The sequence below is a fragment of the Pelodiscus sinensis genome, chromosome 19, assembly GCF_052426305.1.
Source record: "Pelodiscus sinensis isolate ZL-2025 chromosome 19, ASM5242630v1, whole genome shotgun sequence".
NCBI lineage: Eukaryota > Metazoa > Chordata > Testudines > Trionychidae > Pelodiscus > Pelodiscus sinensis.
Window position 1 is genome coordinate 22,614,593 of NC_143070.1, and position 250,455 is coordinate 22,865,047.

The 250,455-nt window shown below is 51.0% G+C and overlaps 5 protein-coding genes and 14 non-coding genes across 43 annotated transcripts; 12 read left to right on the forward strand and 7 right to left on the reverse strand.

The window, feature by feature from the left end:
- Positions 1-24,823: 24,823 nt before the first annotated feature.
- On the reverse strand, positions 24,824-24,905 carry TRNAS-AGA (transfer RNA serine (anticodon AGA)). Its single transcript has one exon. It is a non-coding gene; the product is annotated as a tRNA-Ser (tRNA).
- A 2,171-nt stretch (positions 24,906-27,076) lies between these two features.
- Positions 27,077-27,148, forward strand: TRNAG-UCC (transfer RNA glycine (anticodon UCC)). The gene has a single exon. It is a non-coding gene; the product is annotated as a tRNA-Gly (tRNA).
- A 4,905-nt stretch (positions 27,149-32,053) lies between these two features.
- On the forward strand, positions 32,054-32,159 carry TRNAR-UCU (transfer RNA arginine (anticodon UCU)). Its single transcript has 2 exons — positions 32,054-32,090; positions 32,124-32,159. It is a non-coding gene; the product is annotated as a tRNA-Arg (tRNA).
- Positions 32,160-39,044: 6,885 nt separating this feature from the next.
- On the reverse strand, positions 39,045-39,116 carry TRNAC-GCA (transfer RNA cysteine (anticodon GCA)). The gene has a single exon. It is a non-coding gene; the product is annotated as a tRNA-Cys (tRNA).
- Positions 39,117-41,245: 2,129 nt separating this feature from the next.
- TRNAE-UUC (transfer RNA glutamic acid (anticodon UUC)) lies at positions 41,246-41,317 on the forward strand. The gene has a single exon. It is a non-coding gene; the product is annotated as a tRNA-Glu (tRNA).
- A 4,102-nt stretch (positions 41,318-45,419) lies between these two features.
- Positions 45,420-45,501, forward strand: TRNAF-AAA (transfer RNA phenylalanine (anticodon AAA)). The gene has a single exon. It is a non-coding gene; the product is annotated as a tRNA-Phe (tRNA).
- A 4,696-nt stretch (positions 45,502-50,197) lies between these two features.
- Positions 50,198-50,413, forward strand: LOC142821669 (small nucleolar RNA U3). The gene has a single exon (XR_012898357.2). It is a non-coding gene; the product is annotated as a small nucleolar RNA U3 (small nucleolar RNA).
- Positions 50,414-59,368: 8,955 nt separating this feature from the next.
- On the reverse strand, positions 59,369-83,633 carry LOC142821591 (uncharacterized). 15 transcript variants are annotated; one of them, XM_089770940.1, is made up of 7 exons: positions 83,576-83,596; positions 81,333-81,449; positions 67,948-67,970; positions 67,140-67,255; positions 66,507-66,566; positions 64,355-64,555; positions 59,369-62,727 (listed from the first exon to the last, which is right to left on the reverse strand). In XM_089770940.1, the coding sequence occupies exons 6-7, from the start codon at positions 64,539-64,541 to the stop codon at positions 60,863-60,865; spliced, it is 2,052 nt and encodes a 683-aa protein (XP_089627066.1). In that variant the 5' UTR covers positions 64,542-64,555; positions 66,507-66,566; positions 67,140-67,255; positions 67,948-67,970; positions 81,333-81,449; positions 83,576-83,596; the 3' UTR covers positions 59,369-60,862. The 15 variants fall into 15 exon arrangements, with proteins under 15 accessions (XP_089627066.1, XP_089627065.1, XP_089627067.1 ...); XM_089770939.1 differs by lacking the exon at positions 83,576-83,596 and adding an exon at positions 82,541-82,562; XM_089770941.1 differs by lacking the exon at positions 83,576-83,596 and adding an exon at positions 82,152-82,172.
- LOC142821493 (uncharacterized) lies at positions 82,716-117,630 on the forward strand. 6 transcript variants are annotated; one of them, XM_089770982.1, is made up of 10 exons: positions 82,716-82,850; positions 84,266-84,742; positions 86,655-86,750; positions 90,333-90,563; positions 90,870-90,892; positions 91,570-91,685; positions 92,230-92,289; positions 93,693-93,797; positions 94,105-108,751; positions 109,557-117,630. In XM_089770982.1, the coding sequence occupies exons 1-9, from the start codon at positions 82,752-82,754 to the stop codon at positions 95,193-95,195; spliced, it is 2,298 nt and encodes a 765-aa protein (XP_089627108.1). In that variant the 5' UTR covers positions 82,716-82,751; the 3' UTR covers positions 95,196-108,751; positions 109,557-117,630. The 6 variants fall into 6 exon arrangements, with proteins under 6 accessions (XP_089627108.1, XP_075768671.1, XP_089627110.1 ...); XM_089770983.1 differs by lacking the exon at positions 82,716-82,850 and adding an exon at positions 83,144-83,266; XM_089770985.1 differs by lacking the exon at positions 82,716-82,850 and adding an exon at positions 83,314-83,928.
- Positions 111,345-111,426, forward strand: TRNAS-AGA (transfer RNA serine (anticodon AGA)). The gene has a single exon. It is a non-coding gene; the product is annotated as a tRNA-Ser (tRNA).
- Positions 113,067-113,139, reverse strand: TRNAL-GAG (transfer RNA leucine (anticodon GAG)). Its single transcript has one exon. It is a non-coding gene; the product is annotated as a tRNA-Leu (tRNA).
- Positions 117,631-127,542: 9,912 nt separating the features above from the next.
- Positions 127,543-127,624, reverse strand: TRNAS-UGA (transfer RNA serine (anticodon UGA)). Its single transcript has one exon. It is a non-coding gene; the product is annotated as a tRNA-Ser (tRNA).
- Positions 127,625-136,074: 8,450 nt separating this feature from the next.
- On the reverse strand, positions 136,075-154,217 carry LOC142821483 (uncharacterized). 6 transcript variants are annotated; one of them, XM_089770951.1, is made up of 10 exons: positions 153,384-154,217; positions 152,541-153,000; positions 151,073-151,168; positions 150,305-150,523; positions 150,080-150,102; positions 149,263-149,378; positions 148,629-148,688; positions 146,106-146,306; positions 139,550-139,663; positions 136,075-139,263 (listed from the first exon to the last, which is right to left on the reverse strand). In XM_089770951.1, the coding sequence occupies exons 2-10, from the start codon at positions 152,910-152,912 to the stop codon at positions 138,071-138,073; spliced, it is 2,394 nt and encodes a 797-aa protein (XP_089627077.1). In that variant the 5' UTR covers positions 152,913-153,000; positions 153,384-154,217; the 3' UTR covers positions 136,075-138,070. The 6 variants fall into 6 exon arrangements, with proteins under 6 accessions (XP_089627077.1, XP_089627078.1, XP_089627076.1 ...); XM_089770952.1 differs by having other exon boundaries at positions 136,075-139,260; positions 153,350-154,217; XM_089770950.1 differs by having other exon boundaries at positions 153,320-154,217.
- Positions 154,218-155,738: 1,521 nt separating this feature from the next.
- On the forward strand, positions 155,739-163,448 carry LOC142821640 (zinc finger protein RFP-like). Its single transcript, XM_075913222.2, has 4 exons — positions 155,739-156,435; positions 159,204-159,414; positions 160,114-160,173; positions 161,313-163,448. The coding sequence occupies exons 1-4, from the start codon at positions 156,184-156,186 to the stop codon at positions 161,813-161,815; spliced, it is 1,026 nt and encodes a 341-aa protein (XP_075769337.2). The 5' UTR covers positions 155,739-156,183; the 3' UTR covers positions 161,816-163,448.
- Positions 163,449-165,697: 2,249 nt separating this feature from the next.
- Positions 165,698-165,779, forward strand: TRNAF-AAA (transfer RNA phenylalanine (anticodon AAA)). The gene has a single exon. It is a non-coding gene; the product is annotated as a tRNA-Phe (tRNA).
- Positions 165,780-168,882: 3,103 nt separating this feature from the next.
- On the forward strand, positions 168,883-168,991 carry TRNAL-CAA (transfer RNA leucine (anticodon CAA)). The gene is made up of 2 exons: positions 168,883-168,920; positions 168,946-168,991. It is a non-coding gene; the product is annotated as a tRNA-Leu (tRNA).
- A 2,693-nt stretch (positions 168,992-171,684) lies between these two features.
- TRNAG-UCC (transfer RNA glycine (anticodon UCC)) lies at positions 171,685-171,756 on the reverse strand. The gene has a single exon. It is a non-coding gene; the product is annotated as a tRNA-Gly (tRNA).
- A 7,714-nt stretch (positions 171,757-179,470) lies between these two features.
- TRNAL-UAA (transfer RNA leucine (anticodon UAA)) lies at positions 179,471-179,553 on the forward strand. Its single transcript has one exon. It is a non-coding gene; the product is annotated as a tRNA-Leu (tRNA).
- Positions 179,554-200,539: 20,986 nt separating this feature from the next.
- On the forward strand, positions 200,540-235,822 carry LOC142821602 (uncharacterized). The gene is made up of 9 exons (XM_075913084.2): positions 200,540-200,774; positions 201,094-201,560; positions 203,983-204,213; positions 204,526-204,548; positions 205,248-205,363; positions 206,534-206,593; positions 208,531-208,731; positions 224,071-224,184; positions 224,474-235,822. Exons 1-9 carry the CDS (start codon positions 200,660-200,662, stop codon positions 225,481-225,483), a joined length of 2,337 nt encoding a protein of 778 aa, XP_075769199.2. The 5' UTR covers positions 200,540-200,659; the 3' UTR covers positions 225,484-235,822.
- Positions 235,823-250,455: the final 14,633 nt, after the last annotated feature.

Genomic DNA, 250,455 nt, shown 5'->3' on the forward strand with positions numbered 1-250,455 from the left:
GTAGCACTTTTTGCACAAAAAACCCTGTTGCCCATCCACACACACCTTTTTGCACAAGAACTCTTGCACAAAAAGGAGTTATTCCTCATAGAAAGAGGAATAGCTATGCCACAAAAAGCCCTCTGTTCTGCCGATCTGCTGCACATTTTCTTGCGCAAAAATGCTCTTGACGTTAGGACGCTCCGTGCACTTTTGTAAAAACAGCAAATGCTGATCTGATAATCAGTTGACTAGTTGATTTCTACCCCCCCCCCCCATCAGACAGAGGCAGCAAAGGGGGGAAGAAGGGGTACTTGAAAGCGGCAGTGCCACACAGCTGAGCCTGGGATCAGCTGTGCAGCACTGCTGCTTTGAAACACCATGGCGGCGTTCAAAGGGGCAGCACTGCACAGCTGATCCCAGGCTCAGCTGTGTGGTGCAGTGTATGTGGAGCCTGGGGTCAGCTGAGGACTTCCCAGCTGAGCCGGCTCCACATGACATTTCAAAGCGGCAGCACAGCATGGAGCCCAGGGTCGGCGGGGGACTCTGACTCCCACTGGGGATTCTTGTGCATTTCAAAGCTGGTACCCACACGCAGCCCGGAGTCAGCGGGACTTCCCGCTAGCCCTGGGCTGCACGCGGAATTCTGCATTCCTCCTTTGAAATGTACAAGGAGGAATAGGGAAGTGTGTATCGACTAGTTAATGGAAAGTCCATCGACTACTTGACTAGTCAATTAATCGCTAGTTAACATCCTTAGTTTTGCCATGATCTTGGGTTGCTGGATTAGATTCATATCTGGACAGGCCCTGAGCTTCCATGTCAGGGGATGGTTTATATCCAACCTTTGTGGCTTTCCCATAAATCCTCCTCCAGTTACCTGAATGTCCCGGAGAAGGGCTGTCTGCTGGGTCTGCTCATTTCCTGTTAATGGTTTTACTTCTGTTTTCTCCCTGGGTATCTGTGTCAGTGTGGGGCCAAGCAGTGTTCCCAGTACACTGAGTGCTAGGGCAGCAGCTCAGGAGAGTTTCAGATGCTCCCCAGGTAATTGGCAGAATGTCAACAGCTAGGTGTTTCAGCTGGTGGTGCATATTTACACTTGCCTCAGTGCACATAGAAAAAATGTTCCACACATTGATGAAGAAGTTTAAAGAGAATCTGGGTTTTGAGTCCTGCCCCCTACTGCTCTGGATGTGAATTCCCAGAGCCCATGGATAGCAGAAGATGCTGCCCATGACAGACTCGGGGGTCTCCCTTTCAAGAGGGACATAGGGGCCAAAGGGAAAACTGACCCACAGAACAGAGTCAAATGTCAGAAATCTGAGGGTTTTCCAAGAAGTTCTCTTTGCTGCACACTCAGATCCCCATGAAAGGGCCCTGGGCTCCATCCATGTCCCTGACCAGCCCTTTCCCCATTTTCATACAGAAACAGACACAAGACGAGAGGGCGAAGATTGTGGCCGAGTTTCAGCAGCTGCAGCAGTTCCTGGAGGAACAAGAGCGACTCCTGCTGGACCAGCTGGAGCAGTTGGACGAGGAAACTGGGAGGCTCCAGACTGACACTGTCGGGAAACTCTCCGCACAGATTTCCCATCTCAGAGAGCGGATCGGTGAGCTGGAGGGGACGTGTCAGAAGCCAGCGAGTGAATTCGTGCAGGTGAGACTGAGGAAGAAACGTCCCAGCTCCCCACACAGGGAAGGGAGTCTTGTGTATCACAAGTGCTGGGGTCCAGCTGTCAGATCTGGGTGTAACTCGGAGTGCGTTGCTGCCATGTGAGTGACTGTTGTGCTTTGCAGAGTCACAGGCACAGAGCTATTAGAGATGGCAAAGCCCCATTTGCTCAGGGGATCCATGTTCCTGGGGCCAGGGCAGGGCCCCTTGTTCCCATGTTTGCAAAATTCTTTCACTGAGTCCCTTGTGTGTGCCCAATGGGACTGAGATTCTTTTCTCTCTCTCTCCTCCAGGATGTGAGAAGCACCTTTAGCAGGTAGGTGTCTCTCACTCCCCTCACACTGCACAGCGCAGGGATAGAGCTTGGAGCTGATGCTGGCACCATATCTCTCCAGGGCCCTGCAGCCAGATGGGAGGGAAAGGTCACAGGCTGGGCACAAATCTTTGATCAGCGTCAGCCTGCGGCTCTCCCCTGGCCCAGCAGACTCTGGAATTCCCCATTCAGGGCACAGTCTGACCTCAAGTGTTTCCTGGAGCTGTCACCTCCCTGGGGACTGGCTGCCTCAGGGCTGTGGGGTGGAACATGGGCCTGTCACTGCTGGGCACTGGGCACATTCAGTCCAGGGCAGCAGGGACCCAGAGTCTGTCCCACCCGAGGGCTGTTTGGAGACCTGTGGGAATGGGCTGGGGAGGGGGGAGCTGGTGTCTCAGTCTAGTCCCTAGTGGACAGATTCCTACAGCCCTTCCCCTGGGAACCTCCTGCCCCTCAGCGCCTGGAGGCCAAGGGGTGAGTTGGCTGTGGAGACTCAATTCCCCTTTTGTCTCCCAGCTGGTCTCCCCAGGCCAGAGCTGCAGACTGTTCATGGGACCTTTGAGGGGACGTTGCAGGGCCAAGGGCCCCTGCTCTCAGGCTGGGAAAACTGGAGGGATTCGAACTCCAGGCCCAGCAGAGCAGTGACTCACTGGCCAGAGTTGGAGAACTGAGTCACTCGGTGCAGTGTCCCCATGTGATGTTGTCTCTCCCCAGGTGTGAGACGGGGCTGTTCCAGCCGCCAGAGGAGATTTCTCCTGAATTGGACGAGCGAGTCAAACGACTGCGCTGTTGGAGATGCTGAGGCAGTTCACAGGTGCCAAGAAGGGATGGGGAGGGGAGAGTGAGTGAAGCGTCTGAGGCCATGGAAAGAGACCGATGGTGGTTATTTAGTTCCTCATTAGATTAAGCTTCTGTTGATTGTGAGGTGAGAATGGCACCCACTTGCCATCCCAGACACTCAGGTTGATTAATTGAAACTTATTTGTTCCAAAAGCTACTTTGTAATTACAGCTACTGTTAGAGCACAAAATGGCCGACACACAGACAGACACACGCCCAGCTCCGTGCTGCTCTCTGCAGAGACGCTGAGTACACAGACCCCACAGCTCACAGGTAGAGCCAGAAGTTCACAAACTCTGAACCGCTCGTGTCAAAGGGACCCAAGTGGGTGAAGTTCCTTTGAGGCCAAAGTCTTTGCAGGATCTGGGCCTGTAGTAAAATATAGTAAAGACTGTGTGCTTCTTCCCCCTTCCATTACTTAAGCTTGAAACAGCACATATCATTTAGCTAATTGCGCATGTTTTAGAAGCTGTAGTAAAAAGGGGAACGAGCTGTTTAGACCCATTTCTCAAGGACTGGATTACACGTATTACTTGAGTTAGGGAAATTTGCTAATTGCTATTGCTTAAGCTATACTGGTGGTTGTTACTGAGTGGAATAAAGTTGAAGTATGCTAACCAATAACGCTGCAACACGAAGCTAAGGTAACAAATCAAGACATGCCAAGTTAGATAAGAAAGTTAAAGAAAGTATAAAAAAGGATGCTTAGCCTACGCCCGAGGTCGGCTTTGCTTTGAGCACTGAGCTTCTTAGCCGAACCTTGGTTGCAACCAATAAAATTGAGTTGGACCCAGCCTAAAAGTGTGACTCTCTTCTGTGGGCAAATTGACTTAGCCTCCAGGGGACGAACCTTGCTATTTATGCAACAGGCCTAGGCTGTGACAAATGTCAGGAAGTGAATGAGCCAAACCCAGCGGAGTCTGCAGGGTGGGAGGGATGTTGAGGAGAAAGCGAATCTCTTCACAGATTGCCCTGGGGTGGCTGTGAGGCTGCAGGGATGTGGGTTCTATTGCTGGGAGAGGCCTGAGTGAGAGAGAAAGGAGGAGGCTTTAAACCTTTTTAACTCCATTAATTGCCTAGTTGAAGTCGAAGTAGCTTAATTTGGCTCTTAGAACCATAGAATCACAGAGCTGGAAGAGACATCAGGAGTCATCGAGTCCAGTTGCCTGCTCAAAGCAGGACCAACCCCAACTAAATTTTCCCAGCCAGGGCTTTGTCAAGCCAAGACTTAAAAATCTCTAGGGATGGAGATTCCACACCCTCCCTAGGGAACCCATCCCAGTGCTTCCCCACCCTCTTAGGGAAATCGTTTTTCCTAATCTCCAACCTAGACCTCCCCCACTACAACTTCTTGTTCTGTCATCTGTCACTATTAAGAACAGTCTCTCTCCAGCCTCTTTGGAACCGCCCCCCCCTTTCAGGAAGTTGAAGACAGCTATCAAATCCCCCCTCACTATTCTCTTCTGCATGCTAAACAAGCCCAAATCCCTCAGTGTATGTTTACATTTGCATTCTGTAGTAGGGGACCCAAAATTGGACACATTACTCCAGATGTGGCCTCACCAGAGCCAAATAAAGGGGAATAATTACTTCTCTAGATCTGCTAGGAATGCGCCTCCTAATGCAACCTAATATGTCATTAGCCTTCTTGGCCACCCTGTGGCCTCATATCCAGCTTCCCATCCACTGTAATCCCCACGTCTTTTGGCGCTGTCCACACAGCAGGAAGTGGAGAGAAGAGCACTCTCCCTCCGACTTTCCTTACTCCTTGTAAAAGCAGGTCTACCAGCATCTACAGAAGCCCCTCTCAGTTTGATTAGCAGTCCTCAGTTGATCGTTAATTGGAACCTGGGGAGATCAACAGTAGCAGCCTCAATCTTCTGTACAGTGTAGATGCACCCAAGAGTGTCTCTGCTGTAACAAAAACCCAGGTCTCTGTGTTAGGATTTGGGATGTCGTGGGCAATATGGACTCGTGAAATCTCACCTCTCTTCTCCCTTCCCCCACCAGACACACTGCCCTCTGCACTGGACAGAGCAAGACGACCTTTCAGACAGGGTGAGGTTTCAAGTGGAGACTGAAAACACCTTCCTGAGCTTGTAGCTCAAATCACCAACCAAAACCCCAGCGACCACGACAGGCAGAGCCCCAAACCTGCCCACTAAATGGGGAGGAGCCCCAGGGACACTGGATCAGAAGGATGAGGGGCCGTGTCCTGCCCCCCTTTAGAAATGGGATGGTAAAATCCCCACCTTCCCCCCCCCACACACACACTTGCTATGGGCACAGTTTGTGGGCAGGGGGCTTTGCAGGCAGGGGCTGCGCTTTGTGTCGGGGCAGCTGATCAGTGCAGCCCCTCCTTGGGCACCAGCCTCTGCCCTGTGCTGGCCCCTCCCAGTGACCCCACCCCAGATCCCTTTCCCCAGAGGCCCTGCCCCCGGCCAGGCCAGAAGCCAAAGCTGGGCTCCCCGCATTGAGCCTGGCTGCCCTGAGGAGCCCTGGACCCTCCACTGCCGTGGGGGTGACTAATGCCCAGGCTCTGCTCTCTGGGGCGAGGTGGCTCTTCCCCCATGCTGCCCCCTCCCCTCTGTGCCCCGGGCGGGGGGTGGAGGCTGCAGCAGGGAGGGAGTTTCCCTCTGGGGGTTAAAGCTGGAACCTGCCTCCTCTGCTCCCACCCCCACTGAGCCCTCCTGCTGCCCCCAGGACTGAGCTTTGCCCCTCACACTCTGATTCTCTCTCCCCAGCGATGGTGACTCTGGATCCAGACATGGCGAATCCCCACCTCGTCCTGTCTGGGGATGGGAAACGTGTGAGATGGGAACGTGCACAGCAGCCACTGCCCGACACCCCAGAGAGATTCAACACTCGGCCCTGTGTGCTGGGCCGTGAGGGATTCACCTCGGGGAGACATTGCTGGGAGGTGGAGGTGGGGGATGGGCGACACTGGGCTGTGGGGGTGGCCAGAGAGTCTGTGAGCACTAAGGGACAAATCAGCCTGAGCCCTGACGGGGGGATCTGGGCTGTGGAGTGGTGGGGGGAGAGTCAGTTCCGGGCTCGCACCTGCCCTGTGACCCCGCTGCCCCGGAGCCCCCCCAGAAGGATCCGTGTTTGTCTGGACTGTGACCGGGGGCAGGTGAGATTTATCGATGCTGGTTCTGAGGCCCAGAACTTCACTTTCCTGCCGGGCTCCCTCCCTGGGGAAAGAATCCGACCCTGGCTGGGGGTGTGGTCAGCATCCCCACTCAGCCTGTGTCCCTGAAATCAGCCTCTCTAGCCTCACACAGCCCAGTCTCTGTGACCCTGGAGGACTCCCCTGTACCCAGCTCCTGGCTCTCTGTGACCTTGGAGGATTCCCCCCTACCTATCTCCTGGCTCCTCATTTCTATGATCCCTGAAAGCTCCTGCCCCTCCCTCTCCAGAGATTGGAAGGGTACAGAGAAAACCCCTTGAGAATGCAGATGAGGCAGAGGTGGGGGTTGGGCAGAGGAGGCACTAACAGCCGGGCTGGGGACAGGCAGAGGTGGGGGCTGGGCAGGGGTGGCACTAACTGCTGGGCTGAGGACAGGCAGAGGTGGGGGCTGGGCAGGGGGCATATCTAAGAGTCGGGCAGGGAACAGACTGACAGGAGGGGGGGAGGACACAGAATTAATCACTGATGGGTTGGGGAGAAGCTGGAAGCTCCACAGACGCAGGGAGTGGTTTGTACCCATCTGCCAGCCAGAGCTCCTGCTGCAGCAGCACAGTCACCTTCTTCCCCTGTGACTCTTGGGGAGCCGGTGACACTGACTGTCACACACAGAGTGCGGAGGAGGGTGAGGGATGTAGACAGACCAAACCCCTTCACACAGCCAACTCCAGCCATTGGAAACAGAAGATCACAAATTTAATTTAAGTCAGTCCAGGAGTTACCGCAACCCAAGTACCCTTGCCCTGCCCCGCCCTTTCTCTGAGGCTCTGCCCTTGCCCCACCTTTTTGCTGAGGTCTCACCCTCCTCACTCTGAACAGAAGGAGAGGAACAGAGTGACATCAGCGCCCCCTGCCTCTGTCTCCCCCACCCTGCACAACAAGCAGGAGGATCCCGGGGGCAACGCTGAGGCTCTGGGCAGGAGCAGCAGGGCACTTGGGGGAGGGGAGCTGACGTGCCAGCACTTGATAGGCTCCCAGCCAGACCAGTCAGGATCCCCTGTCAGAGCCTCCAAGCTCTACTGGTTGGTGACCGTCCCCCTCAAAATCACTGGGCATGAGGGGCTTTTATTATTATTTTATTTTTTAATCCTGAGGCCTGAGGGAGGCAGGAAAAGGGTTTGTTTAACCAGAGGGGAATAGAAGGAAAATGCAAATGAAAATAAAACAAGACTAAAGGGAAAGTCCTGGAGACATGGTGAAAATCTCCTTCCAGGCTGAAGCAAAATGCAGGACAATGTAGCACTTTAAAGACTAACAAGATGGTTTATTAGATGATGAGCTTTCGTGGGCCAGACCCACTTCCTCAGATCAAATAGTGGAAGAAAGTAGTCACAACCATATATACCAAAGGATACAATTAAAAAAATGAACAAATATGAAAAGGACAAATCACATTGCAGAACAGAAGGGAGATGCGGGGGGGTGTGGGAAGGGGGAGGAAGGAAGGTAAGTGTCTGTGAATTGCTGATATTAAAGGTAGGGAGAGTGGGATGTTTGTGAGTTAATGGTATTACAGGTGATAATTGGGGAAACTGTCTTGGTAATGGGTGAGAAAGTTCAAATTCTTGTTAAGTCCTTGTTGGCAAGTGTCGAATTTTAACATGAATGACAGTTCAGAGGATTCCCTTTCAAGTGCAGATGTAAAAGGTCTTTGTAGCAGAATGCAGGTGGCTAAGTCATTTAGAGAGTGTCCTTTCTGGTTAAAGTGGCAAGAAACTGTTTTCTCTTTGGGTACGTCTACACTACAGCGCTAGTTCGAACTAACTTAGTTCGAATTAGTAAATTCGAACTAAGCTAGTTCGAACTAACGCATCTAGAACTAAAAACTAGTTCGAACTAGCGTTTTGCTAGTTCGAACTAGCAAGTCCACATTGAGTGGACTCTGAACAGGGCTTAAGGATGGCCGGAAGCAGTGCCGGCAGGGCATCAGAGGAGGACTTAGAGCGTGGAGATGCTGTCTCAGGCTAGCCGAGGGCTGCGCTTAAAGGGTCCCGACCCCCACCCCGGACACACAGTTCTAAGGGGTGCCCCGCTTGCAAAGAAGTTCTGGCTTGGAGTGCCCTGAGTGCTCACACTGGGCACATCACACCACTCGGCCATCAGCCCGGCTGCACTTGCCACAGGCTGCCATCTGGGGAGAGGGAGTAATTGGGGGGCTGCAGGAGAGCTTCCACCCCCAGAAGCCCGCAGAGCCAGCCCAGTCCTCCCCATCGGGGGCTCGTACCCCATTCCTCCCTCACCTCCTTCCACTTACCCTTCCCTAGCCCCCCTTCTTATTGATGTACAAAATAAAGATAACGTTTCTTCCAACATTGACTCTGTCTTTATTGAACAAAACTGGGGGAGACTGGGAAAAGGAGGTGGGAGAGGGGAAGAGAAAGGCTGGGAGAGGGGAGGGCAACTAACATGATCAGGGGTTGGGAACAGGTCCCAGATGAAGAAAGGCTACAGAGACTGGGACTGTTCAGCTTAGAAAAGAGGAGACGGAGGGGGGACAGGATAGAGGTCTCTAAAAGCAGGGGTTGGGTGGAGAGGGTGCATTCAGAAAAGTTCTTCCTGAGTTCCCATAAAGACGGACTAGAGGACACCAAAGGAAAGGAATGGGTAGCAGGCTTCAAACTAGTAAGAGAAAGTTGTTCTTCTTGACAAAGCAAATACTTAACCTGTGGAACTCCTTGCTGCAGGAGGCTGTGAAGGCTACAACTAGAACAGAGTTTAAAGGGAAGTGAGATAAAGTGATAGAGGTTGGGTCCATGGAGTCCTATTAGCCAGAGGGTAGGAGTGGTGTCCCTGCCCAAAGTTTGTGGAAGGCTGGAGAGGGATGGCACGAGACAAATGGCTTGGTCACTGTCTTCGGTCCATCCCCTCCAGGGTCCCTAGGGTTGGCCGCTGTCGGCAGACAGGCTACTGGGCTAGATGGACCTTTGGTCTGACCCAGGACGGCCATTGTAAGCTCAGGGCTCAGTGTCGGGGGTCTCAGTGGACCCCCTTGATTTTCATGCACACCTGGTCCTGGGTGGCCAGGCTGGCAGCTCTCCTGCCCTAGACAGCCACTTTCCTGTGCCTAGTGCGGAGATCGTGGACGAGGTCCACGATGTCCGCACTAGCCCAGGAAGGTGCCCGCCTCTTGCGGTCCAGGGCAAGCTCCCGGGAGCCGCCAGCCTGGTCCCGGCAAGAGGGGGAGGGCTGGGGGGCATCGGGTGGGTGGCTCTGTGCCGTGCCAGGTGCAGGGTCTGCTAGCTGGGTGCTGGCAGGCTTGCACCTGGCACGGGCACCGTAGCCAGCCCGTGCCCCTTTAAGGGGTCCGGGGCCGGGAGGGGGGCATAGAGTTTCCCTGGTGTTGGCCAGAGTGGCCACCAGGGAAACCTGGGGAGGGCTAGCCTCCCACTAGTTCGAACTAAAGGGCTACACAGCCCTTAGTTCGAACTAGCTAGTTCGAACTAGGCGTTAGTCCTCGTAAAATGAGGTTTACCTAGTTCGAACTAAGCGCTCCGCTAGTTCGATTCAAATTCGAACTAGCGGAGCGCTAGTGTAGCACCTATTAAAGTTAGTTCGAACTAACGTCCGTTAGTTCGAACTAACTTTGTAGTGTAGATATACCCTTTGTGATCTTGTCTGATATCTGTTTTGTGGGCATTAATCCTTTGGCGAAGTGTCTGAGATGTTTGTCCAATGTACATAGCAGACGGACACTTTCGGCACATGATAGCATAGATTATATTTCTGGATGCGCAGGAATATGTGTTCTTGATCTTATAACTCACTTGGTTAGGTCCAATAATGGTATCAGCAGAATGAATATGTGGACAAAGCTGGCAACGGGGTTTGTTGCAAGGGAAGGTACCAGGGTTGGTATTAGTGTGGTATGTCCTGTGGTGGTTGGTAAGAATCATCTTGAGGTTAGGTGGTTGTCTATAGGAGACTATGGGTCTGTCTCCCAGAGCCTCTTGGAGTATGGTATCCTGTTCCAGTATAGGCTGTAGTTTATTGATAATGTGTTGGACAGGTTTAAGTTGGGGGTTGTAGGTGATGACAAGTGGTGTTCTATTGTTGGTTTTCTTGGGTCTGTCTTGAAGTAGATGGTTTCTAGGTATTCGTCTGGCTCTTTCAATTTGCTTTTTTATTTCTCTGGGTGGGTAGTTGAGATTTATAAATGCTTGGTAGAGATCCTGAAGCTTCTGGTCTCTGTCAGTGGGGTTAGAGCAGATGCGGTTGTATCGAAGGGCTTGGCTATAGACGATGGATCGTGTGGTGTGTTCTGGATGGGAGCTGGATGCATGTAGGTAACTGTATGAGTCGGTGGGCTTTCTGTAGAGAGTGGTGTCTAATTTTCCATTGTTGATTTGTACGGTGGTGTCCAGGAAGTGGATCTCTCGTGTAGAATGGTCCAGGCTGAGATTGATGGTGGGGTGTAGGTTGTTGAAATCTCTGTGGAATATCTCCAGTGTTTCTTGGCCATGTGTCCAGATCATAAAGATGTCATCGATGTATCGTAGGTAGAGGAGGGGTGAAAGGGGACGGGAGTTGAGGAAACGTTGTTCTAGGTCAGCCATAAAGATGTTAGCATACTGTGGGGCCATGCGTGTACCCATGGCTGTGCCGCTGATCTGGAGGTTTTTTTTCCAGGCTGGGTTTTGAACCCTCCTTCTCAGGTCCTTTCACTGTCCAGCATCGGTGACTTACTGTAAATAAACTAGACAAGCAATTCTTGTTAGTGCCACTTCACTGTCCCAGCTGCAGCACCTGGAGGCAGAGGCCAGGGATTTGATGCCTGAGGGGGGGGGGCATCCCCGGAGTGCCCACAGGGAATATCTCACCCCTAGGAGGAGAGTTTGGGGTTTTCTGCACTGTGTCCCTGCCCAGCCTGGGCTCCTCTCTATCCTGCCCACACCTTATCAACCAGCAGCTCCTCCACAGGGCTCTGCAGGGAGGTGGCTGGTGCAGAAGGTGCAATCCAGGAAGGGTCCAAGGAGTTACAATGCTGAGTGTCATGGGGCCTAATTTTTAGGCCACTAGAAAATCCCAGGAAGAGACTGTGACCTGCACAGCTGAGTTAGGGGCTTAAACTCCCTAAGCAACGTGTGGGTGTCACCACACAAAAGCCAGCTCAGCAGGCAGGGCCCGGGGAGCCGTCTAAGCCAGCCAGGGGAGATGCTGACAGGAGGGAAGGGGTGTGCTAAGCCCTGCCCCTCTCACAGGGAGGTGCCTGAGTCTGGGCTGCAGGGGGCGCCAGTCCCTGCTTAGCAATCCACCCGCAGGAACCCAGCGCCGGGGTTGGAGGGCTCAGGCGCCTGAGGCATTTCTTGCCAGAATGAGGCAGGCACCTGCCTTGCCCCACATGCAGTGGGGAAGGGGGAGGGAGGGTTGGTGATTTCACCCCCTGGTTAGAGCCCCTGGCTAGAATGTGGCAGAGCCAGGCTCAGGGCTCCCTTCCAGCTGCTCCCAGCCACACAGCACGGCCCGTCCCCAGGCTGGGGGGTGGCTCTGTATTGAGACCTCATGCCCCAGCTATCCAGCGTGAGCCCCTCAAGCACTAACAGCCTTGAGGTGGGGGCGGGGGGGGGGAGAAGCTTCCCCAGGGGAGGCTGGTTCCCTCCCTGGCCCATCTCAGCCACCCACGTCCCACCCCTGCTCCACCCCAGGCCCTGCCCCAGAGCCGCTCCAGGCCCTGCTCATCCCTGGTTAGCCCCACCGCTGCACCCTTCCTGCCCTGCCCCCATGAGTGCGGAGGTTGGGAAGGGACACAGCAAGGGGGTGGGGTCAAGGAGAGCTGAGGAGAGATGCGGGCGAGAGGGGGGAGTCTCTCAGGGTTGGGGATGTGCAGACAGGAGGGACATGACAAGTGAAGGGTGGGGGGTCCTGCGGGCAAGTGCTGGAGGAGAGGAGGGACACAGCGAGTGGTGGGGGAGGTGTCTCGCAGGTAAGGGCTGGATGACAGGAAGAACATGGTGAGCAGAGCTATCCCTTGGGGGGGGAGCATGGGACCCACCCTGCCTCTGTTCCACCTCCCCCTCCCCCATGCGCCACCCCTGCTCTGCCCCCTCACACCCCTTCTTCCCCTGCTCCATCTCTTTCCCTGTGCAACGCAAGTCAAAGAATTATCTGGGGCCTGGTGTGGGGTGGCAGCAGGGATTGTCCCCCTCTCCCCACACTCACCTCCGCTGTGGACCTGGAGCAGCCTGGGAGCCTGTTCCTCTCTGCCCCACCCCCACTCCCCTGGCCTAATGGGCTGAGCAGAGACCCTGCAAGTGCTGGGTGGGAGGGTCTATGGCCCTCAACAAGGAGTCACAGACAGGCCCCGCAGGGACTCTGGTCTGTCCTGTCGCCGGGGCAAGCCGGCCTCTGTGACTGATGCTTCCTCACACCACAGATCACCCCAACATTCAGGTTGTGCCCAGTCCCAAAGACCAGCCACTTACCCCAGGTCACTTGTGCGGTGCTGCGTGAATTAGGGGAGACATGCGAGGAAATTGTTAACACCGATGTTATACTCTTGCCAGGACTCAAAGTAGAAATGCCAGGGGGGGTATCTGCAAACACGCTGCTTTGCAAGTATCCTGTCGGTCCGTTTGTCTCCCCTTTGCCCTGGGAGCTCTGGGTCTGTCTGAATTTCATACTTGTGCTGTGCAGCTGGGCCCCACCCCCAGGCGGATCGGCATGAGCACGACCTCCCCCGCTTGGTGCTCCAGCCAGGGACATGGGGTGTGCCATAACCCCAGTGACATACCAGGGCCGACACCTGCTGAGCCAGCGAGCCAGGCAGGGGCCTGTGTGGTGAAGCTTCTGTTTGGGGACAGGAAGTACCAGCCTCATGGCAAAAGCACATAAAGGCACCTGCAGCCTCCCACTCCTGCTTCCTACCTCTGCAGTAACTTTGCTGCAAACCAACCTCTGGGGTGAGGCCCACGGGGTGGGCGAGGGTTTGTTTTTTTGGGGGGGCCAGAATGGGAGCAATGGGCCACCCATCCCCAGCACTGGCACAGGAACCTTTCCCGTGCATGGTGAGCAGCAACACCCAGAGCCCTTCCCCCAGCCGGACACTGCCTGGCAGGTGCCCTGTTCCGGGGCACGCTGGCCTAGGGTCCCCTTTGGACCCTCCTCCCCGCTGAGAGCCACAGCAACAAGGGCTGGTCAGTGCCCAGGGGTTCCTCTTCTGCTACGGCCACAGGACAGGCCTCTCTACTCCACACAGCAGGTCCAGTCCCAGACTGGGTTTGGACGAGAGAAGGGTGCCCCAGCCACGGCAGGTCCAGTTCTGAGCTGAGGCAGGGGAAGACACAACAGGTCTGGGAAGAGCATTCCTGCCTGGGCTCCAACCAGGCAGGGGCCTGGTAGGGCTGAGCATGGGCTTCTGTGGTAGGAAGGGGTGACCAGGCAATGGCAGGTGTCAGCTATGGCAGGATCAGGTGGACATGGCATGCCCAGGCTGCAGCTCAGTGCAGGCTAGGAGCCAGCAAGCCCTTCTTTTCTCCTTCTCTGCTAGAGGAAGGGAAAAGAAGCCTCCCCTTTGAGCTGGAATTGAACCAGCCCCCTCACAGGCACTTGCTACAGTCCTCTGCTCTGCCAGCTGAGCTATTGCAGGGCCTGGATAGGGCTGTGAAAGGGCCGTCACTGAGGCAGACATCTCGGCTACATCTAGCCTGGCATGATTTTCTGCAAATGCTTTTAACGGAAAAGGGTTACAGGAGGGGCTGGCACTGAACTTCTAGGAGAAGCAAGAGAGAGGGCTGCAAACAGCCGACAAGGATGGGATTTGAACCCAAGTGTGCAGAGCACAATGGATTCTCCAACTGCAGCTCAGTTCTTATCCCTTATTTTCACTGTCAGGGGCTCAGTAGCCCACCTGGCTCCTAAGCTCAGTTGGTGCTAGAGGCAGCCAGACAGTGTGAGCAGGATAGAGGGGGGGATTTGTGTATTTGGGGAAGGGCCCGGAGCCTTCACTCCCAGTCACGCACCTTGGCACAAAGACCAACGGCCCATGCACAAAGTGCATTGTGGGGAATAAGAGTTGGGGCAGCAGGAAAGGGGCCGGCACTTCAGCACCAGGGCATGGGCAGGAGAAGATGGGAGTGAATCCTGCTACCTCTGCCATGGCTTGGCCAGGAGGGCTGGGGTCTAGCAGCTTTTCATCCCAGCTTTGTGGGAGGCCAAGTAGGAAGGGGCCTCTGGAGGCTCATAGCCCCCTGGCCTGCTGTGTCTGTGGAAAGGGGGGCGAGGACACACACTTGTCACTGGGGAACAGGGCGCATGGATCCCACTCGTTCCTGCAGAAAATGAAACAGGCTGAGCATTTTGCAGAGAACAGGCCAGAGCCCTTCTCCTGTCCCTGGAGAGATGGAAATGGGGCCGTTCCTTGTGGGGAAAGAAGTGGGTGTGTTGGGCATGGGGTTCGAGTTCAAACCCCTCCACAGACCAGAACCCCACATTAGGGGCACGAAAGAGCCTTGAGTCAGGCAGTGGAGAACACTTGGCTCCTGTTATGCTGTGATGGGATATTAGGAAACTTTTTGCATGCAGCCCAGCTAGCTCAGTTGGTAGAGCATGTGACTCTTAAACTCGTGGTCATGGGTTCAAGCCCCATGCTGGGTGATGCCCTTCCTTAACTCACTTTCTCAGCCTACAAGCAATTTGCTCTCAGCTTTCACCAGGGTTTTAGAAAGCAAAAGTCTAGTCCTGGGGTCCAGATTTAGTAGAACCACAGAGAGAACCAACTGCAATTTCTATCTTCTGAGGAGAAGGGAAGAGGATTTTCTTCTCCTCAATTCCAGCCACATCAGCCCAGGGAGGAGAAAAAATAACCCTCCGCCAGCTGATTGTCCCCTGTCAGCTTCTGTAGCTTCACCTCCTTCCACAGCAGCTCCAGCTTTGAGCTACAAATCTCAAGGGGCTGGTGAGGAAATGAGGAGCTGGCAGCTCGGGTTAGTCGCCTCCATGAGAACAAGAGGTGAAGTGTTCACAAGGTGCATTCCCCTCTCCCGCAGAGCAGGGTGTTAGCAAGAGCTAGGAACAGAACTGTCGTCCAAGTTTCAGCCTTGGTGTGTGCTTCTGTGGTGTAGTGGTTATCACATTTGCTGAACAGGTAGAAGGTCCCTCGTTCAAAGCCAGGCAGAAACAGATGGTCTTCTCCTATTGCTGCGCCCCGGATATATGCAGCTCCTGCTACTCAGACTGTGCTTGGGATAAGCCCAACTCCCATGCAACGGGGGAAGGGGTGACATCAGCTGAGAATGCCCCTTGGTGCCAGTCTGGGGAAGCCAGATGGGTCAGGCCAGGCACCTGATGGACACTTGTGTCTCAGCCTCCCCTGCCCTTGGAAGCTGGCGTATGGGGCTGGCTCCTCCTGCTGCTTCCCTTGTGTGACTTGCCCAAGGAGGAAGTGAGGCAGGAATGGGGCAGAGGAGGGAGGCCAAGCTGAGGGGGGCAGGACAAAAGCTCAACATCTCAGTGGGACTCAGTAGGGTGAGCAGAGCCTCCCCCCTTTATTCTGCCAAAGCCTGTGGGGTGGGGCTGGCTGTGGGGAGGCAGAGTCTTCAAAATCCACCTTCTTTGGCTCCCTTTCCTGCAGGCTCCCTAGAGAGGGATTTTTGCCCCCTGCTGCGAGTCTGAAGACACCTGCCACCTGGCAGCTCTGTCTCGTGTTGGGCAGTCTGGGAGGGGCTGGGGCCCTGGCGTTGCAGGGTCAGGCTGCAGACAGCAACAAAGACTTCCAAGAGCAGAAAGCTGAAAATTCAGCATCAAACCTGCCCCTTGCTGTGGTCCTATAAGGTGACCTTGACCCTGCAGCGCTATTTCGGGGTACTAAGGCATCTGTAATATCTACCCTGCGTGTTAACAGTGCCCCCTTATTTTGAAATACAATGGGCTCGCTAGTCCAACATCCCTGTAAACCTCATTTCATGAGGAGGAAGGGACATTTCCGAACAGCAGGTTATTTCGAAATGTGGTGCTGTGTAAACACTGAAGCGTTTTTCAAAATAAGATGAAAATGACAACTTCTGTAGCTCAAAATGTTTACTATATGTCAACCCTCTGTCTACGCTGATCCCTAAACTTGAAATAAGATGCTACATCAGGGTTCTGTTTGCACGAGAGAGACAACGCTTTAGTCCAGAGAACACATCTGTTCTTCCACAAAATTTTTCAGAAGAGCAGACATGCTTTTTTGGCATCTCTGTGAACTTCATTTTATGAAGAAGGGATGTTCCAAAAAAGGGTTTTTCCCCCACATTTGGCCCAGTGTAGATAGGCAAAATGTCGAAAAAGCCTCTTCCGAAAAAAGAAGCAGAAAAAGCTATGCAAACTGGGGTTCACAAGTTACCGAGCTTTTTCAAAAGAACAGTGTAGCGTAGACATAGCTCGAATGTTGCACAGCACTGGTAGGAGAGATGGAGGGACAAAAGGGTCCATGGGCATCTGCAGCCTTTCAGAACAGCACTTGCCTCCACCCTTGCTCTGGTCTGCTGGACTAACGCTCATTCTAGTGTCAGCCTAAGGATTGGCTGTTGTGTAAAAGCTGCCCTGGAAATGAGGAAACAGCTAAAGCGACTCTGGTGGAATTTGAACCCCCAACCTTTGAATAACTGACCTGCATTAGTACACCATAGGCCAACAAGCTTTCCATTGCACCACAGAACACTAGCTTTGCTGTCTCTGGTATCTGCTTTGCAGTATGGCAATTGCTGGGGGAAAAGAAAGGGGAGCCAAGTCTGTCTCTTTTGGGAGAGCAAGTAGGAAGAGGGAGGGGCCACTGAGCCCCCTGACAGTGAAAACAATTGGGCTATGTCTACGCTGGCAGGTTTTTGTGCCAGAAATATGCAAATGAGGCTAAGTGTAACGGCATTGCGCAAGAGGGTTTTTCTTGTGCAAGAAGGGGCTGTGTAGATGCTCCTTCTGGCACAAGAGCCTCTTCCACAACAATGGTGGCTCATTAGAAATGCAAATGAGGCTCACCCACTCCCTTGGCCACTTGCCACTGCTCCTACCGGCCGCCCGCCAGCCACTCCCTCCAGCCACCCCATCCATGCTGCTGTGGGTGCCAGTGTCTCACCACACTGTGAAATCAGACCAGAGATGGACACTATCAGTAAACACTCATATCGGAAACGCCCCTCTGGATGCTGGGCCCACCAGAGCTGTGTGCCCCTGCCATCTGCCTGCTCCGTGGACATCTTCCCATTGCAGAGTGTGCGCCGAGCCAGACTGTGACTAGACAGCCCCTCTCTGGGCACCCAGGGGCTACCTCTACACTGCAGGCTTCTTGCTCAAGAATGGCCGTTCTTGCGCAAAAACTTGAGAAGCATCTACACTGCACGCGTGTTCTTGCACAAGTAAATTTATGGCAAAACATAGGAAAAGAGGGCTTCTTAGGCAAAAGTTATTCCTTTCCCCATGAGGAATAAATCCTCTTGTTCAAGAGCTCTTACACAAGAAGGTAGTATGAATGGGGAACAGGGCTTTTTGTGCAAGAAACCTCTGTGGCTAAAATGGTCATCAGAGATTTCTTGCACAAGAGAGCGTGCACACTGCCACAGACATTCTTGTGCAAAAGCACATGGCAGTGTGTACGTGCTAGTACACAAGACGTTTTGCGCAAGAACTCTTGCACAAAACAGTTCTTGTGTAATAGCCTGCGGGGTAGATGTAGCCAAGGGGTGTTTGAGTTTGTTACCAGCACTGAGCTTTGTACAACAGCCCAGGGAATACTGTGAAAAGCCAAAACCTTCCCATCCTGGGTGTCCCCAGCCAGCCAGCAAAGTGACACAAAGATTCCTGGCAGTGCTGGCTTTGAGTACTTTGAAACAAACCCCCACTGCTCTGGGGGGAAGGGACAGGGTGGACTGAGGTTCAGATTTACTTTTCTGGGGCTGCAGAACTAGTGGATTTTGTGGACCTGCTTAGCCTATTGGTTTCTAATCAAAAACCTGAACCACTCAGCCCTGATCTTAGCAGTGTCAGAGGGCCGGGGAAACTAGTAAATAATCCCAGTGGCCAGGCCTGATGACACCTGCCCCACAGAATTCACAAAGCAAACCTGGCTCCCTGAGCACAGGGGGAGTTGGGGGCTCATTGCTGAGTCATGGGGTGAAGCATCAAACCAGCCCCCTCCTGTGGGGCTGTGAGTGTTGCTGTCCCTACTGTACAGACAGGGCCATGGAGGCAGGGGAGATTCACTGAACAGGCCAAGGTCACTCAGTGAGTTAGAGCCAAGATCTGCCCCCAGCTCCCTGCCCCACCCACCGACGTGCTGACTCCCTCTCTGCCATGGGGCTGTTTGCATTGGCCTCTTCTCTCTGGAAAGGCTAGTGTAGGTCATCAAAGAGGACTATTTTATGTCCCCCTGGTGGTCTAGTGGTTAGGGTCTAGCACTCTCAGTGCGGTGGCTTGGGTTTGATTCCCACTCAGGGAAGCCTCCTGTAACTTTCACAAAACACATTTGTAGTCAATTTTCTTGCCACATGTTACAGCAGCTGAGACCCAAGAGGTTAACTCAGGGCCCCTTTCCCACCTCTCCTTCACTGCTAAAAAAAAGGGTCTAATGGTGCCAGCAGCCTTTCAAAACAGCCCCCAGCCCTTCCCTCCCCCTTGGCAGCAATATCCGTGCCCCAGATGGCCCCGGGCCTCATACACAGGTGGGGGGTCCTAGCACCCAATCCCACCTACCCCGAACACGTCCTGTCCGGTTCCAAGAAACCAGCCACAGATCCCTGGTCAATTTACCCCCTGGACCTTACCCACAAATCACGCTGGGCCAATCCTTTAGAATCTATATCTAAAGGTTTATTATCACAAGAAAGAAAAGCATGAGAGTAAGGTTGTTAAAGGATAGTACATTACATGCACCGAAACTCCCAGTCCTCGATGCAGGCTCTAGCAGAGATGTTACAGCTGCTGGTATAAAAGTTCTTGTTGCACATCCTAACATCAGGATGGGTTCACAGGTCTTCCAGGCTCTTCGATCCCTGCAGTGCTGCCTCTGGGATGAAGTGCTGAGCTGAGAACAAAATGGCATCGACCACATGGCCTCTTTATACCTCCTTCCTGGCCTCTTCTTGTATGCAGCAGGTCACCTGGTCAGAGGCCAACCTCTGTGTTTCCTGCTGGCTGCTCTCAGGTGACAGTCCCCATTCTTTGGGTGTGTCCTTGGCCCATCAAGTGCCATTGTCCTACAGGGCCTGGCTAATCAGCCTGTCCATAGCAATGCTTAACCACATTCAGAGAAATATTCAGCTTCCACACAGATTACAGATTCCTACCTACACACACAGACATTATACACTCACATAAATAGCGTACAAAAGATCAGCAAACAATAAGCTCCCATTCAGTACCCCACATGGCTCCCTTTTATACCAATTTCTGGGACCAACACCCCCACCTAGGGGTGCAGCAGCGATCTGGCTGCTTCTCTCCAATTCGGTAATGTGACAGGGGACACTTGGAGCTGAACTAGGTACCACTTCACCTGTAATCAAACACTCTACCACTGAGCTACACACCAATTACATCTGTTTGTTTGCATCCAGTGTTAGGAAATTAGCCGCTGGCAGCACATTCTACAGGAGCAGGTGGTGCCTTGCAGACATGGCTGGGGGAGGACGTCCCTCTATGGGGTCAGACATGTGTGGTGTCCCTCAACCTATGATCAGCATGACGTGTCACAATAGCGCATCATCCCCTGTGCTTCCGCCTGCCCTTTGTGTGTTGCAACCTCACAACACTCACCTGATGTTCACTCCTCGGTGCCCAAAGACATTTGGGAGGCCTCCTTCATCTGGGGGACCGGTTCCAGGGGGAGGGTCACAACGTTCCGTGAATCCTCATCCTCATCCTGGAGCTGCTGGTCATCTGGGTTGTCATCCTGAAGCTGCAGCTGCTGCTGCCCAGGTGTCTCCATCCCAGACTCCACAACTGTCCCTGGAGACAGGGTTCCCCAACCCCCAGGACTTGGTCCAGTTCCTCACAGTATGCACAGTGCTGCGGTGCTTCCCCAGTGCGGGAACTGCACTCACGGGTCCTCACATACCCCTGCAGCAATTCCTTGACCTTGGCTCTGACTTGGTCTGGGGAGGGGGTAGGTGGCCTTTCTTTGCTAGGCCATTAACCATTTGGCCATAAATATCCACATTCCTCCACCTCGACTGCCGGGCCTGCAGAGACTCCTCCTTAGACCACAGCTTTATCTCTGGCCTGGACCATGAGAGTACCCAGCACTTGCTGCCACTTGCTTGGTCCTGTGATGTGTTCCTGGAAGGGCCAGAGGGGTCTCTGGGGGCTTGTGCCTGTGACATGGCTCTCTAAGAGGCTGGAAGCGCTCCACTTAGCCGAACGGCCAAGAAACACTTTATGACAAAAAACATGAGGGTAGCTCTTGGTCTGTATCCCTGTGCCACACAGAGGCTATGTCTACTCTCGCGGCTTCTTGCGTGAGTAATATGCAAATGAGGCTAAGCTTGGAATATCGCTGAGCCTCATTTGCATACCTAATGAGCCACCATTTTTTTCAGAAGAGGCTCTTGTGCAAGAAGGAGCATCTACACTGCCCATTCTTGCACAAGAAAAACCCTCTTGAGCAATGCTGTTACACCTGTTACTTGACAGGAAGAACGGCATTTCGCAAGAAGGGTTTTCTTGCGCAAGAAGGGGCAGTGTAGACGCTCCTTCTTGAGCAAGAGCCTTTTCTGAAAAAAATGGTGGCTCATTCGGTATGCAAATGAGGCTCAGCGATATTCCATGCTTAGCTTCATTTGCATATTACTCGCGCAAGAAGCCACAAGTGTAGATTTAGCCACAGTGTCTGACAGCCACTTCCCGGCCTCTCCCTTTGCTGCTCTTGAGCTTAGCCCAAGAGCCAAGAAGCTGTACTCGCCCACACAGAAACCTCTGCTACTCCTATGCCACCCAATCCCTCACACCACAGAGAGCCACAGGGCTGTTTCTGCCCCAACATCACACCCCTTTCTCCCTCCCCACGATTTTAGCCAATCGGGCAAGAAGTTATGCTTTACCCCAGACCACATGGGCACCCTTTCGCCTCAAGTGCGCGTCATGGCAGATATGGACTTTCCTCACTAATTTTCACAGATGTGCTCAGCACAGGCATTGGTGGTATAGTGGTGAGCATAGCTGCCTTCCAGGCAGTTGACGTGGGTTTGATTCCCAGCCAATGCAATGTGGTGAAGTAGGAACATGATTCTCTGCAGAGGTTCTACTTTAACCATGGGGGGAAGGCCCAAGTGGGTCCTGCTGCCTCTCATCTTGGCCCCTACAGCTGACACCTAATGGGGACCCCCCTTGGGCTCTCAGGTTGGCCTCTGCTCTCCTGGCTTCCCCTTCATTGCTCAAAACTCTCTGTTGTGCTCCAGCTGTGCTGCTTTCAGGGCAAATCCCTTGTTAGGACCAATCACAATCTGGGGTCAGTGAGGGTCCCTCCCACCTGAGATGTGTGTTACACAAAAGTCTCTTGTTCCCTGCCCAGTTCTCAATAAGGGATGTAGAAACCAAATTCCATGGGGGTGCAGTGGTAGAGTGTTTGACAGCAGATCAAGTACCTCTTGGTTCAACCCCCCAAGTGGCCCCTTGGAAAAAATTCCTTCAGGTGAAAATGTTTTCCTTTCCAGTCCTATCACACTCTGACTTTACATTGCTTGAGGTTCTTGACATTAATAAGAACCCTTAATTCAGAGCTACTCAACTTTGGAAGCCCCGGAGGCCACAATGAATGGCATTTAACCATGATGGGCAGGGAAGGTGACCCTAGCTGGTGTATTCCAGGAGCTGTGACTGGAGGGATCACTTAATAACTGTCTGTCCTGAGGATTTCCTCAGGACAATGAAATTGGCTGCTGTTGTGAGACAGGATCCTGGGCTAGTTGAACAACTGGCATGGCCCAGTCTGGCTGTTCTGATGTTCTGTTTGGCTGTTCTTGTCCCCTCTGGGCAAGGGAGAATGGACCATCCCCCCATCCTGAAGTGGACAGAAAATAGCCTGTGAAAGGCTAGTGTGGGTGAGCAAAAAGGTATACTTCTTGGCTGTGTCTACACTGGGCCACTTATTCTGGAAAATCAGACGCTTTTCCAGAATAAACTGCGAGCTGTCTACACTGGCCCTTGAATTTCCGGAAAAGCAATGATGCTCTACTGTACAAAATCAGCCACTATTCCGGAAAAACTATTCTGCTCCCGCTCGGGCATAAGTCCTTATTCCGGAACACTGCTCCGGAAAAGGGCCAGTGTAGACAGCCCAGTAGTCTTTTCTGGAAAAAAGCCCTGATTGCGAAAATGGCGATCGGGGCTCTTTTCCGGAAAAGCGCGTCAACATTGGCCACAGACGCTTTTCCGGAAAAAGGGCTTTTCCAGAAAAGCAGCCTGCCAATGTAGACGCTCCTTTTCCGGAAAAACTGAAAACGGAATAGTATTCCGTTTTAAGCATTTCCGGAAATTCATGCCAGTGTAGATGCAGCCCTTGTGTCCCTGGTGGTCTAGTGGTTAGGCTACAGCACTCTCCCTGCTGTGGCCTGGATTTGATTCCCAGTCAGGGAAACCAGCCTGATGTTTCACATAGACACTGCCTAGGCATTTTTCTAACCTCACTGCCACATGTTACAGCAGCTGTGACCCAAGAGGTGACTTCAGGCTCCCTCTTCCTCGCTGCTAAGACAACACTTGCCATTTTCAGAAGGGGCAGAGCTGGGTGACTAACTGCCCCTACCCTCTCTTGCATGGGCAGCGCTACAGGAAGCTCCGTGGCGCACACAGAACTAGCCCAGCGTGCAGTCAGGTAGGCACAAGATCCATTGGTTCAGTTTTGTTATTGAAGGAGACAACACAGAACTGGCTGCAGCCCCCACTCAGTAACCTGGGGAAATGACCCACCAGGCCTGGGCCCCTCGGAGAGGCAACAATTCCCCACTGGCCAGGGCAGAGCCTCCCTCTTACATGTCCATGGAGTCTTCCCTTCCTCCCCCCCACCCTGCACCCAGGTACTGCCTCTTCCCTTTACTCGGCTCTCTCTGCTCGGTGCTGCCAGGGAGGGGCCTCACTGCGAGAGCCACCTGGGCAGGTTCCTGCCACAGAGACACGTCCCAGAGCAGGACGGATGCTCAGACCAACACTGAGTGTTGCTCAGCGCTAGGGTGAGACAGGGAAGGACAAAAGGGTCTAAAGGCACCTGCAGCCTTTCAGAACAGCCCCTGGCCCCACCTGCAAATTCCAGCCTTTCCCTCCACCCTCCCTGGGCTCCCCTGGGCACTGCCTGGACTCAGGCCTTCCCGGTGCCAGCCTAAGGGCTCTGGGGAGACATGGCAGCTATGGGGCTGGGCTGTTGCACAGCTTAGAGCAGGGGTGGGCAATGAGTTTTCAAGGAGAACCACTCCCAGGGCTGCACTTTTCCATGCTATTAACGGAGGAGGTGGGGGTCTGGGATGCAGGTTGGTGCAGACAGGAGCTTGGGGCAGAGGACTGGGGTGCAGGAACGGTTGCAGCATGTTGGGTTGTGACCTAGGGCACAGGATTGGAGTGCAGGATTTGGGAGGGGTGTGGGTTCAGGAGGGGGGCAGAAAGTTTGGTTTACGTGGGGTACCAGTGGCTTGAGGGAAGGGAGGCTCTGGCTGGGAGACTTACCTGGCTCACTCCCGGCCAGCAGCTCAGCACATTTCTCAGGCAGCCTGCCCTGCCCCCACACAGGCTGCAGGGGCCATGTGGGTTGGTGAATAAGAGCCTGAGTGGAGGGGGGATGGTGCTTCATGTGGCCTGAAACCAGCCAATGGGATTGTGCAGTTGGGAGCATGTTAGACTGAAGATCTGAAAGTCCGTGGTTCAATCCCAGGCTTTGGCATGTGTTAATAGTGGCTAATAACCCCAAGTTAATGGCTTTGCTTAGAGCTGTCATTGCAAGCTACTCTGTAGGAGGACAGTTGAGCTATAGCCTGGGTATCTATCCTGCCAGGGGGAAGGTACAAGGGCTACACTTGCAGGAAATCAGGTGGCCTCCTAAGAAACACTCCCCTGTTGGCCTGGCTGGAAGATGGCACCACATGAGCATGTTGCTAGCACTGATGTGCCCCCCTGGGCTTGATGAGTGCTAGAGATGTCAGGCAGCTCTGTCTTCCCAGCCTGGGGCTGTCTGTCTAGGCCATGAACTCACATACATTGGCCCCTCCCTTTCTAGGGCAGGGCTCCTGCTGTTCCTTGGTTTACTCAGCCTGGAGTTGGGCTTATCCCAAGCAGCAGGAGCTGTGTTTACCTGGGGAGCCACAAATCAGAGCAGAACTCCCAGTTTCTGCTTGGCTTTGAACCAGGAGCCTTTTGCACATTAAACAAACACGATAACCACTACCCCACAGAAACATGCTTGTAGGCTTTTTCTGTACATAAACTTGGACAAATATTCTGTTACTAATTCTTTGGCCAAGGCAGAGCAAGGGAACAAGACCCCCCCCCCCCAATACTTCTCTAGACCCTTTCCTCCCAACACAGGGCGGGGGGGGGAGGGGGCTGTGTGCCTTGGGAGGAGTGACCCACATCATATCCTCAACATTTCTGCCCTTCATGGATAGACCTTTGGGGGCAGGCTCAGATGCTCCATCCTCTCAACTCCTATCATCCACTGGAGCAGGGCAGCCCCCAGGGGTAGGGCTGAGCCATAGGGTGCTGGGCAAGGGGCAGAGACTGCAGGAGCTGAGAGTTTCCCTAGAGCTCAGGGACCCATAATGAGGCACCAGGACCCGTCTCTCTCTCGGAAAGGCGCAGAAAGGGATTGACTGGGGATAGGGAGAGTGGCTGTCCGGTTGTGCAGCTTGTTGCCTGGTTAGGAGTGTGGCCAAAACTCAGATCTCGCTATGAGCAGGACTTGAACCTGCACAGGGAAACCCTATTGGATTTCTAGTCCAACACCTTAATCACTCAGCCATCACAGCTGCAAGCGCAGTAGTGCCCTGGGGCCAGAGAAACTGGTAAATAATCCCAGTGCCCAGGCCTGATGGCACCTGCCCCACAGAATTCACACAGCAAACCTGGCTCCCTGAGCACAGGAGGAGCTTGGGGGCTCCTTGCTGGGCCATGTGGTGAAGCATCAAACCAGCCCCCTCCTATGGGCCTGTGAGTGTTGCTGTCCCTGCTGAACAGACAGGGCCATGGAGGCAGAGAGAGGTTCACTGAATGGGCCAAGGTCACCCCGCGAGTTAGAGCCCAGCTCTGCCCCCAGCTCCCTGCCCCGCCCACGGACGTGCTGACTCCCTTGCTGCCAGGGGCTGTTTGCATTGGCCTCTTTTATTTACTTTTCTGCTGTGAGACATTGGGACAATTGGCCAGGGCGTCCCGCAGTTGCCATCTTCCTCTGTGCAGGTGCTGTCCAGAGCCCCGACTAGCAAACGCTGACACTGCTGTTAGGTCCAGACCAGAGGGGAGTGTTTAAGGGTTATTTCGGAAGAAGGGTTTTCTCCCAAAATAACTGCATCTAAACAGTGTTTTTTATTTCATAATAAAGTATTTTTAAACAGCGCCCATCCATGATTATGCAAATGCAGCACGGGATATTTAAATCCCAATTTAATTTACAATTTCAAATGTCTCCATTAGCATCACTCTCCTGAAGGAGACTGCAAGTGTAGACATGTCCTGTGTGCTGCAACCTCCCAGCACTCACCGGATGTTCCCTCCCCGCTGCCTGAAGATGTTTGGGAGTCCTCCTGTGTCTCCTGGCGCTGCAGGTCAGCAGCGTTGTCATCCTGAAGCTGCAGCTGCTGCTGCCCAGGTGTCTCCATCCCAGACTCCACAACTATCCTTGGAGACAGGGGCTCCTCACACCCCTGGATTCGGTCCAGTTCCTCACAGTATGCACAGTGCTGCGGTGCTTCCCCACAGCAGGACCTGCCCTCACGGGCCCTCACATACCCCTCCCGCAATTCGTTGACCTTGGGTCTGGCTTGGTCTAGTATGCAGGAGGGGGGAAGCAGCCTTTCTTTGTAAGGGCAACAGCCATTGGGCCATATGTTAGATAATTTCATGGAGGTTAGGTCCATAAAAGGCTATTAGCCAGGGGATAGAAATGGTGTCCTTGGCCTCTGTTTGTCAGAGGCTGTAGACGGATGGCATGAGACAAATTGCTTGATCGTTGTCTTTGGTTCACCCCCTCTGGGGCACCTGGTGCTGGCCACTGTCGGCAGACAGGCTACTGGGCTAGACGGACCTTTGGTCTGACCCAGTACGGCCGTTCTGATGTTTTTATGTTCATAAATGTGCACATTCCTCCGCCTGGACTGCCGGGCCTGCAGAGACTCCCCCTCAGATCACAGCTCCAAGAGGGTTTTTATCTCTGGCCCAGACAATGACAGTGGCCATGTTTCTGCCCCTTGCTTGGTCCTGTGACCAGGGCCAGATTAAGGCCTGGGCTAGCCGGGCAGCCGTCCTTTATAGCTGCCATCAGGCGCTGCGTGCCCGGCTCCCGGATTGTGGGCTGCAGTAGCTCCCAGCAGCCACCCAGCAGCGGCTGCCCGGGGTGGGGGGGGACATGCTTGGTAGCCGGGCTGGGTCAGGCACGTTCATCCTGCTGCCACCAGCTCCGCGTATGCGCCCTCCCCCAACCCGGGGCGCAATTGAACTGTCAGCCCGGGGCACCGGAATGGTGCAGTCCGGCCCTGCCTGTGATGTGTCCCTGGAGGGGTCTCTGGTGCTTGTGCCTGTGACATGGCTCTCCGGAAGGCAGAAGTGCTCCATCTTAGCCAAAGGACCCAGAAACAACACTTTATGGCAAAAAACACAAGGACGGCTCTTGGTCCTCATCCCCGGGCGACACAGAGTATTCAGAAGCCACTTCCCCACCTCTCCCTTGGCTGCTCTAGAGCTTAGCCCAAAGTCTGATAAACTCTACTCTCCCACCCAACAACCCCTGGGACTCCTCTCCCACCCAGTTCCTCACACCACGGAGAGTGCAGGGCAACCACTAGCCCAGCATCACCACTTCTGGTCTTTGCCTAATGGCCAAGAAGTTATGCTTTACCCAAACCACACAGGCACCCTCTTGCCTCTGGCTAGCCGCATGGCAGACATTGCCTTGCCTCACTAATTTTCCTAGCAGCTTTGCAAGCAGGCATTGGTGGTATAGTGGTAAGCATAGCTGCCTTCCAAGCAGTTGACTGGGGTTCGATTCCCAGCCAATGCACTGTAAAGAAGGATCATCAAAGTTCCTTCCTGAGGTTTTTTCACTTGAACCCTACATAAACAGGTCCTGCAGCTGTGGGCTGGCTCCCTCTCACCCTCTCCAAGAGCATGCACAGTAATATGGTTCTTCCCTCACATACCCCTGCCGCAATTCCTTGACCTTGGCTCTGACTTGGTCTAGGATGCGGGGGTAGAAAGGAGGTGGCCTTTCTTTGCTTGGCCATTCAGCCACAAATGTCCGCATTCCTCCACCTGGACTGCAGGGCCTGCAGAGACTCCTCCTCGGACCACAGCTCCAAGAGGGTCTTTAGCTGTGGCCCAGAACATGACAGTGCCTGGCATTTGCTGCCTCTTGCTTGATTTGATTCCCAGCCAATGCAAGGTGGGAATGGAACAGGAAACCTCCTGGGGGAGATCTTATTTAACCCTGAACAACAGGCACAAGTGGTCCCACAGCCAAGGGCTCCCTCTCACTGCTTTTCGTGGGGAACAGCTCAAACAAAACTAATTTGGCTATTGTGGGGTCTGCATGGGCTTGTATCTGTGACCTGGGCATTATTAGTGTCAAGTTCTAAATAGCTGAGCCAGCAGGCCCATGAGTAGCCCCACAATAGAGGGAAGAGAAGAGTTTTGCCTGCTATTGGGGAAAGCAGGCCAGGCCAAGGGCCTTTTAGCCACTGGGTCTGTGCAGGCTGGAGCCTTCTCCTACCAGTTCTCTGGCCTGTTTCCTGAAAAGCCTCAGCCTCTTGCCTGTTTCTGCTTCCCTGTCCATAGCAGGCAGCTAAAGGGAGGTGGAACAGTCACCACAGCAAACAACTCTGTGGCCAGCATAGGGCTTGAACGCATGATTTTAGCATTATCAGCACCATGCTCTAACCAACTTAGCTAGCCAGCCAACCAGAACACGGCTCACAAATGGCCCTTTCAGAAAGGCGCCTCCAGCAGCTGAAATCTGTCTCTGCAGCTGCCAAGGGCTCTTCTCTGATAGGGACACTAGTGACTCACTATGATGTGGGCTGGCTCAACCAGCTGGTTTGAGGTTTGGTCAAGGTGGCTGGCAGTCGATATGGCACACTGAGACTTAGGGCAAAGAGGCAGCCGGAATCTCTTGCTGCCAGCACCTTGCCTTCCAGCTTCTTCCCTGCCAGCAGCAGCCTCAGCCCCTTTCGGCCCCTGGGTCAGCCCAGGAAGGGAGGCGGGAATGGGGCCAAGTAGCAAGTCAGGCTGAGGGGGCAGGCAAAGCTCGTCTTGCCCTGCAGGACCAATGGCAACAGCTTCTCTCTTGTGCACTGCTGAGGAGAAAAACACCCTGAGTAGGACCATAAAGACCAATTTAAAAGAGAATTTAGAGGAGGGCACGAAGGGGGCAAGACTCAGAGCCTGGCAGCTTCTGGGACACAGGAGAGGCCTCCCCTGGCCACCCATGGAACTGCTGGTTCAGGAAAAGGCTGATTGGGGAGGAGAATTGGGAAGAAGGAAACCACAAGCCTGGAGCAGGTGCAGAGGCTGCTGTGACTGGCACTGGCAAGGCAGGGCTCTGACTGCAATTGCTGGGGCAGGAGAGCCAGCACCACACACCCTTGTGATTCACTGGGGGTGTCTGTGCTCAGAGAGCCTGAGGGTGCAACCTCTGCAGCTCCTGCAGCCATGGAGAGTGAGGGTCTGTGGGCATCAGGTGCTTCTCTCTTGTGGTTTCCTTCTTTCCAACACTCCTCCAATCAGCCTGTTCCTGAATCAGCAGTTCTATGGGTGGCCAGGGGAGGCCTCTTCTCTGTCCCAGAAGGACCTGGGAAAATGTGAGCAATGGCTGCAATAAGGTACCACTGGGAGTTGAACCCAAGCTTTTCGGTTTACAAGGTAAGTGCTTCAGCCAGCTGAACCATAGTGCCCTCCTCAGGTTGTTGGCTGAAACTGCTCTACTCTATGGTCCCAGACAACACCTTTGACTCTCAAAGTGCAGCAATTTCCTTTCAGCCCTGGCAGTGTCTGCAGCTGAGTTGCACAAAGGAAGATACAAGATCCCTGGTGGGGTCTTTGCCGGATGAACGTGCCTGAGGAAAGACACTGGAAGCGCAACAGACACACAAAAGGGGACGAGGGACAGTTTGAGTCACACACACGGCAGGTGGCGCAGCACAGCCAGGGACCTTATCCACTCACAGAGCTTCACAGCTTCTCCACCCCCCAAACCCCACCAGGCAAACTGCCCCACGGGCCTTGCCCGCACCATGCTCAGGGCCTGGGGATTTTCTGTCCATTTGCCAGACCAAATAACAAGCCCCACTGCTCTGGAGTCTCTGCCTCTCATGGGCCTTCTCATCCTCAGGCTCCACTTTGTCTCTAGACAGATGCTGCTCTGCCTGTCACTCGTGGGCCTTCTAGGGCAAAATGTGCCCCTTTGTTCTGACTTTGGATAGCTGCATCTTACACCAGCATTTGCTAGTGAGGGGTGTGAACAGCTTCTGTAGAGAGGGAAACAACCACTGTAGAGCAAACTTGCCAACTGTCTCTCAGAGGGGAAGAAAGGAAGAAGATAAGCTCTTTGTCAGTGACAGAGAACTGTCACCACAGGTGGGATTTGAACCTACAACCCCTGGCTTAGAAAGCCCATGCCTTGTCCATTAGGCCACTGGGGCATACAGAAAGCCATCACAAGGACAGAAATTCACCCTTCTAAATGTCCCTTCTTCAACTTTTAGCTCCTGATTAAGCCCCTTTTGAAGAAGCCAGATACACAGGAAGGGCTGATCACACCCCTATGAAAATCAGCTTTCCATGGGTCCTAGCAATGTGGCCCCCTGAGCAGCCTCTGATGTTCCCTGCTTGAGCCCCAGAACCAGCCCTGAGTGACGGGGCAGAGGGGGAGCAGCTCACACATGCCAAGGGGCTGGCCAGGGGCAGGATATGAGCCTGAAAGGAAGCAGTGACATCACAAGGGCCTTGTGCAGCCCCTCAGCTCGTTGGTTGGGAGGCAGTGACCTCACAGAGGGCCCATGGCAACGGCCAGGTGGGACAGGCTGCAGGGCTGGGGCATCTCAGAGACCCCCATGGCCTGGCTGCCTGGAATCTCCTTTGTGAGGTTTCCCCTTGAGGGCAGAAGGGATTGAGGGTCCCATCTGGGAGTGTCTCTGTGGAGATTTCCCCTTTCCCCAGGCTGCAGTGGGAGGGGCTGGGGCAGGCAGGGTACAGGAGGGGCTGGCACTGAACTTCTGGGAGATGCAAGAGAGAGGGCTGCAAACACATTGTGAGAATGGGATTTGAACAGTCTATCACCTTAATCACCTCTCAGGTGCAAGGGTTTGTTTCAAACCACCTGAAGTCAGTGCTTCAGGGAACCTTTGTGCCACTTGCTGACTGGCCAGGGACACCCAGAGCTGGAAGGTTTTGCCTTTTCACAATGTTCCCTGGATTGTTATACAAAGCTCAGTGCTGGTAACAAACCCAAACACCCCCTGGCTACATCTGCCCTGCAGGCTTCTTGCTCAAGAACTGTTTTCTGCAAAAGGTCTTGTGCAACAGTGTGTCCACACTGCCATGTGCTTTTGCACAAGAGAAGTACATTTCTGCAAGAGCTCCCATGGCAGTGTGGACGCTCTCCTGCGCAGGAAAGCTCTGATGGGCATTTTAGCTATAGGGCTTTCTTGAGCAAGAAACCCTTGTTGCCTGTTCACACTGCCTCCTTGTGGATGAGTGATTGCACAAGAGGGCTTATTCCTCGTGGGGAGAGGAATAACTTCTGTGCAAGAAGCCCTGTTGTCTGATGCTGAAGTATAAATTTACTATATATTTACTTGAGCAAAAATGTGCCTGCAGTGTAGACACTCTGCAAGATTTTGGGCAAGAACAGCTGCTCTTGCACAAAAAGCCTGCAGTATAGACGTAGCCCTGCACTGTAGACACAGTCTGAGAGAGACGAGGAAAGGAAGTGGCCAGAGCCTCCCCCCAGCAGGCTGGTCCTCAACAGGACGGGCACGTCTACACAGCACCCTCACCTCGAAGTAAGCTGTGCAATGTGAGCGGCTGCCAGGGCCCCCAGGGGAAGGTCTGTGAGGAGTTTCCAAGGCAACAACAACAACAACAAAGTTTCATAATCTACACTCATCTGTCTCTGGAGGGATGAGAAATGCAGGGCCCTGGTGCAGGGAGCCGGGTCACATTCTCCTGCCTGACAATCTCAGTCCTGGCTGAAGCCTGGTTGCCAAGAGAAGAGGCCAATGCAAACTGCCCCATGGTAGCAAGGGAGTCAGTGCGTGGAGCAGGGAGCTGGGGGCAGAGCTGTGCTCTAACTCACTAGGGGTGTGTCCCATAGCTCAGAATAAGCGATACAATTGTGTAGCTTATTTCAAGTCAATTTTGAAATAGCTTATTTTGTAATTTGGTGCTGGCTACACAGCACTTAGTTCCAAATAAATCGCTATTGCGAAATGTCCCTCACTCCTCCTGCCATGAGGTTTGCAGGGACGTCGGAATAGCAAGCCCGTTATGGTTTGAAACAAGGGGCTTGCTCTTAAGACACATCTGTGTGATAGGAGCACCATGTTCTAAACCTCCAAGCTAGCAGGCCCACAGGTGTCAGTCTCACAAGCAGCCCTTTCGGAAAGGAGCCTCGGGCAGCCGCAGGGATGTTGAGGGCTCTGGAACAAGATAGGTGAGGCATTTGCAGGCAGGGGAATCAGCTCGAGTGGTAGAGCGCTTGTTTAGCATGCACGAAGCAGTGGGGTTGCTGACTCTATTCTCCAAGTGCAGCTCAATTCTTAGCCCTTATTTTCACTGGGGGGGCTCAGTGGCCCCCTCCCTCTTTCTACCTGCTCTCCCAAAAGAGACAGATCTGGCTCCCCTTTCTTTTCCCCCAGCAATTGCCATGCTGCAAAGCAGAGGTGGAGATATCAAGCTCAGCAACTCATCAGGCTCTGTAGTGCAATGGAAAGCATATTGGACTTCTAAGTTACAGAAAACTGTTGTAAGCATAGCTAGACATTCAAAGGTTGTGGGTTCAAGTCCCACTAGAGTCACTTTAGCTGCATCCTCATTTCCAAGGCAGCTTTTATAGACCAGCAATCCTTAGGTTGACACAGGGGTGGGCTTGAATGCAGGCAGTTCCCAGCAGCAGGCCTGGCCCAGGTGGGGCGAGCATTGTTGGCCTGCACCACAGGGATGCAGGTGAGAAGGTGCTGCGGGAGCCGGGCTGCCCCTTAAATCTGCCATCAGGCACCCCACATTGGTTGGCGCTCTGGGCAGCTACCCGGCTTGCCCATGCCTCCGTCTACACCTGTCCAGCAGACCCCAGTGAGGGTGGAGGGAAGGGCTGGTTCTTGGGGTTGGGGCTGGGGGTTGTTCTGAAAGGCTGCAGGTGCCATTAGACTGTTTTGTCCCTCCCTGTCTCCTACTAGTGCTGAGCAACACTCAGGCTATGTCTGCACTTCACTGCTATTCTGGAAAAGGCCCTTCCATGAGCATTTTCTCCTCCCACTGGGAAAGGCAGCTGGGCAGGACCAGCCTGCAGCCCACGTCCCTTTCAGCCCCAGGTGCAGGAAGTAACAGAGAGGGGAGGAAAGTCCATGGCTAAAGCCTCCTCCCAGCAGGCTGAATGTGTGCATGATGAAGCCGCCTCCCAGCAGGGTGATGGCCTGTTCTCTGCAAAGTGCTCAGCTATTTCATTCCTTTGCAGGACAGAGTGGGATCCATGCCCCCTGTTCCTCACTTCCAGGGAGGAATGCAAATCCAGATGAGCAAAATTGCAAATGAAGCATGGATTTGAACTTCCTGAGCTTCATTTGCATAATTTCAAACACCAAGTCCAACTGAGACCCACTAAGTCAAACCCAGAGGCCACCCCCACCAGCACTTCATTGAAGCCTTTGCATTTCCATTCGTGCCACATTCTGGGTTTCTATTTTGTGGGGATTCCTAAAATTACTACAAACCCTAATGTGTTCCCGGGTCAATGCCTGTAAACCGGACAAACCCATCTCTCAACTGAAACAAGTTCTTACCTGCTGGCTGCGTCTAGATTGGCATGATTTTCCGGAAATGCTTTTTACGGAAAAGTTTTACGTTAAAAGCATTTTCGGAAAAGAGCGTCTAGGTTGGCATGGACGCTTTTCCGTAAAAGCACTTTTTGCGGAAAAGTGTCTGTGGCCAATCTAGACGTGCTTTTGCGCAAAAATGCCCCGATGGCCATTTTTGCGATCGGGGCTGTTTTGCGGGAAACAAATCGCAGCTGTCTACAGCGGCCCTTTTGCGCAAAAGTTTTGCGCAAAAGGGACTTTTGCCCGACCGGGAGCAGCATAGAATTTCCGCAAAAAGCACTGATTTCTTACAGTAGGAAGTCAGTGCTTTTGCAGAAATTCAAGCGGCCAATGTAGACAGCTGGCAAGATTTTCCAGAAAAGCGGCTGATTTTCTGGAAAAACTGGCCAGTCTAGACACAGCCGCTGTGTGTCTGGTTTCTGTTCCCATCAATTCAACAAGGGTGTGATCTGAATGCCCAGTGGCAGGTCCTTCATCTCCATGGGCTGGCCTGTGCAGAAGAACAAGAACCATGCCTAGTGGGAGAGGAATGGCGGCAATCAATCCTATGGAGTTTGATTTAGCAAGTCCAACAAAGACGCACTAAATCAAATTCAGAGGGTACCCCCACCAGTTTCCAGTACGTATGCTCTTTGCTCCCTTTGGGTTCCTGCGGTAGGGACACAGACAGGCTCACCTGAAGGAAACCAGCTCTAGCTATGTTTACACACACATAGGGTATGTTTACACTTGCACCCTCTTTCCAAAAAGGGATGCAAATGTAAAGACTCAAAACTGTAAATGAAGCCACCAGGGACACATACAATGGGCCTGCAGAAAAATGAAACAGCTGAGCACTTTGCAGAGAACAGGCCAGAGCTCTGTTGGGAGAGGCTCCATCATGCACAGACTCTGCTCAGGGCCAGACTGCTGGGAGGAGGCTCTAGCCATGGACTTTTCTCCCTTCTCTGTTACATCCTGCACCTGGAGCTGAAAGGGACGTGGGCTGCAGGCTGGACCTGCCCAGCTGCCTTCCCCAGTAGGAGCAGAAAATGCTTATTGGACGGCTCACACATTGTCCCCAATGCACTGGCCTGAGGGCCTGAATTCTTGCTGCCCCTGGGTGCATCCAAATGCCCTTCTGAAGGGGTGGGCTCCCCAGCTCACATCCCTCCTGTCACATAAAACTTGCAAACGGGGTTGATTTTCCTCCATCTCCCCTTGCTTGCTGCTGGGCTAAAAGAAATCCTGAAACCAGCCCCATCTCTTGTTACTGGAGAGATGGCCCTGTGCTGGGCTATGAGAAAGGATTCCAGTGATGCTCCTCGCAGCCCAGGAGAAGAAGGGGGCTCTGGGTGGAAGGAAACCAAGTAAAGCAGGTCCCAGTGGGCATGAACTGGGGCACCAGTTTGGCCCAGTTGAGTGAGGGGTGGTTGGTTCAGGTCCCATGGTATCAAGGGCAGCGCTCACAACTCGGAACCCTGGAATCTGAGGCCCCATTCCTGCCTTCCTTTCTGGGCTGACCCAGGGGCCGAAAGGGGCTGTGACTGTTGCTGACAGGGAAGAAGCTGGGAGGCAAGGTGCTGGCAGAAAGAGATTCCGGCTGCCTCTTTGCCCTAGGTCTGCCGGCCGCCAGCCACCTTGACCAACCCTCAAACCAGCTGGACTAGCCAGCGCACATCACAGTGAGTCGCCAGTGGCCCTGTCAGAGAAGAGCCATTGGCAGCTGCAGAGAAGGCCCAGCAGCGGTCTCAGGCGCCTTTCTTGAAAGGGCCACTGGTGAATTGTATTTCTGTAGACCAGCAAGCTCAGTTGGTTAGAGTGTGGTGCTAATAACACTGAGGTCATGGGTTCAAGGCCCGTGCTGGCCACAGGGGTGTTTGGTTTGGTGACTTCCCTTCCTTTAGTTGCTTGCTATGGACAGGGAAGCAGAAACAAGCAAAAATGTGAGCTTTGCAGGTAGCAACGCAGAGATTGGGTAGGGGGTGGCTCCAGCCTGCACAGCCCCAGTGGCTAAAAGTGCCTTGGCCTGGCTTCCTGTCCCCAAAAGCAGGGGAACTGATGCCCAAATTCCTGCTGCTGCAGTGGCGGCATCAAGGCACCAGCTGGGGGGCAGGCTCTGGAGCCCAAGCCACACGGGGAGACTCAATATGACAGGGAGGCCTGGATCATATGTGCCCTGCACAGAGGGCTGCTGCTGGTGGCCTGCTTCAGTGGCCCACCAGCTCAAGTTCCCCTGAACCGGCTTCTCCCCCTGGAGCCATCCCCCAGCGCTGCTGAGGCCCCTGATATGAGGCAGTGGGACCACCAGAGGAAGGTGCCAGCCTTAGCCCTTCCTTCTAGCCTCCACCGCGTCTCAGGTCCTTTCTCCAGCCCCTCCCCAGTTCTACATTCCCCACATAAATACCAGAGAAAGAACAGGAAAAGTCCTATTTGTGTTACCAGCAGGGGAAGGGGAGAGGAAAGTGGGAAGGGGGTGTGTTGTGGGGTGGTTGGTCTGTACTGTGGGAGAAGGCACAGAGGGCAAAAAATGAGGAGTAACGTTGGTTAGAATCAGAGCCAGCCCGAGGTATTCTGGTGCCCTGGGCACAGGCACGCGGCGCTGCCCCTTGGCACACAGCACATGCGCGGCCTGGACATGGCTGCTGGAGTGCAGCCCGGAGCCCACCTCTAGGGTGCACAGTGCAAGCTCAGCCCAGTCTGGCCCAGTTGTCGCTGCTGGTGTGTGCGCTGGGCCATGTAAGGCCCCGCAGCCATGGGGGGAAGGGTGCTACTGGCCGGCACCACGGGGCCGGTGCTGCAGGAGCTGGGTGTGCAGTGCCTGATGCGCGCCCCTTACAGCTGCCATCAGGCCTCCTCCATCGGTTGGTGCCCGGCTCACCCATGCCTCTGTCTGGCCCTGGTTAGAACCAAGGGGATTGGTTTGAATGTGTCACTTTCACCCCTGGGAGCAGCTCAGCCATGCGAAGGGGCTGCCTGGGTCAGGACATTAACCCTGGAGGGCAGGGGTGGGTGTGGCAGTGACATCACAAGGGCCTTTTGCAGCCCCTCAGCTTATTGGCTAAAGGAGATTGGGAGGTGATGACCTCACAGAGAATCAATGATAATGGCCAGGTGGGACAGGCTGCAGGGCAGGGGCCATCTCAGAGACCCCCCCCCCCCCCCCCCATGGCTTTGCTGCAGGGAGTCTCCTTGAGAGTTGCCCTTGAGGCCTTTTTGGAGCCTTCTCCTTTTGCTCGACTAACTGACCTAGAAGGCAGACGTCCCTGTGGAGAAGGGAAGAGCCTCCAAGAAGGATGATTCTCTCATAGCAGGGGAATTAGCTCAAGTGGTAGAGTGCTCGCTTTGCATGTGAGAGGTAGTGGGCTTGATACCCACATTCTCCAGAGGTGGGGGCAAGCCCCATTCTCCTTATTACTGGCAGAGCCAGCCAGGGAGCTAAGTGGGTCCAGTAGCCCCACTTCCTACTTACTCTTCCCAAAAGCCAGCCACGCTGGGACAGAGAGCTGCTGGACACCAACCCTCCTGGGCCAGGCAGTGGCAGGAGCACTGGAGACAGGTTGCAGGTGGGGCAGAATTAGCTCCACGGGAAAAGTGATGCCCCTGTGCATGAGAGGAAGCAGGATTCACTCCCATCTTCTCCCACCTGCTTGCGGGGCCTGCCCTTTTCCTTCTGCCCCAACTCTTATTCCCACCATGCACTTTGTGCAGGGGCCAAGGCACCTGGCTGGGAGCCAGGACTCAGGACCCTTTCCCAAAATATACGAATCCTCCCCGCCCCCAATCCTCTGTTCTGCTCACACAGGAGCCACAATGATTCCCACAGCACGTGCCAAGGGCCGCAACTTAACTGTGGTTGTGTTATGCTTAAAAAAAGCACCTGGGATTTTTTTCAGAGGGAGAAGGCAACACACCACATTTATTGAACATACATACATTAATCAATGTTTATCATATGCATATGACACATCACACTCATGCACTCTCTCACACACACACAAGCACACTCCGTATAGTTCCGTGGTCACCAACAGGTCGATCGCGATCTAGTGGTCGATCGCGAGGCCTCGACCAGTCGCTCGTGAGGTGTCCTGTCTGCCCCGCCCCCATTTCCCCTCCACCTCCGAGAAGCCCCACTACTTACCTCAAGTGAAAATGGAGGTAGTGTCAACTTCCCAGGGATGGACAGAAGTCCTGCAGCTTAGCACCACTTCCAACAATTCCAGAAGCACATAGCAGGGGAATTAGCTCCAGTGCTAAAGTGCTCACTTAGCACGTGAGAGGCAGTGGGATCGATACCCATGTTCCTCAGTGGTGTGTGGTCCCTTTTTTTTTCACAGAGCCATCCAAAGGGCCAAGAGCCTCCAGTGGCCCCTCTCTCTTCCTACTCACTCACCCCAAAAGCCAGCCATGGCTTAGTTCCAAATCAGTTAATCTCATTGCACGAGGGATAATGTCCCTCTACTGCTGCTATTTCAAAATAACTCCTGCCCAGGGCCATTTAAAGTTAGTATTCCCCAGTGCCTCCTGGGGATGTAAGTGGAGGTAGAGCGTCCACTGGTGGCTTCTTGTGCAACAATTCTTTTGTGGAATAGTTCTTTTGCAAAAGGTCTTGCACAAGAGAGGGTCCACAGTGCCATGTGCGTTTGTGCAAGAGCATCCATAGCACTGTGGACGCTCTCTTGCGCAAGAAAGCCCTGATGGCCATTTCAGATAGGGGCTTCTTGCGCAAGAAATTAATTAATTAATGTTGCCTGTCAACACTGCCCTCTTGTGGAAGAGCTCTTGCACAAGAGGGTTTATTCCTCATGGGGAGAGGAATAACTCTTCCGGAAGAAGCCCTGTTTTCAGATGCTGTACTGTAAATTTACTTGCGCAAGAACATGTGTGCAGTATAGACGCTCTGCAAGATTTTGTGCAAAAAGCCTGCAGTGTAGACGTAATCCCCGAGAGGGATTGCAGCAGAAATCTCCACCTGAGTGAAGACATGGCCTAATGGTGCAATTAGTTAGACGGTGACACTAGGCTATGTCTACACTCGCGGCTTCTTGCGCAAGTACAGCCGTTCTTGCTCAGGAATCTGCAGAGCATCCACACTGCCTGCCCACTCTTGCGTGAATAAATTTACAGTACGGCATGGTAAGAGAGGGCTCCTTGTGCAAGAGCTATGCTCTGTATCTGGGCAACAGCAAACAAAAGGTCTGGGGGCCACATAGTCTCTCCCTTCGGGGGGGGGGGGGTCTGTTAGTCTGTAGCTGTGACAGGTGAAAAACCAATGAATGGCTCTAGAATGAGAGAATCCTGCCTTGTGTCCGTGTTTGCTGTCCCAGAGAGTGGCCCCATGGCTAAGCTGGCCCAGGTACCTGCCAGGTACGGGGGAGGTAAGGGAGGCAGCCCCCAATGGTGCCTGGCCAATGTCTCTGCTCTTCCCACCATCCCTCCTTACGTAGCTGGAGTCAGCTTCCTGCAGTTGAGCTTGGCCATGCCCTCACAGCAAGACCAAAGGCAGCAAAGAGCAGACTTCTGGCCACTAGTCAGGTGCTTTCTGGTCTTACTTGGACTCACTAAATCGAACTCCAGAAGGTTGACAGCAGCCCTTCCTCCCCAGCTGGGTGTGGTTCTTGTTCTTCTGCACAGCCCAGCCCATGGAGACCACGGACCTGCCCATGGGCATCTAGATCACATCCTTGTTGAATGGATGGAAACAGAAACCAGACGCACACTAGGTTTGAGCTGGTTCCAGCTGTGGGAAGGGTTTGCCTGGTTTATGTGTATTGGTGCCAGAAAACATTAATAGTTTGTATTCTTTTAAAGCATGCACATACAACAGAAATCCAGGATGCAATAGAACTGGAGAAGTAAATGTTTCTATTGAAAGAAGATTTCCCAAGGGGGCACTCGGGTTTGAACCAAGGACCACTTGATCTGCAGTCAAACACTCTGCCACTGAGCTACACCCCCATGCAAAACAAATGCCTGCAGCCCCTGTTAGGCACTGGACAGGGAACACGAGGCTTTTGTGTGACACATCTCAGGTGGGACGGACCCCCCACTGACCCCAGACTGTGATGGACCATAACGAGAAATTTGTCTTGAACGCAGCAGAGCTGGGTCAGGACAGAGGTTATGTCTACACAGAAAAGTTAATTTGGAATAATGGCCATTTAGAATAACAATGCCAAAGTCTGTGCAGCAATTCCATTAATGTGAAAAATTCTGAAATATCAGACAGCTAAATTCCAACTTCTGCAAACCTCACTCTACGAGGAATAACGCCTGTACCCAATTAGCTATTTCAGAATAATGCGTGTGGAGATGCGCCACTTCCGCTACTTCAAAATGGCCCCTCCCTAGGCCCATTCTAAGTTATTTCTCCCAGGGCTCTAAATCGGTAGCTCGTCTGCATTAGGGGAGCCTGCCTCGGACTATTCTGAGGTTTCCCTGCAGTGTAGACGTGCTAGTTCAAAATAAGCTATTTTGGAATCACTATTCAAGAACAGCTCATTCCAAAATCAATGTGCCGTGTAGACGTAGCCAGAGAGTCCTGAGAGATGAAGCTGTTGGTGGAAGCCAGGAGAGCAGAAGCCAGTCTGAGACCTGAGTGTCCCAGGTGCCCCCCCCCCCCCCAAGAAACTGTATATGTAGGTCCCATGGTGTAAGGGGCAGCACTCAAGACTCTGAATCTTGCAATGTGAGTTCAAGTCTCTGTGGGACCGGCTGGGGCTGGGCTGGTGGCTGTCAGTGCCTTGTGCTCTGTGGGTTTTACATTCCTTGTCCTGAGGTTCCCCAGGGGCAGTTTTACTCCTGTGCTGGGTGCTGGGTGCTTGATCCCCAGACTGATCAGACTTGTGGTCAGGTGCCTGATGCTCTCCCAGCTGTAGGGCAGGTCACCTGCTCAGCCCATGCTGGAGGCAGCCAGACAGTGTGAGCTGAACAGAGGGTGGGGAGGGGGGTTGTATATTTGGGGAAGGGTCCTGAGTCCTGGCTCCCAGCCATGCACTTTGGCACAAAGACCAACGGGCCCTGCACAAAGTGCATTGTGGGAATAAGAGTTGGGGCGGCAGGAAAGGGGCCGGCCCCTCAGCACCAGCGAACAGGCAGGAGAAGATGGGAGTGAATCCTCCTACCTCTTGTGTGCAAAGGGAGCACTAGCCCCTCTCCCAACACTCCCCTAGGCCCAGCGGCTCCGTGCCCTACTTAGTGGGTTTTTTCGGAGACCAGGGAGGAAGAGGGAGGGGTCTCTGGGTGCTCAGAGCCCCCGACTCTGCCTGTGAGAAGAAGGAAGGAGAACACCACAGACACTGAGGAATGTGGTTATTGATCCCACTGCCTCTCACATGCTAAGTGAGGGCTCTGCCCCCGGAGCTAATTCCCCCGGTTGTGAGCAGTTTCCCTGCCCCACCCACCACAGGTGGGCTACACAGGGCCAAATATTGGAAAAATCTCTTCCTCAAAAAGGATCCACAGATTTGCATTTCTTCTGCGGGAGGGGATGTTGGGGAGAGCACAGTCTAGATGTAGTCTAGACTCAGGGGCGATGGGACAGAGTTTCATATAATACTGACACGGGTGCAGAAAGCAATAAGAATTTTTTTTCTCCAACTCAAGATCATGGGTGACAGAATGAAACTGGTAAGTAGCCAAATTAAAAATAAATTAAAAAGAAGCATTTTTGTGCCCAGTGGAACTCCTTGCCAGAGGATGTTGTGAAGGTGAAATCTACAAGAAGGTCCAAAACAGAACTGGATAATTTAATGCAGGAAAGGTCAACCAATGGCATTTAACCAGGATGGACAGGGCAGGTGCCCCTAGCTTGTGTATTCTAGAAGCTAGGAATGGGCACCAGGAGGGATCACTTAACAATTGTCTGTCCCGAGGATTCCCACTGGGCAATGAAATTGTCTGCTGTTGTGAGACAGGGTCCTGGGCTAGTTGGGCAACTGACATGGCCCAGTCTTGCTGTTATGATGTTCTGTTTGGTTTCTGTTCTTGTCCCCTCTGGGTAATAGAGAATGAACCCACATACCAAAGGGGACAGAAAGTGGCCTGTGAAAGGCTAGTGTAGGTAAGGGAAGACCCCTGTTTATGTGTCCCTGATGGTCTAGTGGCTAGGATTCAGCACTTTCACTACTGTGGCCTGGGTTCAATTCCCAGTCAGGGAAACCAGCCTCAGTTTTCACATGACAACTGTCCACTCATTCATCTTACCTCATTGTTACAGCAGCTGTGACCCAAGAGGTTCACTCAGGGCCCCTTTCCCACCTCTCCCTCACTGCCAAGGCAGCACCTGCCATTTTCACAAGCCCTTCAGAAGGGGCAGAGCTGGGTGACTCAAACTGCCCCTCCCCTCTCCCATGTGGGCAGCCCTGCAGGAAGCTCTGTGGCACACACGGCACAAGATCCATTGGTTCAGTTTGGTTGTTGAAGGAGACAACACAGAACTGGCTCCAGCCCCCACTCAGTAATCTGGGGAAATGACGCACCAGGCCTGGGTCCCTCGGAGAGGCAACGATTCCCCACTGGCCAGGGCAGAGCCTCCCTCTGACACAGTCATGGAGCCTTCTCCCCCTGGTCCTGCCTCCCCCTTCACTCAGCTCTCACTGCTCGGTGCTGCCAGGGAGGGGCCTCACTGCTGGAGCCACCTGGGCAGGTTCCTGCCACAGAGACACGTCCCAGAGCAGGATGCTCAGACCGACACTGAGTGTTGCTCAGCGCTGGGGTGAGACAGGGAAGGACAAAAGGGTCTAACAGCGCCTGCAGCCTTTCAGAACAGCCCCCGGCCCCACCCCAAGTACCAGCCTTTCCCTCCACCTTTGCTGGGTTCTGCTGGGCACTGTCTGACTCAGGCTTCCCCAGTGCTGTCCAGGGCTCATTAAGGAGCTGTGGGACTGGGCAGGGAAAGCATGGCGGGCTGGCTACAGATGGAGTTGTGGTTCGCATGGCAGCCGGCCAAGGAGTTAGGCTGGATTTCTGGATGTTCTTTACTGCACCCCTGTCTCTGTTCTCTGAGTCGCCCCTTTCCCGACCCCTGGCCCTGCCTGGCTTTGACTCCTGCCTGGCTGTCTCCCGCATGAGCTGAGCTCAGGGGCTGGGCTGGTGACCTGCTCCACTGACACCTCCGATCAGTCTGCTCTGTCACTCAGGGAGCAGCTGAGCAATTGTCCCCTTGGGTGGCATTCTCAGCCAGCCAATCAGCTTTGTGAGGAGTTCATGGAGGCGGGGCAAAGAGATCTCTTGTTAGGTCAGCAAGGAAGCAGCCAAGGCCCCACCCCCAGGGAGCCGGCTGGAGACCATGTGGAGGGAGCCGCTGCCTCTCCCCTGTGTAGCAGGAACTTTCCCAGTGGGGCAACTCTGCCCCCTGGAGCCTGTCTCCATCGCTTCTGTCACCGCCAGGCAATGGGAGCATGAGTGGACTCCCCAAGGGGTGCACGGTGAGAGACAGGGGGCTGGCGGCTCAGGGAGGGGCGGTCCCAGGAGGCAGAGGGGCACCTGTGACTCTCGCCTGGCAGCTGACACTCTGCTCCTTGCTTCCCTCCTGCTGCTTCACCTCTAAGGGCTTCTTTCTCCTTCCTTGTCCATAGCAGGCAGCTACACAAAGGCAAGTCACCAAACCTAACACCCCTGTGGCCAGCATGGGGCTTGCACCCATGACCTGGGCATGACCTGGGCATTATTAGCATCAAGCTCTAAACAGCTGAGCCAGCAGGCCCATGAGTGGCCCTTTGGGAAAGACCCCACAGGCAGCTGCAGGGACATCTCTGCTGCTGCCACGAGCTCATCTCTGATGGGGCCACGGGCAACTCACTGTGATGTGGGCTGGCTAGTCCAGAAGTCAGAGGAGCAGGAGCCTGGGTGGGTTCAGGGGGGCCTTGAGCAGGAGCAGGTTCCGAGGAGGGGCTGCTGGGCCACTGAAGCACGTGACCAGGTGGTTGGTAGCAGCGCTGGGGGCTGTGCACATGGTCCCAGTCTCCTGGACATATGGAGCCCCCCCCTGCAGGGAGCCTTGGGCCAGCCACTGCAGCAGCAGGAATTTGGGCATCAGGTCACCCCACTGGGGACAATGGAAGGAAGAGAAGAGTTTTGCCTGCTTTTGGAGAAAGCCAACCAGGTCAAGGCCCTTTTAGCCTCTGGGTCTGTGCAGGCTGGAGCCTCCTCCTATCAGTTCTCTGGCCTGAGTCCTGCAACACTCTCAGCCTTTTGCTTGTTTTTGCTTCCCTGTCCATAGCAGGCAGCTAAAGCATGTGTTTGACAGGGACAGAAGTAGTCACCACAGCAAACAACTGTGTGGCCAACATGGCACTTGAACCCATAACCTTGGCGTTATTAGCACCACACGCTAATCAACTGAGCTAGCCGGCCTTCGGTAGTTGAGCTCACAAATGTCTCTGCAGCTGCCGAGGGCTCTTCTTTGACAGGGCCACTAGCAACTCATTGTGACGTTGGCTGGCTAGTCCAGCTAGTTTGAGGTTTGGTCAAGGTGGCTGGCGGCCGGCATGGCACACTGAGACCCAGGGCAAAGAGGTAGTCAGAATCTCTTGCTGCCAGCATCTTGCCTCCCAGCTTCTTCCCTGTCAGCAGCAGCCGCAGCCCCTTTCAACCACTGGGTCAGCCTGTGAAGAGAGGCAGGAATGGGGCCAAGTAGCAAGTCAGGCTGAGGGGGGAAGGCAAAGCTCATCTTTCCTTGCAGGGCCACTGGCAACAGCTTCTCTATTGTGCACTGCTGAGGAGAAAAATGCCGAGAGAGACAAGAAAGACCAATTTAGAAGAGTGTTTAGAGGGGGGCACCTGTTAACACCAGGGGAGCAAGAGTCAGAGCCTGGCAGCTCCTGGGGACCACAAGGGTAAGCAGCAAGCTCCAGGCAGGTTAAGTTTTAGGGCCCAGCCCATCTCAGCCAAACCATAGCATCAGACTGAGCTCCAGACACCCAGAACTCTCTCTTTGGGGAGCCTGCAGACAAGGAGCTCAAAGCTCATAAAGTGGGAGGGTTTTGCAACAACCAACCCAGCCCCAGCAAGTTCTACGGTGATTTGAACTCAGCTCACAGGATTCAGAGTCTGAGTGCTGCCCCTTACATCATGGAACCTACATGAGCCTGCAGTGACTCAATTAGGCTGAACTGGAGCCTCAGCACATGCCCACTGGGACCAGCTTTGCTTGTTTTCCTTCCACCCAGAGCCCCTTTCTCCTCCTGAGCTGCAAGGAGCATCCCTGGGACGCCCTGAGACAGGAACAGGACTCTGCCTCCCCATAACCAGCCCCACCCCACCCCACCCCACCCCACCCAACCGGCTTTGGCAGAACAAAGGGTGAGGGGGCCTACCTAGACTGCTCCCTTCTTACACACTTCAAAATGTCCATCCCTAAATAGGCCAACACTGTGTGGCCTAAAAGATCAGGCATCTGACTTTGGGTCAGAACACTAAGGGTTTGAGTCTCCTTGCAGTTGTGTTGATTGTGCTTGTGGGTCTTATACTTGGAAAGGTTCTGTAACAATATGGATCCAGCGGAAGACCTCTAGCTATTTGGCAAATATAAAGTAAAGCCTTCTGCAGCCAGACTGAAGAGTGGCAGCAATTAACTGTAGAGCTTGGGCTTGCATTCCATCTAAATGGTGTTTCAATAGGGTCACACTAGGCTATGAGAAGGGGCTTGGATCCTAATGACACCCACTGTCACCAAGGAAGAAACAGATCTGAAGGTGGGTGGAGAAAACTTAGTTAACAGCACTTTGTCTGGCAAAAAACTCCTTAGCAATAGTTGTGTTTGTGCAATTGGCATTCTTTGATTATCCTCCTCGCTTTCCTATTGTTTGTCTGTGTGTTCGCTGTCTGGATTGTAACTGTTTCTGTCTGCTGTATAATTAATTTTGCTGGGGGAAAATCAACAAAGGTGGTGCAGTATGATTGGTTAGGTAAATCGTAATAGTATGTTATCTTTGGTTAGTAAAATTATACTAAAATAATTGGTTAAGCAGGACTCAATTTTCACTCTATAAACTGGGGTCCAAGAAGGAGACCAGGGAGAAGAAGGAAAAGGGGAAACGAGAAGAGGAAGAAGGAGGGAAAGGGAAAGGAAGGAAGAAGACCAAGAAGGAGGAGAGAAGACCTGGAAGCAGAATTCACCTCCAAGGCAGCCTCAGACCAGAGCAGCCAGGACCCCTCTGCATGACTGTTGAAATGGTTTGCTGTGTGAATTCTGTCAGGTGACATCAGGCCTGGGCACTGCAATTATTTACCATTTTCCCTGAGGTGGTAGGACTCAGTGCTGTGATGGCTGAGTGGTTAACGCGTTAGACTAAAAATCTAATAATGCTTCCCTGTGCAGGTTCAAATCCTGCTCCCAGTGAGGTTTGTGTTTTGGTCACACCCATTCGTAGGGCAACAAGGTACTCAAGTCCTGAGACCCCGGAGAAGAACGTGCCTGGCGCAGCAGAAGGGACACCTGGGCTATGTCTACACTTGCAGCTTCTTGCATGAGCCTCATTTGCATAGCTAAGGAGCCACCATTTTTTTCAGAAGAGGCTCTTGCACCAGAAGGAGCGTCTACACTGCCCCTTCTTGTGCAAGAAAAACCCTCTTGCGCAACGCCGTTACACCTATTACTTTTCACTAAACACCATTATCAGACTACCCAGTGCACATTCCTACCTTCCTTTATGCACACAACATACATGGGGCTCTAATTACTGGCCACCTGCCTTTCACACAGATCATTGATCCTTGTGACTTTCAGGTACATTCACATGGCAGCTGTTTAAACATAATGTGCTTCTATTGCATGATCAGCACCAGAGTCTCCGGTTGTGTCTACACTGTGAGTTTTCTCAGCAAAAGATGTGCTAATGAGCAGTGCTTGCCAAGCAGCGGGGAGCTCTGCTCGCCAGCCACACGGTTTCGCATGGTTCTGCGCTCTGCGCACACGCAGATCGCTCTGCTCCAGCTCTTCTGGGATGTAATTACTTACATCCATGGGCGAGTAGATTACATTATTTGCAGAGCCCTGGTAATGAGGGTCTCAGTTACATGAGTCATGATCTAATTTGCATATTTTCTGACAAACTGGTTTTGTGCTGGGGTTGTTGTGCAAAAACAAGCAGCATGGAAGTTTTCTGTTTGTGCAAAACCCCCTTTTTCTGCAAGATCAGGAAACCTCTTTTTTGGGAGCATAAGAATCTTGTGGAAAAAGGGGGATTTGTGCAAAAAAATGTTCACACTGCTTGTTTTTGCACAACAATCCCATTGGCAGAAAATATGCAAATGAGATCAGGACTCATGCAATTGAGTTCCTCATTAACGTATTTTTTACAGAGAAAACTTCTAGTGTAGATGTAGCCTCTATCAGTTACCTATAGTGAGCCTGTTAGTGTCGACATCTAACTAATTGCATCATTAGGCCATGTCTTCACTCAGGTGGAGATCGCTACTGCAATCCATCTTCCAGAGCTTGATTTAGCAAGTCTAGCTAAGCCTCACTAAACCAAACCCCCAGGGCACCTCCTGCTCTTTGCTACTATCCTACTCCCACTGTGAGAGCACCATCAAGCTCAACTGAAGGTAAAACCAACTCAAGATACATGTTGAAGAATGGTGGGAAGAAAAGACACATTGACCTGGCAACAAGGAACCATTGGGAGTTGAACCCAGGATCTCCTGCTTACTAGAGAGGTGCTTTAGCCAACTAAGCCATGGTGCCCTCCTGGGAAGCAACCCTAAAACTGTTCTACTTTATGGTTCCAGACACCCCCTTCCCATTCCAAAGTGCAGCCATTCACCTCCAGCTCTTGCCATGACTCAAGGCCTGCACAGCCCAAGACATTTGATTGGCAGCTGGTACCCAAAACCTTTTTGTCAATTGTAGCAGCAGGCCCCAAAGGGGCAGACCCCAGGCAGCCACCTGGTCCTAATGCCAGGCCTGCAGCCAAGGGGAGGGAGAAGAATCTCTCCTTTCAGCTGAAGTTGAATTAGCAACCTACGGGCACTTGCTAAGCACCTACTACAGGCCTCTGCTCTGCCAGCTGAGCTATGGAAGGTGCCCAGGGCAGGCTGCTTTGCCCAGGTGGCCCTTGGACAAGTGCCAGGGCAAGAGCCCCCTGAAGGGGACGGCCTCCCAGGGGAGGGGCAGGAGAACCCAGCAGCACAGGGGTGTCACAGGCGCTTCACCTGCAGAAGGACCCTTGAGTGACACCAGGCAGAAACGCCGCATCTCACTCCCTGCAGCTCCCCTTGCTTCCCTGGCAAGCGCTGCCCCTTCTCCCACTGGCCTGGGCCTGGCCTCCCTCCCCCGTCCGGCACCACAGAAAGCCCCTTGGCGTGAGCCTGGGCAAGCTTAGGCCCTGGTCTCTGGGGCCAGCCGCCTTGTGGGTCAGAGCCCCCTACCCACAGTGCTACTCCAGGGGGCCTGGTTCCAGGACCTCCTAATCCCAGGGACTGGGGAGCTGGAGGCCTTTGCTCTGGAGCCTCAGAGCTCCCCCAGTGCCACCTGCCAGGAGGGGGAATCTCCCGCAGTGCCGGTGCGATGTAGGAACCTCTCCCAGGGCAGTGCCCCCAGCCCAGTCCCTGCCCCTTGCGGGGGCAGGTAAGAGATACCCCCTTCCCTTCTGCAGAGAGCAGCCCCCCCCAGGGGTATAGGGGGCGGATCTAGCCCAGGGCTGCTCCCAGCAGAGGGGGCTTTGATCCCAGCCTGGGTCCAGGGAAACTGCTCCCAGTTCCCAGCACGTGCAAGGTTGGGGGAGTGAGCAGATCAGCATTTGCAGATATTTACACTTATTTGAATAATGTGTATGCAGATATGCAGGGCTCGGCAATTAGGGCAATCTACCCACCCGTGGTGAGTAGATTTTAGCCCGGTGCGGTGCTCAGTGCAGTCTGCGCATGCACAGTGATATGTAAATAAAATGTTACCGGTCTGGCAAAGGTTTGTGAATGGTTTGTCCGTCCATGGTATAAACACTAAGGCTGGAAACACTGGCCTGATCCATGGGGGCTGGCCAAATGCAAGGCAGGGAAAACACTGGGTGAAGGGGGGGAGGGAATTTTCCCCACCAGGCCTTTGTCCCTCAGAATCCCTGGGGACGTTGGGTTTTGTCTTGTTTGGCTTCCCTTTTCCCTGCTTCCCTCCTCAATGTGGGGAGGGGGCATCTCTCGCCCTCATGGTGGGAAGCCCTGGCACAGAGATGGGACGGGCAGATGCTCTGAGAGTGAGTCCCTGGGCTGTTTGGGGAGAGACCTTTCTCATGTCTGATTTTCCTAATACCACCAGGATAGCGGAGTGGTTAAGGTGTTGGACTTAAGATCCAATGGATGTTTGTCTGCATTGGTTCAAACCCCACTTCTAGTAGCTTCCCTTCTTGGGTGAGATCTGGATGGTGTTTAGTCCTGCTGTGAGGCAGGGGGCTGGACTTTGTTCCTAAAGGTCCCATGGGCTATATCTGCACTGGCAGGTTCTTGTGCAAGAATGCATGCTGCTGTGTGAGCTGTACTTTTGTGCAAGAGCATCCATGGCAGTGTGGATGCTCTTTTGTGCAAGAAACCCCTGTCCTGAGCTCTTGCGCAAGAAGACTTACATCTGCTAGAAAAGAGAAGAGCTCTTGCGCAAGAAGCCCTTTCTTACCACACTTTACTGTAAAACTTCTTGCACAAGAGCGAGTGGGCAGTGTGGCCCTTCTTGCGCAATAACCTGCCAGTGTAGACACAGCCCACCAGTGTAGACATAGCCTTCCAGTTCTAGTCCCAGTTCTGATTGGCTGAGCAGGGGCCAGTCACAGGAATTTGTTGTTCTCCTTAAGTCCCAGCAAATGAGCCAGAACCAATCGACTGCTCAGGGAATTGTTCTGCTTCTCGCCAGTGGTTATCTCTGAGCAGCTCCTGAGTCTCTCTGTGTCCCGGTGCATCTAAACCACTGGCTGAGCCATCCCTAGGCTGGGCTGTGGGGCTGTAGCTCCTTTGAGACACTTTATTCTGATCCGTCAGGGTGTGAAACTCCAGATTAAGGGGGAGTTTCAGCATCAGGCTTCTGGGTCCTGTTCTTCAATCCCCACCCCACTCAGCTGCCCACCCCCAGCCTCTTCCAGCACAGCCTGCCCCACCTCCCCCCACAGGGCTTCTACAGGGGCCTCTGTCCCAGGGAGAATGGGGAGCCCCTGCCCCCGGCACCCACCCACCCTGCTTCTGCTCCCCCCAGAGAAGAGGATTCACCCGACATAAGTAAGTGCCTCTGTCCCCCCGACCCAAGCTGCTGGGTTCCCTCCTGTTTAGCTGCCTGGCCCCAGGTAAGGTCACATGAGACTGCTCATATCACCCCCTCAGCACGAAACCCTGGGCAGCCACCCTGCTCGCTCAGGTCTCAGGCTGGCAGGGCTTGCAGGGATACTGGGTTTGAATTACAAGGTGTCAGAGCAGCTATTAAAAAGCTCCTTCCTTGTCAGGGGCATTGTGCTTGTGGATTGGCTGTTTTTTGGATGACTGGTGCTTGCATATGCAGCTGGGCTTTAGCAAATCAGAATGGTGCAAGTCGTGAGCAACCCAGCGCCTCTGGAAATGGGAGTGGAGTAAAAAGTACAATATTGTCTATAAAAACCCAACTGGATTAAAAGTCAAAGAGTGACAAAAATAAATTACTTGAGTAAAGTAGAAATACCCAAAAAAGGTCTTGAGTAGTGTAATCAAGTATTTCTACTTAGTCACTTTCCACCTCTGCCTGGCAGGCACGGGTTCCTGGACCCAGCTGGTCCACAGACTGACAGTTTGTTACAGCTAACTTAAAGGAGCCCCAGGAACTGCAGTTTCAGGAAGAAACAGCAAGAGATTTTGATTGGGTGCCAGGTGCTCCACATGCTAATCAGGAGGCATATTTCTGTAAAAACGGACATGGGGCATATTCTAATATGCAGATTTCTAAATCTAGTGGAGTGTGTTTGAATGGGACAAGCACTTTGCTGAGATTATTTCTGTTCTTTAGTTTTCTAAGTTTTGTGTGAAAACATTCCCCATGAGGAGAAAGTGAATGCACATGAGTGTGAGTGTGTATCAAGGAGGGCTCTGATAAGACTGTGCTTTCGGCAATTGTTTCTATAGTTGGTAACTAAAGAAATGTAGCTGAAAATGTTTGGCCTTGGTAGCCATGAGGATGAGTGATAGTGTTCTCTTCTGAGCACGAAGTGAGCAGACAGTGTTGCTTTAATGTTGTTGTTGTCTGCTGTTGATGATTATTCTTTCTTTCCTATTAGGAAACTAGAGGAAGAGAGCACAGGCTGAGTGGTTGGCTAATGTCAAAAAGTTCAAAGTTAGTTTTGAAGTAGGGAGCAACAGGTGCTTCACTTTATCATCCTGTTCTGGCTTTTCCTTAATTCCTGGTTTTATTTGTATTGCTCTGGTACTGATGCTGGGCTACATCTACATTGGCATGATTTTGTGCAAAAGCAAATGCTTTTGCGGTAAAACTTGCTGCCTGTCTCCACTGACGGGGAGTTCTTGCACAAGAACACTGACATTCTAATGAGTGAAATCAGGGATTCTTGCGCAAGAACTATGATGCTCCCGCTCAGGAATAAGCCTTCTTGCGCAACTGTTCTTGCACAAGAGGCCATGTAGACAGGCAACATGAATTTCTTGCGCAAGAAAGCCCTATGGTGAAAATGGCCATTAGGGCTTTCTTGCGCAAGAGAGCGTCTACACTGGCATGGATGCTCTTGCACAAAGGCACATGCCAGTGTAGATGCTCTCTTCTGGAAGAGTTTTTGCACAAGAACTCTTCCGCAAAGAGTGCCAGTGTAGACATAGCCTAAGAGTTTCCTCCCATGAGCAGAATGAATTTTGTGTTGTGCACCAGTACTGAGTTCATGTGGCTTGTTTTGGCACCCAAGTTATTAATAAATATCTTATAAACCTCTACCTTTTCCCTCTGCTGCCATGTCTCCTCCCCTTGCTCCATCAGTTCCCCTGGTGCCTGCTGCCTCCAGCCCCCCACCATCCTCTGCCCTCCTGACTCCTGCCCTTCTCACTGCCCTCAGCCTTCCTGAGACATGCCCCCCTCCACCAGCCCTTCTCTCCCCCCTGTGCCCACTCCTCCAGTAGCCCCACTCTGATCAGCTGAGCTACCTCTCCTCATCTAACACCTCCCTCTCCATACTTGTTCTGCCTCTCTCCTCTGGTGCTGGCCTCTACCTGCAGGTGTCTGCCTTTCTGCTTCACCTCCAGAATCCCCTTGCACCTGCACCTTCCCTTAGCCCTGGACCTTCCTGGTTCCTTCCTCTTCCCTTACTGCCCTTTCCCCCTTTGCCCTCTTTTTTCCTGATGCCCACCCCCTCACCAGTCTCTGCTCCATTCCCCTCCTGTCCCTCTGTGCCCTCACACATGCTTTGCTCCATTCCCACCTTTCTCATGCCCACCCCTTCTTTTAAGCCTTCTCCCCAGCACCTCCCTTTCCAGTTCCCAATGCCCTCTCCTCTCCTCTCTCAGCATCACCCTGTCCCCCCTCCCACTGACACCTCCCCTCCTGCCCTTTTCCTCATTGTCTGCACTTGTCCCCCCACCACATTAGTCTCTCCTGCACCCCAACCCCTTGGTGCCTTCCCCTTTCTTCTCCTGACCTGCCCCCCTCCCATCAGCACAAGCCCCTTCCTCTCCCACCCCCACCTTGCCTCACCTCGCCTCCCTTTTTCCTTCCCGTTTGCTGGGCTGGAGTCTGCTGCGATTGGACCCTGGGAGTCCCCACAGCCCGGGCTCCAGACTACGTGCCGGAGCCGGGCCACTCAGTGCTCGCAGCCCCGGACCATCACAAGATGATAGTCCCGCTTCTAGCGATGCTCTATGCCCCTGCGCCTTGCTCAGCGCATCTCCTGCTGAGGCGCGGCTTGGCTGTTTTTAAAAATGGCACTGCAACGCCAAGCCACGCGTTACCCCGCCCCCTCTGGCTCACCGTGTGTGACCCTGTCCCCGGTGCAGACCCGGCTCCTCCCAACACTGCCGCAAGGACTGTCAACTCCCCTTCCCCAGCCAGGGTCAGCTTGCTGGCCTCCTCGCCAGAGTCCCTAGGCCCGGTGGTGTCTTCTGGTGGGGCCGTAAGAGCTGGCAGTGCCCCTACTGGCTCGGGTGCAGAGCGCACGCGTATGCTTCCCTTCCATGCCGGGCCAGCAGAGTGGTGCCCCAGAAAGTGTGGTGCCCTACGCGACTGCATACTCCGCGTATGCCTAAGGACGGCCCTGGCAAGAACCTTTGTGCTAAAGAGTATTTGCACAAGATCATGCAAATGTAGACGTAGCCCTGATGTCTTCATGCTGTTCTCTCATCTGCTTCTGGGTCTATTTCCATGTGCTTCTCACACTGGAGTTAGCCAGCTTCTTGGATCAGCCTCATGGCTTGTCTCCCATCTGTTTCCTATTGGCCCTGGGGAAGGCAGAGACTAGCCACAGCCCAGTGTTAATTATCCCTTGGGTTAGTGTCTTTCTCCCATAACGTGTAGCTAAGATATGTTAGTAACTGGCAGGTGCTGCGGGGGCTCACCCCCGAACAGACTCACATGACCTCATATTGGTTCACAAGACAAAATTCACCCTGCTCCTGGAACAGGAACACTGACTAGTAGTGAGGCCCCTCCCTGGTACAACCAATCAGTGAGAGCTGAGTGAAATGGGGGAGGCAGGACCAGGGAGAGAAGGCTCCAGGACTGTGTGAGAGGGAGGCTCTGCCCTGGCCAGTGGGGAATTGTTGCCTCTGAGGGGCCCAAGCCTGGTGGGTCATTTCCCCAGGTTACTGAGTGGGGGCTGGAGCCAGTTATGTGTTGTCTCCTTCAACAACCAAACTGAACCAATGGATTACTTGCCAAGCACGTGCTACAGTCCTCCACTCTGCCAGCTGAGCTATCAAAGGGTGTTTGACTAATGGTGGCTGGTCCAGGTTGTCTCTTCTACAAGTCTCAGAGCATGTGCTCCCCCAAGTATATGGCATTGCTGATGAGGGGCAGAGGAGCACAGGAGCTGTCACAGGTACTTCACTTGCAGACAGACCCCCTGAGTGACACCTGAGCTAGATCCATCCACGTCACAGCAAAAGGAAGAAAGTTGGGTTCTTCTCATGTGTCTTCTTTGTTTCAGAGTCTCTAGGAGTGCGGTCGAGGCAGGTCCACAAAAAAACAAACCACTTGAATGAACCTTGGTCTACAAACACACAGAAACACCCCTGAGGGTTTCCTTGTCTCTACTTAAATGTTGACAAAAAATTTCTTACTAACTCCTTGGCCAACTCAGATTGCTGGGGGGTTAAAAAATTCTCTCTCCTTAATTCTGTGCCCTCAAGAAATGAGCAAATCGAAGAAGGCCAGGTCCCTTCCTGAGGACTCCAACCCAAACCCTAGGACCAAGGGATTTACAAGCCAGGTGATCAACATTTGCTGCACTTCTTCCTCCCCTCAACTGTGCCAAACCTCAAAGGCAACTCTACAGCCCCAGTGGCTGGGGGAGATGTGCATGTTAGAGCCTCTGCCCACTGAGCAGTAGCCATCTGTGTCCACAGAGCCAGACACTGCCAGGGCTGCAGGGAAATGGGGAATGGTGGCACTTTTGCAGTCAGTGATGTTGTCTGGGACCATAGAATAGAACAGTTTCACCAAACTCTGCAGTCAGTTGGCTAAAGCACCTGTCTAGTAAAGTGGAGATCCTGGGTTCAACTCCCAGTGTTACCTTTTGATGCCCTTTTATCACATTTTCCTATGTGTTTCTGGGTCACAGAAGAGGCCTCCCCTGGGCACTGGTAGAACTGCTGGTTCAGAAAAAGGCTGATTGGGAAGGAGTGTTGGAAAGAAGGAAACCACTGCTGCAGAGAAAAACATGCCTGAGAGAAGTGTTGGCCTTAGAAAGCTGCTAACAGTTGTCAAAGTAGCTCATTTGGGAGAGTGTTAAACTGAAGATTTGAAGGTCTCTGGTTCAATCGCTGGCTTTGGCAGAAGCCTCTCTCAATATGGCTGAGTCTATTTTGGCATCTCTCCATCTCATCTGGGCCATGTCTACACTTTTGGGTTCTTGCGCAAGAAGTTTTGTGCAAGAACATGTCCACACTGCCATGTGTGAGCTATGCTTTTGTGCAAGAGCATCCATGGTGGTGTGGATGCTTTCTTGTGCAAGAACTTTCCGATGGCCATTTTAACCATAGGGCTTTCTTGCGCAAGAAACCCCTGCCGAGCGTCCACACTGCCCTCTTGTGCAAGAGCCCCTGTGCAAGAGGATTTACACCTGTTTAAAAAAGAGCGCAGCTCTTGCACAAGAAGCCCTCTCTTACCATGCCGTACTGTAAATCTTCTTCCGCAAGAGCGGGCGGGCAGTGTGGACGCTCTGCAGATTCTTGCACAAGAACCCACCAGTGTAGACATAGCTCTGCAGTCAGAGTTCAAAGGCTGTATCAAGAGGCCGGGAATGACATAATAAAGACGATATTTCAGGGTTAGAAACTGGAGAGGGGATTTCATGCCACCTCAGAGATTGTTGACACAGTAGAACAGGGCACTTGGCTTCAGCTGCTCCCAGCTGTTGTGGAATAAACACATGCTAGCTTTAGGGTTCAAGACAGACAAAACTACCTTAATAACCCAGCTGGGGGGGGGGGGGGGGTTGTCACAGACAACAGGGAGTCACTCCTTACCAATACAAGCCCCTTCCTCACACTCAAATGCCTGAGATATTTATACCTTCTTACAAAGTCACAGTGGAAATTTACGGAGAAAAGAGGAAGTAAGGCACTTTATCCTTAAATGGTACCCTCTGCTTGACCTGATAACAAATAGCAAGACGTTTGTTTGTTTAACAGGATTGTGGTTTCTTGCTCAACTTCCTTAGGAAACTCGCTTCTGACACAGGACGCACTGTATACGGTTCAGTCTTTGGCCAGGCTAGCGATGCCTACCTCCACATTCCCCCCCTTTGAGACTTTATAGTCTCTTTATCCGAAGATCAATCACTGAATAGACCGTGCTGTCTCGTCACCTGCTTTTGCCTCTTACGATTGTCCTTTTACCAGCATTAGGCTTTGTATTTCTTTGTCAATGTCTTCTTCCTTTTGCTGCATTTCCAGATACATAGGTTGAATTTATCGTGACATTGTAGGGCTAAGTGCCTTTGCGGTGGTTGTACATAATTTGGTTATTAAAACTTTTAAGCAATTCTATTGAACCTATTGCTTCATTTAATATTTGTATTTCATTTGATTCTACATTATCTTTCACATACAGTGCCACTCCACCATCCACCTGGCCTGCTCTATCCTTCCGATATATTTTATACCCCGGTATGATTGTGTCCCACAGATTTTCCTCATTCCACCAGGTTTCACTGATGCCTATTATGTCAATCTCCTTTAATACGAGGTACTCTAGTTCACCCATATTATTAATCAGACTCCTAGCATTTGTGTAGAAGCACTTTAAAAATTTGTCACTGCTTATTTGTCTTCCCTCCCTGATGCATTGGATTCCTTTATATGCAGTTGTTGTCTACTCTGGCCCATGGTTTGTCCTCTCCCCTCCTCTCTTTCTGACTACAGCTTAGAGAATCTCTATCAACAGATTCTCCTCTAAGAGAAGTCTCCATCTGATTTACGTGAGTCTCCGCACCAATCGGCTTTCCCTTATCTCTTAGTTTAAAAACTGCTCTATGGCCTTTTTAATGTTTAGTGCCAGAAGTCTGGTTTAGGTGGAGCCCATCCTTCCTGTATAGGTTCCCCCTCTCCCAAAAGTTTAGCTTAAACAATTTTTACACTAGTATTTTTTACTAAATTTTGATTGGGCCCAATTATTAATTTTGTTTTATTTAAAGTTACACTTTTGCTTTACTTAAAATATTTTTTATTTAAAAACAATATTCTGTGCACATTTGCAAAACATTAAAACACAAACCACCACAAAAACATTGTCATGACAGAGAACCACGGTGGTTGCTTTTTTTTTTTTAACCTGGTACCAGCGCTTTTTGATGTTTTGAAAGACAAAGAAAATATTTCTACCCCCGTGATGGTGGCACATTATATTTTAGAATATTTTACAGAGGTCTTTGCTAATTTTGATTAGCCTGCTGTTACTCAATGGTATGCTTCTGTTTTGCACACCAGTTTTAGAGGGTTTGAGTGGATTACTTTATTGTTCAATTATTAAGTTAAAGGTGGCATGTTTTAGTTTCCCTCTTGTACTGCTGATTAGGGTTTTTAACGTGTAAAGCTTCAAATTATTGTGATGAGAGAATTTACTGCTAGAAACTCTTTTTTAAAACAAGGCGTTTGCTAGTTACTATTCCAGCAATCAAATTTTTTTTCTAGAAAAGAATCATATACAATGTTACAAGCTTACTTATGGGGGACAGTGGGCCCCACATTCTTCTGAACTAAACAGGCAGTTAGTTATTCATACAACCTTGGATCTGAAAGCAAGCCAAAAGTGTATGATTTGTTTTCTTACAGAGCAAATTTAACCTTTAAGGGTGCAGCTTTTACAATACATTTACAATGTATACATTCCATTCTGTTATGCAGTTAACCAGTTAAGTGTTAATAGAATTTCTTATCTCTTTTTTTTAGTAGATTTAACAAAGTGTCTATAGCCCAGGCATGTCCAAAGTCCGGCCCGCGGGCCAATTGCGGCCCGTGTTCCGGTTTAATACGGCCCCCCAGGTAATTTGGCAATATCTATCTTTTATGGCCCCCAACGAATCCATATGTATTGAGATGAATACATTGTAAAATCTCAGTTAATGTCAGTTGGTCTAAATCAGTTATAAATATATTTGGACACAACATGTATACTTGGTGTTATGTTCCTCTTCATATTTTTTGAACTTAAAAGTTGACAGACAACCTTTATTACCAATAATATGTAATGTACTTTACAATGTTCCTGACATATATTTCAGCTTCCTGGATTTTTTTTTCATCTGGCCTTCAGATATGAAAGGCAGAGTGATTTAACACCTGTTTAGATTTGTCATCCATGTGACGAAATGAAAAGTATGCCGTTTGCAATAAACTTTGCATAAAATAGTTAATTTGCATTTAATTTTAATGGTTCAAAGAATGTCAGGCAAAATGGTCGGCCCTCACGCATGTTCACTTCATCAAATCTGGCCCTCTTTGAAAAAAGTTTGGACACCCCTGCTGTAGCCAAATGTTTAAATTTGATTGTTTTAAAAGATTTCAATTGACTTTTTAATTTTTTGGGGGAGTCCTTTAGACTCCTTACCTGGGATTTATTTAAGAGCTTGGACGTTTTCTTATACCACTGCAGATTGGATTTCAAGGAACAGCCCATTTTTCTTGATTTGTTTTAAATGTAATTTAAGATTTTTTTTTATTTTTGTTTTTGTGCAAATCTTTTAGACTCCTAATTTGAAATTCAGTTTTCCTTTTAGACACCACCTCATACCAATTGAAAAAGGCATCCCATTGAACCTGGGGTATCTTAGATCCTCTGGATTCCAAGGCACCCTTCAAGTGCACTATTTTACCTATGTTAAAAGTACCTTTCACCAGAAATTGTCTAGATGAATCATTTTATGTGTACGCATCCCACTGATCCAGAAACCTGCAAGTTTTAGGAGAGCAATGCACATACATATAGTATGCTGGAGTCCCCTTAAGGGGGAACGGGAATCTCCTTTGACTGTCCAGTACCTATTACCTCATCTACACAGGGAAACACAGGTACACTAGTGGGGAAGTCTGCACTGTCCAGGCATCATCCCGCGATTTCTGTCGCCGAGGTGATCCTGACCCCCCGGTAACAGGATGTAGCTAGACACAGGGAGGGGTAAATGGGGTTAGTCACCACTGAGACCTCATACCATCCAAGACTTTAACTGCTAGAGCTGGTTGTTCCTTTGCAGCGGGCAGCCAGGGTGGCTGATGGATGCCCCAGGAGTCTATCCTAAGGAGGTGACAAGACTCAATGGTCATTTCTCAGGAATCATGCATTCAGTCACCTACATTCACACACTCAACAAACGCATGATTTAACAACTGGACTTATATACCAGACTCTCCCTCCAGAATGTTCTTATTTCCAAATTCCTGACAGAACTGTGGGGGTTTTTTAAGCAGGCACACTGGTTTTGAACTGACCTGAGTTTAAAGGTTTGGATCCAGCAATTCCACCAAGCACCTGAAGCCAACCGGAAGCCCTCTACTGATTCTCAAAGTAGGGATTTAAAAGGCTCCTCACCTTGCTTGTGGTGCCTGGAGTTAGGTAGGGAGTGGCCCATGGTTTTTCCCGAGCGAAAAGCAGGATGTGTGGATCTGAGTCACAGCATCAGAACTGTTGTGGAATAAACACACCCTAGGTTTAGGGTTCAAGTCAGACAAAACCATTTTAATATCCCAGCTGGGGGTGGTGGTGTTGCAGATGGCAGGGAGTTACCCCTTACCGATACAAGCCTCTCCTCACACACAAACATTTGAGATATTTATACCTTCTTACAAAGTCACAGTGGAAATTTACAGAGAAAAGAGGAAGTAAGGCACTTTACTCTTAGATGACCCGATATACAGCAAGCAGTGCGATTTTTTGTTTGTTTGTTTAACAGCATTGTGGTTTCTTGCTCAACTTTCTTAGGAAGCTCCCTTCTGACACAGTATACACTGCATACAGTTCAGTCTTTGGCCAGGCTAGTGAGGCCTACCTCCACAGTATGTATTGGACATAAATATTTTACTTAATTTAAAATAAAGTTTGATCAACTAACATGAGAAATTTAAAAGGTTTAATCTCTTTAATAATTCAAATGCAACTGCCCAGATGCATCCCTAGCAAAATGGCTTGATTAATTATGTAATTAACAGTGAGTTTCCATTAGCAACAGTAATCTACAGAAGGTTTGGAGAGGGCAGGGCTGTGATTGGCCGGCCAGGCCTGAACACTGCTGAGGGAATGCACTCAAGGCAAATTGCTCAAAACCAGGACTGCTGACAGCCCTTGACTGGAGACCTTTCCAAAATAGGCCACAAACCAGTCACACTGAGCACTTCAGCTGCCAATCCAGCCTGCAGGAAGCCTCATGAGCAAAACACCTCAGATACCCCAGCTCTTTCTATGCCACAATAAGCCTTGGGCTTACACACAGGTGAGGGGTTATACAGCCCAACCTCTCCAACCCAGAACAGATGCATCCGGTTCCAAAGAACCAGCCATGAATTCCTGGTCAATTTATACTTTAGATCTTACTCACCAGATCACAGTGGACCAATCCTTTAGAATCTAAATGTTTATTAATAAAAGACAGAAAAGGTTGAGAGTAAGGCTGTTAAGGAGAATACATTATATACATCAATCAGCAAGTTCTTGTTGCAGTATCTTAGTGGAGATGTTACAAACTACTAGCATAAGTCTTTGGGGTACATCGTATGTCAGGATGGGTCAGCAATCCTTCCAGTGTCTCTGTCCTTAGAAAGACTACATCTGGGATAAGTAGCAAGACTGAAGACAAGATGGAGCCTCCCTCATGGCATTTGATATTCATTTCTGGTGTCTCCCAAGCTAAAGCTAGTTACATGATCAAGTGACCTGTTTCATATGCCAGCAGCCATTGTGCTCTGGCTGCTTTGCAGCTTTCCACACGCATTCTTCAGGTGTGTATTGGCCACCTTGAGAACTATTGTCTTTGGAGTTATACTGACTAGCATAGTCACTCATAGGACATTCCGCCCTCATGACAGGCAGTCCAGACACAGCATCAGCAGAGCCAATAGTCATAACTCCCCATGCAAACTCCAAACAAGTACACAAATACCATACACAGAATCACCACAATATCAGTTTTTGAATGACACCTCACACGGCCAACTTTGTACCAAATCTGGGGCAAACAGTCCCCCGTGATCACAGCAGTTATCTGTATGATCACCTTAAAATCCAATAACGTGACAGGGGCCTCAAGAAAGGGTTGGGGTCTTGAGGAAGGGTCTGGGATGCAGAAGCAGGCAGGTGTCTGGCCAGGGGGAAGATGCAATGTGTGGCCAAGAGAGAGGGTGCAAGAAAAAAGGAGGGTGTCAGTGCAAGCTGGGGGTGCTGGCTGCTGGGGGAAAGGGAATTGAGGTGATTGGGAGGGAGTGTCTGGGAAGGACAGCAAATATTACCTGGCTTTGGGCCCGCTTGCAGCAACATCTCCAGTCACACTGTCTTGGTCACCCCAGAGGGAGGCTCTACTGCTGCAGCAGCAGCCACACAGACTAGGACCAGCCCCAGACACCAGATGCATCACTACTGCACCCATTCAGTCCAGGGCTGGAGGTGTTGCTACTGCAGCCATGCAGCTCAGGAAAAGCCCCAGAGGCACCCCTGACATGGCCATGTGGTCCTGGAGGCCAGCAGTGCAGTGGCAGCAGTGCCTCTAGAGCCGGGCTCAGGTTGTGTGGCAAAGACTCAGCCTAGCACTGCCTCCTCTCTGGTGGCTACAAAGCACGAAGAGGGGATGGGGCTAAGCTCCTTCACCCTCAGCACATGCTCATTTTGAGATGGGGCCTGGCACTGCCTTGTGGACAGGATCAAAGTCTTAGGAAGGCTGGATTCTACTAACAGAAAATTTTGCTCACCCCCACTATAGGGTTTCTCACCTGTGTGGGATCAACTACATGCAAGAAGCCTTGAACTCTTGCTATAGCATATCCCAAAGTCAAAGCAGTTAAAGGATTTCTCTCCTGTGAGAGTTCTCATGGATAACAGGGTGTGACCTCTGACAAACATTCTACAGTGAAAGCAGGTGAATAGCTTCTTCCATATGGGTTTTCCTATGTCTTACAAGGGTTGAGGTGTAACGGAAGCTTTTCCCACAATCAGAGCAGCTGAAGGGTTTCTCTCCTGTGTGGGCTCTCCTATGGCTAACAAGATATGACCTGTCACTGAAGCTTTTCCCACAGTCAGAGCAGCTGAAGGGTTTCTCTCCTGTGTGGACTCTCCTATGTCTAACAAGGTATGACCTGTGACTGAAGCTTTTCCCACAGTCAGAGCAGCTGAAGGGTTTCTCTCCCGTGTGAACTCTCATATGGATAACAAGGTGTGACCTCTGACTGAAGCTTTTCCCACAGTCAGAGCAGCTGAAAGGTTTCTCTCCTGTGTGAACTCTCCTATGGATAACAAGCTGTGACCGGTCATTGAATCTTTTCCCACAGTCAGAGCAGCTGAAGGGTTTCTCTCCCTTGTGAGCTCTCCTATGGATAACAAGGCATGACCTCCGACTGAAGCTTCTCCCACAGTCAGAGCAGCTGAAAGGTTTCTCCCCTGTGTGGGCTCTCCAATGGATAACAAGGTGAGACCTCTGACTGAAACTTTTCCTACAGTCAGAGCAGCTGAAGGGTTTCTCTCCTGTGTGGGCTCTCCTATGGATAACAAGCTGCGACCTCCGACTGAATCTTTTCCCACAGTCAGAGCAGTTGAAAGGTTTCTCTCCTGTGTGGGCTCTCCTATGGATAACAAGCTGTGACGTGTCACTGAAGCTTTTCCCACAGTCAGAGCAGCTGAAGGGTTTCTCGCCTGTGTGGGCTCTCCTATGGATAACAAGGTGTGACCTCTGACTGAAGCTTTTCCCACAGTCAGAGCAGCTGAAGTGTTTCTCTCCCGTGTGAACTCTCCTATGGATAACAAGCTGTGACCGGTCATTGAATCTTTTCCCACAATCAGAGCAGCTGAAGGGTTTCTCTCCCGTGTGAACTCTCCTATGGATAACAAGGCATGACCTCCGACTAAAGCTTTTTCCACAGTCAGAGCAGCTGAAAGGTTTCTCCCCTGTGTGGGCTCTCCTATGGATAACAAGGTGTGACCTCTGACTGAAACTTTTCCCACAGTCAGAGCAGCTGAAGGGTTTCTCTCCTGTGTGGGCTCTCCTATGGATAACAAGCTGTGACCTGTCACTGAAACTTTTCCCACAGTCAGAGCAGCTGAAAGGTTTCTCTCTTGTGTGGGCTCTTCTATGGATAACAAGCTGTGACCTTCGACTGAAGCTTTTCCCACAGTCAGAGCAGCTGAAAGGTTTCTCTCCAGTGTGGGCTCTCCTATGTCTAACAAGGTTTGACCTATGACTGAAGCTTTTCCCACAGTCAGAGCAGCTGAAGGGTTTCTCCCCTGTGTGGGCTCTCCTATGGGTAACAAGCTGTGACCTCCGACTGAAGCTTTTCCCACAGTCAGAGCAGCTGAAGGGTTTCTCTCCTGTGTGGGATCTCCTATGTCTAACAAAGTTTGACCGGTCATTGAATCTTTTCCCACAGTCAGAGCAGCTGAAGGGTTTCTCTCCTGTGTGGGTTCTTTCATGTTTAATAGGAGTTACACAGTCACTCCAAGCACAAGTTGAATGTTGATGGGGGATTTTCTTTTGAACAGTTTCTGTGTTTGTTTTCAACCTTCTGCTCCTCTGACTGAATTTATCCTGTCCTGCTTCTGGATGGTTTCCCTGTTGCCTTTGTAGACTACACTGACTCTCACGAGTCTCTCCTTGCTCAGGACTCTGAGAAACATGCCCTTCAGATCTTTCCACTAACACCCCACATGGAGCCATTCGCTCAGGTCCTTCCTCCTGAAGACTCCTCTCACTGTTCTCATTCAGCATGCCATCACCTGCTGGGATAGAGAGAGAAACCACACGGGAGTCTTTCCCTGTGCTGAGCTGAAATAAAAATTCTGAATGGTGAATAGAAAATGCGGGACAAGCCCAAAGAATGGTTGGAAACATACAATAATCATGAGCTGAGTTCACCCTGCACCCCCATAACTCTTTCCCCACCCAGCACTCTCAGCGTGGAGTTGAAGACAGGCTGAAGGGCCATTCAGACTTGATGAAAACACACAATCAACATCTGCTATGAGAACACAGAAATTGGTTTGAGTCAGTTTAGCTGATATCTCATCTGTGTGGGTGTCACTAATGATTTCCCCTCTCTCACAGCCTTGGAGATCCGGCATCTGCAGCTCTTCCCTTCGCACCACCCAGGAGAGCACATGAGCTTTGGAGACTGGAAATCCTATTTCGGGAGCAATTAACCAAGTACTGATCTTGTTCATTAAGGTCTGTGCCATTCCTGCTTCCAAAGCCAGGATCTGAGTCTCCTACCCAGACAGGCTCCTTCCCCACCTTCCAGAGACTGGTCTCTGGCTGGTACAAGATCCCAGGATACACTAATTCCATACTACCCCTGTACAACTACCATGTTGGGAATAGCCCAGCTGACTTCCATGGGGAACTGAGCGCTCTGCTGCACTCTTACAGGATACAACTCAGTCTCCTTTAGGGCCTGTTCCATACTTGGGCAGGACAGGAACACACTGCTCATAAGGGGAGAGCTCTAGGACTTTCAGGACTGACAGACGCCCCTAGCCAGGACTCATATTTGAGCTGACACGTCAGGTCTCTAGGGCAGGGAGGGAAAGGATCCAGCAGAGATCTAGAGCCCTATGGGCTCTACCTACAAAGCTCTTGGCTGGGGGATGGAATTGCCCTGCTCTTGGGCTCAGGTGCTCTACTTGAGCCAGAAGGAGGCAGGGGAATTGTCTGATCAGGAAAATGAATCCTTGGCTGGCCACTTCAAGCCCTGCCTATGGTCCATACTCCTGATCCTGACTGACTGTGCCATGGTGGGCCCTGTCAGCTGCCCACAATAGCGGACAGTCCTGCTGACAGCCAGGGCAGTGCTGGCCTGTTCCTGTGGCCAGCCAAGGTGGAGACAGGTTGGGCTGCTTCTCTGCTGCTTTTAGATGCTCCTGCAGCTCAGCTCCCCTTCTGCAGCCTTGGTTCTACTCTGCCAGCAGCAGTAGCCCTCCTCTTGTGGCCAGTCGAGCCTGCCATTTTGTGCCCCTCTGGCTTGCACAGAATCTACCAGAGGCAGGGAAGGACTCTGAGTTGGCGCCTTCCTTCCAGGGACTCAGCACAATAGCACAAGGGGACCCTGCAGACGCTAAGAGCAGCTGCGCCCAGCCCCACAACTCTGGTACCTGCCTGGGCCCTTCCACTGACACCTCCGGCCAAGGCACAACATGGGCAAGAGGGTTGGAACCACAATGAGACCTTGGCTGTGGGAAGAGCAGCACCACTATTATGTCACCGAGTCACCTCTCACGCAGGAGCCAGGATTACTGGGGCACATACTGCTGATATTGGGGGTTTGGGCAATAAAGGACCCTGAACCAAACCCAACCCAGCTGCTCCAGAGCCCACCCAGCTTTTGTTACACAAGGGGACAGGAATCCTCACCCAGCCAGCTCACAGCCTCGTAATTCTCCTGCATCACATCCCTGTAGAGGGCTCTCTGGCCTGGGTCCAACAGAGCCCATTCCTCCTCAGAGAAATACACAGCCACCTCCTCGAAGCTCACTGGCTCCACCACGGCCATTTCCTGTCCCTGGCTCTGCAGGCCAGGGGCTGAGCTGGCATCAGACATGGGTGTTCTGTAGCCTGTCAGGAGGAGAAGGGGAATTGAAGACATTTCAAAAAGGGTTTTAATCCTTTCCACACCCAATTCTGCCCAGACTCTGTCCCTGGTGGAAAACATGCTGGACTCTATGCTGAGTCTGGATATTCCATAAACACCACACACAAGTTAGATCCGAAAGCCGTATTTATTTCTCTCAATACCTGGCTTGAGTTACATTACTTTGCCTGCAACAATGGATTCAGTTCTCAGCACCCAGTGTTTCTGCTAAACAAGCCACATATTCATCTGCCTGGACATGGACATAGATTTAATTTAATTTGGGCTGCAGTATTTATAATCCTTCATCTTCCTACATTGATTTGCAGCCCAAACTTTGGTTCTCTCATCTGACACAGACTTTATAAACTCTCTCCACAACAGAGAGGAAGTGAAGTTAATATGAGTATTCATATACATATTATTAAACACATGTGCTGAATGTTTACAGGAGAAGACCTTAAAATTCATGGATTCATGGCATCAGAAGATATCCTTAGCCATGCAGTCTGTCCACTCTGTGGCACAAGCCATTACACCTAGCCCAGCTACCCATGCACAAAGTTCTGTTTCCCCACAGCATATTTTGTAGAAAGTTGCCCAGTGTTGATATGAAGACATCAAGAGATGGAGAACCCATCAGTTCTTTGCTCATGTGTTTCAGCAGCTAATCCTCTTACCCATCAAATAGTTGTGCCTCTTCTCTAGCCTGAAATTCTCTGACTGCAGCTTTCAGTTATTGACTCTCACTGAACTGTATCCACTAGACCAGGGGTGGGCAATTCATTTTATTTGGGGGGGGGGAGGGAGAGAGACTCCAAGATTTTGGAAAGTGGTTGAGAGCTGCACTCTTCCAAGACATTAAGTAGGAAATACAGTGTATGGGATGGATATTGGGAGAAGAAGGGAGCTATGGGTAAAGGGTTGGGATGCAGGAGTGAAAGAGGGTTCTGGGAAGGAGTTTGAGTGAAGAAGGCAGGTGTGATCTGGGGTACTGGATTAGCCAACTACTCATGAGATATTTAAAATAAAGTTAATTTAGAGAAGAAGCTAAGTGGACAAATAAGGGGATGAGGGTTACTTGGATGCAGGAAAAGAACAAAGAGTTTGGGTATGTGGAGTGGGAGGCAGGAGTGGGGGGGCAGAGAACTAGATGGGGAAGGGAGAGGTTGGGGTGCCAGAGGCAAGCTTTGGCCAGGAGACTTACCTGAGTGACTCCCGACCAGCAGCCAAGCACCTCTCTGAGGCAGGCAGGGAGCCTGCTCAACCCTCACACCGGCCACGGAGCCATGTGGGTGTGTGAATAACTATGAGCCGGAGCTGAGGGGGCACAGTGCTTCCTTTCTGGCCAGAAACCAGCCAATGAGATTGTCCTGGGGGTAGAAGCAGTGCCTGTAGCCTTCCCTCTTCACCTCTGGGCTCACCTTCACTTTGAGTGGCTTGCAGGTGGGAAGTGGCAAGCATGGAACTAGCCCATAGCTCGTTAAGCATCAGTGGGCCGCATCCGATGGCCTGGCGAGCTAGATAGGCTGTATTTTGCCCAGGCCTGCACTAGACTGAAGAGCCCTTGTGTATCCAGAAGTTTCTCGCCATGAACAAACTGATACTGTGGAAACCAGTCAGCTCTCAGCCTATTTATTGTTTGAAACCAACCCCATATTGAAACTGACTGAGCAGTGAAATCTGAGCCTGAAGGTGCCATCCGTTGTGTGCTTTAACTTCACCCATTTAGCATCACACCTTGTAGATCAGTGTTTCTCAAAGTGTCTGCAGGTCCCCATGCAGTGCCCCTGAGCTCCTCACTGATCACTGGGTGATTTAGGGCTGTGTGCACCGTGGTCACTGGGTTTGGTTGGTAACTTCAATGACAATCCCATGAAGATGTTTTCACAGGAATTTTCTCATCATTTAAAGAATTTCCACCAACAAACTCACCTTGTCTGAAAGCTCCCAGGGATTTTCCTCTTGCTCTCTCCAGTGCAGAGGGCAGAGTGTCTGGTGGGGGAAGGGATAAGAGAAGTGAGATTCCAGGCTCTCCTATTTATAATAATGTCCCCATTCTGAACTCTGCGTTTCAATTGTATCAGAGACCAGACAGACACACACTCAAATGTTTAGTATGAAAAGGTCTGAAACTTTCCGTGTCCTTTCTCGCTTGGGCACCTCCCAGCAATGGAGCCAACATCTCTGCAGCCACATCCCCGCCCCAGGAGACACAAACTGAAAGTGAGATTTACTTTTCCCTCCTCATCCCCTCCCACCTGGTTTCTCTCAGTCACTTACCACCTCTTGTCATAAGCTAGAGCTGCGCTGGGGGAAGATGTTGCCATGACATTAACTTTACCTATTTTGATCCCTTGACACCAACGGGAGGCTCAGAGTTTGTAAACCCCTGGCTCTATTTGCAAGCAGTTGACTCTGTTTGCTCAGTGCCTCTAAGGAGAGCAGCATGATGGGGCCGTCATTCTCCATGTGGGAATTGAGGCAGGGGATGGTTGGCTTCAGAGGCCAGATTCAATAGTTTCTAATAGTTAAACAACTTTCCCCTACTCCATCCCTTCTAGGTACCTTTGGATTCCCTCAGAGTCTCCGACAGCGCATATGTTTTCTGGGAGAAAGCATTAACTTGTTCTTTCAGTTCAGGGGAAATCTCTTCTGGCAGCTGGAACTGCCCCGTCTCACACCTGGACAGAAACAATTCAATGTGATTCTATTTCATTTACAGATGATAAGATTTGGCTAGTGAGTCTCAGTTCTAACAGGCCTGGAGTTAGAATTCCTTGAATTCCTCCAGCCTGAGAGCAGGGGCAACACAGTCCATGGCTATGCAACCTTCGTCCCACTGCTGTTCTTCACCTCTGGCCCGGAGAGACCAGCTGGGGACAAAAGTGGAATTGAGTTTCAATGGCTAATTCACTCTTTAGCTTCCAGGCAATGAGGGACAGGATGTTCCCAGGTGAGGGGCGGCAGGAATCTGCTTACTAGGAACCATACTGAGACACCAGCTTCTCCCTCCCCTGCTCCTTCCACACATGTCTCCAAACAGCCCTCAGATAGGACAGACTCTGGGTCCCTGCTGTCCTGGTCTAAATGTGCCCAGTGCCCAGCAGACACAGACCCATATTCCAGCCCCACAGTCCTGAGGCAGCCAGTCCCCAGGGAGGTGACAGCTCTAGGAAATATCTGAAGTCAAACTGTGCCCCTGAATGGGGAATTCCAGAGTCTGCTGTGCAAGGATGAGACCCTCAGAATTAAGTGAGTCAGAGACATTTCTATCCAACATCTGGCTATAGAGCCCTGGGGAGATGTTGAACCAACATCAGCTCCAAGCTCTTTCCCAGCGCTGTACAGTATGACAGGAGTGCGAGCCACCTACCTGCTCAATCTGTTTCTGACACCCTAGAGAAAAGAGACAGAAAAGAATCTCAGCTGCACTGGACACATACAAGGAAGGCATTTTGCAAATATGAGGAAAACACGCCCTGGCCTGGCCCCAGGGCCATAGATTTTGTGGGGAAAATCAAATAACTCCAATTGTGTCTAAGGGGGGAATGTGCAGAAATCAAAACTCTCTAAAAGAAAACTGCTGTAAGGGTTAAGTTTTCCAGACCTCTCTCCCTGTATCGGAGTGAAATCAAATTAACTCTAATCAAAGACCCTTACAAATGCCTCTCTCAAATTCATGGATACTCCTAGTCTGTCACAAATTATCATGTATACTCTTATCTTTGTCACAGTTTGCCTTGTAAGACTACTCACTCCACATTCTTATGTGCCTTTGTTTTGTAAAACTTACTTCTAGCACTCCTGGGGTGAACAGAAGTCTCAGAGTGCTTCTGCTGAGACTTTGATATGTTAAAGAAAAACAATCCACAACTGAACTGTCTAAGCATTCTGTATAAAGGATCCAAAAACCTGTAACTCAGGGCTGACTGCTATTGCTCTGCTGCCAGCTTGCATGCATGCATAATAAAGTTTTCCCTTCTAGATTTCTCTCCTGCCTCACTGATTTGATTTGACCTCCGGCCTCGAACCCTTCTGGGGGCTCTGTACCCCAGGGGAGTGAGATTTCCCCCTCAATTTGGTGTCAGAAGTGGGATGGCTTGGAACTCCAGTTGGAAAGGCTGACGACGGGGAACGGGAATGGACTACAGCGCGCATCTGAAGGGTAAGGGATCCATTTAAAATCCCCCAGTCCGCCTCCCTGTTCTCGTCACCAGCTGGACCGGCTGGCGGTAAGAGTCATCTTTTATTTAAAATTTTTTTGTTAAGAGGCTTGGGGGAAAATTTAAAACGAAAACACTGGATATAGCCAAATAGGGGTTGGATTTTGTTGTTGTTGCTGACTGATTGGTGGCGAGTCCAAGTGCATGGTTTTGAGTGAGTGAAGTCCAGAAGGGGACCGCAGCCGCACCAGTGCTGTCAGTGTCACTGAACAGCTACTGAAAGCAAGGGCGGTTTCCCCCGGCACATAAGGAGTGTGAGTGAAGCTGACAGTTTGTGTGGACTCCCACGCTATCCTTGGAGAAGGTAGTACTGTTGGGCTCCTGTGCTGTTCTTCGATAGGACAGTGCTAACATGGGTGGGATTGCTCCCTCAAGTCTGTCTCCGACTGAAGGGAAAGGTTTCTCACAGCCTGGGTCTCCCTTGTCTCAGATGATAAGAATTTACAGTCAGCTAGGTAAATTGCCGGCAGGTTTGAAACTAAGGAGACTTAAGGAATTAATGAACATTTGGAATGGCTATACTCAGGGGAATTCCCAGAATACATGGCCACTGGAGGGTAGTTTTGATTTAACTAAGCTTGCTTATCTTAGAGTTTTCCTCGAGGAAAAACATCCTAACCAGATGGAATATTGGTGCCTCTGGGAGGATGTGGCAGTAAAAAAAAAAAAAAAAAAAAAAAAAAAAAAAAAAGAATCAGAGCATTATGGCTAGCCAAAAAGATTCTATTGAAATGCTGCAGCAAGAATTGGCTACTCTAAAGAAACAGCTTGATTCCCCAGATGTGCCATCTGCACCCCCACCCCCTTTGGACCCTTGTCAGCTGAACATTCTTTCCTGTTATCTCCCTGTTCTCTTGTAAACCTTATGGGATGTGACTTGTTGAGTAAATTGGGTGCAAACCTTCTCTGTAGAGAGGAAGGGATATTTGTTGACCTTTCCCCCCCCCCGTCAGGCTCCAAATTTGATGGCATTACTACTCTCAGAGGAATCTGATGAGACCTCAGGACATACACCTCTCCTGGAGCTCTCAGATGTCCCAGAGACATTGTGGGCAGCCCACGCAAATGAAGTAGGGTTGCTAGCCTCTACAACACCAGTGCAAATAACATACAGACACAACAAGCCTTTCCCAAGGGTACCCCTGTATCTATTGTCTAGGGAGGCACAAGAGGGCATTAAGCCTGTAATCTCTTCCCTCCTTGAACAAGGGATACTTGTTTATACAACTTCACCATGTAATACACCTATACCTGTGAAAAAGAAAATCTATAGATTTGTACAAGACCTTAGAGCCATTAATAAATTTGTAATCCCTAGATTTCCAGTAGTACCTAACCTGGTTTTCTGTAATAGATTTATGTTCTGCCTTCTTTTCTATTCCAGTGCATAAGAATTCCCAATTTCTCTTTTTGCCTTTTCCTTTCAGGGTCATCAATTAACCTGAACATGTTTTCCCCAAAGTTATTGTGAAAACCCTACTCTGTTTTCTCAGGGTTTTTTTTTTTAAAGCTGACCTTAATTCTCTCTCTCTTCCCTGCAGTTCTGTGTTGGTTCAGTATGTTAATGATGTGTTAATTGCTAGTAAAACTGAGGGAGGATGTAAAACTGATACCTCGTATGTTTTAAAGTGTCATGCTGAAAAGGCTCACAAGGCTTCCAAAGCCAAATTGCAAGTTGTAAAACAAAGAGTTCAGTACTTGGGACATTTACTTGCTGCAGGATATTGCAGACAATGGATTCCTAACTTTTCTGAACTCACCAGACCCCAGAATGTGAATCTGCTTTCCTTTCCCTTAAAACTCTTCTGCACAGTGGGCTTATCTAATTATAGCAAGACCTTTACTCTGTTTTGTCATGAACAGGATGGAATTGCAGCTGGAGTTCTCTGTCAACCCTTTTGGACCCACACCTCGTCCAGTAGCTTATTTTTCTGCAACACTGGACTCAGTAGCCCGTGGGTTTCCACCTTGCCTGATGGCAGTTGCAGCTACTGCTGACCTTACAGGTCCTTCATGCTGTCTCTGCTCTCTTACAGCAATACCGCACCCAGCACCTGTCTGTTCAGAGACAAACCCTGTATAAGAATGCTATCCTCTCTTCCCCAAATGTGGTAATTCAAAGATGTAAGATGTAATGTACTTAACCCAGCTACTCTTTCTCCTTTACCCTCTAATGGTAAAGCACATACCCATAACTGTGAAGAATTGCTTGAGCACTGCGTAAAACTTCCCCAAAAAAATTTGTCTGATCAACCGCTGGAAAATACAAATCTTGTATTGTATACTGATGGCTCATGTAAAAGAAATTTAGTTGGTAAAGTAGAGGCTGGATATGCAGTGGTCTCAGATAATGATGTTTTAGAGGCCTTTTCTCTTCCAGGAATCAAAATCAGCTCAGTCTGCTGAGCTCATCGCTTTAATTCATGCTTGCCTTTTAGCTTCCGGACAGTCTGCTGCCATTTATACTGATTCAAAGTATGCTTTCTCTGTCATGCCACAGAACAAATTTGGAAACAACAAGGTTTCCTTACCTCTTCTGGCTCCCCTATCTCTCATGGTCCCCTTATCTCCCAACTCCTTGATGCCATTCAGCTACCCACATCCCTCTCTATTACCCATTGCCCGGCCCACACAGGTGCCACTGATCCTGTTTCTCTGGGTAATGGGAGTGCTGATGCAGCAGCCAGACATGCAGCAGCACATGGACCTCTGACTCCCTTTCAGATTCTGGTCTCTCTTTCTCTCCCTGTTTCTTTGCAGGACCTGATAGAACTACAGCAAGCTGCTCAACCTGCAGAGAAAAACCTTTGGGAGAAAACAGGCTGCTCCTTATCCCCAGCTGGGATAATGATTGCACCTGATGGCTGCCCAGTCACCCCAAAAATCTCTCACACGGCAGCTTGCTCAGGTGTCTCATCAAATGACACACATGAGTAAAAGGGGGGTGGCTTCACAGATCCTAAAACAATGGTACACCCCAGGCGTGCACCTAGAAGCTGCAAGGGTATCTAATTCATATGTGATGTGTAAGCAGTTTAATGTTGCAGGAGGAGGAAAAAAAAAAACAGCTACAAGTGCCACCCCATAGCCAGAAGGACCATTTCAATTTTTGCAAGTACACTTTATTGAGCTTCCCAAGTGTATGAACTATCAGTATTGTCTTGTTATAGTATGCTTGTTTAGTGGCTGGATTGAAAGTGTTCCTTGCAGAAAAGCAGATGCTGTGACTGTAGCAAAGAAGTCACTAACTGAGATCATTCCTAGGTTTGGAATACCCTTACGAATTGATTCTGACAGAGGGAGCCACTTTACTGCATCCCTTATGATGGCCATCTGCAAGGCTTTAAATATCTCTCAACAGTTCCATACCCCATACCACCCACAGGCTAGCGGCCACACGGAAAGAAGAAACCTAGACATAAAACGACGGTTAGGAAAGGTCTGCGCTGACACTGGACTGAAGTGGCCAGAGGCCCTACCTTTAGTACTAATGCATCTTAGAAATACACCTAACAGAAAACACAATCTCACACCTTATGAAATAGCCCCACTGCCATGGGTTGGCCAAAGACTATCTCCCCCAAGAGTTGTAAAAAGCCTAAGTGAGGAGTTCGACTCCCTGACTGAGTATGTTATCCAACTAACTAAGCTTGCTTCTAGCTTGCACCTTCAGATGAAGGAAGCCCTCCCAGTACCTACTGATGTACCGTGCCACAACATCCAACCAGGCGACTACGTGTTCGTGAAGGAACATCGCAGAAAGAATTCCCTGACAGCCCGGTGGAAAGGACCGTTCCAATTGCTGCTCATCACCCACACAGCAGTAAAGATGAAGGAGTGCCCCTCGTGGATCCACGCAAGTCATGTACGCTGAACTGCAGATCCAACAGAGCTGATTGACCCCGTCACCCAGGACCCCTCCCCGGAGGAATCACCTGAGGACAAGGTTCAGCGGACCGAGGCGGCAGACTCTCAAACCAGACTGTCACCAAACCGGCCTCCACCAGGAGCTTCAAGATACAACCTGAGAGGTAGGACTGTGCCAGAAAAGACCTCCAGGTGAGCCTGGCGCCCTGTAGCTCTCACAAAGGGGAATCCATTCCAGTATTGAGTGAACTAAGAGTCTACGAAATCTCAAAGAGTGCCTGCAGAGGCAAGCCAAACAATACTAACTGATTAAGTTTAGTTAAAAGACTGCCTTGCTAGTTGCTAGCTAATTACTATATTATTATTATTATCCTTTCTACTTTAGAGATTTAAGATACTATAATAGGATGGAGATTGTTCTCCTTCTTTTAGTAGTCAGAATAGCCTTAGTATATAACTTTCCCCACCTTTATTGGGAAGCCCTGCAAAAGGTTGTGTCCCTCACCAATACAAGTGACTGTTGGATATGTGAACAGCTTATAAAAGGCTCTGAAGGCCTTTTACCATTACAGTTTATCCCAACTCCTGCCTCCCTGTGGACCAGACCCCTAAAATTCAGATTTACTGGTAGTCAGTACTCTACAGGAGAGCGGGAGTGGGTAGATGCCCAGAATGATAACACTGTACCAGAAGTACATAGTCATGGGGGAAACAGGCAGATTTGGCATAAAAATCTAATTGCCTCAGGAATTCCCCTAACTCAAGCATTACATCCATCAGGGACTATGTTTCCCTTATGTTTTGAAAACAAATTTGGCACTGGTAAAGATCTGGGGTGGATCCCAGAAAATACCTGCTATCGTAAAGTAAGGTTAAATCCAGGGAATGGGCAATGGGTCATTTACCCAGCAGATAAAGAAAACCTCCCTCTAAGGTGCAAATTACCCATCACCTTCCACATGACCACTACATATACCTATCCTCTGAACAACATTACTATCAAACCCATAAGTTTTAACTCCCCCTTGTGGGCAAATGAAACTCAAAATTGGTATAATCACTCCTTGTTCATAATTGTGGACAATGGAGCCGTATCTGCCAACTCCAGGAAGGCACCAGAATGCTCAAATGAGTCCCTAATCGATAGCACGGCCCTGGAACGGATTCATCTTGTCACCTTTTGTGCAAATAACCTGAGGCAGAGCCACAATGCCTCAGGATGGCCTCAGTTCCATAGGTGCTGTGATCCTCTCTATATAAAACAAGGCATAAGGATTGAAGGCACGTGGTATAGGGATAACATTTTAACTCTGATCCTCAGTGAGCCTGGTATGTTTTTCATATGTGGAAACTTTGCTTATAAGGCCTTACCACCTGGGTGGAAGGGCAGATGCATTATAGGCTACGTAGCCCCGGTAGCAGAATTAGTTAAAGATCTCCAGGCAGATACCATTACAAACCTAGGCAGTTTTGTACACAGAGTAAAGCGTGATACACCCAATGATATAAACCCATTAGTAGAACGGCCCACTCTTTTCCATTCCATTATACGTGCTATACTTCCAGTCTTGGGTGTTAATGAATTGGAACGTGCCATTCGCAACATCTCTAGGGTACTGGAACAGAGCTTTAATGCTACCTCAGAAGCTATCCAATCCCTAGAAAGGGAAATAAATTCTGTAGCAAAACTAGCCATTCAAAATTGACAAGCACTGGACTTACTCCTGGCTCAGCAAGGAGGAGTGTGTGCTATTGTTAACACCTCCTGCTGTTTCTATGTTAATAAATCAGGCATTATAGAACAAGATCTTTTGAAAATAAAGTCAGTAATCAAGGTGTTAAAAAGGACCGGTGAAATCCAAGAATGGGATCCCTTGAACTGGCTCCCAGATATTGGAGGGTGGTTTGGAGGAACCTTAAAAGCCTTGCTGAAATATCTGATAATCATTATTGTCATATTTGTGATAATATATGTGCTCATTAACTGTTGCATTACCTGCACCAAAGGTACTTTGAGACAGTGCAATAACATATCCCAAAGATATGCTCACAACCAAACCAGAGAGGTATTGAGGATGGAAAATTTGGGAGATGGGGATGGGCTAAGCATCCTAGCAGAAGAAGGATACCTAAGAATGTCCAGGATAAACTTTGAGTAATACTCCAATAGGAGTATTAAAGGGGGGAATTGTGGGGAAAATCAAATAACTCCAATTGTGTCTAAGGGGGGACTGTGCAGAAATCAAAACTCTCTAAAAGAAAACTGCTGTAAGGGTTAACTTTTCCAGACCTCTCTCTCTGTATCAGAGTGAAATCAAATTAACTCTAATCAAAGACCCTTACAAATGCCTCTCTCAAATTCATGGATACTCCTAGTCTGTCACAAATTATCACGTATACTCTTATCTTTGTCACAGTTTGCCTTGTAAGACTACTCACTCCACAATCTCATGTGCCTTTGTTTTGTAAAACTTACTTCTAGCACTCCTGGGGTGAACAGAAGTCTCAGAGTACTTCTGCTGAGACTTTGATATGTTGAAGAAAAACAATCCACAACTGAACTGTCTAAGCATTCTGTATAAAGGATCCAAAAACCTGTAACTCAGGGCTGACTGCTACTGCTCTGCTGCCAGCCTGCATGCATGCATAATAAAGTTTTCCCTTCTAGATTTCTCTCCTGCCTCACTGATTTGATTTGACCTCCAGCCTCGAACCCTTCTAAGGGCTCTGTACCCCAAGGGAGTGAGATTTCCCCCTCAATTCTGTGACCTAATGGGGCTTTCCCATCTCTAATAGCTCTGTGCCTGTGACTCTGCAAAGCACAACAGTCACTCACATGGCAGCAATGCACACGCCGAGTTACACCCAGATCGGATGGCTGGACCCCAGCACTTGTGCCTGCATAGTGGGTCTCCCTAGCTGAGGGGCAGAAGTTATGAGGTGTGGGAGAGGGGAGCTGTGAGGGGATGGGGGCAGGGCGAGAGGGGGAGGGATGAAGGAGGCAGGTGTCCAGTTTGGGACTGGAAGCCCCTGGCCCAACAGGCTCCTGGAGATGCCAGGCAGCGTCACTGGCCCAGGCTGTCAAACACCCAATTTGCAGCTCCACAGGCTCCCTACCAGCCCCTGTGCAGCCTATGTGGAAGTCCCTGGGTCGGCATGTCCAGCTCTTAGCGTTGGAGCAAATGGGGGGGGAGGAGATCAGCTGGGCCAGGGCAAGGCAAGAACCACTCTTGGGCAGCACGGTGAACAGGGTTGGCCACTGACCAGGTTCCCTAACTTTAATCCAAGCCCCTTCCCTTCTGCCTCCCCTCGCGCCCAGTTCCTCCAGTGCCTGGCTGGAACAGCTGCCCCACTGCCAGCCCTGCTGGTGCAGTCATGGGGCCAAGTGCAGGGGAATCCTCAGGTGTGGAGAGCAGATGGGGGCTGGATGCGGAGGCTGGAGTGCAGGGGCAGGAGAGAGGGATGGACCAGAGGATGTCTGTCTCGGGGGTGGAGTTACAGCTTCCCCTAGGATCCCCTCAATGTATTGCTCCCAGCATGGTATATCAATTGCGGGACATATTAATGTGGCTTGGGTTTTTTTTTTGGCAGGGGGGGGAGAGGAGGTGTCTTTCAATTGTGTTTTCAATTACAGGGTTTAATGTTGATAAGCTGAATTTCAGAAAACTAAAGACATCCCTGACAGCGATAACAACCGTGAAAAAATTGTACCAAAACACCTACATTGAGCCTGCCACTTGCAGAATCTAATTTCATTTATAGATGTGGTACAAGAAGAGTCAAATGACATCTAACAAAAGATGGCCAGGCCCACTTTTGCCAGATGCTAAGCACTATAAATTAAAATTGAACACTCAGCAATTGGAGCAAAAATGGTGGAAGCAGAATGCAAGCCACAGTTCATTAGGCCATGCCAGAAAGAATGGAACTCTGTGTTCATGGCTGTGGAGAGAATTCGGTGCATACTGAATGAACGAGGAGAAGGGTCCATAAGAAATGTGTTCCCTCAACTCCAAATTAATATGTAAGGCACAGTTCTTCACTTTATGCTTTTCTTTTTGTTAAAAAAAAAAAAAAAAAAAAAAAAAAAACGCTGATCCTTCAGGAAGGATGGGCTCCACCTAAACCAGAGTGGAACCAGACTGCTGGCACTAAACATTAAAAAGGCCGTAGAGCAGTTTTTAAACTACAAGATGGGGGAAAGCCGATTGGTGCGGAGATACACGTAAATCGGAGAGAAACTTCTCTTAGATGAGAATCCATTGATAGAGATTCTCTAAGCTGTAGTCAGAAAGAGAGGAGGGGAGAGCGCAAACCAAGTGCCAGAGCAGATAAACAACCACATACAAAGGAATCCAATGCATCAGGGAAGGGCAGACAAATAAGCAGTGGAAAATTTTTAAAGTGTTTGTACACAAATGCTAGGAGTCTGACTAATAAGATGGGTGAACTGGAGTACTTCATATTAAATGAGGAGATTGACATAATAGGCATCAGTGAAACCTGGTGGAATGAGGAAAATCTGTGGGACACAATCATACCGGGATATAAAATATATCGAAAGGATAGAGCAGGCCGGGTGGGTGGCGGAGTGGTACTGTATGTGAAAGACAATGTAGAATCAAATGAAATAAAAATATTAAGTGAATCAACATGTTCCATAGAATCGCTATGGATAGTAATTCTATGCTCCAATAGTAAGAAATTAGCAGTAGGGATATATTATCAACCACCTGACCAAGACAGCGATACGGATATGGAAATGCTGAGGGAGATTAGAGAGGCTACCAAAATAGAGAACTCTATAATAATGGGGGATTTTAATTACCCCCAGATTGACTGGATACATGTCACCTCAGGAAGAGAACCAGAGATAAAATTTCTCAATGGCTTAAATCACTGCTTCCTGGAGCAGCTGGTGCAGGAACCCACAAGGGGAGAGGCAATTCTCAATTTAGTCCTGAGTGGAGAGCAGGATCAGATCCAGGAAATAACCATTACAGGACCACTTGGGAATAGTGACCATAATATAATAACATTCAACCTTCCTGTGGCGGGAAGAACGCCTCAGCAGTCCAGCACCCTGGCATTTAATTTCAAAAAGGGGAATTACACAAAAATGAGGACGTTAGTTAAACAGAAATTAAAAGGCACAGTGACTAGAGACAAATCCCTGAAAGCTGCATGGAAACTTTTTAAAGACACCATAATAGAGGCCCAACTTAAATGTATACCCCAAATTAAAAAACATAGCAAGAGACCTAAAACAGTGTCACCGTGGCTTAACCACCATGTAAAGGAAGCAGTGAGGGACAAAAAGGTATCTTTTAAGAAGTGGAAGTCCAATCCTAGTGAGATAAATAGAAAGGAACATAAACACTGTCAAATCAAGTGTAAAACTGTAATAAGAAAAGCAAAAAAAGATTTTGAGGAACAGCTAGCCAAAAACTCAAAAAGAAATAAAATGTTTTTTAAGTACATTAGAAACAGAAAGCCTGTTAAAAAACCTGTGGGTCCCTGTAGATGATAGAGCTATAAAAGGAGCAATCAAGGACGATAAAGCCATTGCAGAGAAACTAAATGATTTCTTTGCTTCAGTCTTCACGGCTGAGGACGTTGGGGAGATTCCCGAATCTGCACCGTCCTTTGTGGGTGATGAATCTGAGGAACTGTCCCGGATTGAAATGTCATTAGAGGAGGTTTTGGAACAAATAGAAAAACTTAATGTTAACAAATCTCCGGGACTGGATGGCATTCATCCAAGGGTTCTAAAAGAACTCAAATGGGAAACTGCTGAGCTATTATCTGTGGATACTAACTTATCCTTTAAATCGGCTTCCGTACCTAATGACTGGAAGGTAGCCAACGTGACACCAATATTTAAAAAGGGCTCTAGAGGCGATCCTGGCAATTACAGACCGGTAAGTCTAACTTCAGTACCGGGCAAATTAGTCAAAACAATAGTAAAGAATAAAATTGTGAAGCATGTAGAAGAACATAATTTGTTGGACAAAAATCAGCATGGTTTCTGTAAAGGGAAATCCTATCTTACTAATCTATTACAGTTCTTTAAAGGGGTTAACAAGCATGCGGATAAGGGTGATCCAGTAGATATAGAATACTTGGATTTTCAGAAAGCCTTTGACACGGTCCCTCACCAAAGGCTCTTGTGTAAATTACATGGCCATGAGATAAGAGGGAAGATCCTTTCTTGGATTGAGAACTGGTTAAAAGACAGGAAACAAAGAGTAGGAACAAATGGTAAATTTTCAGATTGGAGAGGGGTAACTAGTGGTGTCCTCCAAGGGTGAGTCATCAGACCAATCCTTTTCAACTTATTCATAAATGATCTGGAGAAAGGGGTAAGCAGTGAGGTAGTAAAGTTTGCGGATGATACCAAACTGTTTAGGACAGTCAAGACAGAAGCAGACTGTGTGGGACTCCAAGAAGATCTCACCAAACTGAGTGATTGGGCGGCAAAATGGCAAATGAAATTTAATGTGAATAAGTGTAAAGTAATGCACATCGGGAAAAATAACCCCAACTATACGTACAGTATGATGGGGGCTAATTTGGCTATGACAAATCAGGAAAGGGATCTTGGAGTTATCATGGACAGTTCTCTGAAAACTTCCACACAGTGTGCAGCGGCAGTCAAAAAGGCAAATAGGATGCTAGGAATTATTAGGAAAGGGATAGAAAATAAGACCCAGAATATCTTACTGCCCCTGTACAAAACTATGGTATGCCCACATCTTGAATATTGTGTACAGCTGTGGTCTCCTCACCTCAAAAAAGATATTTTGGCCTTGGAAAGGGTTCATAAAAGGGCAACTAAAATGATTAGGGGTTTGGAATGGGTCCCATATGAGGAGAGGTTAAAGTGACTGGGACTTTTCAATTTAGAAAAGAGGTGACTGAGGAGGGATATGATAGAGGTCTATAAAATCATGAGTGGTGTGGAGAGGGCAGATAAAGAAAAGTTATTTATTAGTTCCCTAAATAGAAGAACTAGAGGACACCAAATGAAATTAATAGGTAGCAGGTTAAAACTAATAAAAGAAAGTTCTTCTTCACACAGCGTGTAGTCAACCTGTGGAACTCCTTGCCAGAGGAGGCTGTGAAGGCTAGGACTATAATAGAGTTTAAAGAGAAGCTAGATAATTTCATGGCGGTTAGGTCCATAAAAGGCTATTAGCCAGGGGATAAAATGGTGTCCTTGGCCTCTGTTTGTCAGAGGCTGGATAGAGGTGGCAGGAGACAAATGGCTTGATCATTGTCTTCGGTCCACCCTCTCTGGGGCACCTGGTGTTGGCCGCTGTCGGTGGACAGGATATTGGGCTAGAAGGACCTTTGGTCTGACCCAGTACGGCCGTTCTTATGTTCTTAAGTTATTCTGTATTTTTATTAACATTACGTATTAGCTGTTCGACAGGCTGAATCTAGCAGAGCTGGTTTTATTGGCAGAATATGCCATGGTTATGGGCCCATTGGTGAAAGCACTACATATTATGCAAGCACAGATAAGCACACTAATGGAATGGATGCTGCATAAATTATACCAACTTCAGGGGGTAGCAGAGTTTGTTTTTTTCACTTTATGCAGTACAGACTAACAGTCTGGTAGCACTTTATAGATTAACAAAACATATATGTGGTATCACGAGCTTTCGTGGGCACAGCCCACTTCAGATGACTGGAGCTTTGAGTTTAGGCTGTGCAGAGCCAAAATAAATACATCTGTACAGCCTAAACTCACAACTCTGGTCATCTGAAGTAATGGGCTGTGCCCACGAAAGCTCATAATCCCATCTATATGTTTTGTTTTCTATGAAGTGCTACCAGACCATTTGTTGCTTTTTAAGTTTAAATTATACTTGATGGTTTCAAAACTGCAAAGGAACAAGATGCCCTCTTGAGGCCACTGGTAGATGGACTTTAGTGCACCATTCAGAAATGTTTGGTGAAATAATTGAGGACCTGGAGCTAATAGCAACGGACATCTTGATGCCAAATATTAGGACCACTTGGAACACGCATGAAACTGGGATTAGAAAAGGTAAGACTGTCATTTTAGACAAATGAAACTACAAAGAAGTTTGATGGGTATTTGGCTTCTTCAGGAGAGACCATGGAGCTGCTGCACTCTTTTTCTATAATTAGGGAGCTGTGCACCAGGGCCAACAGACCTCTGTCTCCATCAGCTGCCTGTGAGAGATTCTTCCGTGTATGGACTCATTTTTTCATAGACAAGCAAGGACTAGTCAATTTGAAAAAAGATGCTCCTATGGTTGAACAAATATTTTGGAAATTCATCATTACAAAGGAAAAAAGCACACTGTGAATGTGGACAAAATAAATACATTTCTGTAATCTGACTTGTATTTAATTTGGCCCCTCTTCATCTTTATAAATGAAGGCAGTGACTATCGTTAAATTCCATCATTGAAAAATTTATAGTATATGTGTACATATAACACAGAATTATTATAAGTGTTTATATAGCGTGTGTGTGTTAGTGGTGACCTGCAAGAACTCGGGTGGTTAGGCATAGCGTTCCATAGGACAACTACTTTTTACTTTTGCATACTTAATTACAATTAAGATATGATACTTTTGAACTTTCACTGAAGTAGTTTTACAGAATATTACTTTGATTTGTACTTACATTTGTTTCAAAGTAGCAGGACTTTCAGTTGCATTGCACAGAGTAGTTACAGTACAAGGCATTGCATTTGCACAGAGAAAAACAATGAAAATAGGTTGCAGAGACGGGAGAGCAATTCTGTGAATCCCGGGAATAAGACAAGAGAAAAGTGATGAGACTCTGTCCTGTCTTTAGCTCCCTTTTTATATTTTAAACAACAACTTTCAAATGCAGCAAGCACAAACATACACTCAGGACAAGGCGAAGTGCGGGGGGGGGGGGTCTGCAGCAAGCACAAACATACACTCAGGACCAGGCGAAGTGCAGGGGGGGGGGGTCTGCAGCCTCCTGAGCCTGCTCAGCACCTCCCAGGTGAATAAGGGATTAAAATAAATGTTGAAGCAAATAAAAAGGCCCCTCGTGCCTCATTCCCACTGGGGAAGCTGCTTTAACCCTCCTGCCCTGCACTTTTTCCCTGATGCCCACCCCCTCACCACTGTCTGCCCCTATTACCCTCATGCCCGTGCCCTCACACATGCCTTGCTCCATCCCCACCTTCCTCACACCCACCCCTCCTTTCGAGCCTTCTCCCAGCACCTCCCCCTCCCCCCTAACCCCCAATACCCTTCCCCTCTCCTCTCGCAGCATCACCCTGTCTCCCCTCCCACTAACACCACCCCGCCTGCCCTTTTCCTCAGTGTTTCCACTTGGGCATTTGTCCTCTTTCTCCTCCTAACCTCCCCTCAGACTTTGCTCTCGCTGTTCTAGAGTTTACCTGGCGCCCCTCCCCCCACCAGACCTGAGTCCACGTGGAGCCGCGATCCCCCTCGTGACACTCACAGCGCGCGGGCAAAGACGGTCAAGGGCTGCGCCTAAACAGCTGCGCATGCGCAGTGCCCGGGCAGGAGCCCACAGTGGCACCGCCTCTTAGGTGAGCATCCCCCGTCCCCCTCCGCGCGCAGCCCCGGGACCGCGCTGGGCAGAAGCCGGGACTGGCCCATGGGGGCATCTCTCGGCCTCGGCCCCTGCCCCGCAACAAAGGGCCGGTCCCAGCGCCCGCGCGCGCACCCGGCTCAGCCTCCCCGCGCAGCCACGTGGGGCCCAGAGCGAACCCTGCAACCCCAGCAGCGCGCGCCGGCCCCGCCCACCTCGGGACACGCCCCCGCTCCCAGCCCGGCAGGTAGGGAATCCCCCGGGTCGCTACACGCGCTGCACAAACCCCGCCCCACCTGCGAGCCAGCCCGGGCTCCGGGAACCGGAAGTAGCCTCTGGCGGTGAGGGGGGCGTGGCGAAGCAGCGCCCGGTCTGAGCTAAGCCCTGGCGCTGGAGTCTGACGGGCCGCCCCATTCTACTCCGCCGCGGTCGGGTTTTCGGCGGGTCCCGCCCATCGCTCCGCGCGCGGTCAGGGAAAGGGACCAGACTTCGCCGCGGTTACTGCACATGCGCCGCGCTCCCTGGGCCGGGAGCCGTTGTGAGGGGCCGTTGGGACCGTTACTCGCTGCGGGGCGAGGGACTGTGACCCGCCGTCCTGCGCTGCTGGTGGGTCCGGCGCTGGGTATCGGGGGCGGGTCCGGCTGGGCAATGCCCCCCCCCCTTCGGGCTCTTGGCGCTTCCTGATGCTCGCCCTGGCCTGGGGGGGGGAGCTGAGTGGTGCCGGGCGCATAGCCGGGCTGTGAGGGGGCTGCAGAGTGTGCGGGGGGGAGGGGGGGATTTGAACACAGGGTGGGAGGGGCCCGAGCCTGAGGGGCACAGCGCTGGGGCTTAGCTCTCGGTGTTGCAGAGTTTACCTGGCGCCCCTCTCCCGACCAGACCTGAGTCTGCCCAGAGTCTGAGTCCACGCGAAGCCGCCTCGGGACACTCACAGCGCGCGGACAGAGAGACTGGCAAGGACTAAGCCAGAAGCGCCGCGCATGCGCAGTGCCCGGGCAGGGGCCCACAGGGGCACCACCTCTCGAGTGAGCATCCCCCCGCCCCCCTCCGCTCGCCGCCCCGGGACCAACCAATCGCGCTGGGCGGAAGCCGGGACTGGCCCACGTGGGCATCTTTTGTCCCCCCCGCAACAAAGGGCCGGTCCCAGCGCTCCGCGCGCGCACCCGCCGCAGCTTCCCCCCGCCCGCGCATCCACGTGGGGCCCAGAGCGAACCCTGCAACCCCAGCAGCGCGCGCCGGCCCCGCCCACCTCGGGGCGCCCCCAGCTCCCAGCCCGGCAGGGAGGGGAGGGAATCTCCCGGGTCGCTACACGCGCTGCAAAAGCCCCGCCCCACCTGCGAGCCGGCCCGGGCTCCGAGAAGCGGAAGTAGCCTCCGGCCGGGGGGCGTGGCCAAGCAGCGCCCGGTCTGAGCTAAGCCCTGGCGCTGGAGTCTGATCGGAGTCACGGACCTACTGCGCATGCGCGGTCTGACGGGCCGCCCCATTCTACTCCGCCGCGGTCGGGTTTCCGGCGGGCAAGGAAAGGGACCAGACTTCGCCGCGGTTACTGCGCATGCGCTGCGCTCGCTGAGCCGGGAGCCGTTGTGAGGGGCCGTTGGGGTCGTTATTCGTGGCGGGGCGGGGGAGGTCGCATCCCGGCGTGAGGGAGTTGGGGGGACGGGCTGTGACCCGCTGTCCTGCGCTGCTGGTGGGTCTGGCGCTGGGTATCGGGGGGGCGGGTCCGGCTGGGCAATGGCCTCCCCCGCTGCTGCGTCGCCCCCTCTCTCTCTTGGGCTGTTGGCGCTTCCTGATGCTCGGAGGGGGGAGCTGGGTGGTACCGGGCGCACAGCGGAGCTGTGAGGGGGGGCTGCAGAGTGCGGGGGGGGGGATTTGAACACAGGGTGGGGAGGGGCCCTGTCCTGAGGGGCGCAGTTCTGACAGGGGCAGTTAGCGGGGGAGGCCCAATGGAGACCCTGCAGGGGGGGAGCGAAGCTTTTGGGCCTTTTTCGGTTTTTAATTTTGATGGGGTTTTTTTTTGCCCTCAGTGCCGGTACCTCACGGCTCCGCCCCCCTGGACCTGCCCCCCCTCTCCCCCCATTGCTGAGCTCAGGAATGTGACACGGCCCCGGTCCCCCAGCCCAGAGGCAGCCATGGCTGCAGAGAGCCCCGTGGAAAGTGTCCGGGAGGAAGCGCCGTGTCCCGTCTGTCTGGAGGATTTCACAGCCCCTGTCACTCTGGAGTGTGGGCACAATTTCTGCCAGGCCATCCTCAGCCCTGAAGGCAGAGACACTGAGCAGCAGGGACCCCTCTGGCCCAAACGGCAGCTGGTAAACATGGTGGAACTAGCCAAGCCGCTGAGTTTCCAGTCATCAAAGAAAGCAAGATGGGACGGGGTGTGCGGGGAGCACCAAGAGGCTCTGAAACTGTTCTGTGAAGAGGATCAAACTCCCATCCGTGTGGTGTGTGACAGATCCCAGGCTCACATGGCGGTACCCTTACAGGAAGCTGCCCAGGAGTACAAGGTACAGAGTGGCTGTCCAGTGTGATGGGAAATAACATTAGGTTTTAATTACAGGCTAATTTCACTGACTGTTACCAGACACAGATGTGAACCAACCAGTGTAAAGCAGTGGTCTCCAGCCTTTTTAAAGTATCACTTTTTGAATTTAAGTGCAATCTAGGATCTACCTCAAACCCAAATACCCTTGCACCACCTCCTATGTGACCCTTTTCCGAGGCCCCGTCTCTGCTCACTGCATCCCTTCTCCCTCCCCGATCCTTTTTCCCTTTCATCAGGCAGGGGCCGAGGGTTGGAGTGCAGGAGGGGGTTCACGCTCTGTAAGGGAGTTTGAGTTCAGGGGGCTTAGGGTTAGAGAAGAGACTTGGGGTGCGGGAGAGGTACATGACTAGGACAGGTTTTCAGGATACAGGCTCCAGCTGCACACTGCTTACCACAGGTGGCTCCTCTGTGGTGGTGCAGTGGGCTAAGGAAGGCTCACCCCTGCACCACTCTCAAAAGCATCCTACAGACTCCCTCTGTTTGTGGAGGTAGACTGCAGGGTGGGAGAAGGAAACAGCTCTGAGGCAAAGGGCAGGAGATGTGCAGCAGCAGGGAGAGGGGGCAGCTGAAATGCTGCACTTGATAGCCTCTTAGCCAAACCAGTCAAGATCACCTGTCAGAGGCTCCAAGATCTACCTGTGGATCCCGATCTGCTGGTTGGTGACCACTTCTGTAAAGCCTTCATGATCCAAGAGATGCAGTAAAAAGTAAATGTTCTGGCTTTGTGGCAACTTATGTCAAGTCTTTACAGATACCTGATGTAGGAATTGTTTCTCTGAGGCTCTAAATCCTGAAACCTGACTCTCACTGGTGGCGAGAGGGGTGTTTGCACAAGGGAAGGTGTTAATAATCAGAGAGGTTTAGATTACAGGAGCTACAGGCCACTCTGTCAGTCAGCTGCCTTGGGACTGGAGAAGAGGAGGTCACAAGCTGCTACTGATTGGATGAACAGGAATAATAATCTGTCATTTGCCTTATAGATCCGCAATGACATCTGGGCCCTGCACAATAACCAGCATGGGAAAGTCCCTGCTCTGAGCAGGTCACAGTCCAGTTAGACAAACTGTAGGAAGGGAAGGTGGGGCAGCAAGTTGCTCATAGTCGCCAAACACATCAGGGGTAGAGTTTGGTCCTGAACCCTGGTCCAATTGTTAGACTACACTGCTCCCTGTCCCTCAGCATCACTGGACAGTGATGAAGTGTGGCTATTAGGAGAGAAAGATGCCTTGATAAAGCCCTGGGCTCAGCAGGAAGAAGAGGTTTCCCACTGGGATGCTGAACTTTAGGGCTGCTCCGTGAGGGGTTAAACTCTGATGCAGCAGTTGGCAGTAGATGAGGTTGCTGGGCTGGATGCTGTGTTCAAACTGGTTAACTGATGAGCTAATGTTTATCGGTGCCAATTACAAGTTAAACTCCCCACTGCCTCTGAAGTGCCCACTTGTCTCTGGCAGCTTACGTCAGTCTGCAGTTGCTGGGCGTTCCCATTGGCCAGCAGTTCTTGTGGCCACCCTGGCAGACCTCACAAGAGATCCCTGGCCCCAGGAGAGACCATTTCCGCTACCAACCCTGCTTGTCAGCAGGTTAAAAAATACTGTCACTGATAAAATTGTAATCGGTTACTTGATTAGTATTGTTAACCACCTGCATCATTCTTTATGAAGGTGCCACCACTGATCTGTCCTCCACCCTCACAGGTATCCTGCTGCATCCGCAGTCTCCTCCTGTGTATTTTTCTATGGACAAAGCTATGTCCAGGGCTGAGTCCCTACTGGACAGGGGCAGAGCTCCACAAAACTGGGACTCTATTAAAGGTAGACAAATAGGCTCCCAACATCTAATGTGGTTTGCCCTCGTGCTTATTTCTGTTTCTCCAGGAAAATTTGGAGACTCATTTGAAGACTCTAAGGAAGGAGAGAGAAAAGCTGCTGAGAAGGAAAACAACAGCAGAAGGGAAAAGCCAGGAGTATCTGGTAAGTGCTTGCGGCTATGAACCAGCAGGGACTGGCAGTGGGAGAGCTGTGTTAGGAGGCAGACTCCTGTGTGGCCTTGGTGAGGTTGGGCTCGTTTGTGTTTCTCCTGGATCATGAATTGCTGGGTGAGATCCATGTGTAGAAAGGCCTTGAGCATCCATGTCAGTGCATGAGTTAATGTCCAACCTTTGTGGCTTCCCCAGACATCCTCCCCAGGTGAGCTGAATGTGCCCCTGAAGGACTGTCTGCTCACTTGGAGCATTTATATGTTTTCTTCTTTTTCCTCCATGGGTATCTGTCAGGCTGGTACTGAGTCCTGCCTCCTGGTGCTCTGGATATGAATTCCCAGAGTCCATGAAGAACAAAAGATGCTGCCCATGATGGACATGGAAACATCCCTTTCAGAAGGACACGGGGCAAAGGAGATCATAGAATCATAGGACTGGAAGGGACCTCAAGAGGTCATCAAGTCCAGCCCCCCGCCCTCAAGGCAGGACCAAGCTCCATCTACACCATCCCTGACAGATGTCTATCTAACCTGTTCTTAAATATCTCCAGAGAGGGAGATTCCACCACCTTCCTGGGCAATTTATTCCAATATTTGACCACCCTGACAGTTAGGAATTTTTTCCTAATGTCCAATCTAAACCTCCCCTGCTGCACTTTAAGCCCATTACTCCTGGTCCTGTCCTCAGAAACCAAGAGGAACAAGTTTTCTCCTTCCTCCTTGTGACACCCTTTTAGATATTTGAAAACCGCTATCATGTCCCCCCTTAATGTTCTTTTTTCCAAACTAAACAAGCCCAGTTCATGAAGCCTGGCTTCATAGGTCATGTTCTCTAGACCTTTAATCATTCTTGTCGCTCTTCTCTGTACCCTTTCCAATTTCTCCACATCTTTCTTGAAATGTGGCGCCCAGAACTGGACACAGTACTCCAGCTGAGGCCTAACTAGTGCAGAGTAGAGCGGCAGAATGACTTCACGAGTTTTGCTTACAACACACCTGTTGATACAACCTAGAATCATATTTGCTTTTTTTGCAACAGCATCACACTGTTCACTCATATTCAACTTGTGGTCCACTATGACCCCTAGATCCCTTTCTGCCATGCTCCTTCCTAGACAGTCGCTTCCCATCTTGTATGTATGCAACTGATTGTTCCTTCCTAAGTGGAGCACTTTGCATTTCTCTTTATTAAACCTCATCCTGTTTACCTATGACCATTTCTCTAACTTGCTAAGGTCATTTTGAATTATGTCCCTATCCTCCAAAGAAGTCGCAACCCCACCCAGTTTGGTATCATCTGCAAACTTAATAAGCGTACTCTCTATCCCAATATCTACATCATTGATGAAGATATTGAACAGTACTGGTCCCAAAACAGACCCTTGAGGAACTCCACTTGTTATCCCTTTCCAGCAGGATTTAGAACCGTTAACAACAACTCTCTGACTACGGTTATCCAGCCAATTATGCACCCACCTTATCGTGGCCCTATCTAAGTTATCTTTGCCTAGTTTATCAATAAGAATATCATGCAAGACCGTATCAAATGCCTTACTAAAGTCTAGGTATATGACATCCACCGCTTCTCCCTTATCCAGAAGGCTCGTTATCTTATCAAAGAAAGCTATCAGATTAGTTTGGCATGACTTGTTCTTCACAAACCCATGCTGGCTATTCCCTATCACTTTATTACCTTCCAAGTGTTTGCATATGATTTCCTTAATTACCTGCTCCATTATCTTCCCTGGGACAGACGTTAAACTGACCGGTCTATAGATTCCTGGGTTGTTCTTATTCCCCTTTTTATAGATGGGCACAATATTTGCCCTTTTCCAGTCTTCTGGAATCTCCCCTGTCTGCCATGATTTTTCAAAGATCATAGCTAAAGGCTCAGATACCTCCTCTATCAGCTCCTTGAGTATCCTGGGATGCATTTCATCAGGACCTGGTGACTTGCTGACATCTAACTTTCCTAAGTGATTTTTAACTTGTTCTTTGTGTATCCTATCTTCTAAACTTACCCTCTCTCTGCTTGTATTCACTACGTTAGGCACACCTCCAGACTTCTCGGTGAAGACCGAAACACAGAAGTCATTGAGCATCTCCGCCATTTCCAAGTTTCCTGTTACTGCTTCTCCCTCCTCGCTAAGCAGTGGGCCTACCCTGTCCTTGGTCTTCCTCTTGCTTTTTATGTATTTATAAAAGGTCTTCTTGTTTCCCTTTATGCCTGTAGCTAATTTGATCTCATTTTGTGCCTTTGCCTTTCTAATCTTGCCCCTGCATTCCCGTGTTGCTTGCCTATATTCATCCTTTGTTAGTTGTCCTAGTTTCCATTTTTTATATGACTCCTTTTTTATTTTGAGATCGTGCAAGATCTCCTTGTTAAGCCAAGCTGGTCTTTTGCCATATTTTCTATCTTTCCTACACAGCGGAATTGTTTGCTTTTGGGCCCTTAACAACGTCCCTTTGAAATACTTCCAACTCTCCTCAGTTGTTTTTCCCTTCAGTCTTGCTTCCCATGGGACCTTACCTACAAGTTCTCTGAGCTTATCAAAATCTGCCTTCCTGAAATCCATTACCTCAATTGTGCTGGTCTCCCTTCTACCTTTCCTTAAGATCATGAACTCTATTATTTCGTGATCACTGTCCCCTATACTGTCTTCCACTTTCAAGTTCTCAACTAGTTCCTCCCTATTTGTTAAAACCAAATCCAGAACAGCTTCTCCTCTGGTAGCTTTTTCAACCTTCTGAAACAAAAAGTTGTCTCCAATGCAGTCCAGAAACTTATTGGATAGCCTGTGCCTCGCTGTGTTAGTTTCCCAACATATGTCTGAATAGTTGAAGTCCCCCATCACCACCAAATCTTGGGCTTTAGATAGTTTTGTTAATTGTTTAAAAAAGGCCTCATCCACCTCTTCCACCTGGCTAGGTGGCCTGTAGTAGACTCCTAGCATGATATCACCCTCGTTTTTTACCCCTTTTAGCTTAACCCAGAGACTCTCTACACAGCTATCTCCTACGTTCATCTCCACTTCAGTCCAAGTGTGTACATTTTTAATATACAAGGCAACCCCTCCTCCCTTTTTTCCCTGTCTGTCCTTCCTGAGCAAGCCGTACCCTTCCATACCAACATTCCAATCATGCGTCCCATCCCACCAGGTTTCTGTAATACCAATGATGATATAGTTGTATTTATTGGTTAGCAATTCCAGTTCTTCCTGCTTATTACCCATACTTCTCGCATTTGTATATAGGCATCTAAGATACTGATTTGATCTTGCCTCCCTGTTGTGCCCTGACCCTCCTTTCTCCTTGCCATTATAGGCCGTAGTCCCCCCCATTTCCAACCTATCTCCCAGTCCCGCACATGCAGCACTTACCTGTGGGCTTTGTTCACCTGCCCCCGACAAACCTAGTTGCTGGAAGAGACACATCTGCCTAGTAATCACAAAGAGTCAAATGTTGCAAATTTTAGGGTTTTCCAAGCAATTCTCCCTACTGCACACTCAGCTCCCCGTGAAAGGGCCGTGGGCTCCATCCATGCCCCTGACTAGCCCTTTCCCTGTTTTACACAGAAATGGACCCAAGACAAGAGGCAGATGATTGTGGCTGAGTTTCAGCAGCTGCTGCAGTTTCTGGAGGAACAAAAGCAGCGACTCCTAGCCCAGCTGGAGAAATTAGATGAAGAGATTGGAAGGTTCCAGATTGACACTGTCAGGAACCTCTCTGTGCAGATTTCCTGCATCAGCGAGGGGATTGGGGAGCTGGAGGGGACATGTCAGAAGCCAGCAAGTGAATTCCTGCAGGTGAGACTGGGGGACAAACATCCCAGCTCCTCACACAGCGAAGGGGGGCTCCTGAATCACAAGTGCTGGGTCCCAGTTGTCAGATCTCAGTGTATCACCTTGTGCATTGCTGCCATGTGAATGACTCTTGTGCTTTGTACAGTTACAGGCACAGATCTATTGGAGATGGCAAAGCCCCATTCGCTCAGGGGATCCATGTTCCTTGGGCTAGGGCAGGGCCTCTTCCCATGTTTGCAAAATCCCTTCTGTGAAGTCCCCTGTGTGTGTCCAGTGGGGCTGAGATTCTTTTCTGTGTCTTTTTTCTAGGTCATAAGAAGCACCCTGAGTAGGTACGTGGCTCTCACTCTCCTCACACTGCACAGAGCAGGGAAAAGGCTTGGAGGAGATGTTAGCACCACATCTCCCCAGAGCTCTACAGCCAGATGTTAGACATGAATATCTCTGATACATTTGATTCCGAAGGTCTCATCCTCGCACTTGACACTCTGGAATTCCCCATTCAGGGCACAGTCTGACCTGAAGTGTTTCTTAGAGCTGTCACCTCCTTGGGGATTGGTTGCCACAGGACTGTCACTGCTGGGCACTGAGCACATTCAGCCCAGGACAGCAGGGATCAAGAGTCTATCCCACTCGAGGGCTGTTTGGAGACCAGTGTGAAGGGAGCTGGGTTGAGGGGAGCGGGTGTCTCAGTGTAGTCCCTAGTGGACAGATTCCTTCAGCCCTTCACATGGGAACCTCCTGTCCCTCAGCTTCTGGAGGCCGAGTGAGTTGGCCATGGAGACTCTATTCTCCTTTACTCCCCAAGCCAGTCTCCCCAGGCCGGAAGTGAAGAACTGAAATGGGATCTTTGAGGGGAAGGTTGCATGGCCATGGCATGTGTTGTCCCTGCTCTCAGGCTGGGAGAATTGGAGGAATTCTAACTCCAGGCCTGTTAGAGCTGAGACTTACTAGCCAGAACTTATCAGCAGTAAACGACGTACAATCACATGGAATTGTTTCTGTCCAGGTGTAAGATGGGGCAATTCCACCTGCCAGAAGAGATTTCCCCTGAACTAGAAGAACAAGTCAGAGGTTTCTCCCAAAAAACGATTGCTCTATCAGAGACTCTGAGGGAGTTCAAAGGTACCTGGAAGGGATGGATGAGGGGAAAGCGGTTCAAGTATCTGAGACTATTGAACCTGGGCTTTGAAGCCAACCTTCCCCTGCCTCAGTTCCCATGTGAAGAATGACGACCCCATCATTCTGCTCTCCTTAGAGGCACTGAGCGAACAGACCCAACTGCCTGCAGATAGAGCCAGGGGTTTGCAAACTCTGAACCTCCCATTCAGAGATCAAAATGGCTAAAGTTACTGTGATGGCCACATGTTCTGCCACCACAGCTCCAGGTTATGGTAAGAGGCAGTAAGTGAATGAGCAACCTAGTGGGAGGGGGTGAGCAGGTAAATCTCATTTACAGCTTGTCTCTCCTGGGACAGGTGTGAGGCTGCAGGGATATTGGCTCCATTGCTGGGAGGTGCCCCAGTGAGAGGAAATGAAAGTTTCAGACTCTTTCATACTAAATACCTGAGTGTGAGTCTGATAGAAATGAAATGCAGAGTTCAGAGTGGGACATTGTTATAAATAGGAGAGCCTGGAATCTCACCTCTCTTATCTCTTCCCCCACTAGACACTCTGCCCTCTGCACTGGAGAGAGCAAGAGGAAAATGCCTTGGAGCTTTCAGACAAGGTAAGTTTGCTGGTGGAAATTCTTTGTGATGTGAGAATTCCTGTGAAAACATCTTCATGGGATTGTCATTGTTGTTACCAACCAAACCCAGCGACCACAGTGCACAAAGCCCTAAATCACCCAGTGATCAGTGAGGAGCCCCAGGGGTGCTGCATGGGGATCTGTGGACATTTGGAGAAACACTGGTCTATAGGTTTGTGATGCTAAAGGGGTGAAGTTAAATCAGAAAACGGACAGCACCTTCAGGCTCAGATTTCACTGCTCAGTTTCAATATGGGGTTGGTTTCAAACAATAAATAGGGTGCAAGGCTCTGACACCCAATCTCCCTCCTAGACCCCTCTATCTGTCTGGCATCCCAAACCGTTACCAGAAGCATCCTCCTTCTCTCAATGCCCATCCCGGATCCTCCATTTCGTGCATTTATGTCATGGAAAAGTGCAGCTCTCAGCCACTTTCTATTTCCCCCCTGAAAATTTGGCCCACCTCTTTGAATGGATACAGCTCAGTGAGAGCCAGTAATTGAAAGCTGATGCCAGACTATTTCAGACAAGAAAAGAGGCACAAATGTTTGATAGGGAAGCGGTTTAGCTGCTAAAACAATTGAACAAAGAATTGGTGGATTCTCCCATCTCTTGATGTCTTCAAATCACTGGGAGACTTTCTAGAAAATATACTATGGGGAAACAGAGCTTTGTGCCTGGGTAACCGGACTAAGTGTAATGGCTTGTGCCACAGAGGGGATCAGACTACATGACTGAGGATATCTTCTGATCCCATGAATCTTAAGATCTCATCCTGCAAACACTCAGCACAAGTGTTTAGTACTAAGCACGCGTATTTAATAATAACACCACCATTCAGATGCTTAACTTCACTGATTCTCTGTTGTGGAAAGGGTTTATAACGTCTCTGTGAGATGAGAGCAAAGTTTGTGCTGCAAATCTGTGAATGAAGACTAAGGATTTTAAATACAGCAGCCTGCATTTAACCTATGTCCATGTTCAGGCAGATGAATATGTGGCTTGTTATCAGAAACACTGGGTGCTGAGAACTGGATCCCATTGTTGTAGACATAGTAATCTTGTAACTCAAGCCAGGTACGGAGGGAAATGAATATGGATTTGGGATCTAAGCTGTTAATGGAATATCTAGAGTACAGCAGAACGCTTAGCTGCCCTGGGGAATGAGCTGGGCCATTCCCAAGGTGGGGGAGTGATGCATCTTTACTGCAGGTGAGTGTGTCCTGGGATCTTGTACCAGCCAGAGCCCAGTCTCTACAAGGTGGGGAAATGAGCCTCTGTGGGTGGGTGACTGAGATCTCAGCTCTGGAAGCAGTATTGGGAAAGACCTTAATGAACAAGATCAGCACTTGGTTTTTTTGCTCTCCAAACACGATTTCCAGTCTCTGAAACTGATGTGATCTCCTGGGTGGAGCGAGAGGAGGAGTTGTGGGTCCCAGATCCTCTGAGCTGTGAGGAAGGGGAGATCATCAGCAACACCCAGACAGGTGAGCAATCAGTTAAACTGACTCAGAAGCCAATTTCTGTCTCCTTATAACAGATGTAACTTGTGTGTTTTCATGAAGTCTGACTGACTGTTCAGCTTGTCTTCAACTCCAGTCAGAGTGTGGTGAGCGAGGAAAGGCTGGGTTCTCTTCTCTGTGGAAGGGTTGTGAAAGGAGGACAACGAACTCAGCTCATGATAATTTGACCATTATTTGAGCGTGTATCCCCTTTTCTATTCCACTTTTAGAGTTTCCTTTCAGTTCATCGTGGAGAATAACTCCTGTCTGGATCATTTCTCTATTCCAACAGGTGACGGGACACTGACTGAGAACCATGAAAAGAGTCTTCAGCAGCAAGGACTGGAGCAAGTGTCTCCATGTGGACTAATATTGAGACGATCTGAAGGATATGTTTTCCAGATACGTGAGCAAGGAGAGAGCTGTGAGAGTCAGCATAGCCCAAAAGAGCAGCAGGGAAACTATCTAGGAGAGGGACAGGCTAACTCCGGTAGCAGGACCACAGGGGAGAAAAGAAACACAGAAACCATTCAACAGGAAATCCCCCATCAACAGTCACCCTGCACGTGTAGTGACTGTGAAATTCTTCCTGAACATCAAAGGGTCCATACGGGAGAGAAGCCCTTCAAGTGCTCTGACTCTGGGAAAAGCTTCAGTGAGCACTCACACTTTACAAACCATCAGAAAATACATACAAGAGACACACCCCATAACTGCTCTGACTGTGGGAAAAATTTTAGTACAAACTCACAATTTGTTATCCATAGGATGGCTCACACAGGAGAGAAGCCTTTCAATTGCTCTGTGTGTGGGAAAAGCTTCAGTCAGAAGTCAAACCTTGTTACCCATAGGAGGACCCACACAGGAGAGAAACCCTTCAATTGCTCTGACTGCGGGAAAAACTTCAGTAGTAGCTCATACCTTGTTACCCATAGAAGGAGCCACACCGGGGAGAAACCTTTCAATTGCTCTGACTGCGAGAAAAGCTTCACTCAGATTTCACACCTTGTTAGACATAGGATGACCCACACAGGAGAGAAACCTTTCTATTGCTCTGACTGTGGGAAAAGCTTCACTAGAGGCTCACACCTTGTTACCCATAGGAGGATCCACACAGGAGAGAAACCCTTCTATTGCTCTGACTGTGGGAAAAGCTTCACTAGAGGCTCATACCTTGTTACCCATAGGAGGATCCACACAGGAGAGAAACCTTTCAATTGCTCTGACTGCGGGAAAAGCTTCAGTCACCGCACAAGCCTTTTAAACCATAAGAGGACCCACACAGGAAAGAAACTTTTCAGTTGCTCTGACAGTGGAAAAAGCTTCAGTCAGTTTTCCTGCGTTACTAGTCATCAGAATACATACAAGAGAGTCGCCTTATAAAATCTCTGATTGCAGAAAAGGCTTCAAACACAGGTCAGACTTTGTTAAAGATTAGACAGTCCGCAGAGGGGAGAAAACCATTAAGTTATTTTTACTGTGGGGAAAGCTTCAGTCAGAGCTCAAATCATCTTAGCCTTTGTAGGACCCACAGAGGGGAGAAACGTGTAACCCGAGTTCCCTTTAAGCTGCCCAGCCAGGTGGCCTCCTGGGGTACTGACCTGTCCACTGCCACTCACCTTTCTGCTCTCTGGGGCTTCTCACCACCCGGTCCTGCTGGGGCAGCTCCTCAGTCTCCCCTGGCCAAGGCCCCGAGCTGAGATTCCCGCCCCCACCCCTGCCTCTGAGCAGCGGTACAGATGCTGAACCTCTTCAGGTCTGAGGAGAGAGCAGTTTAGGGCCCAGCTTCCTGGGATAGCACTCCCCAAATGGGATCAAACCCCAAAGAATGGGGTAATCCCCATTTAGCAAAGAAAGGGGAATGCTCCCATAGGTATTGCTCCCATAGGTAGTAATTGTTTACACTAGGCTTGATAATAAGTAAAAGTGGTTTTATTAAGTATAAGCTGTAGGATTTAAGTGGTGATAAGTGAGAACAGGCAGAGCAAAGCAGATTACAAACTCAAAGGTAACAAATGCATCTGACAAAGTGGGTCTTTGCCCACAAAAGCTTATGCTCCAACACTTCAGTTAGTCTATAAGGTGCCACCGGACTCCTCGCCGCTTTTGCAGATTCAGACTAACACAGCTACCCCTCTGATAACTTATCAGAATGTTCATTGTATTTTAACCATATGCTAGCCTTTGCCACAAGCTCTGTGTGGAGTTTAAGCAATGACAGTGGTCAGTATTTCTCAGCAGTAGGGCTGGAGCAAAGGAAGGTGTGGGGGGGGGACATGACAGCTGCCCTGACACTGTGACATCTCCCCCTGACCCCCAGAGATGCCCCTGTCTGCAGGTTTCTAGTCTCCCAGCCAAAGCCCTCCAGGCCAGGTACAGCTGAGCTGGGCCAGCTACAGCCTGGCCACTGGGCTGCTATCTCAGTGCAGACATACCCAGAGCGATTCCTTTTGAGTTGGTGTCTCAGGGAGTCTCTCCACTTTCCAGCCCCCCCATGTGTGAGTGCTGCTCTCTGGGGGCAGGGCCGACCTGAGCCATTCTTGCACCCTGAGCAGCGGGCGCGTGCTGCATGCACGCTTCCGCCCAAGGGTGGCAACCTATGGGGGGCACCTGATGCGGCGTCCCTTACTCCTTCAATCAGGTGCCTCCATAGGTTGGTGCTCATGCGTTAATCTGGCCCTGGCTGAGGGTGCAAGTGCCAGGCTGAGCGGGGTGGGGATGGGGGCAAGAGTTTGTATTTGTTTCTCCTTTGCAAATAAAGCAGATGGTTAGTTTCTCCCACTCCTGAGCGCCACTTGTGGCTTCTTGCACAAGAAAACATACACGCTGCCATGTGTGTGCTGTGCTTTTGTGCAAGAGTGCCCATGGCAGTGTAGGCGCTCTCTTGCGCAAGAAAGCTCTGATGGCCATTTTAGCCATAGGGCTTTCTTGCACAAGAAATCCCTGCTGAGCGTCCACACTGCCCTCTTGTGTAAGAGCTCCTGTGGAAGAGGGCTTACACCTGTTAAAAAGGAGCATTGCGCAAGAAGCCCTCTCTTACCACGCCGTATTGTAATTTTCCTTGAGCAAGAGCAGGTGGGCAGTGTGGACACTTTGCGGATTCTTTCCCAAGAACGGCTGTACTTGCTCAAGAAGCTGTGAGTGTAGACATAGCGCGGGTGTCCTTTGTTCTGCAGTAACTGGCTCCCACCATCCCATGGCTGCTGCCGGAGATTCCCAGCTGGGAACCCCTCTCCTGGAGGCTGGGGCTTGGGCCATTCTATGCAGGAAACCCAGGGCTGGATTAAGGCATGGGCTAGCCGGGCAGCTGCCCGGGGTGCCTGATATAAGGGGTGCTGTGTGCCCCTTACAGCTAATAACTGCCAGCAGGCACCACACGCCCCTATTGCGAGCTGCAGCAGGTCTCACTAGCCACCCTGCAGTGGTCACCTGAGGTTAACCCCCGCAGCGCTGGCCAGCAGCACCCTTCCCCCCGCGGCTGCGGGGCCCTGCATGGCCAGGCTCAGCCTGCTCCTGGCAGCACCAGGCTGAGCACTAGCAGCGGTGGCTGGGCAAGGCACGTGCCTCCTGCCGCTGCCAGCTCCACGTGCCTTCTCCCACATTACGGGGGCGGGGGGGGGGGGAGAGCTGAGCCATGCATGTGCCCTTCCCCAACCCAGGGTGCTGGAATGGCTCGGTCTGGCCCCGAGGAAACCCCCTCCAAGGGGGAAGCAGGGATGTTGCTGTGGTGTCCCTGAGAACAGTCAACCCACTCATCTGTTGACCCAGTGGATAGCAGCCTGTGGCTCATTTCCCCTTCCTCACCTGGGCGGGGACACGGCTGGGAGTGAGGGTCTCCTGTTTCTCAGGGGGCTCTGACCAGTGGGCTGAGACCGGGCTTGGCAGAAATCTTTCCCAGAGACACACAGGCTGGAGAGATGTTTGTGGGGAAGCATTTTGTAAATGTCGATGGAGGTAAACTATTCTTGCAAGTGGGGGGTTTGACGCTTTCAAGTACAAATTTCCTCTGTCCTATTGTTTCTACTCTGTGGTGTTATCCCATTTGTCTGCCATGCAAAAGGTCTGTGTCAAACCCAGGCGGAAAGAGCCCCCCTCTTTCTCCATTCAATTCCTTCTCTGATCCCTCAGGCCCACTCCTGTCTCTCTCACAGCCCCAGCTACTTTGCTTTCTGCTCTGGTGTGTACCCTTCCCTGGCGCTATAATACCATGGGAAGGGATCCTTTGCCAGCTTCTTAACTAGTAGCTCATTCAGGGCATGTTTACACAGCAGGGCAAAAGTCAAACTAAGATGCACAACTTCAGCTACTTATTTGTGTAGCTGAAGTCAAAATAGCTTAACTTTCTTTTGGTGCCATTGACAGGAAGAGACCTTTCTCTTTGACTTCCCTTACTCTTCATGAAATGGGGGTTACTGGAGTGAGAGTAGGAAGTCTGCCAACTTGTACTTAATTGGAAATAACAGCTTGCTGTATAGACAGGCACTTTCTTTCCAAATAATACTCCAGTGTAGATATGCTCTAATTGTCCCATCACAGAGCTGATGCTGAAGGACAGGAAACTACAGAGTGCTGAAGGGGACTAATCAGATACTGAGGGGTTTTTCCCCTCCTCTTTTTTGGTTGGGGGAAATTGCTTCTGCTCTCCTACAAGGCTGGAAATGTCAGTTCATGTCCTCCCTCCTGGGTTCTACTAGAGAAATCAGAGACTTTTCCTATTTGAGAGCTGGAGAAAGCTAAGACTGAATTGCCTTGTATGCAGACTCTATAACTGAAGGGAGGGCATTGTCTAGTATAGGGCTTGAACCTATGACTCTGAAATTAAGAGTCACATATTCTACCAACTGAGCTAGCCACTCTGTGCAGTGTCCCTATTGCAATATCCTGTCACAGGATAGAGGATCAGAGTGTTCTCAAATGCTTGATTCAAGGCTCTGTCCTGTCCCCAATGGGGCGCTCTGGTCTGTGTGGGTAGGCCTAGGCACACTGGCCTCTTTTACCACAAGAATGGCCCCATTTCAGTCTCAGGTAACAGGAGTAGAGTCCGTAGCAGCAAGGAAAGGTTCCCTGAGTGAAACGAGGCAGAAATGCCATGTCTCACGTCCTGCAGCAACCCTTTCTGCCCTGGCAGGCACTGCCCTTTCTTGCACTGGCCTGGGCCTGGCCTTCCTCTCCTCCCAGCACCACAGAAAGCCCCTTCGCATGAGCCTGGAAAAGCTAGAGGCCGAGGCCTGTTGCCCCCGAGAGGCTTGTGCCTTGGCCTCCTCTGCCCATGGCGACCAGGTCTCCCAGCTGCCCCCTGTGCGCTGCTGGCCAAAGGAGGCAGCAAGGCAGGAGTGGGAAGAAACAAGTCCTGCTGAGGCCAACAGCACAGGCTTAAGTATCCAGCCCCAGCACAAAATCTTCAGTCTGGCCTATGTTGCTAACTCCTGCTCCTGCACAAGCTCAGAAGGGAGGAGGAAGCCCTGTTGCCTCAGGCCGGAGGAGGTGACAGGAGGCCTCCTCTCACAGCCTTACACTTTGCTTCCATGTCGGCTAGGGTTGCCAGGTATCCAGTTCTGAACCGGACTGTCCAGTATTTGAGCTTTCGGTTCGGGAAACAAACTCAGAAAAAGTAATTGAGGAAATACAAATGTCGGGTATTTTCTAAATAAGCTGGAATGTAGATTGTGAGGTATTGTCAAGTGAGTCCAATATTTCTGTTGGACCATCTGGCAACCCTAATGCCAGCAATCGCAGGGGCCAGGGAGCTCCCTGATTGGCCGCAGCCTCAGCCACTTCCTGCTCCATGGCCCAGGCCCAGGCAGTCCAGGTGGGTCTCTGTGGGGCCCCGAGACATTTTGTTTGCTGTTGTCCAGGTGCAGGGGGCCCAGATTCTGCAACACTCACAGGCGGGGGCTGGTTTGATGCTATTTTAGCGGGTTTGAGGTTAGGTCAAGGTGGCTGGCGGTCGACATGGCGCACTGAGACCCAGGGGAAACAAGCAGCTGGAATCTCTTGCTGCCAGCATCTTGCCTCCTAGCTTCTGCCATGTCAGCAGCAGCCACAGCCCCTTTCATCCACTGGATCAGCACGGGAAGGGAGGCAGGAATGGGGCCAAGCCATTCCATTCACAGTGCACTACATCATACCCTGCACGTGCAGGCTGCCTGCACACAGTATCCCAGCCTGCACATGCTAGCCGCCAGCCGCTGAGCACAGGCAGTGGCTCCGGCAGCGCCGAGGGCTTCATGTGCGGTGGCAGCTCACATTTTCCTAAGTCCTTCTGGGACACTGACGAGGCCTCCCCTGGCCACCCATGGAACTGCTGATTCAGGAAAATCCTGATTGGGGAGGATTGTTGGGAAGAAGGAAACCACAAGCCTGGAGTAGGTGCAGAGGCTGCTGTGACTAGCACTGGCAAGGCAGGGCTGTGACTGCAATTGCTGGGACAGGAGAGCCAGCACCACATGCCCTTGTGATTCCCTGGGGGTATCAGCACCTGGAGAGCCTGAGGGTGCAACCTCTGCAGCTCCTGCAGCCATGGAGAGTGAGGTTCTGTAGGCATCAGGTGCTTCTCACTTATGGGTTCCTTCTTTCCAACACTTCTCCAATCAGCCTTTGGGGAGAGGCTCTAGCATGCACATCTCCCTGCTAGGGCTGTAGAGTTGCCTTTGAGGTTTGGCACAGTTGAGGGGAGGGAGAAGTGCAGCAAACATTGATCATCTAGCTTGTAAATTCCTTGGTCCTAGGGTTTGGGGTTGGAGTCCCCCGGAGGGGACCTGGCTTTCTTCAATTTGTTCCCTTCCTGAGGGCACAGAATTAAGGAGAGAGAATTTCTTAACCCCACAGCAATTGGAGTTGGCCAAGGAGTTAGTGTCAATATTTAAGTGGAGGCAAGGAAACCCTCAGGGGTGTTTCTGTGTGTTTGCAGACCGAAGTTCATTCAAGTGGTTTATTTTTTTCTGGACCTGCCCAGAGCACCCCCTAGAGACTCTGAAACAAAGAAGACATATGAGAAGAACCCAGCTTTCTTCCTTTTGCTGTGAAATGGATGGATCTAGCTCAGGTTTTACTCAAGGGATCCGTCTGTTTGTGAAGTACCTGTGACAGCACCACTGCTCCTCAGCCCCTCATCAGCAATGCCATGTACTTGGGGGAGCAGTTGCCCCGAGACTTGTAGAAGGGACAACCTGGACCAGCCACAGTTAGTCAGGCTCCCTTTGATAGCTCAGCTGGCAGAGCAGCAGACTGTAGTGTGTGCTTGACAAGTGGTTCTTAGGTCGCTGGTTCAACTTCAGTTTGAAGGAATGATTGTTCTCCCTCTGGCCTGGCCTTAACAGAAAGCAACCAAGGTGGTTGTCTTGGGTCCATGTCTTCAGAGCCCTCCCCTTCAATTGACAAAAAGATTGTAGGTACAAGCTGCCAATTAAATTTCTTGGGCATGCAGGTTCTGTCCACACACAAAAGTTCTTTAGGAACAATGGCTGCTATTCCACAACAACAATGCAAGAGTCTACACAGCAATTCTGTTATTTTGAAATAATTCTGAAATAACGGCTTATTCCGACTTCTGCAAACCTCATTCTACGAAGAATAACACCTATTCCAATTAGCTATTTTAAGAAAAGGCCTGTGTAGATTTGCCATGGCTGATAGTTTGAAATAGCCCCTCCCTGGGGCCATTCTAAGTTATTCTTCCTGGGGCTCTAAATCGAGGTAGCTCGTCTACACTGGGGAGCCTGCCTCGGATTATTCTGAGGTTTCCCTGCAGTGTAGACGTGCTAGTTCGAAATAAGCTATTTTGGAATAACTATTCAAGAACAGCTTATTCCAAAATAAATGTTCAGTGTAGTCGTAGCCAGAAAGATGAAGCAGCAGGAGGGAAGCCAGGAGTCCAGAAGGCCAGCCTGAAAACTCTATTATTCCATATGGCTACACACAGAGATTTGTAGCTCAAAGCTGGAGCTGCTGTGGAAGGAGGTGAAGCTACAGAAGCTGACGGGGGACAATCAGTGGGCGGAGGGTTATTTTTTCTCCTCTCTGGGCTGATGTGGTGAGAACTGAAGAGAAGAAAATCCTCTTCCCTTCTCAGAGGATAGAAAGTACAGCTTGTTCCCCTCTTTCTGGTTCTACTAAAGCTGGACCCCAGGACTAGACTTTTTCTTTCTAAAACCCTGGTGAAAGCTGAATGAATTGCTTGTAGACTTAGAATGTGAGTTAAAGAACAGCATTACCTAGCATGGGGCTTGAACCCATGACCCTGAGATTAAAAGTTTCATGCTCTGCCAACTGAGCTACCCAGGCTCTATGCTGCAGTATTTCCCCATCACAGGGCCATCTCTCAAATGACAGGTAAAGAGGCCCATTGCAGGATTTCTTTTAGCGCAGCAGCAAGGGGAGATGGAGGAAAATCAACCCCCTTTCCAAGCTTTGTTCTCACGGCATCAAGTGTGCTGCAGAGAAAGCCCTTGTGCGTTAAAGGGCATTGGGGAGCCCAGAGCAGAGGAATCCCCTCAACACACGCAGTCCCAGCCCCCAGCCTCCTCCACATCCCGAATCCTGTGCCCTGACTTCTCTACCTTCCACATCCTCACCCCTTTCTTGCACAAGAGAGCATCCACACTGCCATGAGATCTCTTGCACAAAAGCACAGCGCGCACGTGGAAGTATGGATGTTTTGTTGCGCACAACTTGTTGCACAAGAACCCTTGCGCAAGATGTTCTTGCGCAAGAAGCCGCGAGTGTAGACATAGCCAATGGCAGCACCTCCAGCCTCTGGGAGGTCTGTATCCTTTGCTGCAAGGGGACACAAAACCAGGTAAGGTTCCCCTCCGATGCCCAGATCCCCCAAGACTCGGCAGCCCCAGCTTGCTCCAACACCTTCCGTTCTCCCCACCCTCTCTCCTGGTCACACACGGCACCTCTTGGTGCGTCTCAAGTCAGGCCCTGCAAGGAGCCACCGGGGCAGGAGCCAGCCCTTGGAGCTCGGCTTGTACCGGAACCAGCAGTTTCCCACCATGTCTCGCTTGAGAAGAGGTGACTTTTTTCCCTTCTTCTCACCTCACGTCTCCCTTGTCTCCGTTCCCTTCAAAGGTCTCCTCCACGTCAGGACCTGCCTCCTCATGGCACTGCCCCTCTGCCGCTGGGCTGGGAGTGGGAGATCCCACAGTCTGCATTTGGGCTGAGAAGTCTCACTGGGACTCATCTGTTGATGGGTTAGTCAGCCCGATGACCAGCTGGATCCATTCCGTAGTGCTGCCCGAGAGGGAACGTTCCCAATCTCCATTGGTGTTTCCTGGGGCTTTGTGTAGGGGATTGGGCTTGGCCATCTTCTCTGCTGGAAATGCCTCTTCTTTGGAAAGCAGCTCCCAGGAGTTCATGGAACTTCTTCTCAGCTTGGGAAAGGGACAAGCAAGGGGCGATGGGACAGGGGGTTATGTGATGATGACAGGGGTGCAGAATCTGGGAATGGAGGGATCACTCAATAACTGTCTGTCCTGAGGATTCCCTCGGGACAATGAAATTGGCTGCTGTTGTGAGACAGGATCCTGGGCTAGTTGGACAACTGGCATGGCCCATTCTGGCTGCTTTGATGTTCTATTTGGCTGTTAGTGTCCCCTCTGGGCAAGGGAGAATGGACCCTCCCCCCCACCCCGCCATCCTGAAGTGGATAGGAAATGACGTGAAAGGCTAGTGTAGGTGAGCAAAGACCTTAGTTTTCTGTTTCCCTGATGGTCTAGTGGTTAGGGTTCAGCACTCTCACTGCTGTGGCCTGGGTTTGATTCTGAGTCGGGGAAACCAGCTGTAACTTTTGCAAAACACGTCCCTAGTCAATTTTCTTGCCACGTTACAGCAGCTGAGACCCAAGAGGTTAACTCAGGGCCCCTTTCCCACCTCTCCCTCACTGCTAAAAAATTGGTCTAATGGCACCAGCAGCCTTCCAGAACAACCCCCCCACCCCCAAGTACCAGCCCTTCCCTCCCCCTTGGCTGGGCACTGTGTGGACTCAGGCCTCCCTGGTGCCAACCTAAGGGCTCTGGAGAGGACAGGGCAGCTCCAGGGGCAGAGTCCTTTTTTCTGCAGTAGTTCAAAACCAGACCCTTGGTTTGAACTAAAGTTACTCCTCATTTTTTGCCCTCTGTGCCTCCCTCCCCTCCCCGAACACACCCAACACACTCCCTTCCCACTTTCTTCTCTCAGTTCTCCTGCTGGTAACACAAACAGGACTTTGCCCTGTTGAAAGAACAAACTCTGGCTGTGTCTACATTGGCACCCTTTTCTGTAAAAGGAATGCTAATGAGACACTTCGGAATTGAAAATGCCGCAGGGGATTTAAATATCCCCCGCGGCATTTGCATGAACATGGCTGCCGCTTTTTTCTGGCTCGGGGTTTTGCCGGAGAAAAGCGCCAGTCTAGACGGGATCTTGCGGAAAATAAACCCTTTTCCGGAAGATCCCTTATTCCTACTATCAAGTAGGAATAAGTAAGGGCTAAGGCTGGCACCTTCCTCTGATGGTCCCACTGCCTCATGTCAGCAGTGCTGAGGGGTGGCTCCAGGAGGAGAAGCTGGTTCAGGGGAACTTGAGCTGCTGGGCCACTGAAGCAGGCCACCAGCAGCAGCCCTCTGTGCAGGGGACATATGCTCCAGGCCTCCTGGTTATATTGAGTCTCCCCGTGTGGCTTGGGCTCCAGAGCCTGCCCCCCAGCTGGTGCCTTGAGGTAGCCACTGCAGCAGCAGGAATTTGGGCATCAGTTCCCCTGCTTTTGGGGACAGGAAGCCAGGCCAAGGCCCTTTTAGCCACTGGGGCTGTGCAGGCTGGAGCCACCCCCTACCCAATCTCTGCATTGCTACCTGCAAAGCACATATTTTTGCTTGTTTCTGCTTCCCTGTCCATAGCAAGCAACTAAAGGAAGGGAAGTCACCAAACCAAACACCCCTGTGGCCAGCACGGGCCTTGAACCCATGACCTCAGTGTTATTAGCACCACACTCTAACCAACTGAGCTTGCTGGCCTACAGAAATGCAATTCACCAGTGGCCCTTTCAAGAAAGGCACCTGAGACTGCTGCTGGGCCTTCTCTGCAGCTGCCAATGGCTCTTCTCTGATAGGGCCACTAGCGACTCATTCTCGTGTGCTGGCTAGTCCGGCTGGTTTGAGGGTTGGTCAAGGTGGCTGGTGGCTGGCAGACCCTTGACACCAACCACCCCTCACTCAACTGGGCCAAACTGGTGCCCCAGTTCATGCTCACTGGGACCTGTTTTACTTGGTTTCCTTCCACCCAGATCCCCCTTCTTCTCCTGGGCTGCGAGGAGCATCACAGGGATCGTTTCTCATATCCTAGCACAGGGCCATCTGTCCAGTGACAGGAGACGGGGCTGGTTTCAGGATTTCTTTTAGCGCAGCATCAAGCAAGAGGAGATGGAGGAAAATCAACCCCGTTTGCAAGCTTTGTGTGACAGGAGGGGTGTGAGCTGCGGAGCCTGCCCCCCAGAAGGTGCGTTTGATTGCACCCAGCGGCAGCAAGAATTCAGGCCCTCAGGCCAGTGCATTGGGGACAACGTGTGAGCCCTTCCATGAGCATTTTCTGCTCCCACTGAGGAAGGCAGCTGAACAGGACTGGCCTGCAGCCCACGTCCCTTTCAGCCCCAGGTGCAGGAGGTAACAGAGCGGGGAGGACAGTCCATGGCCAGAGCCTCCTACCAGCAGTCTGGCCCTGCGCAGAGTCTGTGCATGACGAAGTTCTCCCAGCAGGGCGATGGCCTGTTCTCTGCAAAGTGCTCAGCCTGTTTCATTCCTTTGCAGGAACGAGTGGGATCTATGCGCCCTCTTCCTCACTGACAGGAGTGTCTTCCTCCCTTGGTTTCACACAGGGTCTGTTCTCCTTCTAGGGAGGAATGCAAATCCAGATGAGTGAAATTGCAAATGAAACATGGATTTGAACTTCCTGAGCTTCATTTGCATAATTTCAAACACCAAATCCAAGTGAGACCCACTAAATCAAACGCAGAGGCCACTCCCACCAGCACTGCATTGAAGCCTTTGCATTTCCATTTGTGCCACATTCTGGGTCCTGCCCAGCTGCCTTCCCCAGTGGGAGGAGAAAATGCTCATGGAAGGGCTTTTTCCAGAGGAGCAGTGTAGTGTAGACATAGCCTGAGTGTTGCTCAGCACTAGTAGGAGACAGGGAGGGGCAAAACGGTCTAACGGCACCTGCAGCCTTTCAGAACAACCCCCAGCCCCAACCCCAAGGACCAGCCCTTCCCTCCACCCTCCCTGGGATCTGTTGGACAGGTCCTGACGCAGGCATGGGTGAGCCCGGTAGCTGCCCAGAATGCCAACCAATGTGGGATGCCTGATGGCAGATGCATCCCTTACAGCTGCCATCAGGTGTCGTGTGCCCAGCTCCCACAGCACCTTCTTACCCGCATCCCTGTGGTGCAGGCCAGCAATGCTCTCCCACCACAGACGCAGGCCCCACACGGGCCAGGCCTGCTGCTGGGAATTGTTTGGATTCAAGCCCACCCCAGTGTCAGCCTAAGGATTGCTGGTCTATAAAAGCTGCCTTGGAAGTGAGGAAGCAGTTAAAGTGACTCTGATGGGACTTGAAACCACAACCTTTGAATATCTAAATAGGCTTACCCCACCTCCCTGCAACTTAGAAGTCCAACATACTTTCCACTGCACCACAGAGCCTGAAGGATTGCTGAGCTTGATATCTCCACTTTGCTTTGTAGCATGTAAATTGCTGGGGGAAAAGAAATGGGAGGTAGGTCTGTCTCTTTTAGGAGAGCAGGTAGAAAGAGGGAGGGGGCCACTGAGCCCCCGCCAGAGAAAATAAGAGATAAGAACTGACCTGCACCTGGAGAATGTGATCCCACTGCATCTTGCAAGCTAAGCAAGTGCTCTACCTGCTGAACTAGCTCTCCTACCTGTGAGAAGTGTATCTGCCTCACCTACCTTGTTCCAGAGCTGCCCAAGGCTCCTTTCTGAAAGGGCCACTTGTGGGACTGACACACGTGTGCCGGCTAGCTCAGAGGTTTATGACGTGCTCATACCACACAGACGTGTCTTAAGAGCAAGCCCCTTGTTTCAAGCCATAACGGGCTCGCTATTCCGACGTCCCTGCAAACTTCATGGCACGAGGAGTGAGGGGCATTTCGGAATAGCAATTTATTTGGAAATAAGTGCTGTGTAGCCAGTGCTAAATTACAAAATAAACTATTTCAAAATTGACTCGAAATAAGCTACTTAATTACATCGCTTATTCTGAGCTATGGAACACACCCCTAGTGAGTTAGAGTCCAGCTCTGCCCCCAGCTCCCTGAGCACCCACCCACGTACTGACTCCCTCGCTGCCATGGGGCTGTTTGCATTGGCCTCTTCTTTCTGTAGCCAGGCTTCAGCCAGGACTGAGACCCAGGCAGGAGAATGTGATGCGGCTCCCTGCACCTGGGCCCTGTATTTCTCATCCCTTCAGAGACAGATGACTGTACATTATGAAATGTTGTTGTTGTTGCCTTGGAAACTCCCCACAGACCTTCCCCTGGGGGCCCTGGCAGCCGCTCACATTGCACAGCTTTCTTCAAGGTGAGGGTGCTGTGTAGATACAGCCAGCCTGTTGAGGACCAGCCTGCTGGGGGGAGGCTCTGGCCACTTCCTTTCCTTGTCTCTCTCAGACTGTGTCTACACTGCAGGGCTACTTCTACACTGCAGGCTTTTTGTGCAAGAGCAGCTGTTCTTGCCCAAAACCTTGCAGTGTTTACACTGCAGGCACATTTTTGCTCAAGTAAATTTATAGTTCAGCATCAGACAACAGGTCTTCTTGCGCAAGTTATTCCTCTCCCCATTGGGAATAAGCCCTCTTGCGCAATCACTCATCCACAAGGATTCAGTGTGAACAGGCAACAGGGGTCTCTTACTCAAGAAAGCCCTATGGCTAAAACGGCAATCAGAGCTTTCTTGGCAGGAGAGCGTCCACACTGCCATGGGCTCTCTTACAGAAAAGCACTTCTCTTGTGCAAAAGCATATGGCAGTGTGGACGCACTGTTACACAAGACCTTTTGCACAAGAATTCTTGCACAAAACAGTTCTTGAGCAAGAAGCCTGCAGGGTAGGTGTAGCCAGGGGGTGTCTGGGTTTGTTATGAGCACTGAGCTTTGTACAACAGCCCAGGGAACATTGTGAAAAGGCAAAACTTTCCCGTCCTGGGTGTCCCCGGCCAGCCAGCGAGTGGCACAAAGGTTCCTTGAAGCACTGACTTTAGCTGATTTGAAACAAACCCCTGCATCTGAGAGGTCATTAAGGCGATGGACTGTTCAAATCCCATTCTCACAATGTGCTTGCAGCCCTCTCTCTAGCCTCTCCCAGAGATTAAGTGCCAGCCCCTCCTGTAACCCTGCCTGCCCCAGCCCCTCCCACTGCAGCCTGGGGAAAGGGGAAATCTCCACAGAGACACTCCCAGATGGGACCCTCAATCCCTTCTGCCCTCAAGGGGAAACCTCACAAAGGAGACTCCAGGCAGCCAGGCCATGGGGGGGTCTCTGAGATTCCTGCAGCCTGTCCCACCTGGCTGTTGCCATGGTCCCTCTGTGAGGTCACTGCCTCCCAACCAATGAGCTGAGGTGCTGCACAAGGCCCTTGTGATGTCACTGCTGCCTCCCAGGGCTCATGTCCTGCCCCTTGGCATGTGTGAGCTGCTCCTCCCCCCCTCACTCAGGGCTGGTTCTGGGGCTCAAGCAGGGAACATCAGAGGATGCTCAGGGGGCCACATTGCTAGGCCAGGGGCCCTCCTGTGGGGCTGTGAGTGTTGCTGTCCCTGCTGTACAGACACGGCCATAGAGCCTCAGGAGGCTGCAGTGGTGGGAGACACTTCCCTGGTTTCGGGAGGGAGACGAGATGTCAAGGCCCATGACTCAGAGCCAGCTACCCATGCCCATGGAAAGCTGATATTCAGAGGGGTGTTGTGACGGGGCACTCGCGCCCCGCACCGAGAGTGCGCCGGGAGGCGCCGGGCGGTGGGACGGGGCACTCGCGCCCCGCACCGAGAGTGCGCCGGGAGGCGCCGGGCGGTGGGACGGGGCATTCGCGCCCCGCACCGAGAGTGCGCCGAGAGGCGCCGGGCGGTGGGATGGGGCACTCCCGCCCCGCGCGGAGGACGCGCCGGGAGGCGCCGGGCGGGTACATCGGGGGGCACACCGGCAGCCGGCACAGGGAGCGTCGGGGGGCAGCGTGCGCCGCCCAGCAGGGCCCAAGAAGAAGGGGCCGGGCAGGCGCCGAATGATGACGTCATAAGCGAGGGGCGGCCAGGAGGCGTCGCAGGGGAAGTGACGCAAGGGGGGAATGGAGCCGGCGGGGGATTTAAACCAAGGGCTGGCACGGTGGAGGGAAGCACGGTGGATGGAGCAAAGCGGGGAGAAACGGAGGGAGAGGTGAGACAGGAAGGGTCAAGGGAAGCGGGCCGGGAGGCCTGGTGGAGCAGGAAGCGGCCCAGGGCGGGGTCGTGGAGCCCGTGAGCGGGTGTGTTTTGGGGCGTTCCCCCATCCGCAAGGGAGGGACCACGGGTCCCTGCCTTTAGGGCCCTGGGCCGGGGTTCGGAGAGGGGGCGGGCCCGAACCCCCCTACTCCGCCAGCAGGCCGACCGGCTCGGGTGTAACGCGAGTGTGCGTGATAAAAGGGCCACCGGCCTTAAGTGTGACTTCTCAGGCTGAACTCTCTGTACCCCAATTAACTCAGAGTGGACTCTGGGGGTGAACCGGTTTACAGGTGTGATCAGCCCTTCCTGTGTATCTGGCTTCTTCAAAGGGGCTTAATCAGGATCTAAAAGTTGAAGAAGGGACATTTAGAAGGGTGAATTTCTTTCCCTGACAATGTTTTCTGTGTGCCCTGGTGGCCTAATGGACAAGGCATTGGCCTCCTAAGCCAGGATTGTGGGTTCACCTGGGTGACAGTTTCCTGTCACTGACAAGGAGTTTACTCTTCTCTCAGCAAGGATGCTCCACAGTGGCTGTCTCCCTCTCAGCAGAAGCTGTTCAGACCCCTCACTAGCAAATGCTGGTGTTAGGTGCAGCGCTGAGTGCTTAAAGCCCTGGTATTCGAAGTAAGAATGAAGGGGCATGTTTTGCTCTGGAAGGCCCAGGAGTGACATCCAGAGGGAGGTGGCTGTAGCAGAGCAGGGTCTGTCTGGAGACAAAGCGGAGCCTGGGGATGAGAAGGCCCATGAGAGACAGACTCCAGAGCTGTGGGGGACTCTGCACTCAGAGAACATAACATAAGAGCGGCAGTACTGGGGTCAGATCAAAGGTCCATCTAGCCCAGTAGCCTGTCTGCCTACAGTGGCCAGCACCAGGTGCCCCGGAGGGGGGGGGGGTGGGCCGAAGACAATGGTCAAGCGATTTGTCTCCTGCCATCCGTCTCCAGCCTCTGACAAACAGAGGCCAGGGACACCATTCCTACCCCCTGGCTACTAGCCTTTTATGGACCTAACCTCCATGAAATTATCTAACATATGGCCCAATGGCTGATGGCCTTGCAGAGAAAGGCCACTTCCCCCCTCCTGCATCCTAGACCAAGTCAGACCCAAAGTCAATGGCAGGGGTATGTGAGGGCAGGTCCTGCTCTGGGGAAGCACCGCAGCACTGTGCATGCTGTGAGAAACTGGACTGAATCCCAGGGCGTGGGGAGCCCCCTGTCTCCAGGGAGAGTTGTGGAGTCTGGGATGGAGACACCTGGGCAGCAGTGGCTGCAGCTTCAGGATGACAATGCTGCTGACCTGCAGCACCAGGGGATGCAGGAGGACTCCCAAACGTTTTCAGGCAGTGGGGAGGGAACATCAGGTGAGTGCTGGGAGGTTGCAACACCCAGGACATGTCTATAATTGCACCCTCTTTTAGGAGAGGGATGTAAATGGAGACATTTGAAATTGTAAATGAAACCAGGATTTAAATATCCTGCGCTACATTTGCATAATCACATCTGGGCGCTGTTTCAAAATACTTTACATTGAAATAAAAAACATAGTTTAGGTGCAGTTATTTGGGGAGAAAACCCTTCTTCCGAAATAACCCTTAAACACTCCCCTCTGGTCTGTACCTAACGGCAGCATCAGCGTTTGCTAGTCGGGGCTCTGGACAGCACCTGCACAGAGGGAGATGGCAACTGCGGGACACCCTGACCAACTGTCCCAATGTCTCACAGCAGAAAAGAAAACAAAAGAGGCCAATGCAAACATCCCCAGGGCAGCCAGGGAGTCAGCACGTCGGTGGGAGGGGCAGGGAGCTGGGGGCAGAGCTGGGCTCTAACTCCCTGGATGATCTTGGACTGTTCAGTGAACCTCTCCCCGTCTCCATGACCCTGTCTGTACAGCAGGGACAGCAACACTCACAGCCCCACAGGAGAGGGTTGGTTTGGTGCTTAACCCCACGGCCCAGCAAGGAGCCCCAAACTCCCCCAGTGTGCTGGGAGCCAGGTTTGCTGTGTGAATTCTGTGGGGCAGGCCTGGGCACTGGGATTAGTTACCAGTTTCCCTGGCCCTGGGGCACTGTTGAGCTCACAGCTGTGGTGGCTGAGTGGTTAAGGAGTTGGACTAGAAATCCAATAGGGTTTCCCTGCGCAGGTTCAAATCCTGCTCACAGCGAGGCCTGTGTTTTGGCCACGCCCTAACCAGGGCAACAAGCTGCACAACCCCTGGGCCACTCTCCCTGTCCCCAGTCAATCCCTTTCTGCACCTTCCGAGAGAGGCACAGAGCATGGTGCCTCCTTATGGGTCCCTGGACTCTAGGGAAACGCTCAGCTCCTGCAGCCTCTGCCCCTTGCCCAGCACCCCATGGCTCAGCCCTACCCTTGGGGGCTGCCCTGCTCCAGTGTGTGATAGGAGTTGAGTGAGAGGATGGAGCTTCTGCGCCTGCCCCCAAAGGTCCATCCATAAAATGTTGGGGATATGATGTGGGTCACTCCTCCCGAGGCACACAGCCCCCCACCCCCCACCCCGCCCTGTGTTGGGAGCAAAGGGTCTAAAGAAGTATTGCGGGGGGGGGGGTCTTGTTTCCTGCTCTTGCTCTGCCTCTTACCCCAAGGCCTTGGCCAAAGAATTAGTAACAGAATATTTGTCCAAATTTATGTACAGAAAAAAACTGACAAGCATGTTTCTGTGGGGTAGTGGTTATTGTGTTTGCTTAATGTGCAGAAGGCTCCTGCTTCAAAGCCAAGCAGAAACTGGGAAAAGGGGTTCTGCTCTTATTTGTGGCTCCCCAGGTAAACACAGCTCTTGCTGCTTGGGATAAGCCCAACTCCAGGCTGAGTAAACCAAGGAACAGCAGGAGCCCTGTCCCAGGAGGGGAGGGTCCAGTGTGTGTGAGGTTGTTGCCCAGACAGACAGCCCCAGGCTGGGAGGACAGAGCTGCCTGAAATCTCGGCTACACCTAGATTGGCATGATTTTCCGGAAATGCTTTTAATGGAAAAGTTTTTCGTTAAAAGCATTTTTGGAAAAGCGCGTCTAGATTGGCACGGACGCTTTTCCGCAAAAGCACTTTTTGCGGAAAAGCGTCCATAGCCAATCTAGACGCGCTTTTGCGCCAAAAAGCCCCGCTCGTTATTTTCTCAATCGGGGCTTTTTTGCGGAAAACAAATCTCAGCTGTCTACACTGGCCCTTTTGCGCAAAAGGGACTTTTTCCTGAACAGGAGCAGCATAGTATTTCCGCAAGAAGCACTGATTTCTTACAGTAGGAACTCAGTGCTTTTGGGGGAAATTCAAGTGGCCAGTTAGACCAGTTAGACTGCTGGCAAGTTTTTCTGAAAAAGCGGCTGATTTTTTGGAAAAACTGGCCCATCTAGACACAGTCCTCCTCAGGCAGGCACACAGGTGTTAACAACATGCTCATGCAGTGCCATGTTCCAGCCAAGCAGGAGTGTTTCTTGTGGTGTCACCTGATTCCCCCAAACTGTAGCCTTTGTACCTGCCCCCTGACAGGGCACAGCTCCAGGCTGCAGCTCAGATTTTCTCCTGCAGGGCACCTGCCTGACAGCTCTAGCACTCCTCACACCCAGGGGGGTACATTGGTGCTAACAACCTGCTCATGTGGTGCCATCTCCCAGCAAGGCCAACAGGGAGTGTTTCTTAGGGTACCACCTGATTTCCTGCAAGTGTAGCCCTTGTACCTTCCCCCTGGCAGGATAGATACCCAAGCTGTAGCTCAACTTTCCTCCTATAGGGTAGCTTGTGATGACAGCTCTAAGCAAACCCACCAACCCGAAGTTATTAACCCGTATTAGCACATGCCAAAGCCTGGGATTGAACGAGGGACCTTCAGTTTCTCAGTCTAACACTCTTCCAACTGAGCTACTTCAGCTGTTACAAAAAGCCTGTCTGGCCTGTAATTCTCTGTCTGGGATGTTTGGCAGCCGGGCCGCATGTCGTCATGCCCTGCCCAGGAAGGCGAGACTGGCCTTTCCACAGCGCCCCTCCCCCACAGCCAGAGCCAAGGTTCCCTCTAAGCCAGGTCTGGGCAATACAGGCTAGCGGGCTGGATCCAGCCCATTAAGACACTCCCTGCTTGCCCCACCCCCACACACTGCTGAGAACAGGGACTGCTGGGCCGTTGGTGTCCCTGCTCCCAGCACAATCCAATTGGTTGGCTTCTGGCCACATGAAGCACCGTCCCCCCGCCACTCAGGGTCTTATTCATCAACCCAAATGCCCCTGCAGCCTGTGTGGGGGCAGGGCAGACAGGCTGCCTGAGAAATGTGCTGGGCTGCTGGCCAGGAGTGAGCCAGGTAAATCTCCCAGTCAGAGCCTGACTCTGGAACCCCAGCCCCTCCCTTCCCTAAACCCATTGGTACCCCACGTAAACCAAACCCTCTGCCCCCCCCGAACCCTCACCCCTCCCAGATCCTGCACCCCAAACCTCTGCCCCCGGTCACAACCCAACCCTCTGCAACCGTCCCTGCACGCCAGTCCTCTGCCCCAAGCTCCTGTCTGCACCAACCTGCATCCCAGACCCCTACCTCCTCCGTTAATAGCATGGAAACCTGCAGCGTTCCTGCACAGGGAGCGGTTCCCAGTTCTTCCCCACCCCTGCTCTAACCTGTGCAGCAGCCCAGCCCCACAACTGCTTAATGAGCCCTGCCCATCTAGGGGCTCAGGACTCTGCCCACGGAGCTGCCATGTCCTCTCCAGAGCCCTTACACAGGCACCGGGGAGGCCTGAGTCCAGGCAGTGCCCAGAGGAGCCCAGCAGAGGCAGGGGGAAGGTCTGGTACTTAGGGTGGGGCCGGGGGCTGTTCTGAAAGGCTCAGTGTCAGTCTGAGCATCCGTCCTGCTCTGGGACATGTCTCTGTGGCAGGAACCTGCCCAGGCGGCTCTCGCAGTGAGGCCCCTCCCTGGCAGCACCGAGCAGTGAGAGCTGAGTGAAGGCTCCATGACTGTGTCAGAGGGAGGCTCCAAGGGGCCCAGGCCTGGTGGGTCATTTCCCCATGTTACTGAGTGGGGCCTGGGGCCAGTTCTGGGTTGTCTCCTTCAACAACCAAACTGAACCAATGGATCTTGTGCCGACCTGACACTGCGCTGGGCTAGTGCTGTGTGTGCCATAGAGCTTCCTGTAGCGCTGCCCATGCAGGAGAGGGGAGGAGCAGTTTGAGTCACCCAGCTCAGCCCCTTCTGAAAATGGCAGGTACTGTCTTAGCAGTGAGGGAGAGGTGGGAAAGGTGCCATGAGTTAACCTCCTGGGTCACAGCTGCTGTAACATGTGGTGAGAAAAATGACTAGGGAGCAGTTATGTGAAAGTTGAGGACAGTTTCCCTGACTGGGAATTGAACTCAGGCCACAGCAGTGAGAGTGCTGGAGCCTAAGCACTAGACCACCAGGAACAAGCCACTTTGCTCACCTACACTAGTCATTCACAGGCCATTTTCTGTCCACTTCAGGATTGGAACAGCCAAAAAGAAAATCAAAGCAGCCAGACTGGGCCATGCCAGTTGTCCAACTAGCCCAGGATCCTGTCTCATGACAGCAGCCAATTGCATAGTCCCAAGGGAATCCTCAGGACAGATGGTTATTAAGTGATCCCTCCATTCCCAGCTTCTGGAATACACCAGCTAGGGACACCTGCCCTGTCCATCCTGGTTAAATGCCATAGATTGACCTTTCCTGAATTAAATTATCCAGTTCTGTTTTGGACCTTGTAGATTTCACCTTTGCAACATCTTCTGGCAAGGAGTTCCACTGGGCACAAAAATGCTTCCTTTTTAATTTGGTTACTTACCAGTTTCATTCTGTCACCCTGGTTCTAAGTAGGTGAAAAATAATTTCTTATTTGCTTTCTGCACCCCTGTCATCATTACATAAACCCCTGTCCCATCGCCCCTTGCTTGTCCGATTCCCAAGCTGTAAAGAAGAAGTTCCATGAACTCATGGGAGCTGCTTTCCAAAGAAGAGGCATTTCCAGCAGAGAAGATGCCAACCCCAATCCCCCTACACAGAGCCCCAGGAAATACCAATGGAGATTGGGAAAGCTCCCTTTCGGGCAGCACTACACAATGGATCCATCTAGCCATCGGGCTGACTAACCCATCAACAGATGAGTCCCAGAGAGACTTCTCAGCCCAAGTGCAGAGACTGTGGAGTCTCCCACTCCCAGCCCAGTGGCAGAGGGGCAGCGCCCTGAGGAGGTGGGTCCTGAGGCAGAGGAGACCTTTGAAGGGAACAGAGACAAGGGAGACATGAGGTAGAAGAAGGGGGAAAAGTCACCTCTTCTCAAGCGAGATGTGGTGGGAAACTGCTGGTTCCTGTGCAAGCCGAGCTCCGAGGGCTGGTTCCTGCCCCTGGGTCTCCTTGCAGGGCCTGGCTTGAGAAGCACCAAGAAGTGCCGTGTGTGGCCAGGAGAGAGGGTGGGGAGAACGGAAGGTGTTGGAGCAATCTGGGGCTGCCGGGTCTTGGGGGATCTGGGAATCGGGGGGAACCTTACCTGGGGCTGGAGGTGCTGTCATTGGCCTTGGACTATGTGGCTGCAATGCCCTGGTCCCTGCCAAGGCACCACTGAGGAGCCTCAACCCCAGCGCTGCCTCCTCCCATCTCAGCCTAACCTGCCTAGGGTTATGTCTACACTCGCGGCTTCTTGCACAAATAATATGCAAATGAGGCTAGGCGTGGAATATTGCCGAGCCTCATTTGCATACCTAATGAGCCACCATTTTTTTCAGAAGAGGCTCTTGTGCCAGAAGGAGCGTCTACACTGCCCCTTCTTGCGCAGGAAATACCTCTTGCACAATGCCGTTCTTCCTGAAAAGTAATAGGTGTAACGGCAATATGCAAGAGGGTTTTTCTTGCACCAGAAGGGACAGTGTAGACAGCTCCTTCTTGTGCAAGAGCCTCTTCCACAAAAATGGTGGCTCATTAGGTATGCAAATGAGGCTCAGCGATCTTCCATGCTTAGCCTCATTTGCATATTACGCAAGAAGCCGTGAGTGTAGACATAGCCTAGCTGTCTGCCCCGTTCTCCTGATGATCAGCATACACATACCACCCTGCACTAGGGGGCAAGCCCTGGGACTGTCTTGTGGGTACCAAAGGGAGCCGCAATAGGAGAAGATTTTTTGTTTCTGCCTGGCTTTGAGTCAGTGACTTTCTGCCCATTAAGCAAACATGAAAGCCACGACACCACAGAAACAGCCATAAGTGCATCTTCTTCGGTACTTTAATGTAGATAAATATTCTGTTACTAAAGGTCTGTCTGCACTTGATTACGCCTTCGAGAGAGGAATGCAAATGTAGACATCCAAAGTTGCAAATGAAGTGGAGATTTAAATATCCCGTGTTTCATTTGCATAATCGTGGACTGGCGCTATTGCGAAATAGCACTATTGCGAGAGAAAAAACGTGGATATTTCGAAGGAAAATCCTTCCCTCAAAACAACCCTTACTCCTCAAAACATGAGGTTTCTAAGGAGTAAAGAGTCTGAAGAGTTCAGGTGCCTTCGATGGAACGTTTGGAGCCCTGTGCCGGGACCGTTCACAGCCGCTCTGCGCACAGGCCCCAGCGCCTGGAGGGACACACCCAGTGAGATTCAGGGCTTTACCCTCCACCCTGCTAGATTTATTCCCCTCGCTCTGCGGGAGGGAAAGGCTAGAGCAGGGGTCTGGGGGGTGCCTGGCTCCAGGGGAGGGTTAGAGCCAGGAACCGGGTATTCAAACTTCTGACGTCTTTCCTTCCCTGTGGGTGGGCAGTGGGTGCATTGGTCAGATTTGGGGCTTCAAGTGTCTCTGCTCTGTGAGGACTGTGGGAGCTGGTGTTTGGTGGGGTGGGCAGGGAAAGGAAGGGATTCTGGGAAGCAGGATTCCTGGGTTTCTTTTCTAGCCAGGCCACCTCTTCCCCCCGTGCCTTTAACTCCACATTGTTTACTTGTATTTCAGTTAATTTCCTATGGGCAGTTTTGTTTGATTTGTTAACATTGTGAAGCCAATTTCTGCTGAGACATGTTTTAGTAGTTAAATTCCTGGACTGCCATTGCTCATTAAAAGTGCTGTCATATGGTTGGAAATGGGGAAAATATTGCATTTTATTAACATCAGCAGAACTGACTTACATAGGGCGTGTGTGTTGTGTAGTCTTGCCTTAATCTTTGTATTCACACCCATCAGTGTGAAAGAAGATATTTGCATATATATTTGCATATACAGACAACTGTGGATAATTCCCTGTAATATTATCACTCTCATATAACTTTGTATTAAGATCGTCTCCTTTTAGATATATCTCTAAGTGTTCTTCTAGAATCTCGGTAACATTTCTCCTATAACTTTGTATTAAGAGAAACTTTCCTTTTTAAGAAAAAAATGTCTTTTGAGCTCTCCCCTTTCCTTGATTGCCCTGTTGAAATGAATGAGGTGTGAATGGAGAATGAAAGGGGAGCACCTCCAGCAGCAGTTGCCAGGGTGGAGAGGGTCTGGGAGCCAGATCCAAGACAATACCTGTAAAGTGAACTCATTAAGAAGACTGGACAGACAGACTCCTTGGGAGTCAAGCAGCAAGTGCCTGTCCTTGGAAGAACTCTCTCTGACGCAGCATTAGGAAAGGCGAAGTGATGACTAATTGGCTGCATGGGAGGGATAAATAGGAAGTGTCTTGCAGAGCAACCCTGGGTTTTCGCCTTGTCAACATGGGAATATCGATCCGGATCAGCAGAATCCCGGCAGCACTTTTCCAATGGAGCTAATTCTACCCCACCTGCAACCTCTCTCCAGTGCTCCTACCACTGCCTGGCTCAGGAGGGCTGGTGTCCAGCAGTTCTCTGCCCCAGTGTAGCTGGCTTTTGGGGAGAGCAAGTAGGAAGTGAGAAGGGGGCTACTAGACCAGTAAAAAGCACATGGGGTCTAGTTCCATCACTGGAGAACATGAGCATTGATCCCACTACCTCTTGCACACAAAGTGAGCACTCTACCACTTGAGCTAATTCCACTGCTATGTTAGAGCTTGGGCCTTCTTGGAGGCTCTTCCCTTCTCCACAGGGATGTCTGTCTTCTAGTTCAGATAGTCAAGGGAAAGGAGAAGGCTCCAACAAGGCTCCTCCTCACACTCATGCTTGTGACCCTCATTCTCTCTGGCTTTAAGGGCAGATCTCAGGAAGGAGACTCTTTGTAGCAAAGTCTCTGAGAGGGCCCCTGCCCTGCAGCCTGTCCCACCTGGCTACTATCTGTGATGTCATCACTTCCCAACCTCCTTTAGCCAATAAGCTGAGGGGCTGCAACAGGCCCTTGTGATGTCACTGCCACACCCACCCCTGCCCTGAAGGGCTAATGTCCTGCCCCAGGCAGCCCCTTTGCATTTGTAGATTTGTAGAATAGTGATAGAAATGTAGCCGTGTTAGTCTGGGGTAGCTGAAGCAAAATGCAGGACAATGTAGCACTTTAAAGACTAACAAGATGGTTTATTAGATGATGAGCTTTCGTGGGCCAGACCCGGGACTGTTATATTTGGCACTATCCCTTGGGCAGGGGGAGGCTCAAGGAAGGAAGTGGCAGGAGGGGTTGTGATAGGACAGTACCTGTAAGAAATTACAGAGGAGAGTGGGAGGCTCAGGGAAGGGATTTGGGGGGCATATGGGTGAGGTAGGACTCAGAATACAGAAGTCAGGATTCAGGATGAGCACTGAGGGGATAAATGGGACTAGAATCCCAGCTCCCTCTGCTCTGGGCTCCCTGAGGCCTGTTATCAAACAAGGGATTTCTCTGCAGTGCACTGAGGAGAGAAACTCCTGAGAAGGTGACATGGACTGATCTAGGTGCAGACAACCAAGGGGGGGGGGGTGTTCAGTAAATCTACATGTGACTAGATCTGTCTAGCAGCCACCGGGGCAGGGTGCTTCATCCATGGCAGCAGTGACTCTGAGGAAGGGTTGGGGGCTAATCAGATGAACATGAGTGTCCAAGGCTGGGCAGAAATGGATGAGGGGATGTCACAGGCACTAACACATCAAGAGGTAGAGAGAGGCCCCTGCTGCACTTCCAGACATGCCACAGCCTGGATAGAACCAGGGATTTTAATCTAAGGCACTTGCCACTGAGCTGCTGCCAACAGGCCAGGGGAGGAAGGCCAGGACAAGGTCCTTTTAGCCACTGGGTCTGTGCAGGCTGGAGCCTCCTCCTACCAGATCTCTGGCCTGAGTCCTGCAAAGCCTCCAACAGGAGTCTGGGCCTGACTCATCTGGCTTCCCCAGGCTGGCACCCATGGGCATTCTCAGCTGATGTCACCCCCTCTGTCATGTGGGAGTTGGGCTCATCCTAGGCAGCAACACTTTCCTGGTTTCGGGAGGGAGACGAGACGTCAAGGCCCATGACTCGGAGCCAGCTACAGATGCCCATGGAAAGCTGATTTTCAGAGGGGTGTGATCAGTGCTTCCTGTGTATCTGGCTTCTTCAAAGGGGCTTAATTGGGACCTAAAAGTTGAAGAAGGGACATTTAGAAGGGTGAATTTCTGTCTCAAGAGCTGTTTTTTGTGTCCCCCAGTGGCTTAATGAATAGGGCACTGACCTCCTAAGCCAGGGATTGTGGGTTTAAGTCCCACCTGCGGTGGTTGTTGCCTCTCACTAACAAAGAGCTTAACTTATTCTGCTCTCTGAGACAATTTGCAAGGATGCTCAACAGTGGTGGTTCTCTCTCTATAGAAGCTTTTCAGACCCCTCACTAGCAAATGCTGGTGTTAAGTGCAGATCTGAGTGCTAAAAGCTGAGGTGTCAGAGTGAAGGTGCACATTTCTCTCTAGAAGGGCCAGGAGTGACAGCCAGAGGGAGGTGGCTGTAGCAGAGCAGGGTCTGTCTGGAGACAAAGCGGAGCCTGAGGGTGAGAAGGCCCATGAGAGGCAGAGACTCCAGAGCAGTGGGGGAGGGGGCTAGTGATCTGGTCTGGCAAATGGCCAAAAAATCCCCAGGCCCTGAGCATGGTGTGGGCGAGGCCCAAGGGGCAGTTTGCCTGGTGGGGTTTGGGGGGTGGAAAGCTGTGAAGCTCTGTGAGTGGATAAGGTCCCTGGCTGAGCTGCGCCACCTGCCGTGTGTGTGACTCAAACTGTCCCTTGTCCCCTTTTATGTGTCTGTTGCACTTCCAGCATCTTTCCTCAGGCACATTCATCCGGCAAAGACCCCCCCAGGGATCTTGTATCTTCCTTTGTGCCACTCAGACACAGACACAGCACAAGGGTTTTCCTGCAGCCACCGGCCCCAGCCCCTCTCTCCAGGGAACTGCAGCCTCTCCGGCCAGGCAGCTGCTCCCAGCATTCAGGAGGCATCAGGCGGAGAAAAAACCGTCTGACACAGTGCTGCCCGGGAGGGGCCTCACTGCTAGTCGCTGTCACCAATATAGAAGGCGTGTGCCCGTTTGCTGGGGGGGAGAAGGGTCCCCTGACCCCATAGCTCCAAGTGGCGAGGGGTGGAGGGACATGGGACCCTATATCTTCTGATAGGAGGGACCCTGACCCCTTATCTCCTGATGCAGTTTCAGTTTTTCCCTGGCGGATGCTCCAGACATGAGGGATGCCAGCACACTGGCCCAGCCCAAGCCGGCAGTGATGGTTTTTACACATGCAGGGAAATGCCCCGGCTTCTTACCCTCATAGAGCTGCCGCCTCTCCGGGAGGCGGATGAACTGCAGGTGTGGGACAGCTCCCTGCCAGCAGGGACAGCAGCCAAGGCACCAAATATCGCTGGGTCTGCAACCAGTGTTGGGAACTGGGCAGGGAACAGGAGGATTTTGTGTCACACATGTCTCAGGTAGGACGGACCCTCACTGAGCCCAGACTGTGACTGGCCCTAGCCAGGAATGTGTCTGGGGATGGCTTGTGACACTCTAAGTCCATGTCTACACTGGGCGTAAGAGCGACGCTGCCACGGTCGATGTTCTGGGCTCTAGGGAAGACAGGCTGATTGGAACTGAGCTGTGCAGAGTCTTGTAAAGGGAACCGCAACTTCTCTGGGTATTTGTTGACTTTTATATGTGGGTTTATTAGAAGGGACCTTGTGGGCTCTGGAACAAGGTGGGTGGGGCAGGAAAAATGCTTACAGGTAGGGGAATTAGCTCAAGTGGTAGAGCACTCGCTTTGCATGTGAGAAGCAGTGCAATTGATACCCTCATTCTCCAGTAATAGATGTTTGCTGCTTCCTCCTTATTACAGGCAGAGCCAGCCAGGGGCTACTTCCCTCTTCCATAAGGCAAGGGGCTGCTTTCCACAGTGCAGGGGGTGTCATGTTTGCCTCACAGGGAGCAGTTTCTTGGCTAAAAGTCAGGCAGGCAAAGTCCAGCCTGTAACACCCAGTGGAGGGGATTCACCTGTCTGTGGAGGGCAGACTTGGGAACTTGGCTGCCAGCTGCTTAGCACATCCGGACACAGAAGAATCCCAAGATTTGGTTCTGCCAGGCTCCAGTTTCCCCTCTTCAGTTTCTTTTCAACTCCCTGCAAACTGCCTCCCAGCTGTGGGTGAGGCTGTGTGTGTGTGTGTGAAGCCAGCTGTGCTTTGGATGATTTTGTTAATTGTTTAAAAAGCCTCATGCACCTCTTCTGCCTGGGGAGGTTTCTCTAATAGATGCCTAGTGTGACATCACCCTGGGATTTTACCCCTTTAACCTCACCCAGAGACTCCCGGCAAGTACACTCCTGTGTCAAGTGTACGCATGTTTCATATCTAAGGAAACTCCTCCTCCCTTTTTCCTGCCAGTCCTTCCCGAGCAAGCTGTACCCTTCTGTGCCAATATTCCAATATAGTATTATCTCACCAAGTCCCTGTGATACCAACTTCTTCCTGCTTATTACCCATAGTCCTGTGTGTCTATACCAGCATCTAAGACACAGATTAGATTTTGCTTCCCAGTGGTCCCGCGTCCCTCCTTTATCTCTGCTGTTACAGCCCCTGCTCTCTCCCATTTCTGGCCCATCTCCCAGGTGTCCATGTTGTTCACTTCCTGTGGGCTTTGGGCACCTGCCCCCATCAAACCTAGTTTAAAGCCTCCTCACTAGGTTAGCCAGTCTGCACCCAAATACTCTTCCCTTCCTCGACAGGTGAACCCCGTCCCTGCTGAGCAGCCCTTCCTGCAACAGCATCCCATGGGCAAGGAAGCCAAAGCCCCCTGCCCATGCAGCTGTAGTTCTCTGTGCCCAGGGGGCCAGACACCACCTGGGCTCAATGGCAGGAGGGAAGTGGGGAATGGCTGCACGTTGGGAGTCAACACGTCTGGAACCACACACCTCTCCCCTCAGCCTTTTCCTGAACCAGCAGTTCCATGGGTGGCCAGGGGAGGCCTCTTCTGACACCCAGAAGGGCATAAGTAAATGTGAGCAAAGGTTACAACAAAACACCACTGGGAGTTGAACCCAGGATCTCCTGTTTAAGGAGTAGGTGCTTTAGCCAACTAAGCCATGATGCCTTCCTCCAAAGTCTTTTTAAAATGGCTGCAGCAGTAACTGAACCCAGGAGCTGCTGTTTATTAGGCAAGTGCTTTAGCCAGCTAAGCCAGGTGCCCTACTCAGACCCACCTCTAAACTGTTCTACTGCATGGTCCCAGACAACACCATTGTTTCACAAAGTTCGGCCATTCCCCATTTCCCTCCTGCCTTCCCACCCTGGTGGTGTCTGGCTCCCTGAGCACAAAAGGCTACAGATAAGTGGGCAGAGGCTCTAACATGCACATCTCCTCCAGCCGCTGGGACTATGGAGTTGCCTTTGAGGTTCTGCAGGGTTGGGGGAGGGTAAAATGCAGCAAACTTCTATTATCTGGCTTGTAAACACCTTGTTCTCAGGGTTTAGGTTGGAGTCCCCGGCTTCCTTCAGTTTGGTCCCTTCCTGAGGGCACAAAATTGACAACAGAGAATTCTTTTGCCCTACAGCAATCTCTGTTGGCCAAAGGGTTAGCAACCAAATATTTTCCCAAGTTTAAATGCAGAATCAGAAAACCCTACAAAGTGTGTTTCTGTGGTGTAGTGATTATCACATTTGCCTAACACTCCAAAGGTCCCTGGTTCAAAAACACAGGGTCTTCTCTTATCACGGTTCCCCTTGGTGCCCACAATGCAGTACCAGGGCCTGTCCCCGGGTGCAGGAATGGGTGGCCTGTATGCTGGCTTTCAAGAGCATGTGGGAGACAGCTAAACAAGTTAGGCTGAGGAGGGAGGGTTGGGGCTGAGACTTCTCAGCAGTCCCTTACCAGGAACCAGGTAATTGCAGCCACCCAGTCCAGGGCCCACCCTCGAAGTGCAGCTGTGCACATGATGTCCTGCCTCATGCCCAGACCCCAGCCACCAAATTCCCCTCAATATCTTCCCACCCAGCACCCTCAACTTGCTTTGACACACTCCCTTGTTCCTGCTCCCTCTATCCTGGCCAGACACCCCACCCTGCTCCTTCATCCACGTTCCTTCTGCACGCTTTCTCCCGGCCACACGCAACTCCTTGGTGCTTCTCAAGCCAGGCCCTGCAAGGAGCCATCAGGCAGGAACCAGCCCTTGGAGCTCGGCTTGCACCGGATCTGGTAGTTTCCCACCACATCTCACCTGGGAAGAGGTGACTCGTTCCCCTTCCTTCTTACCTTACGTCTCCGTTCCCTTCAAAGGTCTCCGCTGCCTCAGGACCCACCTCCTCAGGGCGCTGCCCCTCTGCCACTGGGCTGGGAGTGGGAGACTCTACAGTCTCTGCACTTGGGCTGAGAAGTCTCACTGGGACTCGTCTGTTGATGGCGTTAGTCAGCCTGATGGCCAGCCGGGTCCATTCCGTAGCGCTGCCCGAGAGGGAGCTTTACAAGTGCCCAGTGTCCATTGGTATTTTCTGGGGCTCTGTGTAGGGGATTGGGCTTGGCCATCTTTTCCACGGGAAATGCCTCTTCTAAGAACAGCAGCTCCCAGGAGTTCATGGAACTTCTTCTTCTCAGCTTGGGAAAGGAATGACTAAGGGGCGATGGGACAGAGTTTTATGTAATGATGACAGGGGTACAGAAAGCAAGAAGAATTTTTTTCTCCTACTCAAGATCCCGGGTGACAGAATGAAACTGGTAAGTAACCAAATTAAAAATAAATCAAAAGGAAGCATTTTTGCACCCAGTAGAACTCCTTGCCAGAAGATGTTCTGAAGGTGAAATCTACAAGAAGGTCCAAAAAAGAACGGGATAATTTAATGCAGGAAAGGTCAATCAATGGCATTTAACCAGGATGGACAGGGAAGGTGTCCCTAGCTGGTGTATTCCGGAAGCTGAGAATGGGCAATGGAAATGGCTGCTGTCGTGAGACAGGATCCTGGGCTAGTTGGACAACTGGCATGGCCCAGTCTGGCTGTTCTGATGTTCTGTTTGGTTTCTGTTCTTGTCCTCTTTGGGCAATGGAAAATGGACCCTCGTCCTGAAGGAGACAGAAAGTGGCCTGTGAAAGGCTAGTGTAGGTAAGGAAAGATGTCTATTTATGTGTCCCTGATGGTCTAGTGGCTAGGCTTCAGCACTGCCAGTACTGATGGCTGGGTTCAATTCCCAGTCACGGAAGCCAGCCTTGTTTTTCACATGACAAGGTTCACTCAGGGCCCCTCTCCCTCACTGCCAAGAAAGCACCTGCCATTTTCAAAAGCCCTTCAGAAGGGGCAGAGCTGGGTGACTCAAACGGCCCCTTCCCCTCTCCCATGTGGGCAGCCCTGCAGGAAGCTCTGTGGCACACACAGAACTAGCCTAGCGCAGTTTCAGGTTGGCACAAGATCCATTGGTTCAGTTTGGTTTTTGAAGGAGACAACCCAGAACTGGCTCCAGCCCCCACTCAGTAACCTGGGGAAATGACCCACCAGGCCTGGGCACCTTGGAGCCTCCCTCTGACACAGTCATGGAGCCCCCCCCCCCCCGGTCCTGCCTCCCCCCTTCACTCAGCTCATTAAGCAGCTGTGGGGCTAGGCTGCTGCACAGCTTAGGGCAGGGGTGCGCAATGACTTTTGATGGGGAACCGCTCCCAGGGCTGCACTTTTCCATGCTATTAACGGAGGAGGTGGGGGTCTGGGATGCAGGTTGGTGCAGACAGGAACTTGGGGCAGAGGACCGAGGTGCAGGAACGGTTGCAGGGGGTTGGGTTGTGACCTGAGGCAGAGGATTGGGGTGCAGGATCTGGGAGGGGTGCGGTTTTGGGAGGGGGGCAGAGGCTTGCGTTTACATGGGGTACCAGTGGGTTGAAGGAAGGGAGGGGCTGGGGTGCAAGAGACAGGCTCTGGCTGAGAGAGTTACGTGGCTCATGGCCAGTAGCCCAGCACATTTCTCAGGTAGCTACTTCCCTGCCCCCACACAGGCTCCCAACCTCCATTAGCCAATAAGCTGAGGGGCTGCAAAAGGCCCTTGTGATGTCACTGCCACACCCACCCCCTGCCCTCCAGGGCTAATGTTCTGCCCCACGCAGCCCCTTTGCATGGGTGAGCTGCTCCCAGGGGTGAAAGTGACACATTTCTTACAGGGACTGTCCTTGGGTGGGGGAGGCTCCACACACAAATGAGGGGGGTTTTAGTAAAGCTATGTGTGAATGGATCCATCTAGCAACCACTGGGAGCCACACGCACAGGAGTTTTTTGTGCAAGCACAAGATGCAGTGGAAAGACCAGAGCATCCCATTGAGAGAAAGAGAGTTGCTTGAGTCTGGCGCCTTAAACCACTCAGCCACCCTGACACATGCAGCTGAAGTTTTCTTATATGTGTGAGCTGCTCAGTGAGGCCAAGGGGGCCCCTCTCTTTCCCCATCTAACAGCTGCTCTGCAGCACAGCTGGGTTAATCCACACTCACCTTCACTCACCATTGTGAGGTGTTTTGCAGTGAGCTGACAAGAAGGCTATGTCTGTACTCGTGGCTTCTTGCACAAGTAATATGCAAATGAGGCTAAACGTGGAATATCACCAAGCCTCATTTGCATAGTTAATGAGCCACCATATTTGTAGAAGAAGCTCTTGTGCCAGAAGGAGCTGTCTACACTGCCCCTTCTAGCGCAACGAAAACCCTCTTGTGGAATGCCGTTACACCGATTATTTTTAGGACATCACAAGGGCCTTTTGCAGCCCCTCAGCTTATTGGCCTAAATGAGGTTGGGAGGCAGTGACCTCACAGAAAGTCCATGACAATGGCCAGGTGGGACAGGCTGCAGGGCAGGGGCCCTCTCAGAAATGCCCCCCAGACTTTGCTGCAGGGAGTCTCCTTTTTGAGATCTGCGCTTGAGGCCAGAGAGAAAATGAGGGACACAAACAAGAGTGTGAGGAGGAGCCTCATTGGAGTGTTCTCCTTTCCCTCGACTAACTGACCTGGAAGACAGACATCCCTGTGGAGAAGGGCAGAGTCACCAAGAAATTTAGCATTTGCCTATCAGGGGAGTTAGCTCAAGTGGTAGAATGCTTGCTTAGCCTGTGAGAGGCAGTGGGAATGATACCTGCATTCTCCAATGGTATGTGGTACCTATTTTTTTCACAAGCAGAGCCATCCAGAGGGCCAAGAGCCTCCAGTGGCCCCTCTCCTTTCCTACTCACTCACCCCAAAAGCCAGCCACGGCTTAGTTCCAAATCAGTAAATCTTATTGCACAAGGGATAAGGCCTCTTCCAAAATAGCTATTTTGAAATAGTGGTAGTGTGGATGCTCCACTGCTGCTATTTCAAAATAGCTCCTGCCCAGGGCCAATCAAAGTCATTACTCCCCAATGCCTCCTGGGGCTCTAAGTCGATGTAGAGCGGCCACTGGCAGTTTCTTGTGCAACAACTCTTTTGCGGAATAGTTCTTGTGCAAAAGGTCTTGCACAAGAGAGCATCCACACTGCCATGTGCTTTTGTGCAAGAGATGTGCTCTTCCGCAAGAGCATCCATGGCAATGTGGATGCTCTCTTGTGCAAGAAAGCGCTGATGGCCATTTCAGATAGGGGCTTCTTGTGCAAGAAATTCATGTTGCCTGTCGACACTGCCCTCTTGTGGAAGAGCTCTTGCACAAGAGGGTTTATTCCTCATTGGGAGAGGAATAATTCTTCTGGAAGAAGACCTGTTTTCTGATGCTGTACTGTAAATTTACTTGCACAAGAACATGCATGCAGTATAGACGCTCTGCAAGTTTTTGTGCAAAAAGCCTGCAGCATAGACATAACCCCCAAGATGGATTGCAGCAGAAATCTCCACCTGAGTGAAGACATGGCCTAATGGTGCAATTAGTTAGACATCAACACTAACAGTCCCACTGCTGGTAACTCACAGAGGCCCTTGTTGCCCTAGGAAGGGGTGTGGCCAAAACAAAGAGCTTGCTGTAAGCAGGATTTGAACCTGTACCATGAAACCCTATTGGATTTCAAGTCCAACACCTTAACCACTTGGCCATGACAGCTACATATAGCAGAGGATCAGAGAAATTGGTAAATAATTCCAGTGCGCAGTCCTAACGTCACCTGCCATAGAATTCACACAGCAAACCATTTCAACAGCTGTGCAGAGGAGTTCTGGCTTTTATCATCTTAGGCTGCCTTGGAGGTGAGTCTGCTTCAAGGTCTTCTCTCCTCCTCCTTGGTCTTCCTTTCCCTTTTCCTTCCTCTTCTCTTCTCCCCTTTTCCTTCTTCTTGCTGGTCTCCTTCTTGGACCCCAGTTTATATAGAGAAACTCAATACTGCTTAGTTCTTCCTTAACCAATTCTTTTAGTATAATTTCACTAACCAAACATAACATACTGTAACAGAATTACCTAACCAATTAAACTCACCGCCTTAGTTGATTTATACCTAGCAAAATCAATTATACAGCAGACAGAAACAGATCCAAACCAGACATCGATCACACAGAAAAACAACAGGAAAGTGAGGACAACAATCATAGAATGCCCATTTCACAACCCCAACTATTGGTAAGCAGTCTTTTGCCAGACAAAATGCTGTTAAGTTTTCTCTACTCACCGTGAGATCTGTTTCCTGCCTGATGACAGTGGGTGCCACTAGGATAAGACACCTCCCTCCACTCCCCAGCCATGTGTAACACTATTTAAATGTCATATAGCTGGAATATGAGCATGTGACTCCAGGCTTTACAACTAATTGCTCCATCTGGCTGCAGAAGAAGGCTTCAGTTTAGACCTACTGAATACCTACACAACTTCCAATAGGGTTACAGAAAAACCACAGTGCTACATAGGACCTTTCCAGGCCAAAGATAGCAGGATCCACAAGCACAGACAAATGGAGGTAAGTACAACTGCGAAGGGACTCACAACCTTAATCTTTTGATCCGAAGTCAGACACCTTATCCTTTAGGGCACGCACTCTTGTGTTGGCTACGATTGGACTTCCTGAAATCTGTAAGTAGGGAGTAGTCTCCCTAGTCCATCAGGTTTTATTATTTTCCTTGTTTGGGGGTTTAGAAATCACGTCTGAGCTGGTGAATTATTCTTATTTTGTGTAACTAAGGATTGCAGCCCAGGGATTTTTCCTGAATCTATGTTACTTCATGGCTCTCTACCACCTTAGGCTATCTCCATACTGCACCTCTCTTCTGCAAAAGTTCATACAAATGAAGTACTGATTAGCATATTGCCATGCTCATTTGCATAATTAATTGGGGTCTGTTTTTGCACAAGAGGCTTTTGCACAAGAGGATCTGTGTAGACTGGGGCTCTTCCTGCTTCCCCTGGCTCCAGGCTGGCTTTGGGCCTCTTTCCTGTCAACCCCATGGGGCCAGGGGAAATGCAGGGGGCTATTTCAGAGTCTGGTTGGGGGCTGTGACCTGTCCATGCAGTGATGGGAGAGGGAAGAGTGTCACATGGCTTCTACTAGAGCTGGAGGGAGGGAGCCAGGAGAGCAGCGGCAGCCTGAGAGCTGAGAGTCCCAGGTGCCCACCAAAAACATCAGCTGTTTGTCCCATGCTGCAAGGGGCAGCACTCAGGGCTCTGAACTTTGCAACCTGAGTTCAACTGTCAGTGGGATTTTCCTAGGCTGGTTGTTGCAAAGCCCTCCCGCTTTAGGTTTCTTGTTCTCAGGCTGGTGAGAAGAGATTTTTGTGCCTTCTTCTGGGTGTCTGGTGCCCACTGGCACTCGGTCTCTCATCCGGCAGGCTCAGATGTGCTGGGGCCATGAAACCTACCAGCCTGGCTAGAGATGCAGGGGGCTGAGTTTGTGTTTCTTGCTCCTTCCCCTGATGCTCCCAGGTCTGGTCCCAGCACCTGCCAGGCTCTGCCTATTGCCCCCTGGCCTCTGCTAACCCATCCATTGGGTGTGGACCTATTGGCTTGGGATCTGTCTGGGAGAGTGAGCAGCACAAATGAGAGGCTGGCCCAAGATTCACTCAATCTGTTTGTTTTTTTGTGGATCTGCTTCTCCTGCACCCCTAGAGACATTGGGTGTGTCTAGACTACTGAGTTTTGTCGACAAAAGTGGACTTCTGTCGACAAAACTATACCTGCGTCTACACTACCGCTGAGTTCTGTCGACATAATGTCGACAGAACTCAGCAGTTTTGTCGACGCTGGTAAACCTCATTTTACGAGGCATTACACCTTCTGTCGACAGAGTTCTGTCGACAGAAGGTGTTATTGCCTGTAGGGTTGCGTATAGACTACAGGGTTTTGTCGACAGACCGACAAAACCCTGTAGTCTAGACGTACCCATTGAAACACAGGAGAAGCAGCCAACTATTTTACTTTTGCTGTAACATGAATGGATCCAGCTCAGGGGTCCTTCTGCACGTGAAGCACCCCTGTGCTCCTGGGTTCTTCTGCCCCTCACCTGCGAAACCATCCACTTGGGGGAGCAATTGCCCTGACACTTGTAGTTGGGCCATCATGGACAAACCAGTGGCACTCAGGCACCCTTTGATAGCTCAGATGGTAGAGTGGCAGACTGTAGTGTGTGCTTAGCAAGTTATCCTTAGGTTGCACTGCAATTGACAAAAAGATTGTGGGTACGAGCTACCAATCACATTTCTTGGGCTGCACAGGCTTTGAGACACTTCCCAGACTGATGGGGAATGGCTGCACTTTGGAATTGAAAGGTGTTGTCTGGGACCATAAATTAGAACAGTTTTGGAGACTTTTCTTTTTTCAGAAAATGCTTTTCTGACATTTGGCCGGTCTACACGGGCCCAAATGTGGGGAAAATCTGCTCTTTGGGAAGAGCCCTTATTCCTAATAAAATGAGGAATACAGAGCTTCCGAAAGGACACACCCACTGTTTTGGAAACTGATCTCAAAAAGTTGACCCATTCAATGGACATGGCAGAGTTTTTCACAGATACAAAAGATATCCTGGAAAAGCTCGATATTTGGCATATAGGCAAGAAGGGTATCTGTATTGGAGGTGTAACCAAAGAGGGCACCATGGCTTAGCTAGCTAAAGCACCTGCCTTGTAAGAAGAAGATCCTGGGTTTAAATCCCAGTGATGCCATGCTGTAGCTTTTGCTCATGTTTTCCTGCGTCCTTCTGGGACACGGAAGAGGCCTCCCCTGGTCATCCATGGAACTGCTGATTGGGGAGGGATATTGGGAAGAAGGAAAGCACAACCCTGGAGCGGGTGGAGAGGCTGCTGTGACTGGCACTGGCAAGGCAGGGCTCTGACTGCAATTGCTGAGACAGGAGAACCAGTGCCACACACCCTTGTGATTCCCTGGGGCTGTCAGCGCCCAGAGATCCTGCCAGGGCACGAAAGAGGGATTTAAATATGCTGCACTCATTTGCATATTCACACATCAGTGCTATTTGAAAATACTTTATTTTGAAAATATAGTATTAAATATGAAATAAGCGTATCTCAACAGCCTTTTGTATTTCAAAATAAAGTATTTTGAAATACAAAAGGCTGTTGGGATATGCTTATATCAGGAGACAACGCTTCTTCAGAAATAACCCTTAAACCGCATTTGATAAGGATTAAGGGTGATTTTGAAAGAAGGGTTTTCTTTCGAAATAACTGCGTCTAGACAGCGCCTGTTCTTTTAAAATAGCGTATTTTGAAATAGCAGCCAGACGTGATTATGCAAATCCCCACTTTATTTGCAATTTCACTCAGCTGAATTTGCATTTGTCTCTCAAAAGAGGAATGATGAGTAGACAAACCCTCACAAAGGGGAGATGCAGAGATCAGAATTTCCCGCCTCCCTCAGCTTGTTTGGCTCCTTTGCCCCATTTCCTCCCTCCCTGCCTGAGCTGACCCAATGGCTGAAAGGGACAGCAGCTGCTGATTGGTCGGGGGTGGAGGGAGAAGATGGGCAAGAAGACCCTGGAAGCAAGACGGACCAAGGTCCAACTCTTTCTGTGCCACTCAGCCTTAGATCCTGGCCACCCAGCATTCACTCTGATGAGGCCATTATCTGTGAAGGGGGAATTTTCACTGATAGTCTCCTCTGAGCTGAAATCCCAGCTCCCACAGGATTTACTGGAAGGGGCCAGCCCAGTAGGGACTGAAAACCACTGCTCTGGGTGATGTTTGAATTCACAACCTCAGCATGTCTCCTATGCGCACTGCCTTATAAGTACTGTGCATTGATCCATTGTGCCACTGGAGCAGATGTTTGAGAGTTTTCTCCAAAGTCCTTACATTGAAAAAGTTAGCACAAAGTAGAACTGAGTGAAAGAGGCAAGAAGATCAATTCAAGGATTTACACAAACCAACACTTCCCCCGTAGGAGCCACTGAGATTTGAACTCAGCTTGTAGGATTCAAACTTCTGAACCCTGCCCCTTACACTAGGGGACCAACACAACACTCTGTGCTTGAGGTTCTCAGCTGGTAGCTGGTACCCTACTGTCCTTGCTTTTTCCATTCAGCTGCTTAACCTCTCCAGACCCTGCCCCATTTGTATGCAGCCTCATGGGAATGAGCTGGCTCCCTGTCTGCAGAAGAAGGAGAAATGTTGCCCTGTCCCTCCTGCTTAGCTGGCTGGCCCTAGATAAGGTCACATGAGATTATCCAAATACATCCCCATAGCCACTGTCCCATATCTAGGGCCAGCAGTAGGTGGGCATTAATCAAAGAGGCAACAACTCACAGGAAGGAATCAGGTGATCTTGATTTGTCTTTGCCAAGCTGTGGCCATACCCAGCAAGGTAAGGATCAAACACAGGAATAACACCAGCTCAGCAGATATGTTCCTGTCCTAAGTTGTCACATGCTAAAGCCTGGGATTAAACCAGGGATCTTTAGATCTTCAGTGTAATGTTTTCCCCACTGAGCTACTTTGGCTGTTGGATGTGGATTTCTCTGGCCTCTAATTCTCTATCTGGGATATTTGGCAGCCGTGCTGCACAAAACAGACATCATCATGCCCTGCCCAGGAAGGCCAGACTGGCCTTTCTACAGCATCCCTCCCCCACAGCCCACATTCTCTCTAAGCCAGGCCTGGGCAATATAGGCCAGTGGGCTGGATCCAGCCCATGAAGCCACCCAATATGGCAGCAAGACCCCTCAGGCAGATTCCCTGCTTCCCCTGCCCCCCACACACAGCTGAGAGAAGGGACTGCATGGCCCTTTATTTTTCACAGCTGAAGCCCTGGCACATCCCAACAAGCTCTTATTCACCCAGCCATACAACCTGTGCTGCCCATGCAGGGAAGCCATGCAGGGAAGGAGCTGCCTGAGAATTGTGCTTGGCAGGTCTCCCAGCCACAGCCTGCCTCTGGCACCCCAGCACCTCCACCTCCCTTCCCTCAACCCACTGGCACTCCCTGTGACAGAAAAGGGCAAAGACCAGACAGGTTTCATGACAAGGCTGGTTTCCCTGACTGGGAACCGAACCCAGGCCACAGCAGTGAAAGGGCTGAATCCTAGCTACTAGACCATCAGGAAGACAAACACCTGCACAGCTTGCTCAGCTACACTGGCTCTTCTAAGGCCACTTTCTGTCCCTTTCAGGATGTGGGTCCATTCTCAGAGAAGGCGTGAGTTGCCTATGTATTTTGCAGCTCCAGGTTCTACTAGAAGGTGCCTCCCAGCACTTTTCCCCTGACCTCATTCTCAGGGCTGGAGACGTGGACCTGCCTCTGTGCATCGTTGGGGATGCCGCCTGCCCTTTGCTCCCTGGGCTGATGAAGCCCTACACAGGATAGCCCTAAAGCAAGGATCGTATCTCAGGCAGGCTCAGCAGGGCCCGTATTGGTGTGGAGGAGCCTTCGGGTCCTTTAAAGAGAGATTCCGCTGTCTGCTCCCCTGGCTGGAGCTTGGCGAGTCGAACGTCCCCCAAGTGTCCTCCAGAATAATTGTGAGAACAAGGCGGAAACATTCCTGCCCCCCTGCACAGCTGCCCTGATCACTCCAACCCTGCTGCTTCAGCCCCCTGCCAGTCTCATTCCTACTCTTCCCTGCCACCCCATCTTTTAAGTGGCGTACGGGGCAATGTTCTCATGATGATCTGACAACCCTTCAATGACGGGAATGCCCAGCCTCTTGTTCTTAGTCACCCAGCCTGCCTCTTTCTAGTACAAACTCCCTGTGACAAAGGCAGAGCTACAAGCAGCTCAAACTCTGTGGCATTTAAGAGCAGCCTCTGGAGTCATATCCTGCAGCTTTAAGCAGAGCTCCAGCATGAAATCCAGGGAGTTCAAACTCTCCCACTGCCTTGCCAGTCACAGTGGCCTCTGCAACCACTCCAGGCTTGTGGTTTCCTTCTTCTCAACATTCCTCCCCAATCAGCCTTTTCCTGAACCAGCACTTCTATGGGTGGCCAGGGGAGGTCTTCTCTGTGTCTCAGAAGGACTTAGGAAAATGTGAACAAAGACTACAACAAGGTACCACTGAGGGTTGCATCCTAGATCTCTTGTTCACAAGGCAGGTGCTTTAACCAGCTAAGCCATGGTGCCTTCCCTGAACAGGGCTGTTCTGGTTTATGGTCCAGGACAACACTTTGGACTCAAAAAATGAGAAGTAACATTAGTTCGAACCAAGGGCTTTGGTTTGAACTACCGCGTTCAGGCACGCAATTCCTGGTTCAAATCAGCTGTGATTTGGACTAGCGAGCCGGGTGAGATCTTGCTAATGAAGCAGGAGATATTTAAATCTCCGCTTCATTAGCAATTTTGGTCACCTACATTTGCATCTCTAGTGCGAACTAGGGAGCAAATGTAGACGTACCCAAACAGCCCTCCAAACTGAGCCCATTAAATAACAGAATATTTAATTTCCATCATAAAGTGTAACAACTATTTCATTTCATGTAGCAATATGAATCATCATAGCTTGTTTGCTAAATCAAGATGGACAATTTTGTTTTATGCCTCAAAGGAACAATCCCTGTAAGATACCAAATAGCTATGGAATGTGTTGCAGTGTTAATGTTCTTTTTATTTGATTTCATACTAAATACACGAAGTCACGTACCTTGTTAACTATCCTTTGTTTCAGTATTTTTTCTTCTATCAAATTATAAAACTATATTTAGCTAAGCTCTTTGTGAGTAACTGGCAGGTACCACAGTAGCACACATCCGCATAAGCGCAAACAACCTCACTAGTGGTGCACATTATGAAACTCACTTCACCCATTGGCAGCCGCAGTCCTTTCAGCCATTGGGACACCCTGAGAAAAGCAGCAGGAATGGGGTCAAGTGTGAGTCAGGCTGAGGGGGGCAGGCAAAACTCATCTTGCCTTGCAGGGCCTCAGAGAGCAGCATCTCTCTTGTATACTGCCACAGAAAAAAACATGCCTGAGAGAAGTGTTGGCCTTAGAAAACTGCAGGCAGTTGCCAAAGTAGTTCAGTAGAGAGAGTGTTAGACTGAAGATTTGAAGGGTCCTGGTTCAATCCCTGGCTTTGGCAGAAGCTTTTCTCGAGATGGCTTAGTCTGTTTTGGCAACTCTGGTAAGCAAACAACTGGGCTATGTCTACACTTTTGGGTTCTTGTGCAAAAAGTTTTGAGCAAGAACACGTCCACACTGCCTTGTGTGAGCTGTGCTTTTGTGCAAGAGCATCCATGGCGGTGTGGATGCTCTCTTGTGCAAGAACTTTCCAATGGCCATTTTAGCCATAGGGCTTTCTTGCACAAGAAACCCCTGCCGAGCGTCCACACTGCCTTCTTATGCAAGAGCCCCTGTGCAAGAGGGCTTACACCTGTTAAAAAAGAGCACAGCTCTTGCACAAGAAACCCTCTCTTACCACACCATACTGTAAATCTTCTTGTGCAAGAGCAGGAGGGCAGCGTGGACGCTCTGCGGATTCTTGCACAAGAACAGCCATTCTTGCACAAGAACCCGCCAGTGTAGACATAGCTCTACAGTCAAGATCAAAGGCTGTATGAAGAGGCCGGGAATGAAATCATAAAGACGATGATATTTCAGGGTTAGAAACTGGAGAGGGGATTTTATGCCACCTCAGAGATTGTTGACACAGTAGAACAGGGCTCTTGGCTTCAGCTGCTCCCAGCTGTCGTGGAATAAACACACGCTAGCTTTAGGGTTCAAGACAGACAAAACCACCTTAATAACCCAGCTGAGGGGGGGGGGGTTGTTACAGATGGAAGGGAGTCACCCCGTACCAATACAAGCCCCTTCCTCACACTCAAATGCCTGAGATATTTATACCTTCTTACAAAGTCACAGTGGAAATTTACAGAGAAAAGAGAACGTAAGGCACTTTATCCTTAAATGGTACCCTCTGCTTGACCCGATAAAGTGCAAACAGTGCGATTTTTTGTTTAACAGCATTGTGGTTTCTTGCTCAACTTGCTTAGGAAGCTCGCTTCTGTTGCAGGACGCACGGTGTACGGTTCAATCTTTGGCCAGGCTAGCGAGGCCTACCTCCACAGTATGTATTGGACATAAATATTTTACTTAATTTAAAATAAAGTTTGATCAATTAACATGAGAAAGTTAAAAGGTTTAATCTCTTTAATAATTTAAATGCAACTACCCAGATGCAGTCCTAGCAAAAAGGCTTGACTAATTATGTAATTAACAGTGAGTTTCCATTAGCAACAGTAATCTACAGAAGGTTTGCAGAGGGCAGGGCTGTGATTGGCCGGGCCGGGCCGGGCCAGGCCTAAGCACGGCTGAGGGAATCCACTCAGGGAAAATTGCTGACAGCCCTTGACTGAAGACCTTTCCAAAACAGGCCACAAACCAGTCACACTGAGCACTTCAGCTGCCAATCCAGCCTGCAGGAAGCCTCATGAGCAAAACCCCTCAGATACCCCAGCTCTTCCTGTGCCACAATCAGCCCTGGGCTTACACACAGGTGAGGAGTTATACAGCCCAATCTCTCCAACCCAGAACAGATCCACCCGGTTCCAAAGAACCAGCCATGAATCCCTGGTCAATTTATACTTTCGATTTTACCCACAAGGTCACAGTGGACCAATCCTTTAGAATCTAAAGGTTTATTAATAAAAGAAAGAAAAGGTTGAGAATAAGGCTGTTAAGGAGAATACATTGTATACATCAGTCAGCAAGTTCTTGATGCAGAATCTTAGCAGAGATGTTACAAACTGCTAGCATAAAAGTCTTTGGCGCACACTGTATGTCAGGATGAGTCAGCAATCCTTCCAGTGTCTCTGTCCTTAGCAAGGCTGCATCTGAGATAAGTAGCAAGACTGAAGACAAGATGGAGCCCCCCTCATGGCATTTGATATTCATTTGTGGTGTCTCCCAAGCTAAAGCTAGTTACATGGTCAAGTGACCTGTTTCATAGGCCAGCAGTAATTGTGCTCTGGCTGCTTTGCAGCTTTCCACATGCATTCCTCAGCTGTGTATTGGCCACCCTGAGAACCATTGTCCTTGGAGCCATACGGATTAGCATAGTAACTCATTGCACATTCCTTCCTCATGACAGGCAGTCCATACACAGCGTCAGCAGAGCCCATAGTCATAACTCCCCATACAAACTCCAAACAAGTACATGAATACCACACATAGAATCAGCACAATATCAGCTTTCATTTGACACCTCGCATGGCCCACTCTATACAAAATTTGTGGCAAACAGTTTCCCGTGAGTATAGCAATGATCTTAAGGTGAGTATGCTCACCTTAAAATCCAATAAAGTGACAGGGGCCTCAAGAAAGGGTTGGGGTCTTGAAGAAGGATCTGGGATGCAGAAGCAGGCAGGTGTCTGGCCTGGGGGAAGGTGCAGTGTCTGGCCAGGAGAGAGGGTGCAAGAAAAAAGGAGGGTGTCAGTGCAAGCTGGGGGTGCTGGCTGCCAGGGAAAAGGGAATTGAGGAGATTGGGAGGGAGTGTCTGGGAATGACAGCAAATATTACCTGGCTTTGGGACCCCTTGCAGCAACATCTCCAGCCACACTGTCCTGGTCACCCCGGAAGGAGGCTCTACTGCTGCAGCAGCAACCACACAGAATAGGACCAGCCCCGGACACCAGAGGTACCAATACTGCACCCATTCAGTCCATGGCTGGAGGTGTTGCTGCTGCAGCCACGCAGCCCAGGAACAGCCCCAGAGGCACCCCTGATATGGCCATGTGGCCCTTGAGGCCAGCAGTGCAGTGGCAACAGTGCCTCTAGTGTTGGCCTCAGGTTGGGTGGCAAAGACTCATCCTAGCACTGCCTCCTCTCTAGTGGCCACAAAGCATGAAGAGGGGGTGGGGCTAAGCTCCTTCCCCCTCAGTACATCTTCATTTGGAGGTGGGGCCTGGCACTGACTTGTGGACAGGATCAAAGTCTTAGGAAGGCTGGATTCTGCAAAAAGAGAAAATTTTGCTCACCCCCACTATAGGGCTTCTCACCTGTGTGGGTTCAACTATATGTAACAAGGCTTGAACTCTCACTATAGCATTTCCCAAAGTCAGAGCAGTTAAAGGATTTCTCTCCTGTGAGAGTTCTCATAGATAACAAGGTGTGACCTCTGACTGCAGCATTTCCTACAGTGAGAGCAGGTGAATAGCTGCTTCCGTATGGGTTTTCCTATGTCTAACAAGGGTCGAGGTCTGACTGAAGCTTTTCCCACAGTCAGAGCAGCTGAAGGGTTTCTGTCCTGTGTGGGCTCTCCCATGTCTAACAAGATATGACCGCCGACTGAAGCTTTTCCCACAGTCAGAGCAGCTGAAGGGTTTCTCTCCTGTGTGGGCTCTCCTATGCCTAACAAGGCTTGAGGCCTGACTGAAGTTTTTCCCACAATCAGAGCAGATGAAGGGTTTCTCTCCCGTGTGAACTCTCCTATGGATAACAAGCTGTGACCGGTTACTGAATCTTTTCCCACAGTCGGAGCAACTGAAGGGTTTCTCTCCTGTGTGGGCTCTCCTATGGATAACAAGGTGTGACCGGTGACTGAAGCTTTTCCCACAGTCAAAGCAGCTGAAGGGTTTCTCTCCCGTGTGAACTCTCCTATGGATAACAAGATGTGACCTTCGACTGAAGCTTTTCCCACAGTCCGAGCAGCTGAAGGGTTTCTCCCCTGTGTGGGCTCTCCTATGGATAACAAGGGTTGAGGTATCACTGAAGCTTTTCCCACAGTCAGAGCAGCTGAAGGGTTTCTCTCCCGTGTGGACTCTCCTATGTCTAACAAGGTGTGACTTGAGACTGAAGCTTTTCCTACAGTCAGAGCAGCTGAAAGGTTTCTCTCCCGTGTGAACTCTCCTATGAATAGCAAGGTGTGACAGGTCATTGAATCTTTTCCCACAGTCAGAGCAACTGAAGGGTTTCTCCCCTGTGTAGGCTCTCCTATGGGTAACAAGGGTTGAGGTATTTCTGAAGTTTTTTCCACAGTCCGAGCAGCTGAAGGGTTTCTCTCCTGTTTGGGCTCTTTCATGCTTAATACGAGGTGCACTGTCACTGCAAGCACAAGGTGAATGTTGATGGGGGATTTTCTTTTGAACAGTTTCTGTGTTTGTTTTCAACCTTCTGATCCTCTGACTGGATTTATCCTGTCCTGCTCCTGGATGGTTTCCCTGCTGCCTTTGTAGACTATGCTGACTCTCACAAGTCTCTCCTTGCTCAGGACTCTGAGAAACATGCCCTTCAGATCTTTCCACCAATACCCCACATGGAGCCATTCGCTCAGGTCCTTCCTCCTGAAGACTCCTCTCACTGTTCTCATTCAGTATCCCATCACCTGCTGGGATGGAGAGAGAAACCACACAGGAGTCATTCCCTGTGCTGAGCTGAAAGAAAAATTCTGAATGGTGAACAGAAAATGGGGAACAAACCCAAAGAATGGCTGGAAAGATTCAATAATCATGAGCTGAGTTCACCCTGTTCCCCCATCACTCTTTCCCAACCCAGCACTCTCAGACTGGAGTTGAGACAGGCTGAAGGGCCAGTCAGACTTGATGATAACACACAACCAACATCTGCTATGCAAACACAGAAATTGGTCTGAGTCAGTTTAGCTGATTTCTCACCTGTGTGGGAGTCACTGATGATCTCCCCTTCCTCACAGCCTTGGAGATCCGGGATCTGCAGCTCTTCCCTTCGCTCCATCCAGGAAAGCACATGAGCTTTGGAGACTGGAAATCCTATTTCGGGAGCAATTAACCAAGTGCTGATCTTGTTCATTAAGGTCTGTGCCATTCCTGCTTCCAAAGCTAGGATCTGAGTCTCCTACCCAGACAGGCTCCTTCCCCACCTTCCAGAGACTGGGGAGAGACCTTCCCCACCTTCCAGAGACTGGCTGGTACAAGATCCCAGGACAGACTAATTCCATCCTCCCCCCGCCCTACCACCATATTGGGAATAACCCAGCAGACTCCCATGGGGAACTGGGCACTCTGCTGCACTCAGACTCAGACTTTAAGGTCAGAAGGGACCATTATGATCATCTAGTCTGACCCTCTGCACAGTGCAGGCCACAAAATCTCACCCACCCCTCCTAGAATAATCCTCTCACCTATATCTCAGATATTGAAGCCTTCAAATACTTTGAAGACCCCAAGATGCAGAGAATCCTCTAGCTGTGATCTGTACCCCATGCTACAGAGGAAGGCAAAAAACCTGCAGGGCCTCTGCCAATCTACCCTGGAGGAAAATTCCTTCCCGACCCCAAATATGGCGATCAGCTAAACCCTGAGCATGTGGGCAAGACTCATCAGCCAGACACCCAGAAAGTTCTCTATAGTAACTCCTATCATCCCTCCATTGACCTATTTCCCACTGATAATGAATGGTCAATTAGTTACCAAGATCCTGTTATCTCATCAAACCATCCCCTTCATAAACCCATCTAGTTTAATCTTGAAACCAGATAGATCTTTTGCCCCCACTACTTCCCTTGGAAGGCCGTTCCAGAACCTCACTCCTCTAATGGTTAGAAACCTTCGTCTAATCTCAAGTCTAAACTTCCTACTAGCCAGCTTATATCCATTTGTTCTTGTGTCCACATTGGTATTAAACTTAAATAATTCCTCTCCCTCCCTGGTATTTATCCCTCTAATATATTTAAAAAGTGCAATCATGTCCCCCCTCAGCCTTCTTTTGGTTAAAGTAAACAAGCCAAGCTCCTTGAGTCTCCTTTCATAAGACAGGTTTTCCATTCCTCGGATCATCCTAGTGGCCCTTCTTTGTACCTGTTCCAGTTTGAATTCATCCTTCTTAAACATGGGAGACCAGAACTGCACACAGTATTCCAAATGGAGTCTCACCAATGCCTTGTATAATGGCACTAACACCTCCTTATCCCTACTGGAAATACCTCGCCTAATACATCCCAAGATCGTATTAGCCTTTTTCACGGCCATGTCACAATGGCGGCTCATAGTCATTCTATAATCAACCAGGACTCCGAGGTCCTTCTCCTCCTCCGTTACTTCCAACTGATGTGTCCCCAGCTTGTAACTAAAATTCTTGTTATTAATCCCTAAATGCATAACCTTACACTTCTCACTATTAAATTTCATCCTATTGCTATCACTCCAATTTACAAGATCATCCAGATCTTCCTGTATGATATCCCGATCCTTTTCTGAATTGGCAATAGCTCCCAACTGTGTGTCATCTGCAAATTTTATTAGGACACTTCCACTTTTGGTGCCAAAATCAGCAATTAAAAGATTAAATAAAATTGGCCCCAAAACTGATCCCTGAGGAACTCCACTAGTAACCTTCCTCCAACCTGACAGTTCACCTTTCAGTATGACCCGCTGTAATCTCCCCTTTAACCAGTTGCTTATCCACCTCTCAACTTTCATATTAATCCCTATCTTTTCCAATTTAACCAATAATTCCCCATGTGGCACTGTATCAAATGCCTTACTAAAGTCGAGGTAGATTAGATCCACTGCATTTCCTTTATCTAAAAAATCTGTTACTTTCTCAAAAAAGGAAATCAGGTTGGTTTGGCACGATCTACCTTTTGTAAAACCATGTTGTAATTTGTCCCAATTGCCATTAGCCTCAATGTCTCTAACTACTTTCTCCTTCAAAATTTTTTCCAGGATCTTACATACTACAGATGTCAAACTAACAGGCCTATAGTTACCCGGATGGCTTTTTTTCCCCTTTCTTAAAAATCGGAACTATATTAGTACATGGTACAACCTCTGAGTTTAGAGATTTATTAAAAATTTTTGCTAATGGACTTGCAAGTTCATGTGCCAGTTCCTTTAATATTCTTGGATAAAGATTATCTGGGCCCCCCGATTTACTCCCATTAAGCTGTTCAAGTTTGGCTTTTACCTCGGATATGGTAATATCTACCTCCATATCTTTAGTCCCATTTGTTAAGTTACCATTATCCCTAAGCTCTTCATTAGCCTCATTAAAGACTGAAGCAAAGTATTTGTTCAAATATTGGGCTATTCCTAGATTATCCTTAACCTCCACTCCATCCTTAGTAATTAGCGGTCCTACTTCTTTTGTTTTTTTCCTATTTATATGGCTATAAAACCTTTTACTATTGGTTTTAATTCCCTTTGCAAGGTCCAACTCTACGTGACTTTTAGCCTCTCTCACTTTATCCCTACATGCTCTAACCTCAATAAGGTAGCTTTCTTTACTGATCCCTCCCATTTTCCACTCCTTATATGCTTTCTGCTTTTTCTTAATCACCTCTCTGAGATGCTTGCTCATCCAGCTTGGTCTAACACACCTGCCTATAAATTTCTTCCCTTTTCTAGGGATACAGGCTTCTGACAGCTTATGCAACTTTAACTTAAAATAATTCCAGGCCTCCTCCACTTTAAGATCCATAATTTCTTTAGTCCAATCAACTTCCCTAACTAATTTCCTTAATTTACTAAAGTTAGCCCTTTTGAAATCAAAAACCCTAGTCTCAGATTTATTTTTGTTTATCCTTCCATTTAATTTAAACTGAATTAGCTCATGATCACTTGAGCCAAGGTTGTCTCCTACAACCATTTCATCTATGAGGTCCTCGCTACTCACCAAAACCAAATCTAAAACAGCATCCCCCCTTGTTGAAGCAAAATGCAGGACAATGTAGCACTTTAAAGACTAACAAGATGGTTTATTAGATGATGAGCTTTCGTGGGCCTGACCCACTTCCTCAGATCAAATAGTGGAAGAAAGTAGTCACAACCATATATACCAAAGGATACAATTAAAAAAAATGAACAAATATGAAAAGGACAAATCACATTGCAGAACAGAAGGGGGATGCGGGGGGGTGGGAAGGGGGAGGAAGGAAGGTAAGTGTCTGTGAATTGCTGATATTAAAGGTAGGGAGAGTGGGATGTTTGTGAGTTAATGGTATTACAGGTGATAATTGGGGAAACTGTCTTGGTAATGGGTGAGAAAGTTCAAAGTCTTGTTAAGTCCTTGTTGACAAGTGTCGAATTTTAACATGAATGACAGTTCAGAGGATTCCCTTTCAAGTGCAGATGTAAAAGGTCTTTGTAGCAGAATGCAGGTGGCTAAGTCATTTAGAGAGTGTCCTTTCTGGTTAAAGTGGCAAGAAACTGTTTTCTCTTTGTGATCTTGTCTGATATCTGTTTTGTGGGCATTAATCCTTTGGCGAGTGTCTGAGATGTTTGTCCAATGTACATAGCAGCCAACCAACCAACCCTTGTTGGTTCAGCAACTACTTGATGAAGAAATTCATCAGCTATCACATCTAGGAAAATCTGAGCCCTATTATTATTACTAGCACTTGTTCTCCAGTCTATAGCTGGAAAGTTGAAATCTCCCAGGATTACACAGTTTCCATGAGTATTTACTTCATTAAAAACATTAAAGAGGTCTCTATCCATATCCAAATTGGATCCTGGTGGTCTATAACACACTCCAAGCACTATCCCAGGGGAGGATCTGATAGTTTTCTTCCCCAATGTGATTTCTGCCCAACGGACTCTGTCTTCTCCATTCCATCACTTTTTATTTCTTTACAATCTTTCTCATCTTTGATATACAATGTGACTCTACCACCTTTATTTCTGTCTTTCCTAAACAGCACATACCCTTTAATACCTGTACTCCAGTCATGCCTAGTATTCCACCATGTTTCTGTTATTCCTATAACATCTGGTTTCACTTCCTGGACCAATAGCTCTAGTTCCTCCTTTTTGTTACCTAGGCTCCTCACATTGGTGTACAAACATCTTAATTTTTGCTGTTTGGCCTCATTCACATTCTTTACCCAATTTGGCACAGACATTATACCTCCAATATGACCTATTAGACTAGTATCCACCCCACCCTTCCTCATTCACTTTGCAGGATACAACTCAGTCTCCCTTAGGGCCTGTTCCATTCTTGGGCAGGAGAGGAACACACTGCTCATAAGGGGAGAGCTCTAGGATTTTCAGGAATGACAGACACCCCTAGCCAGGACTCAGATTTGAGCTGCCACATGAGGTCACTAGGGCTGGGAGGGAAAGGATCCAGCAGAGATCTAGAGCCCTATGGGCTCTGCCCACAGAGCTCTTAGCTTGGGGCTGGACTTGTCCTGCTCTTGGGCTCAGATGCTCTACTTGAGCCAGAAGGAGGCAGGGGAATTGTCTGATCAGGAGAATGAATCCTTAGTTGGCCACTTCAGGCCCTGCCTATGCTCCATATTCCTGAACCTGACTGACTGTGCCTGGGTGCCCACAACAGCTGTCAGCCCTGCAGACAGCCAGGGCAGTGCCGGCCTGTTCCTGTGGCCAGCCAAGGTGGAGACAGGCTGGGCTTCTTCTCTGCTGCTCATAGATGCTCCTGCAGTTCAGCTCCTTCTGCAGCCTTGGTTCGACTCTGCCAGCAGCAGCAACCCTCCTTTTGTGGCCAGTCGGGCCTGCCATTTGGTGCCCCTCTGGCTTGCACAGAATCTACCAGATGCAGGGAAGGACTCTGAGTTGGCGCCTTCCTTCCAGGGGCTCAGCACAATAGCACAAGGGGCCCTGCAGACACAGAGGCTGTGTCTAGAGTGGCCAGTTTTTCCCGGATAATCAGCCACTTTTCCAGAAAAACTAGCCAGCTGTCGACACTGGCCGCATGAATTTCCGCAAAAGCACTGACTTCCTACTGTAAGAAATCAGTGCTTTTTGCGGAAATACTATGCTGCTCCCGTTCGGGCAAAAGTCCCTTTTGCACAAAAGTTGTGCGCAAAAGGGTCAATGGAGACAGCTGAGTTTTGTTTTGCGCAAAAAAGCCCCGATCGCGAAAATGGCAATCGGGGCTTTTTTGTGCAAAAGCGCGTCTAGATTGGCCACGGACACTTTTCCGCAAAAAGCGTCCGTGCCAATCTAGACACTTTTCCGAAAATGCTTTTAACGGAAAACTTTTCTGTTAAAAGCATTTCCGGAAAATCATGCCAGTCTAGATGTAGCCTAAGGGTGTGTCTAAACTACATGGCTCTGTCAATGGAGCCATGTAGATGAGGCTGATCGGCAAAGGGAAATGAAGCCACAATTTTAACAATCACGGCTTCATTTAAATTTCAGTGGCTGCCCCGCTCTGCTGATCAACTGCTTGTCAGCAGATCGGGGCAGTCTAGACGCTCCCCTGTTGACAGGAAAGCCCTTTGTCGACCTCCCCGGTAAACCTCATCCCACGAGGCATAACGGGGAGGTCGACAAAGGGCTTGCTTGTCAACAGGGGAGCATCTAGACTGCCCTGATCTGCTGACAAACAGCTGATCAGCAGAGCGGGGCAGCCATTGAAATTTAAATGAAGCCGCTGTGACATAGTGTGGGTACCTTGTTGGTTGCTATGCTGGGCGGTGGGCTGTGGGTGACCCCCTGGCTGCTGTCTGTAGCACAGCCCAGCAGGGTAGGGGGTGAGTTATTATGCAAGGGGCGCCGAACCTGTCTGACCAGTTACCTCCCAGGGAATGGAACTAAGGAAGGAGGGCGAAGTCAGCCCTGGCAAGGGGGCAGGGCTGGAGGAGAGTCAAGTAGTTTCTGTTGGGGATGATGGAGGCAGCCTAGGGAAGGAACTGGAATTTAGGGGCCCAATCTCCCCCATCTCTAGGGGGGCTGAGGCATCCTAGTCCTGCCCTGTAACCCGATTACATCTATGCTGTACTGTATCCTGGAGACACAATAAACTCCCTCTATTCTACTGGCTGGTGGAGTCTGTTTGTGCCACTAAGGGGGGGCAGCAGTCGGGGAAACCCCGATGCGTCGTAACAGCTGCGATTGTTTAAATCGCGGCTTCATTTCCCTCTGCCTATCAGCCTCATCTACATGGCTCCGTCGATGGAGCCATGTAGTTTAGACGCACCCTAAGAGCAGCTGCACCCAGCCCCACAACTGTGGTACCTGCCGTTCCTGCCTGGGCCCTTCCACTGACACCTTCGGCCAAGGCACAACATGGGCATGATGGTGGGAACCACAGAGAGACCTTGGCTGTGAGAAGAGCAGCACCGCTATTATGTCACCGAACCTCCTCTCACACAGGAGCCAGGATTACTGGGGCAGATACTGCTGATATTGAGGGTTCGGGCAATGAGGGACCCTGAACCAAACCCAACCCAGCTGCTCCAGAGCCCACCCAGCTTTTGTTACACAAGGGGACAGGAATCCTCACCCAGCCAGCTCACAGCCTCGTAATTCTCCTGCATCACATCCCTGTAGAGGGCTCTCTGGCCCGGGTCCAGCAGAGCCCATTCTTCTTCAGAGAAATACACAGCCACCTCCTCGAAGATCACCGGCTCCGCCACGGACATTTCCTGTCCCTGGCTCTGCAGACCAGGGGCTGAGCTGGAGTCAGACATGGGTGTTCTGCAGCCTGGCAGGGGGAGAAGGGGAATTGGAGACATTTCAGAAGGGGCTTTAATCCTTTCCACACCCCCATTCCACTCAGACTCTGTCCCTGGTGACACATGTGCTAGATTCTGCCATTGTGGGCAAAAGCTTTCATCTAGATATTCCATGAACAGGAGTTAGATCCCAAATCCACATTCATTTCTCTCTGTACCTGACTTGAATTACATTACTGCATCTGCAACAATGGGATTTAGTTCTCAGCACCCAGCGTTTCTGATAACAAGCCACATATTCATCTGCCTGAACATGGACATAGGTTAAATGCAGGCTGCTGTATTTAAAACCCTTAGTCTTCATTCATGGATTTGCAGCACAAACTTTGCTCTCTTATCTGACAAAGACAATATAAAGCCTTTTCACAACAGAGTCAGTGAAATTACCACCACCATTCAAATACTTATTAAATACGTGCGCTGAGTGTTTGCAGGATGAGATCTTAAGATTCATGGGATCAGAAGATATCCTTAATCATGAAGTCGGACCCCCTGAGTGGCACAAGCCATTACACTGAGTCCAGTTATCCAGGCACAAAGCTCCATTTCGTTTAGAGAACATGACCTATGAAGCCAGGCTTCATGAACTGGGCTTGTTTAGTTTGGAAAAAAGAAGATTAAGGGGGGACATGATAGCGGTCAAATATCTAAAAGGGTGTCACAAGGAGGAAGGCGAAAATTTGTTCCTCTTGGTTTCTGAGAACAGGACAAGGAGTAATGGGCTTAAAGTGCAGCAGGGGAGGTTTAGATTGGACAGTTCCTAACTGTCAGGGTGGTCATATTGGAATAAATTGCCAAGGGAGGTGGTGGAATCTCCCTCTCTGGAGATATTTAAGAACAGGTTAGAGAGACATTGTCAGGGATGGTGTAGACGGAGCTTGATCCTGCCTTTAGGGCGGGGGGCTGGACTCGATGACCTCTCAAGGTCCCTTCCAGTCCTATTATTCTATGATTCCCCAAAGTGTATTTTCTAGAAAGTCCCCATGATTTGAAGACATCAAGAAATGGAGAATCCACCAGTTCTTTGCTCATTTGTTTCAGCAGCAAATCTTCTTCCCTATCAAACATTCGTGCCTCTTTTCTAGCCTGAAATAGTCTGCCTTCAGCTGTCCCTTATTGGCTCTCACTGAGCCATATCCACACGAGAGCATGGGCGATTCAATTTGATGGGGGGCCAAATGCAAAGTGGCTGAGAGCTGCACTCTTCCATGACATTAATGCAGGAAATGCAGAGTTTGGGACGGATGCTGGGACAAAGAGGAAGTTTGGGGCAAGGATTTGGGATGCAAGACAAGATAGAGGGGTCTAAGAGGGAGTTTGGGTGAAGGAGGCAGGCTGTGATCTAGGATACTGGATTAGCCAACTATTCATTATCTAAATTAAAGTTACTTTAAATATCTAAGTGGTTGAGTGGACAAATAAGGGGCTGTGGGTTTCTGACCAGAGAGAGCTCTTGCATTGATAGCTGCAGCAGGAGGACAGAGTTTGGGTATGCAGAGTGCGGGGCAGGAGTGGGGAGCAGAGATTAGGAGGGGAAGGGAGAGGTTGGGGTGTCAGAGGTAAGCTCTGAACAGGAGCCTTATCTGAGTGACTCCTGAGCAGAGGCCAAGCACCTCAGGCAGGCAGGGAGCCTGCTCGACCCTCTCACAGACTGCAGGGCCATGTGGGTGTGTAAATACTTATGACCCAGAGGGGAAGGGGCGCAGTGCTTTGTTTCTGGCCATAAACCAGCGAATAAGATTGTTCTGGGGGTGGAAGCAATGTCTGAACCCTTTCCTCCTCCCTTCTAGGCTCACAGTTTTTTTCTGAGTGGCTTGCAGATGGAGAGTGGCATCTGTGGGCTGGATCAAATGGCTTGGTCGGGTGGATCAGACCCATGGACTGTATTTTGCCCAGGCCTGCACTAGACGCAACAGCCCTTGGGAATCCAGCAGTTTCTTGCCTTGAACTACCTGATATAGTAGAAGCCTGGCAGCTCTCAGCTTTTCACCCTATTTATTGTTTGAAACCAATCCCATATTGAAACTGAGTAGTGAAATCTGAGCCTGAAGGCGTCATTCTTTGTGTGCTTTAACTTCACCCCTTTAGCATCACAAACCCATAGACCAGTGTTTCTCCAACTATCCACAGGTCCCCATACAGTGCCCCTGGGGCTCCTCACTGATCAGTGTATGTGATTTAGGTCTGAGTCCACTATGGTCGCCGTTGTTGGTAACTTTATTGAAAACCCCATGAAGATGTTTCCACTGGAATTTTTTCATCATTTAAAGTCTCTCCACCTGCACACTCACCTTGTCTGAAAGCTCCCAGGGATTTTCCTCTTGCTCTCTCCAGTGCAGAGGGCAGAGTGTCTGGTGGGGGAAGGGATAAGAGAGGTGAGATTCCAGGCTCTCCTGTTTATAACAATGTCCCTATGCTGAACTCTGCATTTCAATTGTATCAGAGACCAGACAGAGACAATCACATTGAATTGTTTCAGGAATTTAATATGAAAGTCTAAACTTTCATTTCCTCTCTCACTCGGGCACCTCCCAGCTATGGAGCCAACATCCCTGCAGCCTCACACCTGTCCCAGGAGAGAGAAGCTGTAAATGAGATTTACTCTTCTTTCCTCACCCCCTCCCACTTGGTTTCTCATTCACTTACTGCTTCTTATCATAACCCGGAGCTGTGGTGGTGGGACACATTGCCATCACAGTAACTTTGGCCATTTTGGTCTCTGAATGGGAGGTTCAGAGTTTGCAGATCCCTGGATTTATCTGCAAGCAGTTGGGTCTGTTCGCTCAGTGTCTCTGCTGTCCTTAGAGTGATGGGGCCGTCATTCTCCACGTGGGAATTGAGGCAGGGGAAGGTTGGCTTCAGAGGCCAGATTCAATGGTCTCAGATACTTGAACCACTTTCCTCTCATCCATCCCTTCTAGGTACCTTTGAACTGCCTCAGAGTCTCCGACAGAGCAATCGTTTTCAGGGAGAAACCTCTGACTTGTTCTTCCAGTTCAGGAGAAATCTCCTCTGGCAGCTGGAACTGCCCCATCTCACACCTGGACAGAAACAATTCAATGTGATTGTATTTCATTTACTGCTGATAAGTTCTGGCTAGTAAGTCTCAGCTCTAACAGGCCTGGAGTTAGAATTCCTGCAATTCTCCCAGCCTGAGAGCAGGGACAACATATCCCATGGCCATGAAACCTTCCCCTGAAAGGCCCCACTTCAGTTCTTCAGTTCTGGCCTGGGGAGACTGTCTGGGGGACAAAAGGGGAATTGAGTCTTCATGGCCAACTCACTCCTTGGCCTCCAGACACTGAAAGACAAGAGGTTCCCAGGTGAAAGGGTGAAGCAATCTGTCCACTAGGGACTAAAATGAGACACCAGCTCCCCCCTCCCCAGCTCCTTCCACACAGGTCTCCAAACAGCCCTCAGTTGGGACAGACTCTTGGTCCTTGCTGCCATGGGCTGACTGTGCCCAGTGCCCAGCAGCAACAAGCCCATGTTCCACCCCACAGTCCTGAGGTAGCCAGTCCCCAGGGAGGGGACAGCTCCAGGAAACACTTGAGGTCAGACTGTTCCCTGAATGGGGAATCCCATAGTCTGCTGTGAAAGGGTGAGACTCTCAGAATTCAATGCGTCAGAGATAGTCGTATCTAACTTCTGCCTCTTAGAGCCCTGGGGAGATGTGGTGCTAACATCAGCTCCAAGCTCTTTCCCTGAGCTGTGCAGCGTGAGGGGAGTGAGAGCCACATACCTACTTAGGGTGCTTCTGATGTCCTAGAAAAAAAAAAGACACAGAAAACACTCTCAGCCCCATTGGACACACACAGGGGACCTCAGGGAAGGGATTTTGCAAACATGGGAAGAGAGCCCCTGCCCTGGAGTTACACCCAGATCTGACAGCTCGACCTCAGCACTTGTGATATAGGAGCCTCCCTTCCCTGTGTGGAGAGCTGGGACCTTTCTCCCTCAGTCTCACCTGCAGGAATTCACTCGCTGGCTTCTGAGACATCCCCTCCCGCTCACTGATCCGGGAAATCTGCACAGAGAGTTTCCTGACAGTGTCAGTCCGGAGCCTCCCAATCTCCTCATCCAGCTTCTTCAGCTGGGCCAGCAGGAGTCTCTCTTGTTCCTCTAGGAACTGCTGCAGCTCCTGAAACTCAGCCACAATCATCTGCCTCTCTGATTGGGTCCATTTCTGTATGAAAGCAGGGAAAGGGCTGGTCAGGGGCATGAATGGAGCCCAGGGCCCTTTCATGGAGAGCTGAGTGCGCAGCAGAGAGAATTTCTTGGAAAAGCCTAAAATGTGACACATTTGACTCTACTTTGGGCCCTGTGTCCCTCTGAAAGGGATGTTCCCATGTCTGTCATGGGCAGCAACTTTTATTATTCATGGGCTCTGGAAATTCAGACCCTGAGCAGCATGAGGCAGGACTCAGCACCAGCCTGACAGAGATAACCAGGAAGGAAAAAGAAGAAAACATGTTAATACACCAAGTGATCAGACAGCCCTTCAGGGGGACATTCAGCTCACTTGGGGAGGATGTCTGGGAAAACCACAAAGACTGGACATTAACTCATGCACTGACATGGAAGCTCAGGGCCTGTCTACACATGGATCTCACCCAGCAATTCATGATCCAGGAGAAACACAAACAAGCCCAACATTACCAAGGCCAAACAGGAGTCTGCCTCCTAACAGCCCTCCCACGGCCAGTCCCTGCTAGTTCAAACCACAGGCACCTACCAGATACTCCTGGCGTTTCCCTTCTGCTGTTGTTCTCCTTCTCAGCAGCTTCTCTCTCTCCTCCCTCAGAGTCTTCAAATGAGTCTCCAATTTTTCCTGAAGAAACAGATATAAGCACGAGGGCAAACCCCATTAGATGTTGGGAGCCCATTTATCTGCCTTTAAGAGAGTCCCAGTTTTGTGGATCTCTGCCTTTGTCCAGCAGGGACTCAGCCCTGGACTTGGTTGTGTCCATAGAAAAAGACACAAGAAGCGACTGAGGATGCAGCAGGACACCTACGAGGGTAGGGGAAGGATCAGTGGTGGCACCTTTATAAAGAATGATGCAGGTGGGGAATAGGGAGGTAAAAATGCTTAACAATACTAATCATGTAACTGATTACAATTTTATCAGTAAAAGGAGTTTTTTAACCTGCGGACAGGAAAGGCTGGTAGCAGAAATGGGCTTTCCTGGGCCGGGGATCTCTCGCGAGGTCTGCCAGGGGTGGCCACAAGGACTGCTGGCTAATGGGGACTCCCAGCAGCTGCAGACTGATGTTAGCTGCCAGAGGGAAGCAGGCACTGCTGGGGCAGTGGGGAGTTTAACCAGTAACTAGTACTGATAAGCATTAGCTCTTCATTTAACCAGTTTGAACTCTTGCTACAATCCAGTTGACTCCTAGTTGTGTCTGGCATGGACCTGCACTTCCTGAAATCCTGCTATGGGTGGACTGAAGGCGCTCGGGGCCCCACACAGCATGCAGCCCAGCAACCTTATCTAGTGCAGACAGCTGCATTGGAGTTTAACCCCTCATGCAGAACCTCAGAAGTTCGGCATCCCTATTAGAAACCTTCACTCCCTGCTGGACATAGGGCTTTATCAAGGCATCTTTCCCTCCTAAACGGCCACACTTCATCACTGTTCAGTGATGCTGAGGGGCAGGGAGCAGTGTAAGTCTAACAGGGTATGGGGCTAAACTCTATCCCTGATGTGCCTGGCGACTATGAGCGACTAGGTGCTGCCCCACCTTCACTTCCCACAGTCTGTCTAACTGGACTGTGACCTGCTCAGAGAAGGAACTTTCCCTTGCTGGATGTTGTGCAGGTCTCAGCTGCCATTGCAGGTCTATAAGGCCAATGACAGATTGTTCCACCGATCAATAACAGCTTGTAACCTCCTCTTCTCCAGTCCCAAGGCAGCTCACTGATAGAGTGGCCTGTACCTCCTGTGATCTAAACCTCTCTGATTGTTAACACCTTCCCTTGTGCAAACACCCCTCCTGTTACCAGTGAGGGCGGGGTTTCAGGATTCACAGCCCCAGAGAAACATTTCACACATCGGGTATCTTGACGTAAGTTGCCACAAAGCCAGAGCATTTACTTTTTACAGCATCTCTTGTAGGCTTTACTGAGCTGTGTCACAATGGTGCCCAGTAACTGTTAGTGAAATAATGCTGTAATTAAAACACACTGGACATTAACTCTGTACCTTGTACTCCTGGGCAGCTTCCTGTATGGGCACCACCGTGTGAGCCTGGGATCTGTCATACACCACACAGATGGGAGTTTGATTCTCTTCACAGAACCACTTCAGAGCCTCCTGGTGCTCCCCGTACACCCAATCCCATCTTGCTCTCTCTGCTGCCTGGAAACTCAGTGGCTTGGGTAGTTCCATCACATTTGCCAGCTGCCAGTTAGGCCGGAGGGGTCCCTGCTGCTCAGTGTCTCTGCCTTGAGGGCTGAGGGGGGCCTGGCAGAAATTGTGCCCACACTCCAGAGTGACAGGGGCTGTGAAATACTCCAGACAGACGGGACGCGGCGCTTCCTCCCGGACACTTTCCACAGGGCTCTCTGCAGCCATGGCTGCCTCTGGGCTGGGGGACTGGGGCAGTGTCACTTCCCTGACCTCAGCAATAAAGGGGCAGGTGCAGGGATGTGAGGCACCAGCACTGAGGATTAAAAAAAAAAATAATCAAAATTAAAAAACGAAAAAGCCCCAAAAGCTTCGCTCAACCCCCACCGCCAGGGCCTCCCCTGGGCCCCTCATTCACTTGCCCCAGCCAGACCCCCGTCTCTGCGCCCCTCAGGGCAGGGCCCCTCCTCACCCTGTGTTAATATCTCCGCCCCCCGCACACTCTGCAGACCCCTCGCAGCCCCTCTGTGCACCCCCGGCCCGCCCTGAGCCCGGCGGGAGAATCAGGAAGCCCGATGGAGGGACGGCGGGGGGGGGGGGGGCGATGCCTAACGCCGCCTCCCCCCGTCGCTCACGCCGGGCCGCCCCCTCCGCGCTGGGCTAACCCCGCAGCAAGTAACGGCGCCAACGGCTCCTCACAACGGGTCCTGCCTCAGTGCGCGCGGCGCGTGACGTTAGTGCGGATGCCGCGCAATGAACGGGGCCTGAGCGGGGCGGGGACGCACTAAAATCCGGCTGCGGGGTGTAGAATGGGGCGGGCGCGGTCAGACCGCGCATGCGCAGCGGGCTAGTGACTCCGCTCAGAGTCCCGCGCCCGGGGTTTAGCTCAGCCCGCGAGCTGCCCGGCCACGCCCCCAGCGCCGCGGGGCCCCACGTGGCTTCCGCGTCTGGGAGCCAGGCCGGGGCGAGATTCTACAGGCCCCGGGGCAGCCGCTCCCCGCGTGTCTGTGCCGAGAGCAGCTCCCCTGGGGCGGGCACCGGCTCTGCGGGGGGAGCCTCTCACGGGACAGCGGAGCGGCCCCGAACCAGCTGCCGCGCTGGGGGCCCAGAGGGGGGAGGGTCCAGAGCCCCGCGCTGGGGCCAAGGGCGCTGCAGATTGCGAGCCCGCGCTGCGAACGGGCTGCGGGTCCCCCCCGCACAGACCGACCCGGGCAGAGAGGATCGCGCGGCGCTGTGGGCGGGTAGGAGTGGGGGCGGGAGAATCGAGCGCAAGGGAACGTGCCGCCTCTGCAAAGGGAACTTGTATCCCCCTAATTTCCCCCTCCAACCTCCCTCTCCCGAGGCCCCGCAGCCTCGTCCCCTGTAGCGGCCCCCGCCGCAGTGCAACCCCTGCCCCTCCCCCCGCCTCCTCCTGCGCCCCCAGCACGCCCCGTGGCAGCCACTGGCTCCCGCAGGAGCCCAACGGACCCCGCCCCCCACTGTGGTCCGCTGGGCTCCTGCTCTCGCTCCGACTGACAAAGGTTCCCCGGGCTGTCACGCTCCAGTGAAGCAGAATTGCCCCCCCCCCCGTGGCCGCGTCATCAGTGACGTAAATTGCTCCGCCCTTTGCTCTCCCGCCTGGTGACGGGAATTCCCCGGCCCCGCTGTCCCGCCGGGAGTGCCTGGGCCGCCCAGAGACGCCGAGGGCGGGGGCCAGGGACTCGGAAGGGGGCGGGGCCGGGGCTCCACCAACCAATGAGAGCGCGGTGGCTCAGTGACGCGCCTGCCCCCACCTCTGGCGCGAGACACGGACACGCCTCTCGGGCCAGTGGGACGGGAGCGCGCGGACTCGGCGGGGCCCGGGCCGCAGAACGTGTCACCTGAACGTTCCACCCAGGCCCAGGAGGAGCCGGGCTGCTTGAGACCTTCCTGTCCTCGAGGGGCCTCGGCTTGGCCTGTGGAGAGTCACAGCCACAGTTTGTGGTTTAATAATAAAGATTTTCCTGTTTGAATCTCAGTGTCTGTCACTGAATAAAAACCAGGACTGTGCAGCACTTTAAAGACTAACAAGATGGTTTATTAGATGATGAGCTTTTGTGGGCCAGACCCACTTCCTCAGATCAAATAGTGGAAGAAAATAGTCACAACCCTATATACCAAAGGACACAATTTAAAAAAAATGGGACTACCTATAGATAACCACCTAACCTCAAGATGATTCTTACCAACATGCACAGGACATACCACACTAATACCAACCCTGGTACCTTCCCTTGCAACAAACCCCGTTGCCAGCTTTGTCCACATATTCACTCTGCTGATACCATTATTGAACCTAACCAAGTGAGTTATAAGATCAAGAACACATATTCCTGCGCATCCAGAAATATAATTTATGCTATCATGTGCCAAAAGTGTCCGTCTGCTATGTACGCTGGACAAACATCTCAGACACTTCGCCAAAGGATCAATGCCCAAAACAGATATTAGACAGGATCACAAAGAAAAAACAGTTTCTTGCCATTTCAACCAGAAAGGACACTGTCTCAACGACTTAATTACCTGCATCCTGCTTCAAAAGCCTTTTAAATCTGCACTTGAAAGGGAATCCTCTTAACTGTCATTCATGCTAAAATTTGACACTCTATGCGTGGGTCTCAACAAAGACACTAACTATTTTACCCATTACAAAGATAGCTTCCCCAATTATCACCTCTAATACCATTAGCTCAAAGACATTTACCTTTCCCCACCTCTAATACCATTAGCTCACAGACATTTACCTTCCCCCCCCCCCCCGCATCCCCCTTCTGTTCTGAAATGTGATTTGTCCTTTTCATATGTGTTCATTTTTTAAAATTGTATCCTTTAGTATATATGGTTGTGACTATTTTCTTCCACTATTTGATCTGAGGAAGTGGGTCTGGCCCACAAAAGCTCATTATCTAATAAACCATCTTATTAGTCTTTAAAGTGCTACATAGTCCTGTATTTTGTTTCAGCTACACCAGTCTAACACGGCTACATTTCTATCACTATGTCACTGAATAGTTATTGTCTGAGCCGAGTATTGCCTGCCCCTCCTCCTAGCATTTCCCACCGCTGTGAAAATCGAGCATGGTAAAACTGCAACTGGGAGCATGTAACTAGATCCATATAAATACTCAACTGTTACTTTATCTGTCAACATCAGACATCAAACAATGAATTCTGCACAAGATTCACTCTCGCTCCTTATTGGCACAGTTCTGGGAACTGAGCAGCCCAGCCTGGTGGATTCTGGGGAACATGTGATGCCCCAGAGACTCGCCACACCAGATCAGAGGTAGGTGCTAGAGCCAGAGTGTGGGACATTGATCACCAAAGCCTCAGGGCTGGGATGTCTCTTGCTGGCTCTTCCCCTTCCAGGAAATAGCCTGAGTCAGCTCCACAGAGGAGAACAGCCCATTGTTGCTGGAGGCAGGTAGAGCCTGAGCGCAGGAAATCGAAACTGATCCTCTTCCCCAGCCCAGAGGGAGCCATGGCCGCAGTGAGCACTGTGGAAAGTCTCAGAATCAAAGTGACTTGTCCTGTTTGCCTGGAGTATTTCACGGATCCGGTGGTCACAGCCTGTGGGCACAATTTCTGTCGCGCCTGCCTCAGCCAGTGCTGGGAGGGACCCGGCCCAACTAACCTCTGCCCACAGTGCAGGGACCCTGTGCAGCAAGGACCTCTCCCGCCCAACAGGCAGCTGGCGAACGTGGTGGAACTAGTCAAACAGCTCAGTTTGCAGGTAATGAAGGGAGCGGGCATGGGCAGGATGTGTGGGGAGCACCAGGAAGTGCTGAAGCTGTTCTGTGAGGAGGATCAAGCCCCATCTGTGTAGTCTGCAGAGAGTCCTGGGGGCAGCAAGCGCACACGGTGCTGCCCATCTTCTGGGGAATTACTCTGAGTTTGAGTCACTGACTAATTTCCCTGACTGTTCTATGGCCCAGTGCGACTCACCAACCAGCTGAAGCCTGCCTGGCTCAGGAGAGGGTGGGACAAAAGAAATGCTCTGGTGGGGGGGGGGGGGGAACGGCGGGCCAAATTCCAAGTCTTTAAAGACACCTGATGTGAGAAACTTCTCTGAGATGCTCAGCGGAATCCTTCTGAAACCAGCCCTCTAGGGGGGAAATGAGAGCCTGTTACTGAATGGGAGGGATATGGATCAGTGGCAGGCTGGCTATGGGAATGTGCTGTCTTCAGACTGGAGAAGGGAGGTTACAAGCTGCTGTTGTTGTTACAAATGTGATGACTAGAATTTAATGTTATTACTTGTGTTTGCATCACAGTATCCCTTACAGGCCCCACATGAGATCCAGGCTCTGCACAAAACAAAACCAGGGACAATCCCTGCCCTGAGCTGTTTACAGTCTAGATAGACAAACGTTGGGAAGGAAAACTGAGGTACAAAGCAGGGGGAGAGGGGGTGAAAGAGAGGAAGAAAGGTGAATGAGCTAGGAGGTTAGTAGCTGATGTCAGTCTAGAACTATCCCCCCAATTTTTCCAGGTACATTTTATGATCCTAACCAATAGGCCATGCTGCCACCTCAGGTGCAGGGTTGAAACATATTTATTAGGAGAGAAAGATGCCCAGTAAGTTGAGGCAGTTTCCCACTGGGATGCTGAACTCCTGGACTGTGTCTAGACTGAAAAACTTGCCTGCTGTCTACATTGGCTGCTTGAATTTCTGCAAAAGCACTGACGATCTCATGTAAGATTGTCAGTGCATTTGCGGAAAAACTATGCTGCTCTTGTTCAGGCAAAAGTCTTTTTCCGAAAGACTTTTGCGCAAAAGGTCCAATGTAGACAGCAGAGATTTCCTTTCCGCAAAAAAGCCCGATCACGAAAATGGCAATCAGGGCTTTTTTGCGGAAAAGCGCATCTAGATTGGCCACGGACGCTTTTTCGCAAAAAGTGCTTTTGTGGAAAAGCATCCTGCCAATCTAGATGCTCTTTTCCAAAAATGCTTTTAACGGAAAACTTTTCCGTTAAAAGCATTTCCGGAAAATCATGCCAGTGTAGACGTAGCCTGTGTGGGACCATGAGCACCTTGAGTCCACCTTCAACAGGGTTCCAGGCAGCGCAGGACCGTGCTGGGATCTGACTCGGTTGGAGCAAAACTACCCCCAGGCTGGAGCTGCCCGGTGCCAGTCTGACCTGTGCCAGGCAGCCTTTGGGAATCTCCCAGAATGCACTGCTGCCAGGAGCTGTACCAGGCACTGCGGCAGTGGGTACCTGCCCCGAGGGTATTACCACTGCAGGGCAACACTGGGGCAAACCCCAGCCACCCTGAACAGAAATCAGTGTGTTTAATTAAGGGAATTACTGACCCATCCCCAGAGCACAGGACATGCCCACGCCTGTCTGCTGGGCCTCCCCCACCTGCATTGGTCAGCCTCTGTGGGCCTGTCCCTGCCTCTGTCAGACCATCCCCACCTACATCATTCTGTGTGGAGGTGCCACCCCCTCCTGCCCCCACCCTCACAGGTGTCCTGCTGCAGCCTCAGTCTCCTCAGCTAAGGCTACACTGTAGCCTTCTTCTGGAAAAACTTATACAACTGAAGCACAGTGTGGAATATCGCTGTGCTTCATTTGCATAATTAATTAGCATCCGCTTTTGCACAAGAGGCTTTTGCGCAAAAAGGAGCTGTGTAGATAGCAGATAGAGGCAGCAAAGTGCGGGGGGGGGGAAAAGGGGGACTTAAAAGCAGCAGAGATGCACAGCTAGGCCTGGTTTGAAACACCAAGGCAGCGTTCAAAGGGGCAGCACTGCTGAGCTCATCCCTGGCTCGGTGTTTCAAAGTGGCAGTGCTGCATAGCTGATTCCAGGCTCAGCTGAGCATCGCTGCGCATGTGGAGCCCGGGGTCAGCTGAGGACTCCTCAGCTGATCTCGGGTTCTACGTGGCATTTCAAAGCAGCAGTGCAGCATGGAGCAGAGGACTCTGACTCCCGCTGGGGACTCTTGTGTATTTCAAAGCTGGCACCCACCTGCAGCCCGGAGTCAGCGGGACTTCCCACCTGCCCTGGGCTGCATGCGGAGTTCTGCATTCCTCTTCTGAAATGTACTAGAACCGCAGCGGGAGCTCTTTTACATTTAACAGGAGGAATGCAGGAGTGCCTATCAACTAATCGAGTGGTCGATGGAAATTCCATCGACTACTCAACTAGACAATTAACCACTAGTTAACCACTAGTTAGCATCCTGAGTTTCTCCATGATCTTGGTGGTCCTTGTGGACAGGCCCTGAACTTCCATGGCAGGGGATAAGTTAATGTCCAGCCCTGGTGGCTTTCCCAGAAATCCTCCGCCAGCGGAAACATGGAAACATCTCTTTCAGAGGGATACAGGGGCCAAAGGGGAAACCGAGACGCCTCAGCCTAGTACCCATAGGGTGGAGCCAAGTGTCAGAAATCTGTTGGTTTGCTAAGTTCTCCCTGCTGCGCACTCAGCTCCTCATGAAAGGGCCCCGGGCTCCATCCATGTCCCCGACCAGCCCGTTCCCTGTTTTCACACAGAAACAGACACAAGTCGAGAGGCAGAAGATTGTGGCCGAGTTTCAGCAGTTGCCGCAGTTCCTGGGGAAACAAAAGCGACTCCTGCTGGCCCAGCTGGAGAAGCTGGACGAGGAGACTGGGAGGCTCCAGACTGACACTGAACTGGAAGAACAAGTCAGGTGTTTCTCCCAGAAAACCACTGTGCTGTCAGAGACTCTGAGGGAGTTCACAGGTACCTAGAAGGAATTGGGGAGGGGAGAGTCAATAAAGCATCTGAGGGGAAACAGTGATCTACAGAAACGCCCCTCTGTTCAATTAGCTGTTTTAACTCAACTGCTAATTCAAATCCTGGGAGATCGACAGCAGCAGCCTCGATCTTCTCTGCAGTGTAGACATGCCCCAAAGCTACTTCTAGACTGCCATGATTTTCCGGAAATGCTTTTAACAGAAAAGTTTTCTGTTAAAAGCATTTTTGGAAAAGAGTGTCTAGATTGGCACGGATGCTTTTCCTCAAGAGCACTTTTTGCAGAAAAGTGTCTGTGGCCAATCTAGATGCGCTTTTCCGCAAAAAAGCCCCGATCACCATTTTTGAGATTGGGGCTTTTTTGTGCAAAACAAATCTGAGCTGTCTACAGAAAGTTTTGCGCAAAAGGGACTTTTGCCTGAATGAGAGCAGCACGTTATTTCCGCAAAAAGCACTGATTTCTTACAGTAGGAAGTCAGTGCTTTTGCGGAAATTCAAGCGGCCAGTGTAAACAGCTGGCAAGTTTTTCCAGAAATAGGCTAATTTTCCGGAAAAACTGGCGAGTCTAGACACAGCCCAAGTGTGTGTCTGCTATAATGAAAACCCAGGTCTGTGTGTTAGTATTGGGGATGTTGTGCACAATATGGACTTGTGAAATCTCACCTCTCTTACTCCTTCCCCCACCAGACAAGCTGCCCTCTGTCCTGGAAGGAGGAGGAGGGAACTTCCTGGGAGCTTTCAGACAGGGTGAGGTTTTAAATGGAGACTGAAAACACCTTCCTGAGCTTGTAGCTCAAGTCACCAACCAAACCCCCAGCGACCATGACAGGCAGAGCCCCAAACCTGGCCACTGAGCGGTGAGGAGCCCCAGGGGCGGTGGATCAGAAGGACAAGGGGGCATGTCCTTTAAGAAATGGGATGGTTGGACTCCTCCACACATTTTAATATTGGCACAGTTTGCGGGCAGGGGACTTTGCAGGCAGGGGCTGCGCTTCGTGTCGGGGCAGCTGATCAGCGCAGCCCCTCCTTGGGCACCAGCCTCTGCCCTGTGCTGGCCCCTCCCAGAGACCCCACCCCAGATCCTCTTCCCCAGAGGCCCTGCCCCCGGCCAGGCCAGAAGCCAGAGCTGGGCTTCCCCCATTGAGCCCGGCTGCCCTGAAGAGCCCTGGACCCTCCACTGCCCTGGGGGTGACTAATGCCCAGGCCCTGCTCTCTGGGGTGAGGCGGCTCTTCCCCCGCGCTGCTCCCTCCCTTCTGTGCCCTGGGCAGGGGGTGGAGGCTGCAGCAGGGGAGGGAGTTTCCCTCTGGGGGGTTAAAGCTGGTACCTGCCTCCTCTGTCCCCCTCCCCCACTGGACCCTCCTGCTCTAGGCCTGGCCCTGGGGATGGAGCAGCCCGAGCTGGGGGCAGGAGGCTGCAGCCTCTGCACACAAATGAGAAGCTAATGAAGCGGGTCCCATTGCCCAGGCTGAGGCCCAGTGACAGCTCGGCTTAGTCTCAGGCTAGGTCTTCACTACATTTTTTTTTCTTCAAAAAAGGTATGGAAACTGTGCTCTGCAATTTGTGCACATTTTTCCGATTGTTTTTTTGGAAAATGTTTTTCTGAAATTTGGCCTCCTACACGGAATGAAATGAGGAATGCAGGTCTTCCAAGAGAATGCATCTGCTCTTCCAACAAAAGTGTCAGAAGAGCAGACCTGTTTTCTGGATGCATCAGAGATAGAAAAACTCCATAGTCTAGACATAGCCTAGGGACCCACGTCAGAGGCAACTCCCTGGGGCCCAGGCCTGTCCCAGATACAACAGGGCTGCTGGGGAGGGTGAGAAATGGCCCCCGCTGCCCCCAGGGCTGAGCTCTGCCCCTCACACCCTGATTCTCTCTCCCCAGCAATGGTGACTCTGGATCCAGACACGGCAAATCCTGACCTCGTCCTGTCTGAGGATTGGAAAAGTGTGAAATGGGAATGTACATGTCAGCCACTGCTCGACAACCCGGAGAGATTTGACTCTGTGTACTGTGTGCTAGGTTGTGAGGGGTTCACCTTGGGGAGACATTGCTGGGAGGTGGAGTCTGGGGATAGGAAAGATTGGGCTGTGGGGGTGGCCAGAGAGTCTGTAATCAGGAAGGGACGGATCAGTCGTAGCCCTGAGGGGGGGATCTGGGCTGTACAGTGGTGGGGGGGTTTCTTCCAGGCTCTCACTGACCCTGAGGTGACCCCACTGCAACTGAGCACTCCCCACAGGATCCGGGTTTGTCTGGACTGTGACCGGGGGCAGGTGACTTTTATCGATGCTGATGCTGAGGCCCCAATCTTCACTTTCCCGCCGGGCTCCCTCCCTGAGGAGAGAATCCGACCGTGGTTCTGGGTGGGGTTTAAATCCCAGCTCTGACTGTCCCTGAGATCAGCCTCTCTAGGCCTCACGCCGCCCAGTCTCTAGAACCTTGGAGTCCCATCTGCCTAGCCCCTGCTCCTCATCTCTATGACGTATGGAAGCTGCTCCCCTCCATCCCTGCAAGAGAAGACCCCCTCGGGCTCCAGGAGGAGCAGAGGAGCAAAGGTGGGGGCTGGGCAGGGGCAGAACTAACAGCCGGGCGGGGGACAGGCAGAGGTTGTAACAAGATGATTTTTCGGTAGCCGTATTGGAAAGCCTGTAGCTATTTGGTAGGTCTAGACTACCGCCTTCTTCTGCAGCCAGACTGAAGAGCAGCAGCCATTAGTTGTAAAGCCAGGAACCACATGCTCACATTCTGTCTAAATTTTATGCTATTACCAATAGTTGTGGTTGTGGAATCCTCATTCTATGATTCTTGTGCTCACTTTCCTATTGTTTGTCTGTGTGGCATCTGTCTGGTTTGTATCGGTTTCTTTGTGCTATATAGTTAATTTTGCTAGGTGAAAATCAACCAAGGTGGTAGAGTGTGATTGGTTAGGCAATTCTGTTACCATATGTTATTATTGGTTAGTAAAATTATACTAAAATAATTGGTTAAGGTGAGCAGGACTCAGATTTCACTATATAAACTGGGGTCCAAGAAGGAGACAAGCAAGTAAAAGTAATAGAAGCAAAAGGACAGAAGAAGAAAGGGAAAAAGCAAGAAAAGCAAAAGGGAAACAAGAACAGAGAGGAACACCCAGAAGAAGGGGGAAGACCTGGAAGACGAATTCCCCTCCAAGATATGGCGTCTAAGATGCGGTGGGCAAACATTTTTTGCTTTGGGCCACATCTGAAGGGCTGTGGCCTCAAGCAGAAGGGTCAAGATACTTCCCTGCTTCCCCATCCACAGACTATGATTGGTCTGGAGGTGGGGGAGAGCATAAAGTCTTTGTCCCCCCACAGAGGTTCCCCTAGGGGCCCATTTCCCGGTTCGGGAGGAGACTTCACACACGCTCCCTTCTGCCCCCAGGCCAATCAGGGCTTGGGGGCAGGGGAGCATGCAAAGACTCCTCCCATCCTGCCAGGAGCATGTGGTGCTTCTAAGCGCTGCACGCTCCTGACATGGGGAGGAAACTTCATGTGCTTCCCCCATCCCCAAGTCCTGATTGGCCTGGGGGCGGGGGAGTGGCAGGGACTCTGTGGGCCGAATCAACCCACTTGGTGGGCTGTATCTGGCCCACAGGGGCCCTTTTGCCCACCCCAACCTAAGACCAGAACTGCCAGGATTCTGCTGCACGACCGCGACATGTAGCAGCTAAGATCCAGAGTGACTGACCTTGCCTGGCCAACAGGGGAAGTCTGCCTGCCTGACACTGTATTCTGCTTGCTTGAGAATTGTCAATAAATAGAGGATAAGGATATTATTCTGTAAGGCTCTTTCAGTGGCAAAAGATCCTGCAAATCCGCAGGAAGTTCCACCCGTCACCCTGAGTGGGTGTGTAAATAAACAGGGTTGCACCTTTATCACATTATTGGATTTTAAGGGGAGCAGCCAGATCACTGCTGCGCCCACAGCGGGGTATTTGCCCCAAAGTCTGTACAAAGGGGGCCATGTGAGGTGTCAAATAAAAGCTTCTGTTTTACTGAGTCTATGTGTGCTCTTCATGTGCTTGTATGATCTCTGTATGCGGAGTTATGAATATGCTCTCTGTGCTGGTATTGGGCCTGGACTGCCTGTCATGAGGAAGGAATGACCAATGAATGATGATGCTAACTAGCACAACCGTAAGCACAATGGCTCTCAAGATGCCCAATACACACCTGAGGAATGCATCTGGGAACATGCAAACCAGCCAGGGCATAATGGATGCCAGTATGTGAAACAGACAGCTGGCAGTATGTGTTGTAGATATAGATCTTGTTGTTATAGTAACTGAGTTAGGTCACTTGGCCTTGTTCTAGTTAGTTCTGTGCTCTGCAATAAAATGGACACTAGCAACTACTCAAGCTCTCTGTATTTCCACTGATCTTAGTTTCAGTTTGCACAGTGTAGCTGTCAGTTCTTACCCCCACCTTCCAGAACAGCCAAAAAAATGTTTGTTTTCTTACATTGACTTCTACTTTTTTGTTCCTGGAGGCAGCACAGGTATCCTACCCTTGTTGCCACTTGTTATGTTGTGTGGAGTTTCACAGAATAGGAAGAAATCAGTGGAAATACAGAGAACTTGAGTAGGTGCTAGTGTTAGTAATTGCCTATGGAAATACAGCTCACAAGTGGCCCTTTCAAGAAAGGTGCCTCAGAAAGTTGCAGGGATGTCTCTGCAGGTGCCAAGGGCTCTTCTCTGACAGGGCCACTAGCGACTCACTGTGATGTGGGCTGGCTAGTCCAGCTGGTTTGAGGTTTGGTCAAGGTGGCTGGCAGTCGACATGGCGCACTGAGACCCAGGGGAAACCAGCAGCTGGAATCTCTTGCTGCCAGCATCTTGCTACCCAGCTTCTGCCCAGTCAGCAGCAGCCACAGCCCCTTTCGACCACTGGATCAGCAGGGAAAGGGAGGCAGGAATGGGGCCACGCCATTCCGCTCACAGCGCACATCATATCCTGCACGTGCAGGCTGCCTGCACACAGTATCCCAGCCTGCACATGCTAACAGCCGGCCGCTGAGCCCAGGGAGTGGCTCCGGCAGCGGTGAGGGCTTCACATTTTCCTAGGTTCTCCTGGGATACAGAAGAGGCCTCCCCTGGCCACCCATGGAACTGCTGGTTCAGGAAAAGGCTGATTGGGGAGGAGCATTGGGAAGAAGGAAACCACAAGCCTGGAGCAGGTACAGAGGCTGCTGTGACTGGCACAGCAGGGCTCTGACTGAAATTGCCAGAATTTCTTGCACCAAAGACCCCTACAGCTACAATGGCCATTAGAGCTTTCTTGCACAATGTGCTCTTTATAAGGAGATAAACCAACTCATAGTGTAGCAGGAAATGAAACCAGTTTCCTGCTTGAGTAAGAATGTAGATATATATTTCACTTGTGAAAGGGTCAAGCAGGCAAGTAGGAAGTGTAACCCGCCTATTGTTAAGCAAGTGAATAAATGTAACAAACAACTGTAACCTCAGAGTCAGCAGGTTTGCATAGTGCAGCTAACCTTATTTGGAGATAAACCTGACTTCCAAGGATATTAGAAGCAAAATAAGGTAACCAATCATGTTAAGGCACATAAACCAGGAAGGATGTTAACCCTATAAGACCCCTTGCTTACCTGATGCTAGGGGTCGGCTTTGCTTTGAGCACTGGGCTCCTTAGCCGAACCTTGCTTGCAAGCAATAAAATTGAGTTGGACCCAGCCTGAAAGTGTGACTCTCTTCTGTGGGCAAATTAGACTAGCCTCCAGGGGACGAACCTTGCAAATTTATGCAACAATAGAGCAGAACAGTACCTTGAACCATCCCTGGCAGATTTGCCCCAGACTCCTAGGTAATCCCCTCTTGGGTTGAGCTCACAGCTGTGGGTTTAGGAGGCCAATGCTCAAACCACTGACCTATTCCTCCCTTTTGGGCCAAAGCACATGGCCGTGTGGATGTGCTCTTGAGCAAGAGCAGTTCTTGGGCCAGAAGTCTGCAGTGTAGATGAGGTCTAAAGTTGTTCAATGTGCCCCAGGCCTGGAATTGTGCTGCAGCTGCCTCCCTCGCTACTGTCGCTGGCTCCGTGTGCACTGGCTTTCTGTATGGGTGCTGGCAGGGGGTGGGAGGTGGCGGGTACCGATGGGTAATGGGTGCCAAGGCACATACAGAGAAGCCAGAGCCTGCATCTCTGCAAGTGACCTCACTGTGCACACCTCAGCCAAGGAGTTAGTAACAGAATTTTTCTCCACATTTATGTACTGGAGAAGAGTCTCTCACAGCTGTGGTGGCCGAGTGGTTAAGGTGTTGGATTAAAAATCCAATAGGGTTTCCCTGTGCAGGTTCAAATCTTGCTCACAGCGAGGCCTGTGTTTTGGCCGCACCCCTCACCAGGGCAACAAGCTGTACAACCCCTGAGATGCTCTCCCAGTCTGCCGCTGTCAGAGCGATGCCTGGGACGGTGCCTTGTGCTGCGGTCTCAGGCAAACTCTCTGGTCCTGCCCCTTCCCCACCACTGCATGGCTCAGCCCTATTCCTGGGGGCTGCTCTGCTCTGGAGTGTGACTGGAGCTGGGTGAGAGGTTGGGGAGTCTGGGCCTGTCCCCAAAGGTCCATCCATACAGGGAAGGTGACGTGGGTCACCCCTCCTGCATCACCAAGCCCCTGCCACCTTCCCAGTGTTGGGAGCAAAGGTCTAGAGAAGTAGCGGGGGGGGGGGGGGGTGTCTTATTCCCTGCTCTTGCTCGGCCTTTTCCCCCAAAGCATTGGCCAAGAGTTAGTAGCAGACTATTTGTCCAAATTTAAGTCCAGCAGAACTTTTCCTAGGTGTTTCTGTGCTGTCGTGGTTATCGTCTTTGTCTAGGACACAAAAGGCCCCTGGTTGAAACGCAGGCTCTTCCCTTATTGCAGCTCCCCTGGGTGCCCAGGTAAGTGCAGCTGCTGCTGCCTGGGATGAGCCCAACTCCCACATGACAGAGGGGGTGACATCAGCTGAGAATGCCCATGGGTGCCAGCCTGGGGAAGCCCGATGAGTCAGGCCAGGCACCTGTTGGAGGCTTTGCAGGAAGGAAAGGTAGGAGGAGGCTCGAGCCTGCACAGACCAGTGGCTGAAAGGGCCTTGTCCTGGCCTTCCTCCCCTGACCTGTCAGCAGAAGCTCAGGGGCAAGTGCCTTAGATTAAAATCCCTGGTTCTATCCAGGCTGTGGCATGTCTGGAAGCGCAGCAGGGGCCTCTCTCTACCTCTTGATGTGCTAGTGCCTGTGACGTCCCCTCATCCATTTCTGCCCAGCCTCGGACACTCATGTTCATCTGATTAGCCCCCAACCCTTCCTCAGAGTCACTGCTGCCTTGGCTGAAGCCCCGTGATGGATCTAGTCACATGTAGATATATTGAACACCCCCCTCTCTTGGTTGCCTGCACCCAGATCAGTCTAATAAATAATTATTAGAGATTGCCTATCTCCTAGAACTGGAAGGGACCTTAAAAAGTCATCAAACCCTGTCCCCTGCCTTCACAGCAGGACCAAGTACCATTCCTGACAAATTTTTGCCTCAAATGGCCTCTGCAAGGATTGAACTCACAACCCTGGGTTTAGTAGGCCAATGCTCAAACCACTGAACTATCCCTCCCACCATTTTGGCATTTCAGGGGTTTCTCTCCACAGTGCCCTGCAGAGAAAGCCCTTGGTCCTGCTGTCAAGGCAGGGGACTGTACTTGTACTTAATGACCTTTCAAGGTCTCTTCCAGCTCTAGGAGACAGGCAATCTCCATTAATTATTATACGGGGAGATGGAGGGAATTCAACCCCCCCTTTGGAAGCTTTGTTCTCATGGCACCAAGTATGACAAGAGGGGTGTGAACTGGGGAGGGTGCCCCCCCACCCAGAAGGGAATTTGGGTGCCCCCGGGGGCAACAAGAATTCAGGCCCTCAGGGCCAGTGCATTGGGGACAATCTGTGAGCCCTTGCATGAGCATTCTCTCCTCCCACTGGGGAAGGCAACTGGGCAGGACCAGCCTGCAGCCCACGTCCCTTTCAGCCCCAGGTGCAGGAGGTAACAGAGAGGGGAGGAAAGTCCATGGCCAGAGTCTCCTCCCAGCAGTCTGGCCCTGCGCAGAGTCTGTGCATGATGGAGCCTCCCCCAGCAGGAATCTGGCCTGTTCTCTGCAAAATGCTCAGCCTGTTTCATTCCTTTGCAGGAACGAGTGGGATCCATGCGCCCTGTTCCCCAGTGACAAGTGTGTGTCCTCTCCCCCCTTTCCACAGACACAGCAGGCCAGGGGGTCATGCACCTGCAGTGGCCCCTTCCTACGTGGCCTCCTACAAAGCCAGGATGAAAAGCTGTTGGGTCCCAGCCCTCCTGGGCCAGGCCGTGGCAGGAGCACTGACTGGAGACAGGTTCCAGGTGGAGCAGAATTAGCTCAAATGGAAAAGTGTAGCTGACCCAGTGGCCAAAAGGGGCTGCACCTGCTGCTGGCAGGGAAGAAGCTGGGAGGGAAAGTGCTGGCAGCAAGAGATTCCTGCTGTCTCTTTGCCCTGGGTCTCAGTGCGCCATGCCGGCTGCCAGCCACCTTGACCAAACCTCAAACCCGCTGGACTAGCCAGCCCACGTCACAGTGAGTCGCTAGTGGCCCTGTCAGAGAAGAGCCATTGGCAGCTGCAGAGATATCCCAGTGGTCTGCGGTGCCTTTCTTGAAAGGGCCACTTGTGAGCTATATGTACATAGATGGGCTAGCTCAGTTGGTTAGTGTGTGGTGCTAATAATGCCAAGGTTGTGGGTTCAAGCCCTATGCTGGCCACAGGGTTGTTTGGTTTGGTGACTTGCTGAGTTTTGTTGTTAAAGGAGACAACACAGAACTGGCTCCAGCCCCCACTCAGTAACCTGGGGAAATGACCCACCAGGCCTGGGCCCCTCAGAGAGGCAACGATTCCCCACTGGCCAGGGCAGAGCCTCCTTCTCACACAGTTATGGAGCCTCCTCCCCCTTCACTCAGCTCTCACTGCTCGGTGCTGCCACGGAGGGGCCTCACTGCGAGAGCCACCTGGGCAGGTTCCTGCCACAGAGACACGTCCCAGAGCAGGACGGATGCTCAGACCGACACTGAGTGTTGCTCAGTGCTGGGGTGAGACAGGGAAGGAAAAAAGGGTCTAACGGCGCCTGCAGCCTTTCAGAACAGCCCCCGGCCCCATCCCAAGTACCAACCCTGCTCAGGATCCCCAAGGGCACTGACACAGACTCCCTGGCACAGGACAATCCCAGGCCTCGGTTCTGCCGGCCAGAGTTTTCCCCTCTTCTCTTTCCTGTCAGCTCCCTGTAAAACACCTCACAACGGTAGATGAGGGTGAGTGTGGATAAACCCAGCTGTGCTGTAGAGCAGCTGTTAGGTGGGGAAAGAGAGGTGCTCCTGCTGCTGCCCCGAGCAACTCACACACGTAAGAAAACTGCGGTTGAATGTCTTTACACAGTTGTCAGGATGGCTGAGTGGTCTAAGGTGCCAGACTCAAGGTTCTGTCTTTCCCTCAGTTGGGTGTTCTGGTCTCCAAATGGAGGCGTGGTTTCAAATCCCACTCCTGACATATCTTCCTTTTTATAGCTAGAGAAATGATCTCATTTCAATGACTCCCCTGGCATTGCAGGATCCCTTGCTCAGCATTTCTCTCAGGCTGCATCTACACAGCAGCGTTCCTAGGGAATAATGGTCATTACACTGCAATAACAATGGAAGCGTCTACACAGCAATTCCATTATTCCGACTTCTGTAACGCTCCATCCAGACCAGTGGTCTGAGGAGCCAGGAGGTTTCCAGGCTGCAGACAGACAAGCCCACAGGCAAAGACAAAGTGGAGTCGTTGGGACTTCAGCCCAGCAGGGTCTCTGTGTGGCTCCCAGACCTTTTGTTTCCCATTTCCAGGGGCACACATTCAGCAACACTCACAGGCCCCACAGCAGGGGACTGGTTTGATGCTTCACCCCACGGCCTAGCAACGAGCCCCCAAACTTCCCCTGTTCTAAGAGCCCGGTTTGCTGTGTGAATTTTGTGTGGCAGGTGACATCAGGCCTGGGCATTGGGATTATCTGCCAGTTCCCCTGGCCCTGTGGCTTTGCTGTCTTCACATCTGTGATGGCCAAGTGGTCAAGGTGTTGATCTAGAAATCCAATAGGGTTTCCCTGAAAAAGTTCTAAGCCTGCTCATAACGAGGCCTGTGCTTTGGTCACTCCCCCTGCTAGTGTAACTCTTCTGCCAGGTAGTGTTGGCAGCAGCCAGGGCTGGGTTCGATGTCTAGGGGTTTCTCTTCGTTCATCTCACACAAAACTGGCTTGAGCCCCCACCCAGCAGCCTGGGAAATCCATCCCCTCCCCCCTGAGTACCTCGAGGAGGCGATGCTTCCCCACTCGCCAGCACAGAGTCTGAATGTAGAAAAGAAAGTTTTAATGAAAGAGGGTGAGAAGTAACGTGGCATTCACCTGGGAAAATAACACAAGCAGGGTTCAGAACCAACCCACAAATAAGTCTCGGCTCAAGTGGCTTGAGCAATGTCCTTTGCCAGCAATGTAAGTCCAGCCATGTACGTGTCCCACTCAGATGCCCAAACTTTCTCTATACCCCACTCACAGTTGCTGCCCTTGCTCAGGGCAGATAAGAGCTCAGGAATGATTTTCAGAGTTCACCTCCCACTCTTGGAGGGAGTGGGCATAGAAGGCATCTCACCCACTCTGCTGGCCACCCGCCACTGCTCCTACTGGCTTACCGCCAGCTACTCCCACCAGCTATCCTGCTGGCCACCTGCCACTGTTCCTACTGGCCACCCACCAACTACCTTTTCTTGCCCCTTGTCACTGTTCACCCTGCTGGCTGCTTGCTCCTGCCAGCTGCTGCTTCTACAATGGGGATGGGTCTGGCTCTGGGCTAAACCCAGTGATTTCTGCTCTTTGTCAGTTTCCTTGGTGATTTCAGCTCTTGGCCCCCCACTTAGGCTGGACAAAAGATTCCAGCCCCCACTGGAATAATATTTCAAAATAACAAAGAGATTCCTTAAGGAGTCTGTTCTAGGTCTATCATTAGAATGGGTAGTGGGGGAGGGAGAGGCAGAATGAACCCGTCTCATAGCTCATGGCTGGAGGACATGTGGGCTGCTGGTTCATGCTCCTTCCCCCCACACCCAGAGTCCACTCCACTTGAGTCTGGAAGGGGAAGGCTCGTCCACCCCAGACTTTTTTCAATGACAGTGTCTCTCCTGCAAGCACTGGTGTCATATTTTACAATTCCTACAGTTAGAGATAAAATGGTTTGTGACCCCACGACAGCCAAATTAGTTACAATACTCCACATTCCATTCTCACAACTGATCCTCCATCAGGCCTACAGCACTGGCTGAACTGGATTTACATAGCCACAGCCCGGATTCCTTTCCCAGCCCAGCATGAGCTGTATTTACAAATCAACAGTTGATTATCTTGCAGGGCTACACAACTGAAGGAGTGTCCCCACACCTAGGACTGCTCTCCCCTTTCAGCTGGCTGTATTGGAAACAGTGGTTCAGACCTTGTTTACTTCTGCAGTGTAGACATACCATGAATGAGTGGGGGTGATACAGAGGGAGCAGCTCAAACATGCCAAAGGGTTGGCCAGTAGCGGACATGAGCTCTGCGAGGCAGCAGTGACATCACAAGGGCCTTGGGCAGCAACTCAGCTCATTGGTTGGGAGGCAGTGACCTCACAGAGGGTCCATGACAACAGCCTGGTGGGACGGCAATCTGAGACTACACACTACAGGGTGTTTGAGCTGCTCCCCATGAAAAGCGGTGAGAGGGAGCCCTTGGCTGTGGGACCCACTTGTGCCTGTTGTTCAGGGTTAAATAAGATCTCCCCCAGGAGGTTGCCTGTTCCCTTTCCACCTTGCATTGGCTGGGAATCAAATCAAGCAAGGGGCAGCAAATGCCAGGCACCCGTCATTGTCTGGGCCACAGATAAAGACCCTCTTGGAGCTGTGATCTGAGGAGGAGTCTCTGCAGGCCCTGTAGTCCATGCGGAGGAATGTGGACATGTATTGCCAAATGGCTGATGGCCTTGCAAAGAAAGGCCACCTCCCTCCTACTCCCACATTCTAGACCAAGTCAGAGCCAAGGTCAAGGAATTGAATCAGGGGTATGTTAGGGAAGCACCCTTTACTGTGCATACTCTCAGGGTGAAAAGTGGTGAGGTGCAGCCTACAGCTGCAGGACCCATTAGTGCCTGTTTTTTCAGGGTTAAAGTAAAACCTCAACATAGTGCATTGGCTGGGAATTGAACCCAGGTCAACTGTTGGGAAGGCAACTATGCTCACCACTATACCACCAATGCCTGTGCAAACAGCCATTTGCAAAACTAGTGAGGGAAACTCATATCTGCCATGACACGAGGTGGAGGTGAGAGGGTGCTTGTGTGCTTTGGGTAAAGCCTAACTTCTTGGCCGTTTGGCTAAGATCAGGAGTGGTGATGCTGGGGTAGTGGCTGCCCTGCACTCTCCGCGGTGTGAGGAGCCGGGTGGAAAAGGAGTCCCAGAGGTTGTTGGGTGGGAGAGTAGAGTTTGTCAGACTTAGGGCTAAGCTCTAGAGCAGCCAAGGGGGAAGTGGCTTCTGGATACTCTGTATGGCCCGGGAATCAGGACCAAGAGCTGTTCTCGTGTTTGTTGCTGTAAAATGTTTTCTCGGTTGTTTGCCTAAGATCGAGCGCTTCTGCCTTCTGGAGAGCCATGTCACAGGCACAAGCCTCCAGAGACCCCTTCAGGGACACATTACAGGACCAAGCAAGGGGCAGCAAATGCCAGGCACTGTCATTGTCTGGGCCAGAGATAAAGTCCCTCTTGGAGCTGTGATCCCAGGAGGAGTCCCTGCAGTCCAGGCGGAGGAATGCGGATATTTATGGCCGAATGGCTGATGGCCTTGCAAAGAAAGGCCACCTCCCACCCTGCATCCTAGACCAAGTCAGAGCCAAGGTTAAGGAATTGCAGGAGGGGTATATGGGGCCCCATGAGGGCAGGTCCCGCTCTGGGGAAGCACCGCAGCACTGTGCATACTGTGAGGAACTGGACTGAATCCTGAGGTGTGGGGAGCCTCTGTCTCCAGGGATAGTTGTGGAGTCTGGGATGGAGACACCTGGGCAGCAGCAGCTGCAGCTTCAAGATGATGACGCTGATGACCTGCTGCTCCAGGACGAGGAGGAGGATTCCAGAAGCTTTGTGACCTTCGCCCTGGAGCCGGTCCCCCAGACGCAGGAGGACTCCCAAACGTCTTCAGACAGCAGGGACGGAACATCAGGTGAGTGCTGGAGGTTGCAACACACAAGACATGTCTATACTTGCACCCTCTTTCCAGAGACGGATGCAAATTGAGACATTCAAAATTGTAAATGAAACCAGGATTTAAATATCCCGTGCTACATTTGTATAATTGCGTCCGGGCGATATTTCAAAATACTTTATTTTGAAATAAAAAACACTGTTTAGATGCAGTTATTTTGGGAGAAAACCCTTCTTCCGAAATAACTCTTAAACATTCCCCTCTGGTCTGGACCTAACAGCAGTGTCAGCGTTTGCTAGTCAGGGCTCAGGACAGCACCTGCACAGAGGGAGATGGCAACTGCGGGATGCCCTGGCTAACTGTGCCAATGTCTCACAGCAGAAAAGAAAACAGAAGAGGCCAATGCAAACAGCCCCTGGCAGAGAGGGAGTCAGCACATCAGTGGGTGGGGCAGGGAGCAGAGCTGGGCTCTAACTCACTGGGTGACCGTGGCCCATTCAGTGAACCTCTCCCTGTCTCCGTGGCCCTGTCTGTACAGCAGGGACAGCAACACTCACAGGCCCACAGGAGGGGGCTGGTTTGTTGCTTCACCCCATGGCTCAGCAACAAGCCCCCCAAACTCTCCCTGTGCTCAGTGAATTCTGTGGGGCAGGTGCTGTCAGGCCTGGGCACTGGAATTATTTATCAGTTTCCCTGGCCCTGGGGCAATGCCATGTTCACAGCTGTGATGGCCGAGTGGTTAAGACGTTGGATTAGAAAGCCAATAGGGTTTCCCTGCACAGCTTCAAATCCTGCTCACAACGAGGCCTGAGTTTCTAAGACAACCCCAACCAAGGCAACAAGCTTCACAACCCCTGAAACACTCTCCCTAGTCAATGCCTTTCTGAGAGGGGCATGGTGCCTCATTATGGGTCCCTGAGTTCTAGAGAAACTCTCAGCTCCTGCATCCCCTGCCCTGTGCCCAGCACTCCATGGCTCATCCCTGCCCCTGAAGGCTGCACTGCTCCAGTGTGTGATAGGAGTTGAGTGAGAGGATGGGGTGTCTGGACCTGCCCCCAAAGGTCCATCCATAAAATGTTGGGGATATGATGTGGGTCACTCCTCCCCAGGCAGACAGCTCCCCCTGCTCTCCCACTGTTGGGAACAATGATCTAGAGAAGTACTGCAGGGGGGGCTTGTGTTCCCTGCTCTTGCTCTGCCTCTTCCCCCAAGGCCTTGGCCAAAGAATTGATAACAGAATATTTGTGAAAGTTTCTGTGGGTAGTGGTTACCATGTTTGCTTAAGATGTATCTTCTTTAGAGCTCTTAGGCCTGAGTCCAGGCAGTGAGTCCAGGCAGTGCCCGGGAAGGGCTGGGATGTGGGGGTGGGGCCGGGGGCTGTTCTGAAAGGCTCAGTGTCGGTCTGAGCATCCGTCCTGCTCTGGGACGTGTCTCTGTGGCAGGAACCTGCCCAGGCAGCTCTCGCAGTGAGGCCCCTCCCTGGCAGCACCGAGCAGTGAGAGCTGAGTGAAGGGGGAGGCAGGCCCAGGGGGAGAAGGCTCCATGACTGTGTCAGAGGGAGGCTCTGCCCTGGCCAGTGGGGAATCGTTGCCTCTCCGAGGGGCCCAGGCCTGGTGGGTCATTTCCCCAGGTTACTGAGTGGGGGCTGGAGCCAGTTCTGGGTTGTCTCCTTCAACAACCAAACTGAACCAATGGATCTTGTGCGCTGGGCTAGTGCTGTGTGTGCCACAGAGCTTCCTGCAGGGCTGCCCACATGGGAGAGGGGAGGGGCAGTTTGAGTCACCCAGCTCTGCCTCTTCTGAAAATGGCAAGTGTTGTCTTAGCAGTGAGGGAGAGGTGGGAAGGAGCCTGAAGTAACCTCTTGGGTCACAGCTGCTGTAACATGTGACAATGAGGTGAGAAAAACGACTAGGGAGCTGTTATGTGAAAGTTGAGGTTGGCTTCCCTGACTGGGAATCAAAACCAGGCCACAGCAGTGAGAAGGCTAGAGCCTAACCACTAGACCACCAGGGACACATGAAATATATTTCTTTGCTCACATGCACTAGCCTTTCATAGGTCATTTCCTGTCCACTTCAGGATGGCGGGGTCAGGGGGTCCATTCTCCCTTGCCCAGAGGGGACAAGAACAGCCAAACAGAGCATCAAAGCAACCAGACTGGGCCATGCCAGTTGTCCAACTAGCCCAGGATCCCGTCTCAAGACAGCAGCCAATTTCATTGTCCCAAGGGAATCCTCAGGACAGACAGTTATTAAGTGATCCCTCCCATTGCCCATTCCCAGCTTCTGGAATACACCAGCTAGGGACACCTGCCCTGTCCATCCTGGTTAAATGTCATTGATTGTGGCCCCCAGGGATTTCCAAAGTTGAGAACCCTGCTTTAAGGGTTCTTATTAATGTCAAGAACCTCAAACAATGTAAAGCCACAGTGTGATGGAACTGGAAAGGAAAATATTCCCACTAGAAGGAATTTCTTCCAAGGGGGAATCTTGGAGTTGAACGAAGGACCACTTGATGTGCAGTTAAACACTCTACCACTGGGATACACCCCCATAGAAGCAAGCTACTGCACACAGTATTGGGAACTGAGCAGGAAACAAGATGCTTTTCCATAACACACATCTCAGGTGGGAGGGACCCTCGCTGACCTCAGATTGTGACTGGTCCTAACAAGGGATTTGCCCTGGAAGCAGCAGAGCTGGGGCAGGACAGAGAGGCCTGAGCAATGAGGGGGCTGGAGGGAAAACAGGAGAACAGAGGCCAGCCTGAGCACTGAGAGACCCAGGTGCCACCCTTGGGTGTCAGCTGTAGGTGCTATGGTATAAGGGGCATTGTGGGATTAAAAGTTGGGGCAGCAGGAAAGGGGCCGGCCCCTCAGCACCAGCGAGCAGGTGGGAGAAGATGGGAGTGAATCCTGCTACCTCTCATGGGCAAAGGCAGCACTTTTCCAATGGAGCTAATTCTGCCCCACCTGCAACCTGCCTCCAGTGCTCCTGCCACTTCCTGGCCCAGGAGGGCTGGTGTCCAGCAGCTCTCTGCCCCAACATTGCTGGATTTTGGGGAGAGCAAGTAGAAAGTCTGGGGGAGGTGCTACTGGAGCCACTTAGCCCCCTGGCTGACTCTGATGATAAAAAGAAAAATTGGGATTTTCCTCCTTATTGGAGAAGGGGGGCATCAATCCCACTATCTCTTGCATGCAAAGAAAGCAGTTTGAGCTAACTCCCCTGCTATACTAGCAGGGGCTTTCTTGGAAGCTCTTACCTTCTCCACAGAAACATCGGCCTTCTAGGTCAATTAGTTGTGAGAAAAAAGAAGGCTCCAAAAAGGCCACAAGGGCAACTCTCAAGGAGACTCCCTGCAGCAAAGCCATGGGGGGGGGGGGGGGGGGGGGGGGGGGCTCTGAGATGGCCCCTGCCCTGCAGCTGGTCCCACCTGGCCATTGTCATGGACTCTCTGTGAGGTCATCACCTCCCAACCTCCTTTAGCCAATAAGCTGAGGGGGCTGCAAAAGGTCCTTGTGATGTCACTGCCACACCCACCCCTGCCCTCCAGGGCTAATGTCCTGCCCTAGCAACCCCTTTGCATGGCTGAGCTGCTCCCAGGGGTGAAAGTGACACATTTCTTACAGGGACTGTTCTATTGGGCACCACCCCTTGGGCGGGGGGAGGCAGGGAGTTACAGGCACATCGCTTGCTCCCAGAGCACTGGGACGACCATGGAGCAGGACTCTGTGGCCAGTTTGTGGTATCCAGGGGTTCAGAGTGGGAGTCAGAGCCCTGCCTTGCTTGTGCCAGTCACAGCAACCTCTGCACTGGTTCCAGCCTTATGGTTTCCTTCTTCCCAATGTTCCTCCCCAGTCAGGATTTTCCTGAACCAGTAGTTCCATGGGTGGCCAGGGGAGGCCTCTTCTGTGTTCCAGAAGGACATAGGAAAATGGGAGCAAAGACAACAACAAGGCATCAAGGGGAGTTGAATCCAGGATTTCCCATATATGAGGAAGGTGTTTTAGCCAGTTGAGCCATGGTACCCTACATAGCTGGGTTTATATTATTGAGTTTTTCCAGGATACCTCTCGTGTCCTGGAAAAACTCTGCAGCATCCAGGGAATTGGTCCCCTTTTTCAGATCACTGTCCAAAAAAGTGGGCATGTTTTTTTGGAAGGCCTGTATTCCTCATTTTATAAGGGATCTTCCGAAAGAGGAGGTTTTCCCCACATTTGGGCCCGTGTAGATGGGCCAAATTTCAGAAAAGCCTCTTCTGAAAAAAGAAAAGTGTCTCTAAAACTGTTCTAATTTATGGTTGCAGATAACATCTTTAAATTACAAAGTGCAGCCATTCCCCATTTCCCTCCAGCCTTCCAGGGTCTCAAGGCCTGTGCAGCCCAAGAAACGTGATTGGCAACTGGTACCCAGAATCTTATTGTCGATTGAGTGCAGGGCTCTGAAAACATGGACTCAAGGGAATGAGCTTGTGCAAAGGGTGGGCTCTAGGGAAAAGGCTCTCTTCTTCAAGCCAGAGTCAAAGCAGCAACCTAACAATGGCTTACCAAGCACACACTACACCTTTCCACACTACCAGCTGAGCTATCAAAAGGGATCTGAGAAATGCTGGTTTGTTCAGACCGGTCCTTCTACAAGTGTCAGGGGACATGCTACCCCAAGTGGACGGCATCATAGATGAGGGTCAGAATAACCCAGCAGTACAGAGGTTGTCACAGGTACTTCTCATGCAGAAAGAACCTGGAGTGAAATCTGAGCTAGATCACAAGGAAAGAAAGTTGGGTTCTTCTCACGTTTCTTTTTTGTTCCAGAGTCTCTAGGGGAGCAGGTGGGGCAGAGCCATGAAAAACAAACCACTTGAGTGAACCTTGGTCTAGCCTCTCACTTGTGCCGCTTGCTCTCCCAGACAATTCCTATGCCCAAGGCAATAGCTCCACAACCAAGATGTATTGAGTTGATTTCCCTCAGCCTAGAGCCAGTGCAGGGAGTAGAACAGGTTTCTTCACCTTTCTCGGAAGCAGGGAACACACATTCTCTGAGGCTCCGTCCTGAGACTCCCTCCCTTTAGTGCCAGGGAGCACTAGGCAGAGTCTGGCAGCTGCTGGGAACAGACGTGAGAACATCAGCAAGAAACACAAACTCAGCCCTCTGCGTCTCTAGCCAGGCTGGTAGGTTCCATGGCCCCAGCACATCCCAGCCTCCTGCTGAGCCAGCCAGACAAGACACCAAGTGCCACTGGGCATTAGACACCCAGCAGGAGGCACGAAATTCTCTTCTCACCAGCCTGAGAACAAGGAAGCTAAAGCACATGGAATGGGAGGGTTTTGCAGCAACCAGCCAATGAAGGTCCCACTGAAATTTAAACTCAGATTGCAGGATTCAGAGTCCTGAATGCTGCCCATACACCATGGGACCAACAACAAGCCTTAAAAGCTAAGCGGCCCAGGGCCAAACTGGAGTTAGGGGCAGCAGGAGGCAGGAAGAGTCCCAGTCTACACAGCTACTTTTTGTGCAAAAATGGACCCTAATTAATTGTGCAACTAAAGCATGGCAATATGCTAATCAGTGCTTCATTTCCATATGCTTTTGTGGAAGAGAGGTGCAGTATAGAGATAGCCTAGGTGGTAGATAGCCACGAAGAGACATAGACTCAGGAAAAATCCCTGTGCTGCAATCCTTAGTTACACCAATTAAAAATAATTCACCAGTTCAGACATGATTTGTAACCCCTCACACAAGGAAAATAATAAAACTGGATGGACTCTCTAGACTACTCCCTACTTCTCCCACTGGCCTGGGCCTGGCCTCCCTCCCCCGCCCAGCACCACAGAAACCCCTTTGGCATGAGCCTGGGCAAGCTTAGGCCCTGGGCTCTGGGGCCAGCTCCCTTGTGGGTCAGAGCCCCCTACCCACAGTGTTACTCCAGGGGGCCTGGTTCCAGGGTCTCCTAATCCCAGGGACTGGGGGGCTGGAGGCCTTTGCCCTGGAGCCTCAGAGCTCCCCCAGTGCCACCTGCCAGGAGGGGGAATCTCTCGCAGGGCCGGTGCGATGTAGGAACCTCTCCCAGGGCAGTGCCCCCAGCCCAGTCCCTGCCCCTTGCGGGGGCAGGTAAGAGAAACCGCCCTCCCCTTCCCCAGAAAGCAGCCCCCCTGGGCTGTAGGGGGCAGATCTGGCCCTGGGCTGCTCCCAGCAGAGGGGGCTTTGATCCCAGCCTGGGTCCAGGGAAACTGCTCCCAGTTCCCAGCACATGCGAGGTTGGGGGAGTGAGCAGACCAGTGTTTGCAGATATTTACACTTATTTGCATAATGCATATGCAGGGCTCGGCAATTAGGGCAATCTGCCCGCCCGTGGTGAGTAGATTTTAGCCCGGTGCGGCGCTCAGTGCAGTCTGTGCATGTGCAGTGATATGTAAATATAATGTTACTGGTCTGGCAAAGGTTTGTGAATGGTTTGTCTGTCCATGGTATAAACACAAAGTCTGGAAACACTGGCCAGATCCATGGGGGCTGGCCGAATGCAAGGCAGGGAAAACACTACGTGAAGGGGGGGGGATATTTTCCCCACCAGGCCTTTGTCCCTCGAAATCCCTGGGGACGTTGGGTTTTGTCTCATTTGCTTTCCCGTTTCCCTGCTTCCCTCCTCGCTGTGGGGAGGGGGCGGCTCTCGCCCTCGCGGTGGGAAGCCCTGGCACAGAGATGGGATGGGCAGATGTGCTGAGAGGGAGTCCCTGGGCTGTTTGGAGAGAGAACTTTCTCATGCCTGCTCTCCCCAATGCCACCAGGATGGCTGAGTGGTTAAGGCACTGGACTTAAGATCCAATAGACATTTGCCTGTGTGGGTTCAAACCCCACTTCTGGTAGCTTCCCTTCTTTGGTGATACATTGATCTGGATGGTGTTTAGTCCTGCTATGACGTGAGGGACTGGATTTAATCTCTGAAGGTCCCATGGGCTATATCAGCCCTGGCAGGTTCTTGTGCAAGAATGCATGCTGCTGTGCATGAGCTGTACTTTCATGCAAGAGCATCCATGGCAGTGTGGATACTCTCTTGTGCAAGAAACCTCTGTCCTGAGCTCTTGTGCAAGAAGACTTACACCTGTTAGAAAAGAGAAGAGCTCTTGCGCAAGAAGCCCTTTCTTACTACACTTTACTATAAAACTTCTTGCACAAGAGCGAGTGGGCAGTGTGGCCCTTCTTGTGCAATAACCCACCAGTGTAGACACAGCCTACCAGTGCAGACATAGCCTTCCAGTTCTAGTCCCAGTTCTGATTGGCTGAGCAGGGGACAATCACAGGGAGGAGACTCAGGACTTTGTTGTTCTCCTTAAGTCCCAGCAAATGAGCCAGAACCAATCGTCTGCTCGGGGAATTGTTCTGCTTCTCACCAGTGGTTGTCTCTGAGCAACTTCTGAGTCTCTCTGTGTCCCACTGGCTGAGCCATCCCTAGGCTGGGATGTGGGGCTGTAGCTCCTTTGAGACACGTTATTCTGATCCGTCAGGGTGTGAAACTCCAGACTGAGGGGGAGTTTCAGCATCAGGCTTCTGGGTCCTGTTCTTCAGTCCTCACCCCCCTCAGTCACTCACCCCCAGCCTCTTCCAGCACAGTCTGCCCCACCTCCCCCCACAGGCCTTCTACAGCTGTCCCAGGGAGAATGGGGAGCTCCTACCCCAGCACCCACCCACCCTGCTGTTGCTCCCACCAGAGCAGAGGATTCATCCGACACAAGTAAGTGCCTCTGTCCCCCCGACCCCGGATGCTGGGTTCCCTCCTGTTTAGCTGCCTGGCCTCAGGTAAGGTCACATGACACTGCTCATATCACCCCCCTCAGGTCTCAGGCTGGCAGGGCCTACAGGGATACTGGGTTTGAATGACAAGGTGTTGGAGCAGCTATTAAAAGGCTTCTTCCTTGGCAGGGGCATTGTGCTTGTGGATTGGCTATTTCTTGGATGACTGGTGCTTGCACATGCAGCTGGGCTTTAGCAAATCAGAATGATGCAAGTTGTGAGTAACCCAGAGCCTCTGGAAATGGGAGTGGAGTAAAAAGTACAATATTGTCTAAAAAACCGAACTTGATTAAAAGTCAAATTGTGACAAATATAAATTACTTGAGTAAAGTACAAATTACCAAAAAAGGTCTTGAGTAGTGTAATCAATTATTTCCACTTAGTCACTTTCCACCTCAGCCCAGCGGGGGGGGGGGGGTTCCTGGACCCAGCTGGTCCGCAGAATGGAAGGCTAGGTCTACATTGGCACCCTTTTCCGGAAAAGGGATGCTAATGAGACAAGTTGGAATTGCAAATGCCGCCAGGATTTAAATTTTCCCCGCGGCATTTCCATGAACATGGCTGCCGCTTTTTTCCAGCTCGGGGCTTTTTTCTAGACAGGGATCTTTCGGAAAATAAAGCCTTTTCCGGAAGATCCCTTATTCCTGATTTTAAGGGTGGACCCTGGACTGAGTGGCTGCAATGACCTGGTCTCAGGCAAGGCACCACTGAGAAGTCTCAGGCCCAGCCCTGCCTCCTCCAGTCTCAGCCTAACTCTCGTCCCCCCTCCCTTGGGATGGGCAATGGCAACAAGTGGAGGAGCTGGGAGAGAAGTCCCAGAGAGCAGCCCCATGACTAAGCTGGCCAAGCAGCTGCTGGGTATGGGGGAGGTGAGGGAGGCAGCCCCCAGTGGTGCCTGGCCAATGTGTCTGCTATTCCTGCCATCCCTCCCTACGTAGCTGGAGTTAGCCATGTCCCCACAGCAGGAAGCCAAAGGGGGCAAAGAGCAGAAGTGCTGGAAGCTGGTGGGGGTGGCCTCTGGGTTTGATTTAGTGAGTCTTAGTTGGACTTGCTAAATCAAATGCTGTAAGTTCGATTGTGGCCATTCATCCCAAGCTGGACGTGGTCCTTGTTCTTCTGCAGGACACGGCCAAAGGAGAGTAAGGACGAGCCAATGGGCATCCAGATCAGATCATACCCTTGTTGAATGGATGGAAACAGAAACCAGACACACACAGAGCCGGTTTGAATTGGTTCCAGCTTAGGGACGGGTTTGTCTGGTTTATGTGCATTGGCACTAGAGCACGTGAGGGGTTTGTGGTCATTTGAAAAATCCCTGTTCAATAGAAATCCAAAGTGTGACACACCTGGAGATGTAAAAGTTTCATTTAAATTGATGAGCTTTTAAAGGGGGCACTTGTTACACCCCCAGAGCAACCATGTGTTTGCATCCAGCGTTGGGAACGGAACAGGAAACGAGGCTCTTGTGTGACTCACATCTCAGGTGGGAGGGACCCTCACTGACCCCAGAGTGTGACTGGTCCTAACAAGGGATTTGCCCTGAAAGCAGCAGAGCTGGGGCAGGACAGGGAGTCCTGGGAGATGAAGCAGCTGGAGGGAGCCAGGAGAGCAGAGGCCAGCCTGAGAGCTGAGAGTCAGAGGTGCCCACTCCACTTCTGCACTACAGGTCCCACGGTGTAAAGGGCAGCACTCAAGACTCTAAATCCTGCAATCTGAGTTCAAGTCTCAATGAGAGTTGTTGGGGCTCAGCTGGTTGTTACAAGGTTCAGGTGCTTTGGGTTCCATGCACTGAGGTTCAATAGAGAGAGTTTTGTTCCTCTTGCTGGGTGTCTGAGGCCCCTTGGAGCTCCATCTCCAGACTGAGCGGGCAGGAAGGGCCTGATGCCATCACAGCTGCAGGGCAGGTCACCCACCTGGCCCCTGAGCTCAGCCTGTGCTGGAGGCAGCCAGAAAGTGAGAGCGGGTGAGAGGAGGGATTGGGGGAAGGGTCCTGAGTCCTGGCTCCCAGCAATGCACCTTGGCACAAAGACCAATGGCCCCTGCACAAAGTGCATTGTGGGAATAAGAGTTGGGGCAGCAGGAAAGGGGCCGGCCCCTCAGTACCAGGGTGCAGGCAGGAGAAGATGGGAGTGAATCCTGCTACCTCTGCCATGGCTTAGCCCGGGAGGGCTGGGGTCTAGCAATTTTTCACCCCAGCTTTGTGGGAGGCCAAGTAGGAAGGGGCCACTGCAGGTGCACAACCCCCTGGCCTGGTGTGTCTGTGGGAAGGGTTCAAGCCCCTTGCTGGGTGAAGCCCTTCTTTAACTCACATTCTCAGTTTGCAAACAATTCACCTTCAGCTTTCACCAGGGTTTTAGAAAGAAAAAGTCTAGTCCTGGGGTCCAGCTTTAGTAGAACCAGAGAGAAAACCAACTGCAATTTCCATCTTCTGAGGAGAAGGGAAGAGGATTTTCTTCTCCTCAGTTCTAGCCACATCAGCCCAGGGAGGAGAAAAAATAACCCTCCACCCGCTTATAGTCCCCCGTCAGCTTCTGTAGCTTCACCTCCTTCCACAGCAGCTCCAGCTTTGAGATACAAATCTCAAGGGGCTGGTGAGGAAATGAGGAGCTGGCAGCTCGGGTGAGTCGCTTCCATGAGAACAAGAGGTGGAGTGTTCACAAGGTGCAGAGCAGGGTGCTAGAAAGTTTTGAAATTTGCGTAGCTTTTTGCAGAACAACAGTGCAGTGTAGACATAGCCTGAGTGTTGCTCAGCACTAGTAGGAGACAGGGAGGGACAAAACGATCTAACGGCACCTGCAGCCTTTCAGAACAACCCCCAAACCCAACCCCAAGAACCAGCCCTTTCCTCCACCCTCACTGGGGTCTGATGGGAACTGTCTGGACTCAAACCTACCCCGGTTTCACCCTAAGGATTCCCTGGTCTGTAAAAGCTGCGTCCTAGAAATGAAAAAGCAGCTAAAGTGACACTTGAACCCACAACTTTTGAATAGCTAGCTGGGCTCACATGAATTGCTGTAGCTTAAAAGTCCAACATGCTTTTCATTGCACCACAGAGCCTGGTATCACCGCTCTCTGCTTGGCAGCATGGTAATTGCTGGGGGAAAAGAAAGGGGAGCCAGGTCTGCCTCTTTTGGGAGAGCAGGTAGGAAGAGGAACGGGGCCATTGAGCCCCTGATAGTGAAAATAAGAAATGAGAACAAAGCTACAGTTGGAGAATGTGGGCAGCGATCCCACTGTTTCTCGCATGCTCAGCAAGCGCTCTACCAATTGAACTAATTTCCCTGCCCGTGAAAGACTCTGCTACCTCACCTACCTTGTTCCAGAGCCCGTAATGTCCCTGCAGCAAAAAAACTTCAGGACCAGACATCAAAGAGAAACTGCTGAGCTACACTTCATCTTCAAGTTTGACACAATCAACTCTGGATTTAACAAAGACTGTGAATGGCTTGCTAACTAGAAAAGCAGCTTCTTCTCTCTTAGAATTCACATCTCCAGATCAGCTGCTAGAAGTGGGCCTCATCCTCCTTGACTGGATCCACCTCGTCATCTCCAGCCTGATTCTGGCCTGCATATTTATACCTGCCTCTGGATATTTCCACTATATGCATCTGACGAAGTGGGTCTTTGCCCACAAAAGCTTATGCTCCTACACTTCAGTTAGTCTATAAGGTGCCACAGGACTCCTCGCTGCTATAACGTCCCTGTGGCTGCCTAAGGCTTCTTTCTGAAAGGGCCACTTGTTAGACTGATACCTGTGGGCTGGCAAGGTCAGAGGTTTAGGACGTGATGCTCATATCACACAGACGCATCTTAAGAGCAAGGCCCTTATTTCAAACCATAATGGGCTCGCTATTCCGACATCCCTGCAAACCTCATGGCGTGAGGAGTGAGGGATCGGAATTATGATTTATTTGGAAATAAGTGCTGTGTAGCCAGCGCCAAAATACAAAATAAGCTATTTCAAAATTGACTTGAAATAAGCTACCCAATTGTATCGCTTATTCTGAGCTATGGGATGCACCCTAGTGAGTTAGGGTGTGTCTAGACTACAGAGTTTTGTCGACAGAAGTGGACTTTTGTCGACAAAACTATACCTGCATCTACACTACCGCTGAGTTCTGTCGACAAAACGTCAACAGAACTCAGCAGTTTTGTCGACGCTGGTAAACCTCATTTTACGAGGAATAACGCCTTTTGTCGACAGAGTTCTGTCGACAGAAGGTGTTATTGCATCTAGGGTTGTGTCTAGACTACAGGGTTTTGTCGACAAAGCAGCTTGCTTTTTCGACAGAACTGAATGTAGTCTAGACGCTCTTTGTCGACAGAAGCTTTGTCGACAGAATCTGTCAACAAAAGCCTGTAGTCTAGACGTACCCTTAGAGCCCAGCTCTGTCCCCAGCTTCCTGCCCACCCACAATGAGCTGAGGTGCTGCAAAAGTTCCCTGGGAGCAGGATTTTTCCCATCAGTGGAGAACGTGGGTATCAATCCCACTGCCTCTCGCATGCTAAACAAGTGCTCTAGTGCTTGAGCTAATTCCCTTGCTGTAGCAACAGAGCCCCTCTTGGAGGCTCTTCCCTTCTCCACAGGAACGTCTGTCTTCTAGGTCAGTTAGTCAAGGGAAAGGCGAAAACTCCAAGGAGGCTCCTCCTCACACTCGTGCTTGTGACCTTCATTCTCTCTCCGGCCTCAAGGGCAGATCTCCAGAAGGAGACTCCCTGCAGCAAAGCCATGGGGGGCTCTGAGACTCCCTGCAGCAAAGTCTCTGAGGTTTCTGCTGCCCTGCAGCCTGTCCCACCTGGTCATTGTCATGGACTCTCTGTGAGGTCATCACCTCCCAACCTCCTTTAGCCACTAAGCTGAGGGGCTGCGAAAGGCCCTTGTGATGTCACTGCCACACCCACCCTTGCCCTCCAGGGCTAATGTCCTGCCCCAGGCAGCCCCTTTGCATGGCCGAGCTGCTCCCAGGGGTGAAAGTGACAAATTTCTTACAGGGACTATTCTATTGGGCACAACCCCTTGGGCTGGGGGAGGCTTAAGACAGGAAGTTGGGGGAGGGGTTGTGATAGGACAGTACCTGTAAGAAATTACAGTGTGGAGTGGAGTGTGGGAGGCTCAAGGCAGGGATCTGGGGATTGTGTGTTGGGGGTGGGGCTCAGGGCAGGGGTGAGGATGTGGAAGGGTAGAGAAGTCAGGGCACAGGATTAGGTATGTGGGGGGGGGGGCTTGGGGCTGGGATTGTGTGTGTGTGTTGAGGGGATCAATGGGTCTAGAATCCCAGCTCCCTCTGCTCCGGGCTCCCTGAGGCCCTTTAACACACAAGGGCTTTCTCTGCAGTGCACTGAGGAGAGGAACCCCTGAGCCAGTGATGCCGCTTTGCCCAGGTTGGCAGGGACAGAAAGCAGGCCGGGTGCCCAGTAACCCCAGACAGATGTGCACATCTGCATGTGAGCAGCAGCTTTTGTGGGACTCTAGAAATCTCCCCCTAGATCTAATTCCCCACGTGCCCGGCACCAGTCAAAGCCAGGGCTCCGGGGTCTCAAGCAGAACACAGCGGGAGGTGGATACGTGTCTATTTGAGGCAAGTTCCTCACTCCCACGTCCCAGACACGTACTGTGGCACAAAGACCAACGGTCCCTCCACAAAGTGTGTCACAGGGATAAGTGTTAGCCCGGGAACAAGTACAGCCCTGCAGAAGAGACACCCCTGGTATGGAGCCAACAAGCCCAGGAGCCGCACAACTCAGGATCCCCAGGCACACTGACACAGACTCCCTGGCACAGGACAATCCCAAGCCTCAGTTCTGCTGGCCAGCAGTTTCCCCTCTTCCGTTTCTTGTCAGCTCCCTGCAAAACACCTCACAAGGGTGAGTGGGGATAAACCCAGCTGTGCTGTAGAGTGGCTGTTAGGTGGGGAAAGAGAGGAGCCCCCTCGACCTCCCCGAGCAACTCACACATGTAAGAAAACTGCATTTGAGGTGTTTGTATGGGTGTCAGGATTGCAGAGTGGTTTAAGATGCCAGACTGAAGGACCTGTCTTTCTATTTGTTGTGTGTTCTAGTCTCCAAATGGAGGTGTGGGTTCCAATCCCACTCCTGGCACATCCTCTGTTTTATATTTAGAGAGGTGACCTCATTTCCCCATCTCCCCTGACATTGTAGGAGCCCTTCCTCAGCATTTCTCTTAGGCTGCATCTACACAGCAGTGTTACTTGGGCATAACGGCCATTACATTGCAATAACAATGGGAGTGTCTACACAGCAATTCCATTATTCTGACGTCTGTAACGCTCCATCCAGACCAGTGGTCTGAGGAGCCAGGAGGTTTCCAGGCTGCAGACAGACAAGCCCACAGGCAAAGACAAAGCAAAGTACCAGCCACTTCCTGCTTAGCCCTGCAGGGTCTCTGTGTGGCCCCCAGATCTTTTGTTTGTCATTCCCCAGGTGCAGGGGGCCAGATTCAGCAACACTCACAGGCCCCACAGGAGGAGGCTGGTTTGATGCTTCACCCCACGGCCCAGCAATGAGCCCCCAAACTCCCCCTGTGCTCGGGGAGCCAGGTTTGCCATGTGAATTGTGTGGGGGCAGGTAACATCAGGCCTGGGCACTGGGATTATTTACCAGTTTCCCTGGGGGCCCTGCTGTTTTCACAGCACAAATATCTTTCCCATCACCCCTTAGTCGTCCCTTTCCCAAGCTGAGAAGAAGAAGTTCCATGAACTCCTGGGAGCTGCTGTTCCAAAGAAGAGGCAATTCCTGTGGAAAAGATGGCCAAGCCCAATCCCTTACACAGAGCCCCAGAAAATACCAATGGACACTGGGCACTTGTAAAGCTCCCTCTCGGGCAGCGCTACGGAATGGATCCGGCTGGCCATTGGGCTGACTAATGCCATCAACAGACAAGTCCCCGTGAGACTTCTCAGCCCACGTGCAGAGACTGTGGAGTCTCCCACTCCCAGCCCAGTGGCAGAGGGGCAGCGCCCTGAGGAGACGGGTCCCGAGGCAGGGGAGACCTTTGAGGGGAACGGAGACGTAAGGTAAGAAGGAAGGAGAACAAGTCACCTCTTCTCAGGTGAGATGTGGTGGGAAACTACCAGATCCGGTGCAAGCTGAGCTCCAAGGGCTGGTTCCTCCTCCTGGTGGCTCCTTGCAGGGCCTGGCTTGAGAAGCACCAAGGAGTCGTGTGTGGCCAGGAGAAAGGGTGCAGAAGGAACGTGGATGAAGGAGCAGGGCGGCGGAGCAGGAAGAAGGGAGGGTGTCAAAGGAAGCTGGGGGTGCTGGGTGGGAAGAAAGTGAGGGGAACGGGGTGGCTGGGGTCTGGTCATGAGGTGGGACATTATGTGGCTTTGTGTCCACTTGCACCAAAGGCGACAGCCACACTGCCCCGAAGGTGCACAGCCACAGTAGTGGCACTTCCAGGGTGGGCCCTGGACTGTGTGGCCGCAATGACCTGGTCTCAGGCAAGGCACCGCTGAGAAGTCTCAGCCCCAGCCCTGCATCCTCCTATCTCAGCTTAACTTGTTTAGCTGCCTCCCACACGCTCCTGAAAGCCAGCACACAGGCTGCCCAACTCTGCACCAGGGGGCAGGCCCTGGAACTGCTTTGTGGGCACCCAGGGGAACCGCAATAAGAGAAGACGCTGTGTTTCTGCCTCGTTTTGTACCAGGGACTTTTTGCGTGCGAGACAGCTGTGATAACCACTACACCACAGAAACACACTTAACAGTGTTTTCTGCTACTGCACTTAAGCTTGGGCAAATATTCGGTTCCTAACCCTTTGTCCAACAGAGATTGCTGCAGGGCAAAGGAATTCTCTGTTGTCAATTTTGTGCCCTCAGGAAGGGACCAAACTGAAGGACGCCGGGCCCCAGCCTGGGGACTCCAACCTAAACCCTGAGACCAAGGGGTTTGCAAGACAGATGATCAACATTTGCTCCATTTTGCCCTCCCCAAACCTTGCAAAACCTCAGAGGCAACTCTGCAGTCCAGGGCTGGGGGAAATGTGCATGTTAGAACCTCTGCCCACTGAGCTGTAGCTTTCTGTGCCCAGGGAGCCAGACACCAGCAGGGTGGGAAGGCAGGAGGGAAATGCGGAATGGCCGAACTTTGAGAGACAATGATGTTGTCTGGGATCATACAGTAGAACAGTTTAGAGATAGGTCTGAGTAGGGCACAGTGGCGTAGCTGGCTAAAGCACTTGCCTAATAAACAGCAGCTCCTCAGTTCAGTTACTTATGCCTTTCCGGGACACAGAAGAGGCCTCCCCTGGCCACCCATGGAACTGTGGGTTCAGGAAAAGGCTGACTGGAGAGGTATGTGGGGAAGAAGGAAACCACAAGCCCCAAGAGGTTTCTCCCTGACAGGTGAGAAGCTCATGATGCCCACGTACCCTGACTCTCCATGGCTGCAGGAGCTGCCGAGGTTGCACCCTCAGACTCTCTAGATGTTGATACCCCCAGGGAATCACAAGGGCACTTGGCACTGGCTCTCCAGTCCCAGCAATTGCAGTCAGAGCTCTGCCTTGCCAGTGCCAGTCACAGAAGCCTCTGCACCCGCTCCAGGCTTGTGGTTTCCTTCTTCCCAACACTCCTCCCCAATCAGCCTTTTCCTGAACTAGCAGTTCCATGGGTGGCCACGTCTGTGTCCCAGCAGGGCATAGGAAAATGTGAGCAAAGGCCACAAGGCACCACTGGAAGTTGAACCCAGGATCTCCTGTTTATGAGACAGGTGCTTTAGCTAACTAAGCCATGGTGCCCTCATCCAAGCTCTTTTTAAAATGGCTCTTTATGTTTCCACACAACACTTTTGACTCCCAAAATGTAGCCATTCCCCATTTCCCTCCAGCCATAGCGCCCAGGCCATGTCTGGCCACCTGGGCACAGAAAGCTACAGCTCCATCTGCAGGGGGCTTTGGCTTCCTTGCCCATGGGATGCTGTGGCAGGAAAGGCTGCTCAGCAGGGATGGGGTTCACCTGTGGAGGAAGGGAAGAGTATTTGGGTGCAGACTGGCTAACCTAGTGAGGAGGCTTTAAACTAGGTTTGATGGGGGCAGGTGCCCAAACCCCACATGTAAGTGAACAACATGGACACCTGGGGGATGGGCCAGAAATGGGAGGGAGCAGGGGCTGTAACTGCAGAGATAAAGGAGGGACGTGGGACCACTGGGAAACAAAATCTAATCTGTGTCTTAGGTGCTGGTACAGATACACAGGACTATGGGTAATAGGCAGGAAGAAGTTGGTATCACCGGGACTTGGTGGGATAATACAAGACTGGAATTTTGGCACAGAAGGGTTCAGATTGTTCAGTAAAGGTAGGCAGAGAAAAAGGGAGGAGGAGTTTCCATAGATATGAAACATGCGAACACTTGGCCTGAGGCAGAGATGGACACACACTCAGCCTCACCCACAGCCGGAAGGCAGTTTGCAGGGAGCTGAAAAGAAACAGAAGAGGGGAAACTGGAGCCTGGCAGAACCAAGTCTTGGGATTCTTCTGTGCCCAGATGTGCTAAGCATCTGGCAGCCAAGCTCCCAATTGCTGGTCTGTTCCTGCTATCCACAGGCAGGCCAATCCCCTCCTCTGGGTGTTACAGGCTGGACTTTGCCTGCCTGACGTTTAGCCAGGGAACTGCTCCCTGTACTGTGGAAACCAGCTCATTGCCTTATAGGAAGAGGGAAGGAGCCGTTAGAAGCACTTAGCCCCTGGCTCGCTCTGTCTGTGATAAAAAGGAACAAAGGTTTATAACTGAAGAATGTGGGTATCCATCCCACTGCCTCTTGCATGCAAAGTGAGCACTCTACCACTTGAGCTAATTCCCCCATCTGTGTGCACTTTTCCTGCCCCCACCCACCTTGTTCCAGAGTCCACAACATCCCTTCTGATAAACCCTCATATAAAACTCAGCAAATATCCAGAGAAATTGCGGTTCCCTTTACAAGAGTCTGCACAGCTCAGTTCCAATCAGCCGGTCTTCCCTAGAGCCCGGAACATCGACCGCGGCAGCGTCGCTCTTACGCCCAGTGTAGACACGGCCTTAGAGTGTCACAAACCAGCCCCGGGCACATTCCTGGCTAGGACCAGTCACAGTCTGGGCTTAGTGAGGGTCCGTCCTACCTGAGACGTGTGTGACACAAAAGCCTCCTGTTCCCTGCCCAGTTCCCAACATTGGCTGCAGACCCAGCGATATTTGGTGCCTTGGCTGCTGTCCCTGCTGGCAGGGAGCTGTCCCGCACCCGCAATTCATCCACCTCCCAGAGAGGCAGCAGCTCTGTGAGGGGGAGAAGCCGGGGAATTTCCCTGTGTGTGTAAAACCATCACTGCCGGCCCAGGCTGGGCCAGTGCGCTGGCATCCCTCATGTCTGGAGCATCCACCAGGGAGAAACTGAAACTGTATCAGGAGATAAAGGGTCAGGTCTCTCCTGGCAGAAGCTATAGGGCTTGGGGTCCATTCACCCCTCTCTAGAAGGAGCTATAGGGTCAGGGGTCTCCTTCTAGAGCAAAACGCACCCCTTCATTCTGACTTTGGATACTTTCAGCCGACCGTCAGGCCAGTGAGTGATGTGTGTGTGTGTACTATACACCCGAGACTTCAACTGCTGAGACTGGGGTCCCTCGCAGTGGGCAACCTGGAAGAGGTTGATGGGCGCCCCAATGAGTGTACAGGAAGAGCTTATTACACTTCAGATTTCAGCTGCTAGAATTCATAATTCCTTTGCAGCGGGCAGCCTCGGGGAGGCTGAGAAGCGCCCCAACGGATTTTGCCACCTGGGTGTGACACAAATCCAAACGCCCAAGCTCTCCCTATATCTGTCCCTTTATGACCGGCTGAAGTTCTTTTAAATTGTGCTTGGTTCTATTACAGCAACTGAAGGAGTCAGGTTAAAGCTTAAACAGTTACAGGTTTATTTGAGGAAGCTTATAAATCATGTGGTTGCAATGGCTATTGTTCTATTTCTTAACTGCTGGCAAATATATATATATATATATAGAGAGAGAGAGAGATCTTAAAAAAATGGTTACAAGGAAAATAAAGATAGAAAATAGAAAATAATGGTACCAAATGACAGCTTAATCTTTAAAGAGCTCTATTCTATGCATGCACTAAAACAAAAGGACACATATAGGTACAATTTTTACCCCTTTCTGCGTCACTCGGTCCCAGTGTGTCAGGCCAGGATCGGTCCCTCAATTCCTCGGAAAGACGAAAATACGAGGTGGGTGTCCCCGTGGACGTCAAACACCTAACCTGACCAGCAGGTAGAGGGCAGATTGACACTCAAAGTGAGTGTGTGCTGGACCTATCTTATATACCCATTGGGTCACGTATTTTCTCTTTCTTGTCTGTAATGCCAAATGATGCTGGTCTGTCTTTTGTGAGACCAGTTCTTACAAGGGAGTTGTGAACTTAATTTACACTTGTAAGAGAGAATTGAGATGATTAAATTGGAAGTACTGGACGTTCTTTTCTCAGTGGGAAATTCCTCTCTCAGGGACTGTGTGTGTTCGAATCAACATAGGTGCCAGCCGGGCACTTCTTGCAGCCTCAAGCTTAGCTTATTTCCTTAATCATTACTCAGAGTCAGAGAACACTCGCATATCCTGGTCTCGCATCAAAGCAGATCAAAGCTTGATGGCTATGCTGATCTTCTTATTGTTCCTTCTCTGCTCTGTATACAGACATCTCAGAGGGCAAGCAAGATTGTTTGAGATGGGGGGGCTGTCTGGCTACATCTTGGGAATAGTGATCATAATATAATAACATTCAACATTCCTGTGGTGGGAAGAAAACCTCAGCAATCCAGCACCCTGGCATTTAATTTCAAAAAGGGGAATTACACAAAAATGAGGAGGTTAGTTAAACAGAAATTAAAAGGCACAGTGACTAGAGCCAAATCCCTGAAAGCTGCATGGAAACTTTTTAAAGACACCATAATAGAGGCCAACTTAAATGTATACCCCAAATTAAAAAACACAGCAAGAGACCTAAAACAGTGTCACCGTGGCTTACCCGCCATGTAAAAGAAGCAGTGAGGAACAAAAAGGCATCTTTTAAAATTGGAAGTCCAATCCTAGTGAGATAAATAGAAAGGAACATAAACACTGTCAAATCAGGTGTAAAACTGTAATAAGAAAAGCAAAAAAAGATGAATCTGAGGAACTGTCCCGGATTGAAGTGTCATTGGAGGAGGTTTTGGAACACATAGAAAAACGTAATGTTAACAAATCTCCGGGACCAGATGGCATTCATCCAAGGGTTCTAAAAGAACTCAAATGGGAAATTGCTGAGCTATTATCTGTGGTTTTAACCTATCCTTTAAATAGGCTTCCGTACCTAATGACTGGAAGGTAGCCAACGTAACACCAATATTTAAAAAGGGATCTAGAGGCGATCCTGGCAATTACAGACCGGTAAGTCTAACTTCAGTACCGGGCAAATTAGTCGAAACAATCGTAAAGAATAAAATTGTGAAGCATGTAGAAGAACATAATTTGTTGGACAAAAATCAGCATGGTTTCTGTAAAGGGAAATCCTGTCTTACTAATCTATTAGAGTTCTTTGAAGGGATTAACAAGCATGCGGATAAGGGAGATCCAGTAGATATAGTATACTTGGATTTTCAGAAAGCCTTTTACTTACCAAAGGCTCTTGTGTAAATCACATGGCCATGGGATAAGAGGGAAGGTCCTTTCTTGGATTGCAAACTGGTTAAAAGACAGGAAACAAAGGGTAGGAATAAATGGTAAATTTTCAGATTGGAGAGGGGTAACTAGTGGTGTACCCCAAGGGTTAGTCCTGGGACCAATCCTTTTCAACTTATTCATAAATGATCAGGAGAAAGGGGTAAGCAGTGAGGTAGTAAACTTTGCAGATGATACCAAACTGTTTAGGATAGTCAAGACAGAAGCAGACTGTGAGGGACTCCAAGAAGATCTCACCAAACTCAGTGATTGGGCAGCAAAATGGCAAATGAAATTTAATGTGGATAAGTGTAAAGTAATGCACATTGGGAAAAATAACCCCAACTATATGTACAGTATGATGGGGGCTAATTTGGCTACGACAAATCAGGAAAGGGAACTTGGAGTTATCGTGGACAGTTCTCTGAAAAATTCCACACAGTGTGCAGCAGTGGTCAAAAAGGCAAATAGGATGCTAGGAATTATTAGGAAAGGGATAGAAAATAAGACCCAGAACATCTTACCGCCCCTGTATAAAACTATGCCTGCCTGGCCATCCTGTGTGAGACTCTCCCACTGAGGCCCTGCCCCACAACCCCCCTCTCTCCACCGGGACACAGGTGCAGCCGCACACCCAGCAGGGGTCGCTCCACAGACATGTGGGGGGGGAGGAGGCGGGCCAGGATCGAGGGGCAGGGCCTCTGCAGCCATAGGCCCGCCCGCGAAACTCACGCATGCACGACGCGGGGCTCTCCCAGCCGCCGGGAGCAGCGGGAGCGCCCGGGAGCCAATGAGGCGCCGCGGAGGGAACAAACAAACAAACAGCCCCGCCTCCCGGGGAAGGCAGAGCCCCGCCCCCACGGCCAGAGAACCCCTCCCCTGCGTTAACTACCCAGCCCCGCCCACCTCGCTCCGCTCCACCGAAGCAGCACTGAGAACTGCCTGAGGGTGCGCAGTGCATGTGCAGTGACCGCAACAACATTCGCTGCCTCCCTCCACTCGCTCGCGGAGTGAGACGCTGCTGCGGGATGGGCGGGGCCTGAGCAGGGGCGGGGAGTGACGGGCGGGGGAGCACGAAAACCCGGCCTCGGCCGTATGGAATGGAGGAGGTCGCGCATGCGCAGGTCAGTGACTCTGCTGCGAATCCAGCACCAGGGCTTAGGTCAGACTGGGAGCTTCCTGGCCACACCCTCTCCTGCTGCTCTGCCCTGCTCCTGAGTTCTGCCCCACGCGTGTCCCTGACTGCGTCCGCCCCTCCCCCCCCCCGCTGCAGCTGCGGGGCGATGGCTCCAGCTCCTCTGGGTTCTTGTGGAGTCAGATTAACCTGCCCCGGGGCTGTAGCAACCCCCGCCCCATGATTCTCTGTTGGCCTGTTGCTGCTGGGGGCTGGGATCACACCTGCCCCCCCCTTTGCTGCTTCTCCTGTTCCTGCCCCCTCCTGCCTCTCTCCAGCTTTTCCTGCAGGGCTGGGTGCTCCTGGTGGGCTGGGACATTCCCATTCTCTGCCCCATGTGCTGCCCCCCCTCACCTGTCACCAGCCCCTAGGGCAGGGGTGCAATGTTCCCACGGATACGCCTGTCATAATGAGCGACCTCTGTTTTTGCCCATCCTCCTCGGGGGTACCAGCGCAGGAGGCCAAGGGCCCCTCCCACTGTTGAATGTGGACAGGTCTGGCCTGGCCTCTTTCTCCCCAGACACCCCTGCTCCTCCCCATTCCCCCTGGGCTCTGCCCCCCACCCTGGCCAGAAGCTGGAGCCCTGCCCAGACAGGAGAAGCCCAGGGGTGCCAATGCAGCTGGGGCCATCAGAGACCATGCTTGGGGAAGGAGGGCTCAAAAGCTGCCCCTGGCTGATGGGCCAGACATAGCAGCCCCTGCCTAGCACAGATGGAGGGTCCATGAATCGCCACCACTGCCCAGACAGCTCTTACTGTGACGTGAATGGGGTCAGAACCACAGGGGCAGTTGGGGGGAGCCTCAGACTCTCCACCTGCCCTGGGTGGGGACATGGACTGGGGCTGCTCATGGGCCCCCCACCAGTGTTCCCTGTAAGCTGAGCACTTAGCCACTCAGGAGAGATTCAGGTGCTGCCCAGGTGATTAACAGAGCCCCCCCCCCCAGTCAGCAGCCTGTGTTTCTATGGGTGGTGCACATCTGCACCTACCTTGGTGCACACAACAGCATTTGTTCCACACATGTATGGAAACAAATTTGAGGGAACCCTCCTCCCCTCCCCCGCAGGACAGCCTGAGTGGCAGACAGCCTGCTCCCTCCCTAAGCTCCCCAACACTCTGGTATCTGCCCGTCCCAAAGCAGCGTTTGCCCCAAGTCACTGGCACCTCCCGGCTGAAAGCAAACCCAGCACCTGCAGCCTGTCCTATGGCACCGTCATGAATGATTTACTGGCCCAGAGAAGGGAAGGAGAGTTACTCACAGGGCGAACGCAGCAGCTGGACACACGCACATGGTGCTCTCCTGCCTGGCCCAAGGGAATAGAGGCGCCTCTGGTGAACCAGCTCCGTGTGTCTGTAGCTGGCTGCTGGCTTGGCATGTGCCAGTGCCCAGGAGGCCTGGGGACTGGGCATGAGCTGGCACCAGGATGGGCAGGGTCACCCAGGCCTACATGTCTATGGTGAGCAGTTGTGCAATGCACTGACCGTCATGGGGAGCCATGTCACATTGCTGGAGGGGCTCATGAATCCCTGGGGTGTGAGATCCTCGTCCACTCCTGTGCCTGCCTGGTGGGGTACTGAGCCAGGGTCTCCCTAGCTGAGGGGCAAAAGTTATGAGAGGTGGGAGAGGGGAGCTGTGAGGGGATGGGGGCAGGGCGAGAGGGGGAGGGATGCGGGAGGCAGGTGTCCAGTTTGGGACTGGAAGCCCCTGGCCCAACAGGTTCCTGGAGATGCCAGGCCACACCACTGGCCCAGGCTGTCGAACATCCAGTTTGTGGCTCCATAGGCTCCCTACCAGCCCTTGTGCAGCTCATGGGGAAGTCCCTGAGTTGGCATATCCGGCTCTTAGCATTGGAGCAACTGGGGGTGGGGGAGGGGCATCAGCTGGGCTAGGGCAGAGCAAGAACTGCTCTTGGGCAGCACAATGAGTAGGGCTGGCCACTGACCAGGCGCCCTAACCCTATCCCGAGCCCCTTCCCTTCCCTTCCCTTCTGTCTCCCCCCCTGCACCCAATTCCTCCAGAGCCGGGCTGGAACGGCTGCCCCACTGCCAGCCCTGCTGCTTGGCATGGTGCAGTCATGGGCCAAAGGGCAGGGGAGTACTCAGGTGTGGAGAGCAGATGGGGGCTGGATGGGGGGGCAGGGAGTGCAGGGGGCTGGAGAGATGGATGGCCCAGAAAGGCTGTGTTTACACTGGCATGATCTTGCACAAATACTCCTTTACGCAAGGGGTCTTGTGTTAAAGTATTTGCGCAAGAGAGCATCTACACTGGCATGTGCCTTTGCGCAAGAGATGTGCTTTTAGCCATCAGGCTTTCTTGCACAATAAATTCTTGTTGCCTGTCTACACTGGCCTCTTGCGCAAGAAAAGTTGTGCAAGAGGGCTTATTCCTGAGCGGGAGCATCATAGTTCTTGCAGAAGAAGCACTGATTTCACACATTAGAACGTCAGTGTTCTTGTGCAAGAACTCCCCGCCAGTGTAGAGGCAGCATATTTTTGCGCAAAAGTGGCTGCTTTGGCGCAAGATCATGCCAATGTAGACACAGCCAGGATGTCTGGCTCAGAAGGGGGGGGGGGTGTCACAGTTTTCCCCAGGCTCTCCTCAATTTATTGTTCACAGCGTGGTACATCAGTTGGGGGACACATTAATGTGGCTTGGGGGTTTTTTTGGGGGGGGGAAGGAAGAAAGTGTCTCTCAACTGTGTTTTCAACAACAGGGTTTCATGTTGATAAGCTGAATTTCACAAAACTGAAGACGTCCCGGATAGAGATAACAGCCGTGAATACATTGTAGCAAAACACCAACATTGAGCCTGCCACTTGCAGAACCTAGTTTCATTTATAGATGTGGTACAGGAAGAATTAAATGACCCCTAACAAAAGATGGCCAGGTCCACTTTTGCCAGATGCTAAGCACTATGAAATAAAACTGAACACTCAGCAATTGGAGTAAAAATGGTGGAAGCAGAACACAAGCCGCAGTTCATTTGGCCAAGCCAGAAAAGATGGATCGCTGTGTTCTCATGGCTGTGGAGAGAATTTGGTGCATACTGAATGAACAAGGAGAAGGGTTCATGAGAAATGTGTTCCCAGAACTCCAAATTAGTATGTAAGGCGCAGTTCTTCACTTTATACTTTTCTTTTTGTTAAAAAAACAATCCCTGATCATTCTGTATTTTTATTAACATTATGTATTGACTGTTAGACAGACTGAATCCAGCAGGGCTGGTTTTATTGACAGAATATGCCATGGTTGTGGGCCCAGTGCTGAAGGCACTAAATATTCTCCAAGCACAGATATGCACAGTAATGGAATGGATGCTGTGTAAATTATACCAGCTCCAGGGGGTAGCTGAGTTAGTATGATTGTCAGTGTTCTTGTGCAAATACTATGCTGCTCCCATTCGGGCAAAAGCCCTCGGCCAGTGTAGACAGCTCAGGACTGCTTTGTGCAAAAAAGCCTCATGGCTAAAACGGCGATTGGGGCTTTCTTGCGCAAAACCACATCTGGATTGGCACGGACGCTTTTCCACAAAAAGTGCTTTTGCGCAAAAGCGTCCGTGCCAATCTAGACGCTCTTTTCCGCAAATGCTTTTAAAAGAAAAACTTTTCCATTAAAAGCATTTGCAGAAAATCATGTCAGTCTAGACGTAGCCGATGGTTTCAAACTGCAAAGGAACAACATGCCCTCTTGAGGACACTGGTAGATGGACTCCAGTGTGCCATTCAGAAATGTTTTGGTGAAATAATTGAGGACCTGGAGCTAATAAGAGCTGACATCTTGATGCCAAATGTTAGGACCACTTGGAACAAGCATGAAACTGGGATTAGAAAAGGTAAGAGACTATGTCATTTTAGACAAATGAAACTGCAAAGAAGCCTCATCAGGTGACACCATGGATCTGTTGCACTCTTTTTCTAGAATTAGAGAGCTGTGCACCGGGGCCAACAGAACTCTGTCTCCATCAGCTGCCTGTGAGAGAGTCTTCCGTATGATGGACTCATATTTTTTCATAGAAGAGCAAGGATTGGTACATTTGAAAAAAAAATGCTCATATAGTTGAACAAACATTTTGGAAATTAATCATTACAATGGAAAAATGCACACCGTGAATGTGGACAAAATAAATACATTTCTGTAATCTGACTTGTATTTAATTTGGTCCCTCTTCATCTTTATAAATGAAGGCAGTGAGTATCGTTAAATTCCATCATTGAAAAATGTATAGTATAGGTGTGCATATAATATAGAATTATATTATAAGTGTTTATATAGCGTGTGTGTGTATTAATGATGACCTGCAAGAACTCGGGAGGTTAAGCATAGGGTTCCATAGGACAACCAATTTTTACTTGTGCATACTTACGTACAATTAAGATATGATGCCTACACCCCACCATCAACCTCAGCCTGGACCATTCTACGTGAGAGATCCATTTCCTGGACACCACAGTACAAATCACCAATGGAATATTAGACACCACTCTCTACAGAAAACCCACTGACTCATAGTTACCTACATGCTTCCAGCTCCCATCCAGAACACACCGTACGATCCATCATCTATAGCCAAGCCCTTCGATACAACCGCATCTGCTCTAATGCCACTGACAGAGACCAGAAACTTCAGGATCTCTACCAAGCATTTATAAACCTAAACTACCCACCCGGAGAAATAAAAAAGCAAATTGAAAGAGCCAGACGAATACCTAGAAACCATCTACTTCAAGATAGACCCAAGAAAACCAACAATAGAACACCACTTGTCATCACCTACAACCCCCAACTTAAACCTGTCCAATACATTATCAATAAACTACAGCCTATACTGGAAGAGGATACCAAACTCCAAGAGGTTCTGGGAGATAGATCCATAGTCTCCTATAGACAACCACTTAACCTCAAGATGATTCTTACCAACAACCACAGGACATACCACACTAATACCAACCCTGGTACCTTCCCTTGCAACAAACCCCGTTGCCAGCTTTGTCCACATATTCACTCTGCTGATACCATTATTGGACCTAACCAAGTGAGTTATAAGATCAAGAACACATATTCCTGCGCATCCAGAAATATAATCTATGCTATCATGTGCTGAAAGTGTCCGTCTGCTATGTACATTGGACAAACGTCTCAGACACTTCGCGAAAGGATCAATGCCCACAAAACAGATATCAGACAGGATCACAAAGGAAAAACAGTCTCTTGCCATTTCAACCAGAAAGGACACTGTCTCAATGACTTAATTACCTGCATCCTGCTTCAAAAGCCTTTTAAAACTGCACTTGAAAGGGAATCCTCTGAACTGTTATTCATGCTAAAATTCAACACTGCATGGGGGTCTTAACAAAGACTCTAGTTATCTTACCCATTACAAAGATAGATTCTCCAATTATCACCTCTAATACCATTAGCTCACAGACATTTACCTTCCCCCCCCACCCCCTTCTGTTCTGAAATGTGATTTGTCCTTTTCATGTGTGTTCATTGTTTTAATTGTGTCCTTTGGTATATATGGTTGTGACTATTTTCTTCCACTATTTGATCTGAGGAAGTGGGTCTGGCCCACGAAAGCTCATCAACTAATAAACCACCTTGTTAGTCTTTAAAGTGCTGCATTGTCCTGCATTTTGCCCCTTGGGAAAGGCAAAACTCACAGCGCGTGGGCAGAGACCGGCAAGGGCGGCACGAGAACCGCTGCGCACGCGCAGTGCCCAGATACGCGCTCACAGCGGTACAATCTCTCAGGGGAGCATCCCCCTCACCCTCCGCGCCGCCCCGGGACCAACCAGACCCGCTGGGCAGAAGCCGGGACTGGCCCACGTGGGCGCCTCTCGGCCCCGCCCCCGCAACAAAGGCCCTCCCCCGGCCCCTGCGCAGCCACGAGGGGCCCAGAGCGAACCCTGCAGCCCCAGCAGCGCGCGCCGGCCCCGCCCAATTCGGGACACCCCCTCCCCCCCACGTGCGGCCCAGCTCGGCACCTCCCCGCTCGGGACACCACCCTCAGGTCGGAGCCCGTCAGTGAGGGATCCCCCGCCCCCTGTGTTGTTACCCGCGCTGCAAAAGCCCCGCCCCTCATGCGGGCCGGCCCGGGCTCCGAGAGGCGGAAGTAGCCCGTTGATTTCCCCCCCCCTCCGAGGGGGCGTGACCAGGCAGCTCACGGTCAGAGCTAAGACCTGCGGCAGGAGTCGGATCGGTTTTACGGACCTGCTGCGCATGCGCGGTGTGACGCCCCCCCCCCCCCATTCGGCGTCGCCGCTGTCACTCCCGGCCCTGCTCAGGCCCCGCCGCTAAGGGGAAGGTAGCGGAGCTCGTTGCGGTTGCTGCGCATGCGCCGCGCTCCCTGGGCCGGGAGCCGTTGGGGCCGTTACTCGCTCGGGGAGGGGCTGAGGGAGGCCGCATCCCGGCGTCAGGGAGCTGGGAGAGGGGCCGTGCTGAGTTCGGGTGAGTCCGGCGCTGGGGATCGGGGCCTCGCCTCGGGCCGGCCCCAGCGCTGCCCCCCCCCCTCCCCCGCCTCTGCGGTCGCGTCACAAACATTCAGCCCCGCGCGTGTTGTTCCTCCTTCGGGCTGTTGGTGCCTCCTGATGCGGGGGGGTGGGGGGGGATTTGAACACAGGGTGAGGAGGGGCCCTGGCATGAAGTGTGCAGAGACGGGGGGGGGGGGGGCGCAGGAAGCTGAGGGGCCAAGGGGAGGCCCTGGAGGGTGAGCGAAGCTTTGGGGGATTTTTTCTGGTTTTAAATTTTGATTTTTTTGTATCCTCAGTGCTGGTGCCTCGGACAGCTGCTCCCCGGACCTGCCCCCCCATTGCTGAGCACAGGACAGTGACACGGCCCCGGTCCCCCAGCCCAGAGGCAGCCATGGCTGCAGAGAACCTCGTGGAAAGTGTCCGGGAGGAAGCGCCGCATCCCGTCTGTCTGGAGGATTTCACAGCCCCTGTCACTCTGGAGTGTGGGCACAATTCCTGCCAGGCCCCCCTTAGCTCTCAGGGCAGAGACACTGAGCAGCAGGGACCCCTCCAGCCCAACTGGCAGCTGGTAAAGGTGGTGGAACTAGCCAAGCCGCTGAGTTCCCAGGCAGCAAAGAGAGCAACATGGGGCAGAGTGTGTGGGGAGCACCAGGAGGCTCCAAAGCTGTTCTGCAAAGAGGAGCAAGCTCCCATCTGTGTGGTGTGTGACAGATCCCCAACTCACATGGTGGTGCCCTTTCAGAAAGCTGCTCAGGAGTACAAGGTACAAAGTTGCTGTCCAGTGTGATGGGAAATAACATTTGGTTTTAATTACAGGCTAATTTCACTGACTGTTACTGGGTACAGGTGTGACACGGCTCCTTAAAGCCTTCATGGTACAAGAAATGCTGTAAAAAGTAAATGCTCTGGCTTTGTGGCAAGTATGTCAAATACCTGATGTGGGAAATGTGTCTCTGAGGCTCTAAATCCTGAAACCCAGCCCTCACTGGTGACAGGAGGGGTACTTGTACAAGGTAAAGTGTTAACAATCAGAGCAGTTTAGATTGCAGGAGGTACAGGCCACTCTGTCAGTGAGCTGCCTTGGGACTAGAGAAGAGGAGGTTACAAGCTGTTACTGATTGGATGAACAGGAACAATAATCTGTCATTTGCCTTATAGATCCATAATGGAATCTGGGCCCTGCACAATACCCAGCAAGGGAAAGTCCCTGCTCTGAGCAGGTGTCAGTCCAGTTAGACAAACTGTGGGAAAGGAATGTGGGGCAGCAAGTTGCTCATAGTCACCAAACATGTCAGGGATAGAGTTCGGTCCTGAACCCTGGTTCAACTGTTAGACTACACTGCTCCCTGTCCCTCAGCATCACTGTATAGTGATGAAGTGTGGCCCTTTAAGAGAGAAAGATGCCTTGATAAAACCTTAGGCCCAGCAGGGAGAAGAGGTTTCCCACTGGGATGCTGAACTTCTGGGGGTTAAACTCCGATGCATGAACTGGCAGTAGATGAGGTTGCTGGGCTGGATGCTGTGTGGGGCCCATAGCAGGGCTTCAGGAAGTGCAGGTCCATGCCAAATACAACTAGGATTCAGTTGGATTGTAGCAAGAGTTCAAACTGGTTAACTGCTCATGTTTATCACTTCCAGTTACTGGTTAAACTTCCCACTGCCCCAGCAGTACCCCCTTGCCTCTGGCAACTAACATCAGTCTGCAGCTGCTTGGAGTTCCCATTGGCCAGGAGCAGTTCTTGTGGTCACCCCTGGCAGACCTCATGAGAGATCCCTGGCCCCAGGAGAGCCCGTTTCTTCTACCAGCTCTGCCTGGCAGCAGGTTAAAAAATACTGTCACTTGTAAAATTGTAATCTGTTACACCAGGGGTTCTCAAACCTTGTGATACCGTGACCCACTAAAAAAAAAAGTTGGGGGGGGGGGGGGGAGCCAAAGTTGTTAAGCAAAAATTGCACCAGTTTGTGACTGCACCCACCCCTCCCCTGAGCCAAGCCCCCCAGCACCCTCCCATCCCAGTGCACTCCCTCCTCCCCCTGAGGCAGGTATCCTCAGTGTCTGGAGCTGCACTCCAATCAAATCTCCCCCCTCCCCTCGTAGAGCCAGGCATGGAGAAAGAATCTTACTTTTAAAAGCGTCTGCTTCTGCCGCTGGCCCGCTGCCTCAGCTAGCAGCTTGCAGGGGAAGCATCATGTGGCAAGCTGCTGGTCTCTGCTGGTCAGGTGTTATCCAGCCCGGCACCAGGCAACTGCCCCCTTCTCCCCCTCCTCCTCTTCACTAGATTCTGTGGTACTCCTCACTCCCCTGCCAGATGTAGCTGGGGAAAATTGACTGGGCAGTGTCTGGAGATGCCGGGAAGACACAAATGGAAAAAAAACCAACCAACCAACCAACCAAACAAAAATCGGATCCAGCTGCGACCCCCCCCCCCGTAAGTTGGTTGCGACCCACAGTTTGAGAAACGCTGGGTTACATGATGAGGGTTGTTAACCACCTGCATCCTTGTGCCACCACCCTTGCAGGTGTCCTGCTGCATCCGCAGTCTCCTCCTGTGTCTCTTTCTATGGACAAAGCCACGTTCAGGGCTGAGTCCCTGCCGGTCGGGGCAGAGCTTCACAAAATTGGGACTCTCTTAAAGGCAGACAAAGGGGCTCCCAACATCTGATGGGGTTTGCCCTCATGCTGATTTCCATTTCTTCAGGAAAAATTGGAGACTCATTTGAAAACTATGAGGGAGGAGAGAGAAAAGCTACTGAGAAGGAAAACAACAGCAGAAGGGAAAAGCCAGGCCCTGAGCATCCGTGTCAGTGCATGAATTAATGTCCAGCCGTTGTGGCTTTCCCAGACATGCTCCCCAAGTGAGCTGAATGTCCCTCTGAAGGGCTGTCTGCTCACTTGGTTCATTAACATGTTTGCTGCTTTTTCCTCCGTGGGTATCTCTATCAGGCTGGTGCTGAGTCCTGCCTCCTGCTGCTCTGGTTCTGAATGGGAATATCCCTTTCAGAGGGACATGGGCCAGAGGAGATGCTGGGAGAGACGCCTCTACCTAGTAATCACAAAGTAGAGTCAAATGTTACAAATTGTAGGGTTTTCCAATAAATTCTTCCTGCTGCGCACTCAGCTCCCCATGAAAGGGCTCTGGGCTCCATCCATGCCCCTGATCAGCCCTTTCCCTGTTTTCATACAGAAATGGACCAAAGCAGAGAGGCAGATGATTGTGGCTGAGTTTCAGCAGCTGTGGCAGTTCCTGGAGGAACAAGAACAACTCCTGCTGGCCCAGCTGGAGAAGCTGGATGAGGAGGTTTGGAGGTTCCAGACTGACACTGTCAGGAAACTCTCTGTGCAGATTTCCTGTCTCAGTGAGTTGATCGGTGAGCTGGAGGGGAAGTGTCAGAAGCCAGCAAGTGAATTCCTGCAGGTGAGACTGAGGGAGAAACATCCCAGCTCCTCACGTAGGGAAGGGAGGCTCCTAAATCACAAGTGCTGGAGCCCAGCTGTCCAGATCTCAGTGTAACACCTTGTGCATTGCTGCCATGTGAATGACTCTTGTGCTTTGTAGAGTTACAGGCACAGATCTATTAGAGATGGCAAAGCCCCATTTGCTCAGGGGATCCATGTTCCTGGGGCCAGGGCATGGCCTCTCTTCCCATGTCTGTAAATCCCTTCCCTAAGATCCCCTGTGTGTCCAATGGGGCTGAGATTCTTTTCTGTGTCTTCTTTTCTTTTCTAGGACATCAGAAGCACCCTGAGCAGGTATGTGGCTCTCACTCTCTTCACACTTCATGGAGCAGGGAAAGGGCTTGGAGCGGATGTTAGCACCACATCTCCCCAGAGCTCTACAGCCAGATGTTAGACATGAATATCTCGGACTCATTTAATTCTGAGGGTCTCATCCTCGCACTTTAGACTCTGGAATTCCCCATTCAGGGCAGAGTCTGACCTCAAGTGTTTCCTAGAGCTTTCACCTCCCTGGAGACTGGCTGCCTTAGGACTGTGGGGTGGGACATGGGCCTGTCACTGCTGGGTATTGGGCACATTCAGCCCAGGGCAGCAGGGACTAAGAGTCTGTCCCTCCCGAGGGCTGTTTGGAGACCTGTGTGGAAGGAGCTGGGGAGAGGGGAGCTGGTGTCTCAGTCTAATCCCTACTGGACAAATTCCTTCAGCCCTTCATGTGGGAACCTCCTTTCCCTTAGTGTCTGGAGGCCAAGGAGTGAGTTGGCCATGGACACTATTCCCCTTTACTCCCCCAGCCAGTCTCCCCCGGGCTGGAAGTGAAGAACAGAAATGGGACCTTTGAGGGGAAGGTTGCATGGCTATGGGATATGTTGTCCCTGTTCTCAGGCTGGGAGAATTGGAGGAATTCTAATACCAGGCCTGTTAGAGCTGAGACTTACTAGCCAGAACTTACCAGCAGTAAACGAAATACAATCACATTGAATTGTTTCTGTCCAGGTGTGAGACGGGGCAATTCCAGCTGCCGGAAGAGATTTCCCCTGAACTAGAAGAACAAGTCAGAGGTTTCTCCCAGAAAACGATTGCTCTGTCGGAGACTCTGAGGCAGTTCAAAGGTACCTAGAAGGGATGGATGAGGGGAAAGAGGTTCAGGTATCTGAGACTATTGAATCTGGCCTCTGAAGCCAACCTCCCCCTGCCTCAATTCACACACAGAGAATGACGGCCCCATCACTCTGCTGTCCATAGAGGCTCTGAGCGAACAGACCCAACTGCTTGCAGATAGAGCCAGGGGTTTGCAAACTCTGAAGCTCCCATTCTGAGATCAAAATATTTAAAGTTACTGTGATGGCAACATGTTCCGCCACCACAGCTCCAGGTTATGATGATAAGCAATAAGTGTGTAGGGAATAATTCCAGACCTACTGGGTGCAGGTGAAAAAAAGCAGAGGATTTATTGTACATCAGCGCTGGTAGAGTACCACCTAGGGGTTAACCTGGTTAGCACTAACTTAATCAAAATATGCATTAGGTTATATAGGCAGCAGATGGACAGAGGGGAAGTGATTTGATATGTTTAGTGGCAGAAACATAATGAGCACGTAAGCTAATAAACTACAAGGTTATTCAGTATCTCCACTCATTGCCAATTAAACATGTTATCAATAATAGAAGTAGTTATTCCTAACATGCTAAATGAGCCAATATAAACAAAGGCCCGTTGGATGGCAACTCTGTCGGCTGGAAATATAATACGTCTACTGCAGGGGTGATATTTGGGATCTAAGCTTATTTTTAAGGAATAAAGAAGACAGTGAAAATAATTCCTGTGCAGTTTTAGGCATCAGTCTGGGCCTTATCAGAGTGAGGCCTTCTTGTAATGTGGTAGCCAGGGCGACCAGGGTCAAGTTAACTGCTTATGCAGTAAATTCTCAGGCCTTGAATTTAGGATTTGAATGGCGGTTCTCAGCAAGATACCATGGACTGCCTCAGTTTGCCCCTACAAAGGGAATGAGAAGCCAAGAGGGAGGGGGTGAGGAGGGAAGAGTAAATCTCATTTACAGCTTTTCTCTCCTGGGATAGGGGTGAGGCTGCAGGGATATTGGCTCCATTGCTGGGAGGTGCCCGAGTTAGAAAGCAAATGACAATTTCAGACTCTTTCATACTAAATACCTGAGTGTGGTTGTCTGGTCTCTGATACAAGTGAAATGCAGAGTTCAGCGTGGGGACATTGTTATAAATAGGAGAGCCTGGAATCTCACTTCTCTTATCCCTTCGCCCACTAGACACTCTGCCCTCTGCACTGGAGAGAGCAGGAGGAAAATCCCTGGGAGCTTTCAGACAAGGTGAGTTTGCAGGTGGAAGTTCTTTAAATGATGAGAAATTCCTGTGAAAACATCTTCATGAGATTGTCATTAAAGTTACCAAACAAACCCAGCAACCACGGTGCACACAGCCCTAAATCTCAGCCATTGATCAGTGAGGAGACCCAGAGGCACTGCATGGAGACCTATGGACACTTGGAGAAACACTGGTCTGGGTTTGTGATGCTAAAAGGGTAAATTTAAAGCACACAAAGGACAGCACCTTCCGGCTCAGATTTCACTGCTCAGTCAATTTCAATATGGGGTTGGTTTCAAACAATAAATAGGCTGAAAGGCTGAGAACTGACTGGCTTCCGTGGTATCAGTTTGTTCAATGCAAGAAACTGGTGGATGCCCAAGGGCTGTTAAGTCTAGTGCAGGCCTGCACAAAATGGGTCCATGGGTCAGATCAGCCCATGGGTCAGATCCACCCCACCAAACCATCGGATCCAACCCACGAACACCACTCCCCATCTGAAAGCCACTCAGAAAGTGACTGTGAGCCCAGAGGGGAGGGGGGAAGGCTTCAGGCGCTGCTGCCACCCCCAGGACAATCTCATTGGCAGGTTTCTGACCAGAAACAAAGCACTGTGCCAGCTCCCCTCTGGATCATAATTATTCACACACGCACATGGCCCTGCAGCCTGAGAGAGGGTTGGACAGGCTCCCTGCCTGCCTGAGGTGCTTGGCCTGTGGCCAGGAGTCACTCAGATAAGTCTCCTGTCCAGAGTTTGCCTCTGACACCCCAACCTCTCCCTTCTCTTCCTCATCTCTGCTCCCCACTCCTGCCCCCCGCTTTGCATACCCAAACTCTGTCCTCCTCCTGCAGCTATATTTGCAAGACCTCTCAGTGATCAGAAACCCACAGCCCCTTATTTGTCCACTAAATGACTTCTCTAAATTAAAATTACTTTAAATATCTGAGTAGTTGGCTAATCCAGTATCCTATATCACAGCCTGCCTCCTTCACCCAAACTCCCTCCTACATGCCCCTCATCTGTCCTGCATCCCAAACCCTTACCCCAAGGGTCCTCCTCCCAACACGCATCCCAGATCCTGCATTAATGTCATGAAAGAGTGCAGCTCTCAGCCACATTCCATTTGGCCCCCCATCAAAATGAATTGCTCACCCCATCGAGTGGATTGGCTCCCACAGAGCCATGTAAGTGAAAGCTGAAGCCAGACTATTTCAGACAAGAAAAGAGGCACAAATGTTTGATAGGGAAGAGAATTTGCTGTTGAAACAAATGATCAAAGACCTGGTGGATTCTCCATCTTTTGAGGTCTTCAGATCCCTGGGGGACTTTCTAGAAAATACACTGTGGGGAAACAGCTTTGTGCCTGGGTAACTGGACTGAGTGTAATGGCTTGTGACACTGAGGAGGTCAGACTGCATGACTAAGGATATCTTCTGATCCCATGAATCCATGAATTTTAAGATCTCATCCTGCTAACACTCAGCACGTGTTTAATAATAAGCATCTGAATGGTGGTGTTAACTTTACTGACTCTCTGTTTTGGAAAGGGTTTATAACGTCTCTGTCAGATGAGAGAGCAAAGTTTGTGCTGCAAATCCATGAATGAAGACTAAGGGTTTTAAATACAGCAGCCTGCATTTAATCTATGTCCATGTCCAGGCAGATGAATACGTGGCTTATCAGAAACACTGGGTGCCGATAACTATATCCCATTGTTGCAGACACAGTAATGTTGTAACTCAAGCCAGATACGGAGAGAAATGAATATGGATTTGGGATCTAACTTGTGTGCGCTGTTTATGGAATATCTAGACTAAAGCTTTTGCCCACAATGGCAGAGTCTAGCACATGTCACGAGGAACAGAATCTGGGGAGAATTGGGGTGTGGAAAGGATTAAAGCCCCTTCTGAATTGTCTCCAATTCCCCTTCTCCCCCTCCAGGCTGCAGAACACCCATGTCTGATTCCAGCTCAGCCTCCAGCCTGCAGAGCCAGGGACAGGAAATGGCCGTGGCGGAGCCGGTGAGCTTCCAGGAGGTGGCTGTATATTTCTCTGAGGAGGAATGGGCTCTGCTGGACCCGGGCCAGAGAGCCCTCTACAGGGATGTGATGCAGGAGAATTATGAGGCTGTGACCTGGCTGGGTAAGGATTCCTGTCCCCTTGTGTAACAGAAGCTGGGTGGGCTCTGGAGCAGCTGGGTTGGGTTTGGTTCAGGTTAATTCATTGCCTCTGCCCCCAATGTCAGGAGTATCTGCCCCAATAATCCTGACAGTGAAATACTGTCCCTTCCGTTTCCCCTCCCAGGGAAAGCAGGTTCAGGGAGATAAGAATGATGCTGCTCTTCCCACAGTTAAGGTCTCAGTGCGCTTCCTTCCTGTCTTGCCCATTTTATGCCTTGACTGGAGGTGTGAGTAGAAAGGCTCAGGCAGGAACAGCAAGTACCAGAGTTCTGGGTCTGGCTGCTCTTAGTGCCTGCAGGTTCCCCTTGTTGGCAGTGTGCTGAGCCAATGGAAGCAGGGTGCAGGTCCCAGAGTCCTTCCCTACCTGTAGCTAATCTCTGACTTGCTGGTTCTTGCCAGTGGGAGGGGCTGGATGCTGGGGCTGAGGAAGGTTGGATGAGGCAGTTCATGCTCTGCAAGTGTTTTGTGGGAAGTGGCTCGATAGTAGATAAATGTGAGCAGGGCTCTGCTTGCATTTCAGGCACAGGCTGGGTTTCCTTACAAAAGTTCAGTTTCATTGTCTCTGGGGCTCACTTGCCTCTGCGTGCAATGGAAATAAATCACATCATCTGTTTTGTCTTTTTAGAGTGAAATATCTTCCAGTAGGGACTTTTTCTTCCTGTGTGAATGTCTGGCTTCATGCTCAGGTGACCTGCGTTCAGCTCTCTGCCCGTCTCAGACTGCCTGTGTGACCTTAGAATCATAGAACCATAGAGGTGGAAGAGATCTCAGAAGGTCATCAAGTCCAGCCCCCTGCCCTGGGCAGGACCAGTCCTAGCTAAATCAACCTAGCCAGGGCTTTCTCAGGCCAGTCTTAAAAACCTCTAGGGATGGAGACTCCACTACTTCCCTAGCTAACCCATTCCAGTGCTTCACTACTCTTAGAGAAATAGTTTTTCCTCATATTCAACCTGGACCTCTCCCACCTCAACTTGAGACCATTGCTCCTTGTTCTGCCATCCGTCACTACTGAGAATATCCTTTCTCCAGCCTCCTTCAAACCTCCCTTCAGGAAATTGAAGGCTGCTGTTAAATCCCCCCTCACTCTTTGCTTCTGCAGACTAAACAGACCCAACTCCCTCAGCCTCTCCTCATAAGTCATATGCTCCAGCTCCCTAATCATTTTGGTTACCCTCTGCTGGACCATCTCCAATGTGTCCACATCCTTTTTGTAGTGGGGGGCCTAGAACTGGACAATACTCCAGATGTGGCCTCACCAGTGCCAAATAAAGGGGAATAATCACATCTCTGGATCTGCTGGCAATGCTCCTCTTAATGTAACCTAATACACCATTAGCTTTCTTGGCTACAAGGATACATTGTTGACTCTCATCCAGCTTTTCATCCACTGTAATCCCCAGGTCCTTTTCTGAAGAATTACTACTTAGCCGGTTGGTCCCCAGCCTGTAACAATGCTTCAGATTCTTCCGTCCCAAGTGCAGGACTCTGCACTTGTCTTTGTTGAACGTCATCAGATTTCTTGTGGCCCATACCTCCAATTTGTCTGGCACTCTGGACCCTATATCTGCCCTCGAGCATGCCTACCTCTCCCCCTAGCTTAGTATCATCTGCAAACTTGCTGAAGATGCAATCCATCCCCTCATCCAGGTCATTAATAAAGATGTTGAACAAAACCGGTCCTAGAACCAAACGTTGGTGCACTCTGCTAGTAACTGACCGCCATCCTGATATTGAGCCGTTGATCACTACCCCCTGGGCCCGACCTTCTAGCCAGTTTTTTATCCATCTTGCCATCCATTTATCCAATTCACATTCCCTTAACATGGTGGCAAGAATATTGTGGGAGACTATATCAAAAGCCTTGCTAAAGTCAAGGTATATCACATCCACTGACTTTCCCATGTCTACAGAGCCAGTTACCTCATCATAGAAGCTTATCAGGTTGGTCAGGCACGACTTGCTCTTTGTGAATCCATGCTGACTATTCCTGATCACTTTCCCCTCTTTCAAGTGCCTAAAAATGGATTCCTTAAGGATCCCTTCCATGATTTTTCCAGGGACCGAGGTAATACTCGCCTATACTTCTCTGGATAGTCCTTCTTCCCTCTTTTGAAGATGGGCACTACATTTGCCTTTTTCCAATAATCCGGGATTTCTCAACCTCCACCTCTTTTTCAAAGATAATGGCCAAAGCCTCCTCAATGACATTTGCCAACTCCCTCAGTACCCTCGGATGCATTAAGTCCAGACCCATGGATTTGTGTATGTCTAGTTTTTCTAAATAGTTCCTAACCTGTTCTTTACCCACCAAGGGCTGTCCATCTTCATCCCATCTTGCGTCACTTAGTGCATTAGTCTGGGAACTGACCTTGTCCGTGAATACAGAAGCAAAGAAAGCATTGAGTACTTCAGCTTACCTCTCATCATCTGTCACTAGATTACCTCCTTCATCCAGTAGGGGCCCCACACCTTGTCCGATCACCTTCTTGCTAACATGCCTGTAGAAATATTTCTTGTTATCCTTCACATCCTTTGCCAGTCACAATTCCAATGTGTTTTTGCCTTCCTGATAAACCCCTGGCATTCTCGAGCTATACATTTATTTCCCTACCTGGTCATTTGTCCAAGTTTCCACTTTTTGTAAGCTCCCTTTTTGTGCTTAAGTTCACCAAGGATTTCCCCTGTAAGCCAATCCGGTCTCCTACCATGTTTGCGTCTCTTGCTACACTTCGGGATGGTTTCTTTCTGTGCCTTCAGTAAGGATTCTTTAAAATATTGCCAGCGCTCCTGGACTCCTTTCCCCTTCATGTTAGCATTCCAGGGGATTTCTGCCCATCAGGTCTCTGAGGGAGTCAGTCTGATTTTCTGAAGTCCAAGGTGTGTATTTTACTACTCTCTTTTATTCCTTTGGTAAGGATACTGAAATCTACCATCTCATGATCACTGCTTCCCAGGTTGTCTGCCACCTCTACTTCCCCTATTACTTCCTCCCTGTTTGTGAGCAGAAGGTCAAATTGTGCATGGCCCCTGGTTGGATTCTTCAGCACTTGTACCAAGAAGTTATCCCCAACATTCTCCAAAAACTTCCTGGATTGCCTGGATACTGCTATATTGGTCTCCCAGCAGATGTCAGGGTGATTAAAGTCCCCCATGAGAACCAGGGTCTGCGATCTGGAAGCTTCTCTCAGTTGTCCAAAGAAAGCCTCATCTACCTCATCCACCTGATTCGGTGGCCTGTAGTAGACCCCAACCACAACATCACTGCTGTTGTTTGCACCTTTAATCTTAACCCATAGACTCTCAACAGGCTTTTTTCCCCTCTATATACTGGAGTTCTGAGCAATCATAGTGCTCTTACATATAATGCAATTCCTCCTCCTTTTCTCCCCTGCCTGTTCTTCCTGAACAGTTTATATCCTTCCATGACAGTGCTCCAGTCAAGCGAGTCATCCCACCAAGTCTGTTATCCCAATTAAATCATATTTCTTGGACTGGGCCAGGACCTCCAGTTCTTCCTGTTTGTTGCCCAGGCTTCTCTCATTGGTGTACAACTCAGATAACCAGTTGATTGCCCTACCTTCTCCATTCGAATCAGGGGTCCTCCTTTGTTGCTCATTACTCTTTGCATTCCTTCCCAGTATCCGACTTTCCCACTCCACTCAGGGTTTTGGTCACCATCCCCCAATGAACCTAGTTTAAAGCCCTTCTCACTAGGTTTGCAAGCCTTCCCACGAAGATGCTTCTTCCTCTCTTTGTTAGGTGGATCCCATCTCTTCCTAATAATCCTTGTGCTCGGAACAGAGTCCCATGGTCGAAGAAACCAAAGCCTTCTCTCCGACACCACTTGCGCAACCATGCATTTACTTTCTCAATTCGAAGATCCCTGCCCAGTCCTTTCCCTTCAACAGGGAGGATGGACGAGAACACCACTTGCGCTCCGAATTCTCTGATCCTTCTTCCCAGTGCTACATAATCCACAGTAACCCGCTCAAGGTCATTCTTAGCCATATCATTAGTTCCCACATGGAGAAGCAGGAAGGGGTATGATCTGAAGGTTTGATCAGTTTTGTAAGACTCTTAGTTGCATCCTGAATTCAAGCTCCCAGTAAGCAGCACACCTCAGTCCCTCTTAGAAGAGACTCCCCAACCACCACCACCCGTCGTCTTCTTATGGGGGTGGTGGTTGTGGAACCCCCATCCCTAGGACTGTGCATCCCATGCCTTGCAGTAGATGGTGTTCTCTTCCTTCTTGTGAGGTCCCTTCCAAAGCATTCACCACCAAAGAGCCTGAAAGTGATTACTAACCTTTATAGCATTGGGGGATTCCTGTGCTGGCCTTTTTCCCCCTCCTAGACATTACATGCTGCCAGTTCTCTTTCTAGTTCTGTACTGCCCTCTTGACTCTTCCACCTGCCGTTTTTCCAGGATTAAATGCTGCCTTCTATCGAGGAAGTCTTCGTCCTCTCTGATCTAGTGTAGGGTCGACACTTGGGCCTTCAGTCTTCAAGTCCCATGGAGTACGTCTACACTTGCTCCCTATCTTAAGATAGGGATGCAAATGTAGGCGACCAAAATTGCTAATGAAGCTGGGATTTAAATATTCCGTGCTTCATTAGCATGATTACGCCCATGTGCTAGTTCGAATCACAGCTGGTTGGAACCAGGAGCTGGGATGTGGTAGTTCAAACCAAAGCCTTTGGTTCGAACTAACATTACTCCCTGTGTGCGATCACCTCTCTCTTTAATAGCTATTATAGTGCGTCCTTGTTTCTCAGGGCTGGGAAGGGTACCTACACTAAAGAGGGGTGATGCTTAGCTCCATATGAGCATCCCGATAGCACAATGGAGTCCTGATTTACACCAGAATTCCCAGGTGCTGCTGTGATTTGATAATTTTGCTTCCTGCAGCGCCATATGAATTGCTGCTAGTGCCACAGTGTTGTTATGGCTGTTCAGGGCAGCTCTTTCTGGAGCTCTGATGCCAGTGACACTGGCAGAGCGTGCGGCTTGCCCATGCAGCACAGCCTAGGGTTGCCACTAAGAAAAACCCAGACTCCATTCGGATGCTCAAAGCACTCAGCCAAGTTTGTGGAAAGGAGCAGGGTGCTAGTGTCCCAGCTCCTCAGGCACAAGTACAGTGAGACTTGTCCCAACCCAATAACAGTACCAGTACAGTCAGCAGTCGGAATGCTGCCTCTCAGCCAGTATCAACATGCCCCTTCTGTGACTTTTCTCATATAGTGTGTGACAAAGTCCCTTGGTAGCTCCCTGGGGTTCTGTGCTTCTTGGCAGATACTTGGGCACCTCAGAGACTCACAGGGCCCCCTTTGTTGCCCTGGGATTTCCCTAGAGGCAAGGGTCCCCACTTACCAAGTTATTCTCATCACAGGCTAGTCATTGGGGTTCAGCTTTGCTCTGCTCTCTTTGTGCCATGCCCCACCCCTCCTGCTGCCTGAGATGAATCCTTTTATGGGAACCCGGAGGCCTTAATTGGCAGCAGGTGCTTAATTAACTCCAGCTGCAAGCTGCCTCCCAATTAGGCCTCTATTTAATATCCTGGCTGCTGGGCTGTGTTCAGGTGAGGCTAATTTAGACACCAGAAGGCATTAACTCACCTTCTAGTATGGCTGCCTTCTGTAGGCTTTTGTAAACCTTCCATGAGGCCTCGGTAGCTCCCTGCTTTTGGGGTGCTGTATTTTCTCCTGCACTCCTCTGCTCTTCTTCCTTTTGGAGAGGGGATGTCTCTCCGTTAGTTCGATTAACTTTCATAGGCGCTACAATAGCGTTTCGCTAGTTCGAACTTAATTCGAACTAGCAGAGCGCTTAGTTCGAACTAGGAAAACCTCATTTTACGAGGATTAAGCCTAGTTCGAACTAGCTAGTTCGAATTAAGGGGTGTGTAGACACTTAATTCGAACTAGGGGGAGGCTAGCCCTCCCCAGGTTTCCCTGGTGGCCATTCTGGCCAACACCAGGGAAACTCGTCTGCCCCCCTCCCGGTCCCGGACCCCTTAAAGGGGCACGGGCTGGGTACGGTGCCCGTGCCAGGTGCAAGCCTGCCAGCACCCAGCCAGCAGACCCTGCACCTAGCACGGATCGAGCCACCCACCCGATGCCCCCCCAGCCCTCCCCCTCTTCCCGGGACCAGGCTGGTGGCTCCCGGGAGCTTTCCTGGGACCGCTAGAGGCGGGCACCCGCCTGGGCTAGTGCAGACATCGTGGACCTCGTCCACGATCTCCGCACTAGGCACAGGAAAGTGGCCGTCTAGGGCAGGAGAGCTGCCAGCCTGGCCACTCAGGAGCAGGTGTGCAAGAGAATCAAGGGGGTCCACTGAGACCCCCGACCCTGAGCCCTGAGCTTACAATGGCCGTCCTGGGTCAGACCAAAGGTCCATCTAGCCCAGTAGCCTGTCTGCTGACAGCGGCCAACCCTAGGGACCCTGGAGGGGATGGACCGAAGACAGTGACCAAGCCATTTGTCTCGTGCCATCCCTCTCTAGCCTTCCACAAACCTTCGCCAGGGACACCACTCCTACCCCCTGGCTAATAGCACTCCATGGACCCAACCTCCATGACTTGATCTCACTTCCCTTTAAACTCTTTTCTAGTTCTAGCCTTCACAGCCTCCTGGAGCAAGGAGTTCCACAGGTTGACTCTTTGCTTTGTGAAGAACAACTTTCTGTTACTAGTTTGAAGCCTGCTACCCATTCCTTTCCTTTGGTGTCCTCTAGCCCTTCTTTATGGGAACTAATGAAGAACTTTTCTGTATGCACCCTCTCCACCCAACTCCTGCTTTTAGAGACCTCTATCCTGTCCCCCCTCCGTCTCCTCTTTTCTAAGCTGAAAAGTCCCAGTCTCTTTAGCTTTTCTTCATATGGGATCTGTTCCCAACCCCTGATCATTTTAGTTGCCCTCCCCTCTCCCAGCCTCTCTCTTCCCCTCTCCCACCTCCTTTTCCCAGTCTCCCTCAGTTTTGTTCAATAAAGACATTCCATTTTGGAAGACACGTTATCTTTATTTTGTACATCAAGAAGAGGGGCTAGGGAAGGGTAAGTGGAAGGAGGTGAGGGAGGAATGGGGCATGAGCCCCCGATAGGGAGGACTGGGCTGGCTCTGTGGGCTTCTGGGGGTGGAAGCTCTCCTGCAGCCCCCCAACTGTCCCCCTCTCCCCAGATGGCAGCCTGCGGCAAGTGCCGCCGGGCTGATGGCCAAGTGCTGTGATGTGCCCAGTGTGGGTACTCCGGGCACTCCAAGCCAGGACTGCTTTGCAAGCGGGGCACCCCTGAGAACTGTGTGTCCGGGGTGGGGGTCGGGACCCTTTAAGCACAGCCCGTGGCTAGCCTGAGACAGCATCTCCACGCTCTAAGTCCTCCTCTGATGCCCTGCCGGCACTGCTTCCGGCCATCCTGGTTCAGGGTCCACTTAATGTGGACATGCTAGTTCGAATTAGCAAAACGCTAATTCGAGCTAGTTTTTTAGTCTGGATCCGTTAGTTCGAATTAGCTTAGTTCGAATTAACTAATTCGAACTAAGTTAATTCGAATTAACGTTGTAGTGTAGACATACCCTTCAGTACCAGGCAAAGTAGTCAAAATAATAGTAAAGAATACAATTATCAGGCACGTAGAAGAATATAATTTGTTGGACAAAAGTCAGCATGGTTCCTGTAAAGGGAAATCATGTTTTACTAATCTATCAGAGTTCTTTGAAGAGGTTAACAAACATGCAGACAAGGGGGATCCAGTAGATATAGTATATTTGGATTTTCAGAAAGCCTTTGATAAGGTCCCTCACCAAAGGCTCTTTTGTAAATTACATTGTCATGGGATAAGAGGGAAGGTCCTTTCTTGGATTGAGAACTGGTTAAAGACAGGAAACAAAGGGTAGGAATAAATGGTAAATTTTCAGAATGGAGAGGGGTAAATAGTGGTGTCCCGTAAGGGTCAGTCCTGGGACCAATGCAGTTCAACTTATTCATAAATGATCTGGAGAAAGGGGTAAGCAGTGAGGTGGTAAAGTTTGCAGATGATACCAAACTGTTTAAGATCGTCAAGACAGAAGCAGACTGTGAGGAACTCCAAAAAGATCTCACCAAACTGAGTGATTGGGCAACAAAATGACAAATGAAGTTTAATGTGGATAAGTGTAAAATGCACGTTGGGAAAAATAACCCCAACTATACATACAGTATGATGGGGGCTAATTTGGCTATGACAGATCAGGAAAGAGATCTTGGAGTTATCGTGGACAGTTCTCTGAAAACTTCCACACAGTGTGCAGTGGCGGTCAAAAAGGCAAATAGGATGTTAGGAATTATTAAGAAAGAGGTAGAAAATAAGACACAGAATATCTTACTGCCCCTATATAAAACTATGGTGTGCCCACATCTTGAAGACTGTGTACAGATGTGGTCTCCTCACCTCAAAAAAGATATTTTGGCCTTGTAAAGGGTTCAGAAGAGGTCAGCTAAAATGATTAGGGGTTTGAAACGGGTCCCATATAAAAAGAGGTTAACGCGACTGGGACTTTTCAGTTTAGAAAAGAGGAGACTGAGGGGGGATATGATAGAGGTCTATAAAATCATGAGTGGTGTGGAGAGGGCAAATAAAGAAAAGTTACTTATTAGTTCCCATAATAGAAAAACTAGAGGACACCACGTGAAGTTAATGGGTAGCAGGTTTAAAACTAATAAAAGAAATTTGTTCTTCACACAGCGTGTTGTCAACCTGTGGAACTCCTTGTTAGAGGAGGCTGTGAAGGCTAGGACTATAACAGAGTTTAAAGAGAAGTTAGATAATTTCATGGAGGTTAGGTCCATAAAAGGCAATTAGCTAGGGGATGAATTGGTGTCCCTGGCCTCTGTTTGTCAGAGGCTGGAGAGGGATGGCAGGAGAAAATCGCTTGATCATTGTCTTCGGTCCACCCTCTCTGGGGCACCTGTTGGCAGACAGGCTACTGGGCTCGATGGACCTTTGGTCTGACCCAGTATGGCCGTTCTTATGACCTATCTCAGGGGGACGTGTCCCTTTCCCCTGCTCCCCAGTCCCCGTCCTCTCTTACCCTCCCACTGCTGCTCTTGTCCCCTGGCTCTTTCACCATTCAGGCCCAGCCCTTTTACTCCAAGGGTTGGGAACTTTCTATGAGGAGGTGCCGTAAGTATGCCCGGTGTTGTACCCCACCTACTGAGGGGGAGGACAACCTCTTTCAACCTATGGAAATGGACTCTGGAGCCATCCCTCCCTCTCAGCCCCTGGACACTTCACAGCACCGTGGGGCAGTTGAGGTGACCACGGAGGTTGCAGGAGAGGTGAACTCCCTCCCAGGGTCCCTACAAGAAGGGGAAGCCATGGAGGTGGCTCCCACTGTCCCCGCCTCCACTGAGGGGGCAGCAGCTGACCTTGACACCGACAAAGATCACCCTCTGGTGGCGGGCAGTGGGCTCGCCTTCCTCTGTTAGGAGATGGAGACTTTGAGGTTGACCCTGGTTGCCTCAGAGGGGGATTACCATGCCGTAGAAGGACAACAACAACTATCCTCTACTTTCCCCCTCCGACCCGCTGCTATCCCTTCTCCCTGCCTCTGAGTTACCCAAGGGTGCGACTGTCTGCTCGGCCATCAGCAACACTTTGGCTGTGACCATCAAAACCCTGGAGGTTCTCAGTCGGCAGGAGCAACCGTTACTGTCCATCACCCCCGACACTGAGGTCTCTGGTGCTGCACCTTCTGGCACTGGAGCCCAGCGCTGGGGAGATGTTACCTATCCCTACTGCTGCCATTGATTCACTGCCCTGCAAGGAGGCACCGCATCCTGGCACCTCCTCTGCTGAGGCTTCTTGCCCTGCTCCCTCTCCTAGCCCCTGCTGCACTCTTCTCCCTGTTCAGTCCCCCTTCCAATTGAGCTTCCAAGCCCTCTTCCTGCTCCTCTGGTCCTTGTCTTTTCCCTAATACCCCACCACTTCCTCCCACTACTCCCCTTCCTCCCTTTCCTGATCTTTTGCTTGACCTCTTTTCCTCCCCTTATTTTGTTGCTGCTGCCCCCAGGGTTGCCATGTTCAGTCCAGATACTGGCCCGCGAGAGGCGGTTTTCGTTGCTCCTGCTCCCAGCCCATTTGGGGCTGTTCTCCCTCTGCCACTGTCTTCTCAGCAGGAACTCCAGAGGCCCTGCATCCCTGTGTTGATGGGTTGTGGGGCTCACAGAGGGGTCTGGCCCCAAGGCGTTTGAGGGCCTGAAGCCAGACGTGCTGAAGGGCGAGATGCATGTTTTCTTGGAAGACATTAGTGGCTCCAAGAACAAGGTTGCTCTCACCCTTCAGCGCTGGGGAGATTTCTATCTTGCCTTACAAATGGTAAGGGCCCTCTTGGGGGAGGGTAAAGGGACTGGGCGGTGGGAGGCTACGCACTACCAGCGGGTCCGCAGCTTCCGTGACGCCCTATTCACTTTCGGATACGGTCATGGTTTCCTGCGGGGTCGCATCGGGGCCGCTGACACTCCTGCCGGCGAGGATCTTCCCCAGCCCTCTTGATGCTGGCGCTCATCCTTACCACTTTAAAAACCTGGGGCTGCGGGTTGGATCTCCACAGATGTCAGGTACACTCTTCCTTCGGGGGGGGGGGGGGTACTCTGTCATGTTCTGCAGGAGACCCATACGATTCCAGCCGCCGAGGCTAGCTGGCAGCTGGAGTGGGGGGACAGGGTTTATTTCAGCCACCTGTCAGCCCGTCAAGCTGGGTTGGCTACCCTGTTGTTCCCGAACCTGCAGCCCTAGATACTACAGACCGCTGTGGTCATGCTGGGTCACCTGCTGCATCTCCGGGTTTGGACAGAGGGGCTGACATTAAATCTCGTTAACGTCTATGCCCCGATGTCCAGCCCAAAGAGGCTATGCTTCTATCAGTGGGCATCTGTCTTCCTTGAATCCTCGTGAATGCCTGGTCCTGAGTGGAAATTTCAACTGTACCTCAAGGATCGGGACCATATGGGGACCGAGCAGTGCCCAGCCACAACAGATGTCCTCAGGGAGATAATAGGCCATCACCCCCTGGTGGACATCTGGCGGGACCTCCACCTGGGCGGGGACATGGTGTTTACCTATGTCTGGGTGGTGGGTTATCGGTCTTTCCACTCCTAGTTGGACCACTTTTATCTTTCTTGTCGTCATCTCTTCCGGGCCCACTCCTGGAGTATTAGGCCGGCCCCATTCTCGGACCAGCAATTTGTGGCCATGACGGGCTCTCTTTCCTCAGAGAGGCCAGGGCTGGCCTACTGGCAATTCAATAACAGCTTGCTGGAGGATGCAGGCTTTGTAGCATCCTTCTGGGAGTTCTGGCTGGTCTGGCACTGGTGACAGTGCATCTGTTCCTTGGCACGGCAGTGGTGGAATGTGGGGAAGGTGCGCACATGGCTCTTCTGCCATGATTCCACTCGGGGGGGGGGGGGCAGCCAGGGGAGGGATGTGGCAATAGAGCAGTTGGAATGGGAGGTCTTTGAGCCAGAGAGGTGGCTGGCCACTGACCCTGGAGATCCATCCCTCTGTGGAGCATACCAGGAGAAGCAGGAGGAATTCCGGGCCCTCGAGGACCTTTGGCCCGGGGTGCCTTTGTTCATTCTTGCATCTCCTGAAGGAGATGGATTGTGGTTCCCTCTTCTTCTACACCCTGGAGAAAGAAGAGTGCTAAAAAGCACATTGTTTGCCTTCTGGCATAGGATGGCACCCCCCTCACTGATCCGGTGGAGATGCGCGAGAGGGCTCATGCCTTCTATCCCTCTCTGTTTTCCCCGGATCCAGCCAATGCCCACAGTGTTCTCTGGAATGAACTCCTGACGGTCAGCATGGGCAGTCGGGACCAGCTAGAGCTATGCCTCTCTCTGGCCCAGTTCTCGGAAGCCCTCCATCTCATGCCTACCTGTAAATCCCTGGACATGGATGGACTGACCATGGAGTTCTACCACGTGTTCTGGGACATCTTCGGCCCGTACCTTGCTAGCTTTTGGGCTCATTCCTTGGAGAACGGAGTCTTCCCTATATTGTGCAGGCGAGCCATGCTTGCCTTGCCTAAGAGGGGGGACCTCCACGATCTGAGGAATTGGTGTCCCATCTTGCTCCTCAGCATAGACTATAAAATCTTTGCCAAAGCCATTTCCCTAACACTAAAGTCTGTGCTGGTGGATGTGGTCCTTCCGGACAAGACCTACACCATCCGGGGATGTACCATCTGTTACAGCCTCTTCCTGGTCTGGGATCTTCTAGAGCTAGGGATTTGGGATGGTTTGTCGTTCATCCTCCTGTCCTTGGATCAGGAGAAGGTGTTCGACTGGATGAACCATGGGTCCCATTTTGTGGGGTTTCTCCAGGTGCTGTACGCCTCCGCAGAGTGCTTGGTCAAGCTCAGCTGGACCCTAACCACACTGGTCAGCTTCGAGGAGTATGTCACGGCTGTCTGCTGTCAGGCCAGCTGTACGGTCTGGCCCTGGAGCCCTTCCTCCGTTTCCTTTGCAAGAGGTCGATGGGGTTGGTGCTTCACGAGCCAGAGACGAGTCTGATCCTGTCGGTGTATGCTATCAACATGCTCCTCTTGGTCCAGGATCCGGGCGACCTGGCAAGGGTGGAGGCTTGCCAAGCCATCTCCTTGATGGCCTCCTCTGCCCGGGTCAATTCAATCAAGAGCTCTGGCCTAGTGGTAGGGGCTGGGTGGTAGGCGGGCTCCCTCCCAACCATACTTCAGGCCATCAAGTGGAGCACGGGTCCGATGCTACGCAATTCCCATCTACATGTGCAGGCTGCGGAGTTCCCCTCGGTGCACCAGAGTTTGGTCCTGGCAGAAGTCACCAGAGTCAGAGACCTCCTGGACTACGACCGGGGAGACTGGGTGGATCCTCGGGCGCTCGCTCAGCGCATGGGGCTCGCCACCTTATGTACTCTCCTGCGCATACTTCAGGGAGTAAAGGACACTTTGCTGCCCACTGCTCGGGTGTACCTAAGCAGGGTCCTGCGAAAGGGTGCACCCTGCCCACCTCTCACCCCCGGCCCTCCTGATTTCTCCATCAGCCCCCATCCACATGTGCCTTCCCGACCACCTCCCCCTTGTCACCCAAGCTGGCTGCACGTTGCAGCCGGTCCCCTTCTGAACCATGCCAAAGAATCACCTGTACACACTTATGCTTCACGCTTCACTTCCCCACCCTCATGTCCCACCCAGACACCAAGTGGCGGGAGCTCCTACCACCAATAGAGGGTGGGGAGCCCCAGTGGGCCAGCCTCTATTCGAGCTTGGTTCCATGGCCCCCTGGGGACATCAGCTGGAGAATCCTGCATGGTGTGGAGAGCACAGGCATGTACTTGGTGCGGTTCACCCCTGTTGCCAAGACTTGCCTCTTCTGTGGCATGAGTGAGACCTTGGCACGCATCTACCTCTAGTGTGCTAGGTTACAGCCCCTCTTTTGTTTCCTCTAGAACCTTCTGTTGAGGTTTGGGCTACACTTTTCACCCCACTGGTTAATTTATACGCACCCTATTCGTGGCCCCACAAAGCGGTGGGACCTCCTGTGCAACCTCCTCATGGCTATCGCCAATTTGGCAATCTACAAAACCAGGGAGAGGAGGTTGGCTGGTGGAGGGGTGTGTCACTGTGGGGCCTATTTCCATTCCTGTATCCGATGATGTATCCGGGCAGAGTTCCAATGGGCAGTGTCCACTGGCTGACTTGAGACCTTCGGAGGGCAGAGGGTGCTGTCTGGGGTTCTCTGCTAGGTATCCCCATATGGTTCCCTCTATTTTAGCCCTTTGACCCTCACACCCATCCCTGTTTTCTCATTATTTGTCCTGTGTAATCAGTTGGTTTTCTGGGCTCTATAAACCCTCCCTGTAGGCTGGGCGGAGGTCCTTTAGATGTGGGCATACTAACGCCAGTCCACCTTCCGGACACCAAATAGTATCAGTCATGTAGTTTGCAGGCTGTATTCTGACACATTTGACACAAGATGCATGTTGCATTCCGTGTGTTGCTACCCCCTTAGCCTTCTGCCTGTTTTTTTGAGCAAAACATCCATATCCATTATCCCCTCATCCTGCTCATGTGCGCAAGAGTCAGTGACTTTCTGAGCCATCTCTTAGGACTGTGTGTTTGCAGTTGCTGTGGAGATCTGTGTGTTGATTGGCCTCCTCCTGCTCAGGAATGTGCTTGCCTGGTTAGTTGGCACCCTTTGCCCCACCATTCTGCCAATGCCTGCCTATTCTAGTTCAAAAATAGGGACATAAACAAGATAATCATAGTCATCCCATTAGAGCATTCACATTGACATGGCACATTTCAACAAAAGTTTCTTGCAGTTGTGTAACAGCAGTAGCACAATGATCTCCATAGTCACATCACAGGTGGATCATCTGAACACTAAATGAAGGTCCGAGAACGGGTGGGGCTGAAGCTATGAGGAACACACTCAGAAGGTGTAAAGGTGATAGATTCTGTTCAGCCCTGGAGGGGCACCAGATCAAAGGTCAGGCTCGCCACAAGAGCCCGACTGGGAAACCACACAAAGGCTGCTGCTGGCAGAGTAGAAGCGAGGCTGCAGAGGGGGAGCTGAGCAACAGCCGCAAGCACCAGAGAAGCAGCACGGCCCAGCTCTGCCCTGGCTTGCCCGGTGAGAAGCCTAGCACCACCCTGGGCAGCCATGGGAATGGCAGCTGTTGTGGACGCTGGCAGGGCCAACCAGATGCAGGCAATTGGGGTCAGGAGTGTGGCGCATAGGCAGGACCTGAAGCAACCAGCCAAGTTTCACTTAAATGCTCAGGCAACTTTCTCTGCCACCTCCTACCCCAAGTAGAGCATCTGAGCCAAAGATCAGGGCAAGCCCAGCCCACCAGCCAGGAGTCTTGTGGACAGAGGCTTGGGGAGCTAGAGATCTGCTGGGTCCTCTATGTGGCTGCTGCAGTCTGAGCCCTGCCTGGGGACCTTGGTGTCAGACCTGCAAGCCCTCACTAGAGCTCCCCTTCTGAGCAGTGTGTTCCTGTCCAGCCAAGCGGATGGAACGGGCTGTGAGGGGGACTGAGTTGTACCCTAGAGATTGCAGCAGAGTGCTCAGCTCCCCATGGGAATGAGCTGGGCCATTCCCAAGGCAGGAGGTAGGGGTGATTCACCTTTACTGCAGGTGAGTGTGTCCTGGGCTCTTGTCCAGCCAGAGCCCAGCCTCTGCAAGGTGGGAAAGGAGCCGCTCTGGGTGGGTGACTCGGATCCTGGCTTTGGAAGCAGTAATGGCACAGACCTTAATGAACAAGATCAACACTTGGTTCATTGCTCTCCAAACAGGATTTCCAGTCTCTGAAACTGATGTGGTCTCCTGGGTGAAGCGAGAGGAAGAGTTGCGGGTCTCAGATCCTCAGAGCTGTCAGGAAGGAGAGAGCATCAGCCACACCCAGACAGGTGAGCAATCAGTTAAACTGACTCAAACCAATTTCTGTCTCTGAGATGTAACTTGTGTGTTTTTATGAAGTCTGTCTGTTAGCTTGTCTTCAACTCTAGTCAGCCTGTGGTGGGTGTGTCAAGGCTGGTTTCTCTCCTCTGTGGAAGGGTTGTGAAGGAGGAGGATGAACTCAGCTCATGATAATTCAACCATTATTTGAGAGTATCCCCCTTTTTTTATTCCTCTTTTTTTCCTTTGAGGTTATCATGGAGAATAACTCCTGTCTGGATTATTTCTCTATCCCAACAGGTGAGGGGATGCTGACTGAGAACTATAAGAGTCTTCAGCAGGAAGGACTGGAGCAAATGGCTTTATGTGGGATGTTATTGGGAAGATCTGAAGGACATGTTTTCCATATATGTGAGCAAGGAGAGAGCTGTAAGATTCAGCATAGCCCAGAAAGACAGCAGGGAAACCATCCAGAAGAGGGACAGGGTAAATCCAGTCCTAGGAGTAGAGGGAAGAAAAGAAACACAGAAACTGTTCAACAGAAAATCCCCCATCAACAGTCACCCTGCTCTTATAGTGACTGTGAAACTCTTATTGAACATCAAAGAGCCCACACAGGAGAGAAGCCCTTCAAGTGCTCTGACTCTGGGAAAAGCTTCAGTGAGCACTCACACTTTATGAACCATCGGAAAATACATACAAGAGAGAGACCCCATCACTGCTCTGACTGTGGGAAAAGCTTCCATAGAAGCTCTTACCTTGTTATCCATAGGAGGACTCACACCGGAGAGAAACCTTTCAATTGCTCTGACTGTGGGAAAAGCTTCAATAGAAGCTCAAACCTTGTTACCCATAGGATGACCCACACAGGAGAGAAACCTTTCAATTGCTCTGACTGTGGGAAAAACTTCATTACCAGCTCAAATCTTGTTACCCATAGGAGGACCCACACAGGAGAGAGACCTTACAATTGCTCTGACTGTGGGAAAAACTTCATTAGCAGCTCAGACCTTGTTACCCATAGGAGGACCCACACAGGAGAGAAACCTTTCAGTTGCTCTGACTGCGGGAAAAGCTTCAATAGAAGCTCAAACCTTGTTACCCATAGGATGACCCACACAGGAAAGAAACCTTTCAATTGCTCTGACTGTGGGAAAAACTTCATTAGCAGCTCAAATCTTGTTACCCATAGGAGGACTCACACAGGAGAGAAACCTTTCAATTGCTCTTACTGTGGGAAAAACTTCATTAGCAGCTCAAAGCTTGTTACCCATAGGAGGACCCACATAAGAGAGAAACCTTTGCTCTGACTGCGGGAAAAGCTACAATAAAAGTTCAGACCTTGTTACCCATAGGAGGACCCACACAGAAGAGAAACCTTTCAATTCCTCTGATGGCAGGAAAAGCTTCAGTCAGAAGTCAAACCTTTTTAGACATAGGAGGACCCACACAGGAGAGAAACTCTTGACCTGCTCTGACTGTAGGAAAAGCTGCAGTAGAAGCTCATACTTTGTTAAACACAGGATGATCCACACAAGAGATAAACCTTTCAGTTGCTCTGATTGTGGGGAAAAGCTTCAGTAAAAGCTCAGATCTTGGTACCCGTAGGAGAACCCACACAGGAAAGAGACCCTTCAGCTGCTCTGACTGCAGGAAAAGGTTAAGTCAGTACTCCTGCGTTACTAGCCATCCGATAATATATACAAGAGTCACCTCATAACATCTCTGATTGCAGAAAAGGCTTCAAACACAGGTTAGACTTTGTTAAACATAAGACAACCCACAGAGGAGAGAAAATCATTCAGCTGCTCTGACTGGGGGGAAGCTTCAGTCAGAGCTCAAATCTTATTAGCCTTTGGAGGACTCATAGAGGGCATAAATCTGAGTTCCCTTTAGCCTGTGTGGCCGGTTGGCTGTGACACAGACTATTAAATGCCATGCAAGCTTATAGGGCTTTGGTGGGGAGAGATACCTCTATCTACTGGTCTCAACCTTGACCCAGACATGCCGTGGCTGGAGGACAGTTGGCTATCCCATGACCCCAGCCCCAGATCTGCCATGGCAGGGAGAAGTGTGTTTTTCTCCTCCTCCTTCACAGTAGCACTTAAGCTGGGGGAGCGAGAGCTTGTGGGAGTCTTCTCTCCTCATTATCGGCAAGGAATCCAGTGGCACCTTATAAACTAACAGAAGTGTTGGAGCATAAGCTTTTGTAGGCAGACCCAGTTCATCAGATGCATGTGATGAAGTGGGTCTTTGCCCACGAAAGCTTATGCTCAGTCTAACACTTCTGTTAGTCTATAAGGTGCCACAGGACTCCTTGCCGCTTTTGCAAATTCAGACTAACACGGCTACCCCTCTGATACTTCTCTCCTCATTGTAGCCTTTCAGTGACCTGCATGTCAATTCCCTCCTTCTTTGAGATCACACCCCCACCTGAAGCCCTCAACTAGTATTCCTTGTAAAATTTTCCATCCAGGAGTAGAGCGAGTTTTTTCTTGTGCACACTAAGTAACATTCTGTGCACTTGTTTGGGTGTGTGTCACTGTGGCACACGAGTTACTGAGAAGTTTTGCACACGCATGTATTTTATACACACACACACACACACTTCAAATTGTTATGGAAGAAAAATACTGAAACAAAAGGTAATGTAGAAGCTATTTTATGTTTAGCTAGAAGCCATCTTGTATATCAGAAACCATTTCAGCTTTTCTCTCAAGCGCGTAGACCAGAGTGAACTTTCTGTCACCCCGTGAGAAGAGGCCTACAGGATGGGCTATTGGTATGTGTTAATTGGGCTGGTTGGGACAGGAGATATACTCCCTCGTACCTGTCCGCCATCTTGTTGATAAGGCTTTGTTTTTCCAAATTTAATTGAGGATTTCTGTAATTGGATGCCCTGACATCAGACTGTTTGGCTAAGGGAATAAAGATACTAGGATTGATTGTATTAGCAGCCTTACTGGGCCCAGCTCTGCTGTGACCACGTTTGGCTCATGCTGTGCTTTATTAATTAATAAAGCTGTTTGTTAGCTGCCTAAACACAGAGGAGCGTGTTTTTGCTTCGACAGTAATTACCAATGTGCATGACCCTGAACACATGCACCCTGAAAACTTTCCCGCTTGGCGCCCGGTTTCATTCCCACCCAGCCTTGATCCACTGTTCCTGCATCCATGAGTTCCCCATCTGCTGCATCTGCACTCTTTACCACTAATCCTGCATTGTGCCCTCTTTGCCTGTAACTTCTGCAGTGTGCCCTTCATCCCAACCACTCCACTTTCCTCCCAGTCTAATCCAGTGAAAGTGTACTGATTTGTAAAGCATAAAAAATGAATGCACCATCCCTCGCCATTGACTCTAAAGCTCATTCTGCAGTTGCAAGTTAATGACACTCAGAAAGTGAATTTAAGGATATCACCAGAAAATTTCATCCAGCTCTTTTTCTTCAGTCTACATTACTACACTGTATATAGGATGTAGAATCAATAATTAGATTTCTTATAGTATCTGCATGCTTTAGCCTTCTCTGAAACACAGAAAAGTCCCTTTAATATGTCATCAATAGAAAATAATCAACATCCATTAAGAAAGTTTTAGTTGCTTGTGTGAGAGAGAGGGAGATTGAGAGAAATAAGTTCCATGAGGAGAAAAATAGTCATTGGCACAATCAACGCTATTGACGTGACTGATGCCTTCACAAGTGACAAGACTATAGGGGATCAGAGAATTGTTCTCCTTGAGATTATTTAGGCTCTTAAATATGAACAGGAGACAGAACACTTCTCTAGTCATTTGCTGCCTATTTTATCCCTCAGATAACCTGCAGATTTACATTTTGAGATCCCAAGATGGAACTCTTTAGTGAAGTGGAATTGGAACCAGACTTCCTCACCACTCGGCCCTGGTTGCTAGAGCAGCCCCGTCCCTCACCACCATGTGGCCCTGGCTTTGGCTGCTGGAGCAGCTACTGGAGTGACCCCCACCACCACGTGGCTCTGGGCTGGGGCCACTGAAGCACGCCCTGCCTGTGATGCCACTATGGCTCAAGCCCTGGCCAAGTCTGCCAAAGCATACACTGCCCACAACACAGCTATGGCTCTGGCTCCAGCCAGGCTGCTGGAGCAGGCCCTGACTGTGGCTCTTGCCCTTCCCTTGTCTGGGGCCGCTAAAACAAGCGCTGTCTCCCACAGAGCCCACCCTGGAGCAGTTCAATAGTCACTGAATGGCTTTGCTTTAGAGGTGGGTGGACCTCAACCTTAGAGGGAATCCTGCCCTCAGCCCTCCACACTCAAAACCTCTATTTCATCCCTGAGGTGCTCAACCCCAGGCCCACCCCAGAGCCAGCCCTCACTCCTCTGTTCTCCAACTCTTTGCCCCAACCCTAGATCCCTTCCCACAATCCAAATTCCCTGAGCCTCACTCCTGCTCCATGAACTTTCTTTTTTTGAACCAATACAGAGATTGTGTCTCTCATATTCCCTGCCTGTGGATACCCTGTCATGTGGTTGTGCTGTTTTCAGTTGTCCAGCAGAGCCACTTTTATTAACTAAACCCGGCTCCTTACTTAACAGAAGCATCACCACCTGAGCAAAAGTCTGAGAGTAGGGTCCTTGATTAACACAAGTCCCACCTTCTTCCAGCCAGGGCTCCCTAGTGAGGGGCTCAAATCAACAAACACATCCTGCCGGGCTAAGGTCCCCTGAGAAATGTCCTTAACAAGTGCACAGCCTTCTTGGCTCAAGTCCAATAACAGGGTACTCTTAGCCTGGGCTAGCAAAGGCGTAAGCCCCTGGGTTGGAAGGAGGGGGACATGGGCCCTTCCTTTCTACCGGGGCCCGAAGAGCAGGGAAATAGTCTGCTGACAGTGGCCAGCACCAGGTACCCCAGAGAGGGTTGACCAAAGACAATGATCAAGCGATTTGTCTCCTGCCATCCTTCTCCAAGCTTTGACAAACAGAGGCCAGGGACACCATTTCTATCCCCTGGTTAATAGACTTTTATGGATCCTAACCTCCATGAAATTATCTAGCTTCTCTTTAAACTCTGTTATAGCCCTAGCCTTCACAGCCTCCTTTGGAAAGGAGTTCCATAGGTTGACTACACGCTGTGTGAAGAACTTTCTTTTATTAGTTTTAAACCTGCTACCCATTAACTTCATTTGGTGTCCTCTAGTTCTTCTATTATGGGAACTAATAAATAACTTTTCTTTATTCGCCCTCTCCACACCACTCATGATATATCTCTATCATATCCCCTCTCAGTCTCCTTTTTTCTAAACTGAAAAGTCCCAGTCGCTTTAACCTTTCCTCATATGGGACCAGTTCCAAACCCCTAATCATTTTAGTTGCCCTTTTCTGAACCCTTTCCAAGGCCAAACTATCTTTTTTGAGGTGAGGAAACCACATCTGTACACAGTATTCAAGATGTGGGTGTACCATAGTTTTATATAGGGGCAGTAAGATATTCTGTGTCTTATTTTCTCTCCCTTTCTTAATAATTCCTAGCATCCTATTTGCCTTTTTAACTGCCCCTGCACACTGTGTGGAAGTTTTCAGAGAACTGTCCACAATAACTCCAAGATATCTTTCCTGATTTGTCATAGCCAGATTAGCCCCCATCATACTGTACATATAGTTGGGGTTATTTTTCCCGATGTGCATTACTTTACACGTATCCACGTTAAATTTCATTTGCCATTTTGTTTCCCAATCACTCAGTTTGGTGAGATCTTTTTGGAGTCCCTCACAGTCTGCTTCTGTCTTGACTAACCTAAACAGTTTGGTATCATCTGCAAACTTTACCACCTCACTGCTTAGCCTTTCTCCAGATCATTTATGAATAAGTTGAAAAGGATCTCAGCCTTCACCAGGGTCTTAGAAAGAAAAAGTCTAGTCCTGGGGCCCAGCTTTAGTAGAATCAAAGTGAGAACAAACTGCAATTTCCATCTTTTGTGGAGAAGGGAAGACAATTTTCTTTCTCAGTTCTATCCACATCAACCCAGGGAGGAGAAAAAATAACTCTCCACCAGCTGATTGTCCCGTCAGCTTCTGTAGCTTCACCTCCTTCTACAGAAGCTCCAGCTTTGAGCTACAGATATTAAGGGGCTGGTGAGGAAATGAGGAGCTGGCAGCTCAGGTTAGTCGCTTCCATGAGAACAAGAGGCGGAGTGTTCACAAGGTGCATTCCCCTCCCCAGCAGAGCAGGGTGTTAGAAAGAGCTAGTAACAGAATCGTCATCCACATTTTGCCCTCAGTTTGTTTCTGTGGTGTAGTGGTTATTATGTTTGCTTAACAGGTCAAGGGTCCCTGGTTTAAAGCCAGGCAGAAACAGGGTCTTCTCTTATTGCTGCTCCCCTTGGTGCCCAGGTAAGCATACCTCCTGCTACCTGGACTAAGCCCAACTTCCACGTGACAGAGGGGGGTGACATCAGCTGAGAATGCCCCTTGGTGCTGTGGGGAAAATCCAATAACTCCAATTGTGTCTAAAGGGGGGACTGTGCAGAAATCAAAACTCTCTAAAGAAAACTGCTGTAAGGGTTAAAAGTTTTTCAGGCCTCTCTCCCTGTAACAGAGAGAAATCAAATTAACTCTAATCAAGACCCTTACAATGCCTATCTCAAATTCATGGATACTCTTAGTCTGTCACAATTTGTCATGTAAACCCTTATCTTTGTCACAGTTTGCCTTGTAGACTCCTCCACTCAAGTTCTCATGTGGCTTTGTGTACTGTAAAAACTTACTTCTAGCACTCCTGGGGTGAACAGAAGTCTCAGAGTACTTCTGCTGGGACTTTGATATGTTAAAGAAGAACAATTCTGTATAAAGGATACCTGAATCTGTCTGTCAGGGCTGCTGCTTCACTCTTGGAAGTGACAGCCTGCATGCATGCATCATAAAGTTTTCTCTTCTAAGTTTCTTTCCTGCCTCACTGATTTGACCTCCGGCCTCGAACCCTTCTGGGGGCTCTGTACCCCAGGGGAGCGAGATTTCCCCCTCAATTTGGTGTCAGAAGTGGGATGGCTTGGAACTCCAGTTGGAAAGGCTGATGACGGGGAATGGGAACGGACTACAGCGCGCATCTGGAGGGTAAGGGATCCATTTAAAATCCCCCAGTCCGCCTCCCTGTTCTCGTCACCAGCTGGACCGGCTGGCGGTAAGAGTCATCTTTTACTTAAAATTTTTTGTTAAGAGGCTTGAGGGAAATTTAAAACGAAAACACTGGGTATAGCCAAATAGGGGTTGGATTTTGTTGTTGTTGTTGTTGTTGCTGACTGATTGGTGGCGAGTCCAAGCGCATGGTTTTGAGTGAGTGAAGTCCGGAACAGGACCGCAGCCGCACCAGTGCTGTCAGTGTCACTGCACAGCTGCTGAAAGCAAGGGCGGTTTCCCCCGGCACATAAGGAGTGTGAGTGAAGCTGACAGTTTGTGTGGACTCCCACACTATCCTTGGAGAGGGTAGTGCTGCTGGACGCCTGTACTATCCTTGGGGAGGGTAGTACTGTTGGGCTCCTGCGCTGTCCTTGGACAAGACAGTGCTAACATGGATAAGATTGCTCCCTCAAGTCTGTCTCCTACTGAGAGAAAAGGTTTCTCACAGCCTGGGACTCCCTTGTCTCAGATGATCAGTCAGCTAGGTATTGCCTGCAGGTTTGAAACTAAGGAGACTTAAGGAATTATTGAGCATTTGGAATGGCTATACTCAGGGGAATTCCCAGAATAAATGACAACTAGAACTTTGACTTACAAAAGCTTGCTTATCTTAGAGTTTTCCTCGAGGAAAAACATCCTAACCAGATGGAATATTGGTGCCTCTGGGAGGATGTGGCAGTAAAAAAAAAAAAAAATAATCAGAGCATTATGGCTAGCAAAAAAGATTCTATTGAAAAGCTGCAGCAAGAATTGGCTACTCTAAAGAAACAGCTTGATTCCCCAGATGTGCCATCTGCACCCCCACCCCCTTTGGACCCTTGTCAGCTGAACATTCTTTCCTGTTATCTCCCTGTTCTCTTGTAAACCTTATGGGACGTGACTTGTTGTGTAAATTGGGTGCAAACCTTCTCTGTAGAGAGGAAGGGATATTTGTTGACCTTCCCCCCCATCAGACCCCAAAATTGATGGCATTACTACTCTCAGAGGAATCTGATGAGACCTCAGGACATACACCCCTCCTGGACCTCTCAGATGTCCCAGAGACATTGTGGGCAGCCCATTGTGAATGAAGTGGGGTTGCTAGCCTCTGCAACACCAGTGCAAATAGCCCTGTATCTATTGGCTAGGGAGGCACAAGAGAGCATTAAGCCTGTAATCTCTCCCTCCTTAAACAAGGGATACTTGTTTATACAACTTCACCATGTAATACACCTATACTACCTGTGAAAAAGCAAATCTATAGATTTGTAGAAGACCTAAGAGTCATTAATAAGTTTGTAATCCCTAGATTTCCAGTAGTACCTCACCTGGTTTTCTGTAATAGATTTATGTTCTGCCTTCTTTTCTATTCCAGTGCATAAGAATTCCCAATTTCTCTTTGCCTTTTCCTTTCAGAGTCATCAATTAACCTGGACATGTTTTTGTAAAGTTATTGTAAAAGCCCTACTCTGTTTTCTCAGTTTTTAAAAAGCTGACCTTAATTCTATCTCTCTTCCCTGCAGTTCTGTGTTAGTTCAGTATGTTGATGATGTGCTAATTGCTAGTGAAACTGAGGAAAGATGTAAAACTGATACCTCCTATGTGTTAAAGTGTCTTGCTAAAAAGGGTCACAAGGCTTCCAAAGCCAAATTGCAGTTTGTAAAACAAAGAGTTCAGTACTTAAGGACATTTACTTTCAGGAGATGGCCGCCAGTTAACACCTGAGCGAATCTCACATGTTTTTTCCATTCCTCACCCTTTCACCAAAGTCAGGTACACAAATTTCTGGGTACTGCAAAATATTGCAGACAATGGATTCCTAATTTTTCTGGACTCACCAGACCCCTTACTATTCTACTCTTAGACTTAGCTCCTGACCCAGTGACCTGGTCCCCAGAATGTGAATCTGCTTTCCTTTCCCTTAAAACTCTTCTGCACAGTGGGCTTACCTAAATATAGCAAGCCTTTTACTCTGTTTTGTCATGAACAGGATGGAATTGCAGCTGGAGTTCTCTGTCAGCCCCTTGGGCCCACACCTCGTCCAGTAGCTTATTTTTCTGCAACACTGGACTCAGTAGCCCGTGGGTTCCCACTTTGTCTGAGGGCAGTTGCAGCTGCTGCTGAATTACTTAAAAAGGCCCAACCTGTCACATTAGGCCACAGCATTATCTTACAGGTCCCTAATGCTGTCTCTGCTCTCTTACAGCGACACCGCACTCAGCACCTATCTGTTCAGAGACAAACCCTGTATAAGAATGTTATCCTCTCTTCCCAAATGTGGTAATTGAAAGATGTAATGTACTTAACCCAGCTACTTTTTCTCCTTTACCCTCTAATGGTAAAGCACATACCCATAACTGTGAAGAATTGCTTGAGCACTGTGTAAAACCTCCCCAAAAATTTGTCTGATCAACCGCTGGAAAATGCAGATCTTGTATTGTATACTGATGGCTCATGTAAAAGAAATTCAGTTGGTAAACTAAAGGCTGGATATGCAGTGGTCTCAGATAATAATGTTTTAGAGGTTCTTTTCTCTTCCAGGAATCAAAATCAGCTCAGGCTGCTGAGCTCATCGCTTTAATTCGTGCTTGCCTTTTAGCGTCCGGACAGTCTGCTGCCATTTATACTGATTCAAAGTATGCTTTCTCTGTCTGTCATGCCACAGGACAAATTTGGAAACAACGAGGTTTCCTTACCTCTTCTGGCTCTGCTATCTCACATGGTCCCCTTATCTCCCAACTCCTTGATGCTATTCAGCTACCCACATCCCTTTCTATTACCCATTGCCCGGCCCACACAGGTGCCACTGATCCTGTTTCTCTGGGTAATGGGAATGCTGATGCAGCCGCCAGACATGCAGCAGAACATGGACCTCTGACTCCCTTTCAGATTCTGGTGTCTCTTTCTCTCCCTGTTTCTTTGCAGGACCTGATAGAACTACAGCAAGCTGCTCAACCTGCAGAGAAAAACCTTTGGGAGAAAGCAGGCTGCTCCTTATCCCCAGCTGGGATAATGGGTGCACCTGATGGCTGCCCAGTCGCCCCAAAAATCTCTCACACGGCAGCTTGCTCAGGTGTCTCATCAAATGACACACATGAGCAAAAGGGGGGTGGCCTCACAAATCCCAAAACAATGGTACGCCCCAGGCGTGCACCTAGAAGCTGTCTCAAGAATATCTAATTCATGTTTGATTTGTAAGCAGTTTAATGTTGCAGGAGGCCCACAGGCTAGCAGCCACACAGAAAGAAGAAACTTAGACATAAAATGACGGTTAGGAGAGCTTGCACCTGCAGGTAAAGGAAGCCCTCCCAGCACCTACTGATGTGCCGTGCCACAACATCCAACCAGGCGACTACGTGTTCGTGAAGGAACATCGCAAAAAGAATTCCCTGACAGCCCGGTGGGAAGGACCGTTCCAATTGCTGCTCATCACCCACACAGCAGTAAAGGTGAAGGAGCGCCGCTCGTGGATCCACGCAAGTCATGTATGCCGAACTGCAGATCCAACAGAGCTGATTGACCCCGTCACCCAGGACCCCTCCCCGGAGGAATCACCTGAGGATGAGGTTCAGCGGACCGAGGCGGCAAACTCTCAAACCAGACTGTTACCAAACCGGCCTCCACCAGGAGCTTCGAGGTACAACCTGAGAGGTAGGACTGTACCAGCAAAGACCTACAGGTGAGCCTGGCGCCCCGTAGCTCTCAAAGGGGAATCCATTCCAGTTCTGAGTGAACTAAGAGACTACGAAATCTCGAAGAGTGCCTGCAGAGGCAAGCCAAACAATACTAACTGATTAAGCTTAGTTAAAGAGACTGCTTTGCTAGTTGCTAGCTAATTACTATATTATTATTATCCTTCTACTTTAGAGACTTAAGATACTATAAGATGGGGATTGTTTTCCTTCTTTTAGTAGTCAGAATAGCCTTAGTATATAACTTTCCTCACCCTTATTGGGAAGCCCTGCAGAAGGTTTGTCGCTCACCAATACAAGTGACTGTTGGATATGTGAACAGCTTATAATAGGCTCTGAAGGCCTTTTACCATTACAGTTTATCCCAACTCCTGCCTCCCTATGGACCAGACCCCTAAAAATTCAGATCTACTGGTAGTCAGTACTCTACAGGAGAGCGGGAGTGGGTAGATGCCCAGAATGATAACACTGTGCCAGAAGTACATAGTCATGGGGGGGAACAGGCAGATTTGGCATAAAAATCTGATTGCCTCAGGGATTCCCCTTACTCAAGCATTACATCCATCAGGGAATGCTTCCCTTATGTTTCAAAAGCAATGTTGGCACTGGTAAAGATCTGGGGGTGAATGGGCAGTGGATCATTTACCCAACTGATAAAGAAAACCTCCCTCTAAGATAAGAATTCATCCCAGCAAAAGAAGAATACCTAAGAATGTCTAGAATAACTTTGAGTAATACTCCAATAGGAGTATTAAAGGGGGGAATTGTGGGGAAAATCCAATAACTCCAATTGTGTCTAAAGGGGGGACTGTGCAGAAATCAAAACTCTCTAAAGAAAACTGCTGTAAGGGTTAAAAGTTTTTCAGGCCTCTCTCCCTGTAACAGAGAGAAATCAAATTAACTCTAATCAAGACCCTTACAATGCCTATCTCAAATTCATGGATACTCTTAGTCTGTCACAATTTGTCATGTAAACCCTTATCTTTGTCACAGTTTGCCTTGTAGACTCCTCCACTCAAGTTCTCATGTGGCTTTGTGTACTGTAAAAACTTACTTCTAGCACTCCTGGGGTGAACAGAAGTCTCAGAGTACTTCTGCTGGGACTTTGATATGTTAAAGAAGAACAATTCTGTATAAAGGATACCTGAATCTGTCTGTCAGGGCTGCTGCTTCACTCTTGGAAGTGACAGCCTGCATGCATGCATCATAAAGTTTTCTCTTCTAAGTTTCTTTCCTGCCTCACTGATTTGACCTCCGGCCTCGAACCCTTCTGGGGGCTCTGTACCCCAGGGGAGCGAGATTTCCCCCTCAGTGCCAACCTTGGGAAGTGAGATGAGTTAGGCCAGGAACATGTTGGAGGCTTGTGTCTTGGCCTCTCCTGCCCTGGGAGGTTGGTGTATGGGGCTGACTCCTCCTGGTGCCTCCCTTATGCTCAAGGAGGAAGTGAGGCAGGAATGGGGCAGAGGAGGGAGGCCAAGCTGAGGGAGGCAGGAGGAAAGCTCAACATCTCAGTAAGACTTAGTAGGGTGAGCAGAGCCCCTCCCCCTTCCCCGCTTTGTTCTGCCAAAACCAGTGGGGTGGGGCTGGCTGTGGGGAGGCAGAGTCCTGTGCCTGTCTCAGGGTATCCCAGAGAGGCTCCTTGCAGCCCAGGAGAAGAAGGGGGCTCTAAGTGGAAGGAAAAGAAGCAAAGCTGGTCCCAGTGGGCCTGGGCTAGGGCTCCAGTTTGGCCCAGCTAAGTCACAGGTGTCTTGTGTTGGTCCCATGGTGTGAAAGGCAGCACTCAGGACTCTGAATCCTGCAATCAGAGTTCAAATCTCAGTGGGACCAGCTGGGCTGGTTTCTATGCTCTTATTATTACAAACTCTTCAAAATCCATCTTTGGCTTCCTTTCCTGCAGGCTCCCTGCAGAGGAGTTTGTGCCCCCTGCTGTGAGCCTGAAAACACCTTCCCCCTTGGCAGGTCTGTCTCTTGTCTGGCAGCCTGTGAGGGGCTGGGGTTCTGGAGATGCAGGGTCAGGCCTATGCATGGATGCAGACAGCAAGGGCTCGTCTACATTGGCCCCTTTTCCAGAAGGGGCATGTTAATTTCACAGGTCGTAATAGGGAAATCCGCGGGGGATTTAAATATCCCCTGCGGCATTTAAATAAAAATGTCCGCCGCTTTTTTCCAGCTTTTAGAAAAGCCGGAAAAGAGCGTCTACACTGGCCCCGATCCTCCGGAAAAAAAGCCCTTTTCCGGAGAATCTTATTCCTACTTTGAAGTAGGTTACAGGCAGTCCCCGAGTTACCTGGATCCGACTTATGTCGGATCCGCAGTTACGAACGGGGCTTTTCTCGCCCCTGAGGATGGGAGCGGTGGGACGCCCAGATACGCCGCGTCCTCCGGGGCGAGAAAAGCTGCTCCGCGTCTCCCTGGTCTGCTGGGGGGGGGGCGCAGTTAGTGTGCCCCCTGGCCCCTCCCCCAGCAGACCAGGCTTTTCTTGCCAACGACGCCTGAGGTAGAGCAGCTGGGGCGCTGCCGGGTAGGTCCCTGCAGCGCCTCTCCTCGGTGCTACTGGACCAACCTGGCAGCACCCCAGCTGCTCTGCCCCAGGCGTCCCCAAGTCAGCTGCTGCTGAAACTGAGCAGCGGCTGACTACAGGAAGCCCGAGGCAGAGTTGCTCTGCCCCGGCTTCCTGGAATCAGCTGTTAATCAGTTTCAGCAGCGGCTGACTTGGGGACACCTGGGGTAGAGCAGCTAGGGTGCTGCCGGGTTGGTCCCCGCAGCGCTGAGGTGCGGCGCTGCAGGGACCTACTCAGCAGCGCCCCAGCTGCTCTGTCCCAGGCGTCCAAATTCAGCCGCTGTTGAAACTGATCAGCGGCTGATTCCAGGAAGCCCAGGGCAGAGCAACTCTGCCTCAGCCTGTTCTGTAAAAGGTGCCCTGGAAATAAGAAAGCAGCTAATGTGACTCGAACTCACAACCTTTGAATGTCTAGTTGGGCTCACACTGGGCATTACAACTTAGAAGTCCAACATGCTTTCCATTGCACCACAGAGCCTGACATGCTTCTAAGCTTGCTATCACCACTCTCTGCAGCATGACAATTGCTGGGGGGAAAAAAAGGGGAGGCGGGTCTATCTCTTTTGGGAGAGCAGGCAGGAGAATGTGACCTGGCTCCCTGCACCTGGGCCCTGCATTTTTCATCGCTTCAGAGACACTTGTTAGTGGAGGAATAAATCACAGTCACATGAGTGTAGATTAGGAAACTTTGTTGCTGTTGTTGTCATGGAAACTCCCCACAGACCTTCCCCTGGGCAGCCCACTCACATTGCACAGATTACTTCAAGATCAGGGTGCTGTGTAGATGCATCCAGCCTGTTGAAGGCCAGCCTCCTGCGGGGAGGCTCTGGCCACCTCCTTTCCTCTCCTCTCTCAGGCTGGGTCTATACTGCAGGCTTTTTGTGCAAGAGCAGCTGTTCTTGTGCAAAAATATGCAGAGCATCTACAGTGCATGCACGGTCTTGCACAAGGAAATTTACAGTAAAGCGTCAGAAAACAGGGTTTCTTGTGCAAGAGTTATTCCACTCCCCATGAGGAATAAGCCCTCTTGCACAAGAACTTGTCCACAAGGAGGCAGTGTGGACAGGCAACGGGTTTCTTGCTCAAGAAAGCCCTAGAGCTAAAATGGCCATCAGAGCTTTCTTGCGCAAGAGAGCATCCACACTGTCATGGGCGCTCTTGCAGAAAAGCACTTCTCTTGTGCAAAAGGACATGGCAGTGTGGACGTGCTGTTGCACAAGATCTTTTGCACAAGAACTCTTGCACAAAACAGTTCTTGCACATGAAGCCTGCAGGGTTGATTGTAGCCAGGGGGGATTTTGGGTTTGTTACCAGCACTGAGCTTTGTACAGTAGCCCAGGGAACATTGTGAAAAGGCAAAACCTTCCCACCCTGGGTGTCCCTGGCCAGCCAGTGAGTGGCAGAAAGATTCCCTGAAGTGATGACTTTGTGTGGTTTAAGCAAATTCTGCAGAACATAGATGAGGTAGCCGAGTGGTTAAGGTGATGGATTGCTAATGCATTGTGTTCTGCATGCATGGGTTCAAATCCCATCTGAACTGAGTTTTGACATGACAGTTCTCTTTCTCTTGCTTCTCCCAGAAGTTCAGTGGCAACCCCTCCTGTACCCCTGCCTGCCCCAGGCCCTCCCACTGCAGCCTGGGGAAAGGGGAAATCTCCACAGAGACACTCCCAGATGGGACCCTCAATCCCTTCTGCCCTCAAGGGGAAACCTCACAAAGGACATGCCAGGCCATGGGGGCCTCTGAGATTGCCCCAGCCCTGCAGCCTGTCCCACCTGGCTGTTGCCAGGGACCCTCTGTGAGGTCACTGCCTCTCAACCAATGAGCTGAGGTGCTGCAAAAGGTCCTTGTGATGTCACTGCTCCCTTGCAGGCTCATGTTCCTGGGCAGCCGCTTGACATGTCAGCTGCTCTCCCTGTGTTCCCCAAGTCACTCAGGGATGGTTCTGGGGCTCAAACAGGGAACATCAGAGGCTGCTCATGGTGCCACATGCCCCCAAGGTCACTTTTTAAATGTCAGGGCAAGCCAGGATCTATCCTGTCCCTTCCCCAAGACCCCATCCCTTTGTTAAGCCCCTGCCCTGTCCAAACCTTTCCATGGACTATCCATTGCTAATGGACACTCACTACTAATGACATAATTACACCCGAGACATTTTGCTAGGGCTGCAGCTGGGGAGAAATAATTAAACAGATTAAGCATTTGAACTGTCTCATGTTAGCTGATCAAACTTTGTGTTAAATAAAGGAAAACATTACGGCTAGCACAAAACGTTTCAGTGTTGTTTTATTTATGGCAGGGGTGGGGAATGTTTTTTGAGTCAGGGGCCATTGATTCACAGAAAAAACAGGGGCCACAAAAGTGAGAAACAAAAAAAAACTCTTTCAAAGGCCCCCAGCGTTTACTGATGTGGCCCCCAACTTAGACACCTCACACCTCTGGTGTTCCAGCCCCCATGGCGTGAGGGGAAGGGACAGGGAGGACTGAGGTTCAGATTTACTTTTCTGGGGTTCCAGAGCCAATGGATTTTGTGGACCCGCTCAGGCTCTGGGTTGGGGACAACTCTGAGGGGTTCGATGGCCCAGGTTCCCTCTAAGTTGTGTGGCAGCTCAGCCCAGCAGCTGCTTAATGACCCCGCCCAGCCAGGGGCTCAGGACTCTGTGCATGGAGCTGCCTGCCTGAAGGAAAGACACTTCCCCCTCAGCTACAGCAGCAGCTAAACTCTCCCAGCCAGCCGGACCCTCCTGCCAGTCAAGTCTCACTGCCCGTTCTCTTCCCCCCCATTGGCAGCCACCCGGCCCACAGGAAACAGCCGCACAAGTGGCCCTTTCAGAAAGGAGCCTCGGGCAGCAGCAGGGATGTTGTGGGCTCTGGAGCAAGGTGTGTGGGGCAGGACAGCGGTTTATACGTTAGGGAATTAGCTCAAGTAACAGAGCACTTGCTTAGTATGTGTGAGGTAGTGGGATCAATACCTGTATTTTCCAGGGTTAGTGGAATCCCTACTTTCCTGTTCACAGGCAGAGCCAGCTGGGTGGCCTAAAGGTTGCCAGTGGCCCCTTGGTCTCTCCAAAAGCCAGCCCCACTGAGGCAGGAAGCTGCTGGGCCATGTCCTGGAGACAATTTGCAGGTGGAGCAGAATTCCCCATTGGAAAAGTACTGCCTTTGTTCCATGGGCTGTGCTGTGTGGAACAAAACCCATGTCCAGCTGGGGAGGAACGGTGGCAATCCATCTTCTGGTGTTTGATTTAGCAAGTCCAACTAAGACTCACCAAATCAAACTCAGAGGGACAGGGCTCCCCCACCAGCTTCCAGCACTTCTGCTCTTTGCTCCCTTTGGCTTCCTGCTGGGGGGCACCGCTAAGCTGAACTGGAGGAAGTTGCCTCCAGCTACATACAGAGGGATGGTGGAAAGAGGAGACACATTGGCCAGACACCACTGGGGGCTGCCTCCCTCCCTCTGCTCTGCCCTCTGACAAGGAGGGACAGTTCCAGCAGTGTCGCGGGGGGAGGAAGATGGGGATTTTATCATCTTCACCCCCACACACCCTGCCTGGAGCACCCATAGCCTGTGACTCCCCTTCACCCACCTGTCTGGGGCAGGGCCTGTGGGACTCTCCAGGGCTCCTCCCCAACGGCCCTAAATCAGTCTGAGGGTAGAAGGTCCTGCCCCCATCCCAGCACCATTGCCAAGCCCTCAAGGGAGAAACGGCCCAGTGCTCGGGTTCCTCTTATTATTTTAACACGCTGAGCCACAGGGTTTGATTTGGTGGGTCTGGGCTTCAAGCCCCTGTTTGCACTGCCACCAGCACATTAGCTACATTGGATTATCTCCCCATTTCTCCCTCTGCCCGAGGGAGCCTGGAACGGGCAGATGTGAAGAGTTGGGCTTTGGGTATGTGCATCTGGGTGAGCCACAAATTCAATGTCACATTCGCAGGACCGTGAATTCAGGTGAATTGGAACCTTAAGAAGCCGGCTGGGCTGAGTGACCTGCTGTGAGCAGAACCTACTGGGCTGGGTGCCACTCCGGCTTTCAGGCCAAAGGGGACTGTGTTAATGCCACAGTGAGAGTAAAGGCAGGAATAGGCCAATCTCATTCCTGGAGCCCCTGGGCAGTGAGAACAAGCCCTTTGGCTCAAACCAAAGAACCAAGCACAGGCCTTACGAACCTTGTGGTAGCGAGTGTTGAATTTGTAACAAGGAGCCTCTTTCTCCCAAGTGTTCATCTGGTATCATAATTTCATATGGAAACTACTCTGCATTGCTGCACAAGTGACACTACTTCCACCCGCTACTGTGCAGAACCTGGAGGATTTGCTGTAGGCTGCAAGACAGAGTCCTCAGTCGCCTCTACATCATCTCAAAAGGGTTCTCTGTGTGGCCCACTAGACTGTTTCCTATTGTCCACGGACAAGAGTAACCAGATTCCAGCACAATTACATGTCCCACAGGTGGGGGCTGGTTTGATGCTGAATCCTATGGATCAACTATGAGACCCCCACACTCTCCCTGAGCTCTGGGAGCCAGGTTTACAGGTTGAATTCTGTGTGGCAGGTGACTTCAGGGGGGAAAAAAAAAAAAAAAGAGAGAGAGAAAGAAGCCTTGCATCTCCCTGGTGGTCTAGTGGCTAGGATTCAGCACTTTCCCTGCTGTGGCCTGGGTTTGATTCCCAGTCATGGAAAACAAACTTATCTATTCCAATGCAAACTGGCAAGTCTTCCCTCTCCTTTAATGGGTGATGTTACACCACCTATGACACAATGGTGGCTCATGACTGTACCCCTTCCAACCTCACCCAGACAACACCTGTCATTGACACAGGCCTTTCAGAAAGGGCAGAGTTCTGTGATGCAAACTGCCCTTCTCCTCTCACATGGGGGCAGCCCTGCAGGAAGCTCTGTGGTGCACTAGCCCAGCGCAAGTCAGATTGGCATAAGATCCATTGGCTCAGATTGATTGTTGAAGGAGACAACACACAACTGGCTCCAGCCCCCACTCCGTAACCTGGGGAAATGACACATCAGCCCTGGCACCTTGGAGAGGCAACAATTCTCCACTGGCCAGGGCAGAGCCTCCCTTTGACACAGTCTTCTCCCCCTGGTCCTGCCTGCCTCTTTCCCCCTCTCTGAGCTCTCAGGGTATGTCTACATTACAGAGGTTTGTCGGAAAAACAGCCATTTTGCCCGACAAAACTTGAGGAACATCCACACTGCAACTGTGTTCTTCTGCAAGAAAATTGAAAGATCAGAGGGGCTTTTCTGGCATTGGTAATCCTCATTCTACGAGGAAGAAGCCTTTTTGTGACAGAGCGCTTTCAGAAAAAGACGTGTGCAGTGGGGGAAGAAAGTTCTTTCGGAAGAGGAGGAAAGGGGAAAAAGCACAGCTACCCTGGTGACAGCTCTGTCCTTAGTAATCACAACTGAAATGCGAGATAGCGTCCATCAACATGGACTCTCTCTGTTGAAAAAGCAGATTGCTTTTTCGATGCACTTTTGCAATGTGGATGTTCTCTTCCAGAAGAATTGGTTTTTTGGAAGATCCCTTCTGAAAAAAGCTTCTTCCAAAATAAGCCTGTAGTCGAGATGGAGCCTCAGGATTCATCTACAAAGCACACGTCAAAAAACACTATTTTGAAAAAAAAAATTCAATAGCTTGTTTTGAAACAGCACATCCATACTACAGGGAAGCCTCAAAATTAGTCCAAGGAAGGTTCCCTAATGTGGATGTGCTACCTCAACTTAGAGCTATAGGAAGCACTGGGGAGTAATTACTTTCAACGACCCTGGGCAGGAGCTATTTCCAAATAGCAGCAGTGAAGGATCCACACTACGGCTGTTTTGAAATAGCTATTTTGGAAGCGGCATTATTCCTCGTGCAATGACGTTTACAGGTTTGGAAATAAGCTATGGATGGCTTTTGGGGAGAGCAAGTAGGAAGAGGGCAGGGCCACTGGAGGCAGTTGGTGCTCTGGCTGGCTCTTCTGTGAAAAGGAAAAAAGGGAACTCCCCCCACGAATGGAGAACATGGATATCAAACCCCCTGCTTCTTATATACAAAGCAAGCACTTTACCACTCATGCTAATTCCCCAGCTCTACGACAACAAAGTTTTTTGGCGACTCTTAACTCCTCTACAGCGCCCTCTGTCTTCTAGGTTGGTGTTTCTCAACCAGTGGTATGAGTACCCTCAGAGGTACTTGAGACAAGTTTTTTTTTTGGAGGGGGGGAGGTGCCTTAACACAACCGAAATATGGAAAAAACTGAATTTTTGTTTTAAATTTTCCAGCACTTTATTATTTTTGTACTTTTTACACCCAAAAAGTTCATCACCAGCCCGGCTACAATAAAGTTGATTAAACAAATGTGTTGCAATGGTAGAAAAATTGTGTGTGTGTCTGAAAACTATAGCTACTGGGGGCACTCATAATTTTTTTGAGAAAGGGGATACTTACAATTTTTTTTAAAAAAGGGGTACATTATAAAAAAAGGTTGAGAAACACTGTTCTAGGTCAGTTAGTTGAGGAAAAGGAGAAGGCTCCAATGAGGCTCCTCCTCACACTCGTGCTTGGGACCCTCATTCTCTCTCCGGCCTCAAGGGCAGATCTCAAGAAGGAGACTCCCTGTAGCAAATTCATGGGGGGGTCTCTGAGATGGCCCCTGCCCTGCAGCCTGTCCCACCTGGTCATTGTTATGGACTCCGTGGCTATGTCTACACTGGCAGATTCTTGTGCAAGGAACCCAACGCAGTGCTTTACCACTCTTACTAGGGAAATAGCTTCTCCAACTGCAACCTCCTCACTGTAACTTGAGACCCTTGTTCTGCCATATGTCACCACAACAGCCTCTTCAGATCCTCCCGATAAGTAGTTACAGGCTGCTATCAAATCCCCCCTCACTCTTGTCTTCTCTTCCCCAGACTAAACAAGCCCTTCTAACTTGTGTGGAGCCCTGAAGTGATTTCTCTGTGGGTCAGAAGCCCCCCAACCCAAAAAATGTTCCCCACCCCTGAATTGAAGGGAAGCCAGGAGTGCAACGTGTCACTCAGAGGTACCCATAGAATACCCTGATTGCAGGTACCATGGTGTAAGGAGCAGCTTTCAGGACTCCGAATCCTACAAGCTGAGTTCACATCTCAGTAGGACCTGCTGGTAAAATGTTAATTTGCTGCAAATCCTTGGGAATCAAAGGTTTTGGATTCCTTGTCATTAAATGCCCCAGAGTGAGTCTTTGCCCCCTGCTGGGTAACTGGTGCCCAGTAGAGTTAGGTGTTTGGTCCGGCTGGGTCAGTGAAAGGGGCGGGGTCAATTGATAATTGTCTGTTCTGAGGATTCCCTCCGGGGCAATGGAATTGGCTGCTGTCAGGAGACAGGATCCTGGGCTAGATGGAACTTTGGGCTGACCCAGTCTGGCTGTTCTGTTTGCTTTCTGGTCTTGTCCCCTCTGGGCCAGGAATAACGGCTCTGCACAAGAGGGATTTTTCGCGCAAGAAGAAGCAGTGTAGACAGCGCCTTCTTGTGCAAAAGCCCGTGCTGCAAAAATGGTGACTCATTAGGTATGTAAATGAGACATGGCAATATTTATCCCTGCACCTCATTTGCATATCTGATTGCACAACAATACGCAGTGTAGACGTAGCCCAACTGATTTCATGAAGGATCAGTCTGACCTTCCTGGTCTTATGTAGACCAAGCCCAAAAGTGCAGCCCAAGAAACATGACTGGCAGTGAGTACCCACAATCATCTTGTCAATTACAGAGCAGGGCTGATGGACCTAAGGCCACCACCTTCATCACTTGGGCTGGAGGGAAAAAGAGCTGGAATCAAACCAGCAATCTACGGACACTTGCCAAGCACACACTACAGTCCTCCGCTCTGCCAGCTGAACTATCAAAGGGGGCATGGGCATTATTGGTTTGTCCAGGTTGGCCCTTCTACAAGTGCCAGGGCAAGTGCTCCCTCAAATGGACAGCATCACAGAAAGGGGCTGAAGAACTCAGCAGTACAGGGGTTGTCACAGGTACTTCACGTGCAGATGGACCCCCCTAAGCAAAACCTGACCTAGATCCATCCCTGTCACAGCAAAAGGAAGAAAGTTGGGTTCTTCTCATGTGACTGTTTTGTCCCAGAGTCTCTAGGGAAACAGGAGGGACAGACCACAAAAAACAAACCACTTGAGTGAACCTTGGTCCAGCCTCTCACTTGTGCTGCTCTCTCTCCCAGACAGTTCCTATGCCCAAGGCAATAGCTCCACAACCGACGTATGTTGAGGCGATTAACCTCAGCCTAGAGCCAGCACAGGGGCTACGTCTACACTGGCGCGTTCTCACACAAAAACTCTTTTGCGGAAGAGTTCTTCTGCAAAACCTCTTCTACAAGAGAGCATCTACACTGGCATGTGCCTTTGTGCAAGAGATGTGTTTTTGCACAAGAGCATCCATGCCAGTGTAGATGCTCTCTTGCACAAGAAAGCTCTGATGGCCATTTTAACCATAGGGCTTTCTTGCGCAAGAAATTCATGTTGGCTGTCTACACTGGCCTCTTCTGGAAGAGCTCTTGTGCAATAGGGCTTATTCCTGAGTGGGAGCATCAGAGTTCTTGCGCAAGAAGCCCTAATTTTATACATTAGAATGTCAGTTTACTTGCGCAAGAACACACGGCCAGCGTAGACAGGCAGCAAGTTTTTGCACAAGAGCAGCCACTTTTGCGCCAGAACACGCCAATGTAGACACAGCCCGGGAGTAGAATAGGTTTCGTTACCTTTCTCAGAAGCTGGGAACACACATTCTCTGAGGCCTGGTCCCGAGACTCCCTCCCTTTAGTGCCAGACCCAGGCAGCTGCTGGGACCAGACGTGAGGGCATCAGGGGAAGCTGCAAGAAACACATAGGGTACGTCTAGACTACAGGCTTTTGTCGACAGAAGTTTTGTCGACAGATTCTGTCGACAAAGATTCTGTCGACAAAGAGCGTCTAGACTACATTCAGTTCTGTCAACGAAGCAAGCTGCTTTGTCGACAAAACCCTGTAGTCTAGACGCAACCCTAAATGCAATAACACCTTCTGTCGACAGAACTCTGTCGACAGAATGCGTTATGCCTCGTAAAATGAGGTTTACCAGCGTCGACAAAACTGCTGAGTTCTGTCAACGTTATGTCGACAGAACACAGCGGTAGTGTAGACGCAGGTATAGTTTTGTCGACAAAAGTGGACTTTTGTCGACAAAACTCTATAGTCTAGACACACCCAAACTCAGCCCTCTGCATCTCTAGCCAGCCTGGCAGGTTCCACAGATCCAGCCTCAAGACCAAGCACCAGGAGGCATTAGACACCCAGCAGGGAACACAAAATTTTATTTTTTCACCAGCCCAGGGAAAAAGAAGCCAAAGCACATGAAGTAAGAGAGCTTTGTAGCAACCAGCCTAGGAAGGTCCCACTGAGAGTTGAACTCCAATTGCAGAGTTCAGAGCCCTGAGTGCTGCCCATTACTCCATGGGACCTACAGATGCTGTTTTTGATGGACACCTATGACTCTCAGCTCTCAGGCTGCCTCTGCTCTCCTGGCTTCCTTCCAGCTGCCCCATCCCAGCTGCTTGTTTATTTTTTGTTTTTATTTCAATACCAGCTCTAGTAGAAGCCGTGTGACACTCTCCCCTCCCCCATCATGGCATGCAAAGGTCGCTGCCCCCAACCAGACTCTGAAATGGCCCCCTGCTTCGCCCTGACCCAATGGGGCTGAGAGGAAAGAGACTGGAGCCAGGGGAAGCAGGAGGCAGGGAGATCCCCAATCTACACAGATCCTTCTTGCGCAAAAGGCTCTTGTGCAAAAACAGACCCCCCCAATAATATGCAAATGAGCATGGCAATATGTTAATCTGTGCTTCATTTGCATAAGCTTTTGCAGAAGAGAGCTGCAGTATGGAGATAGCCTAGGTGGTAGAGAGCCATGAAGTAACATAGACTCAGGAAAAATCCCTGGGTTGCAATCCTTAGTTTCACAAAATAAGAATAATTCACCAGCTCAGATGTGATTTCTAAACCCCCAAACAAGGAAAATAATAAAACCCGGTGGACTAAATAGACTTTTCCCTGCTCACACATTTCAAGAAGTCCAATTCCAAGCAAGCCAAGACTGTGTGGCCTAAAGGATAATGCATCTGATTTTAGATCAGAAGAGTGAGTGGCTGAGTCCTTTTGCACTTGCATTTACCTGGATTTGTCTGTGCTTGCAGGATTGGAAAGGTCCTCTGGAACAAGATGGCTTTTCTATAGCTCTATTGGAAGGCCTGTAGCTATTCAGTAGGTCTAAACTAAAGCCTTCTTCTGCCCCCAGACTGAAGAGCAGCTAAATCAAACCCAGGGGGCTCTTGCTGTTTGCTTTCATGCTATTTCCACTGTGAGGGCACCACCAAGCTCAAATGACCTTAAAACCAACTCCAGATACAGGTGGGGGGATGGTGGAAAGAAGAGACACATTGGCTTGGCAACAAGGTACCACTGGGAATTGAACCCAGGATCTTCTACTTAAAAGACAGGCACCTTAGCCAATTAAGCCATGGTGCCCTCCTTAAAAGCAGCCCAAAAAGCTGTTCTACTTTATGGTCCCAGACACCTCCTTCCCATTCCAAAGTGCAGCCGTCACAGCCGGATTGAGAGGTGGGCAAGCCGGGCAGCTGCCTGGGGCACCAACTGATGAGGGGCGCCTGATGGCAGCTGTAAGGGGCACGCCACATCCCTTATAGCTGCCATCAGGCGCTGCATGCCCGGTTCCCGCAGTGCCGGCCCTCTCTCCCATCCCCGCGGCACCAACCAGCAGCACCCTTCCCCCCATGGCCACGGGGCCCTGCATGGCCTGGTGCGCACACCAACAGCAATGGCCGGGCCGGGCTGGGCAGTGCATGTGCCCTGCGCCCTGGGGGAAGGCCTGCGCACCCTGTGGAGGCGGGTCCGCACATGCACCGTGAGCCCAGGGGCGGCGCCACGCACCCAGGCCCGGGGCACCAAAATGGCTAGGGCCAGCCCTGGCAGCCGTTCCCCTCCAGCTCTTGCCATGACTCAAGGTCTGCGCAGCCCAAGACATTTGATTGGCAGCTGGTACCCAAAGGCTTTTTGTCAATTATAGCACCAGGCCCCACAGGGACAGACCCAAGGCAGCCGCCTGGTCCTAAGGCCGGGCCTGCAGCCAGGGGGAGGGAGAAGAATCTCTCCTTTCAGCAAGAGCCCCTGTTGCATAAATTTGCAAGGTTCGTCACCTGGAGGCTAGTCTAATTTGCCCACAGAAGAGAGTCACACTTTCAGGCTGGGTCCAACTCAATTTTATTGCTTGCAAGCAAGGTTCGGCTAAGGAGCTCAGTGCTCAAAGCAAAGCCGACCCCGGGCGTTGGCTAAACATCCTTTTTATACTTTCTTTAACTTTCTTATCTAACTTGGCATGTCTTGATTTGTTAGCTTAGCTTCGTGTTGCAGCATTATTGGTTAGCATACTTCAACTTTATTCCACTCATTAACAACCACCAGTATAGCTTACTTAGGCAATTAGCAAATTCCCTGACTCATGTAGTACTTGAGAAATGGGTTTGAACAGCTAGTTCCTCTTTTACTACAGCTTCTAAAACATGCACAATCAGCTAAATGATACGTGCTGTTTCAAGCTTAAGCAATGGAAGGGGGAAGAAGCACACTTAGTTTTTACTACACCCCCGAAGGGGACGGCCTTCCAGGGGAGGGGCAGAGGAACCCAGCAGCACAGTCTCACCGGCGCTTCACGCACAGAAGGACCCTTGAGTGATCCAGGCAGAAACGCTGCATCTCGCTCCCTGCAGCTCCCCTTGCTGCCCTGGCAGGAGCTGAGCCTTCTCGCACCGGCCTGAGCCTGGCATCCCTACCCCGCCTGGCACCACAGAAAGCCCCTTGGAGTGAGCCTAGGCAAGCTCTGAGAGGCTTGTGCCTTGGCCTCCTCTGCCCTTGGTGCCGGCTCTCCCGGCTGCCCCCTGAGCGCTGCTGGCCAAAGGAGGCAGCAAGGCAGGAGAGGGGGGAAGAAGCAAGTCCCACTAAGGCCGACAGCTCGGGCTTAAGCCTCCAGCCCCAGCACGAAACCTTCAGCTGGGCCTGTGTCGTTCTTTCCTGACCCCGCATAAGCTCACAGGGGGAATGTGCCCCATGTTCCATCCCTGCACCAGGCCTGGGCAGGCGGGCTCAGCCTCTCAAGCAGCCCACAGGGCCTGTAAGGGATGGACTGAGAGCAGGGCCCCACTGACACGCCCCCGTCCTGCCCCACTGGCCTGCGTGAAGTGCTGGCACGGGACAGGCAGGAACGGCAGCCAGGGAGAAAGCAGCTTGGACTGACGGGTGAGTCTCACTTGCTGACCAGACTCCCAGGCCCTGAGCTCTGGGGCCAGCCCGAGAGGGAGGGCATGAAGAAATTCCAGAGGGGGAGGGGGAAGAGGTGACCCAGCCCTCCCCCCATCAAGCTTTTTTCTTTTTTGCTCAAGTTTTGCTGTTATTTTGGAGGGGGGGGGGGGGGCATGAGGGCATGATGCTGAAAGGTTTGGGAACCATTGCAAGGGGACAACCCAGCAGAGACTAAATGTGAGTGCTCCAGGTGAGGTTTGAACTCACAACCTCAGCATGTCTCCTACAAGTACTGCCTTATAAGTACTGTGCGCTGACCCATTGCACCACTGGAAAAGATACTTAAAATGTTTCTTCAAAGTCCTTAGATTGAAAAAGTCAAGAAGCACAAAGTGGAACTGAAGTTTTTGCTGTGCCCTCGTTCCTTCTTTTCACAGGCAGAGCCAGGGGGCTCCGTGCATCCAGAGACCCCTCCCTCTTCCTCACTGGTCTTTGAAAAAACCCCACCCTAGTGGGGCACAAGGCTGCTGGGTCTGGTGGAAGCCAGCGCACGAGAG

Coding starts and splice junctions, on each gene's coding strand:
- LOC142821493 (XM_075912556.2), top strand. CDS start 82,752: ATGCGCCGCGCTCCCTGGGCCGGGAGCCGTTGTGAGGGGCCGTTGGGA. Junction 90,564..90,869: donor CAGCAAGTGAATTCCTGCAG/GTGAGACTGGGG, acceptor TCTTTTTTCTAG/GTCATAAGAAGCACCCTGAG. Junction 93,798..94,104: donor CATCAGCAACACCCAGACAG/GTGAGCAATCAG, acceptor CTATTCCAACAG/GTGACGGGACACTGACTGAG.
- LOC142821591 (XM_089770931.1), bottom strand. CDS start 83,353: ATGCCCACGTGGGCCAGTCCCGGCTTCCGCCCAGCGCGATTGGTTGGT. Junction 67,256..67,947: donor GTCAGAAACAGATTGAGCAG/GTAGGTGGCTCG, acceptor GTTTCTGTCCAG/GTGTGAGACGGGGCAGTTCC. Junction 62,725..64,354: donor CGAGGCTGTGAGCTGGCTGG/GTGAGGATTCCT, acceptor CTATCCCAGCAG/GTGATGGCATGCTGAATGAG.
- LOC142821483 (XM_089770951.1), bottom strand. CDS start 152,912: ATGGCTGCAGAGAGCCCTGTGGAAAGTGTCCGGGAGGAAGCGCCGCGT. Junction 150,524..151,072: donor GGAAACGCCAGGAGTATCTG/GTAGGTGCCTGT, acceptor GCTTTCATACAG/AAATGGACCCAATCAGAGAG. Junction 150,103..150,304: donor CAGCGAGTGAATTCCTGCAG/GTGAGACTGAGG, acceptor TTTTTTTTCTAG/GACATCAGAAGCACCCTAAG.
- LOC142821640 (XM_075913222.2), top strand. CDS start 156,184: ATGGCCGCAGTGAGCACTGTGGAAAGTCTCAGAATCAAAGTGACTTGT. Junction 156,436..159,203: donor TCAAACAGCTCAGTTTGCAG/GTAATGAAGGGA, acceptor GTTTTCACACAG/AAACAGACACAAGTCGAGAG. Junction 159,415..160,113: donor GACTCTGAGGGAGTTCACAG/GTACCTAGAAGG, acceptor TTCCCCCACCAG/ACAAGCTGCCCTCTGTCCTG.
- LOC142821602 (XM_075913084.2), top strand. CDS start 200,660: ATGCGCCGCGCTCCCTGGGCCGGGAGCCGTTGGGGCCGTTACTCGCTC. Junction 200,775..201,093: donor AGGGGCCGTGCTGAGTTCGG/GTGAGTCCGGCG, acceptor TTGTATCCTCAG/TGCTGGTGCCTCGGACAGCT. Junction 204,214..204,525: donor CAGCAAGTGAATTCCTGCAG/GTGAGACTGAGG, acceptor TTTCTTTTCTAG/GACATCAGAAGCACCCTGAG.